The sequence below is a fragment of the Bufo bufo genome, chromosome 3 (assembly GCF_905171765.1).
Source record: "Bufo bufo chromosome 3, aBufBuf1.1, whole genome shotgun sequence".
Taxonomy (NCBI): Eukaryota; Metazoa; Chordata; class Amphibia; order Anura; family Bufonidae; genus Bufo; species Bufo bufo.
Window position 1 is genome coordinate 126,343,579 of NC_053391.1, and position 288,358 is coordinate 126,631,936.

Below are 288,358 nucleotides of genomic sequence, written 5' to 3' on the forward strand. Positions count from 1 at the left end.
GACCCAAAAGTCCTTTTAGGACTATTGTTGTGGGTGGCAGCAACAATATATATTTTTTGTGCAACCTGCGCTAAATTGCCAAAACTTTACAGACCTAAAAGTCCTTTTAAGGACTATTGTGTGTGACAGCAATATCTATTTTTAGCACATCCTGCGCTAATAGTTAGGCCGCTGCAGACAGCGACATTATCTGCACTACATCTCCTGTGTAACGTGTGCGCATCCCAACAATATCTGTGACATCCAGTGTACTTTTTCCGTAGACGGTGTCCTCCGCGGACAGTGACATTACCTGGGGTACATCTCCTGTGTAACGTTTCCACATCCCAAAAACCTATGACATTCCTTGTAATTTTATATTAGCCGCTGCTGACATCAGCGACACTCTCTGTGGTATTTCTCCTGTGTAACGTTTCCACATCCAAAATACCTGTAACATTCCCTGTAATTTTATATTAGCCGCTGCTGACATCAACGACATTATCTGTGGTATTTCTCCTGTGTAACGTTTCCACATCCCAAATACCTGTGACATTCCCTGTAATTTTATATTAGCCGCTGCTGACATCAGCGACATTATCTGCTGTATTTCTCCTGTGTAACGTTTCCACATCCAAAATACCTGTGACATTCCCTGTAATTTTATATTAGCCGCTGGTGACATCAGTGATATTATCTGCGGTATTTCTCCTGTGTAAGGTTTCCACATCCCAAATACATGTGACATTCCCTGTGATTTTATATTAGCCACTGCTGACATCAGCAACATAATCTGCTGTATTTCTCCTGTGTAACGTTTCCAAATCCCAAATACCCGTGACATTCCCTGTAATTTTACATTAGCCGCTGCTGACATCAGCGACATTATCTGCTGTATTTCTCCTGTGTAACGTTTCCACATCCAAAATACCTGTGACATTCCCTGCAATTTTATATTAGCCGCTGGTGACATCAGCGACATTATCTGCGGTATTTCTCCTGTGTAACGTTTCCACATCCCAAATACCTGTGACATTCCCTGTAATTGTATATCAGCCGCTACTGACATCAGCGACATTATCTGCGGTATTTCTACTGTGTAACATTTCCATATCCAAAATACCTGTGACATTCCCTTTAATTTTATATTAGCCGCTGGTGACATCAGTGACATTATCTGCTGTATTTCTCCTGTGTAACGTTTCCACATCCCAAATACCTGTGACATTCCCTGTAATTTTATATTAGCCGCTGCTGACATCAGCGACATTATCTGCGGTATTTCTTCTATGTAACTTTTCCAAATCCCAAATACCTGTGATATTCCCTGTAATTTTATATTAGCCGCTGCTGACATCAACGACATTATCTCCAGTGTTTCTCCTGTGTAACGTGTGCGCATCCTAAAAATATCTGTGACATCCAGTGTACTTTTTCCGTAGATGGTGTCCACTGCGGACAGTGACATTAGCTGCGCTACATCTCCTGTGTAACGTGTGCACATCCAAAAAATATCAGTGACATCCAGTGTACTTTTTCCGTAGACGGTGTGTTCGCTGCGGACAGTGACATTACCTGGGGTACATCTTCTGTGTAACGTTTCCACATCCCAAATACCTGTGACATTCCCTCAAATTTTTTATTAGCCGCTGCTGACATCAGCGATCTTATCTGCGGTATATCTCCGGTGTGGCGTTTCCACATCCCAAATACCTTTTTTTATTTTTTTTGCGCATACATTTACAAATCCTACGCTACTGTACATGTGACATACTTTCAAGCATATATAACATTTAATATAAAGAAGGCGAGCAGTAAGGGACAGGGAAGTGGCCGTTATGGTGATGGTGCACGCAGAGTCCGTGGCCCTGGGCGTGTTGAAACTGTGCCTGCTGCCAGAGCACAAGAAAAAAAATAATCCACGATACCTAGCTTCATGTCCCAGTTTGCAGGGCGGCGCAGGAAAACGCGACCAGTGCGACCAGGTGGTCGGTTGGATTGCAGCAGATAATGCTTCCAGTCGGTTAAGCACCACCCTGTTTTCCACCAAGTCCAGTCTCAGTAGCCAACACAATCCTCACCCTAATCCTCCTTCCTCCCACCATGGAGAGTCTTGCCAAACAAGTGATCCCACACTCGGATATTCCAAGGAGCTCTTTTCAGCTTCATTCCTTTATTTGGTACATGAGATCTTGTGCCCTGATTCCCAAACTCTTGAGCATCTACAGTCACAAGCAGATGACGGTGGGGAACGGTAATTAGTGTTTCATGAGGTGAATGATGATGATGAGACACAGTTGCCAATAAGTCAACGGCAATTAGTGTCTCAAGAGGTTGATGATGAGGATGAGACACAGTTGTCAATAACTGAGGATGTTGTTAGGTCAACAAGTCAGGAGGATGATCAGAGTGAGGAAGTGGAAGAGGAGGTGGTGAACGATGAAGTCACTGACGCAACCTGGGAAGGTAGCAAGCCGAGCGAGGACAGCAGTACAGAGGGGGAGGGATCCGCAGCACCGCAACAGGCTAGAAGAGGCAGTGGGGTGGCAAAAGGGAGAAGGCGGGCCACACCAAACAGGCCCGCAACTGTTCCCCGGAGCACCCCCTTGCGGAAAATCTCCCTTGCCAATGGGTAGGTGTTCCGCAGTCTGACGCTTTTTTGAGGAAAGTGAGGACGACAAAAGAATTGTAATTTGAAACCTGTGCCATACATAATCTGTGTCTGCGGGTCACACCACTGCCTCCTCTTCCCCTGTGATATGTGCTGGCCAATCCCCTGTCAAAGGCGCAGGCCCAGATGCCTCCCGCCCTGCACATGGACCTTCGCAAGCACCATCAGCGACCACATCCACTTCGGTATCCCAGCGCAGCGTACAAATGTCCTTACCCCAGGCATTTGAACACAAGGGCAAATACCCAGCCACCCACCCACAGGCCATAGCACTAAATGTGCAACTTTCCAAATTACTGGCCCTGGAAATGTTGCCATTTAGGCCTGTGGAAATTGAGGCCTTCCGAAACCTGATGTCGGCAGCCTCCCTCGTTACACAGTCCCCAGCCGCCACTATTTTTCACGGTGTGCCGTGCTCACCTTACACCAGCATGTGTCCCATAACATCACCCGTGCCCTGACCAACGCAGTTATTGGGAAGGTCCACTTAACCACTGACACATGAACAAGTGCTTTCGGCCAGGGACGCTACATTTCCCTGACGGCACGCTGGGTGAACGCTGTGGAGGCTGAGAGCGAGTCGTACCCTGGGATAGCACGGGTGCTACCGACGCCAAGGATTCCGGGCCCTAATTCCATCAGGGTTTCTGCCACCACCTACGTTAGTGGCTCCAACCCCCACTTCTTCTCCGCCTCCTCCTCCACTTCCACCTCAGAATTATCCTCTTGCAGCACCAGTCAGCCATCAGTCGGTAGCTGGAAGCAGTGTAGCACTGCAGTGGGGAAGCATCAACACACAGGCCGTGCTTATGCTGATCTGCTTAGGTAACAAACAGCACACCGCCACAGAGCTGTGGGAGGGGATAAGAGACCAGACTGAGCTGTGGCTCTCACCACTCAACCTAGAACCAGGCATGGCTGTGTCTGATAATGGCTGTAACTTGGTGGCGGCTTTGGAGCTCGGGAAGCTCACACACATCACATGCCTGGCCCACGTCTTCAACTTAGTGGTTCAGCGGTTTCTCAAAACCTACCCCAATTTGCCTGAGCTACTGGTGAAGGTGCACCACGTGTGTGCCCATTTCTGCAAGTCACCGACAGCTTCCGCTGGTCTCTAAACGCTGCAGCAGCGTCACAAGGAGGAAAAAATTTTGGAAGATACTGAAGGAGTACGTAACAGACCGTGTCAGCGTCCTCAAAGATACCTCTGTGCCTTACAACTACTGGGTGTCCAAACTGGACACGAGTCACAAACTAGCGCTCTACGCCTTTGAGGTGCTGGCCTCCCCTGCAGCCAGTGTTTTGTTAGAGCAGGTATTTAGTGCTGCTGGGGGCATAATAACTGATAAGCGTATCTGCCTGTCAACTGAAAATGCTGACAGGTTGACTCTTATAAAAATGAACAAAGCCTGAATTGCCCCTGACTTCTCTACTCCACCAGAGGAAAGCGGATGAACATAAAGGCACTTTAAATGTGTTTTTTTAATAATGTACTAAATACACTGTATTCCCATGCACCCCTTCCACCACAAGAAAGAGTATATGGTTCAATCTTCCTTTTCTCGTCCTCCTCCTCTTCCATCATATCAACATGCTTATTAGTCTGCCCTCACTCCTAATGTTGTAGGCCCAAACCTACAATCTTTTAGAAGGCCAGCTCACCTGTAGGCCCTTGCATGTAATGTTTTAGAGGGTCAGATCACCAGCAGGACCTCACCTGCAATCTTTTAGAGGATCAGCTCACCTGCAGGCCCTCGCATAAAATGTTTTAGAGGGTCAGCTCACCAGCAGGCCCTCACCTGCAATCTTTTAGAGGGCCATCTCACCTGTAGGCCCTCACATGTAATGTTTTAGAGGGTCAGCTCACCAGCTGGCCCTCACCTACAATCTTTTAGAGGGTCAGCTCACCTGTAGGCCCTCGCATATAATAATTTAGAGGGTCAGCTCACCAGCAGGCCCTCACCTACAATCTTTTAGAGGGCCAGCTCACCTGCAGGCCCACATATAATGTTTTAGAGGGTCAGCTCACCAGCAGGCCCTCATCTGCAATCTTTTAAAGGTTCAGCTCACCAGCAGGCCCTCGCATATAATGTTTTTGAGAGTCAGCTCACCAGCAGGCCCTCAATCATAATGTTTTACAGGGTCAGCTCACCAGCAGACCCTCACCTACAATCTTTTAGAGGGTCAGCTCACCTGCAGGCCCTTGCATGAAATGTTTTAGAGGGTCGGCTCACCAGCAGGCCCTCACTTACAATCATTTAGAGGGTCAACTCACCTGCAGGCCCTCGCATATAATATTTTAGAGGGTCAGCTCACCAGCAGGCCCTCACCTACAATCTTTTAGAGGATCAGCTCACCTGCAGACCCTCGCATATAATGTTTTTGAGGGTCAGCTCACCAGCAGGCCCTCACCCATAATTTTTTCAATGGTCAGCTCAGCAGCAGGCCCTCGCCCATAATGTTTTAGAGGGCCACCAACAGGCCCTTGCTCCTAATGTTTTTGATTGTCACCAGCAGGCCATCAATCATAATTTTTGAAGGGTGTATGATGCCCTCCTTTATGTGTAATAAAGGGTGTATTGGAGTACCGGTTCCTTGTAATTTTTGGATGCCCTTTCACTTAGTGCATAGGCTTTATGAGTGTAGGAGTCCCACTACCTGAACAATTGTACCACAATGTGAATGAGGCTCTCCTTTATGTGATATACAGGTTGTATCGGAGTGCCTCTTTCTTGTAATTTTTGGCAGAACTTGCACTTTATATACAAGTAAATATACAGGAAAGAATGTTTTCTAACAATTATTCCTCTAAAATCGATTTTATCTGCTGTTTCGTGCCTATTAGTGTCAGTCTGTAAAAGAGGCGTATTACTCGGACAACATCGTTCCCAGCAGCGACCTGGGAGTCCAAGATGCATCCAGACATCCTCCCCATGCTGTTCCCGAACCATTTCGGTGGTGTTTCCATCAATTTCTGACCTTTTCCTATGAACCAGACACCCTTCCCTCTTCAGAGCAGGGGGTGCCTGATTTAATGCTTGGGTTCTCACATTGACTTCCATTGTACTCCGGTGCTCGGTAGAGCACCCGAGCATCAAGAGGTGTTCGACCCGAGCACTTTGGTGCTCGATCAACACTCCCAGTGATGTCTCCTCTGATGTTCTTTTTTCTCATCTTACCTATTCTGACCAGACCACATGATGATTTCTTTCAGCCATCTCTTGTCTCTGCAGAGTTTGACAGACATCTTAGTTTCCTACTTTTCCATCATCCTCCCCACCTTCTGAACACCCGATGCTGCCGCCCCCAGTACTGGCCCACTATGCTCCCCAAAACTATACTGCAGAAAGAGATAGTCCCCTGGAAAATACTAGTACCACACAGTGCCCCCTTCAATAATTATTGGCACACAGTGCTGAGAAAACAGTGTCCCTGACACTAATAGTGTCATAATCCAAGTGTCCCCCAAAAATAATTGTGCTAAGTTGATACTGTGCAACGGTGCCACCCAAAGTAATAGTGCTCCAAAAAGTCCCTCATTGTGCTCCAGTAGTAATAATGCTCCCATAGTGTCCATACTAGTAATCATATTCCTCATAGTTCCCCAGCAGTAAAAATGCCCACCATAATGCCCCCAAGTGGTAATAATTCTCCTTATTATGGGTGCCAGTAGAAAAATACCCCCTTAAAATGTGCGCCAGTTAAGAAATGCCCCCTTATAATGTGTGCCAGTACAAAAAAATCCTCTAATGTGACCCTGGCCGATGTATGGCAATATGCGTTGCATCTAATTCCACCTAGCCACCTGGCTACTAGCTCCCATTTTTTTGCATTTGCCATCTCTATATTTTTTTTAAGTTTACTTTTATTTGAATATCTAAGAACACAACGCAAGGGAAAATAATTAAAATCCCAAGGCAATTTGGGCTACACTACTATATGATTATATCTGTATTTTTCTGCTTCAGAAAGGTGAAGTGGTGTGGACTCCCACTATTCACCTGATTTTCACTCCTTCATACAAGAATTACATTGGTTTCCTCTCACGCTATTGCACTCTTAAAAACAAACACATATTCACTCAGCAAGTAGCAGACAGGGGCAGAGAGTGGAAATCAGGTGACTAGTACACCACTTCACCTTTTTACAGAAAAACTATAGTATAGTGCAAGTTGACTTGCGATTTTAATTCTTTTCCCTTATGTTCTTAAATATTTAAATAAAAGTACATTTAAAAAAAATATAGAGCTGGCAAATAAAAAAGTTGGTAGCTAGTAGCCAGTACAAAAACAATAACCACTTTCAGTGTCCCAGTAGAACTAATGTCCCCATGGTGTCTTCTCCCCCATAATGTGTGCCAGTACACAAAATGCCCCTTTTTAGAGCCCTCAATGTCCCCATAGTGCACCTCCCATAGTGGCCTAACAGCATGCTGTAAAGGAAAAAACAATAAACTCAAATACCTCCATGCGGCTGTCAGCTATGCAGTGCAGGCCTCTTCCAGCCTGTGCCCTGAGCTGTATGTATCCTGGATCAGGCAGCGCGATGATGATAACATCATTGCGCTGCCTGCGCCAGCCTCTGATAGGCTACAGGCAACAGACATCGCTCCCGTCCTCCACCGCAGCATTCAACTGTTTTGCTGTCCTGAGAACGGCGATACAGTTGAATAAGCAGAGATGAGCACTTGTCCTTACCTGGCACCTCCTGAAGCGATCTCCTCATGTTGGCCATAGAAACCAATCAGATTCAGCCTTTCATTTTTCACAGCTCCTTTCGAAAAAGAAAGGTGAAATCTCATTGGTTGCGATGGGCAACTAAGCCAGTTTTACTTTACACCAGTTTGATAAATCTCCCCCATGGTCTTTTTGTAAAAGCAAAAGATAGAAGTAGAAATTAAAGTGGTTAGAAACATGGAAACGTAGAAGAAGATTGACAGCAGGAAATGACCACAGGGTCCATCTAGACTCTCCTCATGTTATTCCTTATATTAGGATAGACGTGTTTATCTCAGGCAGGTTAAAATTCACTCACACTTTCAACTACGTTTTCGGTGTAAAAATATTTCCTGACATTGGTTCTGATCTTCCCCACAAATAATGTTAGATTGAGCTCCCTTGTTCTTGTGTTGAGTTTTCTATAAAAAAAAAACGTTTACCTGCCTCCCAATCAGCCAGGACCCGACGGGACAGTCCTAAATTTTGGCCTCTGTCCTCTGGTCCCGAGACGGCTGCCACATGTTCCCACTTCGACTGTATGTGCGTCTGCAGGACGTACATACAGTTGAATACAATGATGAAGCAGGGAGCCGTCACCTCGTTCCACCATTTCACTGCCACTAGTGGTTCTGAACAGGCAGGCGCGATACAGTGACGTCATTACGCCTGCTGTGCCGAGCCATAAACAATGTAGACCGGAAACCAGAGTAGTCCTGCTCTGCTCATTGTGGGGTAGGGGGCATCACTGTCTAAGTGGACACTTATGTGGATATCATTCTTTATGGGAAAACCTATAGCACCATCACTATAGTAGCGCTATATGGGAAATCTATACTGTGAGGAGTCACTTAGAGGCATCGTATTGCATGGGGAGGCACTATCGGGGCATCATACTATGTAGGGAGGCACTAAGAGGACATTATTACAGTGTTGGCATGAAAAGGGGGTATTCTTACCATGTGTCATGCACTATTACTGTGTGGGGGCACTGGGTGGGATTGGGTGTGTATATATAGCATTGGACGAAGTTAAAGGTCTGGCTTAGTGAAAAAAATTGCTGCAGTGCACTATGTGCCGTGATACTGTTCATCCTTAGCAGTCACAAAAGTTGGGAGGTATGAACCCTTTAATACACTGCTTGTCCAAAAAAAAAGTTGCCACTTGGATTTAACTAAGCAAATAGTTATGAGCCTCTTATTGGATAATTACAGCATGGGCGATTATCTTTCAGCTGGCAACAAGTTATTTAACCCCAACTGGTGCAATGAGTTGCTTCTCATTTCTTAAACAACCATGTCGAAAGACACATCTCGTGGTCGTGGAAAAGATGTTAGTCTGTTTGAGAAGGGTGAAATCATTGGCATGCATCAAGCAGATAAACATCTAAGAAGATTGCAGAAACTACTCAAATTGGGTTAAGAACTGTCCCGTGCATTATTAAAAACTGAAAGGATAGTGGGGACCCATCGTATTCGAGGAAGAAATGTGGTGGGAAAAAAATCCTGAATGATCGTAATCGACGATCACTTAAACGTTTGGTGAAATCAAATCGAAAAAAAAAACACAGTAAAACTCAGGGCTATGTTTAATAGTGAAAGTAAGAGCATTGCCACACGCACAATGCGAAGGGAACTCAAGGGATTGGGACTGAACAGCTGTGTAGCTGTAAGAAAACCACTAATCAGTGAGGCAAACAAAAAAAAAGCTTAAATTTGCTAGGGAGCATAAATATTGGACTCTGGAGCAATTGAAGAAGGTCATGTGGTCTGATGAGTCCAGATTTACCCTGTTCCAGAGTTATGGGCGTATTAGGGTAAGAAGAGAGGCAGATCAAGTGATATACCCATCATGCCTAGTGCCTACTGTACAAGCCTGTGGGGGCAATGCTATGATCTGGGGTTGCTGCAGTTGGTCAGGTCTAGGTTCAGCAACAGTATGTTCTCCAAGAATGAGGTCAGCTGACTACCTGAACATACTGAATGACCAGGTTATCAATGGATTTTTTCTTCCCTGATGGCACGGGCATATTCCAAGATGACAATGCCAGGATTCATCGAGCTCAAATTATAAAAAAGTGGTTCAAGGAGAATGAGACATTATTTTCACACATGGATTGGCCACCACAGAATGCAGACCTTAACCCCATTGAGAATCTTTGGGATGTGCTGGAGAAGGCTTTGCGCAGCCTCAGTCAGACTCTACCATCATCAATGCAAGATCTTGGTGAAAAATTTATGCAACACTGCATGGAAATCTTGTGACATTGCAGAAGCTTATCGAAACAATGCCACAGCGAATGCGTGCCGTAATCAAAGCTAAAGGTTTTTTTTTAGTGGCGACTTTTTTTTTGGACAGGCAGTGTACAAGTACTAACATATGAGAACATAACCAGCACCCAAAATCTCTTATATGCTCGGTGTAACAATCCAAGATACAAATACTGATATACAGTATATACCACCAATGTCTGTGAGTGCCAATGAAAGTACGTTGTTTATTCTCACACGTCTCCTAGGCAGTACGAGGTTTATCCTTTGCAGGCAGTCCGTAAAGACCACCTATATGGACATGTGAAATGCAAATAAGCAATCTCACCCTCTGCAATAGAGGTCACACATGTGGACCAAATCTGTTCACAGCATATATGACTGTAAAAACCTTATATCTTAGAGTCCATTTTTGTTAAACTTCATAGCAAAGAACTCCAGAACGGGAACCTGAGATATCCGCTGCCGTATATAGCAATAACATGCAGGGGGTGTACAGATTGCATCTGCTCCTGAATCTTGAAACTTTAGGCCTCTTTCACATGTCTGTGATGACATCTGTGACAAGACGTCAGTGGCTCATCCATGAAAATGTCAGTGAAGAATCCATGTTTTGTCAGTGTGTCTGTTTTTTGTCCTCTATGTCTCATGCGTATTCCATGGACACTGCTAGGCTGAAGATTCATTTCTAGAGCATCAACTAATAACAATCAGTAAAAACCATGAACCAGAAATGATATCTGTGTTGTGTCAATGGTTTTCACAGACCCATAGACTGTAATGTGCATGAGGAATCCTTAATCACCAACAAAAATAGGGCAGGCTTACGTGGTGTCACTTTGGACCCATGCAGCGTCAGACTGAAGTCCGTTGGACCCACCAGAGGAAATGATTCTGAGGGCCCACCCTCTGTGTATGTAGGACCTTAAGGGCCCTGTTTTATTAAGGGTCCATTATTGTCAGAGCTTGGGCCCACCAGAGGATCCTCTGGTACTCTGGTGGACCAGTCCAACCCGGGATCCATGGCGTGTGGAAAACCACTGATGTGTGAATATTCACATTCAAGTCAATGGGTATGTGTGCTGTCCGTGGAGACGTGTTAAAGAGGCCTTAGGGAGCTTAAAGGTTCCCTCTGTCCCAGTACAATAAGTGAGATGTGATAGCTGGAGCCCCATCACTGATGTTGATGGAGCTCAGGAGATATAAATGATCTACAATAACAGATTGTAACAATTATCAATGAAAACCTATAAACTGACTTTTTTTTTTTACATTAACCCCTGATTAGTTTCACTGATAACCACGAAGTGGAGAGAAGTGATTCCTCAGTGTCAATTGTTCTATTGATTCGTATTGTCTGCAATGAGACAAACATTATAATGAAGCCATCAATCATTCAGTCATTGTGTTATTAAGCAGGAAGCCGCTCCGACTAGTGATATTCTATGTGGTGCACACAGAAGTGTGTATTTCTGCTCGATACATGTGGTGGAGCTGTGCTACCACTGAATGACTCTCATCATTTCACCCAAAGTCTTCTACGGGCTTTGTGTGGTGTGGAACTGATAGATATATCTGCAGGTGATGAAATGCATATGTCGGCTTGTTGTCATACAGCTTCTATATTTCACTGCCGTCCCTTTCATCTGACTGTAAATGACAGGATAGACCCAGCAGGGTTCACATCTGTGTCTTGGCTTTGTGCTACCCCTACATGAGTTCCCAGGAATGCCACATTAAATGAATCCCCCCTCCCATCCCAGGAGGCTGCAGTCCAGCTGTGCTGTCTTTTGGAGACGCCCTTAACTCCACCTCATGTCCTCAGTGATCTAAAAGCTAGATAAAGAGGCTGCTGAGGGGCTTCCCTAGCTCCAGATCCACAGAGAAGCCACCTGGGGGTGGGAGGAAGCCCTAGGCAGCCTGCCCCAAGAGACAGCATCCTTACTAAGGTATGAGAGGCATTCTGCCCTGAAGTCTGCCCTACTGGATAGGATTTATAGAACTGAAAAGTTTTTATTATCATCTACTTAAGCCAAAGAACATGTGCAAGTATGGAATATGGGGTATTTCCACTGGTAACCACAGTGCCCCCTGTAGTCTATTGTATGGAGAAGCACAGGATGTGATTGGCTACAGTAGCAATTTTGTATCATAAGTTGTAACATTTAACCTAAATATTGACTCATCTATTTCCTATACAGCAATCCTAGACTCCCTATGGTATTTAACCCTTTACAATGCCCTCACGTCTAATGCAGACTTTTCCATGACTGTCTCTTGGTTGTGATTTTCTCATTATATCGCCAAAAGTGTTACCAATATTTTGCTTACGTGGCTTATAGGACTACAAATGCTACTCACTTTGCAAGGCAGAGTGCCTTGTCTCCTTCCTCGGCATTGTCTATCGTGCAGAAGTAGCAGAGCTGAATTTGCAACTCATCAGTGGATTTGTAAAGAGCTGTGAGGCAAGCTACTACATTCTCACAAGATGATCACCTAAAACAGTTAAATGACAAATTCAGCTCTGCCACATCTTTACATGCTGGATTAATCATCTTTTGTTTGCCACGTACCTTTTTTTTCATTCTCCCGCCTCCTTTAAAAGGGAGGTATTTGGCATGCTGGGATTTAAGAGGTGTGTATCATGAGATGTACTGTTAAAATACTCTGGGATTGCAAACCAACTGCCTCTTCAATGGTATCAGCCCAGCGCTGATCATACACAGACGTAATGATATTTCATAGGTTGCAACCAGTCCCTACCACTGATGCGATAGATATGAACATATGGCCAAAACGTGCAGAGAAGATGTATTGGTCATCTTGCACAGTTTTTAGCGATTGTTTTTTGTGATCACAAAACTATTGTCACCTAAGAAAATATGTTACATATCTGACAGAGATTTGACCAAATCGATTGTCCAATTCGATAGTGCTGAAAAGCCATGGATGACATTCTAGTTCTCTCTCTCTCTCTTTCTGTAAAAATTCTCCTGAATTGAATCACCTTTAATTTTGATCCTATAGAATCTGAATTTTTCCAAAAATCTGGCCGAATTCTGACTATAGAATCGATTTGCTCAATTCTACTCAAGATAAACATACAGGTGAAACTCGAAAAATTAGAATATCGTGCAAAGTTCATTTATTTCAGTAATGCAACTTAAAAGGTGAAACTAACATATGAGATAGACTCATTACATGGAAAGCGAGATATGTCAAGCCTTTATTTGTTATAATTTGGATGATTATGGCTTACAGCTTATGAAAACTCCAAAGTCACAATCTCAGGTACCCTTTGCTCAGGGGGTATGGATTAATTAGCTGACTGGAGTGTGACTCTTTGAGCCTAGAAAATTGAACCTTTTCACAAAATTCTAATTTTAAGCTGCATTAATGCAATTCCTTTTAATTTGCATTACTGAAATAAATGGACTTTTGAACGATATTCCAATTTTTCGAGTTTCACCTGTAGAAAACCTACAAACACGTTACAGTGGGCGCAAAAGCAAATCAACTTGACTTTTTCTATAAACATTTAGCATTTCAATCCTAGAAGAAAACTTTGAAAAAGAAACCCCAAATGGCACATGTATCACACCCTTCACCTCGCAAGCGTTATAAATCAAAATCTCCAACTCCATCTCAAAATAACACATCTCTGGCTGCTGCCATATCAAAAGCAGAGTACCACAAGCTGGCTTTACACAATATCAAGAATCTGTAGATTATTTTGTCACCAGCAGCAGCCTATCAGACTGGAACGGAAACACTGTCAGAAAGTTATCAAGAATTCTGTACAGCCGTGGACTTTTCAAATATGGTCCCTCTAGTTTTGAAGCTGTCAGGAATGGTCAGGTCCAGTCTTTTGTACCAGAAACTACAAAGGCTTCTGCACGAAACTGCTGCAGATTCCTCATTTTTGTAGTTTGCTGGCATAAGAGCTTCTGTTGTATGTAAGTATTTCCTGAAGTATATCTGATGGAAGGCTCAGCTATATCCCATTGTATATGCATACAGTGCCATATGCCTTTAATATAATAGAAAAATAAATGTGAAGTGCTTTATGTGTAGGAAAGTAATATACTGGTGGTGTTGGTGTTGTGTACCAAACCTTTGTAAGCAGGAATATGTTGGTTCCCCCTTGACTGCCGCTTTGGATCTGGACCGGCACAGTAGCAGCTTGTAGTCATCAGGGATGGAATCAGCACAGTGCAAATATGGTGCCACCATTGGGAATGGCATGAGCACCGTCCAAATGATATCTTCTGATTTCACCTTATTGAAGTGTACAAAAACACTTTTTGAGGGTGAACTGTCTTCTTCGTCAGGTCACAACATAACCTTTTAAAGAGGCTAGTTCAACTCCAAAGACATACTGATAGGGACCTTAGATTGTGAGCATCACTGGGGACAGTTGGATGCTAATGTCTGTAAAGCGCTGCGGAATATAGTAGCGCCATATAAGTGCATAAAATAAATAGATAAACTTTGAAAAGCTTTGTACACGTCAATAAACTAAAATCAGAAGATATAATTTGGAATGTGCTTATTCCACCCAGGATCATACTTGTTTTTACTGATATGTCATTGGTTGACCATTCCATGCCGTAATAAAAAGGTAAGCCACTGGACAAAGGGCACCCGATAATTACGATTGGTTTAGGTGCTGGGAGTTTTTCCAGCTCATACATTAGGCGTAGATTTCAAACGTTATGTGAACCCACCCTTGAACACATATTCCCCTCCCTCCCAGAAATAATGCCTCTAAGGAAGAATATCCGTGTTAATACAACATTAGATAGGACAGGGATCAGCAACCTCCAGCACTCCAGCTGTTCATAAAACTACGACTCCTAAAATGCTTCATTCACTTCTGTGGGAGTTAGAAGAACACCTGACCATGTTTGCATGCTGGGAGTTGTAGTTTCACAGCAGCTGGAGTGCTGAAGGTTGCTGATCCCTGAGATAGGATATACCAAACATGCAACTGGACGCCTTTATAAGAAATAGGAGGTATATGAGGGTGCGGTAGGGCCCAGCAGTCTTGGGTGGTGTATTATGGGTCTGCACATCTCAGAGCTTATAAGTTGTAAAATGGTTGGGTGGATGAGGACTTAGAGGACACAAATGGAATGGTATGTACTGGAACAGAATATCCTTTGTATTCAATTCTTACAGTCTTCCAAAGCCACATCTGGAAATCCTGTTTTCTTTTGCTCGATTTCATGTAGAACATATTAGTGTTTTTTAATATACGTTTTAAACTGTATGCTTGCTGCAGAGAAATATATTAGATGCGAAAGCAGAATTTCATGTAGGAACACTGAGGCAAATTCACTAACCCTGTATAATATTTGGACAGTGTAAACTAAAGATGTGACAAATCTATCACAGCGGCTGATGCTGGGGGGTAAAAGACTTTCTAGTTTAACGTTATATTACCTATTGATTGGCTTACTTTGCAACATAATTTTTAGCCAGAAATTTGGCAAACATTTTTGCATGTTAAAGCGACCCTCAGGTTCAAAACAAAATTCTCATTAGCTGGGGAACAAGCAGAAAACTTACATGGTGTCCTCCATTTCATCTTTTTAGTTGAAGATCTGCTAATTCTTGGGCTTCTTTTCCACCATCAAAGATGTATCACTTCTCAGACTATCTGATACATACTGAGGGACTGCCATTCCCATACACTAGTATCGATCGCTTTGCGAGGCAGATGCTTCCTAATAAATTTGTCGCATCTCTGGCACTCCATGCACCAGCAACTGAAGTCTACGTCAGCTAGGGGCTGGCAAAGTCTTCAGCTATAACTTATGCCAGTTTCTGGTGTGTTATTGTAAGTCTGGCAGCTTGCGTGAAGCCCCTCCTGCTAAACTCCACCCTTTCCTCGCCACTTTTGAAAAGTGGCAAGCACCTCAAAAAGTTGCAAATTATTGCACAAATGTGGCATACACCATAATTTGCGACCTTTTTATGGCACTATTTTGGCATAAAGACATTGATAAATGCCCCCCACTGCTCCATACACTTCTTGGTTGTCCAGCCCTGCTCTTGGATTGGACAGCATTGTTCACACGAGCAGTGCTGGCCAATCCAAGGGCACCAGGAAATGTCTTTGGCTATCATATGCACAGTAGGCATCAGGCAGTCTGAGAAGCGGTGCAACCATCTTGGATGGCAGCTTGGGATTTGCTGGATCTGCACCTCCAAAGATGAAAAGGAGGTCACCATGTAAGTGTTCTGTTTGTTCTCCAGTTAATGTGAGCTTTTTTTCTTGAACAAAAGGGTCGCTTTAAGCCACACTCTTTCACATAAAGCCACACCCCGCTTGCGGATGAGGCAAAATGGATTACTTTGCTTTATAAATATGTCCAAAATTTTGGTGCAATTTGCTCCAGAATTTGGCCCAGCCACAATAGTATTATGACATAAGTGATAGTAAATATAAAATATAAAAAAATGGAAGGTCAAACATTTATGACCCTGTGCAATTATCTAAACTAATCAGATTATCTGATTTGCTCATTTTACTTTAATAAAGAGTGATTAAAGTAGAGGAGGTTCAGGGCGAAGCAGGACTGGCGTAAAATAGTTTACACATTACTATTAGTGCAATATTTTCTTTATAGTTAAAAGAAATGCATCCATAAATTCCATAAAAATTCCTAATATTCCAGAAAACACCTTTAAGATGAAGCTATGGTTTAGAGCCATATATTAAGGAATTAAATAAGCAACATATCATATCATTATCAGAGTCAATAGGTGGTAGAGATAAGGTAATAAACTGCAGGGCTTGAAGGATTTCCAAAAACATACTGATATTTAAAGAGCCTCTGTCAGCTTGATCAACCCTATTAAACCAGGCATACTGCCTGGTAGAGTTGTTCTTGCTGATTAAAACAACACCTAACTTTTGTCTGTATGTTAAATAGCTGAAGAGATATCTGCATTTTATTTACATGCAAATGAGCACACTGGAGCACCAGAGATAGGGCTGAATACTTGGAGCACTGCATTGGTAACACTCCTGTGCACTGCACACTGCCCCCTCCTCTTGATTGACAGGGCTAGACATCAGCATGCTAAGGGTAGAGCTGTGTTCAAGCATGTATATATCAAATACAATACTTAATATAGCCTTACCATGTTGAGAATAGAGGTTTTCTATTCTTAGAAATCTAATACATATTTTTGGTTTATTGACAGGCACAATATATGTTTATAAAGAAACCAGTAATACGTATCAGCCTTGTATGTAGATGTTCCAGGTTTATTTAACCCATAATAGAAAGCTATAGCCTTACTATATTGAAAATAGAGGTTTTCTATACTTAGAAAGCTAATACATATTACTGGTGTCTTTATAATCATGTATTATGCTGTGTATTTGCTTTCTAAGCATATAAAACCTCTATTCTCAATCTACTAAGGCTATATTATTATGGGTTAAATGAGGGAGAAAAAATAACTGAAAAAACAAATGTAGTAGGTTCTCCTGGGATTTGAACCTGGGACCTTACATGCAAGGCTGACCACTTACTTATTCCAGTTAATTAGCAGCTTTGGCAAAGTTTTTTTCTGTGTACGAGCGATTTAAAAGGGTTGTCCGCTTTTTTACTATTGATGGTCTATCCTCAAGATGGGCCATCAACAGCTGATCAGCGGGGGTCTAACACCCCCCACCCCCACTGATCTTTGTTTCTAGAGTAACTTCCATGCCAGTAATCAGCGGGGGGTTCGGGGTGTTGGACCCTGCCGATCAGATATTGATGGCCTATCCTGAGGCCATCAATAGTAAAGGTGTGGACAGTCCCCTTTAAGGAAATACAGCACTGAATACAATTAAAACCACATATCATAAATGGGCCACAATCATTTCCTCTACAGTAACCAGATTAATTATCAGAAGAAAAATTTTCCTTCTATACATAAGCAGCTATTGCTTGGCACTACATTCCTGTCATGAAGAAACCTACATAGTTTATGTACAGCCAAATAAGATTAATTATTTGTAGGAGTGTGATCTCATTATGGGCTTTGGGGTATACTGCAGGGTAATTTTTCATTGTAATTAGGAAAGGACTCTTTGATCTAATTATAGCTGTTTTAAAATGACAAAGGTGACACTTACCATGAAGGTGTGATGAATGCAAATGTGTTTTACGTATCTATCTATCTATCTATCTATCTATCTATCTATCTATCTATCTATCTACCATCAATCTATCCATCTATCTGTCTGTCTCATCTATCTACAGTATCTATCCATCATCCATCTACCTATCCATTATTTACATATATCTATCACTCTACCCACATATGCAATATTAGTGAATAGTGAATGTCAATAGTGAATGTGGTGCTTCAAGTTTCAGCTTATTGGTGAGCAACTGCCTCCCATTCTTGTCATAAAATGTGAAGCTTTTAAAACAACTAAAGGTGAACTCCAGTGAAAAGATGCAGATGGAGTATATTATTTGGAAGTCTTTCAGACTCTTCCCTTGTCATATCCCAAGGTTTAGTTAAAAAATCGAATTTTGACTCATAAGGAGCCACTTCCACAAGGTGGCGCCAGCAAGATGGTTCTCTTTAATTGGGGGATAACTCTTGGCATATTTTTTGTTGAATTATTTTCTAGCTGCATTGAACTCTAAGTAGGGTCCCAAATATCTTTACAGCAAGGATAATGAATGGCATTTACAGATCTGAATAATTAAATGAAATAACTACAAATATTTAGCAATTCATGTATCACTAGAGACTGAGCAAGATAGCCAGTGCTGAACGGAGGATAAGTGCTCATTTTGTTAGACCTAGTTCACATAATACAGTCTTTTAAATTTCAGAAAGAAAAAGGAGTAACATGTATGTGGTATGCGTTGGTCTGTTGCTTCTCAGCATAATTAATTGTAAACACCCAGGGGTGTACATAAAATCTTTGGACCTCCCTAGCAAGAATCTGAATTGTCCCCTATGCCCCCATTCCTAGCCCCTCCCAATACCTGTCCCTGGCCCCTAACTTGCCCCATGAATGTGCCTGCTACTGCATATTATATAGTGTTCCATACCCACCCCATGAACTGTGCCTGCTGCTGTGTATATTTTAGTGTACCATACTTCTATGAGCTGTTGCTTACTATATATTGTGCCATACCCCACATGAACTGTGTTGCTTTTAATATAGTGTACCATATCCCCCATGAACTGTGCCTGCTGCTGTGTATTATATAGTTGTCCATACCCCCATGAACTGTGTCTGCTGCGTATTATATAGTGTACCATACTCCCCGTGAACTGTGCCTACTGCTTATTTTAAATTGTGCCTTACCACTTACAACATCATGGTTTCCTCTTTTGATTGAGTTCCTACTTGTAATTTGGAGCAGCACTGCATGAAGACCTCTGCAACACAGCGCCCACAAGAGGCATGACCCAGCAAAGTGGAGAGAGAAGGTCTGGCTTTGGTGGATCTGTCCGTGTATTAGTTGTGCTGGTATTCATTTGAATGGCTGCTATTTTTATTTTAGTCACCCACATCCAGTCCCTGTCCTCATAGGGGCTTACAATCTGTCGGGTATATAAAGCAAATGCTTTATATAAGTATAAAAAAAAAAATACGGATCAAAAGAAAAATAGTTCAAACGATATTGACCCGTGAGACGGACATAAACATCTCAAAAAGAGTTCAATCAAGAACCTGATTATTTTGTGCAATCAGTATAACAGGGTACAAGCGTCTATATCAGGGGTGGGCAATTATTTTTTCGATGGGGCCACATGAGAAACTGAAAATATTTTGGAGGGCCGGGCCAAAAGGCTAAACTCAATACTGCATAAAATCACCGCGTCCTGGCACAGGCGGGCGTGATGACATCATCATGCCTGCCTGCGCTGGGATTTCACTACCAAATAGACCTCAGGCCTGTAGCCTATGACAAGTCTTGTCGCCATCTGCAAATTTTAAGGCGCATTGGCGACCATTTTGGTCGCCATCTGGAGCGCTGTATTGCATCAGTGACATGAACACTCTCCACATATAATGTTATATTACATCAGTGACATCACCGCTGTCCACATATAGGCGATATATTACATCAGTGACATCACCGCTCTCCACATATATGTGATGAGCGGTGATGTCACTGATGTAATGTATTACTTACCGGTATATGTGGACAGCAGTGATGTCACTGATGTAATATATTACTTATGTGTGGAGAGTGGTGATGTCACTGATGTAATATATCACTTATAAGTAATATATTACATCTGTGACATCACCGCTCTCCACATATAAGAGGCATATTACATCAGTGACGTCATCCCTTGGCGCTGGGGTGCGCAGCCAGGGCCGGCCTTAGGTGTTCAGGCGCCCTGTGTGAGCTAACCTTGTGGTAGTGTTACCTGCAGTCCTATGTAAAACCACAGATAACACTAGTGCTAAATAATGTAGTAGTGTTACCTGCAGTCCTATGTAAAACCACAGATAACACTAGTGTAGATCATGTGGAAGTGTTACCTTCGTCCTTAGTGTGCCTCCCTGTGTCTATCGCACAGACTCCATGCTGGCGCTGCCTCCTCTTCCATCTTCTTCCCCGCACAGAACGTTCTGAAGCAGCTGCGTCAAGACATAGGAACACTGTGGGCAAGGTGATACACACAGGGAGAGACATACACACAGGGACGGGGACACACACAAAGGGACAGACACACTCACACACACACAAAGGGACGGACACACACAAAGGGACAGACACACACGGACGGACACACACAGGGACGGGGACACACACACAAAGGGACAAACACACACACACAGGGATGGACACACACACACACACACACAAAGGGACAAACACACACACACAGGGATAGACACACACACACAAAGGGACAGACACACACACAGGGACGGACACACACACACACACACACACACACACACAAAGGGACAGACACACACACACAGGGACGGACACACACACACTGGCACACTCAACATCAGCAGCAAGTCCAACCCTTAATGACCCCCACAATCCCGGGGGGGGGGGGGGTGATGTAGTAGCAGGCAGGAAAGCACACACTGTCCCCCTGTCCTATATGAGCCCCCCCCACCCCCACCAAATACCTGTAAGTTCTGTTAGGTGCTTGGCTTTGGCTGTGGCTGCTGGCTGGGGCTCCGCCTCCTTCCTCTTTCTGCCTGTGCGGCAGCTGCATCACGCTCCAGCAGCCACTGGTCTGCTCTGTTAAAGAGACAGGCAGGCCAGGCAGCAGAGCGGAGCGCAGAGCGGCCGCGGGCCCCGCCCCCTCCTCACTCCGGACAGTGACTCCGTGCTGTTACAGGGCCGGCGGCGGCGGCGGCAACAAAAATGCCGGGGGCCGGATTAAAAGGTCCGCCGGGCCGTATACGGCCCGCGGGCCGTAGTTTGCCCAGGTCTGGTCTATATAAATGGTTTATTATACAATAGTTTAAAATACAATCAAAATTTAAATCAACATAAATTTCAATAATATACAATGATATGCAGTACCCAGAATTCACCACTATATGGTACCAACAAAACACTACTCAACCAACACAAGAATATTATGCAATACGGCTTTAAAATTGTGAGAGATATACAATCAATGGATTATGCGGAAAACTCGTAACTGAAATCAGAGAGAATACTGATGTAGCAACTAACGTTACACGTCCGCAAATGAGCGGGTATCTGGCTAAGTATCAAGCCAATTAATTTAGATCAATACTACATAAAACAAAAATATACATTACCCATGGGTCAAGTGATGTGCAGAGTCTTGGGGCAGCCAGCTCTCAAGAGTTTTTCCCGATAATCCAAATGTTTCTCCAGAGATTTATAATCCAAATGTTTCTTTGTTTTTCTTTCTCCCTTTCTCTTTTCTTTTTGAGGCTGGTTTCTTAACCCAAAAGTTAACAGATGAACACACCCTCCTAGTTTGGAACTTTCCAATCATTGTTGGATGGGTGTGTGCATTGATAAGGACCGTGATGTCATAATACTACCCAGAATGCACTTTTGTTACTGGTGTAGTATTAACTGCTCATATGTAGGTGGCGCTGTTGTATAAGCTATAAGCATCATACTATTAAGAGTTAACTCATACATGCCTGATATTTTCAATACTACACACATCTGACATTTGGAGGCCTTGTCTCAGAGCCGAGAGACAAACTTTGATACATGAATGTATACTTTGAGGAACATCTAGACAATTCTCACACTGTGGAATTCATGTTCAGATAGGAAAAACAATGAAGCCTCAGAATCTGCAGGTGCGGTGTATCTTCTATCTTTCTAAATGTATAATATATTGTTACAATAACATTAGCTTTTGAACAGCACAGTAATCTTCTCATGGACTTACTTTGGCTTACAAGAAAACCATACAAAACAGTGAATATAAATCAACATTGCTCTTAAAGGCAATGAATACCCATTATAACTAAAATAAATAGATATAACTGTTTACACTTATGAAAAAGCACAACAAATCTAAATTCTGAATTAACCTATCTGTATGTTTATGGGAGGAAAATAGAGTGCCTGGAGAAAACCCACACAAACACAGGGAGAACATACAAACTCCTAATATTGCTTGTTTGTAGGTGTCAGAGAACATAAGAAGCCTGAAAAAAGTGACTGTGCTAACAGTGCTGGAAGGCCAGCCACAGGACGCCCAGATCTACTATCCTAAGGCCAAAACCAGGAGTGGGTCCAAAACACAGAAGACACACAAATCTTTCTATTATTAATTTTCTTTGTTAAAAATATTGATATAAAATACTGACCCACTACTGGCCGTAAAGGAGTTGTCCAGACAGACAAAGTTATTTCAATGTTTTGAAAATGTATTAAGTATACTATTATATTCTCATTATGATAGCTGCCCCGATATTCTGATATAAGTCCCCGATCCTCTCCACTTCGGGATTCATTCCAATACATAAAAGGAGCGTCCTTCTATCTGTGTCGACATGCGACTATTGACTTGCTTGAATGGGACTGGCTGCCTGCCCCAATTTAATAGCCCAGCCAGTCCCCATCTACATTCCCACTGATGCAGAGATGGAGAAGGGGGCTGGCTTAGCGTTTAAACTGAAACAGAAAAAACGTTGCCTGGTCACGTGCCAACATGGGGAGGTGTAGTGGATTCTTGTCTGTGTCAGAAAAAATCTGGAAGTGTAGAGGAACGGCGCTTGTTTTAGACATCAAGGCAATTATCGTAATAAAAGTATACCAATAAGTTTAATTTCCATTTTAGACACACTGAAACAACTTTTATATCTGTGTGGACACCCCCTTGAAGGGGTTGTCCGGGTTCAGAGCTGAACCCGGACATACCCCTATCTTCACCCCTCCGGCCCCCCTCATATAAGCATTGGAGCATTTCATGCTCCGATGCAAAGGCATTTTTAGGAGATCTGATAACGTACCGGGCTCTCCATCGGGACTGCTAGGCGGAGGCTTCCGCCCATGTCACTACCAGAGCTTTGGGACGTTCTCACAGCTCTGTTTCTCCACCCCTGTGATGATGTCACTACTAGAGCTGCTCTGTTTACTTTTGGTTTCCTTCCTCCCAGCTGTTCCTCATGTGTTTGATTTCCCTCTCTTTATATCACCCCTCCTCCTATTGTAGGGCGTGGATTATAGTTCTCATTTCAGTTGTAGCTCTTGCTTTAGTATCTTCACTTGTAGCTATCAGTTCACTGGACCTGTGTTCTGCTGCAGCAAGCACTCCGGATATTGCCAGCTGTCCTTGGATCCGTCCTCTCTGCGGCTGCAACACCTTCAGCTAAGTGTACAGACATTGTTGTGTACCTGATTATTTTCTGACTGGATCTGAGGTGGCCACGGTTCCCTCCATATACTGAGTAGGGCACCGGTGGCCGTGCCCCTTCCACTATTGTAGGGGGTTACAGTGGTCATCAGTCTTAGGCACGTGGGCATGCCTCGTTCCGCCATTGGGATCCGGGCATGTGCTTTAGCAGAATAGGGAGAGCTTTGAGGGTCTGACAGGGGTCACCCTTTATCCTCCCTAGTTTGGGTCCGGTCAGTAGCTCTTTTTACTGTGTATACTATTGTTGCTCACATACAGCCGTGACATTATAATCCACCAAAACCGTCCTTTTTTGACATGGATCCGCTTTCTGGCCTGGTTGACCGCATGCAGGGTCTTTCTTTGGAAGTAGCGGATCTCCGTCAATCTATGACTCAGCTTCAAGCATTGGGCTCTGCTCCGGCTCATGGAGTCTGTTGCGAGCCAAAGGTCTCACTTCCGGAAACGTTCTCCGGGGGCAGTGAGAATTTTGTTCGCTTCAGAGAGGCATGCAAACTCCATTTTTGCTTGTGTCCCCACTCCTCTGGTAAGGAAGAGCAGAGGGTGAGGATTGTCATCTCCCTGCTCAGGGGTAATGCTCAGACTTGGGCTTTTTCGCTGCCATCAGGGGATCCCTCCCTTCGATCCGTGGAAAGATTTTTTTGTGGCCCTGGGGCGGATTTATGATGACCCGGATCGTGTTGCTCTGGCCGAATCTAACTTACGTGTTTTATGCCAGAACAAACTGTCTGCGGAGCTTTATTGTTCTGAATTTCGGAGATGGGCAGCTGATTCGGGTTGGAATGATGCTGCACTCCGGAGTCAGTTCTGTCATGGTCTCTCAGAGAGATTGAAAGATGTGTTTGCTTTCCATGAGAGACCAACGTCCTTAGAGTCTGCCATGTCATTGGCGGTACGCCTTGACAGGCGTCTAAGAGAAAGAAACGAGACCTCTCTGTCCAGCCATTGTCAGTCTAGGGGCAGTGGTGCGGACTCATTCAGTGTGCAGGGGCCTCATCCTGTCTCGCTCCCCTCTGAGGAGGAGCCCATGCAGCTAGGTCGACTTGCCCCTGATAAAAAGAGGATTTAGTCCTCAGAGTATGGTGTGTTTTTGTTGTGGGGGCATAGGTCATTTGGCAAATGTTTGTCCCTCTAGGAGATTCTTGAACTGTACTAAGAGCGATAATAAGAGAAAAACCTCAAAAGGTAAATCATCAAATTCTGCTTCATCTGCTACTTTGGGCAAAGTTGATGTAGGAATTGATGCTTTTACTCTGACCTGCAGTTCCCGTTTTCTCCTGTCTGCCAGGGTGGCGCTAGAGAGCAAAGTCATTTCTTGTGAGATTTTTGTCGATAGTGGAGCGGCCGTCAATCTTATTGACACTCAATTTGTAGCCATGCATGGTTTTCAGGTTTGCACATTAGAAAAGGATATACCTGTTTTTGCTATTGACTCTGCTCCACTCTCGCAGAGATCTCTGAAGGGCATTGTTCACAATATCCGGCTAGCTGTAGGTGACACTCATGTGGAGGATATATCTTGTTTTGTCCTTAACGGATTGCCTTCTCCTCTAGTTTTAGGTTACCCTGGCTCACTAGACATAACCCCACTATTGATTGGCAAGGAAGGCAAATAAATGAGTGGAGTGACTTTTGTAGAGAGAATTGTCTCACAGCGACTTTTGCAGAGGTGTCTACTAAAACTGTGCCATCATTTCTCTCTGATTTCTCGGACGTGTTTTCCGAGAGCGGTGTTCAGGAGCTACCTCCTCACCGGGAGTTTGACTGTCCCATTAACCTCATTCCCGGCGCCAAGCTGCCAAAAGCACGCCTCTACAATCTCTCACAACCGGAAAGAATCGCAATGCGAACTTATATCTCCGAGAGTCTCGAGAAGGGGCATATATTCGTCCCTCAAAGTCACCTGTGGCCGCGGGTTTTTTTTTTTGTTAAAAAAAAAGATGGCTCTCTGAGACCTTGCCTAGATTTTAGGGAGCTGAACCGTATCACGATTCGCGATCCCTATCCCCTTCCTCTGATCCCGGACCTCTTCAACCAAATTGTTGGGGCCAAGGTGTTTTCCAAATTGGATTTCAGAGGCGCGTACAACCTGGTCAGGGTCAGAGAGGGGGATGAATGGAAAACGGCCTTTAATACCCCTAACGGGCATTTCGAGAATCTCATTATGCCTTTCGGCCTGATGAATGCTCCGGCCGTCTTTCAGCATTTTGTTAATAGTATTTTCTACCATTTAATGGGGAAATTTGTATTGGTGTATCTTGATGATATTTTGATTTTTTCCCCTGATGTTCAGACCCATCAGGATCATCTTTTTCAGGTTCTGCAGATTCTGCGGGAAAATAAATTGTACGCCAAGCTGGAGAAATGTCTTTTTATGGTATCAGAGATTCAATTTCTGGGTTTTCTCCTTTCTGCTTCTGGTTTTCGCATGGATCCGGAGAAGGTCCGTGCTGTACTTGAGTGGGAGCTTCCTGAGAATCAGAAGGCATTGATGCGCTTTCTGGGTTTTGCGAACTATTACAGAAAGTTCATTTTGAATTATTCCTCTGTTGTCAAACCCCTTACTGACATGACAAAAAAGGGGGCGGATTTTTCCTCTTGGTCGGAGGAGGCGCTTGCAGCCTTTTCTGAGATTAAAGAGAGTTTTGCGTCTGCTCCCGTCTTGGTGCATCCCGATGTTTCCTTACCTTTTATTGTTGAGGTGGATGCTTCCGAGGTGGGTGTGGGTGCGGTTTTGTCCCAGGGTCCTTCTCCTGCCAAATGGCGACCCTGTGCCTTTTTCTCTAAAAAAACTCTCCCCGGCAGAGAGAAACTATGATGTGGGAGATAGGGAGTTGTTGGCCATCAAGTTGGCTTTCGAGGAATGGCGCCATTGGTTGGAGGGGGCCAGGCACCCTATCACCGTTTTTACCGACCATAAGAATCTGGCATACTTGAAGTCGGCCAGGCGTATGAATCCGAGACAGGCCAGATGGTCTCTGTTCTTCTCCAGATTCAATTTTGTTGTTACATTCCGACATGGGATAAAAAATGTGAAGGCTGATGCTCTCTCTCGCTGTTTTCCGGGAGGAGGAAACTCCGAGGACCCGGGTCCCATTTTGGCGGAGGGGGTAGTTGTTTCTGCTCTATATTCCGATTTGGAGGCCGAGGTCCAGGCTGCCCAGACTGAGGCACCTGCCCGTTGTCCTTCTGGGAAGTTATTCGTGCCTCCTGAGCTACGTCACAAACTCTTTAAGGAGCATCATGATACGGTTCTTGCTGGTCACCCCGGGAGTAGAGCCACGGTAGATCTCATTGCTCGGAGATTTTGGTGGCTGGCTCTTCGTAAGTCGGTGGAGGGTTTTGTGGCTGCTTGTGAGACGTGCGCTCGCGCTAAGGTCCCTCGTTCACGGCCTTCAGGTTCCCTTCTCCCGTTACCCATACCTTCCCGTCCTTGGACTCACCTGTCCATGGACTTTATCACGGATCTTCCTCGTTCCTCGGGGAAGTCGGTGATCCTGGTGGTGGTGGACCGTTTTAGCAAGATGGCTCATTTCGTACCTTTCCCTGGTTTAACCAATGCTAAAACGTTGGCGCAAGCTTTTGTCGACCATATTGTTAAATTGCACGGCATTCCCTCTGATATTGTTTCCGATAGAGGCACGCAGTTTGTGTCCAGGTTCTGGAAGGCTTTCTGTTCTCGCCTGGGGGTTCGGCTGTCCTTCTCTTCTGCTTTTCACCCGCAGTCGAATGGTCAGACTGAGCGCCTCAATCAGAATCTGGAGACATATTTGCGCTGTTTTGTGGCAGAGAACCAGGAGGATTGGTGTTCATTTCTCCCTCTTGCTGAGTTTGCTCTGAACAACCGTCGTCAGGAATCTTCTGATAAATCACCATTCTTTGGTGCATATGGGTTCCATCCGCAGTTTGGGACATTCTCGGGAGGGGCTCTTTCTGGTTTACCTGAGGAGGAGAGATTTTCCTCGTCTTTGTCTACCATTTGGCAAAAGATTCAGAGTAATCTTAAAAAGATGAGTGAGAGGTATAGGCGTGTGGCTGATAAGAGACGTGTGCCTGGTCCGGACCTGAATGTGGGTGATCTGGTGTGGTTGTCTACAAGAAATATTAAACTGAAGGTTCCCTCCTGGAAATTGGGTCCCAAGTTTATTGGGCCTTATAAAATCTTGTCAGTCATCAATCCTGTTGCCTTCCGTCTTGATCTTCCACGGGTTTGGAAGATACATAATGTATTTCACAGATCTCTCTTAAAACCATATGTCCAGCCCACGGTACCCTCCTCTTTGCCTCCTCCTCCGATTTTGGTTGATGGCAATCTGGAGTTTGAGGTTTCCAGAATTGTGGACTCTCGCATTGTCCGCGGTTCTCTTCAGTACCTCGTTCATTGGAAGGGTTATGGTCCTGAGGAGAGGATGTGGGTTCCGGTGTCGGACATTAAAGCCACTCGCCTCATCAGGGCATTTCATAGGGCTCATCCTGAGAAGGTGGGTCCTGGGTGTCCGGAGTCCACCCGTAGAGGGGGGGGGGGGGTACTGTCACTACCAGAGCTTTGGGACGTTCTCACAGCTCTGTTTCTCCACCACTGTGATGATGTCACTACTAGAGCTGGGAGGAGTTCTCACTGCTCTGTTTACCTTTGGTTTCCTTCCTCCCAGCTGTTCCTCATGTGTTTGATTTCCCTCTCTTTATATCACCCCTCCTCCTATTGTAGGGCATGGATTATAGTTCTCATTTCAGTTGTAGCTCTTGCTTTAGTATCTTCACTTGTAGCTATCAGTTCACTGGACCTGTGTTCTGCTGCAGCAAGCACTCCGGATATTGCCAGCTGTCCTTGGATCCGTCTTCTCTGCGGCTGCAACACCTTCAGCTAAGTGTACAGACATTGTTGTGTACCTGATTATTTTCTGACTGGATCTGAGGTGGCCACGGTTCCCTCCATATACTGAGTAGGGCACCGGTGGCCGTGCCCCTTCCACTATTGTAGGGGTTACAGTGGTCATCAGTCTTAGGCACGTGGGCATGCCTCGTTCCGCCATTGGGATCCGGGCATGTGCTTTAGCAGAATAGGGAGAGCTTTGAGGGTCTGACAGGGGTCACCCTTTATCCTCCCTAGTTTGGGTCCGGTCAGTAGCTCTTTTTACTGTGTATACTATTGTTGCTCACATACAGCCGTGACAGCCCAGCAGTAAACCCGGTGGAGTCACCAGCACTAATGGGCTGGCTTTAGCGCTGCCCTAGCCTGTAAAATGGCTGAAGCAGTGCTAAAGCCCGCCCATCATAGCCGGTGATGTCACCAGGAACAGTGCTGGGCAGAAGCCTCCACCTAGCAGTGTAATAATATAAACAAAAAGACCTTTGCCCTGTGCAATACAGCGCGGGGCAAGGGAGAGCATCGGAGATTGAAATGCTCCGATGCTCATGTCAGGGGAGACGAAGGAGCAAAGATGGGGATATGTCCAGGTTCAGCCCCTTTAAAGTCATAAGGGGAGTAATCTGTATAATAAATATATATCAAACAGTTAAAATAAATGCAGGCTGTATTTCTGCAACCTATCTCAGTAGTGCAGATCTTGAACAGATTATTATCAGACCAGGTTCTTGAAATCCAATGCACTCTTCATTATTGGACCTTTTTTGTAGAGGATGCAATGTGGCTGAGCCATTTGGCTTTAACGTAACTTTTCTTTTACTTTCCACGTGTGTTAATTCATTGATAGTGTTGATAGAGACAAGCTGTTCCTCGTGACAAATACAGATGTGAGAAAAGGAAAGATCAGGAGGTACCAGATACTTTGGCACTATGTATGGGTATTACATTTATTTGGGGCATAGGAAGGGAGGATAAATGATAGTACTACTGAACCAACAACTCCAGACTGGACCGGATTGCTGAAACACTGAGAAGATTTGTCTTTTGGCAAATTGTATTCTGACAGCATTAGAGAAATATGTGATTAAATGCAATCCTATCTCGCCACTAGCATTGCAGATCTTTGTCTGACACGTCTTTCATTATCACACAAGTTGTTTCAACTCTCTAACATGTTTTTCGTGGTATCAGCAGAATTATTTCCCTTAACTTGCACTTCTTAAGGAGTGCTGTCATATTCCAAGAAAACTGTGGGCCTCTTTTCCTATGTGGTTTCGGCCATCTCTTCTAACGTATATAATGCGCAGGATATTTAGAGTGGCGGTAGGTTCCTGTATTTTGACCACTGCACCAGCTGGCTATGTAGGTTTGGCTCTTGATATTTGACCTTATGTTGGTCTATCTGTATCCTCAATTCTAGTGGTCTTACCTTACCTTACATTTGCTATATGTGATTTATTGTATTGTTTAATATGCTGGTTGATAAAGCATACATTTATATGTGATAATTCAGTGGACCTGTGTGTGTCGGTTACATATATTTTATTGCATACCGCACTTTGTTCTATGTTGTATACAATTTTTTAATGCGTGTGTGTTGTTGTGTCCAATAAACTTTATATATATTTTTATATCCTTTAATGGTTGGATGTGCATTTATGGGGTGGCTCTTTTGACTCTCTCTCTCTGGGTCAGATGATTTGTCATAGGTTCCTGTATTTTGATCCCAGGAAGTTCATTGATAAAATCTTTAGGCTACAGCTTCATGTGATGTGAATCCAAATTTTTTCAATATACTACTGAGGACTACATTGTCTCATACTGATAGAAAGGAGGTAATTACATTCTAGTAGACAAGACATCTGCCCTATGTCTGGTGTCCTGAACAGGAAGGACGGTAGATGGCTTTATCCTGTATATTATGTCACTCTGTAGGTGGATCACTGTATTGTCAGAATTGGAAAAAATTATTTTCACAGATCTATCTATAATCTATCTCATATCTACCTACCTATTATCTATCTCATATCTACCTATCTATTATCTATCTATCAATCACAGAAAATGAGGCAGCACTCCAAATGGTGAACCACTTTATTCAACCAACTTGCAACATTTCAGCCGAACACAATGAGGCCTTTCTCAACAGCCTACAGCCTGGAGGGATTGCACCCACATTACTTTTTTGACTAGTGCTGCTGTCTTTTGTCTACATATCCATCTACTGTATCTTACATTGCCCTCTCTTGGTAAACTGTGTAGCTAGCATATGGCCAACTCTACAGCAAGGAACCTGATGATATTTATGATATGTGGGTTCTCCCCCCTCCATGTCCTCCTCCACTCCCTGTCACTGAGTGACAGCTTTCTCCCTGTGCACAATAATAGGGAGAAACCTGTCAGAGGCTGGAGGAGAGTGGTGGGAGTCAACATACTATGAATAGCATTAGCCTCCTGGCTTCAGAGCTGGTTACGGGCTGCACAGTTTAAATTCTCTAAGGACTATACAAACAATCATGATAGACCACTAAAATCAATAAAGTGCCTGAAATGACCATTTTAAATATTATTTCCACCAATGTTAAAAAAGATATGGGAGACATTTATAATGACTGGCACTTCATCACCGGTCTTGAAACCCCCTGCACAGCTGGAGAATGCACCAATGCAGAGAAGCAGGAATCTCATAGCTTTGATGCATCTTCCTGCTGGCCAAGCGACATACAAAAATCTATGGTAGTCTTCTTCTGTCTTAATTCAAGCTAGAAAACTGGCTTGAATGTAGATAAATGTGCCAGGCTTGCTGGTCCCGCCATTCTGAAAAGTGTCGAGAAGGGAAAAAGTCCTAATTTTTTTCACAAATATGCTAAATGTGGTAAAATTCAGGGTCTGATGTACCAGTTTTTCTAGAATGTTCCTTTAAATATGACTTAATTTACTTCAGCTGTTAAGGCTAGGTTCACATTTGGAGCTGAAGTTGTGGCCTGAGCCTCCATTGCAGATTCTGGCAAAAAAAGGATGAAATACTTTCGCATGCAGCGGTATTCATACAGGAAACCTGCCAGACCCCATTAAAGTGAATAGGATCTGTCTGGTGCCTGTAGCGTCCAGCATATGCCGCATCCTGCAATTCCAGTATACTGTCCTTAGCCAGAACAGAATACTGGAATTTGGCCAAAGATTTGAACTTAGACGCAGTAGCAGTGAGGGGCGCTGTGACAACCCTCTGTATTGGGCTAGAGCTGTTAAATGTGAACCACCAAATGGATTAGTAAAATATGAAAGCAATGAGAAACGTAAGGAGTTGTCCATTTGTTTAAGACCAAGAAAGTTCTTATTTCTTTCTCTTCATCCTAAGAAAACATCACGCTTCCAAGAGCATTGTTCTGGATTTAGTGTGAAGCATATCCGAGTAGCCAAGATCTACCCCAGCAATAGAGTGATAAACGTCCAACCACCATCCTCTGAGGGCTGAGGCCATAAAACATCCATCTATCCTTGGGCGGCCTTATGTCTGGTTTTAACCAGGCTATTTTATGGACATAGGAGAAGGTCAGAGGAAGCAGGGGAGACATTTCAATGCTTGAGCGAGATTAAACAAAATAACAGCTGGAGGCGCCGCAAAGAAGAAGTCTTGGACAGAGAGATGAAGCTGCTTTTTATTCAAACCTTACTTCCAAGCAGAAAGATGTATTGGGGTTGCAAGGAGGTGAAACCACCCACCATCTGTGCAATTTTTTTTCTTCCCAAAGTTTGGTTGCTATTTTGACGCCAGGCTTAATAGCATTTAAATTCTGTTCAGTGACCCATAATGGAAAGCACAAAGCAGGAGAAGCATTCACATTACACACATAAAACCTTCTTTCACTAATAATTCTGAGCAGGTATTGAACCAGAGGGTGAGACACAAGCCCATTAATTGAAGGCATAGTGGAATTTATGGCCCTTACAAAAACTACAGTAATGGGTTGTTACAACAATAGATGGCAGGAACCCATGGCCTTTAATGGCTGCCTGTTCTTAAGAGGGGGAAGAAAGCAAACTGCAATCCTGCGCTCAGAAAGGATTTATAAATCACCTGCAACAGCATCACTATTTTTAATGAGCCCCACTGATATAAAAGAATTTGCATAGGTCTTGAATATATGATTAGGAGCTATGTGAGCAGCATGTAAAAGGAATAGGATGCAAAGCACAAGGTGACTGTTGTTTGATGATGACTTCCCAGCGTGAATAAGATTTTATTTAACCAGCCTATTCAGAAGAGACGCGCGGATTGTACCGCACACTCGCAAATCTCCACTCCTGCTGTTAGAGACTTACAGATAGGTTGTCAGTAGGCCCCAAGGAATTCTCCAAGATTGCATATATTAAATGTTTTATTTGTGTTGTAACATTTACGACTTCTTAGCAGAAAACTTTATAACTAAGACTAACTCTTCCTTACAGTACGGCTTACTGCGTCTATTTATTTCCTAGCCCAAAAGTTCTACGGAGCTTTATCAAGCGAACAGCAGAATGTGTCAAACCAAAGAGATCAAGAGTGACCAACATTTTTTCAGTTTGAGATCCTTTCATGGAGTTATATGATCTGTTTTCCATCTGGATGCAATGCGTGTAGCCAATGCATAGAATCAGGACTGAATCCTAACCCATTCATTTGAATGGGTCTGTGTACAGGAACATTTTTCAAACAAGCACCTGGATTCAAATACTTTGGTAACCAAGTTATTCAATCAAATGTATCTGTTTAGCGCCACCTGCTCTTTGGTCTTTTCATGATTTCTCTGTCCATCTCGCTGAGGTGGACACACATGCTCAGTTCCATCCTTCGACTAACACCAGCCATATATTTTGTTAGAAGCTGAGACAGTTTACAGGACATACCCCCTGAGTGTTGACACTCCCCTTGAGCTGCCAGCTTGGAATAAGTCTAGCAGAGCACTTGGTACAATGAATGGGTAGATCTCTGGAACCATGTCAGGTACAGGGCTCGTTCTAGCTTTGTTAGAAGTTGTCTTGTACTATATGATCGCTGAATTCCTTTTTTTACATTACTTATGGGATAACCACTTTAATATAGGGACACATTTTATACACACAAATCTTCTATTGTGGGTTTAAAGGGTTGGTCCGTGAAAATAAAAAATCTAAAACTGTTCTTTGTGCCGCTGCTCCGGTCTTCTGGCTGCTGCTTGTCCTCTGCAGTTTGTAAACAAGCATCAACAGGAGGACTGGACCAGTGGGGCAGAGAACGGCGCTGGAGAAAGAGGTAAGTATACCCTCGTTTTTTATTCTACTCCATTCAGGGAAAATTTTAATTATGTTTGACAATCAGTCATTAAGGCCATTAACAAGGTACACTGGCTTAAACAGTGCAGTCTCATAAATGTAAAAGGGTTTCTGCCTCCTGTTGACCAGTGTGTTTGTAAGATGACTTTATGACACTTACTAATACAGCTTTTTGGAGAAAGTCTGTGCCATTTTCTGTATTTCATAAGGTATGCTCCCATGTTTGCCAAGTCTTTTGCGCTGTCCACCCAGAGATCTTGTCCATAAAATGGCTGCTGATGGATGGCTCATGATGGTCATAGGACCAGGCAAATCACCTCCATATGATGTGTCCTCCATTCATATACACGGCCCCCGTCATCTACACTTGCACTGTTGGGAGTTTAGCGCAGGAGCAGTGCATTAGAATGGAGAAGGCTGAGTGATGTGTCTGGTCACATGAAGATTTCCCTAACAAGGGGACATGGCTTATGAAATATAGCAAACAGCACATCATTTCTACAAAGGCTATATTAGTAAGTGTCATATAGTCATCCTACATTATACAGTGGGGAAAATAGGCATTTGATACACTGGCGATTTTGAAAGTTTACCCACCTACAAAGAATGGAGAGGTCTGTAATTTTTATCGTAGGTACACTTCAACTGTGAGAGACAGAATCTAAAAAAATTCCAGAAAATAACATTGTATGATTTTTTTTATAATTTAGCATTTTATTAGATGAAATAAGTATTTGATACAACAGAAGAACAGAACTGAATATTTGGTACAGAAACCTTTGTTTGCAATTACAGAGGTCAGACGTTTCCTGTAGTTCTTGTCAAGTTCTTTGTAGGTGGGAAAAATCGCCCGTGTATCAAATACTTATTTTCACCACTGTATATTGGTCACAAGTAGCCAGAAAGTGGCCAGCCCTTTTACTTAGGGCCAGTGCGACCTGTACGGCAGCGTAGGTCTTGATTGCAGCACGGCCACGTCCTGAACACGACACAACTGTGGAGGGTGTGGTCGTACCCTTAGAGCAAGGAGAAAAAGTTTATTAACCACAGTTATTGTTATTGATTCAAACAAGATAGGAGTCACTAAGTGCCCCTAAGTTTTAACAGTCTCAGTTTTCAGTGATTTCCCCCTAAAACTGTCTCTTGTTTTCAGTACAGTGGCTTCAAATTTCATCATTAATTCATGCACCTAAGTTTCTCAAGATAATTAAAATTGATTTTTACAATGCAAAAAAAAAAGCATTTTATGATGGACAATGTAGTAGTGTGTGCATAATATTGTGCAGATCTGTCTTTTATGCTGCCCTATCTGAAAGCACCATAATAAACTGGTGACAGATACCTTTATGAATACACTGAACACGTACTTCAATTGACTCTTAAAATGAATATTGAGCAGAGCCCCCACAAGCTGAACACTGAAGTCCACTCAATAAACCACACAACCTTGGGAGTTCTCATATTCACAAGTTTCATTTGCCCATTGTTGGGCGACTGGGCAATTATTGGGAACAAACTTTCATACAAATATTTGTTCTCAATAATTGGCCCAATCCTCAACTCATGTAAAAAGGGCTTTAATTTATTCTACTTGTGGTGATCTAACTTGTAGAAAGTCTTTAGGTCAATGCAAGTATTATATGGTTTGGCCCACCGCTTCATTTTGATACCAGGAGGCTATATTACCCCAAACAATCAATAGCTATCACAGATAAAAATGAACAATTCGATTTCACACTTTTGAAGGTTCTACAAATAACAGCAGAAGAGGAACAATACTTTCTTGTGCTCCCTTTCTCTACATATATTTGTTGGTACAATTAATCTACTTTGGATAGGGAAATTGCAGGAGACAGCAATGTGTAATTCATGGCTGTGGGGCTATTTGATGTCAGGCACATGATATACATAAATATGTTGATTTCACACGGATGAAGCAGACCATGAAGGATATCCATGGGTCACTGCTATTCTTATTTCCCTGCAGACAACACATGTCCTGTAGAATTAGCACAGGAGTTAAGAGCTAACATATACTGTTTAAGAGCACTTTGTACTAATGGGATCATTGACGAGCACACATTTCTGCATACATTTTGGTATGTATAGTTCAGAAATGAGAAATGACTTACATCTGCTTTTTGAAATTTGCCCTAAAACTGGAATTGATCAAAATACTGTGAAATATGCAATGAAGTCAGCTTTTATAAAAATAGGCATACCCACTCTGGATGAATCTAATATATATATATATATATATATATATATATATATATATATATATATATATATCTCTATCTGTATTGTACATTATTGTAGTATAACTGTGGGCTTATACCAATCTAATAGCAGGGATACATTTCCTTTTGGTTGGTTATGACCAACCATGTGTTCTAATGGTCCTTGCAGTTTCTCTGTTCCTGGCTGACACATTACCCAATTCTCGGTTTCTGTGGTTTTACAGTCCATGCTTTTCGGCAACTTTAACTTGCTGCTCCATCGGCTTCATGCTGGTCTGCAATCTGCTCCTCGCTGCAGTGCCTCTTTCTGATTGTAAGTTGCTTGTGCTTGGGCCAGGTCTCATGTCCTAACCTGTCCAGGCTATGGCTAGCCTCCCTGGGGTACTTAAGGAACCTCCCCCATGGAAGAGTGCCTGAACAATAGGTTTTAGTTGTTAATTTCCTCCAAAGGTGCACCATTCCTCCGTACTTTTGCCCATGAACCGCCCCCTGCCTGTTAACCGGATATGACATTTTGCTGTCTGACCTTACCTCTGCCTGTCCCTCGTATTGACCCAGTGCTGCCTGCCCTGACCTTTGGATTGCTTCCTGACTATGGGCTTGTCTAATCACCAAGGTCGCTTCACCCCTGTTGGCCAGGAGCCACTGAACAGAGACTACTCCAGGAGCTGAATGCATAGGGAATTATACAACCCTGATTGAATAGTAGAATAAAACTATATGCAGTGAGCTCCCCCTAGAGGCAACAGAATTTTTTTTATCAGCTAACCCCGCTACTCAAGAGTGGCTCAGTGTTGGGTTTTCAGGTGCTAAGACCCCTTCTTACCCACCAAGTTAGAACCTGCCCATTATAAGTCAATGTGATCTGTGTGGATCTGTTTAAAAATAGGTGCCACAGCTCGGTTATGAATGGAAGCAATGATACTATTGTGAACAGAGCCTTAGACAAAGGGGAAGGGATAATTGCATGTATACTACTGCAGGTCTAAAGAATGTGGTAATGATCTGGAGTTGGCGGACCTACCTTGATCTAGTTTGAGATCACTCCCACTTGTAAAGGCAGCCATAAATATACATTAAATAACTGCAGCTGATATAATTATATTAATATAGCGTCAATGGTTCCTTAAAACCTGCACGCTAATGAAATCATATTTACTAACTGTTGACTTATCAGAATTTTATTCTAGAAATAAAAACCATAATTTTCAGTCCCAACAAGTGGAGCATTTCCCACAGACAGGTGGGAACGTTTTATCCGCCTCTAGTGGTTTCTACATTCCTGCATAAATGTAACCTATCTGTGACTCCATCACTCAGAAATGTCTTCTCTTGTCGGTTATTCCAAAATATTCCTCTGAGTAATCAGAACATGTGGTTGGAAAAAGCACTGAAGACTTTCTTTACATAATTGTATGCTGTGAATACAAACTGTTTGATATCTGGCGCCCCCCATCCACTGTTAATACAAACATACAATGCTCCTACATGCAATGTAACATTTTAATGGATTGTTACTACCCTAAGAAGAAAGTTTAGTTTTTTTTTTTATTTCTTTAGCTCATTTTCATGAAATTGTAATATCTGCTATATTCAAGGGGACTATGCTCCTTCCAAGTCCTCCTGCCCCCTCACTCATGATTGATAACCCACGGACATATCAGCCTGTATAGACAGCTCCTGTCAATCACTGGTGAGGATGGAGGGAAGGAGGGGAAAGGCATGCAAGGTGGAGCACCAGGATTATTAATACTGTGGACTCTATGAGGCCTCATGCACATGTAGTGCAGCTGGTCCGTGCATTGGGGACCCCAATTTGCGGTCCCCAATGCACGGGCAACATCCGTGCGGCGTCCAGGTCCAGGTCGGATCGATTCAACTTGAATGGGTCCGTGATCCGTTTGCACTGTAAAAAATAGAACATGATCTATTTTTTTGTGGTGCGGAGGCACAGACAGAAACACCACGGGAGAACCCTGAAGTGCTTCCGATCTGTGCTTCTGTTCCGCACCGCATCTTCCGGATTGCCTGTGTATTGTGGACCCGCCATATGCGGGCCGGGCCGTGTGCATGAGGCCTGAGTCTGATGTAATCTTTCTTAGTGTCTACTGGGCAAACAGTACAATATATTTCATACAATTATAAGACAAATCTGCTATAAATTGAACTAGTCACTTTGATTTCAACAAACTTATGTTCATTTGATGGCCAGCATAATGACTCGCAAAACTGCAAATCACTGCAGTGCCAAGCACTAGGGACCTCTTTTCTTTCCAATTTGCTGTCTACTGCCCATTGCTGAGTGAAATCCGTCTCTAGCAGCAGGTGGGTTACAAGGAGTGGGCAGGGTCAGGAGTTTCTTCTACATAAAGCTTGTGTAAGTTCAGAGAGGTGGGATTTCAGATCGGGGTCAGTATCCCATAAGAAAATGCATGTACACAACCCAGAATAAGTTCTAATGCATGATGGGAACTAAAGGCACATAAGTTCCAACCCATATAGTGCTGGCAGAATGCTCAAATAAATTGCATGGCAAGTTCATCAGCAATCTCTGGCGAAATACCACCGATATGTGCTTCAAAACTGGTTTTAACATGATCTATGGCAAAAGTTATTTAGTCTTTTTTTTTTTTATAACAGGTAGAGGTAGGCTTTAATTGAGCTGCAGGACCAGGGACAGCCGCTAATGCACACACACACACCAATGTTCCTGTGTAAGCAGTGAAGGCAACACTTAATTTTGACGATTGATTCCAGGATGTTCAGCCAACCAATCAAACATTGATGATCTATCTTATGGGAAGGCAATTAAAATCCCATAGAACCAGGCTAGCCAGAGAGCAGATACAAAAGCTTTGGAAGAACCAGCACATCCATGCATTACTGAGTCAGCCCTTTGGTTTTTTGAGTCACTGTGTAATACTTTATTTTGCATATGGTGGCTCTGCAAGGAAACTGAACACACAGATTACAGGTATGGCTGGGTCGATCATTAGGTTTTTGCCCTACGTTCAACATATACGTTTGGAAAAAAGGATACAAAAGCATAATACACTATGCTTTTCCATTCTGCAGAGTCCAGTAAAAAAAAAATATATATATATATGTTAACTTATACTTTTTTTAATTTATTTTTTACAACGGAACCCTATGGTGACAGATGCCACTGTAAGGCTTCCGTCTGAGGCAACGTGTACTTTTTTGTATATGTTAAACATAAGACAGAAACGTGATGTGAACCCATCCTAAGCAATCTGGCCAGTTTATCCTTGGCTGATCATTATACCAAGAAGGGATTGCTTACACCTTAGAGATCGGTTGACTCTGAGCACCATGGAAGATCATTTTACAGGAATCAGATTGCAAGTAGAATGGACCATAGCATCACTGATCAGGCCATCACTTGCAGAAATGTTCATTGACATCATAGAATAAGTATGGTTCACAAGTACAATAAACAACATACCACTATACAACTTGTACACCCTTACGTTTGCTTGAATTTGTTTAAAGGGGTTTTCCAGTATTGTTATATTGATGGCCTATCCTTAAAGTGTACCTGAGTTTTCAAAAAAAAAGGTTTGGCTGTGCTTCTTTATTCAATTATAACTGTGAAGGAACAGTTATGTTTGGGGTTCCCTAATGTTTTTTCAGCCATAGTATTTCCTATTTCAGCTGCACAGCTAGATGCATTTCAGTCATAAGCAGTGGGCATATCCCTACTACCAGCACTGTACTACTGTGCAATCCTTTCCCTTAGTCCCCACTGTTTTATTTTCCACTGTGGAGCTCACAGAACAGATAAAGTGGGATAAATCACACCTACAAAAAAGGAGGAGGCTCCTGTAGTGTTCAGAAGCTGTGTAGAAGCAGTACTTTTATCAGGCTCAGGATCTCAGCTAGCTCCAACATGCCCCCACTTCCTCTCAGCCATCTGCTGAGTCTCTGTTACCAGGGACGGATCTTGTCTGACAACAGGCAGTGGACTTCAAATTATGTGGAAGTGAGACCCTAGTGGCCATGACTTTACAGCTTTTTTGCAGGTGGATGCAGGCAGATTTTTTTAATTAAATGATTTACAAATTTGCTATTTTAACCGCTCTCTATTGAATACAATTGTGTGAAAGTACAGGGACTGTTTAAGCTATGCCAGAAATATCAGATCAGGTGTCCGGCACCTGCGCCCCTGCCAATCAGCTGTTCCAGAGTAGATCTAGCCCTGGAAACAGGTGTCAGAATTACACAGCACCATCCTTATAGTAGTGGCCGGAGATGATAACTGCAGAACTGCTCCAATTCCTTTAAAGTGGTTTACCACTAAAGCCAGTCAGTGACTGGAGCGGTGAATGTGACTATGCCCATAGCCAGCCAGATGTAAAGAGTGCTGGGACCAGCAGATGGAGACAGTGGGGGCAGCACGGAGGACTTGAATGGCATGGAGCAAGTAGGTATGAATCTTCTGTTCTGCTGTAGGAACAAATAATTGTTACTAGAAAATTCATTTAACGGCAAACAGCTCTGCAGAATGGAACAGTTCTCCGTCTACTACACAATGTGCTCTGATGCCTATTTCTGCTGCAGGAGCTACTCCTGAACAGATGAATGTGAGGGTGCGGTTGTCGTATCCCTGTTGATCTGATATGAATGACCTAACCTGAGTATAGACCATCAATGTATAAGTACTTGAAAACCCCTTTAAGGATTTCAATTTCTCATGAAAAAATTCAACACAATATCAAGACAAAACATGCTAACAAAATGCTTAACAGCCTCCAGCCCACAATACAACCACTGGTTGGCTGCACATAGGCTTTTATGGGACATCTCATGACACAATACTGCAAAATCATGTTTTTTTTTAAGATAACAAGATACATGTATGATGAGCTAAGAGGAAAGGTAAGGAAGGACACATCTGTAAATCCTAACATTGATGATGTGTATGAAAATCATTAATGCACAAAATTCTGACCCCCCCCCTAGCTCCAACACAACAGACGGCACAGTGGCTGTGACTTCCCCTTGATGGTCTCTTCCAGTTGTGGTACATCGATGAGTCTTAGTTCAAACACACCGGCAAGATCTGTTATGGCGTGTTTCAAAAGCCCAAAGGAAACCTCTCATACAATCACTAATGTCATTGCATTATGGCATCTTCTACATTAAACAACTAATGCTGACTGTGATGGAAACTTTATACTTTTCAGAGTATGTTTTCCACTCTTCCTTTTTAGCTTCTACAAATTTTCCATCTTTCTGTTTTGAAACATGTGTGATTTGTCATTTCTAACTGAAAAATTATTAAAAAAATATATTAAAAAGTATGAGTCAGCAGTTCTACAGCGCTGCATATGTAGGACAGAAATTGGAGAACTGCCCCCGAATGCCAGCTGAACTAGCTATTCCACAATGCTCAGCCAGCTAGTTACCGTAAGAGATTAGAGCAGATGGATGTCCCAGCATGCTCACATGTAACAGATATTTTTTTGGACATGTGCAACCTCGGAGTGTTACATTTGTTACATTTAGAAACTTTGGTATCATAAAAAACAATATATATGAGAGGCTTAAAGTTTTGTTTTTTCCCCCCAGGACTGATATTGATGACCTATCCTCAGGACCCCAATATAGTTTCAAAGCTATCTTAGTTTCATATGTGAGCTATCCTCAGGATAGGTCATCAGTATCAGATCGATGGGGGTCCACGACCCTGCACCCCAGCTAATCAGCTGTTTCAGGCAGCTGTGCCATGGAGCAGAAGCGGAAGGCACAGTACACTGTAGCTTCCCATGCCAGCATACTGCAGCTCAGTTCAGTTTAATAGAGGCTGAGATGCAGTACCCAGATGCGGCCACTAAACAGTATATGGCGCTGTCTGCTTCCAGCTCCGTACACTGTACAGTTTCCAGAGCTAATTGGCTGTATTGAACAGCTTATTGATGGGGTGTCAGACCCCCACTTTTCATACATGAAAGTAAGATAGGTCATACTTGAAACTCTATCAGGGTCCCGAGGATAGGTCATCAATATATAAAGTCCTAAAAAACTCCTTTAAAGTGAAGATCGAATGAAAATTTAGATGCTTCTTGATAAGTTTCGGCTTCATAGGCTGGTTATCAGCAGTAATCTTGGCAATATCTGCTGCGGTCTACAATGTTTTAGGGGTTAATACATATTATCTCTAGTCATCTTGGTTGGTGAAAGTATTAACAGTAATATCCACGTTTTGCTCCAGGGTGATTTGATATTAACACTTAAAGAGGTATTCTCATCTTAAACATTGGGGGCATATCGCTAAAATATGCCCCCAATGTCTAATAGGCGCGGGTCCGACATTTGGGACCCGCGCCTATACTTCCAACGGAGCCCGCAAAGTGTTGGAGGGTGCACAGCAATGCAATTTTGCAATGTTAGCTACATAAATCAGTATATGTAAGGAGCTCCCCCTAGTGTTTACAACAGACCCTAGCATCTGGCCCCTAGCATCTGCTACAGCTGTTACTGCAGTAGTTTTGCCCATCCTTTCAGCATTTAATTCAGTGATGCTATCAGCATGGGATGTTTTCCCAGAGAAATGTAATAGATGATACGTTGCCTTATTTAAAATGGTTGACCCTATATCCTTTATGCAGCGGTCTCATAGTGCCAGCTCTTAATCTGCGGCCTTGGCAGCCTTTATTTGTAGCGCCTATAAACGTCTCACCAATTTATTTCCGGATTCACAAAGCAGACGCCTGACATCTTATGGGAGGGTGTGATGACTTTACAAGTTTGCAGCTAAAAATAATAGTATTGATCAGGTCCATTATTTAGCAGAACCCACTCCCTTATACATCTGTAAGACATTGTCCATGAAGAACTTGTACTCACATATTCAACACTGTAGATATCACCTTTAATCTGCTTGTGCTCTTGTTTTCTGCCGGTTTATCATTTCCAGCAGGAAAGCACAAGATCAATATATCTTTCTTTTCACCTCTGTAAAGCAGCCAACAATCCACACTAATTCACCTTCGAACATACTGTATTACCAATGCATACCATTTGGACAGAGCTAATGTGGGGAGGAATACTGTATATGAAAGTGTGTTAGATACATTATTCCATTTTTAAGAAATGAATATTATCAGCGGTTTTTATACATTCCCATTTATTAACACATGGAATAATGGAAGTCCACATGAACGATGCGAATGACACTTGGTGTGCTGGGAGAGAAGAGGACTACTGAACCCTGTAGACAACCCCGTTTTCCTCAGAACATTCAAGACCATTTTAATCTGCATAAATGTAGAGTTGTCTTTACACAATCATAAAAATGTACATGTTAAAGGGGTTGTCTCACTTCAGCAAATAGTATTTATCATGTAGAGAAAGTTAATACAAGGCACTTACTAATGTATTGTGATTGTCCATATTGCTTCCTTTGCTGGCTGGATTCATTTTTCCATCGCATTATACACTGATTGTTTCCTTGGTGACGACCACCCTGCAATCCATCAGTGGTGGCCGTGCTTGCACACTATAGGAAAAAGCGTTAGCCTATGTGCGCTCCCATGGTCCCGGACACGAAAAAGGCTGGGTTTTTTTCCTATAGTGCGCAAGCACGACCACCACTGATGGATTGCAGGGTGGTCGTAACCAAGGAAACAAGCAGTGTATAATGTGATGGAAAAATTAATCCAGCCAGAAAAGGAAGCAATATGGACAATCACAATACATTAGTAAGTGCCTTGTATTAACTTTCTCTACATGATAAATGTCACTTGCTGAAGTGAGACAACCCCGTTAACAACCTGGATGGTTTGGATATAATAAAATGTATACTAAATCCTGTGCAGTCTTTAACTTCCTCTCTGTCTGGGCCTTTCACATAGTGGAAAGTCTCACTTTACACAGTGACAGACCATGGAGGGGTTAGGGGTGGTGACTCAATCGGAGCACCGCAACTCCCCTATGGTATTCCAGTAGTGTGACTGCTCAGGGCTTCTCACATGACACTAATGAATGCACTGCTCCATTGTCTGCAGGTATATCTAGGCCTATGAAGAGAACAGTAGAGCTCTCAAAATGCTGTTATACTGTCCATCATTCCAGTCTGACACCTACTAGTCTAATGAGATTACCTTGCAGATAAACTTTTTCCTGTGCAACAGAACCATATACCACTAAGTTTACATTGCTCTCCCACTGAGAATGTTTATCTCTCTGAGATTATTACTACAGCTGGACAAAATTTTCAATAAATTATCAATGGTACTGCTGAAATGCCCAAAAAAAAAAAAAAGAAATTCTAAAAAGAATGTCTTTTAATAATATTGAGTTTATAAAATACCCCTTTCTGATGAACAGGTCCCTTTAATGTGTTTTTCTGGTCAAAATGATATATAGTTGTGTTGCATATGTGATCTTACTGCTCAACTATAGATTATTCTATATTATGCTGACTGTGGTGGGATCAGCCAGTAAATGGTGAGGTAAAGAGGGATTGGGCATGTTGGATTTCAACCTTTCCAACCCATTGTTTTTGTAGGAGATAGGTTTCTAGCAGAGATGTTTTGCATGGGTTTGTTCCACTTTCTCCACTGAAATACATATGCATGCTTAGCTGAACGTACATGTTTATGGTGAGGCCCGGAAAATAGCTGTCAGCCAAAAGATGTGTATGGACATGTATATGGTCAGTAATAGTCTTATCAAAATTGTTTTAAAGGTGTTGTTTCATCATGGACAATGGGGGCATATCACTAGGATATGCCCCCATTGTTTTATAGGTGCGGAACCAGCACCAATATCGAGAACGGAGCCCTGCAAGTGAAGGAGGGTGCACTGAGCATGCGCAGCCGCCCTCCATTCATTTTCTATGGGGCTGGCGAAAATAGCCGAGCGCTGGCTCGGCTATTTCCGTCGGCCCCATAGAAATGAATGGGAGCGGGGGCCGCGCATGCGCGGTACGCTCCCATTCACTTCTATGGGAAGCTGGCTTGGTGGTGGCTGGACCGGAGTCCTCCAGCCACCACCTTGCGGGGCTCCGTTCTTGATATAGGTGCGAGTCCCAGCGGTGGGACCCGCACCTATAAGACAATGGAGGGCCTATCCTAGCGATACACCCTCACTATCCATGATGAGACAACCCCTTTAAGGCTGGTGTTCACCAGGGCCCTGAAAGGAGGTTATGGCTTTCTTTGATGCCCATGACATTCTCAGCATCATGGTAACGCCAATAACACAAAGGCCTTACTTTTTGTCAGTTGTCCTGACTGAGAATATGGAAGAGAAAGCAAATGAAATTTAACATGCCCAATACTTCTCCGCTTTTGGGAAGAGATGGAAAGCAGATTTGACCAACTTTTCTCTTACTGTATGTGTATTCTCATCTGGGACATAGCATATGCCATAAATACGTAATCGGTGCGGCCCCTATCTCCAGAATGGAGCACTGAATGGAGAGCAGGCTGCCCATGCATGACCACCCTCCACCGCACATTTCTGAAAATAATGAAACCAGCTCCCATTGGGTGAATGAAGAGATGGCTACGATTGTATGGCTTGCTCTTCATTCCCTGCCATGGGATTTCTGAAAATAGCCGAGCTCGCTCACTTGGCTACTTCAGAAGTCCCAAAGCAGTGAATTGAGTGATGCCCTGCATGCATGGTGTGCTCTCCATTCACTTCATGGCCCTGTTCTTGAGATAGGAGCAAGTCCCAGAGGTGGGACCCACACTTATACCACATGTATGGCATATCCTAGGTTAAGGATTAATTTCAATATTATTTTTATGTTTCCATATAGAAGAGGGGCACCTCCATGGATTCATAAAGGCCATCTCAGGTCTAGCCAGACCATAACCAACAATGAAGCCTTATTACTATAATGCTACCAAAATCATTACCCTTATATCCTATTTTGTGAGAAAATAGTAGAAAGAATAATGTACCTTCATGAGTGCTGTCCTCATTTTATTTCTATTTTGTTTTCAACAGGTCTTACCATGAGGAATTACTTAGTTTTCCTTCTGGCATCAACTATTTTCTCCTTCGCCAGCTCTCAAGATGCTGCAGGAGAGGTGAGAAATATGCATGTTTGCGAGTAATAACTACTTTGTATGTCAACGATGTAAACATACACATACAACAAGGAACGTGACTGAACGCAACAGAAAGTGAGGGGTCTCACGGGGCCTTTTTATGCCGGATAGAAAACATGGCGCCCCAATGTATGGTTGTAAAAAGGGGGTTACAACATGTGAGCATGTGTTTTCACTGCATGAAATCCTCAGTCTGACTGTCCAAAAAAAAGGTGTATTTTCTACATAGGTTCCTGTCCCCATATGCGATGATGCATGTCCTTCTATAGGACTCAGATGCCAAATATTAAATGATGAGGTGATGGGGAAAAAAACCGGCTGCAAAATGAAAAGAAAAAGGATGTGAACAGTTCTTAACATTTTCAGAGCAGTTGTAGAGATAAAAAAAAACTGGGTGTACTCATGGATGCAAAAGAAAATGTTCCCATTGTATGTCATAAAAGAATGGATTTACCTAGTTAGGGTTAGGCTATGTTAACATTTGTGTTTGGCATTCATTCACTTTTGAAATTATGTGAACCTAGAAAGAATTTAATGGCGTATGTTGGGCACCAATATGATCCATTATACAACAGATCCGATTAGTGGTGTATACATCATGAGGGCAAACCTAGAGTAAACCAGAGCCACAATATAGCAAATAATTCTTTGTGCTTTGGTGCCTCACAACGTGGAATTAACATGGATTACAGAACATGTCCACAACTTTGAAGATGTTTTTTTTATTTTTTTATTGTGAAGCAAACAACTAGGACAAAATAACAGAAAAAGTCAATGTGCATAACTATTCACCCCCTAAAGTCAATACTTTTGTAGAGCCACCTTTTGCGGCAATCACAGCTTCAGGTCGCTTTGGATAAGTCTCGATGAGCTTGCCACATCTTACCACTGGGATTTTTGCCTATGACTCCTTGCAAAACTGCTCCAGCTCCTTCAAGTTGGATGGTTTGCGCTTCTGAACAGCAATCTTTAAGTCTGACCACAGATTTTCTATTGGATTGAGATCTGGGCTTTGACTAGTCCATTCCAACACATTTACATGCTTCCCCTTAAACCACTCAAGTGTTGCTTTAGCAGTGTGTTTGGGGTCCTTGTCCTGCTGGAAGGTGAACCTCCGTCCTAGCCTCAAATCACGCACAGAGTGGTACAGCTATTGCTCATGAATATCCCTGTATTTAGCACCATCCATCTTTCCCTCAACTCTGACCGGTTTCCCAATCCCGTCTGCTGAAAAACATGTTTCACTGTGGGGATGGTGTTCTTGGGTGATGTGATGTGTTGGGTTTGTGCCAGACATAGCGTTTTCTTTGATGGCTGAAAAGTTCAATTTTAGTATCTGCAGACCAGAGCACCTTCCTTCATACATTTTGGTAGTCTCCCACATGCCTTTTCGCAAACTCACAATGTACCTTTTTGTTTTTAGCTGAAAGTAATGGCTTTCTTCTGGCCACTCTGCCATAAAGCTCAACTCTATGGAGCGTACGGCTTATTGTCATCCTATGTACAGATACTCCAGTCTCTGCTGTGGAACTCTGCAGCTCCTCCAGGGTTACCTTAGGTCTCTGTGCTGCCTCTCTGATTATTTCCCTCCTTGCCCGGTCCGTGAGTTTTGGCGGGCGGCCGTCTCTTGGCAGGTTTGCTGTTGTGCCATGTTCTTTCCATTTGGTTATGATAGATTTGTGTCACGGTGGGGAGTAGGGGAAACCCCCCACCGTATATTGGGAACTGTTACTATGCCAGACAACAATGAAGGGAGCAGGCCACAACCTACAGCCGCCCTAATCCTTACCCTGATCTCCTGACCGCATGAGCAAACCCTGAAGGTTCATGCACTGGAACCTGGATCCTGCTGACCCTGACGGTCCCTGGCATAGGGGTCAGGAATAGGAGACAACCGGTTCCTCAGGGACTCAGACGAATCGGAGTCTCCAGCTGCCTAGTAACAGGTGGAAGGGAAATGGCCATATGCAGCATCTGGATCGGCAGGTAAGACCACCAGAAACACACTTACCTGCCGCAGCCACCACGACTGGAACCCATGCATAAGTACAGGTGCCCACACACCAAATAGGACACCGTACAAACAACACCACACACAGGAATCCAGCATACCTGATACTGCCTGGGCCCCATACAGCAAGGTGCACGGCAGCCCCAGGCAGCACTGCATACAGACATAGGGTTAACCCCTCCGGGAAACCAGCCCCCTTTCAGAGGTAACAACATACAGGGTAACGTATAGCATACATGCAGGGACCAACACCAACAGCCCAGACATGTAACAATGCACAAAACGCTACACACACCCAGAACATAAACCCACACCACACATACAACAAGTGAGGGTAAAGGTACAAGGAGGGTACATAAGGGAGGACAATTTATGTTCTATAAGGTGGCCCTCAAGGACTGGGCTGGAACACCCAGGCAAGGAGCAAAGCTCCAACACCAATTAAGGCTGTAGTACAACTGCACCCAGCCAGCAAGCCACAGGTTTATATCAAGCTTGCGTCCACACCCAGGAAACACCTTAATCCCCACTAGCAAGAAGATTAACCCCTTGCTCACCAAACAGCAGGGAGGCACACCTTAAAGGGGAAGTGCACGTGCCAACCACAAACTACATGTTGCCCCTGGCAACCAGTCTGCACGGCAACCACGTCACGGTAAAACACCAATATGACCGTGACAATTTTATGGTGCTGGGGATCATCAAAGATTTAGATATTTTTTTATAACCTAACCCTGACTTATACTTCTCAACAACATTGTCCCTTACTTGTTTGGAGAGTTCCTTGGTCTTCATGGCAGTGTTTTGTTCGTGATGTCTCTTGCTTAGGTGTTGCAGCCTCTGGGGCCTTTCAAAAAAAGGTGTCTATATGTAATGACAGATCATGTGACACTTAGACTGCACAAAGGTGGACATCATTTCACTAATTATGTGACTTCTTAAGGTAATTAGTTGCACCAGAGCTTTTTATGGGCTTCCTAACAAAGGGGGCAAATACATACGCACATGCCAATTTTCTGTTTTTTATCTCTAAACAATAGTTTTATTTATATATTTTTCTCATTTCACTTCACCAACTATTGTGTTCTGATCCATCACATACAATTCAGATTAACAAAACATTAAACTTAAGGCTGTAATGTAACAAAATACGAAAAAAGTCAGGGGGGGGGGATACTTTTGCAAGGCACTTTTATATATATCTTTATTGTAACACATAAATAAAGATACATCACATTTTCATCATGGGGGCAGACAACGTGGTGTCAGATTTAGAATGGATAGTACTATGTGAAGGGGAAGTGGAGGATTTAGATTTAGAGCTTTAGATATAATACTGTATAGGGGAGCTTGATCAAAGCCAGTAGTCTCATATGAATACATTGAAATATATGGTGTTTTCCTACACAGAAGATTGGTAAGGTGGGTGACATGAAGTACATTTAAAGAAAATTCCTCCATTCATAAAATCGGCAGAAATTTCAAGGAGGCGCAGGGTCCTTATTAGGCTTTGCCATGGGGCCATATTATATCTGTGTATGCCTTCGGATCTGGCACAGCACCAGAAGAGATAGTGATGTATGTGAACAGAACCTAAAGAGGCCCATATACTCAGCGAGCGTGCATGTATTTTTATTGGGGCTTATCTCCTATGGAACGAAAGGATAAAAATATTGAAATTTTACAGGCTTGATCCTTTGTTCTCCCAACATCTGCCATTGGGGAGAATCGGACGCCCGCATACACTTTGGGCAGTCTTCAGGTTAGCCCAGTTATGGTGTATGTGTGCCTTTAGGCAAGCCACGCATGTGGATAACACGGTAGCACACTGGTGCAAAAGGTTTGAATGAAACTAGAGAAACCCATACACAGAGATAAAATATATTCACATAATCTTTCCCCCCATTTTCCATAAACATATGCAACGTGCCGGTCCGCAGGGGAGAACACGTGGGGTTCACGGTGGGCCGAAAGGGTACAACAGTCATCGGTTACTCACGGTTAGCGGATGCCTCCCTGGGCCAGCAGTGCAGTGAAGGGGAGAACAGCACTGGATTCTCCGGGGCACACACTGATATGAGGGACACAGGCCAGATGGTGGCTGAGGTGCCCTTGGTAGTAACTTGGCTTTATGTGCTTATGGCCAGGTCCCTTTAGTCGTGATGCCAGTACCGTTGTGGTACAATAATGATGAGAGTAGTAGTTGAATTAAGGATTAAGACAGCAGTTGAATCCAACTCACAACTTTTACTGTTTTGCTGGTTCTCAGTAGCAATTACATTCACAGATAACACAGTCTCTCTTGTATGCAGAGGCAATAAATTGTAATCCAAGGTAACAGGCTTCTTGTAGATAGGGATGTCATGGATTCAAGTTATAAAATTGTCCTTACTGGTAGGTGGTCCTATCTTGTCGTTCCTTTCCTTCCAGTAGAAATTGGTGAGGTTGCCGGAGGCTAATGAATCCTTCACCTGGTCACAAAGGTCCTCAAAGCCTGTTAAGATGGTTTGTATACTCCTACTTCTCCTCCAATTGATTAAGGAGCTGACTGACACTGAGTCTCAGCTCTTACCCCTCCTGGGGCTAACTCATAACTCTCCCATGACTAACCTAAACCTCAACTCAACTCTCTCCCGTCTAGGCCTGAGCTTGGGTATATACTGTATATAGTGAATGTTATCCCCATCTTGTGATGGATGTGATGTAGTGCACCCTACCAGCCTGTTAACAGGAATTAAGAAGCAGATTTATATGCAGTATACAATACAACAACTTGGCAGTGCCCATGTTCACTAGTGGGACGCTGCACATACTAATAGGTTTTTTCTTTTTAATTAGCATTTATGTTTGTGCCCATACGGTTGGGAAATTAGATCATAAGCTCAGCTGGGAGAATACATAACCTTCCCGGTAGAGTGGTGAGGCATATATTGGCAACATAAAGAAAGGAGAGCCAGATTCGCTTTTCTTCTAGTGCTGGTGGGTGCGAGTCAAGTCACCCTGGCCCACTCCTGCTTGTTACACGGAGGGGATGTTAAGCATTTGTTTTTGGGAAGGATTAGCTCATAAGAATGCACCGTTCACATCCTTCTGAATTCAGGTATTGACAATATGAGCAAAACTCGCCACTTGCTGACATGAATTGGTCATGTCTAGAGATAGGCAGTCCTGTGCTTCCTTGATATAAATGTAGTAGGTACTTGATACAACTCTAGTTTTTCCGAGTGATTGTTTTTATGTTTGCCACTGGAAGGCATACAGTGTTAGAGGATGGACAGAAATTCCAGAATAAAATCTGAATGCTGCTGCTGTGTTAGCAATAAACATTGCAGTAGCTCCCAGCATTAATTATTCCTGATAGAAATCATCTGATTCAGTTTTATTATATCATTTTGAATTACAATATCCTTGTTTGAGTAGAGCTACTGACACACACAAGGCTTCACAATTAACTTACAATAGATTTACTCTTATTATGATGTGTGAATTATAAGTGGGAAATATGGTCAAAGGAGTGATCCACTCAGAACAGCAAATCTCCATTTGCCCTGTTTCATAAAGGGGGTCTCCCACTCAACATTAGTATATAAGTCAGTGTGAGAACGGTTCTCGCTCTGGAGGAAATGGAATGACCATGAACTAGGTGCCGAAATATCACTCTTAGGCCGGGTTCGCACTTGCTTTAGGGTATTCTGTTATAGGTTCTGTTTATAATGGAATATAACGGAATTCTCTGACTTTGTTTTCGTCCTGCATAACGGAAACCTTGCCCATAGACTTCTATTATGACGGATCAAAAGTGAATGCCTCTTAAAGGCTTACGTTTTGCATTCCGCCTACGAATTCCATTATAAACGGAACCTATAACGGAATTCCCTAACGCAAGTGTGAACCCGCCCTTAGTGATAGCCATGAGAAGTGTAACATGGTCCAAATAGCTTTATCCAGCACTCTAACATTTTATTAAAGGGGTTAGCCACCTTTTGATTTTTTTTACAAACCCCACTTCCTGGGCAGACCTGCAAGGGGAAGCATACTTACCCGCTCCCCACCGCTAAGTCCCAGCTCCTTTGCTCCCCAGCCTTGGCTGCCTTGCTGTGGTCTCCTGCTGTCAACTTTGACACCACTGCAGCCAATCGCGGGCCGCAGGGGTGACCTCCTCCTTTTGCATCCCTTGACCAAATGAAATGACCGAAGGGGAGTAGTTCACCACTACGGCCAGGGATTGCCTGCAGCAGTGCCAAAGTGGATGTTGACAGCCAAGGATGGGGAGCGAAGGAACAAGGACCCAATAGTGGGGAGCAGGTAAGTATGCTCCATTTTGCAGGTCTGCCCTGGAGGGGGGCTGGAAGAAAAAAAAACAAAAGGTGGTGAATCCGGTTAAGTCAATGCTGACTAAGATACTCTTGCACAGGTCTTGCTAGAGTTTACTATAAGTTGTATCCATCCTTACTTAAATGAGAAGAAATCCCACAGATAACAAGTGCTTTTTTACCAAAATGTATTCAAAAACTCTTTAGAATTCAGTTTAAAGAATCTCTGACTTTCAGCAGCAGTGAGCTCCATTGTTTCACTCATATAATAAAGAAAAGTCCCTCACAATGTGAAATGTTCCTTAGAAGTAATGAATGCTCCTTGTTATGGTAACAGACGTGAGTATAAAAGGAAAATTAGAAATAATATTGTGTATGTGTCTCCTTTAATGCAGAGCAAAGACAGGTTTTCTTAAAGATGACCTGTTGCTACTCCTGACATGGAAGTTTTAGAAAATTAATTTATTCTACATGAAATGTCAATTCTAGAGTATCTATTCTCATGACTCTATTTTGTACCATTGCTCTATTATTCCTTGTTGAAGCTTATGAATAAAGCTCCATCTGGGTGTCACCAGTTGGGGGTACATCTCTCCCCAGTCTGACACTATCCAATCAGTGATGCCAGTGTCAGACTGTGCAGGGACACCCCCCAAATGGTTACACCCAGATGTACCTTTATTCATAAACGTCAACAAAGAATAATAGAGGAATAACAAAAGTCATAGAGTCATAAGATTTAATGCTCCAGGATTGTTACTAAATGGGGAATGCATGCAGTCAGTAAAACAAACATGTCAGTAGAGGTGACAGGTTCTTTTTAAGCTTTGGCAGGTGGCACAACTTTAAATAAAAAGTACAAAAAAATCTCATAATCAAAATTTTATATGTATAGCAAATTAATGCCACTTTCACACAGTCAAGGCACATCAACACTGTGCCAACGGGCAGACAATTATCTAGAAGGAAGGATTCCTGCCCGATAACTGCCTGCTCTTTAGTGGAGGTGAAGAGCTGCATTTACTTGAAATTATCCCCTCTGCAGCGAGCCCCTGGGGAGCTGGTGCAGAGGATGGGAGTGGTAGCGGCCCTGATGAACTGTTATGTCACGGTGTACTCCCTCAGTCCATTGCTCCCTGGAGGTCGGTGCAGTGGAAATGTAGTTTGAAGAATAAGGCCAGGAGTGAACGCATAACAGTCTCTTTTTTTTTACTAAGTGCAGTATATAACTTTTGGTACATTAAATAGCAGTGGGTGATCTAGACTTTTGCTTTAACTGGCCTAGTAGTGGTCTTGGGTGATGGGTGTCTGAGCTGTAGTCCCTCACCTCACAACAGTGTATTTTACGCAGGTGTTCAGCTGTTCCCTCTGCTGTCTGCTCTGAAGTATTTTTTTGAAGCTGACTTTAGTTGTTCTCTCAGGAGAATCTCTTCCAGAAGCAGGAGTTGTGCAATGTGCTTCCTCTCCTCTGTGTGTCTGCACAGGAACTTCCCCTCCTGGTAGAAAGCAGGACTAACTCACTCCTACCAAGAGGGAAGGAGCAGTGTGGTTAGCCCTGTTCCTGCCAACCATATCCCTCAATGGTACTTACGGTTAAAACATACAATTACTGCAATAATACATTATATATATATATATACACACACAATTAACATATACAATATATATACAAATAAACCCCCAAGTCTGGGGTACTGCACCTCCACTGTATGAGGATGAGAGAGGACTACTGCTATTGCTTGTCGTCATACAAATTAATTGTTTCTGGGCATTGAGAAATGGTGATTGAGGTGTCCGCACCAAAGATCTTTTGCTCGTTGATGAAGTGATCTGCTGCTTTACTTGGGCTGATAATCTGGAACAAAAGTTTGTATGAAAGTTCTCTCGATAATTGGCCCGAATATCAGGCTGTGTAAACCCACCTTTGTGTTTGGTCAGTGATTTCTATCAGTGATTATGAACCAAAAACAGAAGTGGAGGTTACACAGAGATACGGTATAAAGGAATGATTTGCACCTGTTCCATGTTTTTGACCTGTACCTGGTTTTGACTCAGTCACTGAGTGTGTGAAAGCGCCCTAACTATAAATATACTATAGCAGTGTTTCCAACCAAGGTAGTGTACATACACGTGTTTACTTGTAACCTGGTCAGGGGGTTTTCAGAACACAGCAGCGGGAAGGTCTTCAGTTTTTCCAGTAGGGATGGATTCATATCATGCTGCGCAAAGATGCTTTGCAGGTTGGTCAACAAATCTAGGCTAGAATATAATCCTGAGCAAAAATGATAAAACACAAATGCCAGTATTCTCCATGGTAGAAAGTCTAGGAGTCCCTGTAATAGACGGACTGTAAAGGATATATTAGGTAGTGTAGGTTTGGTTAAACTCCATCTGAATCCCTATACACAGATGTGACTACACATCAGTCCCACTGTATGTATGCTACCAATGAGATGTTGCATGTAAGATAATTCTTGAAACCTAATAGCCTAGAAATATCTAGGTATAATGGCTTGGGCTGCTGTTAAAAGTTCATGGGATTGTGATGATGGAGGTATTGTCTGCCACTGAACTGTTGGATGAATGGACTTTACCTGGGTGGCGACTGATGTTGTGCACTATGGGGAAGCAGATCTCCCATTGTTGTATAGCGTTTGCACCAAAGGTATTTTCTTGTTAACTACATGTGTGTATGTTCATGTATATTACGATGTTTGCATAATCTCATTTAGATATAGCCACTGAACTAATGACCTATGTCTTAGGTCCCTACTGCTGTAGTAGAAGAGGAAGAAGATCCATTCTACAAGAGTCCACTCAATAAACTTGCTTCTTCTGCATCCAACTTTGCCTATGATCTTTACCGTGCTCAAGCCAACAAGAATCCAAGCAGCAACATTTTTATGTCACCATTGACTATTGCTACAGCCCTCTCCAGCATATCCTTGGGTGAGGTTTTAGAAGAAAAAAAACAAAAAAACACACTTTTATAATTGGCAGAAGGGTGGCTTTTTGGGGGGGGGGGGGGGGGGAGGATGTTAAAGGGGTTGTCTGGGTGTTTAATATTGGTGATCATCCTCAGGATAAGACCGAAAATAGTAACGTTATAAAGTTCACTTACCTTAGCAATCATCCACCACCCCACCTCTGGTCTTCTAGGTCCTCTGATGCTTTTTGATTCTTAAGCAACATCATGGTGACGATCCAAATTTTTGCCATGGGATGTGACATGTGCCATGATGTCACTTCAATGCATTCTTTCCAAACAAGGAACAGCAGTGGGGAAATGTAGGAGAATTGGTAAATGTACATATAGAAGAAGGTTCAAACTTTAGTGCCTTGGAAATCCTCAGGGTGTTACTAAGCTTTTCCCGACCCATGGCAAAGAGCTACAGAACTAAGAATAAATAAATAAGGATTTGATAAAGCTGTTACCTCATTTTAGGTAAAACAAATAAATATATTAACAGTTTTTTGTAATTTTCAGGAGGCGGACAGCGGACTGAATCCTTAATACAACGGTCCCTTTACTATGACCTTCTTAATGATGCAGATATCCACACCACTTATAAAGAACTGCTGGAAAACCTTTCTTCAAACCCGAATGGGCTGAAAAGCATATCCCGTGTCATGCTGGAGAGAAGTAAACAGTCATTTCACTTATACCCCTCAATAGTGAATACTAGCAGTCCTGTGTAAATGTTCAGCAGCTAGATGCAAGGAGCTAAGAGTAAAGGCAACACAAATGTCATATTGCTATAGTATAAATACAGCAGTGGAACCAAAGCCATCAGATGGTTGGAAGCATTAGAAAACAACATGTCCAACATCATGGTTCAGGGAGTTAAAGGGGCTGTACAAGATTACAAAAGTTATTTTTTCCAGAAACAGCTTGACTTGTCAATGGGTTATGTCTGGTGGTGCAGCTCATCCCTATTGAAGTGAATAGAGGCTGAACCATAGTATTACACACAGCCCAGGCTGTTTTATGAATGTTATATAAACTCTGGTTGGTGTCTATTGGAAGAAGAAAGCGTGCATTAACCCCTTCCTTCCTCTTAACCCTGGACAATTTTCCGTTTTCATTTTTTACTCCCTGCATTCCCAGAGCCATAACTTTTTAATTTTTTGCAGGATAAGTTGGACTTTCTAATGCACCATTTAGTATTGCATACAATGTAGTGAAAAACATCCCAAATATGGCGGAATTGGTAAAAAAAACAAAAAAAACAAAACAAAACAAACACAAATCCATCACAGTTTTATCTAGGGAACTTAAAGGGGTTGTCTCACTTCTGTAAGTTGCATTTATCATGTAGAGGAAGTTAATACAAGGCACTTACTAATGTAACATAGTAACATAGTACATAAGGCCGAAAAAAGACATTTGTCCATCCAGTTCGGCCTGTTATCCTACAAGTTGATCCAGAGGAAGGCAAAAAAACCCTCTGAGGTAGAAGCCAATTTTCCTCACTTTAGGGGAATAAAAATTCCTTCCCGACTCCAATCAGGCAATCAGAATAACTCCCTGGATCAACGACCCCTCTCTAGTAGCTATAGCCTGTAATATTATTACACTCCAGAAATACATCCAGGCCCCTCTTGAATTCCTTTATTGTACTCACCATCACCACCTCCTCAGGCAGAGAGTTCCATAGTCTCACTGCTCTTACCGTAAAGAACCCTTTTCTATGTTTGTGTACAAATCTTCTTTCCTCCAAACGCAGAGGATGTCCCCTCGTCACAGTCACAGTCCTGGGGATAAATAGATGATGGGATAGATCTCTGTACTGCCCCCTGATATATTTATACATAGTAATTAGATCTCCCCTCAGTCGTCTTTTTTCTAACGTGAATAACCCTAATTTTGATAATCTTTCAGGGTACTGTAGTTGCCCCATTCCAGTTATTACTTTAGTTGCCCTCCTCTGGACCCTCTCCAGCTCTGCTATGTCTGCCTTGTTTACAGGAGCCCAGAACTGTATTGTTATTATCCATATTGCCTCCTTTGCTGGCTGGATTCATTTTTTCATTACATTATATACTGTTCGTTTCCATGGTTACAGACCACCCTGCAATCCATCAGTGGTGGTCGTGCTTGCACACTATAGGAAAAAGGGTCAGCCTCTCTGGTGGCAGAAAACACGGGAGCGCACATAGGCTAGTGCTTTTTCCTATAATGTGCAAGTACCACCACCACCACTGATGGATTGCAGGGTGGTCTGTAACCATGGAAAAGAGAAGCGTATAATGTGATAGAAAAATGAATCCAGCCAGCAAAGGAAGCAATATGGACAATCACAATACATTAGTAAGTGCCTTGTATTCTCTACATGATAAATGCCACTTAACTGAAGTGAGACAACCCCTTTAAATATGCGATCATCAAGTCGCTCCTCTCATAGACTCCAGTGCACTACCATTGAAGTCTATGAGAAATTTGCCATGTTCCTATGAAGCCCTTCCAAAGGCAGCCTCAGATCCTTCTGGGGGACTGTGGCTGATGCAGTGAATGAATGGCTCCTCCAAATGTTGCTAGGGGGAGCTCTTCCAGCCCTGGGATAGCAGCGCTCCCGTGTTTTCAGAGCTCAGATTTTGTGGCATTTGAGGGGTTAGTCATCTGCGATTGGCGTTATTGCTGACATTAGCCCAGGTGACTGGCACTCGTTCTTTGAAGTTATGACATCTGCCATACATATACTGCAGATGTGGTCCAGGGGTTAATACTGAAAAAAAAAATAAAAAAATGCAATTTTTCAAAAGTTTTCATTACCATATTCTGAACCCCATAACTTGTTTATAGTTACATCTAGGAAGGTGTGGCGCCTACACAGATGCTGCTTCAAAGCCGAAGCAGAGCCCGTGGCCTTGCCCTGCTAATCATAGCTTGGCACAGGCCGGAAATTGTCAGAGCTGCCTAAAAGTCCGGACTTATCAATCCTGCGGCAGGTGGGCGCTTCTTCACCTGCATAACTGCCATAGCGGCAGACCATGCGACTGCTATGGGGCCCAGGGCAACAGGGGGCCCAGTTGGGATCATCTCCTCTTCTACTGGGGGGTTAAAACTTGGTCAGTACTGTACCCTCTAAAGGAAAAACATATAAAAGCATATGAGGCAGTGGAAAAAAATGGCCCAAGGGTCATTGAAATGGGTTTAGTCATGTGTGTGGGGGGGCCTGGTTTGATCCTTACTATGGGGCCCTTATTTCTCTATGTACGCCACTGCTTGCGGGGACAACCCATCACAAGTGAAGAAGCCCTGATTTGTTAGAATTGATTAAATAAACACCAATATGGACCCACAGCATGGAACTGAAGGGATTCTGTGTGCCTCCATGCACAGGTTAGGTCACAATATTAAAGCTTTCATCTTTAGTTTCTGCGGATCTTCTAATATTTGTTGCTAATGTGAAGGTGCATGTATTCTGGTTTTCAGGGCTGAGGATGCGTATCGAGTTTGTGAATCAGTTGGAGAAGTTCTATGGGAATAAGCCCAGAGTTCTGTCAGGAAATACTCGCCTTGATCTGTCAGAAGCCAACGATTTTGTGCAGAAGAATACCAACGGCAAAGTAGTGAAGTTCTTCCCAGAAGTGCCTTCAGGCATTAGTGTCCTTCTGCTTGGGGCTGCATATTTTAAAGGTAAATGTAAAAACCAGCAGTGACCAAGTCCAGAATTGTAGAAGCAAAACAGCATTGTCAATGTGTTATGTCATATGCAGTTAGTAAGATATCAGAGATGATTTTCATCTCCAAAGCATTGGATGGTGTCATATATCCCTTTTTATCCCATTTTTGAAAAAGTAGACGGTGAATAAATTGAGTACTTACATAAAGTTTGTCTTGAATGTAAATAAGGACGAGATTGCTGGGTTAATATTCCCCCTGCAGAACTTTTATATTGTTTCTACCAGTAACATTAGGGGGAGCTGAACGCATATGTATTTACAGAGCTCCCATCATTTCAGTAGATGCTTTCATCCATATGTTGTGAGCGCCCTCTGGTGGCAGCTGTGAGCAGCCAGAATGTTATTTTTTAACTGGCTCTGTGAACGAAAAATAAATATTTAATATTTTAAAAAATGAATAAGCAGGGGAATCAGCTTAAATGGAAGTAATAAGAGAATGCGGTGGCTACAACTTACTGGAAATAGTATACAGGCGATGGGAAAAGAAGCATGGTAAGAAAAATACAGATGTGGTACCAGGGGGTGAATATTGCCGGATAAGGATTAGGCCGCGTTCACATCTGGGTTGGTGGGGCCGTTAGAACCTCTGAAACAGATTCCATAAAAAAAAGTATGGCAAAATATGCCGCACTATTTTGGCTGGTAAAATGATTGTATGAGAGAAACCTGACAGACCCCATTATAGTCAATAGGTTCCATTGGGCGCCGTTCCCGTCATTTGCTGGATGCCATGTTCCTGTTATTTTCATGGTTCTGTTCCTATAACTGAGCAGAAACATGAAATAGGAATGCAGATGTGAACATCAGTTATCAAGGGGAGCAAGGTATGCAATACAATGGGGAGTGACACAGAAGAGGAGTCAGGAGGCCAGTGTGTGGTTTAAAAATTGTCTTACATTTAAATTGGTGAAACGGCTGCGCTCAGTTCATGTGCTTCCTGCCGACCCTGCCACAAGACTCATTATGGGGGTGACTGGGGGGGGAAAAGGGATGGTACTGTAACGTGGAAAGAGACAATCCATTATTAAGGCCAGACAGAGTCAGAAGATATGAACGGAGACGGGAAGGAACCATAAACAGGGATAGCATAAAGAACAGATAGGGTGAAGGGTACGCAAGTACCAAGACAGAGGGACACACTGCTGGGACCATACCCTAGATGTCCCTATTCTATCTAAATCACGCCACTATCTAATGCAAAAATCCCTGCATTCGCCCTCCCTAAAGATGGACTGCCCAGCTTGGCCCGATAGACAGAATAGATGGTCCTGTGATGAATAAATTCTCTATCGGGTATGGGCACTAAAGTTGGCAAAAGGGATTAGAGTCCAGGTAAAATGGCAGTACCGTTGTAAGGGGTCGCAAAACCTGGTCTATATCAACCACATACAGATGTAATAATCAGAAAGATACAGTGTCCCGACGCGTTTCCTCAGTGATGTCTGATTCATCAGGGGACAAAATTATATATAAGAGGCTCCCTGGTGTAAGGATACCTCTTCCAACCAAAACACGTGACACAGGATGGTATCTAGTTCATAGTCTTGAGTCCTGTGTAGACCCTGACTATATATCAACCACCATCCGGTTATATATCACAATCCGGATGGTGAGTCAAGAACGATCCTGTGTCACTTAATCACAGCAGTTATAAGGATACATAAACTGCTGTGACTTAAATCCAAGTATAGTGAAAACACCACGTATAAGGCTACATACACATCACAATGGGTCAAAGTGTCAATTTCGTTTGCAGTGTAACAGATCCATGCTAGTTGTAGCCCCCAGCATAGGTTGACGATCTGTGCAGTGCTAAATGCATAACAATACTGAATCACTGTGGTAAGTAAGTATGTCAGCCTGGTACACTTATCTGTCCAGTCCTAAATGGCAACTGTTCCCAGATATCGCTAGGTGGAAGGTGCTCCTTGGCGTCCCGCGTGTAGCAGTGGCCATTGCTACACGCGGGACGCCAAGGAGCACCTTCCACCTAGCGATATCTGGGAACAGTTGCCATTTAGGACTGGACAGATAAGTGTACCAGGCTGACATACTTACTTACCACAGTGATTCAGTATTGTTATGCATTTAGCACTGCACAGATCGCCAACTTATGCTGGGGGCTACAACTAGCATGGATCTGTTACACTGCAAACGAAATTGACACTTTGACCCATTGTGATGTGTATGTAGCCTTATACGTGGTGTTTTCACTATACTTGGATTTAAGTCACAGCAGTTTATGTATCCTTATAACTGCTGTGATTAAGTGACACAGGATCGTTCTTGACTCACCATCCGGATTGTGATATATAACCGGATGGTGGTTGATATATAGTCAGGGTCTACACAGGACTCAAGACTATGAACTAGATACCATCCTGTGTCATGTGTTTTGGTTGGAAGAGGTATCCTTACACCAGGGAAGCTCTTATATATAATTTTGTCCCCTGATTAATCAGACATCACTGAGGAAACGCGTCGGGACACTGTATCTTTCTGATTATTACATCTGTATGTGGTTGATATAGACCAGGTTTTGCGACCCCTTACAACGGTACTGCCATTTTACCTGGACTCTAATCACCACGTCCCTTTTGCCAACTTTAGTGCCCATACCCGATAGAGAATTTATTCATCACAGGACCATCTATTCTGTCTATCGGGCCAAGCTGGGCAGTCCATCTTTAGGGAGGGCGAATGCAGGGATTTTTGCATTAGATAGTGGCGTGATTTAGATAGAATAGGGACATCTAGGGTATGGTCCCAGCAGTGTGTCCCTCTGTCTTGGTACTTGCGTACCCTTCACCCTATCTGTTCTTTACGCTATCCCTGTTTATGGTTCCTTCCCGTCTCCGTTCATTTTTTCAGGAGACTAGTGTAACCAGTGGTTACAGATACATTCTTTCCTTGAGTGTTTATATTTAAGGGCCTATCTTTTTATGATTGACATAAATTAAATGTTAAGTTTTAAATCAAATCAAATAAGCTACCCATAACCTGTTAATTTGTTCTAGACTAAAAGGGTTTAGCTCGCTATTTAGTTACTGTAGCCTGACCCACTGAAAAACGGTTCTGTAAACTACACAGACAGAGTCAGACACATATACTGTACCTGGGTTTAACAGTCCATATTCCAGATGTAACACACAAACCCTCTTGTGGGTGTATATTAAGTAGGGATCGACCGATAATCTGTGAACTTTCAAGGCCGATATCAGAGTGAATAGGACTTCACACTGTCCCTGCTGCTCTGTGCACACAGCAGCAAGGGACCTAACTATGGCAGCCAGGGCTTCAATAGCGTCCTGGCTGCCATGGTAACCGACCGGAGCCCCAGGATTACACTGCTGGGGCTCCGATCGGAACTGCCACTGAGGAGGGGACCCTGTGGCCACTGCCAACGATGACTAACACTGGGGGGGCGCACTGCGCCACCAATGATTAATACCACGGGGCTTGGGTGGGGGGGGCACTGCGCCACCAATGTTATAATACTGGGGTTTGGGGGGGCGCACTGTGCCACCAATGAAGATAACTCTCTCATTAATTCATATACAGGAGGCGGGAGCAGGCTGCAGACTCACATAGCCGGCTCTCGACCTCTATGAGTGGTAGCTGCGATCCGCGGCAGTTAACCCCTCAGGTGCCGCACCTCCTGTTGAATTTGAATGAATGAGTTAGTTAACATCATTGGTGGCGCAGTGGCCACAGCCCCTCCCCTTGTCCTCCCTCCTCTCATTGGTGGCAGCGGCACAGGGGGAGGGAGGCACTGCTGCCTTCTCCCCTGTGCTGCTCAGGGAACACGGAGAGTGCTGTCAGCAGCGCGATCCTTGTTCCTCATACGTTATCGGCATATCGGCAAAATAGATGCCGATACGGATAACGTTCAAAATCCTGAATATCGGCCGATAATATTGGTAAAACCGATAATCGGTTGATCCCCAATATTAAGATCTATTTTTCTGCTAACTAAATGGGCATCTTTCAGCAGATTTGCACCTGTGAAACTGACTGACCTGTTATATGTGCACTTGGCAGCTGAAGGCATCCGTGTTGGCCCCATGTTCATATGTGTCCGCATCGCTGAGAACAATGATGTTTTACTATATGCAAATAAGCCTCTAAGAGCAACAGGGGCGTCACCGCTACACCTAGAGACTGCTCTCTCTGCAACTACCGCAGCCTGACAGAGCCAGGCAGTGAAAACATCACACCTGGCCCTGTCAATCAAAGTGGTGAGGGCGCAGCAGTTGCAGAGAGAGCAGAGCCTCTAGAAGTAATGGCTCCTTGCTCCTACAGGCTCATTTGCATATATTAAAATATCATTTTTCTCAGCAATGCGGGCACATAACATGGGACCAACACAGATGCCTTCAGCTACCAAGTGCACATGTAACAGGTCAGCCAGTTTCATAGGTACAAATCTGCTGACAGATGCCCTTTAAGTGTTATAGGACTATCCATACAACTATGCACATTAGACTGTAAAAATGGCATTATTATCCACATTAAGTATTTGGTTAACTGTTTATGCATTTTTTTTTGGGGGGGGGGGGAGGGTATGGGGGTTTGTCATAATATTGGCATATCCAAAGGAAATGTGGTTCTCCTTTGGATCTATTGCTGCCGATTCAGTAGTCTCCTCTTTGACCCTGGTGTATGGTCCAAGGCCAAATATACTAAGTGGTGAGCCGATTTGGGTCGCTTTTTATTTTCATTGTTATATTATTGATATACATGGCTCCTTTAGTTTATTACAAAGGTACTCTTCATTAGTTTTAATTAATGGCTCATTGTAAGGGGTTTTCTGAGTTCAGAATATTAGTGGCCTACCATCAGGATAGGCCATCAATATCACACCGGTGGAGATCTGACTCTTGGCACCCCCACAATTAGCTGTTTGAACGGCTTGTGGCTCTCATGGAAGTGCTGCAGCTTCTTCATGCTTTATATCGGTTTGCACGCCTTCTACTTATGTGGATTACACTTATGGACTGATGTAAAGCAGTGTTTCCCAACCAGTGTGCCTCCAGCTGTTGCAAAACTACAACTCCCAGCATGCCCGCACAGCCAAAGGCTGTTCGGGCATGCTGGGAGTTGTAGTTTTGCAACAGCTGGAGGCACACTGGTTGGGAAACACTGATGTAAAGAATTAAGAGGCTTGCATGAGAGCCACCACTCCTTCAAACAACTGCTTGTGGAGTTTCCGAGAGTTGGACCCCACTAATATGATATTAATGGTCTATCCTGTGGATAAACCTATATAACCTCTTTCTCTTCTTCATCTCATCACTATGTAAACATTGTGCTTATTGTTCTCCGACTGGGTTGGCATGGTCATAATGTTTTTTGAAATTTATGACAGGTCAGTGGATCCACAAATTTAACCCCGGTCAAACCACCATGCGTGATTTCTACATAGATGAGCAGACATCTGTTTCAGTTCCAATGATGTCAGCGAGCAACGTCCCTGTGAGATATGGCCTAGACTCCGATTTTAACTGCAAGGTGAGAAAAGTACCTGCTCTATCTTTTAGAAATTCACTGGGGAGTAGTACTCAGACTCCTAACGCTGCTTCAGCTCCTTTCCTCCTTAAATCATGCCGTTATCTTCCAATTAATGCGTACACTACACCAGTTGCTTGTCTTATGTCCTTCATGATCTCCCTCTAGTACCTTGTGATGATGACTAGCCGCATAAAATGAGGAGACAGGCTGCCAAAAAACTGCTGCACGTACAGCACACAAGTGTGGAATCTGCTATGAAATTCCTGTTTTTGAAAGGATTGCTGTTTCTTTATCAAAATATAATAAAATTGACTATTTACAGGATGCATTTCTTCAAAAAGGTCGGAACTGCTATATAGTTTTTACCTAACCATACATGGACCCTCCTCACAAGACAGTTCAGTAGTGTTCAGATCTGGTGATCGTGTCATCTAATCCCTATAACACAGATCTTACAATTTTCTGATTCTGTATTAGTATGATCCAGAGCATTGTCCTGCTGAATGATGAAAGACATTCAAACACTGACCACGAGGGTAACAGGACATCGTAAAATAGAGTAGTAACCCTTTTGGTTCATTACTACTTGCACTGTTGAGATTTACCACCTACATTATAGCTTTCGAAATGCAAAGATGAAAACGCCTTAAAGTAAAAAACTTGGCCACGTCTGTAAGAGTTTAAAGTGGCTTTTGAGCTTCTAAAACCCACAAAAGTACCTAAATTATACTGAATGCTTACCAAATTATGCCACCAAAGTACCTATTTTTCATTTTTAGTATCCTGCCCAGCTCTGTGCAACACAGTTGTTTTCATGCTGCCAGGGTTTGCTGTAAAGTACTACAGTTCCCATGATTCCTTTCACAGATATTGCATCTATTTACAGTTGCTTTATGCCTGAAGGTGTATAGTAGTGCTGTAATTACTTGTCTTCACAAACAATAAATACTCGGATAATGAGGCACTGCTTTGCTACTCAGAAGGATTTTCATGTGAAGGTATATGAGACTGGCTTTTTGAGCCTTAGCAACGCTCCTCTGTCTTCTGTTTACATAACTGTGGAGACTTGCTCAACACTGACCGAGTAATGTAAACAGAAGACAGAGGAGCGTTGCTAAGGCTCAAAATGGGCCACTTTAGAGCTATTTTTCTAATAGAAATATATGATTTCAGTAATTAAAGTATATTACAAAAATGTTCAGTATCACTGCCCCTACACATAACAAGAATAAAAATATAATTACAGTTACACTTTAAGTAAGAATACCTCTTTAAGCACCATCCACAATAGGCCTCCGAGTTGTGTTCTGTTCAAATTAACATGTTTTCATTTATGACAGAGTCATGACAGCTATTCCAGACCATCAACACTACATGAAAGGTGTAACTAGATGTAAATGAATATACGAATATTATACAATAATCCTGCCTGATTATGGCCATAGCACAGGTTTTTCCATGCAAGTGACACTGACTGCCATGCATCAGTTGAACAGCAGCCCTCCATAGTAATCAATAGAGAACTGCCATACAGAAGAATAATATCAGCACATGCACCAGGGCAGAGTGGGGAGAGTAGGAATAGGACACAATACTATTTTAAAACTTTAGTCATTGTCATTAGCTTTGTTCAACTGAGCTAAAATTAATGTCCTGCGCCACTGCTCCAATCCCGATGTCATGTTCATAGTTCTGTGACTGCCACAGCCTAGGTTATATATAATCTATCTAACACGTGGAAAAAGCAAGCTGTATATTTTAAGAGAATATTCTTGTAGTAATAATGTCGGATCATGCACATTGTTGTATTACAGCTCTTTACAGTGCTGTAATAGGGCTACTACTCTCCAGTTGCTAGGCCACCACATGCTTCCTCCACTTCAGAGATGACTCCTGTTTTCTACTCTAAGGGTCCGTTCACACGTCCGTGTGTTGCAGATCCGCAACACACCCGGCCGGCACCCCCTATAGAAATGCCTATTCTTGCCCGCAGCTGCAGACAAAAATAGGACATGTTCTATCTTTTGCGGAGCTGTGGACCGGAAGTTTGGGGCCGCGCTCCGCAAATGCGGAAGCGGAGAGCACATAGTGTGCTCTCTGCTTCACGTCCGGGCCCATAGAGAATGAATGGGTCCGCACCCGTTGCGCAAAATTGCGGAACAGGTGCGGACCCTTTTGCGAACGTGTGAATGGGGCCTTACCTTGCTGGATTGGGCTTCAGATCTCCTCTTCTGTCCGCATGACAAGGAGATAAGAGGAAATGATGTCTCTTCCTCCTGGTGGCCTATTTAAAGGGGACCCATAACAATTCTGGGACATATGTTCTTATGACTCCATGTTGTGCCATTCTTTTATTATTCCTGATAGGAGTCATAAATGAATTGATAGCAGTTCGCAATGAAGGTCCAGATGGGTTTTACAAGTTACCTGGGGCTAACAGGCAGACATTGGTAGCACTGATTTGATAATGTCAGACTGTGCATGCATGGACAACCCATCTCGACCTTCATTGTAGATTGTTCATTGTAATTAATTCATAACTTCTAGCAGGAATAATAAAGGAATGGCACATCATAGAGTCAAAAGAATAGATGTTACAAAATTGCTATTACAAGAGGCATGCAAGTAGTTGCTGAAACAGACATGTTAAGAAAAGTGCTTTTTAAAGATGACTTCAGCTTGCTTCTGTTGATGGAGGTTCATACCCAATCCTGGTTCCTTGTCTGTTGTAACTCTGATTTTGACTTCTTTTTTGACCCTGTTGTTCTACTCCTGGTTCTGACCCTTGACTCTATGGCTGTGCTCCAATCTTGTCTTCTGGCCTTAACAAGGTGACCTCTTCAGATGGGAACCTACACTATCAGACGCACCACTCCTGGGCCTAAGCTTACAAAACAAACTTCCTCCTGTCTACCTCCATTTGGGCTGTGCACTGCAACCCATCTGTCCAAGGCTTTTAATTACAGTAGAGTGTATCTGGATCCTATATTGCCATGAATTTATTTTGCAGGCCTAGGCCCTGGAGAAGTAAACCTGTTAATGTAGGCTCAATGTGAAGAGGTTGTTTTGTTGTTGGCATATGGACCCACACAACTTGATCAAATTGTTGACAGAGAACATAAAACTTTTTTGTATAGTAAATATAGCAGTAATGCAATTCACAATAAGGGTTAAATCAGATAGCCAAAATGTGGACATATTTTAACCTCTGTATTGCGGCCAAAATTCCTGCTCAGCTGTGGGTTTACTGACCCAACCTTACAGCATTCATGCATGTCTGGATTATGAGATCCTCATTCCGCCCGGGAATTGCGACACTAAGGGCTCATGCATACGACTGTTGTTTGGGTCCGCATCAGCTCGGATGTGGACCCATTCACTGCAATGGGGGTCGCAAAAGATGCAGACAGCACACCATGTGCTGCCCGCATCAGTTGCTCCGTTTCGTGGCCCTGCAAAAATAAAAAATAGAACACGTCCTATTAGTGTCTGTTTTGTGACTAGAATAGACATTTCTAATATGGGCCACCTGTTCTGCAAATTGCACGGCTGGCATCCATGTTTTGCGGACCGCAAAAAATGGCACAGTTGTGTGCATAAGCCCTAATACGGATCCTACTGAAGTCTGTACGGCTCCGTGCAAGCTTTGTATACAGGACTCTGCAGAGTGCATGAAGCCAGGTGAGAAAGGGGACGGGACGGGACTAGGAACCTCTTTAGGCCTCATCGACACTGCAGTGCAGTCATTTTCATCCATTTTCTGTGTAAAATGAGGACTGGATTCAAAAAAGAGAAGAGTAAATATTCCTATGATGTGTTCTGTGTTTAGGATCTACTTCTATTTTAGCTTAAAAGCATAGACCCATTGGACCTGACAACAGGGACTGGGTCATCAGGGAGCAAACATGGACACCAAACACTTAAAGTGTTCTGAATTCCATCTAAAAACATTATTGTCCATGGTCAGAATCTGGAATGGCAGCTTAGAAACATTCACTTGAATGGGTTGAGATGTAGTACCACACACAACCAATAGATAATAGTGGAGCTGTTTCTAAAAAAATAAATAAAAAAAAAATAAAAAAAATACCGACCGTGTTATCTAATCTAATACAGCCCCCTGAAACACTAAATTCTGAGGAATAAAGCACTAGAAACACAGTGAGGGACATTTATCAAGACTGGTGTACCCATTCGCCAGTCTTGATCTCCATGAGCTGGTGTGAGATGTGCCTAATTTATTAATAAGTTAGGCGCATCTCTGCCCTGCGGTGCGCCAGATGCTGGTCTAGGGGCTGGCGTAGAGTTCAGGTATAACTTGCACTAGTTTCTGGTGAAAGTTATAGTAAATCCTTTCTTCTATTGCATCGGTCTACTCGCCAACTTTTCCAGAACAGCAAGTCCTGCCACTAGCAAATAGGATACCTTGTCTTTAGCATAGAAAAAAAGAGTACAGCTACTGGAAAAATGTTCTTGAATCCTTCTGTTACTTTGTCTCCAGAACAATGTGACACACATTATTTTATGCCACTGTTGCATTAACTGATTAAAACACTATCACAGTCAGATGTAACACTCTTCACATCAGCAAGTCGCAGGCATCTCCTTGGTGTATATGAGCAGACTGCTTGGAGGCATAAAAGAACTAAAACACTATTTATTCACATTTACCAAAGAATAAACGATTCTAGATTTCTTGTAATCAAATGATAATTACCAAAATATGTTCTAGGAAGTAATTCTCTCGGCAGCTATTTATGCAGTACAAAAATGTACCCAATATTTCATTTTTGCACGGAATCATTTCTTACAGCCAGCGGGTGTGCAACATATTTTGTAGGCTTTTATTCTACATCTACTGCGCAGTAAATAACAAGACATTGCGTGGTTGTCAAATCACAAAACATGTGAAAAAATATATTAGCACATGATAAAAAATTCCCGGCAACCGTAAAAACTAAGTATAATGTAAATTGCCTTTATGAGAAACAATAGATATTGAAAATTACCTTGTGTGACCCACGGCCTTATTTACAACTGTAAAGCACAAGAAGACCGAGACTTGCATGTGAAGTTCATAGTGGTCTTAAAGGGGTTGTCTGGGATTTGGGACCTTTGTCCTATAGTACTGCAGTGTCACACACATCAACAACACCCATGTCCTACCTGATGAACTTACTTCTAATGCCCCCTTTTGCTCCAATAAATTATCTGCCGGAAGTGAAGGTTTTCTTTCACTCAGTGACGTACCGAGTCCCTTGCAGAGTAGGAAAGCTTCCTTTTCCGCTGCTCAGGGAGCCCGGTGATGTCACCGCCAGCCTAGCTAATTATGCAAAAGTATTGGAGGGGCGGTAACTAGCCTGGCCAAGATCCCGCTAAGCTCCGCCCCCTCCAGTCCGGTGACGTCACCGGGTGTCGACAAGGGACCAATCAGAGTGGTCCCTTGCCCACGCTCACTCCAATTGGTTGGTCTATGCAGACCAACCAATTAGAGCGCGGTACTGTGAAAATGCTGGTTTCAGGCTGCAATTTCCACTCAGAGTGTAGATCCCTGCCTGAAAACGAGTAAGTGCCCCCAGTTCCCTTTATAAAATAAAAGGCCCCCTTATATGTTCCCCAATGCCGGTCATCAAATAAATCCCCCCTCATGTATGGGCCCCCATTGTCCTCGATCGCCCCCATGTTCCTCCGCTACTGCTCCTGCTGCCCTGGAGCCGCTGACATTTGCAGAGAGTGTTAGCTGTAATTTACAGCTAACACTCGTCTCCAACACCCCAAATCCATGCTGGCACTGATCTGTGGTCTTTAACCCCATAGATGCCAGGTAATATTAATATACCATCGGATCGCAGACAGCGGCCGGCCACAGACAGCGCAGGTAAGTATAATGCTTCTAAAAATTGCTAAGTAACCATGGCAGCCAGAACTGCAGTAGCGTCCTGGCTGCCATGGTAAGCGATCGGAGCCCCAGCGATTAAACTGGGACTCCGATCGGAACTGCCGCTCCACTGCCACCAATGATGGGGGGGGGGGGGGGGGGGAACGCCTCTGTGTTACAATATACTGTCGGATCTGAGTTTTCACGATCCTGAAAAACTCAGATCTTAAAAAAGCTAATACTATTATTTTCCGTTATAACCTGGGACTCCGATCGGAACTGCAGCTCCACTGCCACCAATGATGGGGGGGTTGTTAACCTGTGGCCACTGCCACCAATGATTTTAATTAGGGGTGGGGGGGGAAGAGGGGGGGGGGCGCACTGGCCACCAATGATTTTAATACTGATGAGTGAGGGAGGGCAGGTGCGGCACCTGAGGGGTTAATTGTGCGGATCACAGCCCCCTGTAAGAGATTGGGGCCGTTATGTACACAGTTCTTAGTATATTCTAAATTGAAGTGTCCCCATCACCATGGGAACGCCTCTGTGTTAGAATATACTGTCGGATCTGAGTTTTCACGATCCTGAAAACTCAGATCTGAAAAAGCTAATACTATTATTTTCCGTTATAACCATGTTATAACGGAAAATAATAAAGTGAAGTTCGGGTCCCCATTGACTTCAATGGGGTTCGGGTCCAAGTTCGGATCAAGTTCGGGTCCCAAACCCGAACTTTTTTTTAAAGTTCGGCCGAACTCCCCTAACCCGAACATCTAGGTGTTCGCTCAACTCTATTAAAAATAAATAAATAAAAATTTATTTAAAAAATTAATAAAAATTGTCTTTTCTCATATCCATTCATTTTACGGCATTAAAATTTTTTTATAAAAAAACTACACATATTAGGTATTTCCACGTCTGAAATAACCGGCTCTCTAAATATATCACATGATCCACCATGTCCGATAAACATCACAAAAAATAAAATAAAAACTGTGTAAAAAAAGGCCATTTTTTTTCATCTTACATCACAAAGTTTTAACAGCAAGCGATCAAAAAGGTGTATGTCCCACAAAATGGTACCAATAAAAACGTCACCTCATCCTGCAAAAAAGAGCCCCTATATAAGAAAATTGCTTAAAAAATAAAAATAAATATTGCTCTTAGAACATGGAGACTCTAAAACATAACAAAAAAAAAAAATATGCTATTATTGTGATAAAGTTAAATAAATTCGTAAAAGTAGACATATTAGGTATCGCAATGTCCGTAAAAACCGGCTCTGTAAAAATATCACATGACCTAACCTCTCCGGTGAACACTGTGAAACAAATAAAATAAAACCAAGAAAGCCTTTTTTTTTTTTTTGGCACCTAACATCACATAAAGTGCAACTCCAAGCAATCAAAAAGGCGGAAGACCCCAAAAATAGTATCAATCAAACCGTCATTTCATCCCGCAAAAAATAAGACCCTTACTAAGATAATCGGTCAAAAAATAAAAAAGCTAGGGCTCTCAGACTATCGAGACACAAACAAATTTTTGGTTTCAAAAATGATATTATTGTGTAAAGCTGTCAGCGATATTTATGGATAGATGTGGGAGTGTGCCCCTTATAGTGTGATGCTGTCAGCGATGTTTATGGATAGATGTGGGAGTGTGCCCCTTATAGTGTGATGCTGTCAGCGATGTTTATGGATAGATGTGGGAGTGTGCCCCTTATAGTGTGATGCTGTCAGCGATGTTTATGGATAGATGTGGGAGCGTGGCCCTTATAGTGTGATGCTGTCAGCATATTATGTCCTATTCTTGTCCGTCTTCCTGAAAAAAAGAGGTGTTCCTATGAGGGCTCATTCACACGTAGGTGTGCCGTTCCGTGCACTAGTGACCTCAATTTCAGGTCACCAATGCATGGGCAATGTCCGTACCGCCGCCGGGACGGATCCAGATCGTTTCAACTTGAATGGGTCCGTGATACCTCCGTTTCACATAACAGTATTGCATGAATTATTTTTTTTCGGTGCGGAGGCATGGCTAGAAACGCCGTAGTGCTTCCACGGGGTTCCGCTGCGTACTTCTGCACCGCATCTCCATGATTGCGGACACTTTTAAGTGAATGGGTCCGTGATCCGTGTTACACACGGCCACTTGACGTGTATTGTGGACCCACTGTATGTGGGAGACAATACAGCCATGGTTGGGCAGCTGCAGTGTACGAGCCCTAATGGACTGACCGTTTGTTTAGACAAATTTCATACGGCACACAGACGGCATTTGTATTTTGAGGAACCGCAATTTAACGCCCGCATAAGGCCTTGTTTGCACGACTTGGTGCAACCCGTGCTCGTGCTGTAGACCGCAAATCTAGGTCCACAATGCACCGTGATGCACTTGAATGGATCCACGATCCATCTGTTCCACAAAAAGATAGAGCAAGTTCTATCTTTTTGTGGTGCCGAGGCACAGAATGGAACCCCAGGAAGCACTCCATAGTGTTTCCTTAGTGATACATTCCGCGCTTCTGTTCTTCTCCATTCTGCATCTCCGAATTTGTAGACCCATTGAAGTGAATGGGTCTGCATCCGTGATGTGGAATGCACACGGAACGGTGCACGTATATTGCAGATCCGCCAATGTGGACAGTTGTTTTTCCCGGAGTCCGTTCTGTTTTTTTTCCAGATAGGATGGGGACCCATTCAATTCAATGGGTCAGTAAAAAAATGATAGGTGTTCTGCATTTTCTTTTTCCATAATAAAAAAAAAAATATAGTGTATGTCCGACTTTTTTCTCATTTGCAGACGATAGGCATTTATTAAAAGGGATCTGTGAAAAAAATGGATCCTACGGAAAAAAAACTGGCATAATTTTTGTTTTGCTAATCCCCGATTTGCGGACAGCAACAAAAAACTGTCGTGTGCATGTAGCCCAGTGCTTCTCAAATAGTGGGGGGGGGGGCGCCAGGCTCCGTAAAGGGGGGCTCGTTCAGGGCCGGCCTTTGGGGTGTGTGGGCTGTGCGGCCGCACAGGGCGCCATAGTAACAGGGGCGCCGGGCGGCCGACAGCTCGCAGTGTAATATGCGGCAGGGAGATGAGCGCTTCCATTGTGGAAGCGCTCATCTCCCGTCTGATCAGAGGCCGGCGCAGGCGCTGGACGCGATGTACGGAGCGGGGGCCGGGGGAGGAGGAGCTGGGAGCCGGCAATAGCGGTGGGGTGGTGCGGTCACTGTACTATAGCCCCGCCCCACCGCTCCCTCCGGTATACTAATATAAAATGTATTATTGAATTAAAAGTTATTAGACATGCCCCCCTCACTCCTAATAGTACCGTATATCCGAATTTCTTCTGTATAATGCCGGCAGGCGGGCCGGCGCGTCCCTCAGTGATGTCACGTGCCTGTGCCGCCTGCTTTATGAATGAAGCAGGCGGCGCAGACAAGTGACGTCACTGAGGGACGCGCCGGCCGCCCGGCATTATACAGAAGAAATTCGGATATACGGTACTATTAGGAGTGAGGGGGGCATGTTTAATAACTTTAAGCGGCGGGCACACGGAATCTGTGGATGGCACAGTTAAGGGGTGGGGGTCTGTGGATGGCACTGTTATGGGCTGGGGGGGCACTGTGGACGGCACTGTTATGGGGTGGGGGGTCTGTGGATGGCACATATATAACAGTGCCAGCCACAGATCCCCCTGTAACAGTGCCAGCCACAGATCCCCCCCATAAGTGTCCGTCATCCACAGATCCCACCATAAGTGTCCGTCATCCACAGATCCCCCCATAAGTGTCCGTCATCCACAGATCCCCCCCCATAAGTGTCCGTCATCCACAGATCCCCCCCATAAGTGTCCGTCATCCACAGATCCCCCCCATAAGTGTCCGTTCTAACAATTTTATAGACAAATGATACTATTTACAGTCGCGCGGGGGGCGCAACATTTTTCTTCTTCCTAGGGGGGGCATGACAGAAAATAATTGAGAAGCACTGATGTAGCCTAAGGCTACTTTCACACTAGCGATTTGGTTTCCGTTTGTGAGATCTGTTCTGGGGATCACACAAGCGTCCAAAACGGATCAGTTTTGCCCTAATGCATTCTGAATAGATAAAGGATTCGCTCAGAATGCATAAGTTTGCCTACGATCAGACACCATTCTGCTCTGCAGGCTGCTTGTCCGTCTGATGAAACTGAGCCAAACGGATCCGTCCTGACACACAATGTAAGTCAATGGGGACCGATCCGTTTTCACTGACACAATATGGCACAATAAAAAAAGGATCCGTCCTACATTGACTTTCAATGGTGTTCGAGAGGGATCCGTATTGGCTAAGGTAAAGATAATACAAACAGGATCCGTTCTGAGCAGATGAAGACGGTTGTATTATAGATGCGGATCCGTCCATGATGGATCCACACCAAACGCAAGTGTGAAAGTAGACTTATCTGTGTAGCAGAGCAAAATTGGGGACATTGTAAAACAACTTTATCATTGCTTGGATAGATTACTGTAAATTGGTTATTGTAATGATGAATGTAAACCTAAAAGGAATGCAGTATAAATGATGTAGCATTCTGTATGTGGATTCACTGTCTGCCTCTCTGCTCTGCAACACTGAGCACATAACATGTGCAAGGAGGAGTTTATGGAGGATGAATATGTATGAGGGGGGCGGATCTATGGAGGAGTGAATAATGTGCAGGAGGCTGAATATGTATGAGGGGGGCGGATCTATGGAGGAGTGAATAATGTGCAGGAGGCTGAATATGTATGAGGGGGCGGATCTATGAAGCAGTGAATAATGTGCAGGAGGCTGAATATGTATGAGGGGGCGGATCTATGGAGGAGGCAATAATGTGCAGGAGGCTGAATATGTATGAGGGGGCGGATCTATGGAGGAGTGAATAATGTGCAGGAGGCTGAATATGTAAGAGGGGGCGGATCTATGGAGGAGTGAATAATGTGCAGGAGGCTGAATATGTATGAGGGGGCGGATCTATGGAGTGAATAATGTGCAGGAGGCTGAATATGTATGAGGGGGGCGGATCTATGGAGCAGTGAATAATGTGCAGGAGGCTGAATATGTAAGAGGGGGCGGATCTATGGAGCAGTGAATAATGTGCAGGAGGCTGAATATGTAAGAGGGGGGCGGATCTATGGAGGAGTGAATAATGTGCAGGAGGATGAATATGTATGAGGGGGCGGATCTATGGAGGAGTGAATAATGTGCAGGAGGCTGAATATGTATGAGGGGGCGGATCCATGGAGGAGGGAATAATGTGCAGGAGGCTGAATATGTATGAGGGGGCGGATCTATGGAGGAGTGAATAATGTGCAGGAGGCTGAATATGTATGAGGGGGGCGGATCTATGGAGCAGTGAATAATGTGCAGGAGGATGAATATGTATGAGGGGGGCGGATCTATGGAGGAGTGAATAAGGTGCAGGAGGCTGAATATGTATGAGGGGGCGGATCTATGGAGCAGTGAATAATGTGCAGGAGGCTGAATATGTAAGAGGGGGCGGATCTATGGAGGAGTGAATAATGTGCAGGAGGCTGAATATGTAAGAAGGGGCGGATCTATGGAGGAGTGAATAATGTGCAGGAGGATGAATATGTATGAGGGGGCGGATCTATGGAGGAGTGAATAATGTGCAGGAGGCTGAATATGTAAGAGGGGGCGGATCTATGGAGGAGTGAATAATGTGCGGGAGGCTGAATATGTAAGAGGGGGCGGATCTATGGAGGAGTGAATAATGTGCAGGAGGATAATTATGTATGAGGGGGCGGATCTATGGAGAAGGGAATGTGCAGGAGGCTGAATATGTAAGAGGGGGCGGATCTATGGAGGAGTGAATAATGTGCAGGAGGCTGAATATGTATGAGGGGGCGGATCCATGGAGGAGTGAATAATGTGCAGGAGGCTGAATATGTATGAGGGGGCGGATCTATGGAGGAGTGAATAATGTGCAGGAGGCTGAATATGTATGAGGGGGCGGATCTATGGAGGAGGGAATAATGTGCAGGAGGCTGAATATGTATGAGGGGGCGGATGCAGGGAGGTGATCTTACACTGTAGAAACCGTCTGCTGGGACACACAATGCTTTGCAGCAGGAAGTGATGGCATACATAAACAGATATGGGGACTGTAGGAGCCATGCAGCAGCGTCAAAGCTACCTAAAAACATCTTGGGAACATAAACTTGGCTTCTAATGGTGAGTAAGCTACTTTAAAAAAAATGAGTTTGATCCCGGACAACCCCCTTTAAATCGCTTGACTATTATCAGCCTTTTAGTGACCTGCCTATTTTGGACTTTAACCCTTTCAAGACTGGGTGATTTTCATTATTTTTTATCCCAACCCTCCCTAAGCCATATAAGGGGCTTTATTTTTGTGAGACAAGATGCACTTTCTAATGGCACCATTTACGGTTATACAATGTGGTAGGAAGCGGGAAAAGAATTTCCAAATGGTGGGTGGAATTATTAAAAAAACATTCTGCCACAGCTTTATGGAGTTTTTTTTGTTTTACACTGTTTCCTATGTGGTAAAACTGTCTTGTTACTTTTATTCTCCGGGTCCGTACGATTACAACAATACCACATATCTATAGTTTTTCTTGCATTTTCAAACTGAAATGAACTGAGCTGCCGGTCTGGCATGAGTACGGCCGCTACATTAATTTCTATAGGAATTCTGGAAATAGCCCTGTAATCGTCTAGTAAAAAGTTGAGTTTCCCATAGCAACCAACCTTTTGGTGACTGGAACATGGTTTGCTATGGGTACCTGCTTCACCTTTCCCTTGAATTACTGTAGTTGCGATTGATCTCCTCCATTAAGTCAATTTTGCCCAGTTTCCCTTTTTCCGGAATAAATTGAGTCATCAATTGCTGTGTAATAATAATTCCATTTGTGCTCTTATCCTAGATTGCCCAGCTTCCACTCACTGGGGGAGTCAGCATCATGTTTTTTCTCCCTCTCAAATTCACCGAGAACCTGACATTAATTGAAGAAGGTCTGACATCGGAGTTTGTACATGACATAGATCGAGCATTGCAGTCAGTCATCATAACACTAAGCATACCAAAGCTGAAGGTGAACTACGCTGCTAAACTCACAGACACTCTTCAGGAGATGAGTATGTTTTCACTTTTAATTTTATACTTCTGCATGCTAAAATAAAAGATTAGAGTGTATTTGGCTCCTTCAGTGCTAGAACGTTACTGAAAAGAGCTGTCTATGGGGTCTGACCGATGACTCTCCAACAGAAACCCGGCCGGCACCCCCATAGAAATGCCTATTCTTGTCTGCAATTGCGGAAAAGAATAGGACAGGTTCTATTTTTTTCCAGAGCCGCGGACCAGAAGTTCGGGGGCGCGCTCCGGAAATGCGGATGCGGAGAGCACATAGTGTGCTCACTGCATCCATTCATAGAGAATGAATGGGTTCGCACCCATTCCTCAATTTGCGGAACAGATGCGGACCCATTATACGGACGTGTGAATGGAGCCTTACAGGTTGGATTTCAACTTGTTATATCCTATTGCTTTTCCCAAGTATTATAAGTACCATTCATTTCAAGCTAAGAAAAGCAACAAATAAAAAAATTATCCCACTGAAGTCAACGGGGGACATTTACTAAGGGACTTGCGACTATTTTAGGCGTAAAATAGTCGCAAGTCCCCTTTTCTAACCGGCCACGCAACAATATTTAGTTGCATAGCCAGTTTTACACCGTGTCTGCCAGTTAAATTTGCTGGGGCTGAAGTACGGCCCTCGGCAAATTTACTAACATTTACGTCTGGAAACTACCGTAAATGTTAGCGAAAAAACTACGCCAGCCCAGTTTTGGCACAAGGACTGTCACAGATGTGCCTAATTTATGACGAGGCAGGCCAGTCTCATTTACCATTTTCTACACCTGTTTTAGGCGTAGAAAATGGTCTAAATGTAAAACAGCTAGGAAGATGTCTTACATTTACAAGCGGCAGTGGATGCGCCGAAATTATGTTGAGGCCAGCGCCTCTTCATAACTCCGGCAGATCCACCGCCAGTGCAGGGCTTTATTAAGACCAGCGTCTAAAACGGGACCACGGCATCTGAGCAGTGCAGATGTGGGAGCCACACCTGCAACAGCAAAAAAATTTAAAAATCATCACAGGCATCGCCGCGTCAGAAAATGACCATACTATTAAAATATGGCATAGTGGAAAAATAATTCTAAATGGACAATTTGCCATTTTTGTCACTTTGAAAAAAAAGTGATCAAAAAGTCGCACACTTCGACTAAAAGTACAGATCGGCCAGCAAAAAACACAGCTCCGTAGACATAACTACAAAAAAGTTATAGGGATAAGAATATGGTGCTGAAAAAATATATATATTTTTTTCAAGGTTTTCATTTTTTTCAGCTTTAAAATGCAAAAAAAAACCTATACAAACGCTGTTTTCCCGCCTAGTATGTGAATACTGAGCATCGGTACAGGGAGGAGGAGACGCCAGGGTTTCTCAATGGGCGTCTCCTTATCCCTGGCTGTGCCAAGATCCAATCACAGCCAGGGAAAAAAAAAAAAAAGCTCACTTTCTGTCACACCCATGATCTTCATGTGGAGGGAACCACATGTATGTACAATCTCCTCCGCTCTGGTGTACTGATTGGGTAGAAGGGGACCTCAATTCCCATGACATGTGTGAGTCTTGGAAGTGGAACATGCACTCTTGATATGCCATAAATGTGTCAGATGGTAATGCCCCTGTTTTTGGTGCTGCTCTTGGGAGTTGTTCTATATGACAATGTGGCCATCATACCAAAGTACATTGTGCAACTCTGCCCTAAAGACTGGCTAATTAGGAGATGTCCTGACATCCACATGCAAGGCATATGGGCAGGGGTTGTCCTGAACATATGGACAACATACTGACAAAAATATGCAACCAAGTAAGGATTTACCTCTGTAGGTTAATAAAATCACATGGATATGTTGTAAAAGGCGTTACAAGAGGTTGTCTGTCAAAGGCTACCATGTAAGTCACTTTATATAAAGGTGGCTTCATGAGCACGCTTAATGCAATGTATGTTGTTCTTTCAGAACTTCAGCCTCTCTTCCAAAGTCCGGACTTCAGCAAGATCTCTTCAAAGTCATTGAAGCTCACGCATGTTGTGCACAAGGCCATCCTGGAACTGAATGAAGATGGAGCGGAAAGTCCACCAACAGTGGACATCCAGGCTCGCCAACATTTCCCGCTGGAATTTCACCTGGACCATCCATTCCTGTTTGTTCTCCGATCCGACAGCAACGGTGCACTCTTGTTCATTGGAAAAGTGATGAATCCTAAAGAAATTACCGGTTAATAACCATGTCTCTAATTGGTTTTTGAAATTCTGGACTCCGTTAATGTCATTATGATTATTCGTGCCATCTTATGCCAAAGAAAAGTTCAACTCCAACTCCTTATATCTATTCCAGATTTTTTTTTTTACAAAATTTATAAAAATCTGAATACAAATATGGTGCTAAACTATCAGTACTTGCCGCTCACTTTTATTTCAACATGGGAAATATAGTTACTGTTCGGATTTTTACATTTATAGCAAATCTCCCCCTTTAATCAATATCTTGTTCATAGGTCTAAAATTCTGTGCTAGGTTCTCTTACTGTATTTTTATAGCAGTTGGTGCTCCACTTTCTGATACAGACTGACTCCCTAGCATAGACATATAGTATATTGAAAGGAAAACACATTGCTTGACTGCAGCCGCCACTAGGGGGCGTTTGGGATCTTACTGCACAATGGGGCAGATTTATCAATGGTTTTACACCACAAAAATGGTGTAAAAAAAAAAAAGTCGGGGCTATAATTTGCAACTTTTTACACTTCTCGTCACTTCATGGGCATGGCCTCCCACAGCTCAACAGATTTACTATCATTTATTTAGTAAGGGAAAGATTCATCCAGCGTTTTGAGTAAAAACTTAGATTTTTATAAGGGTGATGGTATCCATAGAATACCACCACAGAGACAGGCTGCATCTTTAGGGCTCATTCAGACTGCAGTATGCTGTCCACAAAAATGCAGATTGCATTCCGTTTTTTTCGCTGATCCATAGACGTCAATGAGGCCATGTCCTGATTTTCACTGACAAGTATAGGACATGTTTCATTTGTTTTGCTGAGCAGTGCAACGGAAGAAAAGGCCCCATAGAAGTTAATGGGACAGTATCTAATACGCGAAAAAAACGGATCCGCATTTTTGCGGACAGCATACGGCCGTCTGAATGAGCCCTTAGTCATAGGTTTGGCAGGACGACATCTGAGCACCTGGGCTGCAGGCCTACATATCGGGCTGGTGAGCTGGCTTTACATTATATTACTATAATTTAGCAAAGAAATTGTTGTAAATTGTAGCTGATATCTACGGCAGCTCTTAGCTGGTCTCTCTTCACCGCAAACTACATCAAAAGTGTTGTGTGAAATGGCAGTCTTGATACATTTCCCCAGCGTTATTATCAAGTTTAAAGGGGTTACCCGATATCTAAAATACCCCCCCAATGCTCAGGCCCATTGTATGGATTATACTTACCTGCTCCCCGACACCCGCGTGGCTCCGGATCCCTGCTGGTCACCGTCGCAGCCTGCTAATGGCTTGCCCCCCTGTCGCCGGATGTTTTGATCCGAGCAAGAGAAGAAGCGGCGGCCGTGCAGGGATCTGGAGCTACGCGGGTGCTGAGAAGCAGGTAAGTATAATCCATACAAGGGGCCCGGGCATTGGGGGTGGATATTTTAGATATTGGATAGTTTCTTTTAATTTATACCACTATGCAGCAAGCTCCCCCTATTCATGACTGCAAGCAGTCGGCAAATTATCTTCTAAAAGTATATCTATGCAGGACATATGGCGGGCTAAATTAGAAATTACCCAGCACAGAATGGTGACCCTATTTTATAGATTAAAGGGCCAGATATTCACATTAAGACTGAGGACATGAATGTCTCCTAAATATCTATGCCATGAGTGTAGAAATCAATTTTCAAAAAATGTATACTATAATGTGTATACTTCTTGTTCTAATAAGTGCTTTAATGATTTTGCTGTGGTATTACCAGGCTGTTTGCAGAGGCATTGTTTTCTAAATCTCTTCCAGGAATAATGTATAGGCTCTGGCATCCAATTTCGGGATTTGTTGCTTTGGAAAAGGATATTTCCAGCTAAAATTAGGGTCATATATGATCATTGAAAAAAAAAAAAAAAAAGCAAAGTTTTGTTGCTGAAGCAAAAAAGTGCAATGATATAAACAATAAAATTCCTCAATACATAAAATATTTTAATATGCCGTTAAAAGAGTTGTAACGCTATGACAGAGATCATTTCTGATTCAGAGCAGAGAGCCGTTGAGTATTCCGCTCTGGCGGACCCAGTCCATCCATGTTTTACTTGTATGGCCACCAAGTCAGGCTACATTCATACAATGCTTCATTCACACGTCAGTGATTTCGAGCCAAAACCAGGCGCGGCTCTAAACACAGAACAGGTGCAGATCTTTCCCTTATACCTTATGTCTGTGGAGGCTCCAGTCTGGTTTTGGCTCATAATCACTGACGTGTGAACGAGGCATAATACTACAAGGATTCCAGACTGGCTTTATTTCTAGAAGAGAAGACAGCCCAGTACCAAAATTTCACTTTTTGCATGACAGTGGTCTATGTAGATGCTCTAACCGTGCTGGTTGGTAATACTTTATCATCACTTAAAGGGGTTGTCTCTTCTCATACACTCATCACTAGGAAATGCCACCTCTTGGACCCGCTCCTATCTCCAAAACAGTCTCCCCAAAGTGAGACAGCGCACTGCGCAATCGTGGCCACCTTCCGTTCACTTATGGGAGTCATGAAAATAACGGAGCACAGGCCCAGCTATTTCCGGGTGAATGAAGGGTGGCTGCGACTGCGCAGTATGCTCTCCATTTGCTCCTATGGGAGTTCCAGAAAACCGTAATGCTCGCTTGCACGGCTATTTTCCAGACTCACATAGAAGTGAATGGAGAGCGCACCATGCATGTGCTGTGTTCTCATTCACTTTGGGGCGGTCCATCCTGGAGACAGCTGTGTGTCCCAGAGTTGGGTCCTGAACCTGACCTTGGTGGCATATCCTAGCGATATGCCACCAATGTAAGAAATTACATCATGAAGCGTAAGACACTATGATGAACATGTATCAAATTGAATGTCTTATTTTACCCCTGTATCTTCTTATATAGTGCTTGATGTTTAAATTAGGAGCGACTCCTTCCAAAAGGAAAAAAAAAATAAAATTCCAAGAAATATTAGACATCCTAGGAAATCCTACCTGGTGTTCTGTTATATACTGGTGAGGTCTCAGCTGAACTCTTACCCACTGCTATATGCTAGAGCAATCCAATGCAATAAAGTCTGATTTACTTATTGCTCAGGAATCATGTCTCCTCTGTTTCATTGCTTTAATAGAAAATTAACCCAGTCGTGGAGTTATTCACGTTATAAAAATAATTCATGCGAAGGGAATAGCACCATCCACAGAATGTGTAACAAGTCTAATTAGTCAGGAACGCTCCCTAAGCAGTTGCTTCACAAAGATACGTTAATTGCAAGTGTGTCCAGGGAGTTCACAAGTGCTGAGAGATGCAATCACATAAAAGTACTGTTTTTTGTGAAGTATGGGAAAACAAGAAGAACCACAAGCTTTCGGTAGTCCATTTGAAATCATTTCTCCCATACAGAGCTCATCCCAGACAGCTCCAGTAGACATGTCCTCATTTCTTGCAGCTCTTGCACCATGCTGTTGTCAGGTCCATAGTGCACCGACAGAATGTCCTGTGCTCTCAGAATAACACCCATAGCATCATCTACTTCACGTCTACAAAACAGGATGTGTATAGAGACGTTACACTTCATTGATGATAAACTCAATATATAGGACTACAGACATATAGGGAATAGGGAGTCTGTGAACACCCCCCCCCCCCCCCCCTAAACTACTGTAATGGCTGGATATCTCAAAAGACAGATTCAGAACATGTCTACTCACTTGCATTCCTCCACAATAAGGGCTCATGCACACAAACGTATTTTTGGTCCGCATCGGATCCAGTCGGATGCCGACCTATTCACTTCAACGGGGCCACAAAGGACGCAGACAGCACTCTGTGTACTGTCCACATCCGGATGTCCGTTCCGTGCCATCTGCAAAATTATAGAACGTGTCCTATTATTGTCTGCATTACGGACAAGGATAGGACTGTTCTATTAGGGGCCAGCCGTTCCATTCCGCAAAATGTGGAATACACATGGCCGGTATCAGTGTTTCGTGGATTCGCAATTTGCGGACTACAAAACAGCCAAAAGGTTGTGTGCGTGAGCCCTAAGCCTGCAAAGAGAGGATCTGTATGCTGAAGAACCTCCTCGCCATTATATCTCAGAGCACAGGTCACCTCTGTTGGCATTCGTCCACAGCAAACAGACCTTTTGTGACTTACTGCGGGGGAATGCAATTAAGTAGAAAAATACAAATGACACACTGTATTCTGAATCTGTGTCAGAGCTAACCAACCATTACAATACTTACGTGGGGGGGGGGGGGTTCTCCATGACCACAGACTCTCTTTAAAAAAAAAACTATGAATATGGAATCAGCTTACCCATTAAATAAAATCTGGGCCAACTTGAAAAGTTCATGTCCCAATTCCATGCTGGATGGACCATACCGTTGACTCACCAGCTGAACACTTTTTTTAAGATGCCCTGCTGCCGCAGCCCAGTCGCCTGTGAAGCAAAGTTCATGAAGTGAGATTTGAAAGGTTCATATCGTATTCAGTTATTTTTCAAAAAATATATACCTTTTGAGGCCTCGGCCTGAGCAAGCTGATCAAAGATCTCTCCAAACAGCATGTGATTCTGAGAGAGAAATTCTTTGCCTTCTGATAAACAAGACATCAACGTCCTTATTGCTGCCTCTGAAGATGAAAAAAAAAAAAAGGAGACGTGATATTGGGCACAACAAGCATGGACTGACTGGTATAACTCATGATAATACCAAACACTGCTTTTATACAGTATGTGCCTTTTTGTCACATCCCTTAGGACTCTTGAATGTGAGAGTCAAAGTGTTAAATGCCCTAAGGCTGTGATGGCTAACCTCCGGTACGCCAGCTTTGGTCAAACTATGACTCCCAAGAGGCACACTTGCTTGCCTGTTCTCAGAACTCCATAGAAATAAATGGAGAATGCTGGGAGTTGTAGTTTCACTACAGCTGGAGTGCCGGAGGTTAGCCATCACTGCTAAAGGTCTTGGAATGAAATAAATGATTATTTATTGAAAATCTACACCGCGACAAATGCATTGCTGGGAACTAAAAGGAAACTCCAGGAAAAACTACTCTGCTGTGTTGTCTTTCTGAAAGACTTGGGCATTGTCCCCAACCCTCAGGATACAAGTTTTTCATGGAGGGTTCCCTTAAAGTGTATATAAGAGGATTATATGGCACTTACTAATATAGCCTATATTGAAATTCTGCACCATTTTCTGTATTTTATAAAAGGTACACAACGTCTTTTGTGCTGTCCACACAGCGATCTTGTCCATAAAATGGCTGCTGATGGAGGGTTATGTGACCAGACAAATCACCTCCATGTGATGTCTCCTCCCTGCACTTGTTCTGTTTGGAGTTTAGATGGAGGAGACATCACATGGAGGTGATTTGTCTGGTCACATAACCCTCCATCAGCAGCCATTTTATGGACAAGATCGCTGTGTGGACAGCACAAAAGACGTTGTGTACCTTTTATAAAATACAGAAAATGGTGCAGAATTTCAATATAGGCTATATTAGTAAGTGCCATATAATCCTCTTATATACACTTTGGTCAACAATAACCAGAAGGTGACCAACCCCTTTAAAATGATTGCCTGATGAAGACAATCCCTATCTGTATGGCGTATTGGGGAGCAGGATCATCACAGGGGGTAGAGGTTCCCCACTCTATGAACCAGAAAAGACAGAAGCTCTGTACGAGTGTTCACATTCTGGTGGGCTTGATACATCCGTGCGTTGCAAGGATGGCTCATCATTTGAATGGCTGCCATGTAATACCACTGTCACTTGTAGTGCCCACTTCAGGAGAAAATGCCTGGTGGACCCTGGCAAAAAGCAGCTGTTTGGCAAAGGTGGTAGGTGATCAGCTAATCGCTGTGGGGGCCGCAGTCTGATGAGATGACTCCTTTTCCGTTTTCACAGGTTTCTCCACCCAAATCCATTATATTGACACAAGAAAAAGCTCACCTCTACCCAAAAAGTTATTACTGCCCTCAACTAAATGCTTGACGCTAGCAGTATTTAGCATCTACCTGCCTGCCTTGGATTTTCCCAAATGAATGGAGCTTGGAGCTAGTTCACAGGCTCAGAATCACTCGGCAGCAGGAGGCGCTCCTAGACATTCCATGCTTCCAAATGTGCACTAACATCGTGCTATCGTATAGTCACCTGAATGGTTGCTCTGCAATTGCTCCCGAGCCTTATGAACAGCAAGCTGAAGATTCTGGAGACGGAGCAAAACCTTCTCTCTTCTCAGACAATGTGCACAGGATTGATTAACACAGTGCAGCTCATCTTCACCCTTAGGGAGAAGAGAAACACCTAAGCATTATACATACATATATATATATATATCACGTACACACCACCACCTTACATTCCATATAGTTCAGCTGTTACTAGACATAAAACATGTCACCTTTAGCAAGGAATGGCATTTGGGACAACAGAAATCATGGATGGTGTCATTCGTTAACACCTGCTCTTGAGTACAAGCCTCGCACTGGCAAGCAAAAAAATACTGATCCTTCAGCAACTTTTGCCTTTTTTCAACATTTGCTCGCAATTTGTGCGGCCCTAGAAGACGAAGAAAAAAAAAATATTAAGTGTATGGACTTCTTACAATACTCTAATGACGCTTCCAAGATTGTCACATGGATTGTGGCTGCCCACAATAGATGCTTCTGTTTTAGTGAACTTAAAAACATCCACCATAATGTGCTATTGGATAACGTATACCACAAATAGTAGTTAGGCTTTTTAAAATAAAATGGCAGTAGAGAAGCATACCATAGCAGTGGAGTACTTCTTCTCCTTTTCTGACTGCTCTGCTAGCTCTGACCATGGCACATCTGCCTTGGAAGGACACACTAGTGTTCGGGTCACAAGAATGATTCAGCAGGCTCAGGACAGGGAACAGCGCTGTGGCCAGACGTGAACTGGTGCAGCTTTCAACCAGTGAGGTGGCAGGCTCTGGAAATATGGAAGAAAAGTACACACACACGGTCAAAAAGTACCATGAAAAAAGCAGCACACTGTATATAAAGGCACACTACACTAACGCAAGTATTAACTCAATCTGATGTCCATCTGTTTGCAAGATAAAAACTTAGGTATATGCTCTACTTTCCAATTAGGGTATTGTTTACACTATAAGAACCCCCCCCCCCCCCCCACAAAGTGGGTGAAAAATGTCAGTGAGTCTTATAGGGAAAATACTAATGAGCGCTTCCACTATGAAAGTGCTCATTAGTACAGGAGGACCAGAAGGCAATGAAAGCAGCGCTCCCCATGCGGGCTCTGTACTCACTGCTTCCTGGTCTTCTCCTGCTGTGACCTGTGCACAGCGTGAGGACATTGGCACTCTGTGACCTCACGTTGTGCAACATCAGATCACAGCATCGCGGTGGCGTAGAGAGCAGGAGAGGTAAGTTGATTTATATTTGATTATCATGGGGGTCTGAATGGGGGGGTATGCACATTGAGGCTCTGATCTGAAGTCTGAATGGAGGGTCTTTTGCACACTGGGCCTCAGATTTGAGGTCTGAATTGGGGTCATATTTACATTGGGGGGTCTGATCTGAGGTCTGATTGGGGGTCTTATTAACACTGGGGGTCTGATTGTGGCTCTGGGCTGAGGTCTAATGAAAAAAATGTTTTAGTTATTTTACTCCTCTAAAACCTAGATGCGTCTTATGGGCAGGTGCGTCTTATAGGACAAAAATACGGTAGGTGCTCTCCCCACCATTGGTAAAATTCTAGTACATACAATGCCACTCTAGAGAATGGACATACCACTATGACCCCATTTTTTTTATCACATCCATCTATCCTGATAAAAGCTGTTAAAGAACGTGTCTTATATGGACGAGCAGCCCTCATCTTCTCGGATGATGTCTACTTGTTTAGCAATGAATTGCTCCTCACCGGTTTCAATGCAGATGCAATAACAATAAGTATATATAGTTCTAAATAATAACCAATGTACAAACTGGCCCATTTCCCAAACATGAGGGGTATTCCAGACAGCAAACTGCAGCTGGGGCCCCCAGTTATCAGGCATTTATCACCCATCAAGTATAGGTAATAAATGTAAATTGTGGGAAAATCCTTTGAGGGTGGTCTCCAGTTAAAGACCCTCATTGATTAGCCAGAACAGGAAGTGGTTACAAAAAGCATCTCTCTTTTTAGTACCTAGCCTGTATGTGCAGTAGACATGTAGCCTGTTGATTTCAATGGGAACCTTACAGTCACTCACCCTCCTCCCCACCCTGTGATAACGCCGCAGAGGAACTGAACACCTGATGCCAGGTTCTCTTACCGATTTTAGCTGGTCACTTTGGGATATTAATTGTTTAAGAGTCTTTGAATACTTTAATGTTAGGGACTCTCTACCAGAAAAATGAGTGTTTGTGGTGAACAGTACCTTAAAGGAATTGTCTCACCATATGAACGTATCGCCTATCCACAGAGGTCAGACATCAATGAGACTGAGATGCTGGAGTCCCTACAGCGAATGGAGCGGCACCCACACATTCATTCTACTACGCAATTCAGCTCTATTCGTCCTCTCTTAGGCAATCTCATAGAGTAGAATGGAGGGGCAGTATGCATGCGTGACCACTGCTGCAGTCAGTCCAGGGACTCCAGCACCTCACTCTTGTGATCAGTGGGGCTCACGGTGGTTGGGCCTTAACCAATTAGATAGTTATCCCCTATCCTGATGGTGGGACAAACCCATTAGCTAATGCTACATGGTACTACTTCAACTTACTTGTGGCAATCAAGAATAATAAAAAAAAATACCTTCATATTCTTCATGGATAACAGTCACGGCCTGGGCATTACAGTGGAGCTGAAGCATGTGGAGAAGTATTGCAGACCCAAGTATCTGCATTTCATGGGCATCCAGTGACACCGATTCTTCAGTCCGGGGCGACGCTCCCATGCTTCTCAGCAGACCAATGTCCAATTTCTTGCACAATGCTGAACTAGTAAGTGCACAGAGAAACTTGTGCTCCCCTCTATGATTCTCACTGTGTGACAGAAGACTGAATACAGATCTATAATCACTGGAATGTGTCCGATTAGGTTCTTCATCTGCAGCACAGGCCTGAAACTTACGAGATGTCTGATGTAAGAAGACTTCTGAAAGCTGCTTGTAACCAGTCAGCAGGACAGTCCTCAGTGCTGTATGGCAGAAAACACCCAAAACAAGAAGAAGGCCACCCACTGTGCATTCAACACAGTGATAATATTCCCAGGCCTGGTCCCTGCACTGAACAGTGCAATATCTGGCAAAACTGCAGAGCTGACAAGGTAGAGGCGCCAGCATTCTCTGTAGGCAGTGGTGACAGTAAAGATCACAGTTTGTAACTGAAATGTCCCATGGGTTTTTCTTTGTGACTGTCTCTCTGTCAGGGATTATTACACTGACATACGCTTCTTCACATACTAGGAGCTCACCTTGCGCTATATCCTCAGAAGCCACCAAGTGGCGCCCTTTGGAAGAGCTAAACTTGATTTTCAGGGCACTGGATGCATTGGTTAGCTTAGGGTTTCCCTTCAGTTCTTGCGGTTTGTGGTTTACACTTCTCTGGGATTTCGTATTAGAAATGTCGCACTGCTTCAATTTTTGCAAACAATTTGCTTGTCGCAGAAGAATTTTGCTCTGTAGCCGCTCCGGATATCCATGCTCTTGTGCATGATTAATGTCCTCCAAACATGCCTGATATTTCCATAGAAAGAAGAGAACACACAATCTGAGACTGCTGTCACCTTCTCATTCAGAGTTTTTAGTGTCCATCCTTCCAATTACAGATATATAAAAAATGTATTATAAAGAACACAAAGCACACTCTCTCTAGGAAATGGTGATATCTCTAATGACAGCTATGGCTGCTAAAATGTAATTGGCAAAAGCCCACAAATGTGAAGCAGAACGAGGGATCATCTGTGCAGAATGGTGCTCGGCTTATCTGGTCTGGAATGATTTGGGGGATAATTTTCAGAGAGAAGATACAGTAGTTACATTGTATTAACTAACCTGTCCCGTATGTCACCCACATTTACTAAGACTGGTGTAAATAAGGGAGTTTTAGTAATGTTTAAGGGCATGCTATTCATGTGTTATTGGCAGCTTGGTTGATCAGCTGTATGAAAAGGATGCAGCGTTTGGACGAATACTGAGGCCTCTTCACCATATACCAAGCACATCGCTGTACACTGTATAGTAACAGTTTGTAAGGCTGAAAAAGAGACATCCTGCAATTGGATCCCCGTGAGATAGAATCCAATTTTCCTCGTTTGAGGGGGAAAAAAAAATCCTTCCGACTCCAATCAGGCAGTTGGAACACTCCCTGGATCAACGACCCCTCTCTAGTAGCTATAGCCTGTAATATTATAACACTCCAGAAATACATCCAGGCCCCTCTTGAACTCTTTTAATGAATTCACCATCACCACCTCCTCAGGCAGAGAGTTCCATAGTCTCACTGCTCTTACCGTAAAGAATCCTCTTCTATGTTTGTGTACAAACCTTCTTTCCTCCAGACGCAGAGGATGTCCCCTCGTCACAGTCCTGGGGATAAATAGATGATGGGATAGATCTCTGTACTGACCCCTGATATATTTATACATAGTAATTAGATCTCCCCTCAGTCGTCTTTTTTCTAAAGTGAATAAGCCTAATTTTGATAATCTTTCAGGGTACTGTAGTCCACCCTTTCCAGTCATTACTTTAGTTGCCCTCCTCTGAACCCTCTCCAGCTCTGCTATGTCTGCCTTGTTCACAGGAGCCCAGAACTGTACACAGTACCCCATGTGTGCTCTGACTAGTGATGATGTAAAGTGGCAGGACTATGTTCTCATCACGGGCATCTATGCCCCATTATCTTATTGGCCTTGGCAGCAGCTGCCTGACACTGGTTTCTGCAGCTTAGTTTGCTGTCCACTAAAATTCCTAAGTCCTTTTAAATGTCAGTGTTACCAAATGTTTTACCATTTAGAATGTACGTATGTATGGAGCCAATACTGACCCCTGTGGTACCCGATTGGTGACAGGGACCAAATATGAGTGTGTACCATTAATAACCACCCTCTGTTTTCTATCATTGAGCCAGTTACTTACCCACATACAGACATTTTCTCCTAGTCCAAACATTCTCATTTTATATACTAACCTTTTATGTGGCACAGTATCAAATGCTTTGGAGAAGTCCAGATATACGACATCCATTGATTCACTGCGGTCAAGTCTAGAACTTACCTCCTCATAGAAACTCATTCATGAGGGATAGGTCATGTCAAACTAATTTAAAGGGGTGGTCTCACTTCAGTAAGTGGCATTTATCATGTAGAGAAAGTTAATACAAGCCACTTACTAATGTATTGTTATTATCCATATTGCTTCCTTTGCTGGCTGGATTCTTTTTTCCCATCAAATTATACACTGATCGTTTCCATGGTTACAGACCACCCTGTAATCCATCATCCATGTCATTTCCTATATTGTGCAAGCACGACCACCACTGATGGATTGCAGGGTGGTCTGTAACCATGGAAACGAGCAGTGTATAATGTATCAGAAAAATGAATCCAGCCAGCAAAGGATGCAATATGGACAATCACAATACATTAGTAAGTGCCTTGTATTAATTTTCTCTACATAATAAATGCTATTTGCTGAAGTGGGACAACCCCTTTAAATTAGATTGACATGACCTATCCCTCATGAAGCCATGCTGATACAGCGTTATTCGCTTATTTTTATTGAGTTACTCCAAGACAGAATCTCTTAGAAAGCCTTCTTAAAAACAGTTTACCCACGACAGATGATAAAATTACCAGCCTGAAGTTTCCGTGTTTTTTTTTTTTTTTTAACACCTTTTTGAATACTGGCACCGGACTCGCTTAGCGCCAATCCTGTAGAATACTCTGTGTCAGTATAGAGTCCTTAAATATCAGAAATAAGGGACTGTCTATGACATTACTTCATTTTCTGAGGATACAGGGGTGTATGCCATCTGGTTCCGGTGATTTGTCTATTTTCTTTTATTATATCTTTTTAAGACGCCGCTGTACTTCTTCCTGGGTCAGACAGGGCACTTTAAATGGGGAATTTACTTTTACATTCTGTATTTCATCTGACAGTTTATTTTCCTCAGTGAATACAATGGAGAAAAAGGACATTTAATAGCTTTGCTTTCTCCTCATCGCTCTCTACAGCTCCCCCCTCATTACTCTGTAGAGGACCAACACCTTTGGATTTATACCTTTTACTATTTATATAAATGAAGACCATTAGTACATTTTAGGTTTAGGGTTCATTCCCTCACTTATATCTTCCCGGAGTGTGGGCTTTAGACAGGACTTTACATAAAGGCAGACCAATCCCCCTCTCCAGTTTTGACAATCCTTTCTAAACAGACTGTAACCTTGTACATTAACCGCCCAGTCATAGCTATCATCCAGCCATGTCTCAGTTATTCCCACTATGTCATAGTCCTCCTCACACATCACTAATTCCAGTTCACCAGTTTCATTAGTCAGGCTTCTGGCATTAGTGTACATATAATTAAGAGGTTTTTGTATATTTTTTTACCCTACAACTTTCCGTATGAACTGTGCTAGTCCCTCTCTCCATTAAAACAGCTGAATGGGGGGTCCTGGGATTCAGACCCATACTGATCAGATACTGATGACCTATCCTGAGGATAGGTTATCCATATTTAGGTCTTCGAAAATACCTTCAAAAGGCTTCTATAGGATAAATAACACATGGCTACACCTGTCCATGGGATGTGTCCGGTATTGCACCTCAAGTTCATGGAGGAGAATGGGTCTGAGCTGCAATATTACAGGTATGGTAGGCTGTGTTTACACACTGTGGCTCGACTGCAGCCATGGTTCTTACTCTGAGTTCTCCATAACTGCAGCAATATTGCAATATTTTGGAATGATCTTGGAAAACGACATGTAAACTCACCTGTACTGTTTCTTCAAGAAATTAGCCATGTTTTTCTAATCCTTGACAGCTCCTAGCTTTGTACTAGATAATGTAATTCAGGGATGTATTTTATAATTTAATGGTATGATGAGAATATAGCTTCAATGTATCAGAAGGTCAGTGAAGTAAATCTGTTTCCTAACGTTATAACACAAAACAACAAGACAGGCAGTGTTCACATATTTCCATCATCCAAGAAACCCTCATTCCTAGATGGTCGGCAAATTAATTTTCTTGTTGTTTGGATATGCGATTAGGGGGAGCATGTTTCAAAGGTATTTGGTTTCCCTTTAACCCTTCTGTTCATAACCTTGCCAAGTATTTTTGCAATCATAGTTATACAAAGATAAGGGGAGACCTAGGGGTGGGCGATATGGCCTAAAATCTATATTGCAATATAATTTTAAGCATGTGCGATATATTAAACATTTTATTTTAGTACTTTTTATTTAATAACTATTAGCCTTCTTAGGGGCTAGAACCCTTGTTCTCACACTCTCCCTGCTGCCCTGTGCATAGTGCACACAGCAGCAGAGAGCTGACTATGGCAGCCAGGGCTTCAGTAGCATCCTGGTTGCCATGGTAACCGATCGGAGCCCGGCGATTACACTGCTGGTGCTCCGATCAGAAGCTGCCACCCTGGGGCCACTGCCACCAATGATTTAATCGTGTGGAGGGCCCGCAATTAATATAATACTTAGAAGAGGGGGAGTAGAAGGGAGGGGCTGTGGCCACTGCGCCACCAATGAATATAGTTAATATGTCTGAATACAAACGTAGCCTGCATGTGCCGGCCATATCCCATACCTGGCCTCTATTACTGCGCGCCGTAATCCACTGAAATTAACCCCTCAGGACCTCTCCGTTCTCATTGGTGGCGCAGTGGCCACAGTCCCTCCCCTCCTCCTCTCTGTTCTCATTGGTGGCACAGTGGACACAGTCCCTCCTCCTCCTAGTCTGCTCTCATTGGTGGTCAGCGGCAGCCGCACACAGTGGGGAGAGAGGGACTCCCTCCTTCTCCATTGTGACGGCTCAGGAGAACATGGTGCGTGCCGAGAGCGGTGCATGCCATGTTCTACCGCAATATGGCGATATAAACAAAATCTCTATCGTTGGCTAAATTTATATAGTTTATATTGCATATCGTCTATATCGCCCACCCCTAGGGAGACCCATTGATTATATGGCATTTAGGCTAGGGTCATACCACATTTCTGTCATACAGTTAAGGGCCTGTTCACATCTCCTTTAGGCCCTAAATTTGGGATATGTACTGTGAATGTTCATGTGTATATGCTGAATGTATCCATAGGCCCACAGGGACCTGTTATACGCCAAGAGTTTCCTTTGGTCTTACGCCATACATTTCTTTTTTTCCCCATTATGGAATACTGCTGTATTTTTTTTTATGGGAGCCTATGGATGACATATCCTACTGAATGCCTGTACAGTGTGATAGGTCACTGCCTTATATTGAGCTCCTCTTGATGTATACCTCCAAAGAATGGCTCTGAACAGAATTTGAAAGCGAAACAGAAACAGAAAACAAAACAAAGTGGTACTCTGTAAGGGTAGATTCACATGACTGTACGTGTTTTGCGGACCGCACATGGCCAGCGCTATATAGAAAATGCCTATTCTTGTCTGTGACTGCGGACAAAAATAGGACATGCTCTTATTTTCACAGGGGCCGCGAAAAGGGAACAACGACACAGTGTGCTGTCCACATAATTTGCGGCCCCATTGACATGAATGGGTCCGCACCCGTTCCGCAATTTGCGGACCCAGAATTACGGTCGTGTGAATGGACCCTTAAACAGAGAAAGTACTGGGATCTTTGATTTCACTGCACCTTGGGGAATCTCCTTCTTCCATGTTCACTGCCGCTACCTGAATGCCAACCGATAAGACTGCTTACCTGTGGTACTGTTAAAGCCTAGCGCCACTGTGCCGAGATTTACTAAAAGAATATTTCTTAACATGGCCTAACCCCAGCTACTATGTTTAGTACATGCATAAACCGGAATCCATTGACATCCGGGGACATGCAGGAGAAAGCAGTTGGGTGGTAAATGCAGCGTAGCATGTTGCAAGAGACTTCATTCCTATAGAACACATAAAAAAAATGTGGTTTTGCAAATGGAGTTAGGCTTTAATCACAAATTGCATGATAAGTAGCTGAGAGGTGATTTCATAGTCTAGCTTGTCATGGGAACTGCACCTTTAAGATGAAAAAGTTGTTGGAAAAATTATTCTATTACCATGCTACCTGCGGCTTGGGAACAAGCTATTTATATTCTTTTAAGCCACCGTGATTAAAAATAAATAAATAGTTAGAGCGCACAAAGACTCGGCTGGAGAAATGACAGATGAATGAGGGACATCACAATGTACAACAGCGGGTGTGTGAGAGGAAATAAGAAAAATGACAGGGCTCAGAAAAACGGAGATCTACAGCATGTGGTTGACTGAAACCATGATTTACATTGAAATCTCGTGTAGGACAAACCTCCAGAACGACAGAGGAGACGCAAACAATACTCACAGAGTAATGGCCAAGGTGAAAGAGAGCTGCTGACCGATTGGCAAAGCACACTGCAATCTCCTCCGTGCCAGGGATGCCATGTGAGATACCCTGCAGGACAGGAACAACAGGTACAACATTGAGCTCTGATGACTTTCTGAAAAGGAGACGTTCTGCATCCACTTTATACCTGCGGCTACATCATTAGTTCGCATATTATCCAAAACTGACATTTTACACTGGTCAGAAAAAATATTGTGTAAAAGACGAGATATTCATCTGGCATAAGTATAGAGGCATTATCTGGACGGGTATGAATAAACTCATAGCATTACAGCTGCTCGTTTAGAAAGTCAGCACTATTGCAACAGTATATGTATATATATATATATTATAGCTAGATATGTCTATAGAATTAACATGCAAATTAGCGCTTTTCCAGAAAGAAGAAAACGGTCTCACTGGTGCCACCTAGAGAGTATTCTCTCTTATGGAGGAGAGCTGAAGGTAATACTTTTTTTCTGGGGGCATGGACTACCTACATCAACTGGATCTCCGCCAAGAGAACCACTACAATTAATCTGGTATTTTATTCATATCTGGAGCATCGTGGTGGTGGGGGGGGGGGGGGGGGGGGGGGGGTGTTTATCGCCATTTCTGTGATAACTGAATGAGGTAAAGCTGATGTCCAGATGTGGTCTTAAAACCTATGCCACCACCTACCACAGAAATGGTTTTCCTGCTATTTATTTTCTCCAGGTTGACACCAAAGAGTAGCCATAGTAAGTGACTGCACCTTGGCTGATTTGAGTCTGAAATCCATAACCTGTTTGATATGATCACTGCTCTATCCCTGCCAGATGCTTTACACTGCAGCCCTGTTTGTTCACATCAGCTGCAGTGTGAAAGCACATCCTCTACTTTGAGATAAGAACGCATGCACTACGTTCCTCAGCAAGTTGACAAATATGGCGCACCCCGAAATATTGTCACAGACTGGTACACAAGTCTTAAAAGTCCTTTTACACAGCCCAGGATCAGGTCAATTTCAGGGTTGAGCATTTGTAGAAACGCTTGATCTGCATAACTGGCCTGTGTAAAAGCTGCTAACGCTCATTCATCGGGTCAGTGGTCCTGTTTTGCTGGCACCAAAAATCAGTGTGGGGGGATTTATCAAACTGGTGTAAAATAGAACTGGTTTAGTTTCCCATAGCAAACAATCAGATTCCACCTTTCATTTTCCAAAGGAGAAGTGAAAAAAGAAAGGTGGAATCTGATTGGTGGAATCTACCTTACACCAGGTTAATAAATCTCCCCCAGAGTTTGTGTGCAGCAGATCATGCAGTCTAAACAGCGATTTGCCGTCCAGGAACAATGATTTTCTCTGGGGACAAGTGATCGCTATATCGATCGCTTGTCCCCACTAAGTGGTGGTGATTGCTGCATATAAAAGCGTCATCTCTGCTGACGATCAGGCAATTATCAGGAAGGTTTAGTTCATTCCCAATAATGGCCTGTTATATTGCTCCGTGTAAAAAAATTATTTTTTTGTGCTTACCTGTAAAATCCTTTTCTCGCTGAGTTCATTGGGGGGACACAGGAAACCATGGGTATACCTGCTGCTGCCACCAGGAGGCGACACTAGGCAAAAAAAAGTGTTAGCTCCTCCTCTCAGCTATATCCCTCCTGCATACACTGAGCTAATCAGTGTGTACAAAAGCAGTAGGAGCAGCCAGCAGAAACTAATTGTATAAAAGAGAGCTAGAGCTGGAGATGGGTCAGATGGGACCCACCAAAAAGAATCAGCAATGAACTTACTGGGTGGGTGCTGTGTTCCCCAATGAACTCAGCGTGAAAAGGATTTTACATGAAAGCACAAAAAAATCCTATTTTCTCGTATCATTGGGGGACACAGGAGATCATGGGAAGTTCCAAAGCAGTACCATGGGGTGGGAATAAAAGACTATCTAAAACAAATCTAAGGCCGGTCCTACACAGGAACCCTGAATAGGACAGGAAGAGCATGAACCAGGAAGGCCAGCCAGAGAATGTAGAACGCACTGCGTCTTAGATAGGGCAAAACGAAGCCCAAGGGCTCGAGAGGCTTCAGAAGATGTAGATAGCCGCACATAATATCCACAAGAAAGATAAGCATGTCTGACGACTGAAGATGATGTGCGGAAGGTACTTCCGGATAACGAGGACCACAGAATTGGTGTGGGAACCTGGACTGGAAACCCAGGATGTCTTGCATGGCAATAGGCCCCATAGAAAACCGAGGGGTGTCTATTCAACAGAAATGAACCTGTAGAATCTGGGTATGCACGAGACCTGGCGAACGAGCAACAGGAAAACCCAGACACAACCTTACCCAATGTGTAAGTATCAGGATGGGATACTTCAACCCAGGAAAGAAATGGGAAAACTGGAAGGAATTACTGGGCAACTGGAAGAGGACTAGTCCTGTAGGGATCTCCCAGGTACGTGAGGAGACCCCATGGGCCAAATTGTAAAAGAAAATAGCGAGTAGCTTCTCCTTTGTAAAGAATCCAGCACGAAAAGAAACTAAAAAGTATGGAATATGATTACCCATCAAGACAGAGATAAGGGATGGCCAAGGGACAAAAAGTCACAACGGGAACCAGTCAGAGGAAGAAAATGAAAAACCATAGACAAATGGTGAGTAGTCTAAGAGAAAAAGACTGCGTCCCCGGGGTTTAATAGCATCCCAGCTGTGCAGCAGAGAACAATGCGGCAGAAGAGTGCAGCCAAAGCAACCTCCGCCACTGAGCACTGAGTGATGCTGGATCCAGGACCATGTCATGACTGGCATTAGACAGCCTGAGGAAACTGAGCAACTGCACTCTTAAAAGAGATCAGGCTACAATACATGAGAGAGCACATACACTTGCCGGAATACACTAATGGAAGCCGATCCAAAAGGTAAGGATCGCAGCATACATCTCTGCTTAAAAAGGAAACGCCCCCTAAGGAGCAGGTATTGTGGAAGACAGATGCCCCCAGCCGTAGAGGCTTGTCGTGAGACTTCTAACAAAAGAAGCTGCTTGATACTTCCCAAACGGCCTGGATCAGGCAGACCCAACTGCAGGCTGAAGAATAAAAATACTGTAGTGATCGATAGAAGCAAAGCTGACGCCAAAAAATATCAGAGGTGTGTAGATTTGTCAGAGACTATCTACTGTCACCGTGTAGCTACTCTGCCTGAAGGGGACAATGCTGTCATCAGTGGAATGCGCAGATTGGTCCGAAATACTTCTCCAGGAGAGACTGTGATGACTATGTCCGACATCACAAAAACACCTGAGAAAATCTGGGCCTATAAGAAAAAATAGTGCAGACGTTCCAGAACAGTAAGAATCCAACCTCAGGAGTATGGATACTGGCCATGTAGACAGAAACATAATCTGGGGGGAGCGCAATTACTTGTCTTGCGGAGGGGCATAATGTCGAAAGTGCGTTCCAGCAACGAAACATCTATTAGCATTGGAAACATGCAACAACACCATAGTCCCGTCCGGTGAGGGGGGAAAAGCAGTTGATGCAAAGTATGTGCCCTACATAAGCACATGTCAAATCTATTACTCATCTCGTAAAAGAGGCAGTGTTGATGGTGTCACAGCATCAACAGTTATCGCCAATGTCCCACTTAAAATGAGAACCATGTGGTAGACCAATGTCATAGAAACGAGGGGGTTATGCCAACCAGGGAGAACCCAGCAAAAGTGTGCATCAGAAGTGAATGGCTCATCAGCTATAGCATGCATACTAATGCAAATACCTGGTCAGAGAATGGAAGTACTGCAAATGACCATGTCAGCAGGAATAAATGGACGAATCAACTAAAACTGCAAGCGCCAGCATAAAGACCCCACCTATTGGTGCAACGGCATCCATTGGTCGCGTAAAATGAGCCGGAGATCCACCTGAGAGGGAATGTAGACACAACCACCACACCTAAGACCAGTGTGAGGGTTCCACCTATAGAAGGAGAGAAGCGGTAGAAGCTACAGCATACAGAGCCAGTGCCGAAACATGGAACGGAACAGAAGGCAATGTGGTAGAAACCACAGAACCATATCCAGTAGAAATGCAAGGAGAGAGGAAGAAAGCAACGTGGGTGCCACCATGGCTTGCAGGGGAACGTAAGCCCTGAGCCTGAGAAGGGAACCACACAGTGGTAGACAAGGCACTTAGGGCTAAGGCAAATTCTCCACCTGAGAATGGGGCCAGACAGGAGTAGCCACAGGAACTAGTGCTGGCGCAATACGCCACCTGAGGAGGAGTTCATACCGTAGAAGCCATAGTATATGGTGATAGCACCATACGCCACCTGATGAGGAGACCATACAGAAGGTGCTATGGTATGTAGTACTAATGCAAATACTCCACCCAAAAGACTGTTCAGTAGGAGCCATGGCATGGAGTGCTAACACAAATCCTTCCCCTGAGAAGAAGCCCATACAGATAGTAACCACCGAAACAAGGGCTAGTGCAATACCTGAGAAGGCCATACAGTAGTAGCCATGATATGTAACGCTAGCGTAAATACTCCCCCTGAGAAGGAGGATATACTGTAGTAGCTACAAAAGCCAAAGTCAGGGTAGACACACCACCTGGGAAGGAGGCCCTACAGTAGTAGCTACGATCTCCAGCGCTTGCGTAAATACTCCACCTGCGGAAGAGGACATACAGTAGTAGCCATGGAATAAAGCACTAGCCTAAATACGCCACCTGAAACAGTATTCAAGCAATGTAATATTCAATTCGCTTGATAGTAACCACCGAATCTCTTCTAGAGCAGATACACCACCTAAGAAGGTGTTGAGTATCATGACCAATCATGTAGTGTTGAGTTCCAGTCCCTGGTAGCCAGGCCCCTGCTGTATCCGCCGGCATCGCTGTACAAGCGATGCCGGCAGATTAACCCCTTCTATGCTGCGATCAGCGCTGACCATGGCATAGAAGGGATTTGCAGTGGCGGGAACCCGATGGGTGAAAAGGCAGCTCAATGCCGTGCAGAGGCTGCCCAATGCCTTGCACTGCATCGGGACCTGCCTTCTACGGCCTCAGGCCGGGTCTTCTAGGCAACCTGTTAGTGTATTACTCAGTGTAATACATTAACAGGCAATGCATTACAACACAGATGTATTGTAATGCATTGCAGAGGGGATCAGACCCCCAAAAGTAAAGTAAAAAAAAGGTTTTAATAATAAAAAAAAATTACATTTCAAGTAAAAAAAGAAAAAACGCCCCTTTCCCCTGATTTCATATAAAAAAAATAGAAAAAAAAAATAAGAACACACACACACACACACACACACACACATTAGGTATCGCCACGTCTGTACCAACCGGCTCTATAAATATATCACATGATCCACCCCGTTCGACAAACACCGTAAAAAAAATAGAAAATAAAAACATCACAAAAAGTGCAACACCAAGCAATCAAAAAGGCGTATTCCCCCCAAAATGGTACCAATAAAACAGTCACCTCGTCCCGCAAAAAAAAAAAAAATTGTAAAAAACTATAGCTCTCAGGACATGGAGACACTAAAAGATCATTTTTTTGGTTTAAAAAATTCAATTATTGTGTTAAAGTGAAATAAATAGAAAAGTATACATATTAGGTATCGCCGTGTCCGTAACAACCAGCTCTATAAAAGTATCACATGACTTAACCCCTCAGGTGAACACAATAAAAACTGTGCCAAAAAAAGCCATTTTTTGTCACCTTACATGGCTTGCAACACCAAGCGGTCAAAAAGGCGTATGCCCCCCAAACTGGAACCAATAAAACAGTCACCTTATCACACAAAAAAAGAGCCCCTACTTAAGACAAACGCCAAAATAATAAAAAAAACTATAGCTCTCAGGACACGAAGACACAAAGATTTTATTTTTTTTTGGTTTTAAAAATGCAATTAGTGTGTTCAAGTAAAATAAATAAAAAAAAGTATATATATTAGGTATCGCCGCGTCCCTCACAACCAGCTCTATAAAAATATCATATGACCTAACTGATCAGGTGAACACCGTAAAAAAATAAAAACTGTGCAAAAAAAAAACCACTTTTTTTATCACCTAACATCATTTAAAGTGCAACACCAAACGATCAAAAAGGCGTATGCCCCCCAAAATAGAACCAATAAAACCATCATCTCATCCCGCAAAAAAAGGGGCCCTACAAAAAAATAAAAAACTATGGCTTTCAGACTATGGAGACACTAAAACAATTTTTTTTTGTTTCAAAATGCTATTATTGTGTAAAACTTACATAAATTAAGAAAAAGTATACATGTTAAGTATTGCCACGTCCGTAACGACCTGCTCTATAAAAATATCACGTGACCTAACCCCTCAAGTGAACTCTGTAAAAAAAAAAAATATATAAAAACTGTGCCAAAACCACCAATTTTTTTTGTCACCTTGCCTAGTAAAGTGTAATATTGAATGATCAAAAAAAAATCATATGTACCCAAAAATGGTACCAATAAAAACGTCAACTCTTCCTGCAAAAGATGACCCCTGCACAAGACGATTGGCAGAAAAATAAAAAAAATATGGCGTTCAGAAAATGGAGACACAAAAACATCTTCTTTTCAAAAATGCTTTATTATGTAAAACTAAAACAAAGAAAGTAGACATATTTGATATCACCGCGTCCGTAACAACCTGCTCTATAAAAATAGATAAAAATAGATAAATGTAAAAAATAAAAACAGTGCCAAAACAGCCATTTTTTGGTTACCTTGCCTAACAAAAAAACTTAATATAGAGCGATTAAAAAATCATATGTACCCCAAAATAGTAACAATAAAACTGTCAACTTATCCCCTAGTTTCCAAAATGGGGACACTTTTAGGAGTTTCTACTATAGGGGTGCATCACGGGGGCTTCAAATGGGACATGGTGTCTAAAAACCAGTCCAGCAAAATCCGCCTTCCAAAAACCATGCGGCAGTCCTTTCCTTCTGCGGTAATACATGTTGAGTTTTGTTTGGCTGTTAACCCTCGATGTGTTAAAGAAAAAAATGGATTAAAATGGAAAATCTGCCAAAAAAGTGAAATTTTTAAATTTAATTTCTATTTTCCTTTAATTCTTGTGGAACACCTAAAGGGTTAACAAAGTTAGTAAAATCAGTTTTGAGTAACTTGAGAGGTGTAGTTTCTACTATGGGGTCATTTATGGGGGGTTTCTAAGTGACTTCAGACCTGAACTCGTCCTTAAAAAGTGGGTTTTGGAAATTTTCTTACATTTTTTTTAGAATTGCTTCTAAAATTCTAAGCCTTCTAACGTTCCCAAAAAATAAAATGACATTTACAAAATGATGCAAACATATGGGAATGTTAAGTAATACATTTTTTTATGAGGTATCACTTTCTGTTTTAAAAGCAGAGAAATTGAAATTTAGAAAATTGTGAATTTTTCTAAATTTTTGGTCAATTTGGGATTTTTTCATAAATAAAAGGTAAAATATATTGACTCAAATTTATGACTGTCGAAAAGTACAATGTGTCACGAGAAAACAATCTCAAAATGGCTTGGATAAATAAAAGGGTTCCAAAGTTATTACCACATAAAGTGACCAGGTGAAAACTGAAACGCTGGTAGTCGTGTTAGAGCCATCTAGTGGCGAATTTTGGGTACTGCATATTACTGTGTGTTATTGCATATTATTGAGTTTTTCTATGATTAAGCTTTGATTGTATTCTAAATTATTGTATAATAAATCATTTATATTTTTGCATAGACGCTTGTACCTTATTGTACTGATTGCACAACATAATTAAATTAACAACAATCCCTTCTTGAGGTGTTTTATATGTCAACCTCTAGGATTAACTTCCTTTGAAATTTTTCCTTTGATCCTATTTTTTATATAAAGCATTTGCTTTATATCCCCAACAGGTCTAGCGTGCAAACATAGTCAGCGCGCTGGCTGAGGATGTGTCTGATGTCAGGTCCCTCCCAGTGCATGCTGGGAAGAAGACACGGTCCGGACTCCATCAGCCAGACGAGAACCCTGCAGGAAAGGTAAGTATATTAGCAGGGGCACCGAATCTACCGGGAGGGGGGGGGGGGGGGGGGTGGATGGCTATGGCATTGGGCTGATGGCGCTGGCTGGGGGACATGATAATAGTGGCAAACTGGCAATGGCATGGGGCTGATGACGCTGGCTGGGGAACATGATGATAGTGGCAATGGCATGGGGCTGATGGAGCTGGCTGGGGGACATGGATGATATGGCAATGGTATGGGGCTGATGGTAATGGCTGTGGGACATGATGGTGCTGGGAATGGCATAGGGCTGATGGCGCTGGATGGGGGACATGGATGATGATGGTGGCAATGACATGGGGCTGATGGCGCTGGCTGGGGGACACTTCATCTTTACATTGTTTGGAAAAAGATCTATTACACAAAACGCATCTCAAAAATTTCTTGAACAGTTTTGTAATTTGTATACATACAGAAGAAAATAATATATTGCGATATATCGCACATGCTTCAAATTATATTGCGATATAGATTTTAGGCCATATCGCCCAGCCCTACTTTGTGTGTATTTTTTTTTTTTAATATTGCATTTCACTTATTATGGGCTAAAAATTATTTTCCTAAAAGGTTTTCGTTTAAACATAATGCAGGCTGGTCTGTCTCTGCTCAAGATAGGTCATCAATATCAGATCGGTGGGGATCAAACACACTACCCCTCCAATCAGCGCTGCACAAAGAACTACAGCCTCTTCCCAAGCCAGTGAAGTCAAGTTCATTGGTCAAGTGGCTTAGGTGCAGCTCAGTTCCAGTAATTGCAAAGCCACTATACAATGGATGGCACTGTTCTTGGTAATCTACGAGGAGGCTGCAGCGCTGATGACCTATCCTCAGGATTGGTCATCAGTATCCGATTGGTGGGGTTCCAACAGTCCTGTGAGTGCCATTGCCTTCTCGCAGATTACCAAGCACAGAGCTGTACATTGTATGGTGGCTGCGCTTGGTATCCTAAATGGGGCTGAGCTGCCCGTAGGCCATGTGACACATGAACGTGTCGTCACTCGGCCTAGGAAAAGCAGAGAGAAGGCCGCGGCGCTCACAAGAGTGCCGATGTCCTCCCAAACAGCTGATCGGCAGGAGTCTCGAGTGTTGGGCCCCCACCGATCAGATACTGATGACCTATACAGAGGATAGGTCATCAGTATGAAAATTTCTGAAAACCCCTTTAATTCCCAGTTCCAGATTCCTAGTTTTATTATTGAACAGCCCTTTCCAGTCAACCTTTTAACTCACTGATAAATTTGTCTTTTCAAATGAACTGCTCTAAAGAGAGCTGTAAAAGATTAAATCTAATTCGGCATCATGCAGTCTGGCAGAAAAGGACTTAACATTTAAGAACAGGGGAATTTCACTGCCACTTGTACCTTGGAATATAGTACTGCTGCAGCTGTGTACTGTTTTCTTCCAAACCTCTTATTTCCTTCTTCCTTGTAGAATAGCACAGCACGAGGCTCTTTCCCAACACCCAGATTGCTGCACAACCTCTCCAATGCCTCCTCTTCTTCCTGCCTGTGGAGAGAAATTAAAGACAGGTGCTTGTACTGTGTGCATACACATGCCCCGCTCCTCGCTACTTGCAATCCACTCTGCTTGACTTTGACATAAGCATTACCATTATTCATCTGTCTACAACAAAGAAAAATATCCTTTGTGCGATCTAAAACCATCTCTTCGAGCTGTGTACTAAATAGGGAAAAAAAAAAACATATTATAGTCTCCTTAACAGAAGTCCCAACTGATCTGATTCTAGATCTATGACAGATTGGAATGACTGCCAGCGCTGTGCAGGAATGTAGTGACCCGAACAAGTCAACATCTAATGCAGAAGGAATTACTGGTTCTTTATCCAACAGCTCAGCAATTCTGCAGTGCAGAACATATGGCATCTAGTAAGATAAAGCAGTAGAAATGTTATGTCTTATTAGGCCTTTTTACATCATGATATGGTCCTATGGTCCGTTCACCCGACGGAGGTTAAAAGAGTGTCCTTTTCGCCTCTATTAGACTGGTATGTCAGTATACCTTTATTTTTGCAGTATGGAAAAGAGTATTTATTTATTTTTTTAACAATGAGAGACAACAGTCTACTGTATGCCTTTCCCAGCATACGTCACAAATGGAGGTTGAAAATGTGATGTTGGCAGCCCTTTAGCGGTACAGTTTTTCCAGTCTGATCCTATCTCATATCAAGTGCAGCATGACTTTAGCGCTCCTTCATGTCATGAATTGGTCCAAAGAGATATTAAAGTGGTATTCTGTTTTTTATTTATTTTTTATCTGTTTGTTTATATAATAGGAAATTGTACAATTTTCAAATAGACATGTATTTAAAATTTTTACTTAAAAAGGGTTTTTCCATGAGTAAAGTAAAAAATTTAAATTAGACATATGGTACATGCCAACCTCTCTCTAACAAAGCTAGAACCAGCCCTGTACCTCACATGGATCCAGAGATCTCCACGTTCATTGCTCTGCTGGATTTATTAAGATTTATTTTTCCGCTGCAGCTCAGGGGCAGTTAAAGGGGTTGTCTCATGAAAATAATTATACAGTTTTCACACCAGCACCTAGATCTGAATACTTTTGCAATTGCATGTAATTACAAATTTAGCATAGCCACTGAGTTATTCAATAAAATGTATCTGTATAGCGCCACCTGCTGGTTATTTTTTCTTATTTCTTTGACCTGCTCACTGAGAAGAGGCCGCACATGCTCAGTTTCATCCTTCATCTCCCTCCTGAGCTGTGATAGGGCGAGCATGGACACTCCCCCTTAGCTGCAGCAGAAAAGACACTCCCCCTGAGCTTTCAGCTTGATATAAATCTAGCAGAGCAATGAATGGGGAGATCTCTGGATCCATGTGAGGTACAGGGCTGGTTCTGGCTTTGTTAGAAAGAGGCTGTCATGGGCTATATGATGTCTGATTTTCATTTTTTACATTCTTCATGGGATAACCCCTTTAAGGGATCAAACCGAGCATGTGTGGCCATCTTCATGAGCCGGACAAATAAATTAGAAAAAGAACAAATAGCAGGTGGCACTATACAGATACAATTTATTGAATAAGTAAGCGGTGACTAAATAAAATTACATGCAATTACAAAAGTCAGATCCAGGTGCTGGTTTAAAAAAAAAGTATAATATTTTTAGTAGAACATCCCCTTTAAATACCTTTCTTATATCAGGCTGTTGACCCCTATATGTACAGTAAAATGGTTCAGCCCATGAATCAGTCAGTCATGTGTAACGTATCCATGACCTAACTGAATCATGGCATCAGTCATGTGACACCCCACTGACATTCAGTAAACAACAGTTTTTCATGACATATGTGCTGGGTCAGCACACAGGGCACTTCCATGGGATAACTACATACAGTAGGAATAATGGTTGAAACCATTGGGGCTATTACAATTACTGCTTACTTCAATGTATGTGTGTTTTGGGATTACTTGTAAAATGGCTGCCCGTTTCTAGGTGATGTTTTCACGTTGTTAATAAAGTTAGCTGAAAAAAAAAAAGACAAACACAACACATACAGGGGAAACAAGGAGAACTACAGTATGTTAGATGTGCTTCTACACTGACGGATATGATGTGCTGCTGTAGGCAGTAATGCTGTATATACTGTATACATATGTGCTGCATCTTAAAAAACTTCTATTAATCTTTTTGAAATCTGAGCAGTTAACTGAATGCTAAAGATCACATGACAGATTTGAGGGTCACATGACTGCTGTCATCTTTAGCCCTATCCAGCTCTCTTACGGATGCATTTTACACAACTAAAATGGGCTGTACCATGGTTTTTATTTATTTATTTAGAGACTATGGCGCAAATATAATAAATACGTATCTCATATATATAAAAATTTATTTCTGTCTGTCTGTCCTTTATGCGCAACCAAACGACTGGACCGATCTTCACCAAATTTGGCCCACAGGTACATCAGGTGTCCGGGAAGGTTTTAGACCGGGTCTCAGCTCTCTAGAATGTACGCATTCCCCCCAAAAATGACCTACATTAGCCAATAGAAACCTGCAAGTCTTTCACTCATATCCCAACTGCCATACACACGATCACATGTCCCTTATCAGCCAATAGAAGCCTGCAGGCCCTTAGTCTTCACATACACACAGTTTTACTCCAGGTTTCCATAACAACCCAGCCATTTTTCTTCACTGCTGTAGGTCAGCATTAGGCTACACGACGACAACAAGTCACACGACACATAGGGCCAACTACACTGCTACAGGCATCAATCTTGGATGGATTTTTTGCGACTGTCGTGTCGCAGTGTAACACCATAGCCTATCATTATAAAAAATTGTTGTGCGACATTGGTACGACAAAATGTCACGCGACACATGTCGTCATGTAGCCCTAGCCTTAAAGGGGCAGGGCGCTGTGGAGGTCACGGTTAAGGGGCAGGGACCACTATTAGAGGGGCAGCTGCTATGGAGGTCACTGTTAAAGGGGCATTCACTGTTAAGGGGGTAGGCTGCTCTGGATGTCACTGTTAAAGGGGCAGGGGCCACTATTAAGGGGGCAGCTGCTGTGGAAGTCACTGTTAAGGGAGCGGGGTACTGTGGAGGTCACTGATAAATGGACAGGTGCTGTGGAGGTCTCTGTTAAGGAGGCAGGGAACAGTGGAGGTCGCAGATAAGGGGACGGACCCCTATGGAGGTCAGTGTTAAGGGGTGTGGTGCTGTATAGGTCACCGTTAAGGGGGTTGGCCCCTGAGAAGGTCAATGTCAAGGGAGTGGGGTGCTGTGAAACTCATCTGTGAAGGTCAAAGTTAAGGGGATGGGCTGCTGTGGAGGTCCCATTTTAAGGAGGCGGGGCACTGTGGGGGAGCGGTCAGTGTTAAGGGCTGAGGGATTGTGGAGTTCACTGTTAAAGAAGCGGGGTACTGTAGGAGGTCACTGTTATGGGGGATACTGTCGATATCTTTTAACGACACACAGAAACATTAAATGAAATAGATGAAATATACCCGTGCAAAGCCGGGTCCTTCTACTAGTATATTATAAAATTGTATAACTGCCTATTCTCTAAACAAATAAATATAATCATTAAAAACGGAAAACCTCTTTAAGTGTCATATTTTTGGCCAATTGTGCATATGAATAGGAGGCCTTTCTTTATCCACTCAGGGGGACATTTATTATACAGAAATATGCCTATATTAGGCATATTTCAGGTGCAGATGGGCGCTATCTGTGACTTTTCCTCACTCACACCAGGTCTAAAAATGTGGGCATGGGCGGGGACAGGCCGTCAGGCCCGTCTCATTCACCATTTTCTGTTTTCGGTGTAGAAAATGGTCTAAATGTAAGACGGCAAGGAAGCTGTCTTACATTTAGAACTGGCGCTGGATCCACCAGCTACAGGGCTTTATTAAGACTGGCGTCTAAAACACCGGTCTTAATAAATGTGCCCCTCATTGTCCACAGCTCATCAGGTTGTTAACTAAGCTTCTCCCTCAGGAAATTCACTCCATCCACATCTGAAGTACCATAGAAATACTAAACTATATCTACATACTTGTTTTCTTTACTTGTGGGTTGCTACTTGTAAGGCTTGGGACACACACACAGATATTTTTCCACAGACCAGTCACAACATTAGCAATCATTCTTAACCCCTTAAGGAACCGCGCCGTACATGTACGGCGCTGGTAGACGTGACTTAAGGACCAGCGCCTTACAGCGGCAGGGGTCCGGCATTCACTGATAGCCGGGCCCCTGCTATATGCACCGGCACGGTGAAACCACCACATTAACCCTCGCACTGCCGCGGTCAGCGCTGACCACGGCACGTGCGGGATCCTGCCAGGAGCAGGGTCGCCATCGGGTCCCCGTGCTGCTGTGACGGGGACCCGATGGCAGGGAAGGAAGCCCGATGCCTTCCTTAGGCATCGTGGTTGCCTTCCATGTAACCCTGTGAGATCCAGCCCCCTGGATCTCACAGGAAGCGGGCTGTAAGTGTATTACACTTACAGCCAATGCATCACAATACAGAAGTATTGTAATGCATTGTGTAGGGGATTAGACCCCCAAAAGTTGAACTCCCAGATTGGGATAAAAAAAAAGTTTTAAAAAAAATAAAAAAGTTTTTAAAAGAAAAATTAAACGTTTCAAGTAAAAAATAAAAATAAAAAAAGAAACACATCCTTTCCCCAAAATAAAGTAAAAAAATATATTTTTTTTAACGATAGGGGAAAAAAAAGAAAAGCAGACATATTAGGGTACTTTAACACTAGCGTCTTTATTTTCCGGCACAGAGTTCCGTCAAAAGGGCTCAATGCCGTAAGAGAACTGATCAGGTATTTCCCCATGCATTCTGAATGGAGAGTAATCCGTTCAGGATGCATCAGGCAAAAGATAAAACCGCAGCCTGCTACGGTTTTATCTCCGACAAAAAAAACACAAAAAACTGAAGACTTACCTGAATGCCGGATCCGGATTTTTTTTCTCCATAGGACTGTATTAGTGCCGGATCCAGAATGCATGCGCAGACCGAAAAAAAGGTAAAAAAAATAAATGCCAAATCCGTTTTGCCGGATGACGGATCGGGCATTTCAATGCATTTTTCTGACTGATCAGGCATTTTTAAGACTAATGCCATCAGGTGAACACAGTCAAAAAAAAAAAAAACAAACTGTGCTAAAAAAACATTTCTTTGTAACCTTACATCACTAAATGTGCAACACCAAGCGATCAAAAAGGTGTATGCCCCCCCCCCAAAATAGTACCAATCTGTCACCTCATCCCGCAAAAATGAGCCCAAAAAAAAAAAATATGGCTCTCAGACTATGGAGACACCAAAACACGATTTTTTTTTTTTGTTTCAAAAATGCTTTTATCATGTGAAACTTAAATAAATAAATAAATAAAAAGTATACATATTAGGTATTGCCACGTCCGCACCGACCTGCTCTATAAAAATATCACATAACCTAACCCCTCAGGTGAACACCGTAAAAAATAAAATAAAATATTTTTTGTCACCTTGCACTGATGGGCGGGATTTAGCGCTGCCCTAGCCAGTAAAACGGCTAGGGCAGCGCTAAAGCCCGCCCATCAGAGCCGGTGATGTCACCGAACACACTGCCGGGCGGAAACTTCCAGTGTGTTATTGAAAACAAGAGAGACCTTGCCCTGCGCGATTTAGTGCAGGGCAAGGGAGCGCATCGGAGCATGAGATGCTCCGATGCTAGTCTCAGGGGGGGCTGCCGGGGTGAAAAAAAGGGTATGTCCAGGTTCAGCTCTGAACCCGGACAACCCCTTTAAGGTTAATGTCATGTTCAAACATTCAGGTTTCAGATTCTGTGCCCAAGTCCTCATCAAATATGCTGAAATTCCATATCCATATTTTAGATCCCATTTACATGCAGCTGAAAAGGCCTGCAGTATGCTCATTATTTGAGTGAATTCTGCACAGAAAAGCCTTAAAACAGCTCCATTAGGGTATGTTCACATGACAGGAGATTAGCTACACTGTCATTCCCTTTGGTAACCCTCGAGTTTTATGCCTGAACTAAGTGACATGCCACTTATATCTGATGCAGGAAAAAAAAAAAGTCTTATCTCTGTGCAGAAATTTTCCTACGCATGTGAACGCCGCTGTGGAAACTTCATTCGAAATGCATGGGATGCAGATTGCATGCGAATGTCAGAGTGGACTGTGTGTGCAAATCTGTATGAAATTCCACCTTGTGAACATGGTGTTAACGCTTGTGTGGACCTGATGGCATATCCACAACAGAAATCTGTGTCAGACCGGGATTCTGCTTCACATTGTTTGAAAAATAACCTTGGATTTGCTTATGGCAGCCGGTTCCGGCAGAGAATGCCGGGAATCAGTCGGACACAAACCACAGCGTGCAGCAATTTCTTGGCATATTTGCCGGATTGCATTCAGATCTCCGCCGCACCCCATTATAGTTAATGAGGCCGGTAGGAATTCCATTCAGCAGGTTAGGCCTACACAAGTCTCACACATATAGCAACCTTTCTGAAAAGCCCAAATAGAAGAGTGTAGGCTACTAGAGATGCATAGTGAGAACTAAGCCCTTATTACGCTTTTGCCTACCGCCGTACAGCTACATACGTGGTGGTGTTAGGCTCCTAACTGCAACCCAATGTATAAAAGGTGTGGTCAAGTGTAAAAAGGCGGCAGGGGAACACGCTTATTGATGTGAGAGCGAGCCCTGCTGGATGTAAAATTAATTGTGAGCCTGCAGTCTGAATTTACCCATTCCTGCCATGATTGTGGTGGGAAGGGGTTAATTCACTTTTTTCATTAAAAAAGTAAAAAAATAAGAAGTGAAATACAGAAAATAACAGAAAAAAGGTATACTTATTAGTTTTAGAAATAGTATAGAGACTTTGCGTGTGTAAAATATACAAATGTACACACATTTTTTTCCTTTTAGCTTTCTTTAAAAAAATAAATAAAATTAAATAAAATTGATAAGGGAAAATGTAAATGTTTTCATTATTTTCAGTTTATCCCTAATTTTTTTTACATAAATATTATATCCGTCATCTAAAGGCATAAAAGAAAGGTCTAAGATGTCCTGTGAAAAATGATATTTAATAAATGTAGGTTGGTTCAGAAATTAATTTGTTATTTGCATATAGCACATTGCTAAAACTGAAAAATTGGCCTGGTAACGATGGAGTTAAACATTTATGTAATTAAAGGGATTTTCCAAGATTTAATACTGATGACCTATCCTCTGGATAGGTCATCAGCATCTGATTTGCGGGGGTCCAACACCTGGGACCCCCGCTGATCAGCTATTTGAGAAGGCATTGGTGCTTGCAGTAGAGCTGCCGCCTTCTCACAGCTTTCCCTAGGCCATGTGATAGGACGTTCATGGCCTAGGCGCAGCTCACCCCCTGCGATACCAAGCACAGCCGCTATACAACGTACACCGCTGTGCTTGGCAAGCAGGGAGAAGGCAGCGGCGCTAGGGCCTTCTCAAACAGTTCATCAGCGGGGGTCCCAGGTGTTGGACTTCCACCAGTCAGACACTGATGACCTATGCAGAGGATAGAGATCATGGAAAACCCTTTTAAGTGGTTAAAGGGGTTGTCCCATCCCAGCATTTATGACAGATCGCTAAGACATGCCACAAATGTCAGATAGGATCAGATCCCAGAGTTGGGATCCACCAACCCCAGAACATGGCCCCTAAAGTGAAGGAACGCACACTGCACACGCATGGCATCTTCTCCATTCACTGCTATAAAATTCTAAAAAATGTCTGCACTCCCAAAGCGATGAATGGATGGTGGCCACCTATAAGTGGCTGCTCTTTTTTCACTTTCTGGAGAAAGGAGCGATATGCCACCAATGTCCCAGGTGGAAATACTTCCTTGGCTGGGGCTACATGTGTTGTCTGCTACTTGCTGGCTTTTTTAGAGCTGTGATTTGGCTGTAAAAACACAGTAAAGTCGCAGGCGAGTCTCATGTCGCACACATGCTGTTTGCTAATTATTACTTACTGGAGGTGTGACCAACAAGCATCGAAGCTCTCCTTAAGATCTGATCCTGGAGAAAACTTTCCTTTTTCATGTGCGGATAGCTGTGACCACTTGCGATGGGCATAGTCTTGCCAGTCCCCAACAGGAAGCTCCATCAGAAATACAAACTAATTCCAAGCTGCACACAAAGAGATTAATGACATATGTTACATGCCACAATGATGACATATTATTTAAAGGGCATCTGTCAGCAGATTTGTACCTATGACACTGGCTGACCTGTTACATGTGCGCTCGGCAGCTAAAGACATCTGTGTTGGTCCCATGTTCATATGTATCCGCACTGCTGAGAGAAATTAGTCATAATATATGCAAATGAGTCTCTAGGAGCAACAGGGGCGTTGCCATTACACCTAGAGATGCTGCTCTCTCTGCAATGGCCCGCCCTCGCCACTTTCAGTGACAGGGCCAGGCAGTGAAAACATCACCATATCTTGCCCTGTCAATCAAAGTGCAGAGAGAGCTGAGCCTCTAGATGTAACAGCAACGCCCCCGTTAAAGGCCCCCTTAAAACATAATTTTTCTCAGCAATGCAAGCACATATGAACATGGGACCAACATAGATGCCAAGCGCACATGCAAGTTTTTATTCTTTTTACATTTTTAAGTGACTATCCATAGTATTTAAAACCCTGCAGTCTTCTTCCTGCTCAGTAGAGCACACATAATAAGCCTATACTTGTTCTCTGCAGTTCAGTAGTCAGTCATTGTTGTACTTCTCTGTCTACAGCAGTCCCATAGATTTTGAATGGAGTTGCAGAAGTTCAACCACTGTGCCATTGAAACTCGTCGGCAATGCCGTTGTTCAATAAGGAACAAAGAAGGGTTTGGAGACCCGAGATTGGTGGGGGTCCCAGGTACCAGACATTTATGACTTCTCCTGTGGATAGGTGATAGATGCCGATTGTGAGGAAACCCTGAGTAAGGCTAGCTGCACACTAGCGTTAGAGATCCGGCGTTGCCAGAGTGCACAGAGGTCCTGCTGGAACAGCCTTCCTGCTGGCTTGATTCATTTTCCATCTCATTATACACTGCCTCGATTCCAGGGGTTATGGCCACTGCTGCAGCACAGATACGAACAGCCGGGATGGGAGCTGCTGCGCTTGCGTGCCTATGCACACTCCCACAGAAAAAAATACACAACATCCTGCACGATATGATAATAAATATGCGGATGTGCATGGCTACATACATAAAATCACGGAGAACCATGCACTAAAACAATAGATGCAAAGATAATACTGTATATGGAATAAAGCCTGTTTATGAAAGCGCCTACCCGCGCCAAGGTGGTCTCAGGCAGGCAGGTCCTACTCTAAACCTACCTATGCCGTATCGACATTAAGGAAAGCAGACCCTGCACATATAGGGCCAGATTTATCATTCCTCTGACAGCTCACTCCACTTTCACATATGGCTAAAGTCAGTTTTAGCCAAGTCAGATTTATGATCGGCCCTTTAAGACTGTAATAAATGTGGTTTGACGGTAGCAGTTTATCCGTCAGTAAGCAGCTTTACAAAAGTCGCACATCTTTACGAAAAAGTTGCACGTTTTATGAAAAAGTCGCATGTTCTATTAAAAAGTCTCATAAGATAAGCATGGTCCTCACTGGAGTGAAATTGGGACTTTTTTGCGACTTTTTTAAATAGTCCCAATAGTAAATCTGTCTAGAGATTCATTTACATAAGAAAACACGCCCACTTTCAGAAAACTGGCGAGCAGAGTGCAGAGCAGAAAAAAGTCGCAAATTTGTGCGCAGTTTTAGCGTTTGGGACTTTTTTGGGACTTTTTCACTCCATTATTCTGACTTGAGCTAATGATAAATCTGGCCCATAGTGTGCTGCTCCTAGTTACCTCTGTGTGCATCAAGCAATGAATGAGAGGAGGAGCACGCACACCTAATCAAGGTCGTGGGATAGGTGGGGGAAAAAGTGCACAAGAATGCTACTTCCTAAGCCCATTTTGAAATTTAACCTTCATTTTCCTTTCATTCATGTGGAACACCTAAAGGGTTAACAAAGTTTGTAAAATCAGTTTTGAATAACTTGAGGGGTGTGGTTTCTAAAATGGGGTCATTTATGGGTGGTTTCTACTATGTAAGGCCCACAAAGTGACTTCATATCTGAAGTGGTCCTTAAAAAAGTGGGTTTTGGAAATTTTATTAAAAATTTTAAGAATTGCTTCTAAAATTCTAAGCCTTCTAACGTCCTAAAAAAATAAAATGACGTTTACAAAATGATGCAAACATAAAGTAGACATATGGGGAATGTTAAGTAATAAATATTTTATGAGGCATCACAATTTGTTTGTTTAAACTGATGATCTGTCCTCTGGATAGATCATCAGCATCTGATTGGCGGGGGTCTGACACCCGGGACCCCTGCTGATCAGCTGTTTGAGAAGGCAGCAGCGCTGGCAGTAGTGCCGTTGCCTTCTCGCTGTTTACCGCAGGCCCAGTGACGTCACGACTAGTATCTCTGACCTGTGCGGGGCTAAGCTCCATTCAAGTGAACAGAGCTTAGCCCCACCCAGGCCATTGATACTAGTCGTGACGTCACTGGGCCTGCGGTAAACAGTGAGAAGGCCGCGGCACTACTGCCAGCGCTGCTGCCTTCTCAAACAGCTGATCGGCAGGGGTCCCGGGTGTCGGACCCCCGCCGATCAGATGCTGATGATCTATCCAGATCATAAAAATTTAAAAAATAGTGAATTTTTCCAAATTTTTCTGTCAATTTTGGATTTTTTTTATAAATAAAGGTGAAACATAGACTCAAATTTACCACTAACATGAAGTACAATATCTCACGAGAAAACAATCTCAGAATCGCTTATATAAGTAAAAGCGTTCCAGAATTATTACCACATAAAGTGAAACATGTCAGATTTGCAAAATGTGGCTTGGTCATTATGGTGAAAACTGGCTTGGTCTTGAAGGGGTTAATTAGCTGCAGGTCTCTGCAGTTTGAAATAGCGGAGACCCACAGGCCATGACGCCTGCTGCATGTGTGAGCGGGCGCCATGTTTGCACTTCGCTCCAGCGCCGTACATGTACGGTGCTGATAGCGAAGGGGTTAACTCTACATTGTGCTGTTCCTCTCATATTCCTCCTGGCAATGTATGACTATATTAGCTTATGGGCGTTACCATTCCTCTTGTCAATAGGCTTTCTACAAGGTCCGACACTGTCCAATCAGTGTGTAGGAACACAACCTACTGATAACGGGAATGGGGAGGTTCAGCTGTCAATTTATTGGCTCCGATAAGACTTCATAAATTAATTTGTACTGTAAAAAAACATTTCCCGAACTCGGGCACGGTTCCAAGTGGTACTTTGCAACCGAACCAGAGTTCGGGAAATGGTTTCTTACAGTACAAATTAATTTATGAAGTTATTGCGCAAAGTCTCGCAAGACTTCGCGAAGCAATAACTTCGGCTCATCGGAGCCAATACATTCTAATACTGTACGGAGCTCCTGCTCTGTACAGTATTAGGCCTCATGCACACGACCGTTGTTTTCGTCCGCATCCGAGCCGGTTTTTAAAAAAATATAACCTGTCCTATTCTTGTCCGTTTTGCGGACAAGAATAGGCAGTTATATCAATGGCTGTCCGTGCTGTTTCGCAAATTGCAGAACACTGATGCCATCCGTGTTTTGCGGATCCGCAATTTGCGGACCACAAAACACACCATGGTCGTGTGCATGAGGCCTTAGAATGAAGTTTTATGCGAATCGACTTCAGATGTTTCATCTGAAGTCGATTCGCTCATCCCTAATAGTAACATAGTTTGTGAGGCTAAAAAAAAAAGACGACATCTGTCCATCCAGTTCAGCCTGTTATCCTGCAAAGTTGATCCAAAGTAGGGCAAACACTAAAATTTTTGTTTTTCCTCTTTAATAAATTTGAAAACATTTCTAAAATTATAATTTTCACTTTCTCATTATGAGGTATTGAGGGCAGAATACCAAGGCCGCACCACAAGAAAAAAATAAATAAAATGAAAGGCTCTGAAGACTTTCCAAAAGCACTGTAGATCATGAGAGAGATCTCTGTACTGACCCCTGATATATTTATAGTTGTCTTTTTTTCTAAAGTGAATAACCCTAATTTTGATAATCTTTCAGGGTACTGTAGTTGCCCCATTCCAGTTATTACTTTAGTTGCCCTCCTCTGGACCCTCTCCAGCTCTGCTAGGTATGTCTGCCTTGTTCACAGGATCCCACAAATGTACACAGTACTCCATGTGTGGTCTGACTAGTGATTTGTAAAGTGGTAGGACTATGTTCTCATCACGGGCATCTATGCCCTTTTGATACCACCCATTATCTTATTGGCCTTGGCAGCAGCTGCCTGACACTGGTTTCTACAGTTTAGTTTGCTGTTCACTAAAATCTTTAAGTCCTTTCCATGTCAGTGTTACCCAGTGTTTTACCATTTAGTATGTACGGGTGACTTGCATTATTCCTTCCCATGTGCATAACCTTACATTTGTCAGTGTAAAACCTCATCTGCCACTTATCTGCCCAAGCCTGCAATCTATCCAGATCCCTCTGTAGTCGTATACTGTCCTCTTCAGTGTTAATTACTTTACACAGTTTAATGTCATCTGCAAAAATTAATATTTTACTATGCAAGCCTTCTACAAGATCATTAATAAATATTTGGAAGAGAATAGGGCCCAATACTGACCCCTGAGGTACTCCACTAGTGACAGTGACCCAATCTGAGTGTGTACCGTTAATAACCACCCTCTGTTTTCTATCACTCAGCCAGTTACTTACCCACATACAGACGTTTTCTCCTGCGGCCTCTTCATTCTTTATATGGGTCTATCCACCTGCATAATAGCAGTGGTGCAGAGCTTCATTCTGTTCACTGGAATAGAATGAAACTGCAATGTCCTGCACCTCTGCTAAGCAGACAACATACAGAGAGATGGACCTATGTAAATAATGAAGAGGCCACAGTTCTTACATAAGCGCTGTGGCTCCTATAAAATAGCTGATTGGCGTGGGAGCTGAGTGTCAGACCGATCTGATATTCATGGCCTTTCAAATGCCCATCAATAATCTGAATGTGGAAAGCCCCTTTAAGTGCTCTATTAGACGCCAGCAGGCAGAGATCTTGAAAAGCGGGAAGAATTGATACAGAGAAGAAATTGTAAACTCCTCAATATATAATGAATATATCGTTGTGGGTTTTGGTGAGGCATTTCACATAGCATTAAAGAATAGGCACACCTTTAGGGGAAATTTCATATTATTGCGTTGCACTAATTTTAAGCTAAAAATCATTTTTTCAATTGGTCTTTATTTAAAAATATGGCATCCTTTTTTTTGTACAGAGCTGAGATGCTGTAGTAGCAGCTTGTGGATTTTCTATCTTTTCCGTCAGTTGGGGAGCAGACTCCTTATCTCTGACATTATAAACACTCATAGCTCAGTTCTTATCTTACTGATAAGAAAGTGGCTAAGGCTACTTTCACACTCGCGTTTTGTGCGGATCCGTCATGGACGAATCCGTTCAGATAATACAACCGTCTGCATCCATTCAGAACGGATCCGTTTGTATTATCTTTAACGTAGCCAAGACGGATCCGTTTTCTATTGTGCCAGTGAAAACGGATCGGTCCCCATTGACTTACATTGTGTGCCAGGACGGATCTGTTTGGCTCAGTTTCATCAGACAGAAGTCAAAATGCTGCAAGCAGATTCACAAATGGAAAGATCTCACAAACGGAAAGCCAAAACGCGAATGTTAAAGTAGACTTAAAGAGGACCTTTCATCAGTTTTCAAAAAGTCAAATTAGGGTGTTACCTTATAGGGTGGCCCCCACTGATGCAATCGCCATTTTTTTTCCCCAAAAGACCCCCCCGTTCATCCGCAGTGGCCTCCTGTTGATTCTTGCGCCTTGTATTATAATGAGGAGTATCGGAACACGTCTCCTTCTCCCTGGCTGTGAGTGCAATCCAATCAGAGCAGACCGCTCACAGCTAGAGTTGTTGCAATAGCAAATATTTGATTCGATTTCGACATCATAAAAAAGTATTGCGATACTCGATACCACGCAAAAAAAAGAAACCAAAAAAAGCCATGTGCATGTGGTGTCCGTCTGATGAAACTGAGCCAAACGGATCTGTCCTGGCACTAATCACTTTCATAGACACAATCTTGCCACCACAACACCCTAGTACAACGAGCATGATGGGGGTTATAATAATTGGCACCACAACACCCTAGTACAATGAGCACGATGGGGTTTATAATACTTAGCACCACAACCCCCCAGTACGAGCTAGGGTTGAGCGATATACCGGTATCACGATATACCGCGGTATTAAAAAAACGGCGATATGGCGATATCGCCGTTTTGTAAATACCGCGGTATTTCGTGACGTCATAGGAGCGGTCATGTACGCTGACCGCTTCTAAATCTGCGGCCGCCCGCCCCAGCATGAACCGATACGGGACATTTGCAGAGTACTTCTACTCGTGCAAGTGTCCCCGATACCTGCTGGCCGCTTGCGGCGGCGCTCTTAGCAGTTCGGCCGGCGTGGGGGAGGGAAGGAATTCTGTCACTCGCATTTCCTGCACCCGACCTCTGAGAGGACGCTGTGATCCGCGCAATTAACCCCTCAGGTGATCACAGCGTCCTCTCAGAGGTCGGGTGCCGGGAATGTGGGCAGTGCCCCCCTCCTCCCTCCCTCCCCAGTATTAATCATTGAGGCCACAGGGTCGTCCCCCCATCATTGGTGGCAGTGGGCCCCCCCTCCTCTCTCCCTCCCCAGTATTAATCATTGGAGGCCGCCACAGGGTCGTCGTCCTCCTCCTCCCCCCATCATTGGTGGCAGTTTGCAGTTCCGATCGGAGTCCCAGCAGTGTAATGCTGGGGCTCCGATCGGTTACCATGGTAGCCAGGACGCTACTGAAGCCCTGGCTGCCATGGTATGTTAGTGAGCAGCATTATACTCACGTGCGTCGTGGCCGCCGGGCGCTCCTTCTTCTCATAGGTCTGTGCGGCGCATTGCTAATGCTATAAGCCTTAGCAATGCGCCGCACAGACAGAAGAAGGAGCGACCGGCGGCCACGACGCACGTGAGTATAATGCTGCTCACTAACATACCATGGCAGCCAGGGCTTCAGTAGCGTCCTGGCTACCATGGTAACCGATCGGAGCCCCAGCATTACACAGCTGGGACTCCGATCGGAACTGCAAACTGGCACCAATGATGGGGGGAGGAGGAGGACGACGACCCTGTGGCCTCCAATGATTAATACTGTGGAGGGAGGGAGGGAGGAGGGGGGGCCCACTGCCACCAATGATGGGGGGACGACCCTGTGGCCTCCAATGATTAATACTGGGGAGGGAGGGAGGGAGGGAGGGAGGAGGGGGGCACTGCCCACATCCACCAATGATGGGGGGACGACCCTGTGGCCTCCAATGATTAATTCTGGGGAGGGAGGAGGGGGGGCCGACTGCCACCAATGATCGGGGGGAAGACCCTGTGGCTTCCAATGATTAATACTGGGGAATGAGGGGGGCCCACTGCCACCAATGATGGGGGGATGACCCTGTGGCCTCCAATGATTAATACTGGGGAGGGGGGGGGGCCCACTGCCACCAATGATGGGAGGGGCACCCTGTGGCCACTGCCACCAATGATTAATACTGGGGGGGGGGGTGCACTGCCCACTGCCACCAATGATGGGGGGGGGGAGACCCGGTGGCGACTGCCAGCAATGATTAATACTGGGGGGAAGGGGCACTGCCACCAATGATGGGGAGGGGGACCCTGTGGCCACTGCCACCAATGATTAATACTAGGGGGGGGGGGGGGGTTACCAGAGGGGGCTGATAAGAGGGAGAGGCTGGGGGGGGCTGATCAGAGGCTGGGGAACTGCCCGTCTGCCCCCATACAGTATAACGTCTCCTTGTGGCTGCCCCCCATACAGTATAACGTCTCCTTGTGGCTGCCCCTATACAGTGTAACGTTTCCTTGTGGCTGCCCCATACAGTATAACGTCTCCTTGTGGCTGCCCCCATACAGTGTAACGTCTCCTTGTGGCTGCCCCCATACAGTGTAACGTCTCCTTGTGGCTGCCCCCATACAGTGTAACGTCTCCTTGTGGCTGCCCCCATACAGTATAACGTCTCCTTGTGGCTGCCCCCATACAGTGTAACGTCTCCTTGTGGCTGCCCCCATACAGTGTAACGTCTCCTTGTGGCTGCCCCCATACAGTGTAACGTCTCCTTGTGGCTGCCCGGCTGCCCCCATACAGTATAACGTCTCCTTGTGGCTGCCCCATACAGTATAACGTCTCCTTGTGGCTGCCCCATACAGTGTAACGTCTCCTTGTGCCCCCCCCCATACAGTGTAACGTCTTCTTGTTGCCCCCCATACAGTGTAACGTCTCCTTGTGGCTACCCCATACAGTATAACGTCTCCTTGTGGCTGCCCCCATACAGTATAATGTCTCCTTGTGGCCCCAAGTGTTTTTTTCTTCTAAATGGGCATTTATCGCGATATATATCGTTATCGCGATAAATTTCTTAATATCGTTATCGTGGGAATATTTTTGATATCGTCCAACCCTAGTACGAGCATGCGGGGGATTATAATAGTTGGCACCACAACCCCCTCAGACAACGAGCATGATGGGGGTGATTATATGTTAGTACTACACCCACCAACCCAGTCCACAATGGTAGACATCATGGGCCACTGTGGGCAATATTACTGTAGCCATTTCACTACTTCATATTAGTCTGGGCTAAAAAAATGTGGTAAATGTCCGCCAAAGATGCTGTCTTACTGTCTTTGTATAGTAATGGAATATATAGAATTTTCTATGTTGGGCTACTTTCACACTTGCGGCAGGACGGATCCGACAGGCTGTTCACCATGTCGGATCCGTCCTTCCGCTATTTCGCCGTGCCGCCGCTCCGTCCCCATTGACTATAATGGGGACGGGGGCGGAGCTCCGGCGCAGCATGGCGAAAGCCACTGGACTAAAAAGTCGGACATGCAGGACTTTTTAGTCCAGCGGCTTTCACCGTGCTGCGCCGGAAGATCAAGGAAGGGTGGAGGTCTCAATGCGGGCAATAGGTCAAGTTATGCATCCTCCCCCGGATAAAGACTTGAACAGGTTTGTGTTATGTAAGGTTCACTATATAATCGTATTGATGTCACACCATGGTGCAGGCAGTTTGTGTTTTAATACAGCAATGCTTGTAAAATTTATGAAAATATGCAATTTATTTTTCATTACTGAAAATATTCATATTTTTTATTTATGTTACAGGCTACTTAGAAAAACTGCATATCGTGGATTCACAGCCTGGATACACGGCTATCTTGGCATTGGAAAAAGAAGACCAAAGTTTTTCCTGACCCAGACCAAGATTACTGTGGTTTTCTAATGTGCAGAGAAGAGCCAGCAGAGTATCTGGCCATGGAGTAAATGTGGTTAATATGCAGTGTACAGTTCAAAAATTTAGATTTCTCTATGACAAATTTTTATGGTTCATGTTGACCAAATAAATTTCAAACATTTTAAAAACATCTTGGTTTTATTTTTTATTATAAAAAGATTATATTTCTCATACTTAGGAAAAAGGTTATACAAAATCACACTTGTGTGGGATGCATCTCATATTTTACTCATATTTATCACATTAGCACTTACTTTAATTTACATTGAAAGACTACTGTTAGCCTCATCTACCGGTTGCACAGAGGATTGATCGTCTTTTGATCGAACTGTAGACAGAAGGCTAACGAAAAGAATGGTAAGCTGCCTCTGATTCCAATTGGTGGAAATTAGACATCCTGGCAAAGGTGTCGATTTAGTGACCAAGTCGTACTGGCGATTGCTCTTCCATAATGACATTTGGTTCTCTCTTAATAATTATGGAATTTGTTAGGTCATAATCGGTCTGAGTTGAGGAATTAATGAACTTTGACCTAGGACTTTCAACAATCTTTGCAAAATTTTGAATTTCCGGGCAGGATTCTGTATGCCCACTTGACTCAGTTTTTATGGATGATTCAGAGGACAAAGCTCTTCTATAAGCCTCTAGCACACTAAGATGATCCAGTCGTTTTCTCTTGAACGCTTTGGGTTTAGTTAAATCCTCAGCAACTTTTCTGTCAGAATATAGAAAATTTAGGAATATGGTCGGGATTGCGTTTGGACGAAGTACACGCCCACCGGCATTGACAATGAAACTGTCTTCTGTGAAATGTAATGAACAAAGTCTATACTTATTGTAATTTTTTCGCTTCATTGTAAGAATGTCTTCAGCAAGAGCATTTACTTCGTCCCCCGCAGGAATTAACTGTGACAACCATTCTACAACTCTTTCTCGACAGTTTGGAAAGGAATGCAATTTTATTTCGTGGCCATTGTGGGTATGGCCAGGCAAGAAAAAGCAGTCCTTGACCCAACAAGTCGCTGGCATTTTCCCAATTCCTGTGAAGAAAACAAAATAAAGTTAATTTTAAGAAAACCGTAATTAGACTTACCGGTAATGACGGCCATAAGAGAGAGATGACCCTTGACCTCTGGAGGGGCAGGAATATACAGAGAGAGTTTAAATTGCCCCCACCCCTCCTCACGCTCAGAGTTCTTCCAAATTACCAAGGTAGGTGAGCAATGTGTGTGTCCATTATAGGAATAATATAATTTTGTTTGAAGGAAATGGAATTACCGGAAAGTCTGATTACGGTTTTCCATCTCATCGACCATGAAGGCCACAAGTGAGAACATATATTTACATAGGGTGGGAAGCCGCCTGCAGTACTTTTTGGCCAAATGATAAATCTGAAGAGGTGGCCAGATTATTGTATTTCTAACATCAAGAGGATGCAATGTTTCTTGAGCCTCATCCTTAGGAAGGACTGTAAATGATGGTAAAACGATCTCTTTGTCACAGTAATAATCTGATACCACCTTGGGGAGGAATCCTGGATCTAGCCTCAATGTTACTCAGTCCTCAAAAACTTTCAGGTATGGCTCTCTATAGGAAAGGGCCTGAATTTCACTTATACATCTAGCAGATGTTATGGCTATCAGGAAAGCAGTTTTGAAGGATAGGTGTTTTATAGAAATCTCTGCTAAGGGAAAGAATGGGGGCTTAGACAGACCATTTATTTAGTATAATATTAAGATTCCACTGAGAAATCCTAGAGCTCAAAGTTGGCCTTAGTCTAGAGGCTGCCCTAACAAATCTCTTTACCCAGCAGTGTTAGGCAAGGCTAGTATCATAAAATGTGCTTAAAGCCGATATCTGGACCTTAAGGGTGATAGGCCTTAATCCTAGTTCTAACCCATTTTGCAAGAAATCTAGAAATTTATTTATGGGTGGAGAAGAAGTGTTCGGGTGTTCTTCTCCTAACCAACTACAGAACCTCCTCCATATTTTAAGGTAAATGGCTGATGTAACCTTTTTTCTGCTTGCTCTGAGAGTGAGGATTACTCTGTCTGAGAGACCCTGTCTTCTGAGTGACTCGCTCTCAGCATCCAGACAGCTAGGTTGTAGAACTGCGGATTTGGATGTTTTATTGGCCCCTGAGAGAGGATATTCCCCTGGAAGGGGATTCTCCAGGGTTCTTCCAATGCCATTCGTTTCAGAGCAGAGATCCAGCTTCTTTTCGGCCTGTGAGGAGCTATTAGGATTACTGTTGTTGGTTCTCTCTGGATTTTCTGTATTACTCGGGAATCAGAGGAAAGGGTGGAAATGCATAAACAAGGTCCCAGGTTCATCTTATTGACAGGGCGTCCACTAACCATGGTTTGTCCCTGGGGTTTAGAGAGCAAAACTGACGGACCTGGGCATTCTCTCTGGACACGAAAAGGTCTATCTCTCTGGTAGTCCTTATCTGGAAGGGATTTCCTGAAACAATTTTCAGTTTAAAGTCCATTCTCCTGGATGTAAGGTTTGTCGACTTAGGAAGACCGCCTCTAGATTTTTATGGTGAACCGACGTTAAGGAGAGAACATTTTTACTATGCCCAAGAAAATATTCTTCTTGCTATCTCTGCCAGAGGACTGGATCTTGTGCTGCCCTGTATGTGACTGTTGTGATATTGTCTGAAAGACTTTTCAGATGTCTGATTTTTATTAGGTAGAGGCCTTTTGTAAGGGCCATGAGGACTGCGTACAGTTCTCTGTAATTTGAAGACCTGTTTCTTATGATGACTGACCAGTCCCCCTGGAAGTAATAACTTCCTAACTTCACACGCCAACGTGAAGTACTGGTATCGGTCACTATTTAAACTTCTGGGATCCTGAGCCAGTCTGTGCCCTGAAGAAGTTTCTCTTTGTTTTTCCACCAGTTCAGGTCTATTTTGACTACAGGTGGGATGCTGATTATCCTGTCCAAAGATGAATGTTTCTTGTTCCAATTTTTTTTGGATCCAATTTTGCAAGGTTCTGGTGTGGGCCTGACTCCATGGGACTGAACTTATGCAACAGGTTAGAGTACCTGGAAGACTCATCGCCTTCCGGATGGAGCATCTGTGAGAGTTCTGAAATCTTGTTATTTTGTGTTTGAAGGATCTTATCTTGTCCTGGGGTAGATAAGTCCTCTGAGATACATAATCTAACACTATGCCCAGAAACCTTACTCTTGTGGACGGGGTGAGTGTAGATTTCTTTAGGTTTATCAACCAGCCCAGCTCTGAAAGGGTGTCCATGAAATCTCTCGTTACCCTGGAGGTTTCTTCTTTTGAGCCTCCAATTATTAGAAAGTTGTCCAGATAGGGGACGATATTTGCTCCCTTTTTCCGTAGAAAAGCCACTATTTCCACCACCAGCTTGATGAAGGTTCTTGGGGCTGATGAAATGCCAACTGGAAGTGCCACCTACTGAAAGTGGTGGAGGGAACCCCTGGGATCTCTTACCGCAAACCTTAAGTACTTTTGAGAAGCCTGATAGATTGGAATATGATAGTAGGCGTCTTTTAGATCTGTCAACGCCTAAAAGGCGCCCTCTGGAATGGTAGAGGCAACTGACTCCATCTTGAACCTCCTGTACACGATTAACTTGTTTAAGGGTTTTTTATTATTGTGCGGTAAGAATTGTCAGGTTTTCCGACTAAGAAAAGTCTTGAGTAAAACCCTTGTCCTACTTCAGTATGTGGTTCTTTTATTATGCCTCCTTTTCTGATTAGGTCCTGAACCCCCTTCCAGATCCTTTCTTAAACTCCCTTGTTGTGGGTTGTAATTATGAATTTTTCTGGAGGTGTTGAGGAAAATTTTTATCCTGTAAACCTGTGCTAAGATTTTCAATGCCCAGGGATTTGACGTGATTAGCTTCCATCTTTCTAGAAAATTCTTCAACCTTCCTCCCACATCATGGTTTGTTTCCCTGCTTGTTTTGGTGATTGGGGATAAACCCCCTACCTTTGCCTCCCTTACTATAGCTCCAACGACTGGTCTTACCCTTCCCTCTATAGGGTCTAGACTGGGAAGAAAATGGACAAAAGAGTCTCTTTAGTTTCTTTCTCTTCCGGGAACACTTTCTTTTTGTCAGCAGCTCTTTCCAGTATTTAATCTAATGCTGGCCCAAATACAAATTCACCTGAGAAGGCAATTGAACATAATTTGACCTTGGAGGCCTTGTCCCCCGACCAGGCTTTCATCCACAAGGCTCTTCTGGTAGCATTAGACAAAGCTGCGACTCAGCCGATGCGTCAGCCAAGAAAGCAGCCGCGGATTTTAATAGTGGGATAGAATTTATATTGTCTTCCCTGGGAGTTTTATTTTTTAAATGCTCATCTAATTCTGATAACCAAAAATACATAGTTCTTGCTACAGATGTGGCTGCAATATTAGTCTTGACGCCAAACATTGCTACTTCACAAGCTTTCCTTAGGAGGGAGTCTGCTTTGCGTTCCATCGGATCACTTAACTATGAAGAATCTTCAAATGGTAAAGCCGTCTTCTTAACCTTCGCCAGCTGAATGTCGATTTTGGGGATCTCATCAAATACCTTACATTAGTCTGGATCAAATCTTAATCTATTCCTGAATTCCTTTGATACCCCTAGCCTCTTTCAGGTTCGATCCACTAATCCAGGATCATATCCTTAATGTTTTCATTGATGGGGAATACTTTAGATTTTTTAGCTCGTAATCCCCCAAACATCTCGCCCTGTACCGTACGTGGTTTGGGAGTATCCTCTATACCCATGGTAGACCTGATGGCTTTAAGTAACTCTTCCATCTCATCAGAGAAGTAGTATTTCTTATCTTCAACAATTTCTCCTTTAGAAATAAGATCTTCCTCAAAACCTCGTCTAGAGGTAGAGGCATCCTGTTCAATGTCCTCAGAGGAGGATTAAACTGATAATTTAGATCTCTTAGGTGGCGGGATGGGACTAGGGGCTGTCAGCGAGACCATGGAAGATTTGATCTCCTCCTGGATAAAAGCTTTCATCTCAAAAGATAGATGGTTGCTCTTCCTTCAATACGTCCGATATGCAAACTTTACGTAATTTCTTTTTGTAGTTACCGGGAGGCTCTTGGCACAAGTAGCGCACTTTAGAGGTCTGGACTTAGACTTTGTTTCTCTAGCTCCCTAAGGAATAGAGAAGAGCAACCAAATATCATATGGTGAATCATAGATATGCATATAAAATGAAAGAGACCATACTCCCCATAGGGGAACTCACGGAAGGTGCAGCCAGAGAGGTGTCAGTGCCCTCCTGACGGGATGCTGGAGCTTCCGGTGTTGACATGCTGGCAGAGATGCTGTTTCTGAGCTGCATGAGCGCCACATTTAGCAGTACCAGCATCTGACGTTATCCCAGTAGCGCCGCCTCCACCATTAATTATTGCAAATATCAATGAAGCACGTGCCACACAACGCACGCACGTCTCACGTGACTACCGGCATCAGCGGTCTGCTTCCAGAATGCCTGCGGAGGCCGGACCGCGACATGGACGGAGCACAGGCTCCAGCATGAGCCGAAGCAAGAGCCCCATGAGACCACGGGCATCGGAGGTCTGCTTCCTTCTTAGTTGTGGAAGGAAGTCCCGAACTGAATGGAAACGCAGGCCGCAGAATGAGCTGGAGTGAGCGTCCATGTTGCACCCGCTTCCCAGTCTTAGCCCCTTGCCACGGGGGATGATGAAGGTAAAAGTAAAAATCTTCACCTCCCACAGGTAGGCCCCCTCTGCATGCTGACCCCGTAGGGGCAGGAAAAACACTGAGGGTGAGGAGGGGTGGGGGCAATTTAAACTCTCTCTGTATATTCCTGTCCCTACAGAGGTCAAGGGTCATCTCTCACTTGTGGCCATCATGGTGTATGAAATGAAAATACATTTTGAGTTGATACATTGTGTAAAGAAATAGGGCTGAAACAATAAAAAAAATTGCATCGAGGATTCGTTTGTGTCATGTGACCACAGAGCGGGAGTGAAGCTCTTGCTATTACTTACCGCTCCGTGGTCACCCGCCGGCCTATACAAGCGCTGCATTGGATCCTGACACATCGTCAGGTCATAGTGCACATAAGCGCGCACTATGATCCGACGCTGTGTGATGTCAGGATCCGGTGCAACGCGCGGGGAAGAAGAGGAAGGAGCTGTGGAGCGGCCCCCCTACAGGAAAGGTAAGTATTTATATTCACTGGCGCTGGGGACATGGCACTGAAGGGGGACAGCCGGCAATGGATGGCCTGATCTGATGGCACTGGGGGACATGGAGGGGCTGATCTGATGGCACTGGGGGACATGGAGGGGCTGATCTGATGGCACTGGGGGAGTGGAGAAAATGGAGGGGCTGATTTGATGGCACTGGGGGAGTGGGAAACATGGCAATGGATGGCATGGAGGGGCTGATGGCACTGGGGGAGTGGAGCTGAAGGCACTGGGGTAACGGAGCTGATGGCACTGGGGTGGGGGGAGCTGATGGCACTGGGGGAACTGAAGCACTTGGGCTGATCGCACAGGGGGAACGAAAGGTGTTGGGGACTGAGGCAGGGGGTCTGATGAGTTTTTAAAAAGGAAACAGTCTATTCATTTTTTCTTATTAGATTACTCAATTAATCGTTAAAAAAAAACAAAAAAAAACAACACACGATAGAATACTCGAATACTGAAATAATCGTTTACTGCAGCCCTCTTAAGAAAAGATAACTCACCAGATAGGGTGCCTAAACAAATCAACTGTGTATAATAGAAACATTGAACTAGTAAATACCGTATTCCAACTAGGCTGTTGTGGTGCCAAGTATTATAACCCCCAACATGCTTGTTGTACTAGTGGGTTGTGGTGCCAAGTATTATAACCCCCATCATGCTCGTTGTACTTGGGTGTTGTGGTGCCAAGTATTATAACCCCCATCAAGCTCGTTGTCTGAAGGGGTTGTGGTGCCAACTATTATAACCCCCATCATGCTCGTTGTCTGAGGGGGTTGTGGTGCTAAGTATTACTACTCCCATCATGCTCGTCTAAGGGGGTTGTGGTGCCAACTATTATAACCCACATCATGCACGTTGTCTGAGGGGGTTGTGATGCTAAGTATTATAACCCCCATCATGCTCGTTGTGTAAGAAATATGATTATCGACAATATTAATAATTAATTGAAGATGATGATAATATTGAGCAATAAAAATATTCCTATGTAAGTTCTAGGGGACGGTCAGCAAAGAAAGTACACCAACAAATAGTGTATATTGAAAAAGAAGAAAATATATTATCTACAGAGTCAATTGCGCAACATTAACCCCTTAAGGACCCTGCCATATTTCACATTAAGGACCAGGCCATTTTTTGCAAATCTGACATGTGTCACTTTATGTGGGGATAACTTTAAAAACGCTTTTACTTATCCAGGCCATTCTGAGATCTTGTCACATATTGTACTTCATGACAGTGGTAAAATTGAGTCAAAAAAATGTATTTTTATTTATAAAAAAAATACCAAATTTACCAGAAATTTGGAAAGATTAGCAAATTTCAATTTCTCTACTTTTATAATAGAGAGTAATACCTCCAAAAATAGTTATTACTTTACTTTCCCCATATGTCTAAAACATGTTTGGATCATTTTGGGAATGCCATTTTATTTTTTGGGGACGTTAGAAAGCTTAGAATTTTAGAAGCAAATCTTGAAATTTTTCAGAAAATTTCCAAAACACACTTTTTAAGGACCAGTTCAGGTCTGAAGTCACTTTGTGAGGCTTACATAATAGAAACCACCCAAAAATGCCCCCATTTTAGAAACTACATACCTCAAGGTATACAAAACTGATTTTTACAAACTTTGTTAACCCTTTAGGCGTTCCACAAGAATTAATGGAAAATAGAGATACAATTTCAGAATTGCACTTTTTTGGCAGATTTTTTTCAATGGCATTTTAATTCATTTTTTTCCAGTTACAAAGCAAGGTTAACAGCCAAACAAAACTCAATATCTATGGCCCTGATTCTGTAGTTTACAGAAACACCCCATATGTGGTCATAAAACGCTGTACAGGCACACAGCATTGCGCAGAAGGAAAGGAATGCCATATAGTTTTTGGAAGGCAGATTCTGCTGGACTGGTTTTTTGACACCATGTCCCATTTGAAGCCCCCCTGATGCACCCCTAGAGTAGAAACTCCAAAAAATGACCCTATTTTGGAAACTACGGGATAAGGTGGCAGTTTTGTTGGTACTATTTTAGGGTACAGATTATTTTGGGTTACTCTATATTACTCTTTTTGTGAGGCAAGGTAACAAACAATAGCTGTTTTGGCACCATTTTTATTTTTTGTTATTTACAACATTCATCTGACAGGTTTGATCATGTGGTATTTTTATAGAGCAAGCTGTCACGGACGCAACAATATCAAATCGGACTACTTTTTTGGGTTGTTTGTTTCAGTTTTACATAAAGCATTTTATTTTATTTTTATTTTTTAGTGTCTCCACATTCTGAAAGCCGTAGTTTATTTTTATTTTTTGGGCTACTGTCTTAGGTAGGGTATCATTTTTGCGGGAAATTACAACTGTTTGATTGGCACTATTTTGGGGTGCATATGACTTTTTGATTGCTTGCTATTACACTTTTTGTGATGTAAGGTGACAAAAGCCAGAATTAGACTTACCAGTAATTCATTTTCCACGAATCCACCATGACGGCCCAGTGAGATTGACCCCTAACCTCTGTAGGGGCAGGAACAGAGATTGGTGGTGGGAGGGGTCCTTTTAACCTTTCACCAGTGAGTTCCAGATTATAGTGCCACAACCAGCGGTAAAGAAGTGAAACAACTCAAACGTTTTTTTTGGGTTTTTTTCTTGGTATTAACTCATACCAAGTCTGCATAATAATTTTCTGGGTGGGATATCATGCCGTCATGGTGGATTCGTGGAAAATGAATTACCAGTAAATCTAATTCCGGCTTTCCACTTCACCACCATGATGGCCCAGAGAGACATAACAGATTATATACGTCTTAGGGTGGGGCAGCGGCCTGTAGGACCTTGCGACCAAAGGCCAGGTTGGAAGACCTGGATAAGTCAAGTCTATAATGTTTAACGAAAGTGTTTACACTGAACCAGGTTGCAGCCCGGCATATCTGATCTAGGGAAGCTCCTGCTTTTTCAGCGAATGAGGCAGATATGGCTCTCGTAGAGGGAGCCCGAATGACGTCTGGACAGCTGATGCCTTCCATCTTGTAACAGTCTGTAATAGCCCGTTTTACCCATCGGGCAATGCTAGATCGGGAAGCTGCTTTCCCTTTATTTTTACCACTGAAGAGTACTAGTAAATTGTCCACATTTCTTAGGTCCTTAGTGACCTCTAGGTATTTTAGTACTGTTCGTTTGACGTCCAGGGTATGGAATCGTTCCTCCCCAGAATTCTTAGGATTCTCACAAAAAGAGGGAAAAACGATCTCCTGGTTTCTATGGAAGTCTGTTATGCGCCCCATCCCTTTGCGCTGGCATCTGTCTGAACATGCACTGCTGGGGTTTTGAGCCAAACCATGCCCTTTTTTAGATTTTCTGTGTAAAGCCACCACCGGACTGAAGATTTTACATGGCCCGGGATCAGGATCTTTTTGTCTAGAGAGGACAGATGTTTGTCCCATCTCCTTAGAAGCCAGGACTGAAGGGCCCTGTAATGGACCTGGCACCAAGGGACTGCTACAATACAGGCTGTCATTTGACCTTAAAGGCTCATTGTTTCTCTGAAGGAGAAGAAGCAACGTCCTAGGAAGGCCCTGATTGAGGTCTGAAGGTTCTGAATTCTTTCTGCTGGAAGAAAGGTTGCCTGTTTTACCGAATCCAGCAATACCCCTAGGAATTTTACCCTGGTATCCTGAACTAGGGATGACTTTTTTAGGTTTATCACCCAACCTAGGGCTGTTAAAAGGGCGTAGAAGGTCTCTCGATCCGCTATTGACTGATCCACAGTGTCTGAAATCAGCAAAAAAAGTCGTCTAGGTAAGGAACGACAGTCACCCACTGAGATCTCAGGGAGGAGACCATCTCTACCACCAGTTTCGTGAAAATTCTTGGGGCAGAGGCCAGCCCGAAGGGGAGAGCCACGAACTGGAAATGGTGAACAAAGCCTCTGTGATCCTTCAAATCAAAACGCAGGAGCCTCTAAGACTGGATGTGAATAGGAACATGATAATATGCGTCCTTCAGGTCGATTGTGCAAAGGAACACGTCTTTTTGAATTAAAGGAATGGTAGAGTCTAGGGATTTCATTTTGAATTTTTTGTAAACTACGAATCTGTTTAACTTTTTGAGGTTTATAATCATGCGAAAGGAACCACCTGGCTTTTTTTTACTAAGAAAAGGTTGGAGTAGAATCCTTGCCCCCGTTGTAGCTCGGGAACAGGAACCACTACTCCAAGTCCAGAAGATTCTGGATCTCCTTCCAAATTTGGTTCTGCTGGAATGGGGAAGAGTGGTGAGATACCAGAAGTACATTCGGAGGGGGGGAAGATAACTCTATCCTGTAGCCATTTCTGATAAGAACTTGCGCCCAAGGGTTGGGAGAAGTCTGATGCCACTGGGCAAAGAATTGGGATAGTCTTCCCCCTATCCTGGCGTCACTGTTTCTCACCGCCCTTGTTCTGGGGATTAAGGAGGTATCCTCTACCTCTCCCCCTCTTGGGTAACTCCAACGTCCAGATTTACCTTTACCACGAAAGGAACTATTTTGGGGGTATTGGTTACGAAAGGAGGGTTTCTTTTTAGGGGGTTTCTCTTCAGGGAACCCTTTCTTTTTATCAGTAGCCTTCTCGAGGATCTTGTCCAATACAGGACCGAACACGTATTCGCCCGAGAAGGCTATAGAGCACAGCTTCATTTTTGAAGTGATGTCACCTGACCAAGATTTCATCCACAGTGCCCTCCGGGCAGCATTGGACAAAAGCCGCGTCCTTGGCCGAAAATCTAATTGTCTCGGCGGAGGCATCCGCCAAGAACCCCGTGGCGGATTTTAACAAGGCAATAGAGTCTAATATTTGTTCCCTGGACGTCTTGTTGATTAGATGATTCTCTAACTCAATTAGCCACAGGTACATAGACCTGGCGACTGAAGTAGCAGCTATGTTGGTCTTAACACTGAACATAGCTGCCCCCCAGGATTTTTTTAATAGACTGTCCGCCTTTCTCTCCATGGTGTCCTTTAACTGAGAGGAGTCCTCGAATGGTAGCAAGTTTTTTTTTTTTTTACTTTGGCCACCTGGACGTCAATTCTGGGAACCTCGTCAAAGATCTTAGAGTCTGATGGGTCAAATACAAGGCGGTTCCTGAATTCCTTGGAAATACCTAGTTTCTTTTCTGGATGGGGCCATTCGTCCATCACCATCTCTTTAATATTTTCATTTATGGGGAATATACGGGAACGTTTGACCTTCAATCCCCTAAACATCTCTTCCTGAACTGAGTGGGGTCTCTGGATGTCTTCCACCCCCATTGTATCCCTGACCGCTTTTAGAAGGTCACTCATCTCGCTAGGAGTGAAGAATAATTTTCTAGATTCCTCGACAATTTCGCCCTCTGATAGGGGGTATTCGTCGTCGTCCTTTTTGGAAGATGAGGCCTCGCCCTCCAATGGAGGAGATGTCTGCCATTCTGGGACGATTGGGTGGGAGAGCCCCCAGGGTGTCCTCACGGAGGGAGGCTAGAGAAGATTTAACTTCCTCCTGAATCATAGTTCTAAATTCCTGCATAATTGAGGGTTGTTCTTCTCTCACAATCCTGGCAATACAATCCTTGCAAAGTTTCTTAGGATAATCATCGGGAAGCCTGACTGAGCACTGGATGCATCTGGCGGTCTTCCTGGGCTTTTTCAAAGCTAGTTTGGCCTAAAGTGAGAGAGCAGCCCATCAATTTTGTGCAGATCCAGTATAGGTGCATTATACCAGAAGACCTTAGGGGAGGGGGGGGCTCCTACCCAGTGGTTACCTGAGGCTCCCTCCCCCCCAGATCAGCATATGTCAAGCTGCCGGCATGCCCAGGTGGGCTACTCACGCAGGGGCGCTCTGCTCCTTCTGCTGCTGCTCCTTTTCCTGGTCCGACATCTCGCCCGGCAAAGCAGAGAGCGCAGCGGGAAAGTGCATGTGAGTTTTTGAAGACGTCCACTCCCGGGTCTCGCCCGGCGGCCCGGAAGTGACGTCAGACGCGCGCGCCTGCACAAACGTCCTCCCGGCCAGCTACCTACACAGGGCGGTAGGCGACCCCGCGGCAGCTCAGGGCAGGCTCCCGCACAACAGGGAGCGTGACCCCGGCATCTCCCTGTCAGCTTTGGAACGGAGTCTGCCAGAAAGCAGGGGATGCAGTCCTGGGTGGGAGGCCCGCAAGGGAAGCAAAATTTCCGCCTATGCGGCACCCAAGTACCAAAAAAAAAAAAAAAAAAAAAAAAAAAAAGGCCATTTATACACTTCACCTCCCTGAAAGCCAGAGAGGACTTTTCTCTGTCCTGGCCGCTATAGGGGCAGGAACACACTGGTGAATGGTGGTCTGGTGAAAGATTAAAAGGACCCCTCCCACCACCAATCTCTGTTCCTGCCCCTACAGAGGTCAGGGGTCAATCTCTCTGGGCCGTCATGGTGGTGAAGTGGAAAAATGTCTTTTTTGACACAGTTTTTATTTTATTTACAGTATTCACCTGAGGGGTTAGGTCATGTGATATTTTTATAGAGCAGGTTATTACGGACGCGGCGATACCTAATATGTCTACTTTTTTATTTTTTATTAAAGTTTTACACAATAATCATTTTTTAAACAAAAAAAATCATGTTTTAGTGTCTCCATAGACAGAGCCATAATTTTTTTTATTTTTTTGGGCAATTGTCTTAGGTAGGGGTTTATTTTTTGCGGGATGAAGTGACTGTTAGATTGGTACTATTTTGGGGTTATACGCCTTTTTGATCGCTTGGTGTTCCACTTTTAGTGATGTAAGGTGACCAAAAAATGGTTTAGTTAGCACAGATTTTATTTTTTCAAAGGTGTTCACCTGAGGGGTTAGTTCAGGGGTGGGCAATTATTTTTTCGATGGGGCCACATGAGAAACTGAAAATATTTTGGAGGGCCGGGCCAAAAGGCTAAACTCAATACTGCATAAAATCACCGCGTCCTGGCACAGGCGGGCGTGATGACATCATCATGCCTGCCTGCGCTGGGATTTCACTACCAAATAGACCTCAGGCCTGTAGCCTATGACAAGTCTTGTCGCCATCTGCAAATTTTAAGGCGCATTGGCGACCATTTTGGTCGCCATCTGGAGCGCTGTATTGCATCAGTGACATGAACACTCTCCACATATAATGTTATATTACATCAGTGACATCACCGCTGTCCACATATAGGCGATATATTACATCAGTGACATCACCGCTCTCCACATATATGTGATGAGCGGTGATGTCACTGATGTAATGTATTACTTACCGGTATATGTGGACAGCAGTGATGTCACTGATGTAATATATTACTTATGTGTGGAGAGTGGTGATGTCACTGATGTAATATATCACTTATAAGTAATATATTACATCTGTGACATCACCGCTCTCCACATATAAGAGGCATATTACATCAGTGACGTCATCCCTTGGCGCTGGGGTGCGCAGCCAGGGCCGGCCTTAGGTGTTCAGGCGCCCTGTGTGAGCTAACCTTGTGGTAGTGTTACCTGCAGTCCTATGTAAAACCACAGATAACACTAGTGCTAAATAATGTAGTAGTGTTACCTGCAGTCCTATGTAAAACCACAGATAACACTAGTGTAGATCATGTGGAAGTGTTACCTTCGTCCTTAGTGTGCCTCCCTGTGTCTATCGCACAGACTCCATGCTGGCGCTGCCTCCTCTTCCATCTTCTTCCCCGCACAGAACGTTCTGAAGCAGCTGCGTCAAGACATAGGAACACTGTGGGCAAGGTGATACACACAGGGAGAGACATACACACAGGGACGGGGACACACACAAAGGGACAGACACACTCACACACACACAAAGGGACGGACACACACAAAGGGACAGACACACACGGACGGACACACACAGGGACGGGGACACACACACAAAGGGACAAACACACACACACAGGGATGGACACACACACACACACACACAAAGGGACAAACACACACACACAGGGATAGACACACACACACAAAGGGACAGACACACACACAGGGACGGACACACACACACACACACACACACACACACAAAGGGACAGACACACACACACAGGGACGGACACACACACACTGGCACACTCAACATCAGCAGCAAGTCCAACCCTTAATGACCCCCACAATCCCTGGGGGGGGGGGGGTGATGTAGTAGCAGGCAGGAAAGCACACACTGTCCCCCTGTCCTATATGAGCCCCCCCCACCCCCACCAAATACCTGTAAGTTCTGTTAGGTGCTTGGCTTTGGCTGTGGCTGCTGGCTGGGGCTCCGCCTCCTTCCTCTTTCTGCCTGTGCGGCAGCTGCATCACGCTCCAGCAGCCACTGGTCTGCTCTGTTAAAGAGACAGGCAGGCCAGGCAGCAGAGCGGAGCGCAGAGCGGCCGCGGGCCCCGCCCCCTCCTCACTCCGGACAGTGACTCCGTGCTGTTACAGGGCCGGCGGCGGCGGCGGCAACAAAAATGCCGGGGGCCGGATTAAAAGGTCCGCCGGGCCGTATACGGCCCGCGGGCCGTAGTTTGCCCAGGTCTGGGTTAGTTCATGATATTTTTATAGAGCAGGTCGATACGGACGCGGCGATACCTAATATGTCTACTTATCTTTTTTTACCTATTTTTCTTCCCTTTATTTTGGCAAAAGGATATTTTATTTTATTTGAAACTTTAAATTTTTTTTTTGTAAACTTGATTTTTTTGTCGCACTCTGGGACTTCAACTTTTGGGGGTCTGATCCCCTTTACAATGCATGAAAATACTTCTATATCGTGATGCATTGGCTGTAAGTATTACACACACTGTAATACACTCACAGCCTGCATGCCTGTGAGATTCAGGGGGCTGGATCTCACAGGCTCTCCCGGAAGGCAGCCACAATGCCTAAGGAAGGCATCGTGCTGCCTTCCCTGCCATCGTGCTGCCTTCCCTGCCATCTGGTCCCCGTCACAGCAGCGCGGCGAACTGATGGCTGCTTCCTCCCTGCACGGACATCGCACGTTCCGCGGTCAGCGCTGACCGCGTCTGTGCAGGGTTTAATGCGCCGGCGATTTCACCGATGCCGGCGCATGCAGCAGGGGTCCGGCTATCAGTGACTGCCAGTCCCCTGCCGCCAACGGAACTGCCTGCCGAATACGGCAATCCGGACGCAAACGGATGGCATTTGTCAGATAGATCTGGATCCATCTGACAAATGCAATGAAATACCAGATCCGTCTCTCTGGTGTCATCTGGAAAAACGGATCCGGTATATATATATTTTTTTATAGATTTAAAGGTCTGCGCATGCACGGACCGGAAGAACAGATCCGTCAATGTGGAAATTTTAATGCCATATCTGGCACTAATACATTTTAATGGAAATTAATGCCGGTGTAACGTTACATTTCCCTACCTTGTGAGATTTTCCTACCCTCGTCACTTCCGGTCACACCGGACATGACGTGAGGAGGGGTGCCGCGAAGGTGCACAACGACGGGGTAGAGAAATTTCACAGCAGAGTGCGCATGCGCAGGGAGCCTCGTCAGCGGTTGGGGTAGGGAAAAATTACGGGCCAGAGCGCAGGCGCGGTGATCGGATGGATGTTCTCAGCTGGACACCGGCCGACACTGCGCATGCGCCGGGAGCCTCACCAGTGGTTAGGCAAGGGAAAAAGCCCGTAATGTTTCCCTTCCCTAACTGCTGGTGAGGATCCCGGCGCATGCGCAGTTTAGGCCGGTGTCCAGCGGAGAACATCCATCCGATCACCGCGCCTGCGCACTGGCCCGTACTTTTTCCCTACCCTAACCGCTGGCGAGGCTCCCGGCGCATGCGCACTCTGCTGTGAAATTTTTCTACCCCGTCGTTGTGCGCTTGCGCGGCACACCTCCTCACGTCATGTCCAGTGCGACCGGTAGGGAAATCTTATGAGGTAAGAAAATGTAACGTTACACCGGATCCAGCAAGTGTTCAGGATTTTTGGCCGCAAAGAAAAATGCAGCATGCTGCGGTATTTTCTCCGTCCAAAAACCGTACAGTGACTGAACTGAAGACATCTTAATGCATACTGAACGGATTTCTCTCCATTCAAAATGCATTAGGATAAAACTGATTAGTTTTTTTCCGGTATTCAGCCCCTGTGACAGAACTCAATACCAGAAAAGAAAACCGCTAGTGTGAAAGTACCCTAAGTATGCTTCTCTCCACAGGTCCAGCTGGGGAAGAGCTATGGCCACTTTTACACCAGCGTTAATATTTTCCGGTATTGAGATCCGTCATAGGGTCTCAATACCAGGGGGAAAAAAAGCTTCAGTTTTGTCCCAATTCATTGTCAATGGGGACAAAACATAACTGAACAGAACGGGGTGCTCCAAAATGCATTCCGTTCCGCTCTCATACTAGAGAGCAAACCGGATCCGTCCCTATTGACTTGCATTGTGCATCAGGACCCACAATGCAAGTCAATGGGGACGGATCCGTTTTCTCTGACACAATAGAAAACGGATCTGTCCCCCTTTGACTTTAAATGGAGTTCAAGACAGATCCATCTTGGTAATGTTCATAACGGATGCAGATGGTTGTATTATCAGTAACGGAAGCGTTTTTGCTGAACCCTGCCAGATCCAGCAAAAACACTAGTGTGAAAGTAGCTTTATAAAAAGCTGGACAGCTCCAGGGGTTGTCTCATTTCAGACAATGGGAAAATATCGCTAGGGCAGTGATGGCTAACCTCCGGCACTCCAGCTGTGGTGAAAGTACAACTCCCAGCATGCTCCATTCATTTCTATGGAGTTCTGAGAACAGCCAAGCAAGTGTGCATCTTGGGAGTCGTAGTTGTACCACTGCTGGAGTGCCAGAGGTTAGCCATCACAGCGCTAGGATATGCCCCCCGTCGTCTAAGGCTCCATTCACACGTCCACAAATGGGTCCGAATTCGTTCCGCAATTTTGTGAATGGGTGCGGACCCATTCATTTTCTATGGGGATGGAATGGATGCGGACAGCACACAGTGTGCTGTCAGCATCCGCATTTGCGGAGCGAGGCCCCGATCTTCAGGTCCGCAAAAGATAGAACATGTCCTATTCTTGTCCGCAGCTTGCGGACAAGAATAGGCATTTCTATAGGGGTGCAGGGCAGGTGTGTTACGGGTCCGCAACACACCACGGACGTGTGAATGGAGCCTTATAGGTGCAGGTCCCACACCTACGGTATATCGGGAACTGAGCCCTGCAAAGTGGTGGCTGGAGGACTCCGGTCCGGCCACCACCAAGCCAGCTCCCTATAGAAGGGAATGGGAGCGTACCGCGCCCCACCGGCCACCGCTCCCATTCACTGCTATAGCCAAACCAGCACTCAGCTAATTTTGGTGGACCCATAGAAAATGAATGGAGGGCAGCTGCGCATGCGCAGTGTGCCCTCCACCACTTACGGCGCTCCGTTCTTGATATAAGTGCCAGTTCCAGCGGTGGAACCCGCACCTATTAGACTACAATGGGGGGGCATATCCTAGCAATATGCCCCTAACATCTGTGATGAGACAACCCCAAGGTCTGTGATGTAATTCCACATCTAAAATCCGCAACCTATAGTCTACTACAGAAGTTATTTGCAGATTCCCCCCCCCCCCCATAGGAATACATGGTGTATGTAAATATCCACAGTAAATATACCTGAGGTGTGAACCCTGCCCAGAGTGCTTACAGGATGCGGTTCTGGACGGGCAGATAACCGTGCGTTAGGGAATTGTCTCTTATATCATGTCAGCTCGCGGTGCATGGCACAAGACCAGCCCGCCACTCGCTCGGTCACTCACACTCCGTGGCTCCTTTGTAGCCCTGTCACGTGTTACAGTCCCGCGTAGACGACAGGTTACACACTGACCGCTGCACCCAATGCCGCCATCATTATTGCTGGCTAGTCGGAACTGAATGCCTTCGGCATTGCGCCTCCCCCTGCACACAACGCTACTGCAATTTTAATTTCTGCCCGAAACAAAGATGGCTGTAACAGTTACCATGGGACCACGTCACGTCGCTGTCAGTCTCAGCGTGACTGGACGTGGGATTTGGCGCCAGGAGGTTGAGGGTAACTGCGCGCGCGGCAGACAGTTGTCCGGACAGAGCGCGGCGGCTGCGTGGTGCATTGGTGTCAGGATGGCGCTGCCAAAGCTGAGTGAAGGGGCCATAGCGGTGAGTGGGCCGTGGTGTAGTGCACTCATATCATCTGCGGACATTACTTTATTCTCCCGTCCCATAGATATGTATTACCGCTCTGTATACTCTGTAGCGCAGTGTACAGACCTGGTGCTGCAGCGGTAATGTTATTTCTGATGCGTTCTTCCGGCTTTATGTCTTACAGGCTATCTTACAAGGCGATACCTCATGCAAGCCTATTCTGCAGGTCATTGTAAGTATCTCGGCTCAATCCATCACTTTTCTAATATATCCACATGCGGCAACCTTTGCAGGTTCTGTATGGCTACTTTCACTTCCGTGTTTTTGCTGGATCCGCCAGGGTCTCCGAAAATCGCTTCCGTTGGGCTGTTCACCCTGTCTGATCCGTCCTGCCGCTATTTTGTCGGACCGCCGCTCCGTCCCCATTGACTATAATGTCCGGTGGCCTCTCACCGCGAACTGCCGTGCTGCGCCGGAGCTCCACCCCTGTCCCCATTATAGTCAATGTGGACGGAGCGGCGGCACAGCAAAATAGCGGCAGGACGGATCCAACAGGGGGAACAGCCTGTCGGATCCGTCCTGCCGCTAGTGTGAAAGTCCCCTTAGGATAATACAACCGGCTGCATCCGTTCAGAACTGATCCAGTTGTATTATCTCTGAAATGGCCATGTCGGATCCGTCACTAAAACCATTGTAAGTGTATGGGCGCCGGATCCGTTTTCTTTTGTGTTCAAGGAAGCGGATCCGACACCATTGACTTACATTGTGTTTCATGCTGGATCTATCTTGATCACTATCCCATGACGCATACAAACGCTGCTTGCAGCATGGGAACGCACAATGCATTCTGGTGCTGTCCGTTCCATTCAGTTCAGTTTTGTCTCCATTGACAATGAATGGGGACAAATCTGAAACGTTTTCCTCCGATTTTGAGATCCTATGACGGATCTCAATACCGGAAAGGAAAAACACAGATGTGAAAGTAGCCTTAGTTTTGATGGGAAGGATAGTCCTGCAGGGAGCATTGTTCTTCCCATTACCATGAAGCATCCCTATGGACCTCGGTATACGTCACTGGTTCTGTCAGGCCGCACTGGTGTCTGTCGGGTACATTATAACAAAAACCACCATAGAGATGTCCCCTGAAGACAACTTATCCCCTCTCCACAGGAGCATGAGAACGGGGGCTGCTCTCCCCTGTTTGAATGATCACGAATGTGTGCAGCCCCTTCATTATAGGGAGTCTTTCACCTAAAATCACCATTCTAGAACACTAACATCAGGATCTCCATTACATTCCCCATATTAGAATGCTACCTTCCATATTGCTGTCCATTGCCGATTTTCTCAGAAAAACACCTTTATTCAATATGTTACTTAGCTTCTGAATGTGCCCAGGGGCGGCGTTCATGCAGCTGGTGCCCAGGCCCCTCGGTGCTTTTCATACAAAACCCCTCCCCTTTCACTCCTCTGGCCATTCATTCCCCATTATGGGCAGAGGCACAAGAGCATTTAATGCGCATGTGCCGGCCCATACATCCCGATCTAGCCGGCCTTGTGCCTCTGCCCATAATGGGGAATGAAGTGTGCAGACGTAATCAGAAGAACCTAGGGTGGGCCAGAGGGGTGGAAGGGAAGGGGTTTCGTATGTGCGTGGCTCCTCACAGGTAATATACTTACCCGGCTCCCTGTGCCGCTTCTGGTCCCCGCACCGCCGCTGCTGCCAATGGCAGGCGGGGATGGGGACGAGCCTCCCTAGTGCCACCCTCGATGCTAGGGAGGCTCATCCCCGCCTGCCATTGGCTGCTCCCCGCCGGCACTGGATATTTTCATCGGTGTGCAGGGAGAAGCAGCAGGCGCGGTGACTGGGGTAAGTATATTACATGTTAAGGGCCCAGAACATGGGGTGGGGGGGAATGTTTCTGAAATTGGATAACCCCTTTAAAGTGCCATTGTGTTGTCAGTAAACTTTCCATATGTCATAGGGACATAGCAGACCCCACCAATCAATAATTATTATAAAAAATTTTTTTTGTGACATCAAAAGTTTTCTGAAAGTACAGTGCAACCTTAAGGCCTCCTGCACACGGCCGTTTTTTTTCCCTTTTACTGGCTGTTTTTTGCATTCCGTATACGAAACCATTCATTTCAATGGTTCCGCAAAAAAAAACGGAATGTACTCCGTATGCATTCCGTATTTCAGTTTTTCCGTTCCGTTTTAACATAGATGTCCTATTATTGCCCGCAAATCACGGTCCGTTGCTCCATTCAAGTCAATAGGTCCGCAAAAAAAACGGAACACATACGGAAATGCATCCGTATGTCTTCCGTTTCCGTTCCGTTTTTTGCTGAACCATCTATTGAAAATGTTTTCAATTTTATCTATGTAATTACTGTATACTGTATATGCCATATGGAAAAACGGAAACACAACAGAAAACAGAACAACGGATCCTTGAAAAACGGACCACAAAACACTGGAAAAGCCATACAGTCGTGTGCAATAGGCCTTAAGCTGTATGGCTGTCCATTTGAGTTGAATAGAGCGGTGGCTATGTGTATGCTGCACCATTCAAGCGGTAATTGGCGGGGTCCCCAACATTCAGATGGCCGGTGATCAGACACGTATCCCCTGTTCTGTGGCTGGGGATTAAGTTGTCTTCATAGAACAGCCCCTTTAACCCTTTCAACCCCTGAGGTATATTTGTTTTTCGCTCCCTGCTTTCCCAGAGCCATAACTTTTTTTTATTTGTCTGTTCACGTAGCCGTATGAGGTCCTGTTTTTTGCAGGACAAGTTGTACTTTCCAACGCCACCATTTAATATTGCATATGATGTAGTGGGAAGCAGGAAAAAAATTCCAAACGGGGTGAAATTGCAAAAAAAACTTTTTTTTTTTTTTTATATATATTTACGACGTTCGATGTGTGATAAAACTGACCAGTTACTTTTATTGTACAGGTCAGTACGAATCTGGCGATACTTTTTATATGTATAGTTTTTCTTGCATTTTGATAGTGATAAAATAATAAAGTGGGAAAAAATCTGTTTTATTTTTTTGTCGCCATGTTTTGACCCCTATAACTTTTTTGTAATTGTGTACGGAGCTATTTTCCGTGGGCGATCTTAACTTTTCATTGATGCCATTCTGGGCTGGTTGTGACTTTTTGATCACTTTTTATTAAATTTTTTTCACGCGCTCAGATGCCGTGGTCAGGATTGACCATGGCATCTGAGGCGTTAAATGTCCACAATTGGCATTACTGCCGGTTGCGGACATTAGCTGCGGGTGTCTACTATAAAAAAACAGCAGGCCACCCGCGGCTATGGCACCCGCTCCACTCAGGAGCAGGCGCCATTTTTAAAGACCCAGCCAGCGCCATACTAGTACGGTGCTGGTCGGGAAAGGGTTAATGTAGATTTACTAACAAATAAAAGGGTTTTTCCAGGTATCAAATATTGATGACCTATCCTCAGTATAGGCCAGTGTCAGATCAAAGGGGGGGTCACTGCCTCTTCAAACAGCTGATTGGTGGGCAAAGGTCACAGTAATGCCTGTACAGGCGCTTTTACACTTTACATAAGGCCTCCTGCGTATGCGTATTCTATCCATGAGACTTTCTTTGGTCCGGAGTGCTGAATCAGCACAGCTTGTGTAGTCTTTTCAGTCCCTGATGAAGCTCTCGGCATCACCACAGGAGCCTGGCACTGACTCAAGTAGGGCTACTGCTGTAACGGCCAGGATCTGAGAGCTTCAATCCCAGCTGCTTAACTCCCTAGATTGATTGTACAGTCAATAGCGATTGCAGCATCTAGGGACTTAGAGGGCCAACTGCCACCATCAGCTTTCCACGAATGCAATTGTAAGGTTCTGATGTGTTGCAGAGGCAGCCTGGAGGCTGAACATGTGTGGGTCTAATAGGGCTCATGCACACGACCATGAAAGGCCCAGAAAACACGGTCCGTGTGTTGGCAGCATCTTCCAGGCCGACCGCGGCTCCCCTGACCCTAACTGACTGTATCATGGACATTTCATGATCGTCAGTCAGTCTCTGTCTGATTGCAGGACTATTAGTGTATTTACATCATCATGTGGGTCCTTCGAATAGCGTGAAAGTATATCTAGAAGAATTGATGCTATTTTGAAGGTAGAGGGTGCTCACACCTAATATCGATTTGGATTTAGATTTTCCTTTTGTTCATTCACTTAGCATTTTGTTAATTGATTAAAAAAAAAAAATTGTCATTTTTCAGACTATAAACTGCACGGCTTCCCTCACCTCCCCGTGCCTCCTGGATGCTGATTACCACTTCCATAATGGAAGCAGTAATTAGCATTCGGACTATAAGACGCACTACCATTTTTCCCTTACTTTTGGTCTTATAGTCTGAAAGACTGTAAACTATTAACCCTTCTATTATTTAAAGTATTCTTAGTTGGCAGCATTTTTCACTCTTGCCCAAAAGTTTTGCACAGTACTGGACATCAAGGTGTGGAAATCAGTTATAGACACGTACACCAGGGCAGATCAAATCCAGGGAACCTTATAGCCAGTTTGATGTATGCCGATGTAAACCACCTGACTCCATACAGGACTGTTTCTCACTAATCTCGTGGGTTTTCGAAAGGCATCTGGGAAATACTGCAAGGTAAAGGAACCTGTCACCATGAAAATGCAATGTAAGCTTCAGGCCGCATGTTATAGAGCAGGAGGAGCTGAGCAGACTGATGTATACTGTAGATTTATGATAAAAGATTCTGTATAACTTGTATTTCATTCATTCTGGGTCAGGTCAAGGAGGCGGTCCTATCAGTGATTGACAGCTCTCTCTGTATACAGTTATAGAGGGAAGGCTGTCAGTCACTGATGGGAGACCGCCTCCCTGACTTCAAAGCCCAGAATGATCAGGAATTTACATGAATAAAATAAAGGTTATACTGAATCTTTCCCCACAAAACTATATATCGGTCTGCTCAGCTCTTCCTGCTCTATAACGTGCTGCCTGCAGCTCAGACACCATGTCCATCATTGTAGGTTTCCTCTAATGGGCATCTGTCAGCAGATTTGTACCTATGTGCCCTCGGCAGCTGAAGGCATCTGTGTTGGCCCCATGTACATATGTGTCCGCATTGTTGAGAAAAATGTTTTAATATATGTAAATGATCCTCTAGGATCAACGGGGCGTTACGGTTACACCTAGAGGCTCTGCTGTCTCTGCAACTGCTGCACCCTCTGCACTATGAAAGGACCAGACCTGCTGATGGTTTCACTGCCTGACCCTATGAAAGTGCAGAGGGTGCCGCATGTGCAGAGAGAGCTGAGCCTCTAGGTGTAATGACAACGCCCACGTTGCTCCTAGAGGCTCATTTGCATATATTAAAACGTCATATTTCTCAGCAATGTGGGCACATATGAACATGGGACCAACACAGATGCCTTCAGCTGCCAAGCGCACATGTAACAGGTCAGCCAGTGTCATAGGGACAAATCTGCTGACAGATGCGACCTAAGGCTCCATTCACACGTCCGCAACGTGTTTTGTGGAGCCGCGGATCCGCAAAACACAGAAAGCGGCAATGTGCGTTCCGCATTTTGCGGACTGCACATTGCCGGCACTAATAGAATATGCCTGTTCCCAGGGTGACCCCCTGCTGGTGGAGGCTCCCTGTCCCTAACAGCCTGAGCCTCCACCATCAGGGGGTCACCCTGGGCTAAGCAGATATAGGGCAATTAGGGTAAGCTTCTGTCTGCCCTGCCCTCCACTAGACCCTGATCCTTTCTCGAACCTATAGGCTTATATATCCCGTCACCCTTGAATGTTTTTTCTTTTTTTGGGGTTTGCTACTCCCCTTTCAAAGAAATTTTTGTTTATTTGTAGTGCACAATGTTGGTATATACATACTAGGGCTGCACGATATGGGAATTTTGTGCGATTGCGATTAGGGCCCTAAAAATTGCGATAACGATGTGCGATGCGATATTTTAAGGGAATTGTGCTAGAGGTTTATTTGCTTGGATTTTCCCATATGAGCCGCTGACGCGGCTGGGTATGACATACCGTATTTATCGGCGTATAACACGCACTGGCGTATAACACGCACCCTTCATTTTAAGGGAAATTTCAGGAAAAAAAATTAAATTTCAAATTGTACTGCTATGGGGTGGGGGGGATCTGTGGATGGAACTGTTATGGGGGGGGATCTGTGGATGACACTGCTATATGTGCTCCACAGATCCCCCTCATAACAGTGTCCCCCAATACACCGGGCCTCTGCTCACCGAAGTATTTATAAACGTGAATCCTTATCCTGTTATTAAGCTGCCCTCTCCCATTTTCCCATGTTCCCCTGTATCCCCACAGCACTTACGATTCACACGCTTCCATAGCAGGCAGGGCGGACGGCAGCAGGAACGTCACTCACTGACGTCGCGCTTCTGCTCCGCCTGCTTCATTCTTAAAGGGGGCGGAGCAGGCGCTCTACGTCAGTGAGTGACGTTACTGCTGCCGTCTGCTTTGCCTGCTATTGAAGCTTAAGTAAGTGCTATGGGGATACAGGGGGAACATGGGAGAGGGCAGCTTAATAACAGGATAAGGATTCACGTTTATAAATACTTTGGTGAGCGGCGGGGCCCGGTGTAAGAGTACAGTGACTGCACCGGGCCCCGCCCCTAGTTACGGACTCCAGCCCCTCCTCTCTCCCGGCTCATACAGCGCAATGAATATCGGCGTATAACACGCATACATGATTTGCCCCCTATTTTCAGGGGTAAAAAGTGCGTGTTATACGCCGATAAATACGGTAGTTGTGGGGGATCTGCGGATGGCGCTGTTATGTGGGGGATCTGCGGATGGCGCTGTTATGTGGGGGATCTGCGGAGGGCGCTGTTATGTGGGGGATCTGCGGAGGGCGCTGTTATGTGGGGGATCTGCGGAGGGCGCTGTTATGTGGGGGATCTGCGGAGGGCGCTGTTATGTGGGGGACCCGCGGAGGGCGCTGTTATGTGGGGGACCCGCGGAGGGCGCTGTTATGTGGGGGACCCGCGGAGGGCGCTGTTATGTGGGGGACCCGCGGAGGGCGCTGTTATGGGGGGGACCCGCGGAGGGCGCTGTTATGTGGGGGACCCGCGGAGGGCGCTGTTATGTGGGGGACCCGCGGAGGGCGCTGTTATGTGGGGGACCCGCGGAGGGCGCTGTTATGTGGGGGACCCGCGGAGGGCGCTGTTATGTGGGGGACCCGCGGAGGGCGCTGTTATGTGGGGGACCCGCGGAGGGCGCTGTTATGTGGGGGACCCGCGGAGGGCGCTGTTATGTGGGGGACCCGCGGAGGGCGCTGTTATGTGGGGGACCCGCGGAGGGCGATGTTATGTGGGGGACCCGCGGAGGGCGCTGTTATGTGGGGGGACCCGCGGAGGGCGCTGTTATGTGGGGGATGTGTGCTATGACACATGGGGCCACGAGGGGGGCCAGCATAAGACACACATATAGCATCTTATGCTGGTCCCCCTCATGGCCCTATGTGTCCCTTCATGTGTCCTAAACTGAGCACATAACTCTCTCCTATTCATAAAATGGCCAGCTTCTGTACTTTCACTATGAATGCACTCACACTGCAGAGAGCGAGCCGGCCGGCGCGTGACTGACGTCACTGTCACGCTCCTCCCACTTAATTCAGGAAGCAGGAGCGTGACTAAGTGACGTCAGTCACGCGCCGGCCGGCTGCCTCGCTCGCTCCCGCTCGTCGCTGCAGTGCATTCATTGTGAAAGTAAGTACAGAGGCTGGACCTGTTATCAATAGGACAGAGGACTTTTTTATCAATAGGGGCCCCTTCATATATAATAATCGCGGCATTTTTGGCTCGGCCGAATCGCCAAACCGCATTTGCCGATTATCGCGATTCGATTATTTTAGCAATATATCGTGCAGCCCTAATACATACCTATACCCGCTTTATCATGATTAAGGGCTCTTTCACACTTGCGTTCTTTTCTTCCGGCATAGAGTTCCGTCGTCGGGGCTCTATGCCGGAAGAATCCTGATCAGGATTATCCTAATGCATTCTGAATGGAGAGAAATCCGTTCAGGATGCATCAGGATGTCTTCAGTTCCGGAACGGAACGTTTTTTGGCCGGAGAAAATACCGCAGCATGCTGCGCTTTTTGCTCCGGCCAAAAATCCGGAACACTTGCCGCAATGCCGGATCCGGAATTAATGCCAATTGAAAGGCATTGATCCGGATCCGGCCTTAAGCTAAACGTCGTTTCGGCGCATTGCCGGAGCCGACATTTAGCTTTTTCTGAATGGTTACCATGGCTGCCGGGACGCTAAAGTCCTGGCAGCCATGGTAAAGTGTAGTGGGGAGCAGTATACTTACCGTCCGTGCGGCTCCAGGGGCGCTCCAGAGTGACGTCAGGGCGCCCCAAGCTCATGGATGACGTGTCGCATGGATCACGTCATCCATGCGCATGGGGCGCTCTGACGTCATTCTGGAGCGCCCCTGGAGCCGCACGGACTGTATACCGCTGCCCCGCTCCTACTATGGCAACCAGGACTTTAATAGCGTCCTGGGTGCCATAGTAACACTGAAAGCATTTGGAAGACGGTTCCGTCTTCAAATGCTTTCAGTACACTTGCGTTTTTCCGGATCCGGCGTGTAATTCCGGCAACGCAAGTGTGAAAGAGCCCTAAAGGTAAATTTAAAAGTCACTAATTCTATTTCAATTTACTCTGAAAACCATTGTGACAAGACATCTGGAATAATCTAAATACTTGGTAATAATTGATTTAGTATATTGCATTAACAAATATGTAGAAATATGTTTAATTTGATTCTCCTTTGCTGAAGTAAAAAATGTCTTCTTCTTTTAGAATACACGTCCAATCAACACTGCGAATGGTCCTCCGCGCTATCGACTGCTGATGAGCGATGGATTGAACACTCTTTCATGTGGGTATCTTGTTAGTGTTTTGTCAGCAGCCTGTCCGTCACCTTCCCAATGGAGGAGGGAAGACGAGTGTTTGCTCTGCTCAGGAATACAGCTAGACTTAGAGGGAATGTGTCACTGAAAAACCAGACCGCGAAACACGTGCTTTTTTCATATGTTTTTTTTATTTTGTGATTGCATTATTTTTTTTTTATTCTCTTTCCCGAACATAATTATGGGGCGGCCTTTTTACCTGAGCAGTTAACAGCATTTAAAGATTTGGTTTACATGGGCCATAGAGACATTGACTAAGGGCACATTCAGACAACCGTGTCTGTTTTTGCGGTCCGCAAATCACGGATACTGTTGGTGTGCGCTCCATATTTTATGGAGCGGCCAGCCCTTTGATGGAAATGCCTATTCTTGGTTAGGAGGGATAATATGGGTCCACTGCTGGTAGGAGAATGACCTATAATTGTCATCGCCATGTGACCAGTAACATTCATACATTAGGTGACATGGCCATCACCACAGGTTCTTTATCCTGCAGCATCCAGGAGGAGTATTGCTGCAGGAGAAATGTTCTGCTGTTTTTTTATGTTTACTTTGCTTTTATTGGTTTTCAAGCATGACTTTTCCTGAACAGTGTATTCAAAATATGAAAGGAAAACTTAATCATAGGATCTCGCAGGATCCAAACACATTGCAGTTAAAGAAATGTGTTTAAGCAATTGAATTGCATGAATAAACAAGGTTGAAAGTTACTGTGCTGTTAGGTACATGCATATCAATATGAACGTAAGACTATACATGTTATGAAAGTTCACAAAAGACTATCTTCCGCAAACCAAATTTACTTTGGAAACAAAGATAGCTGTGTCTACACTTATACAATCAGTGTCGGACACTAGAAGGTAGCAAGAGCTGATATGCACTAGCACTTTGGGTGCACAAAAACAAGGTAGCAGCAATCAATGTATACTGGCACCCTATGTGCACAATTCAAGCAATAATGCAGAAAACAGCACATAGCAGTGTATACATAATGCACAGCGACATACAGAAAAAACAGAAAACATACAATGATTAGGTGCAAAAAAAGACACCGTGCAGCAAACATACACAGCTGCACCTATATCATAAGGTGCACGGCTGCACCGTTGAAACCCAATGTCCTACCCTACAGATGGTGGGTACTCCAGACACCTCCGTTCCTTGTTAGGGTGGTCCGGTTTGACAGAAGAGTCTTCACGATGTGGGGGGATCACAGGAAGGTATTTATCCCTAGACGACCCTCAGGGCCCTACAATAGTCCTGTTGGTCTAACCACGGGGTATCCCACTAATTGGGCCCCCGTCCGGAACCTAACCCTGGAATTGCATTCACTATTTTGCCCTGAAAAGATCCCAACATGCACGTTTCTGAGGCAGAAACAATCCTCTCATCAGGGGAATATGTAAAATGGGCCAAAATATGATTCGCTTGCCGTAGACGATATTCACCACCAAGCAGTTGCTGGGAGTAGTACTCACCAGCAAGTACAAGAACCACTGGGAGAGATGGCTCCCAGATGGAGTAGAATGCACAGGTAGGTGCAAAACCTAAAGGGACAGATGAAATACCCCCTCCCTTCGTTGCGGTACACAATTTGGGGCCGTAGGCATTGATGTTACCTGGCTTTTCTGCAGGAGCCCGCCGATCTTTTAAAGCGTTGCATCGACATGTGCGCGCGTCGAGCAATATGGTGACGTCACAAGATGTGAAAACGGCGCTTTGACATATGTGCGCGACGCGCAATATAGTGACGTCAGTCATTGCGGGATGTAGAGGTGGCGCATGCGCAGAAGAATTTGCCAGGACCCAAAGTGTAGCGTGCATGGAGCGGCGCATGATGCGCCTGCGCCAGTGGCTAATAGCGAAAGTAGGTCACCGCGCAGGCGCGTCGCCTCCGATATATACTACAATTTGAGGGTAGACTGCCGGTTTCGCCGGGCATCGCAGCTCTCATGCGAATATCGATAGCATGAGAGAAGGTTCTACAGTATATGAAATATAGGCATGGGGGCACTGTCCACTAACTGCATACTGTGGACACATGTTAAACATAAAGGGGACACAATATAGATACATATCTAGTCCATACATACGGGCATTGATATAAGAGCACCGTATGGGTGTGCATTGATGGGCATCGGGATGTATGTCCATACAGTATACACCTAAACACACCCTGATATAGGGTTGAGCGATATACCGCGGTATTAAGAAAACGGCGATATGGCAATATCGCCGTTTCGTAAATACCGCGGTATTTCGTGACGTCATAGAAGCGGTCATGTACGCTGACCGCTTCTAAATCTGCGGCCGCCCGCCCCAGCATGAACCGATACGGGACATTTGCAGAGTACTTCTACTCGTGCAAATGCCCCCGATACCTGCTGGCCGCTTGCGGTGGCTCTCTCAGCAGTTCGGCGGGCGTGGGGGAGGGAAGGAATTCTGTGACTCGCATTTCCTGCACCCGACCTCTGATAGGACGCTGTGATCCGTGCAATTAACCCCTCAGGTGATCACAGCGTCCTCTCAGAGGTCGGGTGCCGGGAATGTGGGCAGTGCCCCCCTCCTCCCTCCCTCCCCAGTATTAATCATTGGAGGCCACAGGGTCGTCGTCCTCCTCCTCTTCATTGGTGGTAGTTTGCAGTTCCGATCGGAGTCCCAGCAGTGTAATGCTGGGGCTCCGATCGGTTACCATGGTAGCCAGGACGCTACTGGAGCCCTGGCTGCCATGGTATGTTAGTGAGCAGCATTATACTCACGTGCGTCGTGGCTGCCAGGCGCTCCTTCTGTCTGTGCGGCGCATTGCTAATGCTATAAGCCTTAGCAATGCGCCGCACAGACAGAAGAAGGAGCGCCTGGCAGCCACGACGCACGTGAGTATAATGCTGCTCACTAACATACCATGGCAGCCAGGGCTCCAGTAGCGTCCTGGCTACCATGGTAACCGATCGGAGCCCCAGCATTACACTGCTGGGACTCCGATCGGAACTACAAACTGCCACCAATGATGGGGGGAGGAGGAGGACGACGACCCTGTGGCCTCCAATGATTAATACTGGGGAGGGAGAGAGGAGGGGGGGCCCACTGCCACCAATGATGGGGGGACGACCCTGTGGCCTCCAATGATTAATACTGGGGAGGCAGGGAGGAGGGGGGGCCCACTGCCACCAATGATGGGGGGACGACCCTGTGGCCTCCAATGATTAATACTGGGGAGGGAGGAGGGGGTGCCCACTGCCACCAATGATGGGGGGACGACCCTGTGGCTTCCAATGATTAATACTGGGGAACGAGGGGGGGCCCACTGCCACCAATGATGGGGGGGATGACCCTGTGGCCTCCAATGATTAATACTGGGGAGGGGGGGCCCACTGCCACCAATGATGGGAGGGGGACCCTGTGGCCACTGCCACCAATGATTAATACTGGGGGGGGGGGGGGTTACCAGAGGGGGCTGATAAGAGGGAGAGGCTGGGGGGGCTGATCAGAGGCTGGGGAACTGCCCCGTCTGCCCCCATACAGTGTAATGTCTCCTTGTGGCTGCCCCCATACAGTGTAACGTCTCCTTGTGGCTGCCCCCATACAGTGTAACGTCTCCTTGTGGCTGCCCCCATACAGTGTAACGTCTCCTTGTGGCTGCCCCCATACAGTGTAACGTCTCCTTGTGGCTGCCCCCATACAGTGTAACGTCTCCTTGTGGCTGCCCCCATACAGTGTAACGTCTCCTTGTGGCTGCCCCCATACAGTGTAACGTCTCCTTGTGGCTGCCCCCATACAGTGTAACGTCTTCTTGTGGCTGCCCGCCCCCATACAGTGTAACGTCTTCTTGTGGCTGCCCGCCCCCATACAGTGTAACGTCTTCTTGTGGCTGCCCGCCCCCATACAGTGTAACGTCTTCTTGTGGCTGCCCGCCCCCATACAGTGTAACGTCTTCTTGTGGCTGCCCGCCCCCATACAGTGTAACGTCTCCTTGTGGCTGCCCGCCCCCATTCAGTGTAACGTCTCCTTGTGGCTGCCCGCCCCCATACAGTGTAACGTCTCCTTGTGGCTGCCCCCATACAGTGTAACGTCTCCTTGTGGCTGCCCCCATACAGTGTAACGTCTCCTTGTGGCTGCCCCCATACAGTGTAACGTCTTCTTGTGGCTGCCCGCCCCCATACAGTGTAACGTCTCCTTGTGGCTGCCCGCCCCCATACAGTGTAACGTCTCCTTGTGGCTGCCCGCCCCCATACAGTGTAACGTCTCCTTGTGGCTGCCCGCCCCCATACAGTGTAACGTCTCCTTGTGGCTGCCCGCCCCCATACAGTGTAACGTCTCCTTGTGGCTGCCCGCCCCCATACAGTGTAACGTCTCCTTGTGGCTGCCCGCCCCCATACAGTGTAACGTCTCCTTGTGGCCCCAAGTGTTTTTTTCTTCTAAATGGGCATTTATCACGATATATATCGTTATCGCGATAAATTTCTTAATATCGTTATCGTGGGAATATTTTTGATATCGTCCAACCCTACCCTGATATGGGTTTGTAATAGATGGGGAATGGTATTTGTGGTGGTTTGATGTTTTAATTTCTTAACCGTGGCCAAAAGAGACTCAAAGGGGGGATGGTGGGCACCATGGAAGGTAAAGTCCATTCTACCAAAATATGGAGAAAAATTTGTCATTAGGACAGATATTACAGGAAGCAGCCAAAATGGAGATGTTCGTTCAAACCTCTAGGGGATACTGTGTTAAGTTGGAATGTCCAGCGTGCTTCCCGCTGTAGTAGCAGATGGTCCCAATCACCACCACGTATAGGCGGTGGGATTTTGTCAATGCCTATAGCCCTAATACAGCTGGGGTCCCCGCCGTGGGTGTCATTCACATGCCGGGCTACTGGTGTGTCGCGCTCATTCGTGATGTCACCCAGGTGCTCCCCGAGGTGTCTACGCAGCTCTCTTTTGGTCTTTCCCCAGTCGTCTCCATGACACCAAGTCCTGAGAGATTGACTTCCTTCTGATTGGACAGGAAAAACACAGAGAGGTTAAAACCCCCACCCCCTCCTCACATCATCAGTGTTTTTCCTGTCCCATCAGGATAGGAAGCAGGAGAGGTGCACGGAGCTCGTTTGGGCTCACCTGGAGTTTTTTTTTTTTTTTTCATCTGGGCCGAGGTCGGATCTGCAGTGCAGCTCTCCCTCCTCCGTTTGGTTAGGCCTGGGCTCGGGCACATAGGTAGTGCCCCTGCGAAGATTCCCTCTGCGGCGGTCCCGGAGGGCTTGATGCAGAGGGAAGGAGGAACACGGCGGATCGGCACTGTGATGTGTCCCTTCCGGCCGGCAGGCGGATGACGTCAGACGCCGGGGGCGGAGCTAAGCGCGCTGACGTCATCAACATGCGCCACAGGTCCTGCAGCATGAGAAGCACATGGAGACACTATAAAAACGCTCAGGACCTGTGTAACGGCGCCCTGCATAGCGCGGCTCACATATTTTGGTGAAGCATCTCTGAAGCGGTCGGGAGTCAAGATGAGCACCCCCCTCACGCCGGGCTCTGGAACCGAGCCTGCATCAAACCCTGGGACAGTGAGTAACCTGTTCTCAGGTACATGCCTTGTATGGTGGGTTCAGTCTGCTCATCCTTTCCTCCCTTACCATTTCAGGGAGAAAAGGATTCGGCTTCTGCAGCCAAAAAAACTAGAAAATGTGGTATTTGCTGCAAAAGATTGTCTAACACTGGATCCAAGCCCCTGTGTAAAGAATGTACTGCCAGTGTCATCAAGTCTGAGTCTTCTAGTCTAATTGAAGACATTAGAAAAGTGGTAAAAGAAGAGGTTCAGCTAGCCTTAACTACCAGAGAACCTACTCCTCCCAAAGTTCCCCCCACTCAGGACGCCCGTAGTGTTAAATCACTTATCCTGGATTCCGACTCTGAGGGGCTGGCGGTCTCAGACTCCGAATCTGTCCAAAAACACCCGGCATCTTCAGATGAAGAGGGCGAATATAAGCGCTTCCTGTTCAATCCTGAAGATATTGATGAACTTATCAGGGCCATCAGGGCCACCATTCAGATGGAGATGCCTAAAACCCCTAGGTCTACCCAGCAAGAAATTTTTGGGGGTCTAGGTGAAAGGAAGAAGGCCGTTTTTCCAGTCCCTGATAGTGTCCAAAAATTAATTAGGTCTGAATGGGAAAAACCGGATAAAGGATCCTTTATCCCAAGAGGAATTAAGAGGCGCTACCCCTTTAGCCAAGAGGACTGTACGGATTGGGAGACCATTCCCAAAGTAGACGCGCCAGTGGCCAAGGTAGCAAAACATACGGCCCTACCGTTTGAAGACTCAGCACAATTGAAAGATCCTCTAGACAGGAAAGCGGAAAGTCTCTTGCGAAAGACCTGGGAGACTACGGCGGCCCTTCTCAAACCGGGCGTTGCCTCCACATGTGTGGCCAGAACACTGAACCTTTGGCTAGACCAGCTAGAGATACATCTGGTCAATAAGACACCACGGGATCAAATTCTAGAGAGCTTGCCTCTATTAAAGATGGCAACCTCCTTTCTAGCAGACGCAGCTGCTGAATCAGTTAAACTGTCCGCCCGTACAGCTGTTCTCTCAAATACAGCGAGAAGGGCACTATGGCTTAAAGCGTGGTCAGGAGATATCACATCTAAAAATAAATTAATCGCACTCCCCTTCCACGGTCAGTACGTTTTCGGAGAAGATCTAGATAAAATCCTAGACAACGCGACAAATAAAAAAAGAGGGTTTCCAGAGGAAAGATATAAACAAAAAAGGCAGCCCTTTCGTGACCGATTTTTTCAACCCGAAAATAAAAAAGATAAAGGGAAGACTGGGAGGTGGAGCTATGCGAAGGGAGGCAGGGGGAGAAGCTTCCTCTTCAACCCAAATCGGGCCGAAGCCTCCTCATCCAACAACAAACAATGACGCCATACCAGTGGGGGGAAGACTCGGCTCCTTTCTAAGATCTTGGGAGCATGTAACAAACAGCCGGTGGATCTTAAGTATTATACAAGAGGGTTATCTGATAGATCTTCTCTCTTCCCCTCCACAGAAATATGTGATCACTACCCTTCCCCCATCTCAAACTGCGACCTTAAAAAACGACATAAAAAACCTATTAACCTTGGACGCCATAGAGCCCGTCCCGAAAAATCAGACAGGACTGGGATTCTATTCCCGCCTCTTCATTATAAAGAAACCAAACGGGAAATCCAGGGTAATTATAAATCTGAAACATCTAAACAAATACGTAAGATATCAAAAATTCAAAATGGAGACCCTGAAGTCAGCAGTGAAACTCTTAAAAAAGGATGCAGTGATGGCCACAATAGATTTAAGCGACGCCTATTATCACGTCCCAATTCACAGGTCATCAAGGGAATTCCTAAGGTTCGCAATAGAATTGGAGGGAAACATTCAGCATTTCCAGTTCAGGTGTCTCCCCTTCGGGATCTCTTCTGCCCCAAGGGTTTTTTACCAAAATAATGGCGGAAGCCTTGACAACCTTGAGAGAAAAGGCAATTTGTGTGATCCCCTATCTGGACGACCTACTGGTAGTGGCGGACAACATAGAGACCATGGGAATCCATCTCGGGTTAGTCCTGGATCATCTACAGAGCCTAGGTTGGCTCATCAATTGGAAAAAATCGGATTTAATCCCATCCAAACGGAAAGTTTTTCTGGGCATTACTCTAGACACAGTCTCCCAAAGATCCTTTCTACCACCTCAAAAGATAGTAAAACTTCAGACAGCTTTGAGGAAGTTCAAGAAGGAGAAATTCTGTTCAATAAGACAGGCCATGAAGGTACTAGGGAGTCTGTCCGCTTGCATTCCAGCAGTTGCCTGGGCACAGTTCCATCTAAGACCACTCCAGAAATTCATCTTAGACAAATGGAACAGATCGCAATTAACCCTAGAGAGGAAAATATTCTTAGATGCAGAGACCAAAAAATCACTAACTTGGTGGCTCAGCAATTCGAACCTAGAAAACGGGATTTTCTGGGCACAAGATCTCCCTCTAGTCATCACAACAGATGCCAGCCTCCACGGGTGGGGAGCGGTCGTCCAGGGGAACTCCTACCAGGGAACATGGGGGAATTACGTGAGCCAGCAATCCTCAAATTTCAAGGAGCTGAGGGCAGTGTGGGAAGCACTGAAACACACAAGTCAGCTGGCAAAGGGTCGTCACGTCCTAGTCTACTCGGACAACGCTACAGCCGTGGCCTTTATCCAACACCAGGGAGGCACAAGGCATCGCCCGCTACAGAACCTGGCAAACAAAATCTTTTCCTGGGCAGAAGGCAACATTCAATCTCTTTCAGCGGTTCATTTGAAGGGAGTTTTAAACATTCAGGCCGATTACCTAAGCCGGCACAGACTAGACCCAGGGGAATGGATGTTAGCCCCAGAAGCCTTCCATTTAATCACGAAGAAATGGGGCAGGCCGACGATAGACCTGTTTGCATCCAGGAGAAATCATCAGCTAAACCAGTTCTTCTCCCTCAACCCCAGGGATCATCCTCGGGCAGTAGACGCCCTCAACCAGAGTTGGACAACAAACTTAGTCTACGCCTTCCCCCCATTTCCGCTTATCCCCAGAGTGTTACAGAAGTTCCTAAAAGAAAAGTGTACACTAATCCTGATAACCCCCTTCTGGCCCAAGAGAAGTTGGTTCTCCCTCTTGAAAGCCCTCAGCGTGGAAGCTCCTCTCCTTCTACCTCAAAGGCCGGACCTTCTAAGTCAGGGACCTATTTCTCACCCAGACCTGAAAATACTAAAGTTAACAGCCTGGATTCTGAAGAATCCAACTTATTAAACTTTGGTCTATCAAAAAAAGTAGTGAACACCTTACTCCTTAGCAGGAAACAGAGTACCAACGACAAGTACCAAAAAATATGGAAGAAATTTGCTGATTGGTCTGGGACCTCCTTCAACCAGTTTAGAGCCAACATCTCACTAATCCTGGATTTTCTTCAAGAAGGGCTAGATTTAGGTCTATCCCCCAATACCCTTAGGGTCCAGGTATCGGCTTTAGGAGCACTATATAATACCAAGCTAACGGAACATCCCTGGATATCCAGATTCCTTAAGGCGGCAGATAGGATCAGACCTACAATTAGAAACATGGTGCCACCATGGAACCTTAATACAGTACTAGGGGGTCTAACCTCCGATCCATTCGAACCTCTGGACTCTATCCACATCAGATGGCTTACCATTAAAACGATTTTTCTGGTGGCAATAACCTCAGCCAGAAGGGTCTGTGAGCTGCAGGCCTTGTCCATCCAAGAACCATTCCTTGCAATATTTGAGGACAAATTAATTTTCAAATTAGATCCGACTTTCCTCCCCAAGGTAGTCTCGACCTTCCATAGGTCTCAGGACATTGTTCTCCCCTCGTTCTGTGACGATCCGAAAAACGATCAAGAAATCACTTACCACACATTAGATGTCCGGAGAGCGGTCTTAAAGTACCTGGAAGCTACCAGCCTTTGGAGAAAAGACAAAAATCTGTTTGTCCAATTTTCAGGTCCTAACAAAGGGAAGAAAGCGGCAAAAAGTTCCATCTCCAGATGGATTAAGATGGCAATCTCCGAAGCATATAAAGCTCAGGGAAAAGACGTCCCTGCTTCCCTAAAAGCACATTCTACGAGAGGCATGGCTGCCTCCTGGGCGGAAAAAGCCTCAGCCTCCTTACAACAGATTTGCAGGGCAGCAACATGGAAAAGAGTTCATACTTTCACTAAGCACTACAGACTAGATGTAGCTGCTAATGACGACCTAAGATTTGGACGTAAGGTCCTGTCGGCAGTTGTCCCCCCCTAATTGTATCTTTGATATTGTCTCAGGACTTGGTGTCATGGAGACGACTGGGGAAAAGAGTATTACACTCACCGGTAATCCGGTTTCCTGGAAGTCTCCATGACACCACATATATCCCACCCTTTTTTTCTGCTATTAGCTATTATCCTTTCATCCTGGGGTTCTTCGTTAAAATACACTGGTGATGTGAGGAGGGGGTGGGGGTTTTAACCTCTCTGTGTTTTTCCTGTCCAATCAGAAGGAAGTCAATCTCTCAGGACTTGGTGTCATGGAGACTTCCAGGAAACCGGATTACCGGTGAGTGTAATACTCTTTTCCTATATATTCAAGTCTGCACACGCATGTGATCTTATAGATCACACCCCGTGAGCGGCAATTGATGAAATTCTTGATGGTAAAGGGCTTCTGCAAATTTGAGCTGAAGAAAGTTTTGACTGGAAAATCGTAATATAGTAGTATATTTTGAGGGATAGATCTTATTTTATAATGTATCAAAATTAAAAGTTAAGTCTTAATTAATCCAGATCACTATTCACTACTCCTTTCTTATGATTCATGCGAGTGATCATTTATGAATATCATTCCCCTGGTTTCTCAGCCTCGTGGCGTGAGCTCCACAACTGTGCGTCCTCACACCGCCATAGTCAGGCCACGCCCCCCCTCCCCCATGTTTTTATGTGGCGATGGCGTCACGAGCAGGTGACAGAGGTGTGTTTTTCATGGAGACACCACAATATGCCTGTATTAATGTGAGCTACATAGTGTTAATACTTTATGTACCTCCATGTGCCTCACATTAATAAGTAACCCTATCATTTACCTCCTCATGGGCAACATGGGGTTAATGCAAGGTACATGATGGGGTTACTTACTGTTAATATGTGGCACATGGAGGTCCACATTGATACTATTAATGTGAAGCACATCATTTTAACGCCATCATGCATGTCACACATTAACCCCATGTTGCCCGTTATGTAAGGCGGTAGTTGATGGGGTTACTATTGGGGTCTATTCACATGTCAGTATGTGTTTTGCACATCGCCGACACTCTCAAAATAGAATAGAACATGTTATATTTTTTTGCAGAACGGAAGTGTGGATGCGGACAGCACATTCAGGCCCCATTGAAAATGAATGGGTCCGCCCCTGTTCTGAAAAATTGCGGAATGGATGCGGACGTGTGAATGGACCCTTAGGCTACATTCACACGACCGTATTTGTTTTGCGGTCCGCAAATTGCGGATCCTCAAAAAAAAAAAAAAACGTATGCCATGATTTTTTATTTTTTTTTCCGGATTCATTGTAATGATGCCTAAAACAGACAAGAATAGGACATGTTCTATTTTTATTTTTTTTCGCTGAGCTACGGAACGGACATACTGATGCGGACAGCACACTGTGTGAAATGAATCGGTCTGCATCCTATCCGGAAAAAACTGACAAAAAAAAACGGAATGGACACGGAAACAATATGTTCGTGTGAATGTAGCCTTAACGTGAGGCACATGGTTTTATTAATTTAGATATCCATGTGCCTTACATTATTGGTCAGTGACCCAATCATGCGAGTACATCCTTACATAATGAGCAATCGATACTTAGTTGCCGGTGACATGGGGTTAAATGTGTCTTGTTTTTTTTTCTGTGTGTGGTATCTCAATACATTTTCTGGTATCGAACTCAAAGTTCTGGGATCATGACAGCTCTAATATTTAGGTGGTATCTGTCATTCTAATCCTGCCTGTAACGATAAGCAGATAACTGCAGTAAAGTGCTGTGGACAGACCAGTGGAAATGTTAATAGAAATGGCTATTCTGAGCCGCAGAAATGGACCTGAATAGAACATGCAGTGAGTTTCTCTTGTCGAGCGCCCAGATCCGTTAAATAAAAAAATTGGTGTGTATGGCCCCATTAACTTGTATTGGTCAGTGTGCTGTGCTTTTTTTTTAAAGGGGATCTATTAGCAGACCTGTTGCTTTGTGCCGTTCCTCTCTTATTCACTCTAGAGAATTCTGAATAAATTGACAACACTGTTAAATCTTAGGGGCTTATCCCATTGTTGTCCACTCAGTGCTGACAGTGACTGACTGCGTAGGTGCACCCTGTTAAGGAGAATGGAAGCACATGGTTAAGGGTTTTATTTCTAGGAGGAATAACCGAGGAGCAGTGCTATGCAGATTTATACAAAGTGTTCAGAATGATTTCATTAGGAATGCAGATATATGCTAAAACAGCCTTGTCAGGAGAGGTGAGATGTCTTCATTAAGTGCATTGTTATAGCCTTTAGTACTCCTTTTTTAGATATTGCTAAAACATATAAATTCGGCACGTCTAGCAATATAATGAAGTCATGTAGACCCAGACTTTATAAAACGTATCATAAATGAGCACACTGAGCCTCCAAAGCACAAGGGAAGAAATATCTGGAGACATGGATAGAAACCCTTACATGTTGGCTGTATCTTCAGGCTAGCATTACTAAGGATGGGAATATGATATTCAAATTATTTTTTACAAATTTAGAGATCAAAAGCTTTTAGATCTTAGATCTTACAATTATCCATAAAACGCTAGCGCATTTGTCCGCATAGGCCCAGACATGAGTGACTGTTGCTAGACTGTCATAGTTCAGTCACAATGCCTTAAAGGGCATCTGTCAGCAGATTTGTACCTATGACACTGTCCGTTTGAAGGGTCTCACAAGCGGCCCCGAACGCATCCGTCCAGCTACCAATGCATTCTGATTGGATGCGGATCTGCTCAGAATGCATTAGTCTGGCAGCATTCAGCCTCCGCTCCGCTCAGCAGGCGGACACCTGAACGCAGCTTGCAGCATTCCGGTGTCCGCCTGGCAGTGCGGAGGCAAACGGATCCGTCCAGACTTACAATTTGAAGTTGACACAATATGGCTCAATTTTCAAACGGATCGGTCCCCCATTGACTTTCAATGTAAAGTCTGGACGGATCCGTCTGAACTACTTTCACACTTAGAATTTTTTTAAACTATAATGCAGACGGATCAGTTCTGAACGGATCCAAACGTCTGCATTATAGGAGCGGATCCGTCTGTGCAGACACCAGACGGACCCGCTCTGAACACTAGGGTGAAAGTAGCCTTACATGTGCACTTGGCAGCTGAAGGCATCTGTGTTGGTCCCATGTTCATATGTGACCGCATTGCTGAGAAAAGGATGTTCAATATATGCAGATGAGCTACGGGGGCGTTGTCTTTACACCTAGAGGCTCTGCTCTCTCTGCACCTGCTGCACCCTCTGCACTTTCATAGAGTCAAGCAGTGAAACCATCAGCAGTTCTGGGCCTATCAAAGTGCAGAGGGCATGGCAGTTCCAGAGAGAGCAGAGCCTCTAGGTGTAACAGTAACTCCCCCTTTGCTCTTAGAGGCTCATTTACATATATTAAAACATTTTCTTCAGCAATGCGGACATATATGAACATGGGACCAACACAGATGTCTTCAGCTGCCAAGTGCAGATGTAACAGGTCAGCCAATCTCACAGGTACAAATCTGCTGACGGATGCCATTTAAAGTAGATTTCAGCTTAATATTTACAGGTCCTTGCTCCTATTAGCCAAAGTGGCTAATAAAAAAAAAAGTGCGGTTTGACTAATAGGGGTAAAGAAGAAAATGCAGTCTGTGTTTATTAGCAGAGTACTCCTCTGTCCCTCTTTGCAGTAATTGACGGACTCCCATGTATGCACATATACACAGCAGCCTGAGGTTGCGCTCTCTTCATAAATACGCTGGAGTCCTAACTCTGTGCCCCCTGTATTCTTACAGAGCTCCCATTACCACAGTGCACAGAAGTACAAATGCCGTACAATGGCTCGCCTCTGTAGTCGCTCAGCCTGGCTGTTTGACGTACACAGATGAGTTTATGTGGATAAATATTTGTCTAGTGTATATGGAATAGCTATGAACACATGTACCAGTTATTACAGCTTTTATATATTTTTCACATTTTAGCTTTTATGTTGGCAACACAGCTGAACAGTCTTGTGGATGAGAACCGCCTTGCAGCTAACTGCATCTGTGAGGTCTCGCGGTACATTGTGAACAACTTGAAAGATGGAAGGTATTTGGCCCCTATGTCTGTCAGTGAGCATGTCACTCATGTGATGCAGCCTCGCTCAGTTTTTTTTTTTTTTTTTTTGTCTGCCATTTTTTAATGTACAGGTTCATGCACATGTGGTGGGCTCTATTGTATTTGTAGAAATGCTATGATTTTTGTAGGTTGATAGATGCCTCTGGAATACTTGATTGTTGGCCTTTTTCTTAACATCATTGGGGGCATCATAGGTATAGGCCTTGCCACTACAAGGCTCACACTAGCAGCAGTTTTCTTCTGGCCAATTCTCGGGTTCTGGATCTCCGCCGACCCCCTTTATAGTCAATGGGCCCAGACCGAGAATTTTTCATCCTTCCGGGAATGCAGAGAGATCAGGCAAGCTGTTCCCTGCAGCATCGCTAGAACTAGTGTGAAGCTAGTCAGGATGTTTACACTTCCCAGGCGAGGGCCTGTCCGCTTCTAAACAATTGGGTCTCCCATTTCCAGAGGAATTGGTTTCTAATTGGTCTCTCTCTCCATCTAAGGTCAGCCTGCCTTAAAGGGGTTATCAAACGTCTCCAACTGCCCCCCCATGTGCTGGGCCCCTCACAGGTAATATACTTACCCCTCTCCTTGTGGCGCTCCTGGTCCCCGCACCACTGCTGCTGCATTTCCCTGTACATCAAGGCAAACATCTGGTGTCGGGGAAGGGGGGGGGGGGGGGGGGGTAAGCAGCCAATAGCGGACGGGGATGAGCCTCCCTAGCATCGCGGATGATGCTAGGGAGGCTCGTCCCCGCCTGCCATTGGCTGCTCATCCCCCGACACCGGATGTTTTCATCCGTGTACAGGGAGAAGCAGCGGGGACCAGGAGCTGCGCGGGGTAAGTAAATTACCTGTGAGGGGCCCGGCACATAGGAGATGTTGGATTACCCCTTTAAAAACAACACTTTGATTCAACGCTGCCTTTTTTACGATTACGTTCATAAGACTCTTTCCAAATCCACTTTTGTCACAGCAGTCTCATCCCTACAGTCAACCTTTCATCTTCCTGGGTGAGTAAGTCTTGTAAAGTTTGGCCGAAGCCGCTTCATTAGAGCCCCTTTTGAAGATCTTGTGGACTGCACTTTGCAGTTGATTCACGTGTCCAGATTCTTTTTCAAGGCTTTTTTGGAATCTTTAGAGGCTTTATGGCTGAAAATAGTAAAAGCCAAAACAACGGGACTCTGCAAACAGAATATATGAACTAATGCTATATGCACTGTATAAAATGAATGACATTCATAGCAATTATATTGATAAAAAATCATTTATACTATATCATTCCACCATGGCAAGGTGACTTCTTTTGGTAGGGAACCTACTCTATATAAGTGCTCCAAATGGTCGCCAATGTGCCTTAAAATTTGCAGATGGCGACAAGACTTTTGCCATTTGCGACAGGGCTTCTGCGCTGTAGTGGAATATTGCGGCGGGACATGTGAGCCAATAATTCCTGCAGGCATTCGCTCAGCAGTCTCTCCCTCCCCCTGTGCTGCTGCCACCAATGAAAAGACGGGGGGGGGGGGGGGGGGGGCTGTGGCCACTGCGCCACCAATGAAGATAACTCGCCCATTAATTCAAGTACAGGAGGCGGGTGATGGCGGCAGAATCACATAGCCGGCACCCGACCTCTGACAGGTAGCTGCGATCTGCGTCAGTTAACCCCTCAGATGCCGCACCAATGGCATCTTCCGGTTTGCTTTGGAGTAGTCCATAAAGGGTGCTATCTTGTTCCAGCACCTTCTGCACCCAGATGAAGGCCTTCTTACAAGGAGTAAAGCATTTTGCATCACCCTACTTCTCACAGTAGAACCATGGGACTTGGCGCAAGACTCTTTTCTGTTTTCCACCACTCCCATTTTGAACCTCTTAGTGAATTCCGCTTCACTCTCTCCTGGAACGTTGCATTCCTCGCTGCTGTCCCTTCCATTCATGGTCTGTTTTGACTGCTTTGCTCTTCAAATCCACCTTTTCTGTTGCTCCGCTTTGTACCTTTTTATCCTTAAAGGGAGTTTGTCACCTAATCTGAGCCTTTTAGACTGCCCAGATCAGGTTATAGACTCCTTTGCCCACATTCCAATGGTACCTTCATTTGTGCAGTCCCTCGCTGAGATCTTCCAAAAAAGACTTTTAAAATGTATGCTAATGAGGTTCGGCAAGTGCCCAGGGGCGGCGTTACTGCAGCAAGCGCCCAGGCCCTTCGGCAATGTGCCCAGAAAACCACACCTCTTTCATCCCTCTGGCCTGCCCTCCTTTCCTATTATGACCTCCTCCTCTCCCTCACAAATCTCGCGCCTGCTAGAGGAAAGACGCTGCTGCGCCGACCCGCCCCTTCTTTGGCTTCACTGCAGTCCTCTGCAGCGGCTGGTTACTTCTGCCCGCTGGATTTCGAGCTACGGACTGGCGCATGCGCAGTCTAACTCCCTGTTTCTCTGCTCATAATGGGTACAGCAGTGCGCAGGTGCAGGACAAGTGTGGAGCGGCGCAGGAGCGAGATTTGTGAGGAAGAGGTTTCTTGTTTAACCCCAAGAGCTCTGAAACCTCTAAACAATGACGCCAGACATCAGGTGGGCGGAAGATTCAAATCCTTTGCTGAGGAATGGGAAGAAATTACCTCCAATTCGTGAGTTCTAAATATTATATCAGTAGGGTACGACATTTCTTTCCGTCTTCCATAATAGATGTGTTCAAGGTAACCCCGATCCAGAAATCGGCCTCTCTACAAGAGAAACTGGAGGGCATTTTGGAGCTAACAAACAGGTTATTATTATTCGACAGGTTTTTTGAAGAAAAAAAAGGGAAATTCCGTCTGATAATAAACTTGAAGAGCCTGAACAAATTCATCAAATACGAAAAATTCTAAATGGAGTCTATAAAATCTACCATAAATCTGCTAAAAGGAGACTTTCTGGCTTCCCTAGATTTAAGGGACACATATTATCATATTCCGGTATGCGAAAAGTCTGAGTTTTCTTGGGAGCGGCTCTTCAATATTTCCAGTTCCAAGTTCTCCCCTTTGGAATCCCTTCCGCTCCAAGGGTTTTAACCAAGGTCATGATAGAGGTAGTTGCTCATCTGATAAGACTAAACATCATCGTTCCCTACCTAACTGATCTTCTAGTAGTAGGAAACTCAAAAGAATCCCTAGAAAACAGCCTTTTTCAAACTCTTCAGATCCCCCTATCAAATAGGTTGGGTTATACCGTAAATTGGGAAAAATCAAACCCCTGCCCGTCTCTAAAATACATTTTTTAGGGGTATTACTAGGCTCAAAAAAAAACTTTCTTCCCCCTCAAAAAGTCTTGGGTGTAATAGACAAGGTTTCATAATTCCTTGTTTGTCCATTTTGTAGAGTCAGAGAGGCCATGAAACTTCTAGGCACTCTAACTGCCTGTATCCCAGCGGTAAAATGGTCCCAGTTCCATTCTTTGTGTATTTCACCAATGGCTTCTAGAGAATTGGAAGAGGAATCTAAATTCGCTAGAAGGAAAAATCGCCATTTCTCCATCCGTAATTGAGTCTCTACTGTGGTGGCTAAACCCAGTTTACCTACTGAGAGGGGGTTCCCTGGAGTCCCAGGCACCTGGAAATAATTATGACGTATGCAAGCCTGTGGGGTTGGGGGGCTCATTGCTCTCAACATGCTTTCCAAGGTCAATGGTCCAAGGAACAAATGGTTCTATCCTCCAATCGGAGGGAATTAACTGCAGTCTGGGATGCAGTAAATGCTGTATCTCAAAACATGGAAGGAAAAGACATACAAGTGAGATCAGACAACACGACAGTAGTGGCCTATCTAAACCAGCAGGGAGGAACAAGGAGTGTAGCGCTAAATCAAGTGGCGGAAAAGATCTTTTCTTGGGCAGAGATACATCTGAGGTCCTGGTCTGCAGTACATTTGAAAGGCTCCCTAAACGTAAAAGCAGACTTTCGAAGCAGGGTTCCCCTACATTCATCAGAATGGAATTTAAAAAAGCGGATTTTTCTCCAGATAGCGGACAGATGGGGAACTCCCCAAGTAGACCTCCTCTGTCCAAAGCCGTTGCTTCCCTGGGTGCAGGATCTAGTATCTCAAGGTCCAGTGTTTCATCCCAGGATAGAGAGTTTACATCTAGCTGCATGGAACCTGAAAGGGTGACATTAAAATCCGAAGGCCTGTCTGATGCTATAATTAATACATGGCAGCCAGCAGAAAGGAGGTAACCTCAAAAATGGATTCTAAAATTTTTTTTTGAGGATCATCTGTTTTCTCAAAGGAGAGGATAGGTTGAGGCCTTCCCTAAGACCAGTTGTATCTCCTTGGAATCTGTCTGAGGCGTCTCTAAGATATCTCTGTCAAGACATTATTTTTAGTGGCCATTACTTCTGCGCGCAGAGGAGGTGAGATTCAGGCTCTAAAAATAGTTGAACCTTCATGGTTTTTCCAGACAGATTAGTGTTCAGACTGGATGAAACTTTCTTACCCAAGGTTGTATCCAATTTTCACAGGCAGAAAGAGATTATCGTTCGCTCGTTTTCTGTCCGGAGTGGTTCCGCCAAAAACTCTGAGAGCCCACTCTACGAGGTCAGTGTCAACATCTTGGGCTGAAAAAGCAAATGCATCTATAGAGCAGATCTGCAAAGCGGCTACGTGGACAAGTCCACACACCTTTTATCAAGCATTAGTCGATACTAATGCCAGTCAAGACCTGTCCTTTGGTAGGAACGTTTTGCAGGCTATAGTCCCTCCCTAAAATGTTCTAATCTGGTATATCTCATGGTAATGCCGTTGTGGAGGATAAAAGGGAAAAAATATATATATTTTTTAAAAAATATGTATAGGAAGTAGTTAGTGTCAATGTGTTTGGAGGAGCCGTAGGAGGGTCAAATTTTCTTCTTCCTGTCCCTACCTGGGGTTGAAGGCTGGTCATCTCTTATGGTAATGCCGTCATGGAGGATTCATGAAAAGGAAATTACCGGTAAGTAATATGGTTTTCTCCACCCAGTGTTGGCCTCCTAGTGGCAAGGTTTATGTCCATTGAAAGCGAGAGAAGGTGTTTTCAGTAAGTATAAAAATGTAGTGTATTTTATATGCTTGAAAATGGAAGCATGCTGGGATGTTATAACATGCCATGGTTTTCACAAATAGTAGATTATGCATGTAAGGATATATATTCATCCAGATGGGTGTATAGATATTGTGTGTGTAAAAAAAAAAAGTGGGCGATTTGTGGCCGATCTTTTTTCCATTAACAGTAGCAACCTTGTCCATGGGCCGTGTCTGATATTGCACTATAAGGTGTTTAACCAGTATACCACACGCAGCCCAAAGACGAGAGAGGTTCTGTTTGTGGGCAAAAATTTTTTTTTTTTTTTTTTATCTAATCCTGGACAAACACTTTTAAAGACAAGTGTGTATAAGTGACCAATTGTGTGTAACATGTTTCCCACTATCCAAGCATTCCGCCCCCCCCCCCCTTCCTCTTTTAACCTACGTTTCCCATGTCTTATCTGTTTATTTAGGAGAGTGATTATTATAATGGAATTGGATGTGTTGAAGTCATCGGATTCTGTCTATGGAAAGATTGGAAATCCTCAACCATACAATGATGGTAATGATTTTAGTACTGGCTCCCCATTATGTCTACGTGTTAATATAGTTTCTGGAAAATCAAGAGGTAGTTGCCCCTGTCACGCCCTGACTGGCCCAAAACCGAATTTTATCCAAAATAAGGGATATGTTTTTGCATTATATCAGTTGTTCACCCCCCCCCCCACGCCAGGAAACAAAAACCTTAAATACAACTGTACCAAATCTGATGATAAAGGCTAAAGGGGTTGTCCCACCTTTAGGCCTCATGCACACGACCGTTCGGTTTTTTGCTGTCCGCAATTTGCGGAATGGAACAGACGGCCCATTGTAGAAATACCGGTTCTTGTCCGCAAAACGGAAAAGAATAGGACATGCTATATTCTTTTGCGGGGCCACGGAACAGAGCAACGGATGCGGACAGCACACGGAGTGCTGTCTGCATCTTTTGCAGCCCCATTGAAGTGAATGGGTCCGCATCCGAGCCGCCAAAACTGCGGCTTGTATGTGGACCACAACAACTGTCGTGTGCATGAGGCCTTACATGTCATTTTATAGATGGACTCTAAATAAAGCATATTTGCCATTTATATGTAAAAAAAAAAAATTGGGTGAAAAGTTGAGATTTACTGACACAGTATGGTGCCATCTTGTGTTCAGAGTATATAGCAATGTGCACGTCCATCTACTGAGCTGTATGCTGCTAGTCGCACATGTTCAGTCCCTCTCCCCACAGTCGGATCAATGCATAGTGATCATCTGTTCATAAATAGGCAGTTTTCGAGTGGATACTGAAATGCGGGTGCTTTGGTTATCCTGCTCACATATAATGGGACTCGGGACAGAATAAAACAATTGACACTGCCTCCAGGGCCCTGACCTGCATATTGTGCCAGAAAGCTTTGTCTGGGTGACAGGAAAATGTCTCTTGCTATTGTGGGCTCTGAAGGTGAACGGTGGTAACGATGCTGTGCATGAAGGTGGGGTATGCGGGTTTTTGTTGGGGGTGTATGCCTGCAGTACTTTACATAGGCACGGTGCATGCATGGAGATACCCTTGTTGCCATATGACTGGAATTGCAAGCATTTGTCTACCAAGGTGGATGTTTAGAGGGGGAAGAAAGGTGGTGAGGAGGTGAGCTGCGGACGCTGATCTATGTGGCCTTTATCATGGCATGTGCCCGCTCTGTGATGGGAAAGTGTCACTGGCAGGGCTTTACCATCTGGGTGTCGCATACTCTGTTCCTGAGATGCATCCACATAAGGTCCTTCTCTGCCTCCCTTAGCTGCTTCGATGATCTATGAACTAAGGGCTTATTCTTCAGGCGAACATAAGGGCTCTGTCCCCCTATTCCGGACCACAAATGGCCGGTCTGCAATATACGGGCTCTGGCTATGTGCTCCCCGTGCTGCGCATGTGGGCAAAATTGACTTTAATGGGTCCACGATCCGCAAGATGTGGCGAAAGATAGGAGTTGTAGGAAAAAAACTCTGCAGGATGGAATGGTGCTGTCTACTAAGCTACTTCATACCTTTTTATTTTTAATTTTTTTGTGGTATACCAGTCTGAAGTTCACTCTTGCCGTGGACACCAGTGGGAGGTTTAGTGTCTATGCCTGGAACTTTCGTAGGGGAAAACACAGTGGGATCTGCACCGTATAAGCAATGGGAGCAAATATATGCAGATCTGTATTAACGTGAAAGTTTTCCCAGACAGAAGGCTTTGATGTACAGTGTGCCACTCTATAGGCCAGGCATCCTCAAACTGCGCCCCTCCAGCTGTTGTAAAACTTCAACTCCCAGCATACCTGAACAGCCTACAGGTATCGGCCTACAGCAGGGCATTGTGGGAGTTGTAGTTTTACAACAGCTGGAGGGCCGCAGGTTGAGGATGCCTGCTATAGGCAGTCTACTCCACCCCCGTTACCTATATACCACTGCAAGCTACTGTATGTAACTGTTCACTGGCTGGGGCAAAAGAACGTTCATCTTAATCCAGTTTAAAACATCTCCTTTAAACATGACATTGGGGTATCGTAGCAGAAATTTGTGCACCCCTGTCATAAAGTGACACATGTCGGATTTCCAAAATTTGGCCTGGTCCTTTAAAAAAGGGTTCTCCAGGAATTAAGAAAATGAAAATATTTAAATGTTTTTTTTACTATAAATACACTGCTCAAAAAAATAAAGGGAACACTTAAACAACACAATGTAACTCCAAGTCAATCACACTTCTGTGAAATCAAACTGTCCACTTAGGAAGCAACACTGATTGACAATCAATTTCACATGCTGTTGTGCAAATGGGATAGACAACAGGTGGAAATTATAGGCAATTAGCAAGACACCCCCAATAAAGGAGTGGTTCTGCAGGTGGTGACCACAGACCACTTATCAGTTCCTATGCTTCCTGGCTGATGTTTTTGTCACTTTTGAATGTTGGCGGTGCTTTCACTCTATTGGTAGCATGAGACGGAGTCTACAACCCACACAAGTGGCTCAGGTAGTGCAGCTTATCCAGGATGGCACATCAATGTGAGCTGTGGCAAGAAGGTTTGCTGTGTCTGTCAGCGTAGTGTCCAGAGCATGGAGGCGCTACCAGGAGACAGGCCAGTACATCAGGAGACGTGGAGGAGGCTGTAGGAGGGCAACAACCCAGCAGCAGGACCGCTACCTCCGCCTTTGTGCAAGGAGGAACAGGAGGAGCACTGCCAGAGCCCTGCAAAATGACCTCCAGCAGGCCACAAATGTGCATGTGTCTGCTCAAACGGTCAGAAACAGACTCCATGAGGGTGATATGAGGGCCTTACATCCACAGGTGGGGGTTGTGCTTACAGCCCAACACGGTGCAGGACGTTTGGCATTTGCCAGAGAACACCAAGATTGGCAAATTCGCCACTGGCGCCCTGTGCTCTTCACAGATGAAAGCAGGTTCACACTGAGCACATGTGACAGTCTGGAGACGCCGTGGAGAACGTTCTGCTGCCTGCAACATCCTCCAGCATGACCGGTTTGGCATTGGGTCAGTAATGGTGTGTGGTGGCATTTCTTTGGAGGGCCGCGCAGCCCTCCATGTGCTCGCCAGACGTAGCCTGACTGCCATTAAGTACCGAGATGAGATCCTCAGACCCCTTGTGAGACCATATGCTGGTGCGGTTGGCCCTGGGTCCCTCCTAATGCAAGTCAATGCTAGACCTCATGTGGCTGGAGTGTGTCAGCAGTTCCTGCAAGACGAAGGCATTGATGCTATGGACTGGCCCTCCCGTTCCCCAGACCTGAATCCAATTGAGCACATCTGGGACATCATGTCTCGCTCTATCCACCAACGTCACGTTGCACCACAGACTGTCCAGGAGTTGGCAGATGCTTTAGTCCAGGTCTGGGAGGAGATCCCTCAGGAGACCGTTTGCCACCATCAGGAGCATGCACAGGCGTTATAGGGAGGTCATACAGGCACGTGGAGGCCACACACACTACTGAGCCTCATTTTGACTTGTTTTAAGGACATTACATCAAAGTTGGATCCGCCTGTAGTGTGTTTTTCCACTTTAATTTTGAGTGTGACTCCAAATCCAGACCTCCATGGATTGAAAAATTTGATTTCCATTTTTTAATTTTTGTGTGATTTTGTTGTCGGCACATTCAACTATGTAAAGAACAAAGTATTTCTAAAGAATATTTAATTCAGATCTAGGATGTGTTATTTTCGTGTTCCCTTTATTTTTTTGAGCAGTGTATATTCCCAAATACCTTTCATCATGTATAATGGCTAATTTTGTCTGGAGATCAATCGGGAAATGAAATGGCCGCCATCCAATTGGTCCACAAAAAAACCTGTCCTAATCACATAGAAGGACAAGTTACTTAAGAACACTGAGCTACAGAGCTGCCTCATCCTTCTCTCTAACTTGTCAGGGATTATCCTGAATACAGATCAGACCTTCAGCTGAATCTCTGTAGGAATGGAGTTAATGAGGAGACATGAAATACACAGAGGCGGGATGTGGCTAATGAGCAGCAGCTCTTGTATGCAGTCTCCATTACCACAGTCTGTCCTGTCTATACTGCATGTATCCTCATGAGCTCCATTCCCACAGAGATTCAGCTGAAGATCTTATCCGCTATATTCAGGATCATAATCCCTGACAAGCATAGAGCAGGATGAGGCAGCTCTTTAGCTCAGTGTTGTGAAGTAACTTGTCCTGCTGTGTGATTAGGACAGGTTTTGTGTGTACTAATAGTATGGTGGTCATTTTGTTTTTCCTGATTGTTCCCCAGACAAAATGAGCCATTATAACTAATCACCGGTATTTGGAAATATATTTATAATAAAGTAATATTTAAGTATTCTCATTTTCTTAAGCCTTTTAAGGACCGGGTCACCTTAAGGACCAAACAGATTTTTACAAATCTGACATGTCACTTTGTGGTGATAACTTTGAAACGCTTTTACTTATCCAAGCCATTCTGAGATTGTTTTCTCGTCAGATATTTTACTTCATGACAGAAGATTGGGTCCAAAAATTTGCAACTTTTAAAATTTAAATTTCTCTGTTTTTAAAACAGATAGTGATGCCTTCTAAAATTATTACTTTACATTCCACATATGTCTACTTCATGTTTGGATAATTTTGTGAATGGCATTTTATTTTTTGGGGATGTTAAAAGCAGGGCTGTGGAGTCGGAGTCGGAGGCGGGGGGAAATTTTGGGTACCTGGAGTCAGAGTCGGCAAACAATGCTCCGACTCCTACTAAATTTAGATTGGAATAAAAAAATAAAAATAAAAGTTTAAATGTCCCAATTCACAAAAAGTTATAATTAATGACTTCTCTACTGTAAGAATAAAGACCAATGCATGCAGTGCCTCACGTAACCGCAAAACGAACACGTTAAGTGGCCGTGAAGAAGCATGCTTTTCATGTGCTTCACTATATGGCACGCAACGCACAATTAGGAGCTGCAATACTTATACTTTCCATAGTGTTGTTTTCTGCTTTTACAGGTAACGCAGCGTCCATGTGTAACCTCGCCTCTCACTGATAAGGGATTAAATAAATATGTTTTTTGCAGGACTACAGTAGAGAGTGAGACACTTGTATAAGTGAAGGGAATGGAGGGCCAATAGTTCAAGACTGAAGCTGTAAACCATTGGAAAAACTGCTGTCATTTAGCTAAGGCTATAAAAACTTGTAAACTCCGATTGTTAGCTTAAACTTTAAACATGACTATGGGATTCTCCTAGTAAAATCATGTTTTAGAATAAATGCCCCTTCCTGGATCCTCCTTTGTTTTCATTGTGTTTGTCTTTTGCTTAAACTGTGCAATACAGTAGACTGTTGGCTTCCCAGCCAGTAGTCCTGTGGTAGGTTGCGTTTCTTTCCCTCAAGGAATGTATAAAATACATTCGCATATTAATACAGAGGAGTCGGGGAGTCTGAGTCGGAAGTACATAAAACTGAGGAGTCGGAACATTTATCTACCGACTCCACAGCCCTGGTTAAAAGTTTAGAAGCAAATCTTGAAATTTTTCAGAAAATTTGCAAAACCCACTTTTTAAGGACAAGTGCAGGTCTGAAGTCACTTTGTGAGGCTTGCATAATAGAAACCACTCAAAAATGACCGCATTTTAGAAACTACACCCCTCAGGGTATTCAAAACTGATTTTACAAACTTTGTTAACCCTTTAGGTGTTCCACAAGAATTAATGGGAAATGGAGATGAAATTTCAGAATTTCACTTTTTTGGCAGATTTTTCATTTTAATCAATTTTTTCCAGTTACAAAGCAAGGGTCAACAGCCAAACAAAACAATATTTATTGCCCTGATTCTGTAGTTTACAGAAACACCCCATATGTGGTAAAAAAAAAACTGCTGTATGGCCACACGGCAGGGTGCAGAAGGAAAGGAACGCCATATGGTTTTTGGAGGGCAGATTTCACTGGGATAATTTTAAGTTGCCATGTCACATTTGAAGACCCCCTGATGCACCCCTAAAATAAAAACTACAAAAATTTGACCCCATTTTGGAAACTACGGGATAAGCTGGCAGTTTTGTTGGTACTATTTTAGGGTACAGATGATTTTTCGTTGCTCTATATTACACTTTTTGTGAGGCAAGGTACACTTTTTTTTATTTTGTTATTTAAAACATTCATCTGACAGGTTAGATCATGAGCTATTTTTATAGAGCCGGTCGTTACGGACATGGCGATACCTAATATGTGCATTTTTTTTTCTTTTCTTATTATAAAATCAAGGGAAAGGGGCTTTTTAATTTATTTTTTATTTTAAAGCCCTTTTTTTTTTTTTTTTTTTAAACTTTATTTCTGTCCCACTCTGGGACTTCAACTTTTGGGAGTCTGATCCCCCTCTGCAATGCATTGCAATACAGTGAGTAGTACACAAACAAGTTGCCTAGGAGAACCAGCCTGGTGCCATTCTGGCAATGCATCCCCCGCCGTACATGCGCGGCGTTCTGCATTAAGGGGTTAATTCCCGGAGAACCCCTTTAAGGTGAAAATGTCCTTAAGGGGTTTAACTTGCTGTAGAAACTGTTTCATGTTTGTTCTGCTGAATAAGATTATCCGTTGTATTATGCAGTGCTCCAGACTAAAAAAAAATACCGGTACCTAGGAGCCATTGACTCTTGAACTGAAAAATTTTTAGCCACCAAATTTAAATACATATAATTATAATATAAAAAAAAAACTTGTAGGAGAAGATGAGACGCAGGTCACAGTAGTGAGCCAGCTCTACATACAGCATACTTCCTGCCAGTACTAGGAAACATAGACTACAGCAACACATACTGTACCTCTTCCATCGAGTGACATCTCCTGTCATGTAGACGTTCTCTTTCCTCCTCTCCATTTGACTCAGACCGCCATGACTGATTCTTTCAGCTGCATCTAGTCTCTGCAGAGTTTGTTAAAAACATGTTACATTTCTTAATTTTTCTGTAAGCCTCCCCAGATTTTCAACACAACCTCCCCACCCTGGTTTCCCAACATTGTCGTCCTGCTGTCTCTACCAGTCCTGTGCCCACTGTGCTCCCCAATGCCCCTGCTGAAAAAAGTGACCCCAGTACACAGTGTCTCTATGGTGCCTCCAGCAATTATAATGCCCCCTAGTGCCCTCCTCCAGTAATAATAATGTCTGCTAAAATGCCCCCATTAATAATAATAAAACCATATAATGTGCGCCCAGTAATAAAGCCTGTATAGTGTCCCCAAAAATGTCCCCTATTATGTCCCTGTAATAGAAATGCTCCAGCATTAATATCTCCTATTTTACCCCAGGTAAACATGCCATTATAGTGCCCCCAGTATTAATGTCCCCTATAGTGCCCCAGGATTAAAATGCCCCCCCAGTGCATCCAGTAATGCCCCATATAGTGCCCTCATAAAAAAAAAATGCCCTTGTAATGCTCCCTATAGGGCCTCACTATTAAAAGTCCCCAGTAATGGCCCTTATACTGCCCCCTGTATTACAAATTCCTCTAGAGTGCCACAATAATGCTGCCAGTTATGTCCCCCACAGTGATCCCCAGTATTAATGTCCCCCACAGCGCCCCTCCAGTGGTAGCGTCCCCCGCAGCGCCCACGTTCATGATGCAAGCCACAACCTCATCTGGTCTACGGACACATCGCTTCCCTGTGTCCCGGTGCAGGCAGGCGTGATTACGTAATCACGCATGCGCCAGCTGTGATGTCATCACGCACGCCTGCGTGGGTATTTACTACCTCATAGGTTTCGGGGCTTCTAAGCCTGAAGCCTATGAGGGTGATCGACGGCAGGGCAGAGAATGATCCTCTCCTGTGCCCCGCCGCAAGTCGCATTTTGGTCGCCATCTGGAGTACTGTTATGGGATGAAGCTTGAGAAGCACTGCCTGATAGAAATAATAATGTGCATTCATCATTATGGTATTTCAATTAAATGAGTTTAAAACAAAGTCGTTTTTTGGAACTATGATGTTGATGGCTAGTGTTAAGCGAATCGAGCTTCGGAATCCAAAGTCGGGTTTGGTACTGAGGTACCAGCCGGTCCAATTTCGGATTCCGAATTTTAAATGTTTTTAGAGATTTAGAAATGAATACCGAATTCATTCACCGTAGTCTTGCGCGACTTCAGGTGAAACTAATTTTGCATCCACAGAGTTGATACATTTTAATGCTGTACGGAGACTTTTGATCAACTCTGTCGAATCTATGATCCGAAGCTCAATTCACTCAAGCCTATTGATGGCCTTTGCTTAGAATAGTTCATTAATTTCAGATTGGTGGGAATCTGGTGGCCGACACTCTGACCAGCTAATTAGAGACCATATGCGCCGCTGCTTTTTCATTGTTCATCAGGCAAAGCTCTTAATTGTTTAGTGGCAGTGCGTGGTACTGCAACTCGGTTCCATTCAAGTGAATGAGCCTATTCTATAGATAAACAACTGATATCGTTAAGGCTCCATTCACACATCTGCAATTTCGCTCCGCATTTTGCGGAACGGAATTGCGGACACATTAATTTCTATGGGGCCGCACGATGTGCGGCCCGGATCCGGAATTGCGGACTCGCACTTCCGGGTCCGCAATTCCGATCCTGAAAAAAATAGAATCCTGTCCTATTCTTATAGGCATATTCTTAGTGCGGTGTTCCGTTATACTTCCCTACCTCGTGAGATTTCTCTACCCTTGTCACTTCCGGCCGCACCGGACATGACGTGAGGAGGTGTGCCGGAGGTGTGGCACGCCGCACAGGTGCATAACGACGGTGTAGGGAAATTTCACAGCAGAGTACGCCAACACTGCGCATGGCCAACACTGCGCATGCACTGGGAGCCTCGCCAGCTGTTGGGGTAGGGAAAAAGCACTGGCCCGTAATTTTTCTCTTGCCTAACAGCTGGTGAGGCTCCCAATGCAGTGTCGGCCGGTGTCCAGCTGAGAACATCCATCCGATCACCGCGCCTGCGCACTGGCCCGTCATTTTTCTTTACCCTAACCGCTGGTGATGTTCAGTGTCGGCCAGTAGGGAAATCTCACAGGTAGGTATATAGAACGGAACACCGGCAATGTGCGGTCCGCAAAATGCAGAACGCACATTGCCGCTGTCCATGTTTTGTGGATCTGCAAAACACACACGGATGTGTGAATGGACCCTAACCCGGATGTCCCGTCACTTTTCTTTACGTATTTTAGTAACTGTAGGAATTCCTTATGTGATGATAACAATTCTGGTGCATCTTTTCATATAACTGTCTTGCTATTCCTGTTGCATCTAAAAGTTTATCAATGACCTTGCCAGCAGGTTCAACTAGGTGTTACCAGATGTGAGTGACCCTACAGAGTTTGAATTTATCCAGTCAGTGCTGTCGGTTTCAGCCTGCAGGGACACCCCTGCAGACAGTATGTTCATGTGCGTGAGCCCCTACTTGCAGTTAGAGGTTGTCTCATGAAAATTACTCTACATTTTTCAAACCAGCACCTGGATCTGAATAATCTTGTAATTGCCTGTAATTAAAAATTTTGCATAGCCACTGAGTTATTCAATATAATATATCTGTACAGCGCCACCTGCTGTTTTATTTTTTCGTATTTCTTTGACCTGCTCACTGAGATGGCCGCACATGCTCAGTTTGATCCTTCAACTGCCTCCTGAGCTGTGATAGGGCGAGCATGGACACACCCCCTGAGCTGCAGCAGATAAGACACGGCCCCTGAGCTTTCAGCTTGATATAAATCTAGCAGAGCAATGAATGAGGAGATCTCTGGATCCATGTGAGGTACATGGCTGGTGCTAGCTTTGTTAGACAGACAGTCATGTTCTAAATGATGTCTGATTTTCATTTTTTATATTAGTCATAGGATAACCTTTTAACTATGACAGGCCTGGTAACATTCGAAAGGCTGGAGGCTGTCATGGTAACCGATAGTAACCTTGTGATTTAGCTGCGGGGCTCCGATCGGAAGTCTGAGGGAGCCCTCTCCCTCTGCCTAACTGCACAAATGCTGCGATCGCTATTGACCGTGGCATCTGTGGGATTAAATGACTAGGTTTGGCATCGCTGCCTATCCCGTTCATTGTGTACAGATGCCTGCTGTATTATACAACCTGCACCTGCGTTAAGGGGTTAAATCAGAGTTGTCAGGAGAGGTTACAGGTCTTAAAGGAAGAGTACTATTTCTTGCCTGATGAATTCAGACCTAGACCTGCCCACCTTCAAACCAGGAGGGATTCAAGATATTCCCCCCCCCCTCAGTAAAATGATTATAATAATTTAATGTAATTAACACATTTAATGGAGTAGCTAGCAAAGTCTGCTGGGTTTTCTTTTGCTAGTCAGCATTCCTGCTACTGTTCATTATATAACGGATGTGATTTTATGTATTGATTGAGCCCCACAAGAATTCATCTGTGATTTGTCTTGTCTGCGTACTAATACATCTGTTGCTCACCGCCTTCTGCCTGGATGTGACATATATCATCTTGCACGTAATCTTTCGAAATAGAAAGTGACGTTGCTTGTAGACATGGTGTTTACATGTTACTACTGTAATCTGAAAGTTATTTTCTGTGATTCTTTGTATTAATAGCATTTTTCCCACATATATGGTAGTAGTATATTTTTAACACTTGTGTCATGAGACATTTAGGGCAGATGGACTACATTACTACTTTCGCGTCTGTCAGTAGTGCCACTTGTACATTGATTATTCTACGAGATATTGCTTGCAGTGTGGGGATGTTGGCCCTTGTTTGCTGCTTACTGTTACTCCTGTGCCTTAATTTGTTAAAGGAGTTATCCTGGTTGCGCGGCACCGCATGTGATCCAGAAGTGGCTTCCACACGGGATCACTGTGCATCCCGGATAACCGCCTTAATGTCTTCACTCAAGGCTTCTAAACTGTTATATACCTCATTATTTATTTATTTATTTATTTATTTATTTTTTTTCAGGGCAAGGAGCGCCCCAGCCTGCAGCAGTTGCTCCAGCTCCACCACCTCCTAGCAAGCCTGCACAAAACTCTGGTAATGTATCTGTATAGAGTTAAAGGGAACCTGTCATCTCTACTAAGCTGCCATCAGTAATGGACCTGCTGATTTCAGTGGTCAGTTCTGGGCTGGCCGTCAGTACTTGTAGAATATGAACATGCCAAACCCTACTGCGTGCAACAGCCCTGCTAAAGAGACAGGTCTGATGAAGGCCCCTGCCCTTCCCGGCCACCTGACGATGCCTGTCCGGTTTCTTCCAATTTTTTCTAGGGAAGAAATCTGCCAGCCATCATCGAGGTTTGGTCAGCAAGCCTCATCGGACTCCTCTTCCTTGCAGTGCAGCAGGTCACTACTTTCTGCCAGCCCAGAAGTATCACAGCACAGAAATCAGCAGGTCTGCCACCACACTGTTGCTCTCAATGAGGGCACCATAGTAGAAGTGATAGGTTCGCTTTAAGACTAGTCTAATAGACCTTTGATTTGATTTTAAATTCCTCCAGGAGTAAATTGGAGAAATTGTACCAATGAAACTTCATCTTGCCCTGCAAAAACAAGCTCTTGCACAGCTACTGCAGCGCAACAATGAATAAATTCTGGCTCTTGGTATGCAGCACCGTAATGAGACGTGCTATAACATATGTATTTGGACCCATAGAATAATACATTAGTTATTCCGTATGGTGAATTTTTTAAAACTGCTTTTTCCCCCATTATCTCTCCCCAGAAAAAAAGTTGTAAAAGTTAACGGTGCCATCGACAGATTCCCCTCCCCTAAACGGTGCCATCGACAGATTCCCCTCCCCTAAACGGTGCCATCGACAGATTCCTCTCCCCTAAACGGTGCCATCGACAGATTCCCCTCCCCTAAACGGTGCCATCGACAGATTCCCCTCCCCTAAACGGTGCCATCGACAGATTCCCCTCCCCTAAACGGTGCCATCGACAGATTCCCCTCCCCTAAACGGTGCCATCGACAGATTCCCCTCCCCTAAACGGTGCCATCGACAGATTCCCCTCCCCTAAACGGTGCCATCGACAGATTCCCCTCCCCTAAACGGTGCCATCGACAGATTCCCCTCCCCTAAACGGTGCCATCGACAGATTCCCCCCCCCTAAACGGTGCCATCGACAGATTCCCCTCCCCTAAACGGTGCCATCGACAGATTCCCCTCCCCTAAACGGTGCCATCGACAGATTCCCCTCCCCTAAACGGTGCCATCGACAGATTCCCCTCCCCTAAACGGTGCCATCGACAGATTCCCCTCCCCTAAACGGTGCCATCGACAGATTCCCCTCCCTAAACGGTGCCATCGACAGATTCCCCTCCCCTAAACGGTGCCATCGACAGATTCCCCTCCCCTAAACGGTGCCATCGACAGATTCCCCTCCCCTAAACGGTGCCATCGACAGATTCCCCTCCCTAAACGGTGCCATCGACAGATTCCCCTCCCCTAAACGGTGCCATCGACAGATTCCCCTCCCCTAAACGGTGCCATCGACAGATTCCCCTCCCCTAAACGGTGCCATCGACAGATTCCCCTCCCCTAAACGGTGCCATCGACAGATTCCCCTCCCCTAAACGGTGCCATCGACAGATTCCCCTCCCCTAAACGGTGCCATCGACAGATTCCCCTCCCCTAAACGGTGCCATCGACAGATTCCCCTCCCCTAAACGGTGCCATCGACAGATTCCCCTCCCCTAAACGGTGCCATCGACAGATTCCCCTCCCCTAAACGGTGCCATCGACAGATTCCCCTCCCCTAAACGGTGCCATCGACAGATTCCCCTCCCCTAAACGGTGCCATCGACAGATTCCCCTCCCCTAAACGGTGCCATCGACAGATTCCCCTCCCCTAAACGGTGCCATCGACAGATTCCCCTCCCCTAAACGGTGCCATCGACAGATTCCCCTCCCCTAAACGGTGCCATCGACAGATTCCCCTCCCCTAAACGGTGCCATCGACAGATTCCCCTCCCCTAAACGGTGCCATCGACAGATTCCCCTCCCCTAAACGGTGCCATCGACAGATTCCCCTCCCCTAAACGGTGCCATCGACAGATTCCCCTCCCCTAAACGGTGCCATCGACAGATTCCCCTCCCCTAAACGGTGCCATCGACAGATTCCCCTCCCCTAAACGGTGCCATCGACAGATTCCCCTCCCCTAAACGGTGCCATCGACAGATTCCCCTCCCCTAAACGGTGCCATCGACAGATTCCCCTCCCCTAAACGGTGCCATCGACAGATTCCCCTCCCCTAAACGGTGCCATCGACAGATTCCCCTCCCCTAAACGGTGCCATCGACAGATTCCCCTCCCCTAAACGGTGCCATCGACAGATTCCCCTCCCCTAAACGGTGCCATCGACAGATTCCCCTCCCCTAAAACGGTGCCATCGACAGATTCCCCTCCCCTAAACGGTGCCATCGACAGATTCCCCCGCCCCTAAACGGTGCCATCGACAGATTCCCCTCCCCTAAACGGTGCCATCGACAGATTCCCCTCCCCTAAACGGTGCCATCGACAGATTCCCCTCCCCTAAACGGTGCCATCGACAGATTCCCCTCCCTAAACGGTGCCATCGACAGATTCCCCTCCCCTAAACGGTGCCATCGACAGATTCCCCTCCCCTAAACGGTGCCATCGACAGATTCCCCTCCCCTAAACGGTGCCATCGACAGATTCCCCTCCCCTAAACGGTGCCATCGACAGATTCCCCTCCCCTAAACGGTGCCATCGACAGATTCCCCTCCCCTAAACGGTGCCATCGACAGATTCCCCTCCCCTAAACGGTGCCATCGACAGATTCCCCTCCCCTAAACGGTGCCATCGACAGATTCCCCTCCCTAAAACGGTGCCATCGACAGATTCCCCTCCCCTAAACGGTGCCATCGACAGATTCCCCTCCCCTAAACGGTGCCATCGACAGATTCCCCTCCCCTAAACGGTGCCATCGACAGATCCCCTCCCCTAAACGGTGCCATCGACAGATTCCCCTCCCCTAAAACGGTGCCATCGACAGATTCCCCTCCCCTAAACGGTGCCATCGACAGATTCCCCTCCCCTAAACGGTGCCATCGACAGATTCCCCTCCCCTAAACGGTGCCATCGACAGATTCCCCTCCCCTAAACGGTGCCATCGACAGATTCCCCTCCCCTAAACGGTGCCATCGACAGATTCCCCTCCCCTAAACGGTGCCATCGACAGATTCCCCTCCCCTAAACGGTGCCATCGACAGATTCCCCTCCCCTAAACGGTGCCATCGACAGATTCCCCTCCCCTAAACGGTGCCATCGACAGATTCCCCTCCCCTAAACGGTGCCATCGACAGATTCCCCTCCCCTAAACGGTGCCATCGACAGATTCCCCTCCCCTAAACGGTGCCATCGACAGATTCCCCTCCCCTAAACGGTGCCATCGACAGATTCCCCTCCCCTAAACGGTGCCATCGACAGATTCCCCTCCCCTAAACGGTGCCATCGACAGATTCCCCTCCCCTAAACGGTGCCATCGACAGATTCCCCTCCCCTAAACGGTGCCATCGACAGATTCCCCTCCCCTAAACGGTGCCATCGACAGATTCCCCTCCCCTAAACGGTGCCATCGACAGATTCCCCTCCCCTAAACGGTGCCATCGACAGATTCCCCTCCCCTAAACGGTGCCATCGACAGATTCCCCTCCCCTAAACGGTGCCATCGACAGATTCCCCTCCCCTAAACGGTGCCATCGACAGATTCCCCTCCCCTAAACGGTGCCATCGACAGATTCCCCTCCCCTAAACGGTGCCATCGACAGATTCCCCTCCCCTAAACGGTGCCATCGACAGATTCCCCTCCCCTAAACGGTGCCATCGACAGATTCCCCTCCCCTAAACGGTGCCATCGACAGATTCCCCTCCCCTAAACGGTGCCATCGACAGATTCCCCTCCCCTAAACGGTGCCATCGACGGAAAAGATGCGGACACAGGATGCAGACCCGGACAAAAAAAGGCTTTTCTATTAAAGTGCCTGGCATTTGCGGTCCGCCGGTGTCTGTGTTTTGCGGATCCGCAATTTGCGGACCACAAAACACTTGCGGGCGTGTGAATGGACCCTTATCCAGTGCATTCCAGAACTGTAAAGGTTACATAGCATCATAAATCAATATAATGCTATGTGACCCCGGCAGTGCTGGAAGTTCAGGGCGGATGCTGTGCTGAGAGTCTGGAGCGTGACACTTGCTCGTCTGAAAGCACCCTAAGGTGTTACACTACAGTAAGGCCTCTTGCACACGACCGTATGTATTTTGCGGTCCGCAAAAAATATGGCTGACGTCTGTGTGCATTCTGTATTTTGCGAAACTGAACAGCTGGTCCCTAATAGAACAGTACTATCCTTGTCCGTTATGCGGACAATAATAGGACATGTTATATCCTTTAGTGGAACTGATAAATGGAATGCACACAGTACCTTACCTTCCGTGTTTGTTTGTATATATATATATATATATATATATATATATATATATAAATAATTTTTTTTTGGGCGGAACCATTGAAATGAATGGTTCCGCATACGGACCGTAAACATGGAACGGAAATAAAATACGTTTGTGTGCAAGAGGCCTAATGCTGTGATCCTGTCAGTGGATCAGAGGCCCGAACGGGACCTCTCACTGACAGAGTTTATCTCATTCAACTTGCTTTTGTGTGTGTTGGCCCTAAATGGCCAGGATCAGAATTCTGTGGGTGCTTTGCTCCCATGGTGTTCAGCCTGGTGATATTGGCCCCGCGTGTGTGAATCGGCTCTAATAGCGATTTCATTATTCTGATGGGTTTTGGGGTGCCATGTCGGACTAGGGCACGCTTTGATATGTTTTTGTATGTTGAGTAACATCTGCATTGCAGACTCTCATGAACTCTGGGAACTAATAATTCATCTGACCAGACCCCTTGAAGCATCTTGAATATGTCTGCGATATTATTCCTCGTGGGCTTTTGTGGGTTACATTGCTATTTTTTACTGTGTTATATTGTGCAAGCTTAAAAGCTTATGTGGTTGTAGACCTAGGAATTGAAAACTGCACTCAGTCCTAACCATATACAGTATGTCTGTCTAATAATTCTGCATCCTTAAGTGTGTTTTATTTATTTGGTCATCACCCTTAGAAAATCCATAGTAATCTCTTATCTTCCAACAGCTCCACTTTTATCCATGAACAAAGCGCTATCTAAACCATTTGGAGGAGGGGGTGCGCCAAATACACCTGGTGGCTCTCAGAGTAAAGTTGTGCCAATTGCCAGCCTTAACCCTTACCAATCAAAGTAAGTGTGGGATAAGCATAAAAAAAATAGTACAGTGCGCTAAACCTTAGACACATTACTTTCATTTTGAAAATCTCACTAAGACGTATTTTGTTGCCACCAAGCTGATCATTTATCAGACTGCTGCCACATGATGGTGAAAAACTGACACATGTGACAGCTTTTTTTTTTTTTTTTTTTTTTTTTTAACTGCCGTCACAATGTTTTCAGAACCGATGGCATACATTGGGGCTATTCACATTGGGGCTGTCTTTTTTTTTTCTTGTTTTGTAATGGCCAGTAAATAGCGTCCATCAAAAAATAGGACATGTCCTATGCAATGCAAAAAGTCCCAAAAGCCCTTTTTTGCAACTTTTTCAAGACAGAATTCTGGAGTGCAGGGTGTGATTATAGGGGTTATCCAATAGTATGAATAACCCCCACAATGCCAGAAAGATGCAGCTGTGTCGGGATCTGGAGAGACATGGGGACTGGGTAAGTTGTGCGGGTCAAGCTGTAGCAGCATCGTGGTGTTGAAGTGGTTGTCTCATCTTGCCATTACTAAGGCCAGATGACAGTCCTGACCACCAGCCAGCCGGGAAACGGCAGAGTGTTCTTGCATCTGCTGTTTCAGTAGCTCCCATTGCGGTGCACGAGAGCTACAGAAACAGCGTAGCACAGCAAGCTATACTGTTTCTGAGTTAGGGAAATATCATAGCTTGCTGTGCTACCCTGTTTCCATAGCTCACATGCACTGTAATGGGAGCTACTGAAACGGCAAGCACCGGAACGGTCCACTGTTTCCAGCCGGCTGGTGGTCAGGACTGTGTCTTAAAGGGAACCTGTCACCGGGATTCTGGGTATAGAGCTGAGGACATGGGTTGCTAGATGGCCGCTAGCACATCCGCAATTCCCAGTCCCCATAGCTGTGTGCTTCTATTGTGTAAAAAAAAACCTATTTGATAGATATGCAAATTAACCTGAGATGAGTCCTGTATGTGAGATAAGTCAGGTATAGGACTCATCTCAGGCTAATTTGCATATCTATCAAATCGTTTTTTTTTTACACAATAAAAGCACACAGAGCTATGGGGACTAGGTATTGCGGATGTGCTAGCGGCTATCTAGCAACCAATGTCCTCAGCTCTATACCCAAAATCCCGGTGACAGGTTCCCTTTAACTCACCTTAGTAACGGTGAGATGAGACAACCCCTTTAAGTGATCTGAATCAGAGTTATTTCCTATCTTGGTGGCTGCAGCCAGGTGTCAGCTGTTTACACAGCTGGCGGCCGCGCCATATATAGTTCAGTCATTTAGTGCAAATTTTTTCTGCAGAATTTATTTTTATTCTTTATTTGCTTCTGAAATGTAAAGACAAGTGCTTTCTTGAAGTATTCTTCATTACATTTTCTGCCATTCTGAAGTCTTTGTAAGACCTTCTCCGCCTAGCTACTGGTGTTGCAGAATCTGACATAAATCCATCGGAGCACTGGTCCTGTTTCTGACAGCTGAGTTGGCAGCGGAGGGTTGTACACAGCGAATGTACGTGGGAAGAGAGGGAGAATCCAAGGATTGCACCTCACTCAGGCTGGGCTTAGAGAGGGAAGGCGACCGCATCCTGGACACACAGACCTCATGAGAAGTCTGCAGCTAGCATACTGGGGGTCTGAAAAGAGCTATTTTTATATAGCGCCAACATATTCCACAGCCCGAGTGTACATGTACCATCAAAATCAGACCTTAGAGTAGCAAAGTCATTAACCATTAAAACAAAGTAGTGAGAAAATGAATGGCGATTACAGTTAAACTTAATGTAACTTATTTTACTGAAGGTAAAAATCATTAGGTGTCCATGGCCTGTCTTCACCTTGGGGCAGAAATCATACTGCACAGCACAGGCCACATTCTAATATGGACAGGTCTTTTTAGCCAAGCTGGGAGCTTAGATATGGTGCCTTGTTGTATTTCACATTATAGGTTTGAGTTCTAGGGCCATGAAGATTGCTTTTTTAAGCCTAGTACTAATGCCCCAGCAGTAAAATCCACTCCAGATGCGGCCATCTCTGTACGATTCTGACTGCAGAGAGGATAAAGCTAGGGCTTGTTACTTTGGATTGCTGATGGTGAATTTTACTGACGGAAAACAGTTGGTAGATCATCTCTTAGGGCTCATTCAGATGGCCGTATGCTGTCCTCAAAAATGCGGATCTGTTTTTTTTTGCGGTTTAGATGCTGTCCTATTCACTTCTATGGGGCCCTTTTATTCCATTGCCCGGCTTAGCAAAGCAAATGAAACGTGTCCTATACTTGTCAGTGAAAATCAGAACATGGCCTCATTAACGTCTATGGATCAGCAAAAAAACAACCGGATTTTGCGGACAGCATACGTCTGTCTGAATGAGCCCTTAGACTGGTATTTCTACCTTGAACACAGGATATTGCGTAAGTGTTAGATGGATTCATGTCCCACCTCTGTGTGGAGGACTGGAGCTCCCTGATCGCTCTTGCTGCCGCTGCATAGTGTCTCAGGCTGTGTGGACACCGCTGTCTCAATGCAAGTCTAAGGGAATTACAGAAACAGCTGAGCATCAGTCTGTCTTGGTTCTTCTGGTTGCAGTGGCCACCAACTGCCTCACCAGGCAGGGCGGGGAGCCCCCTCTTCTCCACACAGTTGGTCCCAGAGATATTTGCATTTATTATAAATGTATGCAACTTACTGTGGATATGCTTTAAATGTCGAAGTGAGGAATACCCCTTTAGCTTCGGATGCAAGAACTCTACAGTGTGCACACCACATTTGTTATGCCCAGTGGCAATGCTTGTCTGCTTTTTTTTTCCCCCAATATGGCTGGTACTAAAGAGAAAATGAGGTGATTGGCTTTATTATGGGGCCAAGATGTGGTACTGCTATACGAAGTAGGATTGTGGTTTTAAAATCCCTGTCCACAAGTTTTGTATTGCGCAATGCGGTGTTTGGACGAGCTGAACATAGCCTTAGAAACACTGGTGCAAATTGCTGTGAGCGCCCAACTCTTTGCAGAACTAGGTTCTCTGTAAAGTGAGCCCTTTTGGCTGTCTCGTTTCCCAGCATGAACATTAATGTAGCAGGCATTAGCTCGCATTATCCCATTTCCACTGTGGTAGTTTTAGTGTAAACCTTGTCTAGAATATTGAATTTTCTTGCAGAGTGCGGGCTGTGTGCTGCTGTAGAGAAAAGGGGGGTTTACAAACTACTAGCAATTGATTAGATTTGTTGGCTGTGCTAAAACCTGTAAAAGCTTCCTGTGGTACGACACACTCGCTGCTTTCAAATGTTCTCCTCTTTATCTGTTATTTAACTCTATGCTATCCCAGAACAGATCTCATTTTTTAAAATCCTTTTTCACATTAACCCCTTCCCGACTGCAATCCGTTTATATACGTGATATTTGCACATGCCCCGTGCAGTTATCACGTGTATAAACGTCAAACCAGTCCTTTAATCAGCGCTTGGATTAAAGCTTCTGCTGCTGTCACGGACAGCATATAGTGCAGTAATGCCGGAAAGGGACCAATCAGAGTGGCCCCTTGCCGACAATCGATCCGATTGGTTAGTCTGTGCAGACTAACCAATCGGATCGCGGCAGTGAAAAAAATGCCGGTTTCAGGCTCTGATCTGCGCTCTGCAGATCAGAGCCTGAAATCAGATAGTGTCCTCGTAATACCTCTTCCTCCCCCCCCCCCCCCCCCCCCCCCCCCCCCCGATCTGTGCCCCTTCAAGCCCCCCTTGTGTCCGCCTGCAGCTCATCTGCTCCTGCGCTTATCTCCTAGAGGCAGCTGCCCTGATGTGGTCCGCCCCCGCCCCATGCATTATCACCCGCCCCTCCTGCCATAGCCTCCATCAATGTTGGCGGCCGTACCCCCCCGATCCCCCCTCCCTCCCCCCTTTCCAGCGCTGCCCCTGATCCTCCTGCTGTGTGTGATGGCGGCTCCATTCCTGAGACACCGCCATCAGCAGAGTGTCAGCTCTATGCTGACACTCTCCTGTAACCCCATAGATGCCGCGGTTGTGGCATCCATGGGGTTAATAGAGGGAGGGAGCTCCCTCTCTCAACCATCGGGGCTGCAGCGCTGTGATTGCAGCACCCGATGGTTGCCATGGCAACCGGACGCTTTGCTAAAGCGTCTGCTGTTGCCACCTACAGGGCATTACAGGGCATCTAATAGTATTATACTTTGCAATGCAAGAGCATTGCAAAGTATAGTACAACAATCAGCCCCACTGGATCTTCATGATCCAAGAGGGACTTGATAAAAAAAGAAAGTGAAAATAATAAAAATGAAAAAAATAAAAATGTAAATTAAAAAAATTACCTTTTTCCAATAAAAAAAATGAAAAGATAAAATAAAATACATATATTAGGTGTCACCGCGTCCGTAACGACAGTCTCTATAAATATATCACATGATAGACCCCGTCCGATAAACACCATAAAAAAAAGTGCCAAAAAAGCTATTTTTGTCACCTTACATCCAGGGCTGTGGAGTCGGTAGATAAATACTCCGACTCCTCAGTTTTATGTACTTCCGACTCAGACTCCTCTGTATTAATATGCGAATGTATTTTATACATTCCTTGAGGGAAAGAAACGCAACCTACCACAGGACTACTGGCTGGGAAGCTGCTTTCTCCTTTGTGTGCTTATCTGCTGCTGAAGATAGGGCAGTGGGAGGATCCAGGAAGGGGCATTTATTCTAAAACATGATTTTCCTAGGAGAATCCCATAGTCATGTTTAAAGTTTAAGCTGACAATCGGAGTTTACAAGTTTTTATAGCCTTAGCTAAATGACAGCAGTTTTTCCAATGCTTTACATCTTCAGTCTTGAACTATTGGCCCTCCATTCCCTTCACTTATACAAGTGTCTCTCTCTAGTCCTATGGAAAGTATAAGTATTGCAGCTCCTAATTGTGCGTTGCGTGCCATATAGTGAAGCACATGAAAAGCATGCTTCTTCACGGTCACTTAACGTGTTCGTTTTGCGGTTACGTGAGGCACTGCATGCATTGGGCTTTATTCTTACAGTAGAGAAGTCATTAATTATAACTTTTTGTGAAAATTTAAACTTGCTTTTTTTTTTTTTTTTTATTCCAATCTAAATTTAGTAGGAGTCGGTGCATTGTTTGCCGACTCCGACTCCAGGTACCCAAAATTTCCCCCGACTCCGACTCCACAGCCCTGCTTACATCACAAAAAGTGCAACAGCAAGCAATCAAAAAGGCTTATGACCCCCAAAATAGTACCAATCAAACAGTCGCCTCATCACGCAAAAAATTATACCCTATTTAAGACAAAAAAAAATCGCCCAAAAAATCAAAAAGCTATGGCTATAGAGACACTAAAGCATCATTTTTTTTTTTGGTTACACAAATGCTATTTCTCGCCCAGTTTCCTTGGGGGACACAGAAGACCTTGGGTATAGCTCATCTCCATAGGAGGCGTGACACTAAGTGAAAGCTGTTAAGCCCCTCCTCCACAGCTATACCCTCAGCCTGGAGAGAAAGGCAGCCAGTTTTTGCTTAGTGTCCAAGGAGGCAAGACACTCCCTGCTCTGCAGGGCTGGTTTCTCCTTGTTTAAATTTTAGATTTTTACTTTTTTCTTTTCTTTTTGTTCCAGATCATCAGGGATAACAGAGTCGCACTAGACCTCTCTGTTCTCCCGGGGTTGAGCTGCGCCAGTGCCGGTCACCCGCACTGCTGCCTCCCCCACAGAAGGCAAGGTGGATCAGGGCAGCCCAGCTCCCCTACATCCCGCCAGCGCAAGGGTCGCCCGCACGCCAAGTCCCTCTTCCAGCGTCCTGCCACTACGGTGCCAGTAGCTGAAGGGGCGACCCTGCTGGAACGGACCGAGGGTGAAGACGGCTGTGGTAAGAAAGAGGCTTCTCCAGCCCTACGTCCCCCCCCCCCCCCCCCCCCACCCTGGTCTCCTGCGTGCCTGACCCCCATACTGGGCCTCTAGTCCCCTGCTGGATCTATGCTGGCCCCTGGGGTGCCGCAGAGCGGCAATTTCCTTCTGCCTCCCCCTGCCTGGCTCCCATAGACATGCAGCCAGTGGCTGTCTCCACAGCCAGCTACAGAAGCGGCAACTAACATGGGTGGAAATCAGCACAGGCATCTCCTACCGGAGTGTTGCTCAAGGCCTGAGGCTCCTGACGGCTGTGGAGTAAGGCCTCGCCTCCGGCCGACATTGGTAGTCCGGTGCGACCGGGCGCCGCAAAATCTTAGCCCAGGCTCCGCGGCCTGCTAGGCCGCCATTACGGGTCCCTGACTCTTCCGACCGGCGGGGTGGGCTCCCGCGGCCGGCAAGCCGCCATTCCGAGCCCCTGACTCTTCCGGCCGGCGGGGTGGGCTCCCGCGGCCGGCAAGCCGCCATTCCGAGCCCCTGACTCTTCCGGCCGGCGGGGTGGGCTCCGGCGGCCGGCTTTGGGCTTGACGTCTATGCCCAGCAGGCCCCGGCTGACCGTTGGTGCCGGCCGGTGGGGCTCCGCTAATTTAGCCCAGGTTTCGCGGCCTGCTGGGCCGCAATTCCGACCGGCCCGCGGGGTGGGCACCCGCGGCCGGTTTGATGCGCCACTCCGCCTCAGGTCCCGGCGGTACATACCGGGCGCCGCAAATTTAGACCCCGGCTTCACGGCCTACTAGGCCGCAAAATTCCGGCCTCTGGTGGAGGGGGCGGGAACTTCTCCAGGCGCGAATTCTTCCCGCCGGGAGGTTCCTCCGCCCCCCCCAGGGGATCGCAGCGCCGCCCTCCAGGCCGGATCCATGTTAACCTTTGGGTACAGGCCGGCTCTCAATGGGCCTGTATGGCTGGCCCCCCTTTTCCTGACTATCTGTGCCCCTATAGGTGGCCCCCCTTTAGCCTCAGAGAAGCTGTGTTTTTAATTTAAAAAAAAAAAAAAATGAAAATAAAAAATAATAATAATAACAGATTTCTATTGGACTGCGCAGGACGCTGCAGCCTCATCAGTAGTGCTGCATGTCTGCATGCCCTCTTTCCACAGGCGGCATAGTGTTGCGCTCCCAACCTGCGTAGGTGCTAGGGCATTTCCCTTTTTAGGTGGTTTTTCTGCCCTCTTCCAGGATACGGCGCTGGCCAAGTGCATGCGGCCCTTCCGTAGGCAGCATTCATCATCTCTCCAGTTATGGTGCCTGCCATGTGCATCCCCCCCCTCCTAGGCGGGATACTGCACTCTCCCTGGCTGCCGGCTGGCCAGGTGCATGACCCCCTTTTTAGGCGGAATACTGCACCTTCACCGGATACGGTGCTGGCCATGTGCATGACCCCCTTCCATAGGCGGAATGCTGCACTCTCTATGGATTTGCTGCCGGCCATGTGCGTGACCCCCTTCCATGGGCGGAACGCAGCGTTCTCACTGGATTCGCTGTCGGCCATGTACGTGACCCCCTTCTCTAGGCGGAACGCTGCACTCTCACTGGTTTCACTGCCGGCCATGTGCGTGACCCCCTTCCATGGGCGGAACGCAGCGCTCTCACTGGATTCGCTGTCGGCCATGTGCGTGACCCCCTTCTTAGGCGGAACGCTACACTCTCACTGGATCTGTTGCCGATCATGTGCATGACCCCCCTTTTTAGGCGGAATACTGCACTCTCACCGGATACGGTACTGGCTATGTGCACGACCCCCTTCCATAGGCGGAACGCTGCACTCTCTCTCATGTGCTATGATGTACTTATGTACTATGTTGCTATGCTGCACTCTCACTGGTTTCGCTGCCGGCCATAGGCATGACTCAGGCAGCATACATACATCCCTCCGTCTGTGGTTGTTTTCTCGCAGGTACGTTGCTGGCCATGTGCAGGTACCCCATACATGGCAGGGTGCTTGCACTCTCGCTGGATCCGCTGTCGGCCATATGCATGACCCCTCTTCCGTGGGCGGTGTACGCACTCTCGCTGGATTCGCTGCCTGCCATGGGCATGCCTTCCTTCCTCAGGTGACATACACACATTCTCACTGACTGTGTTTGTCTCTCACCAGTACGATGCTGGCCATGTGTATGACTCCCATATATGGCGGGTGCACGCACTCTCTCTGGATGAGATGCTGGCCATGTGCATTACCCCCCCCTTTTTTTCTGGGCGGCATGCTACACTCTCACCGGATACCTTGCTGGCCATGAGCATTGCCCTCTAACATGGGTGGAACGCTTGCACTCCCATTGGATACGGTGCTGGCCTTGTGCGTGGCCACCCCTCATTCCATGGGCAGAATTTGGCACGCTCATGAGATTCACGGCTGTCCTTGTATGACTGTGCTGGACTTGTACATGTCCCCCTTCATTGGCAGAGTAGTTGCACTCTCGCTAAATCAGTGTTGGGTGTATTATTGCACACTCACTTAATGCTAGGATAACCCTGTGCATGTTCCCCTTTCACTAGGTGGACCTCCTGCGTTCATGCTGGATTATAGGGTATGTCCTGCTTCTCTGAAGTAGGTACGGCCTTAGGCATCACTCCCTTTTGGGACCTGCCTTTGCACTCTTGCCAACTGCAGTTTGCCAGATACAATTTCCCCCCTTTTCGGGGCGGACTGCTTGCGTTCCATCGCATGCTATACTAGGCTTGTGCATAACTCCCTTTCAGGTTGCACTTTGCAATTCCGTACATGCTGTGGCACTCTGTGGCGAGCCCCCCTTTCTCGCTAAATTAACCTTTTGCAGTGAGCGGACGTTCTTGTGCGTTGTTTGGGCCGTGTATGCCTTCTCCTCCTGTAGGTGGGTTGGCCTTCTCACTGCTTACGGTCTGCTCGTACGTATGCCTCATCTACTTCCTGCGGCATACTTTTGTTTTCTTGGGATACGATGCTTGCCACAAACCTTGCACTCGTCTCTAAGGAGTTCATTCTGTCCACCTGACCCGGACGGGCTCTACTTGCTCTCTGCTGCACGGAGCTGGGTGGTACTCATTCATTTAGTTGGCCCTTCATCCCAGGGAATGTTCGTGGTTCCTAGATGCGTGCCCATTCGTCCTTCCGCGGTATTGCTTCCCTGCGCTAGTGGTCACATGGTCGAGAGTGCGGTTGTCTGGAGCGCCCCTCGAATTCTTCGTTGGCTCTGGCAGGACTGCGGTTCCCTTGCCTGCTGCAATTTCCTCCTCTTCGGATGTAGTGTGGTATGAGTCCTTCCTCTTGGCGCCTCTACGCTACAGTCTGATCTGCTACCAGGTGCGGGCCGCTTTTCTCGGGAAGGTCACCCAAATTCTCTTGGGTGCTCGATTACCCAGGTCCGGAGGACCTCCGCCTTGGGTTCTTCAGGGTATTCTCCTTCTGCGAGGCGGTGAACCGGGCATCTCACAGTGTAGCAGGGTTCTGCTTTTGAGCTGTCCTATGGCTTCCCTGTTGCCCACTCCTCCGTTCGGTTGGAGGGTGTTATGCCGGCCTCTGTCTCGACTACCTTATCTCGCCGGCTCTGTTTGGCCCCCGCTCGGTACAGATCACTCTGATGTGGCTTCTGTCCCGCCAGACTTCAGAGGTTGTTCCTTCACTGTCCTCCGCTCTGGGGAGAGCATGGTTGTCATGTGGATGGTTCCGGTGTTCCTTTTGGCCTCGTACTGTCTCCCTTGTTCACACTGGCTGTATTAGCTGTGCCGATTTATCGAGTCTACCGCGTTCTGTCCTCCCGCTGAGTGCAGATTGTGTGGTCCATTCTAAGACAATGGTCCTGCTGTAGACTTACCTTCTCGGTAACTTGGGGGGACTACCTTTCGATCCAGATTGTCCTTTGATCTCCTACACCGGGACTGTAGAACATGGCTACATCAGCATGGACTATAGCCTGTCTTGTCCTGGCATCTGGAGGATGCTGGGCAGACCCTTTTGGTTCCTTTCCGTCTGTCCTTCTGGTCCCCCACTCGGGTGGATACGGGACAACGTTGCTCGGGGGCCGACGGGACCAGTTTGTCAACTTCTGCCCGTGTTACTGGTCTGCGCCTGATCACATTTGGTTTTTCGCCCGCTTGCCAGGCGACTCCAGCGGGTTCGCTACTGCTCGCTCCTGGCTGTATTTCGTCCAGGATCTGTCGTAAGACTTATGGTTTTTTTTTTTTTTTTTATCTGGGGTTCTGTGGGAAGCTGTGCATTCCCCACTCTGACTTTTCTCTCCCCATGGTTCTGTCTTTTTTCCAGTCCGGCCTGGACCTGGGACTGGGATTCCTTTACTTGAGGTATCGGTGTCAGCGCTGTTCTTCCCTTCCAGCGTTTCCCCAGCCCTCTGGGCCTGTCAAGACCTTCTTACTCGAAATGGCTCTTTGGTTCCTCTGTACTGTCCTTCGGTACCGCCCTGGGAACTACATACTGAGTTCTCGGCGCTCCAATCTTGTCCTTGGAGCCGTTACAGAAGTTCTCTCTACCCCTCCTGTCCTGTACGGTTGTGTTTCCGTATCAGTCGTGTCTCTGACGGGTGCCTGAATGGTCCCCTTTTTGTTCTGAGCCTTCTGTCTTTTCCCAGGACAGGGCTGTTCTACATCCCGTTCCTTCCTTCTGAAGGTGGTGTTTGCTTTCGCTTCAACACTTCACCAATTTGGACGTTGTTTGGGCCTTGCAGTTTTTACTTGGAGATCTCCGACTCTTGTCGACGTTCGGTCTCTTGGGTTTCCTGGAGGTCCGCGCTTAGAGTTGACGGACTCCGGGGTGGTTTTCCTCCGCTTTATCAGATTGGCTATTGCTGAGGTTACCGCACCGAGGGCAGGATTCTGCCTTTGCTGTCACCGTTCATTTCACCAGAGCGGTCGGTGCCTCCTGGGCCGGAGGCTTTGGGCTTCGGCCATGCATTTGAGCAAGGCGGCCACAGGTCTTCCTTGCACGCTTTACAGAGTTCTACAGGGTGCATACTCTGGCTTCGGCGTATGCTGCCTTGGTCCGCCTGGGTCTGCAGGCGGCGGTTCCTTGATGCCTTCGGGTGCTTCGCCTTGGAGCTGTGGTCCCTCCCCTTTTGGACTGCTTTTGAACGTCCCAAGGTCTTCTGTGTCCCCCAAGGAAACTGGGCGAGAAAACGAGATTTTTGTATAACTTACCAGTAAAATCTCTTTCTCGCTCTTTCCTTGGGGGACACAGCACCCACCCATTCGTTGTTTTTCTCTACACGGTTTCCGAGTTTGTGTTACCCGTTGGGTAGTTGGCTTGTTGGTTCCTTGTTGGACTTTGCCTTTTCTCACTGCTTGGACACGCAACTGGCTGCCTTTCTCTCCAGGCTGAGGGTATAGCTGTGGAGGAGGGGCTTAACAGCTTTCACTTAGTGTCACGCCTCCTATGGAGATGAGCTATACCCAAGGTCTTCTGTGTCCCCCAAGGAAAGAGCGAGAAAGAGATTTTACTGGTAAGTTATACAAAAATCTCGTTTTTTGTGTAAAACTTAAATAAATAAGAAAAAGTATACATATTAGGTATTGCCACGTCCGTAACGATCTGCTCTATAAAACTATCACATGACCTAACTCCTCAGATGAACGCTGTAAAAATAAATAAATGAAAACTGTTCCAAAACAGCCAATTTTTGGGTCACCTTGCCCCATAAAGTGTAATAATGAATGATCAAAAAAGCCTATGTACCCAAAAATGGTACCAATAAAAACCTCAACACTTTCTGCAAAAAACGAGCCCCTGCACAAGACTATCGTCAGAAAAAAATCTGCCTTCCAAAAACTGTATGGCATTCCTTTCCTTCTGCGCCCTGCCGTGTGCCTGTACAGCAGTTTACGACCACATGTGGGGTGTTTCTGTAAACCGCGGAATTAGGGTAATAAATATTGAGTTTTGTTTTGGCTGTTAACCCTCAATGTGTTAAAGAATTTTTTTTTTTATAAAATGGAAAATCTGCCAAAAAAGTGAAATTTAGAGATTTCATCTCCATTTTCCTTTAATTCTTGTGGAACGCCTAAAGGGTTAACAAAGTTTGTAAAATCAGTTTTGAGTAACTTGAGGGGTGTAGTTTCTAAAATGGGGTCATTTATGGGGGTATCCACTATGTAGGCCCCACAAAGTGACTTCAGACCTGAACTGGTCCTTAAAAAGTGGGTTTTGGAAATTTTTTCTTAAATTTTAAGAATTGCTTCTACACTTCTAAGCCTTTTAACGTCCTAAAAAAATAAAATGACATTTCCAAAATGATGCCAACATAAAGTAGACATATGGGGAATGTTAAGTAATAAATATTTTATTAGGTATGACTTTCTGTTTTAGAAGCAGAGAAATTGAAATTTTGAAAATTGTGAATTTTTCTAAATTTTTGGTAAATTTGGGATTTTTTCATAAATAAAGGTGAAATATTTTGACTCAAATAAATGACTATCATGAAGTACAATGTGTCACGAGAAAACAATCTCAGAATGGCTTGGATAAGTAAGTGTATGTCGTCAGATTTGTAAATTTTGACCCTGACACTAGGGCATCAATGACCCTTGGTCATGAAAGGGTTAATATCATTTAGCTAGTATGAGTTCCCCATACGTTTTTGAAGTTCTTGAGGGGATCACAGACAGCTATAACACAAATCTAGTTACATTCATAGTCTTTCACAATACTATATATGCAGATAAGGCTAAGTTCACATCTCAGTTTGGGAAGTCCAGTAGTCTTGCAGAGAAGCAGAGTTACTGTATCCGGCATAGCAGGGCACTACTGGATCTTCATCCATTATAATGGGATCCGGCAAGTTTCTGGCATAAATGCCATCATTCTGATGGAAAAATACCTCTGCATGCCTAGCATCACTGGAGTCCTGGGTTCTGATCTCACCAAGGACAACATCTGCATGGGTTTCCTTTGAGTACTCTGGTTTCTTCCTGCAGTATGAAAAAAAAAAAAGGCCTGATGCTTAAACTGGTTAAAATTACTGACATGGACAATATTGCAGGAATTCGTTAGAAAAAACTAGTGCAAAACAGTAATTGGGAAGGCCTACAACATACTTCCGTCTTGTGAAAATTTTAATCGGCCAGGTTGGAAAATTTTGGTCAGCTACCAGGGTGTAAAATGATCGGCCAAACTTAGCTGCTCATTTGCCACTGTGCTCAAGATAAAGGTGTTCGGCCAGAGCGCAACATGGACGGACGTGTGTAACTGAGCTCCGTCTCTAAAGCCCTGACTTTGTCATTATCCTGAACTTACCGACCGCAATCATATCACCCACGGAGGAGAGGAGATCGGGACGTCCCCGTAAAACAGGGATGGCGCGCAATAGGGCGCAGTCGGCGACTGAAAGGCTCAGAGAATTTGCCAGGGTCGATTCCCAAGATGGCGCCGGCTCTGAACCGCGTGCACAAGCGGTTATCTCCCGGAGTGCTTCTCCTGCTCCTAGTGAGGACGGTTCACCGGATGCTGAACCCTCACTCAAGCAAGTGACCGATCAGTTACTTCAGGCAATAGCTACTTGCCGCTCTTCTCTGTCTGGGAAGATGGAGGAGGTGAAGATAGATATCGGCCTCCTGAGACATGACATGCAGAACATGCGAGATCGTATTGCGGAGGTGGAGAACCGTGTATCTACGGCAGAAGATCAGCTGAACCCACTACCAGCTCGTTTAACCGAATTGGAAAAGAAGGTGGATTATTGGCAGCAAAAGTGTGACGACTACGAAAATCGTTCACGTCGCAACAATCTGCGCATAGTGGGGCTCCCTGAACGTGCGGAGGGTAATAACCCATGCGATTTTGTGGCAACATGGCTGCGAGCCACTTTCCCGGATGCCGTCTTCTCCACTGCCTTTATTGTTGAGAGAGCGCACAGGGTACCTGCCAAACCTCTGCCGCCTGGAGCACCGCCGCGGCCATTGTTGGCGCGCCTCCTGACATCGGCGGATCGTGACCACATTCTGCAGTTGGCCCGACGCAAGCAGGAGCTCCGCTTTGAGAATGTAACGGTCATGCTCTTTCCGGACTTCTCTGCAGAACTCCAGAAGCGCAGAGCAACGTTCAGTGATCAAGAGGCGCCTTCGTGATCTAAACATACCATATTCTATGGCCTACCCAGCCAGGCTACGGGTAGTAGATGGGGACTCCATTAAGTTCTTTAACAATCCTGCTGAAGCCGCGGCCTGGTTGGACGGACAACCGCGCCCAGCAAGACCTCAGAGATGAACACTCTCTGCTCCTTTTCGATGCTATTACTTATCCAGGTTTTTCTTATGCATCGCTTATGTGCCTTACTCATTTTATAGTATAATGCTATCCATGTTAGTTTTTTTTTCATCACTTGTTATTTATTACCCTCTGCGTCACATGTGCTCACAGCATGACACTGCTGTGTAATACTGTTGTCTTCTAGTGACTGTACGCAGCGTTTATCTTAGTGGTGATATGCAGTATCCTATAATCCCCTGACTATGGAAGAAAGGTGGTGTGATTGTTGGTACAAGATTGAGGGGCCTTCCTCTCAGATAGTTATGCCTATATAATACAAAGTTGGGGCATAAGCTCCTATCCTTCTTTACCTATTTACAGTGCGAAAGGTTAAGCTAACCAGTAGCACACCCCGTGTACTTGTGTGCCACACAGGATTTACCGCCGGGCATCTCGCTGCATACTTACAATGCCCTGGATGCTTGGCGCTGGATCCATTTTTATGATGATCTTTTTGAAACCAATGTTAATTGTTTGGTCTTTACTAGTTCATAGCTACCATTTCATGCTCATCTACGTACTATCACATTATGTGAATGATCTGCAGAGATATGGCGGGAGACGGATGTGTATGATAGAGGGTGGGGGGAGAAATGTATATTTCACTGTCACAATGGCAGAAATACGGTTGATGTCTTGGAATGTCAGGGGCCTTGGGAGTGTTAGGAAACGCACGATGGTGTTTTCAGCGATCGGGAGGTTTAATCCTCATATCCTGTGTTTAGAAGAGACCCATCTACTCCATGATAAGACTAGAAGATTATGTAGGCCATGGGTCCAATGGTCTAGCCACTCATGCTATTCCAACTTGGCAAGGGGAGTTTCTCTCATGGTTCATAAATCTCTGAGATGGGAGGTGGAGAGGCTACAGGTGGACAATGCGGGAAGGTTCATTTTTGTGGCAGCATACATTAACTGCATATTATATGTTATACTGGGAATTTATATTCTCCCCCCTCTTCCCTCCAAGTGATACACCAGGCGATATGTTTCGCAGCCTCATTCCCCACAGCACGAGTCATATGTATGGGGGACCTTAACATGACCCTACATCCCCTGCTGGATCGATTTCAGGGGCAGGGACAATCCCACGGAGTATCTCAGACAGAATCACCGCTGTCCAAATTGATGACGGAAGTGGGGTGGGAAGACCTGTGGCGCCTTAAGCACCCAGATGATAGGGTCTACTCGTGCCAGTCAGCAAGTCACCATTCCCTGTCCCGCATTGACTACGCCTTAGGAGAGTGAACTCACTGTGGAGCTACCAATCAGGTGGAGTATGGTGCCAGAGGGGTGTCAGACCATAACCCTATCCTGTTGTCCTTGCTAATGTCTGCCAGGGGGGTGGGCCGTTCCATGAGGGTGCACCCCTTCTGGCTAACATTGTTCCCGCCCTCAGATCGTATCCCAGTCCAATTATCTATGTTCCTGTCTGAACATGCCGCTTATACAGATAGGTCGATAGTATGGGAGACGTTGAAGGCCTATTTGAGGGGGTGCCTGAGATCGTCTATTTCGTTTATTAAACGGAATTCTGCTAAACAAGAAAAAGACCTGGCTGAGGAATGTGCTGGGAGGGAGAGGCTGTATGTTGCGGACCCAACGTCTCAGAATAGGGAGGAATGGCTACAAGTTGGGAGGCGTTCTCTTACGTTGTTACAGGAAAAGGCTCAGCGCAAAATGTTTTTCACTAAACAATCTTTTTTTGAACTGGGCAATCAGTCTAGTAAGTTGCTGGCGCATATCGTTCACCAGAACCAAGCGTCTCCTGCTATCCTGTGTATTAGAGATGGGGGGGGGGGGTACTATAGTAGTGGAGCCAGAGGCTATAGCTCAGCGCTTCCGGGAATTCTATCAAGATCTGTATGAGGCTCGTGTTGATTATACTGCAGAGACAGTTAATACTTACCTGCAGGAGCTAGATTACCCCAAGCTTTCACAGGACCTAGCTCAATCTTTGGAAGGTCCAATATTGGAAAGGGAAATAGTGGACGCCATCAAATCTTTAGCGAATGGAAAATCCCCTGGCCCGGATGGGCTACCATTAGAAATATACTCAAGATATGCTGATCAGTTAGTAAGTCCCTTATTGCAAATGTACCATGACTCCTTCTCAAAGGATGTCCTACCACCTTCACTGTATGAGGCTACTATTGTAATACTGCTCAAACCGGGCAAGGATCCGACTGAGTGTGGGTCATATAGACCCATATCACTATTGAATTTAGACTAAGATTTTGGCACAGAGGCTGAATGGGGTCATAGTAAATCTTATTCATCCCGATCAGTCTGGATTCTTGCCCGGTAGATCTACGTCAGATAATATACGCAGAGTGCAGGTTGTCACCCAGATTGGCCTTCAATGGAGGAAGCATTGGGCCCTTGCTTCTTTAGACACAGCTAAGGCATTTGATTCAGTAGAATGGCCCTACTTATTGGCGACTTTAGAATGTTTTGGGATAGGTCCAGCATTTATTAAATGGATTTCAGTGCTATATAAGCATCTCTCGGCTGGTATTCTGGTGAACGGTATGTGCTCCGCGAACTTTGACCTGGGCCGTGGGACCAGACAGGGATGCCCGCTGTCACCATTATTATTCGCCTTGGCGATTGAGCCTTTAGCTATTCGAATCAGATCTGATGCCCTATTCCAGGGGATATATATAGGAGATCAAGAGGACAGAGTGGGTCTATACGCGGACGACAGACTAAATCTGTTCTATTTCCACTGTATCCCTTATCCTCATCCTCTCTGAATACAGAGTTACCTATAGTATCTGAGTTTTAATATTTGGGAATTCATATTACCAAAGACGTAACATCTTTCCACACCCTCAACATACAGCCTCTCTTGAATCACAGTGCAGACAAATTCAGTATTTGGAGTGGGCTCCCCCTGTCTGTCCCGGGGGGAATTAACCTGATTATACTGATTATTTTGCCTAAGTGGTTATATGTTTTGGTGCATGCTCCCTGCATAGTGCCTAAAAAAATATTTCAACGCTTCAAGTCTCTTCTATCTCCATTTATATGGGGTAATAATAGACGTAAATTGTCCATTGATGTGCTGTGCAGACCTAGAGGTGAAGGAGGTATGTCCTTGCCTGATCTATATCTGTATTATCTGGCGGGGCAGCTGAGGCAGTTAAAGTCATGGATTTCCTCGGAAGGTGCTCTGACCAGAGCGGAAAAGCAGTTAGCGGTGTTCTTAGATATTCCATCATTATGGCCAGTCCTGGAACAACCAAAACTGTTTGGTCGACTGCTCCTACCTGTACACAAGCTAGCCGCCCAAGTCTGGGAAGCTGGCAAGAAACTGCATTCTCACACAGGACTGACACCTGGGGTACCTTTATGGGATAACCCTATGTTTCCTTCCCTTCGCACAGGAATAGATGGACGGTTCTGGAGGGATCATGGGATTGGTGTCCTGGGAGATTTATATACCAGCAATGTATTTAATTCCTTTGAGCAACTGAAGGAACGCCATGATCTCCCTAGAACGTCCTTTTTTAAATATCTTCAGGTATGACATGCAATGAGCACTCACTTTGGAAATACTATAATATCTATTTCTGATTACCCACTGATTGGTGTCATACACTCCCAAGGTCCCAAGGGATTCATCTCTGCTCTCTATACCCACCTGCTGAATACTAAAATGCATGGAACCCCCTTCTTGGTATTATCTAAATGGGAAACACTAATGCCAGGTATTACTAATGAGGAAATCAATGATATACTAGAATCCTCTGTATTGGTTTCCCCATCTATTAATAATAAATTTATACAGTTATGTATTGTTCACCAAAGTTATCTATCACCCGTGCGGCTACAAAGGATAGGCAAATTGACACACTCTAGATGTCACAGATGTGACGCGGAAGGGGCAAATTTCTGGCACCTTATATGGGAATGTCCATATATACAAAACTTCTGGTCTGATATCATAAGTTTCCTTAATACACTCGCGCATCCTTCTGTGGCACTGACTCCACAGGTATGTTTGTTTGGTATTCTGGATGAGGAAGTATATCCCCACCATTGTAGAATATTCTTAAGATTAACATTATTTCTCGCACGAAAGGCTATTGCGATTCGCTGGATGGGTGATAGACGACCTTCTATTAACCAATGGAAAGTACTTGTGAACAATGTGGTGTCCTATGAGAATATTGTATTTAAGAACCGAGGTTGTCCCCAGAAGTTCAATAAAGTGTGGGGATCTTGGTGTTCATCCATACATACGATGTATTCAGCTCCCAGATTTTCAGATAACCTTAATGCAGTGTTAGGGTAAAATGCTTGTGTACACACTGTAAACATGTGTCCTGCCCGTCACGATTGCTCTGTACATTCATTACAACTGTGAAGTGTAACTTATTGCAACTGATGTCAGTATGAATATGGTACTGTTCTTGTTTTATTTTGCATTTGAATGTCTCATTGACCTTCATGTATACCATGATCTGTACTTTTCTAATGATTCGTTCAATAAAACGAGTTTAAAAAAAGGTGTTCGGCCAGTGTAGTCTAGAATACCGCTGGTGGGATAATTTATACGAATGACTCCTCAGTTAGCTGATCCGCCGCTATGTAGGCGAGAATTGTCTGTCTATGGCCAACTTTAATTGAGTTCATCCAATGTGGAATGTGTCTGATAGGGAAATTGGGTTCATTGGGTACAAGTCCTGATGTGATTAATGATGGTCGTGCTGCAGAGTATTGGGCAGTAGGAAATCTATTTGATGGAACAGTTAGAATTGGCAAAGATTTTTTTTCAAAAACATTGCAATGACAGTATATTTTAACTTTTTGCTGCTATTGGTGCATGGTTACCGTAAGTTTCCTTTTTCTTTCTTTTCTTTTTAAGGTGGACTATCCGGGCACGAGTGACCAACAAAGGCCAGATACGTACATGGAGCAATTCCCGTGGCGAAGGGAAGTTATTTTCCATTGAGATGGTGGATGAGAGTGTAAGTAGGCCATACTCAAAGTATAACTGTTGAAGTGAATTTATTAATATAGTGCAGGGACAGGGATGTTTGCTCTTTCAACATGAACATGTAGCCTACGACTGGCCACTAAATTGATCTGGTCACTATGATTGCGCCACGTTAAATGTGACAAATGTCGTCAATGGGGAACTAGAGGTAGACCCAGGAAGCACTGGAACTTGGGGCGGGCGGGGGAAGATTTCAGGGAGTTGACTATATAATTTTTAACTTTAAATGCCAAGTCAAAATACATGGCTTAAAGTGAATAGATAAGATTTTTTTTTTTTTTGGAGCAGGATTTCTGAGTAAAAAGAGGGAATCCTAACAGGACTCCTAGGAGAGACTGTCCATTCTGTGCACACTGATACAGAGAATACTGTCAATCACTGCGTGGATGAAGTAATCAGGACGCCTAGGGTACATCTACACAGGGTGTAAAATGGCCACTGATCTGCAGCACAAACCACAACAAAACCGCATGAATTACTTGTGCCTTTGCTTCAAAACGGTCACTCTGTCCAATGCAAAGGGTGAAACCCGTGGTGATGTGCAGCATAAATTGGCATGCTGCGGGGTTGAAATCCGCACTGCAGGTCACTTTATGCTGCAGATTTTTTTAACAAACTGTGGTGGATACGTTTCTTTAAACCCTTTAAATCTCATCCACTTTTTCTTGTACTGTACAATGCTGCACAGTAAGCCAGGGCGTATCTGCCACGTGTGAATAATACCCTAAGGATGCACTGCATTTCCGTGCTGAATCTGCTTCAAAAGTTTCATGTGTCCATAGCAAGAATGAAATCCACGAAGAGTTGACATGCTGGCAGATTTCAAAATCCACAGCGCAGGTCAATTTCCACGCAAATAATTTCCATTCCATGTGCATGTACTTACCTGGTACGGTATTATGCTCCAGAATTTTAGCACAAAAATCAACGTGGAAAATCAGCGCAGAATCCATACTGCGTGCTGGTACTCTTACAATGGGGTCACATGTAGCCGATACGCCACAGTTTTCTTTTATCTTTTTTGCAGTAAATCCACTGCACTGTACAGTACCAGCAAAGTAAATGACATTTAAAGAAATCCACTTTGTAAACGGATCTGCAGTGTGAATTTGAAGTCTGCAGCGTGTCCGTTTATGAGGCTTGTCTCCATTGTGGATTTCCACCGTTGCGGGTGACGAGGAGAGGGTGAAATCCACAGCCGTTTCCACATCAAAAAGCCCTGTGGAGTTTATGCTGGCTGTGGAATCCCAGCAGACTTTTCTCTGACCTCCTTGGGGTACGTCCACTTGGGGTGGAACCTCTGCTGGAGTCCTGCTGTGTTTCTGCAGCAGCATTCACACTGAATCTATGGCAAAATCTGCATGTCTTACAAGCAGATTTTGGTGCCAGTTTCGCTGTGTGCATTGCAAAGGGTGAAATCCGAGATGGGTGAAACATAAATTGGCCAGTTGAGGATTTAAAATCCACACCGCAGGTCAATTTATGCTGCAGATTTTTTTCAAAGTGTGTGGATTAGATTTATTAAAGTCATCTACTTTGCTGCTGCGACTGTACAACTTGGTGGCTTTGCCACATGTGAATCCACTTCAGTATATCTGCAACGTGTGAACATAACCTAACTGGCTGCAGAGTCCTGTAGGATTTACTCCAATTTTTTAGGGCTATGACAAGGCCGCAGTGCTGCCATCTCTTCGAACTGCTGATTGTGGCTGTGTCGGGACCCTGCCGATCTGACAGTGATGACCTAAGTGTATGATGGCTGACTTCTGGCACTCAAACTGTGGTAAAACTACAACTCCCAAGATGTAAACTTGCTTGGCTCTTCTGAGAGCTCCGTAGAAATGAATGGAGCACGCTGGGAGTCGTAGTTTTACCACAGCTGGAGTGCCGGAGGTTAGCCATCACTAGCCTAGGTCAGTGACAGGCAAACTGCAGCTCTCCAGCTGTTGCAAAACTACAACTCCCACAATGCCCTTCTCTAGGCTGAAAGCTGTAGGCAGTCTTTGCATGCTGGAGAGCCGCAGTTTGCCTAGGTCATAGATATTTTACTCCCAAAGCCTGCTCCGAACCATATAAATCAGAGATCGCCATCTCCCAGGTACAGCAGTAAGAATTATCTGACACGTTCCCTTAAAATACTTGTATGACATCTTTATCAGATCAAAACAATGTTGTTTGAGATATAAAATTAGCATTGCAGTATTGGAAGACTTGGCGTAGAAACTGCTGATACCGTGGGATGCAGAGACAGACTGCCTGCTTTTGTGTTTGCCCTCCTAACCTCATTTGAGTTGTGCAGGGCTCGTCATACTTTCTATTCCTGGTCACTCGTAGAAAGACGCAATGACTAAAATGTTTTTATGTGCAGATGTTGTTTCTCTGATGCAAGAACAGAAATCTGTTATCAAATAATTAGCTCTCCTTGCCCTGGGTATAGAGGGGGTGGGTGAGTCATACTGGAGCCTGGGCAGAAGCTGCAAGTGGTGACATCTGTCATCAATTAGGTACAGGTAGCCCACACATGACGTGCGGTTTTTTAGTTATAATCGAGATGATTACTGGAAGTAACTAGACCGTTATTATTTCATACACGGCCTGTGAATATTTACAAGTAGGAATTGCCGAGATGACACGGTCATCATGACAGTAGGGAAATTGTATAGATGTGTGGTCACGTTAATTAGTTTCAAATGAATACAAATATACCTGGTAAGGCTACTTTCACACTTGCGTTTGGTGCAGATCCTTCATGGATCTGCACAGACGAATCCGTTCAGATAATACAACAGTCTGGATCCGTTTGTATTATCTTTAACATAGCCAAGACGGATCCGTCTTGAACACCATTGAAAGTCAATGGAGGACGGATCTGTTTTCTATTGTCAGAGAAAACTGATCGGTCCCCATTGACTTACATTGTGTGCCAGGACGGATCCGTTTGGCTCAGTTTCGTCAGACAGGCACCAAAGCGGAACGGAGGCAAACTGATGCATTCTGAGCAGATCCTTTTTCCATTCATAATGCATTAGGGCAAAACTGATCCGTTTTGGACCGCTTGTGAGAGCTCTGAACCGCAAACGGAAAGCCAAAACGCCAGTGTGAAAGTAGCCTAATAGATCACATTGCTTGTATCCACCCCGTTTCTGAGCTCTTAAAATGTACCTATTAGAAATGTTGTGCTTCCCTTTTTCCAGGGTGAGATCCGGGCTACTGCTTTCAATGATCAAGCTGACAAGTTTTTCTCTCTTATTGAAGTCAATAAGGTATGTTTGGGTTTGAGTAGGTTGTAACTGTGCAGTGTGCGGGTCTCAAATAACACTTATTTCTCCATCTGGATAGGTGTATTACTTCTCAAAAGGCACTTTGAAGATTGCTAACAAGCAGTATACCGCTGTAAAGAATGACTACGAAATGACGTTCAATAGCGAGACCTCTGTTATCCCTTGCGATGACTCTTCAGATGTCCCTACGGTGCAGTTTGAGTTTGTTCCCGTTTCTGAGCTTGAAAACAGGAATAAAGACACCCTATTAGGTTTGTTTCCTTTTGGTACCAGTCAGGTTGTCTGCAGTGTTGTAGGCCCTTTGTTATCCCTTGTATTGTCTTCCTTGCAGATATCATAGGAGTTTGCAAAAGTTTTGAAGATGTCACTAAGGTGACAATAAAATCAAACAACCGTGAAGTTTCAAAGAGAACGATCCACTTAATGGATACATCGGGCAAAGTGGTTTCCACAACTCTATGGGGTGAAGATGTAAGTGTTCGTTATAATAGCAAAAGCAGGTCCTGTATTTAGTTGTAGTGATCAGAAAAGAAAATCCCGTTGGAATTGTAAGGTCCTTTCTCATTGCACTGCCCATGGCAAGATTTGCCATCTTGTGCATCAGGTGGGGGCCACTGTATGTGTGTATAAAAATGTTTTTTCTGGGTGCCTCTAGGATTGCAGACTTCACTAGACATATCCCATCCCAACAGAGACCTAAAAGGCATTCATTTGGCCTCCTTTGGTTAAATGGGTCCCTCTGGATATGATTTGAGATGGGGCTCACGCACCGCAATATACAGGCATCGGCCATTTGCGCTCTTTATCACGGATGTGTGAATGGGTCTGCAAGATACGGAATGGAAGCACTATGGAGCGCTTCCGTGGGATTTTGGTCCGTGCCTCTGCACCGCAAAAATATAGAACTATTATAGGACTCTTTTAATTTTTCTTTTTTTGTGTGGTGTGGACTGAATGTTGTGGATCGCTGGGCCTGTTCAAGTGAATGGGTCCGCACACGACCAGTGCCCGTACATTGCGAACCGCCATTTGCCGTACGCGTTTGTGTGCATGAGCCTATCCAGTAAGTGTCTTGAGCTTTCCTAATGTATACAGCAACAGGACACTACAAACTATTCATAAAATTCATTGTGAACGCACCCTAATACATGAGATCCTAGTAAATTTGTAGACCACAAGGTGCTCGGCATCCATTCTGATATCTTGTATTGGTTTGAATAAAAGGAATTTGCTTGCTATTTGCTAATAAAGTCTTGACCAATGGCTTTTTGGTTTCTTGTCTTTTTAAAAACAGGCAGATAAATTTGATGGCTCCAGACAACCTATTGTGGCAATCAAAGGAGCGCGGCTTTCAGATTTTGGGGGGAGATCCCTGTCCGTTTTATCATCCAGCACAGTCATGATAAATCCAGATATTCCTGAAGCATTCAAGCTCAGAGGATGGTAGGACAAATTGTTATCTTGGTCATTTAAGTGAGAATAATGGACCACTGAACCAAGCAAATGTATAGAAAAAATGCAAAAGTGCTATTTCTATCAACCATAGGATTACAGAAGTATCTGTATAAGAATTTCCAACTTCTTCCTCCGATGTGTCCAGTGTATGCTATTGTAAGGGCATAGCGGCAATCATCACCCATTGGCTCTCCTAAAAAATATTTAAAAAATCCATACATATATTTTTATGGGATGCCTCTGGATAGAACAGCCTAGGAGACTATTCAGCCAAATGAAAGGGTCTACTGACCCAAAGGAGGCTAGAAGGACACACTTGTGGCCTCGATCAGGTCCAAAGCTGCACTAATAGGGAACTAGGATTGTGAGCCCCATTGGGGAAAGCGAGATGCTGATGTCTGTAAAGCGCTGCGGAATAAGTCAGCGCTATAGAAGTGTGTATGATAAATAAAAATATTGGCCTGTGGTTAGCTTTCTATACCCAGGAAACCTTCCCGGGCTATACATTAAACAGTGGGTAATGGATACAGATCATTTAGATTGAATTCTGCTATATAGATGGCACAAGCCAGAATGTAGGTGGTCCTTTTAATAAAACTAGTTGGTTTTTCTTAAACGTCCTTGTACTACTGGTTTCCTTTGACAACAATACCATGGTCAACCACTAGTGGGCACTCTAACAATACCGGATGGTTAAAGATTGTTTCCTGAAGCTTAACACATTTGCTACCGAAGTTATGTTTACAATGATTTCCCAAAGCGAACACGTCCTAACCTAGCTGTAGGTAAAACTGCAGACTTGCATTAAAGCATCTGAGAACTGAAGAGCATATTACAATTCACAGGAGTCCCCTGGCTGGGGTTTTGTTCTAGTCCTTGCAGTCTGGTTAGCATGCCTTTACATTATGTGGTACCTTGTAGAGTCTTGAGACTGACTTCTGAAATACGGCAGTAAAACATGGCTACATAAATAATGCCAAACAAGTGGGAAGAAATATATCAGATATTCTGGGTCTGTTGAAAATGTATTCTATGTCATTTTCAGAACTGTCTATGTATATAGAAGTCGTTTCTCCAATTTTAATTTATTTTCTGATTTGTAACTGATAACAAATGTAAAACAATAAAATTACAATGTGAACAGGAAAAAAGAGTATATAGTTCACATCTCGTCAAAAAAATAATCTATAAATCCATTGAACATGTGAGAAAAAGCAATAAATAGGGGGATAAAGTGATGATAAACGGGATAACTTAAGAAATAAGTGGTGACAAATTATGAAAAATATCAAAAATTAATAATTCTTCAGATTTGTAAGGCGACTTTTAAGTCTACATTTAAGCCAAACAGTCCTATTGAGAGAATTGCACACGATGGGTGAAATGTTTAATCACTGTTTATCTGGTATCATTTTTCTCATTGTAAAATTTCTCATTTATCTTTTCCTTGAATATGATTCTGCATCTCTCTTCTGATTGTCAGACAGGTCATTCGATGGTAAACTAATGTTAATACAAAGGTTTCTTTTTCCAAGGTTTGACTCGGAGGGTCAAGTACTTGAAGGATCCTCTATTTCGGAGTCTCGCGGAGGTATGGCAGGAGGAAACACAAACTGGAAGTCTTTGCTGGAAGTTAAGAATGATAACCTGGGTCACGGAGAAAAAGTAAGTAACCTAATGAATATCCTGTATAGCCACAGGCTACTGCAAATCTGTCGTGTGGCAAGTTTTTTCTCTCGGTTTGCTGTGGGTGGATGAAAAGTTATCTCCTTATACACTGGTGGATGCCAAGTCATTGTTGTACGTCAAGAGATCTTTCAGGAATATGCCATGACATCCAGCATCTACACGCCCTTTGGTGTTTAGTAGCCCCTGGAGTCATAACTAGTCCATGTTCATCCAAATAAAGGGGCACATTTATTAAGACTGGTGTTTTAGATGCCGGTTTTAATAATCCCTATACATGGTGGATCCCCCTGGAGTTATAAAGTGGCACCGGCCTCTCCATAACTTAGGCGCATCCAGCACCAGTTCTAAATGTAAGCCAGCTTCCTTGCTCTCTTACATTTAGACCATTTGCTATGCCTAAAACAGGTTTCAGTTGGGCCTGCCTTCCCCTTCCCCATTCACACCACGCCCACAAATTTAGACCTGGCGCGAGCAGGGCAAAGTCGCAGATAAGGCGCAACTAACTGTTGCACCACCATCTGCACTAATTTAGGCGTATTTCAGATTAGTAAATGACCCCCAAAGTGTCTTCCTCCATATGAAACATGAGACATACTGGAGCTCCATGCTATGACTGCAAGTTGGATTATATACAGAGCTGTGTTATGGCGATGCTTAGCTTTTGTGTCCTCTCCTGTATTGAATAGTTGGGAATGATTCCTAGTGGTTACTGGTTGTACTGAAAACATAAGACTTTGGGGGCAAACCGTACTATTACTATTTTATATACTTCCGGTTATGAAGGGGTCTTCTGATGAGGCTTATATGGCCTAGCGCAGGGACCAGCAGCTGCTGTGAAACTACAACTCCCAGCATGCACACTTGCCCGGCTGTACTTGTAACTCCCATAGCAGTGAAAGGAGCATTCTGGGAGTTGTAGTTTCAGAACAGCTGGAGTGCCAGAGATTGCTGATCCCTGGCCTAGCGGCTTACTTGGCTGTTGCTGTAAATACCATAGACTGTAATGGAGGAAGCCAGGCAAATGCACAACAAGTGTTTGCCTATTTCTACAGCTCAACAGGATCACAAGACTTTGATTCTCTCAAAAGGTGGAGACCCCAGAAATGGGACTGACATGTACTACATTTCTTAGCCGAATAGGTTTTAATGAACATAAAACCACTATTAATTAGATTGCTGGGGTAACATTTACCTTCATGTAGGAACCTCAAATGCAACCTTCCAGACTGAAAAGAATGGAAGCACAAATCCATTCAGTTTTTGCTTGCAGATACTGTTCAGCTTGAGAGAGTGGTGCAATTAGTTTCTGAGAAATGGTCTGCTCTGGTAGCTCATTTGAGTTAATGGAGCCTGGGAGCAGTGTCTGAAGTGTATACATGGCCGGCAAGCAAATACCAGGTTGCTGTGTTTTTCTTTTTTTTTTATTCTTATAGTGTGAATTGATTATATCTTCTGGTGAATGTGTAGGTATAAGGGCTTGTTCACACGGCCGTGCCGTTTTTTGCGGTCCGCAAATTGTGGATCTGCAAAAAAATGTATGCCGCCTGTGTGCCTTTCGCAGTTTGCGTAACTTAACAGGAGGCCCATTATAGAAATGCCTATTCTTGTCCGCAAAACGGACAAGAATAGGACAGGACTCATAATTTTTGCGGAGCAATGGATGCGGACAGCACACAGAGTGCTGTCCGCATCTTTTGCGGACCCATTGAAATGAATGGTTCAGTATACGGACCGTATGTGGAACGCAGAAAACCGCCCGTATACAGAACGCAAAATACGTTCGTGTGAACGAGCCCCAACTCAGAACTTCTTGAAGATAATCAGTGACTACGTCTTACAGTTTATGGTCTTCTCTTTTTGCAGGCTGATTATTTTACCAGTGTGGCAACAATTGTCTATCTCCGGAAAGAGAACTGCCTGTATCAGGCCTGCCCTTCTCCGGATTGTAATAAAAAGGTGATTGATGAACATAATGGACTTTTCCGCTGTGAGAAGTGCAACAAAGATTTTCCCAACTTTAAATACCGTCTCATTCTATCCGTGAGTATTGAACAGAAACTGCTAACATTTTGCTAGAGGCACATGGCTTAGAGGGAGTCTGTCAGCTCGATTATGGCCTGTTACCCGCAGAAGTGCCTGACTGGTTCTGCAGATAAAAAGTCCAGATCAGTAGGTATTTTCATACTGCTTTCCATTCCCTCGCTGTGTGCTGGCAGAGCTCCTCTGAAATGCATAGTCTGGTCTGCTGAGCTTACACTCAGGAGGTCCCATACATTATGTGAACAAATTGTTAAATATAAACGGATAGTTCTGGCATCCTTATAAAGAGAGTATAATAGATCAGAGAGGAGTTCTGGACCCTTCCCCCCCCCCCTCTCCAGTTGGCAGAGGTCCAGCATGGACACACTTTGGGAACTCCTGCAGAACCCTTCACATCCTGCTGCAGGTCGGCTGCTTTTCTTTGATCTGTCTTCTAGTGTGTAGATTATGAATATTATGTCAGCAAACGCTAAGTATGTACAGTGATGGATGTGAACATTAAAAAGACTAACTATAGTGTTTGATCAGCAGAACCATTCAGTTTTGAAATTATGCACAGTCACTTAGGACAGGACTTTGAAAATACTGGGTTACTGGACCTTAATAATTGATTCAAAGGTCAATCCTGTATTTATATTCGTACAACAGTGAAGGCAATGATCGGTAACCTTGACTATTCTAACATTCAGTCTGGTAATCTGAATTTTACTGATCTGGTCTGAGCTGAATGCCAATAACTATCCAGTAATTAAAGGGGGTGTCTCCTAAAAGACATTGGCATGCTGCTAGGCAGCTGATGATAGGGACTTCCTCTGGTCTCTAGAATAAGGGCTATCCATACAGCAGACCATGAAGAGAGAAGCTGATAGAGGCAGATTTGCCCTGCAAATGGCATGTGCCCTCACCTGATTGGTTATTAGTGGCATATTGTAGTGCTATCAACCAGTGATTTTGATAAAGCATCCCTTTTAAGGCCTCTTTCTCGCACACTAATGCTTAAATGCTTGTTTAAAAACAAAAAAAAAAGTTTTTCCCCTCTATAGAGAAGATGGGAAAACGCCCAAAAAAACAATACTTCAACATAGAGCGTGATCCACTCCTAATATAAAGCAGTTAAGCAGAGACTCAAATCATGATAATGCTGTGCGCTCCTGCAAGTCCCAAACAAAGGATCACGCTCGCACATAAGTGTGAGTACTTTTACATGTTAGGGTACTTTCACACTAGCGTTTTTGTTTTCCGGTGTTTCGTCACAGGAGCTCAATACCGGAAAAAAAAACTTATCAGTTTTATCCTTATTCATTCTGAATGGAGAGCAATCTGTTCAAGATGCATCAGTCCAGTCCCGCTTACGTTTTTTGGACGGAGAAAATACTGCAGCATGCTGCAGTTTTCTCTCTGGCCAAATAAACTGATCACTTGCCGGAATGCCAGATCCGGCATTAATTTGCATTGAAATTGTATAAGTGCCACATCCGGCATTAGGAGTTACGGCAAAAAAGATCCGGCTTTCAAATCTGTGCATGCGCAGACTTTTAAAAATGCGAAACAATTTAATACCGGATCTGTTTTTTCCGGATGACACCGGAGAGACTGATCCGATATTTCAATTCATTTGTCAGACGGATCCTCATCCGGATCAGTCTGACAAATGCCATCAGTTTCGTCAGGATTGCCGGATCCGGCAGGCAGCTCCGACGATGGAACTTCCTGCAGGAATCCTCTGCCGCAAGTGTGAAAGTAGCCTTAGTCGTGGCTGTTTTTGAGACTGACGGCACATTTGTAAATGGTCCGGTGTGCCGAAATGCGCTTGTTAATGATCCCTCGGCAGTGCTGCTAATGTGTGGCACGCTTGTGTACGCTCCATAACTGCTTTGAGACTTGCAGCTGAACAGACATTCCATCCTCATTCCAGTGCAAAGTAACTGCTGAACGCTCTTGTTTAAATACGGCTCACTCGCTCTGTCATTGATCCAAAATCCACGCTATAAAGCTCAAATCTCCTGCCAAGTTTCTCCTCTGAGAAGCCTTTGTACTTGTGTAAAGACCACAAAACTGAATCTGCACTGTATTAGTACAGATGTCCGTGTGTGTGTCAATTACCAAACGGCTTGTTCCAGAGGCATATACTAATTTCTAGGCGCTTTATTTTAACATTTTTATTTCTAAGCTAGAAGCGTTTGCCGACGCCATTGCTTTCATGCAGGGTCTTCTCAATCCTTGCTTGGAGTTCTCTGCTGATCGTACAGATAAATTAGCGTGAAGTGTTTGCACTCAGTGCTGTAGGCCTATATTTGGTGCTCTCTCAGGGGCCCTGCCCTGCACCTACTGCATTAGTGGCGTCTGCTTCAAAGGCTGAGCCTATTTCTACTCGTGCTGCGAGAGGAATTTGTCTGCTATAGAGTGCAAAGAATAATTCTAGCTCCTGCAAAAGGCTGCCAGTTCTCCACATGCAGCCTCACCACTTTCATACCAGTGCTCGTTGGCCCTGACCCCTGTAGGGAGAAGGAGGTTCTTTCTTCTCTCGGGCTCATTGTATTCATCAGCCCTCGGCAGCTGTGACGACTTGCAATCAAGCCGTTTAATGCCGGTCACAATCCCCACCGATGTAATGGCAGTAGGATGTTGTGGAACGTACAAATAACAGGCTGGTGATGAATTTGTGAATTGAACGCTCGTTATATTTCATTTCTATGCCTCGTGGGTCCTTTGCCCTGTGCTAGGGCCTCTGACGTGAGCACCCTGTTCTTATAACCTGCTGTGATAGACCGCAGACTTCAGATCTGCAGCTCTCATAATAGACATGATGTCAGGAGCTATATTTAAGTCGTTCTCATCCAGCTTCCCGCTTTCAATTGATACGATATAGCTTCCTCCTGAGTTAAGGTGTTCCGGTGTCTCCCCCCCCCCCCCCCCCCCCAGTCAATGGTGGTTCCGTCAAATGGCACTTTGCAAATCTGACTGTGGTCACCCACACCATGATTCTTGTAATGACATTGCATGAAATTTAAAGGGGTTATCCAGGATTGGATAATGATGACCTCTCCCCAGGATAGGTTATCATTATCACATCGGAGGGGGTCCGAATCCCGGCACCTCTGCCGATTAGCTGTTTCAGAGGGCCACTGCGCTTGACATCAGAGCTCTGGTGAGCACAGCCGGCTCCTGGCAGATTTCCGAGCAGCGTCGTACATTGTATAGTGGCTGTGCTTGGTATTGCAGCTCAGCCCCATTCACTTCATGGGGCTGAGCTGCAAGTAAGCCACGTGACCGTTGTATGGTGACGTCACGTGACCGAGGAAGAGGCTGCAGCACTTGGTCCCAGGTGTCAGACTGTCACTGATCTGATGTTGATTACCTGTATAATCCCCTCAATTATAATACAGGTGTTTGAAAATACGGTATGCATTTCACCATGACATGTGATTTTTTTTTTTTTTATATTTATTTTTTAGGCAAATATTGCAGATTTTGGAGAGAATCAGTGGATTACTTGTTTTCAGGAGTCAGCTGAAGCCATCCTTGGCCAGAATGCTGCTTATCTTGGAGAACTCAAAGACAAGGTATGATGCTTTGTTTTTTGACAGCAGAGTGTGCGAGGCTCCAGATAATAGCTAAAATGTGATGAAACATACAAAATATTAGTCTGGCAGCCACCACTAGAGGGGGGGCATGGGGGCTTACCACATACTATAACATGAATTGAACTCAATAAGGCTTTGTTGACACTTCTGTCAAATTATTTTTTTTTGTCTTTTTAACATCGTGGTAGCACAAACTAAAATCATTATAGACAGTAACATTGCCTGATGTGTCCACATTGGTAAAGGTGGGTGCGGCGCACATGCTCATTCTTGCTGCCTCGGCTATGCAGAGGTGTTGTGAGGCAGTGGAGTCTCATGTCAGAAATGCTTATCAATAGAAGGTCTGAGTTAAAGGGGCATTCCCATTGTGTAACATTAGCCCCCATGCACAGGATAGGGGATAACTATTAGATCGGTGTTTGGGTCCTACCACTCCTGTACCCCGTGGAGCCCCCTGAAATGAACAGAGTGGCAGGTCAGCATATGTAAGTGAGCCGTAAAGGTTTTTTCGGGGAGTCCGATATTGATCACCTACTGTCAGGATAGGTGATCAACAACAGATCTGTTTGCGCCCTCCTCCAGCAACCCTGCCGATCACCTGAAGAGGAGCACCCGGCCTCTTCCTAGGTCATTGACTGCCACATTAATTGGTCACGTAGCCTATGTGCAACTCCTTGGTGTAGGTCATCAGTATGGACTCCAGGAAAACCCCTTAGTTGCTAGGGTGGAGACAGAAAGTCCATTTAATAGAAACAGGAGGTGGCGCTGTTCTACCATTGCTGCAATATTAGAGGATTTTTATTTTATTTTTTATAAAGGGTCTGCATTAACAATCTTTATAATATAGAATATATAACACAGGCTGGATTGATGGCAAGGGCTACATGTGACATTTCATATAATGTATTTCAATGGTGTTGCAATACAACATACTGCAACGTGATAGTCGCTAAAAATTCCAACTTAGATAGTGTTTTTTTTGCGACACATGCCGCCATGTAGCCCTAGCCTTACTACAAACAGAATATTTATCGGGACAGCACCTTTAATTTGAAAATAAAGCAGAACCAACTCGTTTTCTTTTCTGATACTGTAAGGCCTTGTTCACATCTCTGTTAGGAGATCCAGCAGGCTGCCTGATCTCACAGGATCCCAAGTTGCCAGATCACCATTGACTGCAGTGAGGTCCAGCTATGATCCGGCTGCCTACCAGCATAAATGCTGGATTTTGGCTGAACAAAAACCATTGCCTGCAACTTTTTTTTATTTTTTGTTTTGGCCTACAGCCGGCATTTGTGCTGGATCTCCTAAACAAAGATGTGACTGTAACCTAACTGGGTGCATTGCCCTTTAAACCAGCATGGCTGAGCTACTGTGGAGCAGCTAATTGTTCACTTACCTTTCTCTTTTTCAATGCCAGTTACTGACATGCTGCCTGGGTTCTTGCAAGCTTTTAGTGCGATCTGTATGTTGGTTACTGGCTGACTGCGCTAGGTATCAGCCATGTTGTGGGGTGAGTCAGAAGCAATGTCATCTCGTTGTCTTTTATGCCGTTGTAAGTCCCACTTGAACAGTCTGTTGGTCATCTCAAGGGTTTTGTGTTTATATCTGAATGCAAACAGATTCCCTCTTCTCTCCAGAGGGTAAAAGTGCTCTCTGCTGCTTTTCATTTAAAAGTAGTCTGTGGGTGTCCACACTTGGAGTGAAGCACGTTCTTTGTTGAGCGAATTCCCTCAGGGAAGAGAGAAAAGGATGTGTTTTTTTTCCCCCCCTGATAACTGCTGAGCTATTTTAACAAGTTTAAAGGTGCAATTAATTCGTGGACACAGGGCGCCTCACTGCTCATCCGTGTTCCCTCTGAACGTGCCATCTTCTTCTCCTTGCAGAATGAACAAGCTTTTGAGGAGGTATTTCAAAATGCCAACTTCCGATCTTACACCTTTAGAATTCGAGTCAAATTGGAGATGTACAATGTAAGTATACAGTTTTATGTTCTCCACATTATCATAACTTTCAGTAATTTAAAGGGACACTGTCACCTGGATTTCACTTACTGAGCTTTTAACATCACCACACCACCCAAGGGGCTGTCCCTCCGGCTGTTGGGGCCCAGCCGCGCCCATTATCTTAGAGCCCAGCACCGCCCCAATGCTAATTTATTCACTGCTCATCGCCAATGTAATATGTTTGTTGCGCCCGAGGGTCGAGCAAAGCTGGCACATGCGCACCTCGTCCTCTGGGGCCGATGCCAGGACACCACGCGGGCGCTGACGTGAGTATCCACGGCGCATGCGCGAGATTTCGGGTGCAACAAACATTACGTCGGCGATAAGCAGTGAATAAATTAGCAGTGGGGCGGTGCTAGGCTCCAAGATAATGGGCGCGGCCGGGCCCCAACGGCCGAAGGGACAGCCCCTTGGGCTCCTTATTGAGGTAATTGGCATATTAATACAAGCGATTTTTATATTGAAATTACGAGACACAGGGCAGTAATACTAGTATATTTTAATGTAAATCGTGGAGACTGATGTTAATAACTCAGTAAGTGAAATCCAGGTGACAGTGTCCCTTTAACATTCAGAAAGTACATGCGATTCATGTTAGTTGAAGTGATTGTATGGCATAGCTTGCTGTATGGGGATTGAAAAATCAGTGTAGTACTTCTTGCCAACAGCAGAGGGAGCTTAGCTGCAGTACAGACATCTGTCATTGATATTTGGAAATTATTTTGGTCCGTCTCCAGTCCTGAGGCAGAGGAGTATAGTTAAATTTTCTGTTCATGAGAATGCGATGCATCCATTCACTAGCTGTGGTTAATGGACGGACTGCATTGTCATGGATTAAGTTCTCATCTGTGCCATCAATTGTGCCAGGCTGTTCATGCAGAAACCAGCCTGCCAGAGTTCTCCGGTTCTGGCGCTGCTGGATGCAGCCGGAATGCCCGCCGGCCCTATTGCTTATAATTAGGACCAGACAGAGATCCTGGTGCATTCTGTAAAAAATGCTGTGCTGCATGCTGTGGTTTGTCTCTGGCCGATTGTTACCATTTTTGCTGGATCTCCGTACCGCAGATGTGAAAGCAGCCTTAGTTGTAAAGTTGCTTTAACAAGTTAAAGGGGTTTTCCTGGACTTAAAGGGGTTGTCCGAGTTTTGAAAAAAAAACATTATAGCACTGAAAATCTGATGGGCAGCAATATATAAATGAGCTTAGCAAGTTTTAGGTAAAAAAAAAATTATATATCCTCATTTCCCTGGTTCTCTTCTGGCCCTTTGTTTACATGCAATAAAAACAACCTCTGCCCATCCCCCTGCTCTAAGGGAGTGGCTACAAGAGCTGCCCTGAGTGACATGTCTGCCTGCTGGGAGACTCTGCAGCATGTTGTATGTGTAGGACTACAAGTCCCAGCTGTACAATGACACTGCAAAGGGAATGAATACAAGAGCTGCCCTGGTTGCTGGGAGAATCAAAAGCAACTTGTAAGTGTAGAACTACAAGTCCCAGCTGTATAATGACACTGCTAATCCACACAGGATCTTCCCCCTACCTTCTTGTGCAATGCTCTCTCTAGTCTGTCAGCTGCAGTTCCCAGCATTGTCTCCTCACTGCCTGCAGAGCTACCCAGTCTGTGCAGCTGAAGGGGTTAAGAATCCTAGGAGAGAGCAGACTGTAGTAAAGGGGGGCGTGGCCAGCACAGTGATGTATTATCAGAGCAGGGAGAGAAGCTGACATCACAGGTCATATGACCCTCAGTGAAATCTGAGAAACCAGGGACTGCAGATAAAGGGAGTTAATAGGAAAGCTGTTACATTTGCCTAGTTAGGAACATAGAACAAAAAAATAACTCTGACAACCCTTTTAACTGTTAATGCTGTATGCTAAGAATAGGTCATCGATATCAGATCAGTGCTGGCCTTGCAGATCAGCTTTGTACGCAAGCTGCCCTGCATGAACCAGGCACCAGAACTACACTGCTCCATACACTCTGTGCTGGCCTGGTTACTGCTGTGCTTGATTTAAAGGGGTTATCCCATCATAATGATCACTGTTAAATCAGTTAATGATTTGACAGTGATCATTTTTCTAAATATACTTGATTAACAAATTCCCACCGTTTAGGATAAAATTCATCCCCACTTACCTTATTGTTGTGACTGTCTGCCCTGGTTACGGCCACCGCTCTTCTCCAGAATCCCGATTGCTGCGCTTGCGCAGAAGACTCCTCCTTTTCTCCCGGCCGGGCCGTTCGGTGTCCTGAACGTGCACGCTGCCGCGCATGCGCGACGGTGACTTCTTCCCGGCCAGAATAGTACAGAGCTGCGAACGCGCACGCTGGCTCTGTACTATACTGGCCAGAAATAATTGATTGATCCAAACCATATAAACAATTTCTATCAAAATGTAAAGATCGCTGTGTTCCCGTGTATTAAAATGGTTAAGCCTTCCAGATGAATTCACGTTCCTGGTACATGTGTGGGCTGAGTGTAACGTTCCAGCTTGTTGCAAGTTACAAACGTGTGTCAATTTTACCCAGTTGTTTTTATCTCTGCGGCTTCCAAGATTTATTTTAATTGCTTTAATCAGAAGTGCCACCTACTCTTAGTTTTACATAGAAGACCGTTTAGACGGCATTGTATGAACTTCCACTCTTGGCATGTCTACATAGCAATGACTACATTTTGGATTCGTGCATCAGTTCTTGAATATAATCTGCTCCGACTTAAGTTTATATTCTTAATGGTCTTTGATTATGTTGTACATAGTAAAGTCCGGCATGGTTGTGACGGGACCTACATTTTACACCAGAACATCCCATAGTTCACTTGAACCAAACTGTTGTATTCCAGAGTCCAGACCCTAAAATGTGTTCGTATTTTTGCTGTTTGATTTGCCCCCGTGGGAAAGGCATTTATTAATGCAGTGAGACTGCTGCCGCACTACATTTTTTTTGGTTTGGTGTTTTCCAAAGTTTTTCATTTTTATTTTTTTATTTTTTTTAGCGTATGCTCTTAAAGGGAGTCTTATCAGCTACTTTGAGCGCCGGTCACTGCCGGGCCCGCGCATGCCCACTGTTAACATCAGTGTCTCTGCCCATAGTGGGCAGTGCAGTGCGCTTGCTCGGGCCCAGTGGTAACCAGCACTCGCGTGAGAGCTAAACTAGGGGAGGGCAGGCCAGAGGAATCCAAGAGTAGCGGTTATCTGGGCACATCAGAGAGGGGCCTCGGCACATAGTGTTATAAAGTGTTTTCTACCTTTTTGTGGTCAAGTGGAAGAGACCATACAGGGCAACTGTGCGAAATAGTGATATGAATGGTCTAAAACGCTCAAAGTAGCCTACTGATTCCCTTTAAAGGGTGGACTATAAGGTATTTGTTTTGAAGGGGATTGTTTAATGAAGCCCCATATTTCCAATTAGAGCAGATAGACTTCATGGAGGGGCTCCGAGTGGGAAGACCACCTCTATGAGAACAGAGTGCCCCTCCTCTCAAAAGCAGCTGCATGGGGAGTCTGGATCCTCTGGTGGGACAAGATTTTTAAATGCTGTACACCATGATTGTATTAGTAGGATTTCAACCACCACCGCACAGAAATGAAGCAGTAGACATGGGTAAGGTTGGCAGTAGGATACCCATGCATAGGTCGGGGAGATGGGTATATTAGCCAGCAGGGCTATGTGAGCTAGGTGCCTAGTATATAAAAATGTATTATACATGGATTATGCCATTGACCCATCATAGTCGACCTTAGCTTACTATGACAAGCACCACTTACTGAGAAAGCAATGGCTGTACATGTACTGTGAATACAGCACTAGACCGATTAACTGCGAAAAGATGGTCTGGTGTTCAAAATGTCACATTTTACAGTTAGTCAAGGTTTTTCTGGTCTTTGGAATCCTTGAGCCTTGCTTTCAATTAGCCTGTGGCCCATTATTTTAGGTTTCTGTGAACTAATTTATGTTCTTCATTGGGATGCATTACAAAACGAAGCATGTGACTCACAAAAAACTGTAATATAATAAAAGGGGGCAGAGAGATGCATCAATTATACCTAGTCAAACTGTGCTTGTGCGACATCTAGGTGCCGGCACAAAAGGCCTTCTTTTCTAACATGCCTACTAGTTACGTAGCTCCCACTGCTCTTTTGTTAAGTCTTTGGAAAACAAAGTGGTTCCCAACTGCACATTACATGTGAATAATCTAGGCTTTAACCTGTTTTTGTGTGATGTATAATTTTTGTAGCTCCAAATTCATTTGCCTCTTTGTGCGGCTGATTATTGAATATTTGCAGTGTGAATAAAACATTACCAGAGCAATCTGGCAACCCGAAGAGCAGGCGAAATAGAATTCTCTCCTATTAACATTTGACCTATTTAAAGATTTAAATTTAGGTTGCCGCTGATCTCTAGGATGATGCCTTTTGGCTGCACCTCCTGCGGCCCATCTTAACACCAGCCAGCATTTCATTTCTCGTTATGGTCCTAGTTTCGCCTTATTCGACAGCACAGCTGTTCTCCTCCTCCTAACCGTGTGAGAGTCGTGGTGCTTCATTCCAAGTTCTGCACCATTAGGACACTGCTGTTACTGGAGAAAACGTACCCAAGTGGAAATCTGTGTCGGACCATATACTTTTAGGTCACCATTGTCGTAAAAGCTCTCTTAAATGTCAGCCGTTCTATGGTAGAATTTGCATGCTCCTGAGCAGATGAGATTATGCAGATTTCAAGAGTTTACCTTTTTTCTTAAAAATCTTTTAAAGGGGCTGTACAAAATATGTGCCACACCTGTCGATAGGTTGTGTCTCGTATTGTAGCTGAGCTCAATTAAAGTCAATCGGGTTGAGCTATAGTATCGCACACAATCTGGGCATGTGTGGTGCTATTTTTGCAAGAGTGTTGCCATCTGTTTGTAACCCTGGGCCATCCCCTTTAGAGTACCGCCACATGTAGCAGGTCTGCTGTAGGTTTTCTGCAGCAGATTTGACAGAAAATCACCATAGGACAGGATTTTGCAGTGAGTCTTGCTCTGCTTTTAACCTTTTGCATTGCAAGCCCATGGCATAAATTGACATGCTGTGGCTTGAAAACCTGCATGTGGCAAGTCAGTTTACACTGCGGTTTTCTTTACAGCATGTGAATGAGATTTCTGAAATATCCACTTTGCTTGTGCTGGAAATTCCACTATGGAGAATTGGCAGCATTTTTGCCACGTGTGGCTGTACCCTTAAATGGGTTGGCCAGTTTGTTAAAATTTTAATGCACCCCGTTTCTAATCTATGTATTATGTGGCATACATCTGTTAGTCACACTGTAACACCGTGCTTGAGAAGGCCACCGGGTCTGCATCTCCATGCTGTGTAACCTCACTACTTACCCCCCAACCTGTCCATGGGGTGCAGTATGGTGCCGGAGACATGATTTTTCCTATGTCAGTTCTTAATTCTACCCCTGGATGGATCCTGTTGTGCCCCTGTGCTGGGCAGTAGATGAACTGTTCCACTCAAGCACAGATGACCATCCTCCCAGAGACAGCACGGACAGCGGTGATGTGGGTGAATCACGTCACTGCCCTATGGACACGGCAGGAGATGGGTCATGATGGTTATAGACCATCTGTTTGTAACCCTGTTGGTAACCCAGACTGGGGGCCTTCTCATGAGTGGTAGGGGTAAGTTGTTGTGTGACATACAGAGCTATGTCACTCAATAAATAGATTAGGACCTGTTTGTAATGCTTTTCACTAACTGACCAACCCCTTTAAAGTAACGCTCCATTTTATTGCCACGTATCAGTGAATATTATGTTTGCTTAAATAGCAACACAGGTTCTCCGAAATATCTGCCTAGCATCTGAATCTGTAAACTGTGGTAGCGCTCAAGCCTGCATTATTAGGGTCAGTTCTCATTACTTTTTTTTTTTTTTTTTTTTTTTGCGTATTTTGACACATTACGCGTGTAAACTGCCTCTAAGGCTACTTTCACATCTGTGCTTTCCGTTTCTGTCATAGGATCTCAATAGCGGGGGGAAACGCCTCAGTTTTGTCCCCATTTATTGTCAATGGGGACAAAACCAAACGGAATGCACCAGAATGCATTCGGTTTATTTGCGTCCCCCATTGCAGACAGAATAAAGCTGCAAGCAGCGTTTTTCTGTCCGCCATGTGGTCCGTAGTACGACGCATCCGTCATGACACACAATGTAAAATCCGTTTTCTCAGACACAAAAGAAAGCTGACCCGTCTTGGCTATTTTAGAGATAATACAACCGGATCCGTTCAGAATGGAAGTGTTTTTGCTGATCCATGACAGATCCAGCAAAAACGCTGCTGTGAAAGTAGCCTTATTCATTTCAGCAGTTTGCTTTTTTTACACGTGAAAAAAAAAAAAAAAAAGTAGCATGTGCGATCTTGGGTCAGAATCGGTGCTTATTTTCCCAATGGGAAGCAGAAAAATACACATCAAAAAATGTGCCTAATTTCGAGGCAGAAAAATCTACTTGGATTCAGCGCTGATTTTTTTACACACGTATTGTAGAAATCAGCTGTGTGAACTGACCCTTCCATTTAAAGGGAACCTGTCAGCGGCAAAACCCATCCCAAACCGCCAGCAGTACCTTCAAGTAGCCGGCAGCGAGTTTCGAAATATGATTTTCTTACTGCTTTCTGATGAGGCAGAAGTATGAAAAACGTTATTTTAGCCTCCGTCCGTGCTATTTTCCAGTCAGGCTTGGTCAAGGGGGCAGCAGCCTCCTTGCTTCGAGTCAAGGTAACCGCGCCTCCTTCCCTGCCCCTTTGCTGTAACTGACAGCGTTTATGCACAAGAGTTCAGCTGCCTTTGCCGAACAGCCGGCTGTCAGTTACAGGGAAGGGGGGCGCGGTTACCTTGACTTGAAGCAAGGAGGTCGCTGCCCCCTTGACTTCAAGCCAGACTGGAAAATAGCACGGACGGAGGCTAAAATAAAGTTTTTCATACTTCTGCCTCATCAGAAAGCAGTAAGAAAATCATAATTCGAAACTCGCTGCCGGCTACTTGAAGGTACTGCTGGTGGTTTGGAATGGGTTTTGCCGCTGACATGTTCCCTTTAATGTCCAGCCTGCAACAGAAAGGTGAATGCAAGCACATGATCATTTTCCAGTGTTTCGGACACTGTATTGGGTTCCTTTTATTTGGACTCGCTAGTCAAACATTTGTGGCATTAAAGGGGTTGTCCTGATTTAAAATCTTGTCTGGAGAAATGCAGCTGCACACTGGACATTCATGTTGCTAAGAAAAGCTTGTGCACGAGTCCCATTAATTAGAATAGGACCTGTGCATGGTACTTGTTCGGTGTTGGGCTGTTGCCTCTGCGCTCAGTGTTAGATTGGCTGACATAGTATGCCTGGGACCAACCGCTTTAGTAGTTATCATATTTTTACTATCTCGGGCTGAAAATATTTCAGTACGCTGTTGCTCCTGAGCTAACGTTTGTGTCTTTATTTCTTCATAAGGATGAATCCCGCATTAAAGCAACAGCCATGGATGTGAAACCAGTGGATTACAAAGAATACTCTAGACGTCTTATCATGAATATCCGGAAACTGGCCTCTCAAGGAGCCTAATTTTGTGCAGTGTTTCCAAAAAGACCTATTCTGCCAGAAAAATCACAAATGCATATTTTCTGTAGCCACAATGGTTAGCTCTATCCCTCTTGTCCTGTGCATCAGCTCTAGGTGGCACTTGGGTTGCAGATCACATGTCTAAGCGCTATACTACTGCAGATGCGTTACAGGGGCACTTCCAGTGTGACATTTGTACATTAGCCTGCAACTATTGTAAATATGTTTATCTAATTATAACTCTCATACTTGCCTTCTTGAGTCGTCTCTTATGCTAATTTACTAGAAAGCCTAATTACATTTTACCAGGACTTAATTAGCATCCATGGAAGTAATTGGTTGCTGCTGAGCCGTTTCGATGCCCACCCACATCCCCATTTAACACCCTTAAAGGTTCCCTAATCTCTGTGCTGATCTGGGGCTCCTATTCCTCTTGTGAAGACCAGGGGCTTATTGCCTTCTCAGCGTGCCTCTGCTTGCAGTGGGGAGATGTGCCATACAGTTTGCAAATGCTTGGAATGACAATATGGAGGAATTATTAATCAAAGACCTATCTTTTCTATCTGAAGACTTTCCTTCGGGGTTTAATAGACTGAGTCAGATGGTCCTGATATTAATCAAAATTGTCTCTTCTGAGAAGCTCTGATAAGCATTGACTCTCTGGCCCCTGGGGAAATCTGGCCAACTACAAAGCTTTGCTTTATTTTTCATTTAAATTAATATTGTGCTTTCTTACTCTTCTCTTTTTTGACAGTGTGTAATTGCAGAAGTTTGCGGTCTGTACATTTACAGCATTTCCCAATGTTTTGAGCTGCTTTGTGTGTTTTTATTTGTCTTTCTTTTTTTGTAATGGAATTAATCAGCTCACTAAGGCAGTGGAAAATATTCCTTTTTATTTTGAGAACTGAATAAAAAGTTTAGTTTTTTTTTGGATGTGTGTTTGCTTTTTATAAACCAATTTCATCAGGAAAGCAATCAATTTGCCAGCACCTTTTAAGTGAAGCAGGCAAATCTGACTTTTCCCAGGCTTATTACCATTCACTACTGTAAGATAGGATTCTCAGCCTCCACTGTTTTTAAGGAGCTGAGGCAGCACCTTTTTATGCTTTTATTGACACGTGCGCAGCCCTCTGAAACCAAGCAGGATTTAAAATTTGCCTAGAAATCTGTAATTCTGCTAGTAGGATGCTTCAATAGCTGTTAGCAGACTGTGTGAGGGCTTCATTATATTCACTGCATGTCTCCAGCAACCGCAAACCTACTTGGCCTTCCAGTCGGAAGTGTAAGAGCATGTATTTCTGAGATCTCTAAATCACATTGGGTTGTACTGTAATACAGACTATATTCTAGTAAGCATCTATAACCTTAAAAGGGTCATCCAATTTCTCAAACACCCCCCACATGTGCCGGGCCCCTCACTGATATACACTGCTCAAAAAAATAAAGGGAACACTTAACAAACACAATGTAACTCCAAGTCAATCACACTTCTGTGAAATCAAACTGTCCACTTAGGAAGCAGCACTGAGTGACAATCAATTTCACATGCTGTTGTGCAAATGGCATAGACAACAGGTGGAAATGATAGGCAATTAGCAAGACACCCCCAATAAAGGAGTGGTTCTGCAGGTGGTGACCTGACCACTTCTCAGTTCCTATGCTTCCTGGCTGATGTTTTGGTCACTTTTGAATGCTGGCGGTGCTTTCACTCTAGTGGTAGCATGAGACGGAGTCTACAACCCACACAAGTGGCTCAGGTAGTGCAGCTTATCCAGGATGGCACATCAATACGAGCTGTGGCAAGAAGGTTTGCTGTGTCTGTCAGCGTAGTGTCCAGAGCATGGAGGCGCTACCAGGAGACAGGCCAGTACTTCAGGAGACGTGGAGGAGGCCGTAGGAGGGCAACAACCCAGCAGCAGGACCGCTACCTCCGCCTTTGTGCAAGGAGGAACAGGAGGAGCACTGCCAGAGCCCTGCAAAATGACCTCCAGCAGGCCACAAATGTGCATATGTTTGCTCAAACGGTCAGAAACAGACTCCATGAGGGTGATATGAGGGCCCGACGTCCACAGGTGGGGGTTGTGCTTACAGCCCAACACTGTGCAGGACGTTTGGCATTTGCCAGAAAACACCAAGATTGGCAAATTCGCCACTGGCGCCTTGTGCTCTTCACAGATGAAAGCAGGTTCAGACTGAGCACATGTGACAGACGTGACAGAGTCTGGAGACGCCGTGGAGAACGTTCTGCTGCCTGCAACATCCTCCAGCATGACCGGTTTGGCATTGGGTCAGTAATGGTGTGAGGTGGCATTTCTTTGGAGGGCTGCACAGCCCTCCATGTGCTTGCCAGAGGTAGCCTGACTGCCATTAGGTACCGAGATGAGATCCTCAGACCCCTTGTGAGACCATATGCTGGTGCGGTTGGCCCTGGGTTCCTCCTAATGCAAGACAATGCTAGACCTCATGTGGCTGGAGTGTGTCAGCAGTTCCTGCAAGACGAAGGCATTGATGCTATGGACTGGCCCGCCCGTTCCCCAGACCTGAATCCAATTGAGCACATCTGGGACATCACGTCTCGCTCTATCCACCAACGTCACGTTGCACCACAGACTGTCCAGGAGTTGGCAGATGCTTTAGTCCAGGTCTGGGAGGAGATCCCTCAGGAGACCGTCCGCCACCTCATCAGGAGCATGCACAGGCGTTGTAGGGAGGTCATACAGGCAAGTGGAGGCCACACAAACTACTGAGCCTCATTTTGACTTGTTTTAAGGACATTACATCAAAGTTGGATCAGCCTGTAGTGTGTTTTTCCACTTTAATTTTGAGGGTGACTCCAAATCCAGACCTCCACTGGTTAAAAAATTTGATTTCCATTTTTTTTTTTTGGTGTGATTTTGTTGTCAGCACATTCAACTATGTAAAGAACAAAGTATTTCAGAAGAATATTTAATTAATTCAGATCTAGGATGTGTTATTTTTGTGTTCCCTTTATTTTTTTGAGCAGTGTACTTACTCTGGTTCCCGCACCGCCACTGCTGCTTCTCCCTGCACACGGATTAAAACATGCCAGGGAGACTCGTCCCCGCCTGCCACTGGCTGCAGACCGCTCCCACCCGACACCGGATGTTTTCATCCGTGTGCAGGGAGAAGCAGCGAGGTCAGTATATTGAGTGGCTCGGCACATGAGGGGTTTTGAGAAATTGGATAACCGCTTTAAAGCGTACCGGACTTAAAAAATAAATACATAAAACATTTGCATAATGGCTGTGCTGCTTTGTACAGTCATAACTGTGAAGGAGCAGGGTTTTTGGGGTTTTTCTAATGTCTTTTCCAGCTATATTATTCCCAGTTTCAGGCTTTAGCTGCACAGTTAGATGCATTTCACTCAGAAGCAGGGGCATATCTCTTCTGTGAAATATGCCAGTACTGTACTGCTGTGATGCTGTTTACCTTACTTCCCACTGTCTTTTCAGCTCCAGAGTTCACAGAACAGATAAGCATGGGAAGATCTACACTGCTTTTGATTTCACAGAAGACTCCTGCCTTTCTGTGTGAAGCAGTTCTTATTAGGTTCAGGATCTCCGTTAGGTCTGACATGTCCCCACCTTCCCTCGGCTGCTCTTGCCTGACGACACAGTGGGCTGCAAATTAGATGGAAGGGAGACCCCTAGTGGCTATGACTTTACTGCTTTTTTTTTTTTCAGGTGGATGCAGGCTTATTTTTTATATTTGCTATTTACACCATTCTCTATTGAATGAAATTGTGTGAAAGTAGTTACTTTAAAAAAAAATTATGTTGGTGCATTAAAATACATTGACCATGCTCACAAGTGGCACATTTATTGCAAATTTGGACAATGTAAGGGTTTATGGTGTGCAGAAAAAGAAATTTAGACGTGAACCTGGCTGGATTATCTCTTCTAACAAATTGGTCAGAAAATTCAATTTGGGTATGAATAACTGAAACCTAAATCAAGTGTTCAGATTGCTCTTAGTGTAACTGTCATTCTTTTTATTATTGAATATGGGCAGTGAAACTGACCATTTTTCTAATATACTTAAATTACTGAAATCATACATTTCTATTCGAAAAATAGCTCTAAATTGGCCTATTTTGAGCCTTAGCAACGCTCCTCTGTCTTGCGTTTATATAACGGTCAGTGTTGAGCAAGTCTCCACAGTTCTGTAAACAGAAGACAGAGGAGCGTTGATAAGGCTCAAAATGGGCCAATTTAGAGCTATTTTTCGAATAGAAATGTAGGATTTCAGTAATTAAAGTATATTCCAAAAATGGTCAGTTTGACGGAGCCTACACATTACAAAAAAATTAAAATATGACAGTTACACTTTAAAAGCTATGCATCACCTTCTGGGATCTCCTAATGTGTTAAATGCACTCTTTCAAGCTCTATCGCAAAGACAGCATTAGTGACTGACCTATATGGCTATGGATAAACTCATGCTTAACAGTGTTAATAAACAGATAATCCCTTATTGGGGACTGATACTGGCCACTGTTTCTACACAAACAGTTGTATCAGAATAAGCAATATCTTGTTCTAAACAAACAGTCCAAAAATGACCCCTTGATGGAGACAGATGCCTGCCTGTGTTTATACATGGTAATTAAAGTAATTAGAATAACTTACTTTGGCTCATTGGAGCCCATACATTCAAATACTGTACGGAGATGAATCTCTGTACAGTATTCCGAAGTTTTTAACAAAGCGACTTCGGGTTAAGCATCTGTAGCTCGCTTCGCTCAACAGTAATATTGCAAAAAGCAGTGGCTTGCTCTGGACAATGCAAAAATTATGCCTCATCGGGGACAAATGCCTGCCCATGTTTAAAAATATATATTACACACAGTTGTGTTCAAAGTAATAGCAGTCATACGTCACTAACCTGATCAATCACTGTTTTTGGTAGAAATGATATTTCTACATGGCAAATAATTTACTAGCGGGTGTAGTAGAGTAATAGAAATCCAACAGTCATGACATGCATGCTGCTGATTCTGTGTAATTGAATCACTAATTGAAAGGGGCATGTTAAAATAAAAATAGTGTGGAGTTCAATGAATGAGGTCATTCATTCTTTGAAAAACAGGTGGCTGTTATTGCCCTTATTTAAGGAAGGCAGCAAATGTTGTACATGCTGGTTACAGTGCATTTCTCTCTGAAATTCTGAGGAAATGGGTCGTTCCAGACATTGTTCAGAAGAACAGCGAACCTTGATTAAAAAGTTGATTGGAGAGGGGAAAACATAAAGAAGTGCAGAAAATGACAGGCTGATCAGCTAAAATTATCGCAAATGCTTTAAAATTGCAACCAAAACCTGAAAGATGTGGAAGAAAGCTAAAAACTACCATTCAAATGGATAGAAGAATAGCCAAACTGGCAAGGACTCGGCCTACAATCAGCTCCAGGAAGATCAAAGAAGGTCTAAAGCTACCTGTGAGTACTGTTACAATTAGAAGACTCCTATGTGAAGCCAAGCTATCTGCAAGATGCCCCCGCAAAGTCCCACTGTTGAAAAAGATGTGCTGGAAAATGTGCTTAATGTACACTTAGCCCTTAGGGTCCCAACACTGTACATGTATAGCGCTGGGAGGGTCTTTAAACGTGGCGCCCCCTCGCCCATGCAGCAGGCACCATACCGGCCGGTCTCTGCTGTTTCAAACAGAGGCCCGCAGGTAATGTCCATAACTGGCAATAATTTAAGCCTTTTTGATGCGATGGTGTGGTGCGGTGATCGGGGATGACGGTCATTCATTATAATATGCTGAGTCTCTCTCTAATGAGACCCAGTGTATTAGAACTGCAGTTCCTATGTTGGCCAAGGTTTGAGTCTGGGTGTTTTATAAAGCTTTCAAATTTGCATCACCTGGCCTCAACCCTAACAGGCTATTTAAGGTCCGAAACCTCGTCAAAGTTATCTGAGCGCTCATATCTACATGGGTTCCCATACTTTTGCAAGGTATTCCTTTCCCTTTTTCACTCTAAGGCCTCATGCACACGAATGTGTTTTTTCTTTTCTTCTGTTTTCTGCGTTCCGTATACGGAACTATTCATTTCAATGTATCCGCAAAAAAAACGGAAGGTACTCTGTATGCCTTCCGTTTCTGTATTTCAGTTTTTCCGTTGACAGATAGAACATGTCCTATTGTCCGCATAACGGACAAGGATAGTACTGTTCTATTAGGGGCCAGATGCTCCTCAAAAAACGGAATGCACATGGACATCATCCGTATTTTTTGCGGACCGCAAAATACTGAAAAAGCCATACGGTCGTGTGCATGAGGCGTAAAATGGTGCAAAAACAAAATAATACACTGATATTGTTTAACCATCTCAGGACTGCCGCACACAGGAGCGCGCGTTCACAGGAACTGGAGGTAAACGAGTACATCTACAGCCTGCCAGCGGCGATCATTTGCTGGCAGGCTGTAGATGCGATTTTTTTTTTTTAAGCCCAAAAAGGTATATTAGACGCTGTTTTGATAACAGCGTCTAATATACCTGCTACCTGGGCCTTTGGTGGTCCCTTTTGCTTGGATCGACCACCAGAGGACACAGGCAGCTCTGTAAAGTAGCACCAAACACCACTACACCACCACCCCCCCCAGTCACTTATTAACCCCTGATCACCCCATATAGACTCCCTGATCACCCCCCTGTAAGGCTCCATTCAGACGTCCGTATGTGTTTTGCGGATACCACATGTGTGACACTTGCAGCCTAGGGGACCAAATTCTAAAGAGCACCTTTAGGATTTCACAGGGCATTTTTTAGGCATTTGGTTTCCAGACTTCTCATGCTTTAGGTCACCTAAAATGCCAGGGCAGTATAACTACCCCACAAGTGACCCCATTTTGGAAAGAAGACACCCCAAGGTATTTCGTGATTGGCATAGTGAGTTCATGGAAGTTTTAATTTTTTGTCACAAGTTAGCGGAAATTGATTTTTGAGACTTTGTAAGAAAAAAAAAATCAATTTTCCGCTAACTTGTGACAAAAAATAAAAACTTCTATGAACTCACTATGCCCATCAGCAAATACCTTAGGGTGTCTACTTTCCGAAATGGGGTCATTTGTGGGGTGTTTTTATTGTCTGGGCATTGTAGAACCTCAGGAAACATGACAGGTGCTCAGAAAGTCAGAGCTGCTTCAAAATGCGGAAATTCACATTTTTGTACCATAGTTTGTAATAACTTTTGCGCAAACCAATAAATATACACTTATTGCATTTTTTTTTAATCAAAGACATGTAGAACAATAAATTTAGAGAAAAATGTATATAGAAATGTAGTTTTAATTGAAACATTTTACAACTGAAAGTGAAAAATGTCATTTTTTTGCAAAAATTTCGGTCAATTTCGATTAATAACAAAAAAAGTAAAAATGTCAGCAGCAATGATACCACCAAATGAAAGCTCTATTAGTGAGAAGAAAAGGAGGTAAAATTCATTTGGGTGGTAAGTTGTATGACCGAGCAATAAACGGTGAAAGTAGTGTAGGTCAGAAGTGTAAAAAGTGGTCTGGTCATTAAGGGTGTTTAAGCTAGGGGAGCTGAGGTGGTTAAAATATTGAAAAAACAGTTTCATCTTTAGCTTTATGCCTTCTGGAGATCATTTTATCTTTAACTTGCTTAACTGTTCACTGTAACTGTAATGTTGACGGCATACTTTTGCATGTAACTGTATATGTATATATATATATTCTCAAAAAAATAAAGGGAACACAAAAATAACACATCCTAGATCTGAGTTAATTAAATATTCTTCTGAAATACTTTGTTCTTTACATAGTTGAATGTGCTGACAACAAAATCACACAAAAATTTAAAAATGGAAATCAAATTTTTCAAACCGTGGAGGTCTGGATTTGTGTCACACTCAAGATTAAAGTGGAAAAACACACTACAGGCTGATCCAACTTTGATGTAATGTCCTTAAAACAAGTCAAAATGAGGCTCAGTAGTGTGTGTGGCCTCCACGTGCCTGTATGACCTCCCTACAACGCCTGTGCATGCTCCTGATGAGGTGGCGGACGGTCTCCTGAGGGATCTCCTCCCAGACCTGGACTAAAGCATCTGCCAACGCCTGGACAGTCTGTTGGTGGATAGAGCGAGACATGATGTCCCAGATGTGCTCAATTGGATTCAGGTCTGGGGAACGGGCAGGCCAGTCCATAGCATCAATGCCTTCGTCTTGCAGGAACTGCTGACACACTCCAGCCACATGAGGTCTAGCATTGTCTTGCATTAGGAGGAATCCAGGGCCAACCGCACCAGCATATGGTCTCACAAGGGGTCTGAGGATCTCATCTCGGTACCTAATGGCAGTCAGGCTACCTCTGGCGAGCACATGGAGGGCTGTGCGGCCCTCCAAAGAAATGCCACCCCACACCATTACTGACCCAATGCCAAACCGGTCATGCTGGAGGATGTTGCAGGCAGCAGAACGTTCTCCACGGCGTCTCCAGACTCATGTCACATGTGCTCAGTGTGAACCTGCTTTCATCTGTGAAGAGCACAGGGTGCCAGTGGTGAATTTGCCAATCTTGGTGTTCTCTTGCAAATGCCAAACGTCCTGCACGGTGTTGGGCTGTAAGCACAACCCCCACCTGTGGAAGTCGGGCTCTCATATCACCCTCATGGAGTCTGTTTCTGACCGTATGAGCAGACACATGCACAATTGTGGCCTGCTGGAGGTCATTTTGCAGGGCTCTGGCAGTGCTCCTCCTGTTCCTCCTTGCACAAAGGCGGAGGAAGCGGTCCTGCTGCTGAGTTGTTGCCCTCCTACGGCCTCTTCCACGTCTCCTGATGTACTGGCCTGTCTCCTGGTAGCGACTCCATGCTCTGGACATTACGCTGACAGACACAGCAAACCTTCTTGCCACAGCTCACATTGATGTGCCATCCTGGATAAGCTGCACTACCTGAGCCACTTGTGTGGGTTGTAGACTCCGTCTCATGCTACCACTAGAGTGAAAGCACCGCCAGCATTCAAAAGTGACCAAAACATCAGCCAGGAAGCATAGGAACTGCGAAGTGGTCTGGGGTCACCACCTGCAGAACCACTCCTTTATTGGGGGTGTCTTGCTAATTGCCTATAATTTCCACCTGTTGTCTATCCCATTTGCACAACAGCATGTGAAATTGATTGTCACTCAGTGTTGCTTCCTAAGTGAACAATTTGATTTCACAGAAGTGTGATTGACTTGGAGTTACATTGTGTTGTTTAACCACCTCCCGACCGCCTAACGCACGGATGCGTCCGGAAGGTGGTTGATTCATTCCTCCTGGACGCATCCGTGCGTCATCTCGCGAGACGCGAGATTTCCTGTGAACGCGCGCACACAGGCGCGCGCGCTCACAGGAACGGAAGGTAAGAGAGTTGATCTCCAGCCTGCCAGCGGCGATCGTTCGCTGGCAGGCTGGAGATGTGATTTTTTTAACCCCTAACAGGTATATTAGACGCTGTTTTGATAACAGCGTCTAATATACCTGCTACCTGGTCCTCTGGTGGTCCCCTTTGTTTGGATCGACCACCAGAGGACACAGGTAGCTCAGTAAAGTAGCACCAAGCACCACTACACTACACTACACCCCCCCCCGTCACTTATTAACCCCTTATTAGCACCTGATCACCCCATATAGACTCCCTGATCACCCCCCTGTCATTGATTACCCCCCTGTCATTGATCAACCCCCTGTAAAGCTCCATTCAGACGTCCGCATGATTTTTACGGATCCACTGATAGATGGATCGGATCCGCAAAACGCATCCGGACGTCTGAATGAAGCCTTACAGGGGCGTGATCAATGACTGTGGTTATCACCCCATATAGACTCCCTGATCACCCCCCTGTCATTGATTACACCCCTGTCATTGATTTCCCCCCTGTAAAGCTCCATTCAGACGTCCGCATGATTTTTACGGATCCACTGATAGATGGATCGGATCCGCAAAACGCATCCGGACGTCTGAATGAAGCCTTACAGGGGCGTGATCAATGACTGTGGTTATCACCCCATATAGACTCCCTGATCACCCCCCTGTCATTGATCACACCCCTGTCATTGATCACCCCCCTGTAAAGCTCCATTCAGACGTCCGCATGATTTTTACGGATGCACTGATAGATGGATCGGATCCGCAAAACGCATCCGGACGTCTGAATGAAGCCTTACAGGGGCATGATCAATGACTGTGGTGATCACCCCATATAGACTCCCTGATCACCCCCCTGTAAAGCTCCATTCAGATGTCCGCATGATTTTTACGGATGCACTGATAGATGGATCCGATCCGCAAAACGCATCCGGACGTCTGAATGAAGCCTTACAGGGGCATGATCAATGACTGTGGTGATCACCCCATATAGACTCCCTGATCACCCCCCTGTAAAGCTCCATTCAGATGTCCGCATGATTTTTACGGATGCACTGATAGATGGATCCGATCCGCAAAACGCATCCGGACGTCTGAATGAAGCCTTACAGGGGCGTGATCAATGACTGTGGTTATCACCCCATATAGACTCCCTGATCACCCCCCTGTCATTGATTACACCCCTGTCATTGATCAACCCCCTGTAAAGCTCCATTCAGATGTCCGCATGATTTTTACGGATGCACTGATAGATGGATCGGATCCGCAAAACGCATCCGGACGTCTGAATGAAGCCTTACAGGGGCGTGATCAATGACTGTGGTTATCACCCCTGTCATTGATTACACCCCTGTCATTGATCAACCCCCTGTAAAGCTCCATTCAGATGTCCGCATGATTTTTACGGATGCACTGATAGATGGATCCGATCCGCAAAACGCATCCGGACGTCTGAATGAAGCCTTACAGGGGCATGATCAATGACTGTGGTGATCACCCCATATAGACTCCCTGATCACCCCCCTGTAAAGCTCCATTCAGATGTCCGCATGATTTTTACGGATGCACTAATAGATGGATCCGATCCGCAAAACGCATCCGGACGTCTGAATGAAGCCTTACAGGGGCGTGATCAATGACTGTGGTGATCACCCCATATAGACTCCCTGATCACCCCCCTGTCATTGATTACACCCCTGTAAAGCTCCATTCAGACGTCCGCATGATTTTTACGGATCCACTGATAGATGGATCGGATCCGCAAAACGCATCCGGACGTCTGAATGAAGCCTTACAGGGGCATGATCAATGACTGTGGTGATCACCCCATATAGACTCCCTGATCACCCCCCTGTCATTGATCACCCCCCCTGTCATTGATCACCCCCCCTGTCATTGATCACCCCCCCTGTCATTGATCACCCCCCCTGTCATTGATCACCCCCCCTGTCATTGATCACCCCCCTGTCATTGATCACCCCCCCTGTCATTGATCACCCCCCCTGTCATTGATCACCCCCCCTGTCATTGATCACCCCCCCTGTCATTGATCACCCCCCTGTCATTGATCACCCCTCTGTAAGGCTCCATTCAGACATTTTTTTGGCCCAAGTTAGCGGAATTATTTTTTTTTTTTCTTACAAAGTCTCATATTCCACTAACTTGTGTCAAAAAATAAAATCTCACATGAACTCATCATACCCCTCACGGAATCCAAATGCGTAAAATTTTTTAGACATTTATATTCCAGACTTCTTCTCACGCTTTAGGGCCCCTAGAATGCCAGGGCAGTATAAATACCCCACATGTGACCCCATTTCGGAAAGAAGACACCCCCAGGTATTCCGTGAGGGGCATATTGAGTCCATGAAAGATTGAAATTTTTGTCCCAAGTTAGCGGAACGGGAGACTTTGTGAGAAAAAAATTAAAAATATCAATTTCCGCTAACTTGTGCCAAAAATTTTTTTTTTCTATGAACTCGCCATGCCCCTCATTGAATACCTTGGGGTGTCTTCTTTCCAAAATGGGGTCACATGTGGGGTATTTATACTGCCCTGGCATTCTAGGGGCCCCAAAGCGTGAGAAGAAGTCTGGTATCCAAATGTCTAAAAATGCCCTCCTAAAAGGAATTTGGGCACCTTTGCGCATCTAGGCTGCAAAAAAGTGTCACACATCTGGTATCGCCGTACTCAGGAGAAGTTGGGGAATGTGTTTTGGGGTGTCATTTTACATATACCCATGCTGGGTGAGAGAAATATCTTGGTCAAATGCCAACTTTGTATAAAAAAATGGGAAAAGTTGTCTTTTGCCAAGATATTTCTCTCACCCAGCAAGGGTATATGTAAAATGACACCCCAAAACACATTCCCCAACTTCTCCTGAATACGGCGATACCACATGTGTGACACTTTTTTGCAGCCTAGGTGGGCAAAGGGGCCCATATTCCAAAGAGCACCTTTAGGATTTCACAGGTCATTTACCTACTTACCACACATTAGGGCCCCTGGAAAATGCCAGGGCAGTATAACTACCCCACAAGTGACCCCATTTTGGAAAGAAGACACCCCAAGGTATTCCGTGAGGGGCATGGCGAGTTCCTAGAATTTTTTATTTTTTGTCACAAGTTAGTGGAAAATGCTGATTTTTTTTTTTTTTTTTTTTTTTTTATACAAAGTCTCATATTCCACTAACTTGTGACAAAAAATAAAAACTTCCATGAACTCACTATGTCCATCAGCGAATACCTTGGGGTGTCTTCTTTCCAAAATGGGGTCACTTGTGGGGTAGTTATACTGCCCTGGCATTCTAGTGGCCCAAATGTGTGGTAAGGAGTTTGAAATCAAATTCTGTAATAAATGACCTGTGAAATCCGAAAGGTGCTCTTTGGAATATGGGCCCCTTTGCCCACCTAGGCTGCAAAAAAGTGTCACACATCTGGTATCTCCGTACTCAGGAGAAGGTGGGGAATGTGTTTTGGGGTGTCATTTTACATATACCCCTGCTGGGTGAGAGAAATATCTTGGCAAAAGACAACTTTTCCCATTTTTTTATACAAAGTTGGCATTTGACCAAGATATTTCTCTCACCCAGCATGGGTATATGTAAAAAGACACCCCAAAACACATTCCCCAACTTCTACTGAATACGGAGATACCAGATGTGTGACACTTTTTTGCAGCCTAGGTGGGCAAAGGGGCCCATATTCCAAAGAGCACCTTTCGGATTTCACAGGTCAATTTTTACAGAATTTGATTTCAAACTCCTTACCACACATTTGGGCCCCTAGAATGCCAGGGCAGTATAACTACCCCACAAGTGACCCCATTTTGGAAAGAAGAGACCCCAAGGTATTCGCTGATGGGCATAGTGAGTTCATGGAAGTTTTTATTTTTTGTCACAAGTTAGTGGAATATGAGACTTTGTATGAAAAAAAAAAAAAAAAAAAAAAATCATCATTTTCCACTAACTTGTGACAAAAAATAAAAAATTCTAGGAACTCGCCATGCCCCTCACGGAATACCTTGGGGTGTCTTCTTTCCAAAATGGGGTCACTTGTGGGGTAGTTATACTGCCCTGGCATTCTAGGGGCCCAAATGTGTGGTAAGGAGTTTGAAATCAAATTCAGTAAAAAATGACGAGTGAAATCCGAAAGGTGCTCTTTGGAATATGGGCCCCTTTGCCCACCTAGGCTGCAAAAAAGTGTCACACATCTGGTATCTCCGTACTCAGGAGAAGGTGGGGAATGTGTTTTGGGGTGTCATTTTATATATACCCATGCTGGGTGAGAGAAATATCTTGGCAAAAGACAACTTTTCCCATTTTTTTATACAAAGTTGTCATTTGACCAAGATATTTATCTCACCCAGCATGGGTATATGTAAAAAGACACCCCAAAACACATTCCTCAACTTCTCCTGAGTACGGCAATACCAGATGTGTGACACTTTTTTGCAGCCTAGGTGGGCAAAGGGGCCCATATTCCAAAGAGCACCTTTCGGATTTCACAGGTCATTTTTTACTGAATTTGATTTCAAACTCCTTACCACACATTTGGGCCCCTAGAATGCCAGGGCAGTATAACTACCCCACAAGTGACCCCATTTTGGAAAGAAGAGACCCCAAGGTATTTCGTGATGGGCATAGTGAGTTCATAGAACTTTTTATTTTTTGTCACAAGTTAGTGGAATATGAGACTTTGTAAGAAAAAAAAAAAAAAAAAAAAAAAATCATCATTTTCCGCTAACTTGTGACAAAAAATAAAAAGTTCTATGAACTCACTATGCCCATCAGCGAATACCTTAGGGTGTGTACTTTCAGAAATGGGGTCATTTGTGGGGTGTTTGTACTGTCTGGGCATTGTAGAACCTCAGGAAACATGACAGGTGCTCAGAAAGTCAGAGCTGCTTCAAAAAGCGGAAATTCACATTTTTGTACCATAGTTTGTAAACGCTATAACTTTTACCCAAACCATTTTTTTTCTACCCAAACATTTTTTTTTTATCAAAGACATGTAGAACTATAAATTTAGAGCAAAATTTCTATATGGATGTCGTTTTTTTTTGCAAAATTTTACAACTGAAAGTGAAAAATGTCATTTTTTTGCAAAAAAATCGTTAAATTTCGATTAATAACAAAAAAAGTAAAAATGTCAGCAGCAATGAAATACCACCAAATGAAAGCTCTATTAGTGAGAAGAAAAGGAGGTAAAATTCATTTGGGTGGTAAGTTGCATGACCGAGCAATAAACGGTGAAAGTAGTGTAGGTCAGAAGTGTAAAAAGTGGCCTGGTCTTTCAGGGTGTTTAAGCACTGGGGGCTGAGGTGGTTAAGTGTTCCCTTTATTTTTTTGAGCAGTGTATATACTACTGTAGCTTTAAATATGCATGTCCAGTAAAGCACAGTTTGTATGCATGGTTAAGCACTGTAAGGCCTCATACACACAACAGTATTTTCAGGCCTCATCCGATCCACATTATTTGCAGATCACACGTGGACCAATAAATTTTTGTAGGGACTCAAAAAAATGTGGACAGCACATGGATGTCATCTGTGCAGCCGCTCTGCAAATTGTAGCACATGTCGTATTCTGGTCCATTTTGTGGATAAGAATAGGTATTTACAAAAAAATTGCCGCATGCACAGTCGCAAAATACTTAAGGTTGTGTACATGTAGCTTAACACACAGCAGACTAACTGACCCTGTACTGTCTTTTAAATGATTAAAGGATAACTGTCACATTTAGACCCTAATTTCAATTTTCATATATGTAATTACTAATAACATGATATTCCAGAATCAGTTACTATTAGACTGACTTACCCCATATTTAATAAGACTCAGCCCTTAGCAACCAGTCTGCATAAAACTGCAATTTCACTATTCAGTTAAGATGGCCGCCACTGCCCTCACCCTGAGGCTAATCCCGCCTGCCCTCACTAGCCAGTAACAATAGCCCCCCAAAAGTGTCAGCAATCAGAGCCCTCCCCCCTAAAAGGGTTAATCTCCTGCAGCACAAAGGGGTCCTCTTACCACATGTTGCTTTCATTTATACACTGAGCAGATGGCAGATCTCCCTTCCCTGGTCTGCGCTGCTTCCACTCTGCATTCTCCAGCTCTGCTGAGTGAGGGAGCGTCTGCCAAGTGCAGGGACAGGGAGAAGTGCACACAGCTCAGGCACTGTTATCAGCTGCTGGGGAGGACCTGGCTTTAATCATTTACTTACAGTCCCTGGCTGTCAGTAATGTGACCCTGCACGCTGCGTGCTCCGTCCTTCAACAGATAGACAGACCATGCCTAGCAACCCTATTTTAAGCACAGGTAAAAGTAGGCAGTACAGGGAACAAAAATGTGGAATTAAGGGGTAATTGAATACACAGGGAAAAGTTGAAATAGGGCCACCAAGGTGATATTAATCACCACAATCCAATACTCCAAAAAATATATATATATATACGACAGTTATCCTTTAAACTTGCCTAACTAAATGTATTTTCCCAGGTCCTAACTGTCCCTATAAGATCCTGAACTTGCTGCATTGTGTGTCTAAATTGCCGTATCTGTGACACATCAGTGGACAAGCTGAGTACACACACGATGTCTCTGCTTGGGACCTTATGACATGTATCTATATCCTCCCTTCTGATTGGCTGTGAGCCTGATTACAAGGCATTATGGGCAAGCCCACAGTCTAAAGCCCCTCCCAGGGTCATGTGATCCTCAGTCTTCATATTCTCTGCCTGCTGTCCTCTCTAGTGTACTGAATTTGGTATTTAAAATGGCGGATGCTATTTTGCACACTGGCTGAATAGAATCTCAAAATAGCAGCTAAGCAGCGTGATATTTTCACTTTATTTATCTGAATGACATAAAGGGCACAAAATAAATAAAACAGCCTCAACCTTGTAATGTGTAAAAAAAATAAAATAATCTTTGACGGTAATTTTCCTCAATGTCCTTGTGAAATTTCAGTTTTACTATTGTTGTATGTGCTTTACAACAATATTCACAATGCAAAATGATCAGGAGCGAGAGTTAAATGTAGCAGCAGAGCCTTTTATAGTACGACTATGTTCTTTAACTTTTACATTTGGTCATGTAGGGACACTGCATTACGATTGTAGGCTTCAACACAGCTTCCTAAAAACAAACCATGGATGTTTCTACTTACTGACAAGCAGAGATTTTTAAAATTGGGTGGAATTAAAGCAAAATAAATTAAGCATTAGATTAAGATTTTATTATTCAATGAATAAAACGTACTGGAAATAATACTAATTGGAAAATCCTGAGATCCAATGTCCAGCGTGGACATTTACATCACCTAAAAGTATCTGTTCCTGAAACTGTCCTGATAAAAATGCGAGGCCCTCTTGAATAACTTGGTGGATTTGCCATGGTAAAAAAAAATAGTGTGCAAGGAAGTCTAAATGTCAGACTGATCACGACTCCGCCCAGGAAAAATTACTTGTTTCAGCCTTGGCAAATTGGTAAGATGGTTGAGATTCTACGTTGCCTTTTGCACTAGGCTGGGTAGACGTAGTAGAAACATGTTTTTACCACGGTTTTTCGCTGTAGTAATTGCCCATGAAGTTTTTAAAGGGAACTGGTCACCTCAAAAATGAATATAAAACCGCCAGCATTACCTCATAGTAGCCCCCAGTCTGTTAATAATCATATGTTTGATCCGGTAGTCTGATGCTCCATAGATTAAAAAAAATATGTTTCAAGCGCTATCTTGCCCGTCAGCTTGAAGTCAAGGGGGCAGTAAGCACGCCCCCTAACCGTCCCCTGTTTTGTTAGATTGACAGCCTGCAGGATCGCATAAGTCTCACGCATGCGTGGTGCGCTTCTTGGTTAAGATTTATCCTGTCTTTGGCTGCCGCTATTAGCCGGGTTTCAGCGGCGCACTGATGCGATCCCGGCCGCACTGCAGGCTGTCAATCTAACAAAAGAGGGGATGGTTAGGGGCCGTGCTTACCTTGACTTGAAGCAAGGAAGCCACTGCCCCCTTGACTTCAAGATGGCGCTTAAAACATTGTGTTTTGAATCTATGGAGCATCAGACTACCGGATCAAATACACTCACCTAAAGAATTATTAGGAACACCATACTAATACGGTGTTGGACCCCCTTTTGCCTTCAGAACTGCCTTAATTCTACGTGGTATTGATTCAACAAGGTGCTGATAGCATTCTTTAGAAATGTTGGCCCATATTGATAGGATAGCATCTTGCAGTTGATGGAGATTTGAGGGATGCACATCCAGGGCACGAAGCTCCTGCTCCACCACATCCCAAAGATGCTCTATTGCAGGGCTGGCCAACTTGCGGCTCTCAGCTGTTGTAAAACTACAACTCCCACCATGCCCTGCTGTAGGCTGATAGCTGTAGGCAGACTGGGCATGCTGGGAGTTGTAGTTTTGCAACAGCTGGAGAGCCACAGGTTGGCCATCCCTGCTCTATTGGGTTGAGATCTGGTGACTGTGGGGGCCATTTTAGTACAGTGAACTCATTGTCATGTTCAAGAAACCGATTTGAAATGATTCGAGCTTTGTGACATGGTGCATTATTCTGCTGGAAGTAGCCATCAGAGGATGGATACATGTTCTCATTCTGTTTACGCCAAATTCGGACTCTACCATTTGAATGTCTCAACAGAAATCGAGACTCATCAGACCAGGCAACATTTTTCCAGTCTTCAACAGTCCAATTTTGGTGAGCTCGTGCAAATTGTAGCCTCTTTTTCCTATTTGTAGTGGAGATGAGTGGTACCCGGTGGGGTCTTCTGCTGTTGTACCCCATCCCCCTCAAGGTTGTGCGTGTTGTGGCTTCACAAATGCTTTGGTGCATACCTCGGTTGTAACGAGTGGTTATTTCAGTCAACGTTGCTCTTCTATCAGCTTGAATCAGTCGGCCCATTCTCCTCTGACCTCTAGCATCCACAAGGCATTTTTGCCCACAGGACTGCCGCATTACTGGATGTTTTTCCCTTTTCACACCATTCTTTGTAAACCCTAGAAATGGTTGTGTGTGAAAATCCCAGTAACTGAGCAGATTGTGAAATACTCAGCCAACAACCATGCCACGCTCAAAATTGCTTAAATCACCTTTCTTTCCCATTCTGACATTCAGTTTGGAGTTCAGGAGATTGTCTTGACCAGGACCACCCCCCTAAATGCATTGAAGCAACTGCCATGTGATTGGTTGACTAGATAATTGCATTAATGAGAAATAGAACAGGTGTTCCTAATAATTCTTTAGGTGAGTGTATATGATTATTAACAGACTGGGGGCTACTATGAGGTACTGCTGGCGGTTTTATATGCGTTTATGAGGTGAAAGGTTCCCTTTCAAGCTGAAATGTTTTAGTTTTTCACCTGTAAAAACTGTGCTGTATATCTGATTGTACTTATTTGCGCTACAAATTGTGTATGGATGGGGTTAACTGGGTTTTCCGATTTAGAATACCTATTTTCACGTACCTGAGTGCGGCAACAGTTCCAATAAAACGGGATCTTTATTCAATTGATGGTAAATACATGAATTGCTTACATGTTTCAGGCTACTCTAGTCATTTCTCAAAACAGTTTTATTGGAACCTGTGCAGCGTTATATTATTTTGCCTGTATGGAACTTGAGTCTCAGCCCATTCCACAACATCCAGAGGTTGAAAGAAGCTGTGAGTTTGCTTGAGCTGATGTCGGGCATTCACACGCTAACATGTGCTACTATGAAATTCTGTCTTAAAAATAGATGGGGTCCCCTGTTCAAAACCATCTCCAATTATGGCTCTTCCCTCCATAGAAAAGCACGCTTTTAAGAGAATGGAGGAAAAGGGGTAGTCTATGTGTCCGCCACTTATTATATGAGGAAGAGCGATGGTTAATCAGGGATATGTTGATAATTAAGTTTTAACCTTACCCTTTGCCCATGTAACCGGAGTACCCCTAGAAAACCTACTCAAACATATGATGAACAGTGGCGTACTGGGGGGGGGGGGGGGGGGGGGGGGGGGGGGGCGTTGCCTCGGACGCAAAATTGCAGGGGGCGCCAGCAGGGCCGCACCGCCAATTAGGCAAGGTGAGGCAATTGCCTCAGGCGACGTGGCCCTGGTGACAAGTGGATGGCGGCGGCAGGGCACAGGGAGATGAGCGTTTCCATTGTGGAAGCACTCATCTCCATAGTCATCTGTATCGCCGTCCTCAGGACAGCAATACAGTTGGATGCTGCGGGGCAGGGGAGAGACATCTCCCTTCCCCCGTTCCTCTGATAGGCTGCAGGCACATGTGATGACCGCAGTGACGTCATCAAAGGTCATATTCTTCAAAGAAGAAGATAGAAGAGAAGCCGGGCGGCGCGAGCAAGTGGATTAAGGTGAGTTAAAAAAATATATTTTAGTTTTTTAACCCCTCCAGCCCTATTGTACTATGCATTCTGTATTAAGAATGCTATTACTTTCCCTTATAACCATGTTATAAGGGAAAATAATAAAATCTACACAACACCTAACCCTAACCCAAACCCGAACTTCTGTGAAGAAGTTCGGGTCTGGGTACCAAACATGCCAATTTTTCCTCACGCGCGTGCAAAACGCATTACAATGTTTTGCACTCGCGCAGAAAAATCGTGCATTTTCCCGCAACGCACCCGCATCTTATCCAGGCCAAAAACATGACGCCCGTGTGAAAGAGACCTAAATGTTTTTTTATATGGTACAATACAGGAGAGGAGCGCTGTGGGGGCACTTCTTCCTGGCACATGATTGGGGGGGCATCTATGGGGGGCAATCCTTACTGGCACATGATTGGGGGGCATTCTTAGTGGCACATTATATGGGGGCACTTCTTACTAGGACAATATTGGGGGGCACTTTTTACTGGCACATTATTGGGTGGCACTATGGGGGCATCTACTGAGGCTACAAAAAAGGAGTATTTTATATGGGGGTCTCTGTATAGGGGCATTTTATACTGGGACACATTATGGTAGGTACTATGGGGAAGGAGGAGAGGAGTACTATGGGGTCATCTATGGGGGGCACTAAGAAGGGGTATTTTATACTTGCAAATTATGGGGGACACTGAGGGCATCTACTGGAGCACTATATATGGGGCATTTTATACTGGTACATTATGGGGGGCACTATGGGGGCATTTACTGGAGGCACTATATAGGGGTATTTTATACTGGCACATTATGGGGGCACTATGGGGACATTAGCTCAACTAGGGGCATTAATATTTTTTGTACTGGCATACATTATAAGGGGGCATTTTTTTATACTGTCACATTATAAGGAGAATTATTACTACTGGTGGGCTTTATTACTACTGTGGGTCTATGGGAATTATGATTACTAGTATTGGCACTATGAGAGCATTATTACTTCTGGGGCACAGTGGGGACATGTTGGGGGCACTGTGGGAGCACTATTACTGCCATGTGTGCTCTAGCAGAGAATTTTTACTATTGGTGGGACTTCTGGGGGGGCACCTTGGCACACTATCAGCTTACCACAATTTTTTGGGGGGGGCATTATGTTTACACTATTAGTGTCAGGGGCACTATTTGCTGGGCGCAGTTATTTTAGGGCACTGTGTGCCAATAATTTTTGAAGGGGGTATTATCTGTGTGGTACTAGTATTATCAGGGGGTTTATCTGTTTCTGCAGTATAATATTGGGGAGCACAGCGGCACAGTATTGGGGGTGGTAGGAGGATTTGTCCAGAAGATGGGAGGATGATGGAAAAGTAGTAAACTACGAATATTTTTTTTTGGTCAAACCGAAATGGCTGAAAAATGGTGGTCTGGTCTGAAAGGAGAAGATAAGGAAAGAGAACATCTACATCAAAGGAGACGTCACTGGATGTAAGAGGTATGGGGCGCTGTATTACCCTGTATGTTCTGTAGTGATGGGAGGGTGGATATAGTATTTGGCCCACACTGTAGCAGTCCTGCCCCAGACTTCAGGTCACAATGTGTGTGTTCTGAATTCTGGGGGCTCACACCCATCTACTACATTATCTGTACTCAGAGAGTTATCACTGTGTTATCTGCTGTTACGTATGACTGCAAGTGATATCTACTACATTATCTGTAAAAAGGGGCGTGGCCACATGTTGGGGGGAAGGGCGCAATACTTGGCTTACCCCCGATGCTGGCAACCCACGCTACGTCACTAGGGGATAACATACACACTCCATGCAGATGTTGTCTTTGGTTGGATTCAAACCTAGGACCCCAGCACTAACCACTGAGCCACCGTGCTGCTTTATAATGGAACTATCTGTGGATGTCAGACAAGAGACAGTGTTGAACAAATTCGAATTAGCTTTGCTTCCTGGGGGCAACTGATTAAATATTACTAACTTATATAACTGACTTTGCAATATCTTTTTGCGTATCCCCCACTCTCACTTTTTAACAAGCAACGTCTAATCAGCCGGCAGTTGCGGACACTGGAGACAAGGTTATAAAGTGATGGCACACAGTAAGACGCACAATACTAAAAGAGACCTGGAGAGATACTCAGTTCAAAGGTATGCATGGAGCAATTTTTGCCTTTAACCTACTCTACGACACCTGGACATCACTCACTATCCCAAATGTCAAGAACCCAATACCAACCTATATGACAGCCTCTGGGGCTGTAGGGAGACTGAGATGTTTTGGTCACAGGTGATTCGAATGATTTCTAGACCAGGGAGATTAATAATCTTCTTGAAACCTGTGCCTTTTCTTTTTCATCACTGGGGGACAATGGGGAGGCAGATGGCAAGAGAGGTGGGAACTTGCCTCTCCTTTTTCACTCAGTTTGTCTAGTGGCAAAGAGATGGCTATTACAACATGAGCAACTCAATTGCCACGTTGCAAATGTTTTTGAACCACTAAAGAGACTGCTTAATATTGAGAGGGTAGAGACTAGGGATGAGCAAATCAACTTCGGATGAAACATCTGAAGTCGATTCGCATAAAACTTAGTTTCAATACTGTACAGAGCGAGCGCTCCGTACAGTATTACAATGTATTGGCTCAGATGAGCCAATACTAACTTCATAAATTGATTTCTACTGTAAAAAAAACATTTCCTGAACTCGGGTTCGGTTCCAAGTGGTATCTTAGAACCGAACCTGAGTTCGGGAAATGTTTTTTTACAGTAGAAAATAACTTCAGCTCATCGGAGCCAAGACATTCTAATACTGTACGGAGCGCTCGCTCTGTACATTATTGAAACAAAGCTTTTTGCGACTCGACTTCGGATGTTTCATCCGAAGTCGATTCGCTCATCCCTAGTAGAGACCAAGAGAGAAAAAGACAAAAAGATATCTCACTTCTTTACAAAATGGAGGGTATTTATTTTGTCTCGGTTACCTGAGGAGGAGATCACACAAGTAATGGCCCCATTTACGTTAACAGAATCTAATCTAGAGAAGCCGAAATGTACTTTGGGCAAACTGAGAATCACATAGTCTCACTCAAGAGCCATTACTAGGACACTCCTCTAAAGGGAGAAAGGAGACCTTAAAGTGCATCTGTCAGCAGATTTGTGACTATGAAACTGGCTGATTATCACAGAGCACCTTCACTAGTATCAAACATAACCTTTACTAATATTAGTTAAAATTATCCCAAAAATGTGCCATTTATCAATTCATGTAGCAGAAAATCCCAGCGGATACATATTGACGCCTATCGGGCCCGTCCAGCCTTCATCAGCTCAAATTGTACTCCTATTGCAATCAGCATTGCTCTTTATAAGATACTGCGAATCCAGGATTTATTCCTATGTAATGTCTGGTTTTGTACTATATAATGCAAAATACATTTTTAAAAATGCATTCAAAAACATCATCTATTATTCACAGTGAAGAGAAACTACAAAATTGCATGTTACATGGTTTTACATTTTTATTAAAAAATACTGTAAATTAAATTTCAACTGCTTTATAAGCATAGAATCTGCCAGTCACTTCTCCCCTTAGACGTTACCAATAGTTAATAATGTTACTTATGAGAAGCAGCAAGTTTTCCTAACTAGCTATTTCTATCGTCCTTAAATCACACGGTAGATTTGTTGCTGAAATTTCCGGGAATGGGATTGTTTTTGTGGTAAGCACATGGATAGATGCAGATATTTCTGCTACTGATGAATATACCTCTATTGTATAATAAGCCTCCAAATATCAAATGTTTTATTATTAAAATCACTATGAATGATGCATACAAGGGACAAGTGGTCAATAAAACCTGTGAAGATGGCCGAGTGTCTAGGATTTCATTATTCCAATTACTAGTCAATGTCTACGGCCTCTGCAGTGTTTTACTTCTGCTTCACAAAGTGTTTCTGCTAAGGGAGGGGTTATGTAAACCACTGTTAACAGACATGCATCCAAACTAATTTAAATGAGCTAATATTTACTGAGAGATGTACAGAAGATTTACTAAGCATATATAAATATAATTGCCTTTTTCATCTGCATGAGGGTTGGGTAAATAGCTGGAATGCTCTCAACACAGACATCATTTATGTCCTCAAATGTCTGCGTTGCACAAGAGAAGGCTTCATGTAATGTATAAATAGTTTTTAAATAATACTTTCAATAATTTGGTCAAAATTGAAAGAATCTATTAACATTTGCACCCTGGGTGTTGGTCTCGGACACTGGAGCAGTTATGGTAGATTTCCTCAACTCCAATCCTCAGGGCCCACCTTCTGGTCATCATTTAACAATATCCCACCTAATGAATACCTGTGGTAAGTCCTCATGAATGGACACTAATTATATCACCTGCCTAATACTAAGGAAATCCTGAAAACATGACCGGCAAGTTGTCCCTGAGGAGTTGAGTTGAGGAACACTGAGTTATGGGATCAGTAATTGATCATCAATAGACTTGCGATATTTATATATATTAACAACTCCACCCAATATGGTAAGGCAGGTTTTCATGGTTTCAAAAGCTAAGAATCTAAATGGTACATAAATGTGACCTGCATGACAGGTAGGGTAGGGGTCATAAAAAATTAACAGTATGAAAACATTTTTTGCAGTTCTGTCAAGATATATAATAATATAAATCAATTACTATGTACCCAAAGTGGTGCCAGAAGAAAGGACACCGTCTTATAGAAATCTGGGGTCCTAAAATAATTAAAGTTTGACCGCCATAATGCTAAAAGCTTAAAGCAAAAAGAAGAAAAATGTAACAGTTCTTAAGGTCAAAAGTGGCCGGATATTCAAAAGGTAAAAAAGCCATGGACAGAGTACTGTTGGCCGAGCACACCATGTGGCCAACTATATAGTTGTATGGGAGGCTCTCCCCCAACCCAAAATGTAGGGAGAGAAAGATTGTTTGAGTTGGATTTTAAGACCTGATCCTTTTGTTCTCCTAGGAAAAAGCCACCCCAGAGGTGTCAGGCAGAGCTTTCTCCTCTATGTGTGTGAGGAAGGTGGGAAAGATAGCTATTTGGCCAACAGACATAAAATATACATTATATGGGGACCTTAAAAGGAGGGCAGGCAGATAATTTGTAAATATAGAGTTCTTTGACTAAAACCCTCTGACCTCAGTAAAACCAAAATGATTCTTTCCAAACCCTGTTCGATGTTTGAATTAATGTCTATAACATCCAGATTAATCCATTATCTGTACGGTGCATTTCAGTTCCATCGCAAATAACTCATACCATGGTTTGAAGTGCAACGTAAGCAAACCCACAGACATCAACTTTATCTTATCAGCATGTCAGCTCAAAGCATATCAGGTGTGGATTTAATGTCCACAAATCTCTTCTGAACATGTTCAAGCAGAAAATAATAATTGAAGTGTCAGTATACGTTGCACATTTCATTTAAACTTGTGTAACTCCTTAGTATGTTTTTGGAAAGGCACTGACTCAACGGTTATTGTAAAGAGTTGTACAAACGTGGGAGAGCCATGGCTCTAATACCTGAACAGTTGAATTTCAGTACTCCAGAATCTACAGGTCAAACATCTCCAAAATGTGTTAATGTAGCAAACAGGATGGGGCAATGATTTAGCAAGAGTTTCATATTTTAGTGAACTACATCATTACTACTAAGTACACAGGTAGGGCTACCATCACAGCTTACATCCAGAAAAGGGACCTGGTTGGTAAAGCTGCCTACTGGAAATATTGCTCATACTGATTAATGCCTGCAAGATATCTTCTCACAAACTAAAGGGCCTTGTTTATGGATAGTTGATAAAAATTAAATGGGTCAATAAAGTCCAACCTAATAGAGTGTTCATCCAGAGGAAGTTGCTTCCTGACTCTAAATATGGCAGAAGTACATATTGTGACCAATAATAATGCCCCCACGGTACCTTCAGTACAAATGCTCCCCACAATGCCCCAGTAGAAATCAGACCCCCTATAATGCCCCTAGCCATAACAAGACCCCTCTATAAGGTACTCCTATAGAGCCTTCATTAGTAATAAAGCCCCCTATTGTGGCCTGTAGTGCCCTTGTAGTGCTCTCCGGCCTGTATTGCAATGCCCCCAGTAATGCTGACCATATATAAATAAAAATACTCACCTGACTCATTTTCTCTGCTGCCATCTGTGATGAAGGCGTCTTGGTGCAAGTAGTCATGACGACATCACTGAGATCTCCTGCATCAGGTCTCAGGTAATCATGTTCCCTGAGACTGTCACTGAAATATACAGTTGCAAGAAAAAGTATGTGAACCCTTTGGAATGAAATGGATTTCTGCACAAATTGGTCATAAAATGTGATCTGATCTTCATCTAAGTCACAACAATAGACAATCACAGTCTGCTTAAACTAGTAACACACAAAGAATTAAATGTTACCAAGTTTTTATTGAACACACCATGTAAACATTCACAGTGCAGGTGGAAAAAGTATGTGAACCCTTGGATTTAATAACTTGTTGATCCTCCTTTGGCAGCAATAACTTCAACCAAACGTTTCCTGTAGTTGCAGATCAGACGTGCACAACGGTCAGGAGTAATTCTTGACCATTCCTCTTTACATAACTGTTTCAGTTCAGCAATATTCTTGGGATGTCTGGTGTGAATCGCTTTCTTGAGGTCATGCCACAGCATCTCAATCGGGTTGAGGTCAGGACTCTGACTGGGCCACTCCAGAAGGCGTATTTTCTTCTGTTGTTGATTTACTTCTATGCTTTGGGTCGTTGTCCTGTTGCAACACCCATCTTCTGTTGAGCTTCAGCTGGTGGACAGATGGCCTTAAGTTCTCCTCCAAAATGTCTTGATAAACTTGAGAATTCATTTTTCCTTTGATGATAGCAATCTGTCCAGGCCCTGACGCAGCAAAGCAGCCCCAAACCATGATGCCCCCACCACCATACTTCACAGTTGGGATGAGGTGTTGATGTTGGTGTGCTGTGCCTCTTTTTCTCCACACATAGTGTTGTGTGTTTCTTCCAAACAACTCAACTTTGGTTTCATCTGTCCACAGAATATTTTGCCAGTACTGCTGTGGAACATCCAGGTGCTCTTGTGCAAACTGTAAACGTGCAGCAATGTTTTTTTTGGACAGCAGTGGCTTCCTCTGTGGTATCCTCCCATGAAATCCATTCTTGTTTAGTGTTTTACGTATCGTAGATTTGCTAACAGGGATGTTAGCATATGCCAGAGACTTTTGTAAGTTTTTAGCTGACTGGATTCTTCGTCACCTCATTGAGCAGTCTGCGCTGTGCTCTTGCAGTCATCTTGGACTGATGAACAGCAAGGCTTTTGGAGATACTTTTATAACCCTTTATAGCTTTATGCAAGTCAACAATTCTTAATCGTAGGTCTTCTGAGAGCTCTTTTGTGCGAGGCATCATTCACATCAGGCAATGCTTCTTGTGAAAAGCAAACCCAGAACTGGTGTGTGTTTTTTATAGGGCAGGGCAGCTTTAATCAACACCTCCAATCTCATCTCATTGATTGGACTCCAGTTGGCTGACACCTCACTCCAATTAGATCTTGGAGATGTCATTAGTCTAGAGGTTCACATACTTTTTACACCTGCACTATGAATGTTTACATGGTGTGTTCAATAAAAACATGGTAACATTTAATTCTTTGTGTGTTATTAGTTTAAGCAGACTGTGATTGTCTATTGTTGTGACTTAGATGAAGATCAGATCACATTTTATGACCAATTTGTGCAGAAATCCATATCATTCCAAAGGGTTCACATACCTTTTCTTGCAACTGTATGTATGAAGAATCCAGGCATGGTTTATTTCAAGGCTAAATCCTTGTAATTATAGCCAAACAGTAGATAAAAAGATGATTTTTTTTCCCCAGGATCAACTAAACATAGTGACAGCATCAGCATCTATGTAAAATGGTTGCCAGGCACAGGAAGAAGGGAGAAGCTGGCCTGGCTACAGGGAGTTAACAGAGACAAACTTCAACAGCCAACTCACTGCAATAATAGCAATAAGACATGAATAGAAACCATGAAGCATGGGACATGGCAGCTTATAATATATATTTCTTTAAGAAAAGCCCTTAATGAACTTGTTAATGACTCACCCATCACAACATCTTATGGCAAAAGTTCTAGAGTCTCATAGCTCTTACAGTAAATAATCCCCTTCTAAGATGGTAGGGAAACCTTCTTCCTTCTAGATGTATGGGATGCCCATGTGTCATCCTTTCAGGTCTAGGTACTGTGTAAAAAGAAAGATCTCTATTTATTCATAAATTTGTATGGTGTAATTGGATAACTCCAAGTATGATCATCTAGTACTGTTACCCCCCCCCCCCCCCAGTAGTTTTGTTGAAACTGTATATCCTTTATAAAAGACTTATCCCAAGTATATGGCCCTGTGAGCTAATGTTTTATTTTGGCATGTAACAAATGGAGGGACATCACAAAATTATACCGTACATAAGTCATCGCCATTGATAAACACACTAAGCACAGACAAGAAACATACATAAAAAAGGCTGCACCCCCACAATATATGTAAGCTTTATTACAACATTTCCTGAATAACAGACCAGCATGGACGAAGAGTTAAAAACAAATAAAATCCCACCAAAAATGTGTCATTGTAGTCATAGACCCCAGTAGGGTCAAAAGAAACCCCAATGAAGCTGCGATGACTCAACATGTGTGGGGTACCCTCTCCTTTGGCACCAACAAGAATAATGCTGTTTTTGATATTTAATATTTTTTCCATGTCCTCTCTTTGTATATACTCCATGTCTATATTACATTCTCCATCTTGTGGTTACTATTTTGACAGTGTAGTCCTTTGACTTTACTGGAGGTCTAGGTCTGGATTAACACATTTGTGGTGTGGATTTTAATAGTTTATAGGCCTTCATCTGTGTTGTCCTGTTATTCATGACATTTTGTAATAAAGCTTACATATATTTTTAGAAATGAAGATGCAATCTTGTTCATTCATGGTTCTTCAGTTTGTGCTTAAAGTTAATATTTTATGTTGCTGATCATCCCAAGAAACTGAAAAGACCCCCCAAGAAAATTAGGATGAGAGATAGAGAGAGAGAGAAAGTAAGAGAAAGAGAATATCCAGAGGTAAGGAGACAATTTATAAAATAATATTTACATGTCTTCAATGTGCTTGAGGAAGGTGGCCCAAATGATATGACTGTACAGCTTGGACATTTCTAGAAGTGGGCATTTACAAAGATGGTAAGGAACAAATATATAATTACTATGTATTCTTGACATAACACTACTTGCCTAAAGAGAATGGCCATGTGTAAAATTGTCCATGCGTTAGCAAATCTGGTTAAAATCATAACCAAAGTTTAGTAATTATGTAACTTTTATTTACATAGATATTACCAGGTTTCAATTCAATTCAGGGAGTCATTTCTGTAAAAGTGACAACAGGAAGTGCACCCATATTGGTTGTTACTCCATTACTCTCGTTTAAAGTCTATAAAAGATAAAGAAACAGAGCGCACCCCAATCTTGGAATCAGTAAGGTTTCCATAGTTGGGGTATGCTCCCTCAATATTCTATAAATATTAGTTATGTCAATACCAGGTTTAAAATTAATTGATATTAATATTAATAATCTGTCTTCAAGATCATTAATATCAGATTAGAAGGGACCTAACACCCAGCAGCCCTGATGATCAGCTGTTTTAAGCAGCCACCAGTGCTGTAAACTATACAGTATACGGAGCTGGAAGCAGGCAGCTTCATACACTGTGTGGTGGCCATGACGGGGTACTGCAGTTCTCGAGTACTCGATCCTCTAACAGTCCCAAACCCGAAGCAGTTCAGCCTACACCACTTCTTTCAGTACAATAATGGCTTGAATTCTACTTATCACAATCAACTACCTTATGTGTCACCCCCAATTCCTCATAGATTGTAAGCTCTTGCGAGCAGGGCCCTGACTCCCAGAGTTTCAGTTGTATATTAGCCAGTTACTTTGTGATGTCTTTTGTAAAGCGCTGCAGAATATGGTGGCGCCATATAAATAATAATGATTATTACTGCAGTTCACCTCTCTTTAACTGAATGGGAGCTGAGCTGCAGTATCTTGGTGCCAGAAACTACACAGTGTACAGAGCCTTCTGCTTCTGCTCTATATACTATGTAGTTTCTGGCACCGTGACTGCCTAAGACAGCTGATCGGAAGGGGTGCTGGGTGTTAGACCCCCACCAATCTAACAATGATGACATTTACTTGAGGAATTTATTGCCTGGACAACCCTTTTAAAGGGGCCACCTGAGAATCATTTAAAATGGCCCCCAGCTACCTGTCCTAGAATGTGAGCGGTAACGGTTGCCTCCACTTGCAGAGCTGCCTAGGGTGGGTGACGGGGCCTCACTACACATTACACTGCTCTACAGAAGATGGTAATGATGTCATCCTGCCTATGATATGCCATCAAGTCTGAACAGCCTAACAGGAAAACTTGCCAATATGTAGTAGTAGTAGTCGTATGTGCACGTGCCAAAACATAGTGTATAGCGAGGGCATGCCCCCTCAACCTTCCTAGGCAGCTCTGCAAGTGGGGGCAACCGGCGCTGCTCACATTCTAGGACAGGTTGCTTGTGGCCATTTTAAATCATTCCAGGAGAACCCCTTAAATGATCTTGTATTATAATAATGCATTTTTCAAGTATACTTTAGATGTAGTTGAAGACAACTTTGCTAAATGTGGGTAGGATATTGATATGGTTTCCAGCTGCTCTGACTCTGGACAGAACTATGAGGCAATCAGAAGTCTTACGACTCCCTTCTCAGAAGCAGACTAAGGGAAATGACTGCAGCTGCATCCCTTTCCTCCCCCAATTTCTCCTCCCTGCCTGAGACGGAATATCTAGCAACTTCAAAAAGGTGCATTTCTTTCAAGAATTTTTCACTTTGGAATTCTGACCTACGTGGAACATAAATTGTAGTATTAAGCCCTATCCACCATGCAGCCAAATCTTTTACAAAATCTGCATGGGTTTTATTCTTCAAGCTTGTTACTGTACCTTCAGCAAGCGTTCTGCCCATTTGTTTAAAAAGCTATTAAATATATATGAATTAATAAAGCCGTCTCTATAATGGTAAGGATGTTATTGCAAGGCTAAGTGCTTTCACTTAATTACATTTCCAATATATGTTGCAATATGTGACAGGACATTAAAGCTTTGATGGGGTAAATATAATCTTTGTCTATCTGATTGAGATGAGCTTTGAACAGTCTGTTCTAGGGGAGAGCATGTCTGATGTTCAGAGAAGAAATTCTGCTTTCTTCTTCTCTCCGCAGTTCACTGAAAGGCGTCTGAGGTCGAATCCACACTTTAGCAAACTCCCCGCATCTCCTAGCTCCTTTTGAAACTGCATCTCTATCTCTGTGTCCATTTTTTTTCCTTCTTTTTTAGAAAAGCACTGAGAATTGCAAGCTATCCCTTCTCCCCCTTCCCTCCGGCTGATGTCTTGCTGAGACATCGCCTGTTCTGACCTTGCTTAGAAGTGAATACTGCAGAATGATCCTCAGCACTCTGCAAGATTGACAAATTATAGGGTGAAAACTAGCGATCAGTCTTCCTATTGTAGTAACCCACCTTTTTATTTCAAATGCTTCCAACCTCCAATTTACAAGAGAAGTGGCTCCAAGCAAAGCATCCCTGTGACAGCTTTTCTGCCCTGACTACCGAGCACCATCCCAGGAGATAGATGGCATGTTTTATCTGTGCTTATCCACAGTACAAATGCCATTCAGATCTGTGACACTTAAACCCTGTGATATAGGAGGGGAGTATTCCTTACAAATGCCGGCTATATTTTCTGCCATCTCCTGATAATCAAAAGTCTTTATGTTCTGTGAACATAGATTGGGGGAACGTTCCCTTCATTTGTCTCTTACATGTTCATAATCTATAAGGAATTATTGTTGCCTCGCTAAATTACACATAAAGATCTGAGGAAAAGTAGGTCACAAGGAGATGAAACTGGTTGGTTTGAGAAAATGGGAGTAATACGGATTGGACTCTGTATTGCTAATAACCAAGGTTCCTAAAAGGAGAATAATCCGCACTGTGATGAACCTACCCCAGTTGAGATCTATTGTATTGCCCTAAATCAGGCATGCTCAACCTGCGGCCCTCCAGCTGTTGCAAAACTACAACTCCCAGCATTCCCGGACACTGTACAGCTATCAGCCTACAGCAGGGCATGGTGGGAGTTGTAGTTTTACAACAGCTGGAGGGCCGCAGGTTGAGCATGCCTGCCCTAAATAAATAAACCCCTAACTTTAATTATGTAAAAGCCGAGAGTCGGGATAATTATTGGAAACAAACATTTGTAGGAAGGCTCGTTCCCGATAATTTGCCTGTGTAAGGGTGAATCAGATCACCGGGGAAAAAAGCAAACACCGTTGGTTGGGTGATCTCATCGTTGAGTCGGCAACAAAAATCCTTGCTTGTCACAAACACTTACCCTGTGTGAGCAGGGGACATACTATCGGCTATATGCAGAGTGAGTGCGGGATGAACGATTGTAATAATGATCTTTTGTTCCCCTTTAATCCTCATGCATGACTGCAAAACGCGGATCCCGGCCGTGTGCATCCTGCATTTTCCCCTTCTGCATATCCCAGGGCCACAGAATGGACATACGGATGCGCACAGCACACGGTGTGCTTTTAGTGTCTTTTGTGGCCCCATAGAAATAAGTGAGTCTGCCTCTGATCCTCATTTTTGCCAAAAATACAGTCGTGCACATGAGGCCTTAACTTTGCACTAGGCCCTGTGAAAGGCTTTTTGAACAACTTGCATATTATCAGTCGGCACTCACACATAAGCCAGTGTAATGGGACCCTAAATCCGAGATGGTGCTAAAGAGGTTTAAAAGAGTTGCTCTTATTTTGCTCTGCAGTTTGTGGCATGTCATTTTATTATGTACAGGCATAATGCACACAGTGATGTCACAGTAGGCGAATAATGCACACAGTGATGTCACAGTACTAGAATAATCCAGGTAATCCGCTCAGTGGAGCTACAGCTCCTAACTCATACAGTCGATGTTACAGCACAGGCCTATTGCACACAGGCATATCAGAACAGGAACAGAACACATAATGAGGTCACTGCATAGAGCTAATGCAAAAATCATTGTGGCCGTGTTGATTTATGTGATATAATTAGGTTAGTGATATAATGAGGCACCCTAGATTGTTTACTTCTGGTCCTTACTCTGTCTTCTCAGCCAATGCTAGCATTTCTTTGTACACTTTCTTGCTCTTTTGTTGTCCTGCCCTCTCCACCTCCCAGCAACCTTACTCTTGAACGGAGCATGTGCAATTGGGTGGAGATGAGGGGCTCTATGAAGGTGCAGGGGTGCCTACATAGAACACAATACGGATTGAGCGTGAAGTGCGCATGCATAAGTGCTTGGGAGAAGAATCCAGACACCCTCACCCCCAACCATGTACATGACTAGAGCCGTGACGTGACCGTACAATATTTTGACCACAGGAGTCCACTGCAACATGTGATTGGCTTGGGCAGCTGGGCTAATATATTATTGCAAAGTGACTTGATTTTACATATTAGGATATAGGAAACATGGTTAATACCTCCCAGAAAACCCCTTTAACTTTAGTTGCCCAGGTTCAAATGATATACAGCCTATTGCTGAATTCAAACTTACAATAGTCCCTGAGCAACTGAACACTGATTGAGACATTTTGTGTTATCTATGATTGCAGTGTCCTACTCGTGATCGCGGGCACCGCAAACTAGTTTGATTGTGTTTTATTGTCAGTTATTATGCCTGTATGCTGTACTTCATCTCATGTCATATTCTCCCATGTCACTATGTGATTCTATGTGTAAGATCCTTTATACAGGCCTAGTTAGGGTGCACTACACTAGTTTTACAGAGTATATATAGCTTAGCTCAGGCCTAGTTAGGTTTTCTTTTCCTGAAGTCTAGTCAGTGAGCAGCCATGATGTAGCTGCCTGCTGGAGAGAGGCCTCCTGCCTCTCTGCTCTCTCCCTGTTGGCTCCACAGTCCAGGGTTAAAGCCTACAAGATTCAGCCTAGAGGTGAGAAATCTACTTCTATAGCTCGCTCCTCCGGGGTGACCAGTGACAAGCTGCAAACAGCAAGTATTCAAGGGTACTAGTATATTTTATTCAAGTTAAAGGATAGCAAACGGCCGTTCTCAAAGGCTTCCCAGGCACCTTTGCAATTAGGTGTAGGACACAGCTTCCGGCATCAACACCTCCAGTTTAAATCCTGAGGACAGTTAGGCCAACTGTCAGAAAAACACTGGAAATAGAGGTTCAAGGTTTCTGAAAACCATCTTTAATCAAGGTTAGAATAAGGCGAGAGTTAATACCAGCCTAAGACTTTTTATACTTCAAAAGCCTAGCCTGAAGCAGTAGCTTTCATATATATAAAAAAGACAAAGAGCCTGTTTTATATGAGGACTTACAATATCCTACTCTCGTATGCATGAGAGACTGTATTTCATATCTGGATGTACTAGAGACTGTTTGTATTTGGATGTAACCATTATCAGGAGCAACGTTCAGTAAAAGTTATAAGCTGGATTGCACCATCCTTGTCTCAGTCTCCAATTCCTCAGTTAACACTACAGTAAATGGTTGTACCACCAAAAAAGGTACTGGCGTCACAACTACAAGAGACCTTGCCATAGGCACATTAATACAGTCCATCAAGGGCACCTCGAACCACCATCTGGCCTGTGTCCCTTACACCAGAGTGTGCCTCAGAGAATTCCTGTGCCGTTCTTTTCATCACTTATGCGAGCCTGCCCAGAGACGACATAACCGCGAGTAACCAGAACTGTATTTACCTCAGCCCACCTAATGCTCACACCGTGACCTCACATGTAATTCCCCTTTCGGTCTGGCTCACTGCATGATTATCTTCTGCAAACTTTTTTGAAAATGGCAGCCTAGAATGTCAGTAATTAGCAATGTTACCTTCAGCTCTGGATTCAGTCTCAATCAAGGACAACATCTACATGGAATTTGTATGTTCTCGCGTTTGTGCAGTTTTCCTCCAAGCTTTTAGTTTTTCAATCACACTCTGCAAAGAGGTATCTCTCACAGAAAGAGAACAATTTTGTTTGACTTTCTAACAGGTGTTGAAACAAGACAAAGGAAAATAGCAAAGCAATATACCACCTGCAGACAGCCGTTTTGGGGTGTTTGCCCTCATCAATATGGAGTAGGATTCTGACTGGATGAATGTGATGCCTTGGATGCATCCTAGGGGAAGTACTGTCTCTTCTTAAGGAGACTATCTGTGTCTGGAGACTTAGTGGCAATGCTCCATGGGAAAATAATATGCAAAGAGGTATCCCCCAGAGAAAGATAACCATCTCGCTAGTGCCACCTTCTGGAGGTGGCTCCCTATGAATCAATGTTCCACTTTTTAACAAGTCTTGGAATACAAGGGAAAATAGCCAAGCCATATATCCAGCTTATTCAGGTGCTTGGCCCTCATCAGTATGGAGTAGGATTCTGACTAATAAATATACTGATGCGATGTGATTGGGATAATGAATTTAGACTTTAACTCACCTTTGGGGTCAAGGACTGATGTGAGTGATGGCAATCTCTGCACAGCTTTGTAAAATATGTTGGTGCTACTTAAGCAGCAGGAAGTACAGGAGATAAATATAACAAACACCAAGCAACTTAAACAATTGCCTTGGAGCTATAATATACAAGTCCAGCACAAATTTTTAAAAATATGTCCAAATTGTCCACTCATTCAGCTCACCCCTCACCGTCAGGTGCAGTCTCCAGCACTAATACACAAAAAGATTCCCAGCTTCTGCTTCCTGTCCTCTGAGTCCACGGTAAAGATTTAAGGGGTCATTTATAATTTAAGGTTTTTGTGTCAGTTGCTTTGTTTTGTGTGCAAAAATCGCACATAGTAAATGAGTCATAATCCAGGTCTAATCTCACTTTTAGCTCTTAAACGTAGACCACAGTTAGAAAAAAAGGCAAGGAACACAAAAATTTTAAAAATTGACCAAATGTCGCAAAAATGTTGCAGTTGTCATGACTTGCGACTAATATACGCAACAAAACAGACATATCTGATTTGATAAATGACCCCCTTAGGGTACTTTCACATTAGCGGCAGGGGAGTCCGGCGGGTGAACAGCCTGTCCGATCCGTCCTGCCGCTAGTTCACGTGTGCCCCTGGACTGCCGCTCCGTCCCCATTGTCTATAATGGGGGCGGGGGTGGAGTTCCGACGGCAGCACACGGCGAGAGGACGGATCCGACAGGCTGTTCACCCACCGGAACAGCCTGCTGGACTCCCCTGCCGTTAGTGTGAAAGTACCCTAAGGGGGTCATTTAGCCTTAGTCTTCACTTCAGAATATGACATGCTCGCTTCCTTCTATATCCACAATTTTGTAGATTGAAGCCTTACAGGCCTCTGTCTTCCATTTTGGCGACTTTCACCTAGAGTGGGTGAAGGGACTGCCAGGGAATATTGGACAGGGTGGAAAAAGAAAGGAAAAAGTATTGGGTGGACTCCGAGATAGCATACAATCCCTGCTATTTTAATGATACAAACTATAAAATACAAAATCTAAAAACAATTTAGTATATATAACATTTTAAAGCCTAACGGATACTCAACTGGTTACACCGTCTTCAGCTTCATAAGGGGTTTGTCAGTCTTCGCTTCACACACTAAATTTATTCCTTTTCCAACTTCCGCCTCCTTTCCATTTGCAAACCTCTTTCTGCGGTGGGAGAAGCCTATTCCCTGCACCTCTGTTACCAATGTTATCTTTTTAACTAATAAAAGTAAGGCTACTTTCACACTCGCGTTTTTGTGCGGATCCGTCATGGACGGAGCCGTTCAGATAATGCGACCATCTGCATCCGTTCAGAACGGATCCGTTTGTATTATCTTTAACATAGCCAAGACGGATCCGTCTTGAACACCATTGAAAGTCAATGGAGGACGGATCCGTTTTCTATTGTGCCAGATTGTGTCAGTGAAAACGGATCCGTCCCCATTGACTTACATTGTGTGCCAGGACGGATCAGTTTGGCTCAGTTTCATCAGACGGACACCAAAGCGCCGCAAGCAGCGTTTTGGTGTCGGCCTCCAGAGCGGAATGGAGACTGAACGGAGGCAAACTGATGCATTCTGAGCGGATCCTTTTCCATTTAGAATGCATTATTAGAATGCAAACTGATCCGTTTTGGACCTCTTATAAGAGCCCTGAACGGATCTCACAAACGGAAAAAGCCAAAACGCGAGTGTGAAAGTAAACTAACAAGTCATTGTTACAAAGCAGCAGGTCCATACATGGCTTTAGAGTAGACCCTATGCTGCTACTCAAAAACCATCAGCCGAAGCCCTAAATTGATGGTTGATGCTGATGCAATTTGGCAACGCACCCAATGCAAGCCTCTCCTAGCCTGCCCTAGTCTTTGAAAGCGGCGTTGAATGACTACCGCTTTGCGCTTTCCGTTTATAAACTTGTCAGGCAAACAAGGCAACCTTTTACACTTTCCATTACAAAGGCCATCTGAATTAGCAATTTCTGCAATGAACCGCTAACAATGAAAAGATAGGTTGCAACAATGGAAAGACAAATCCCTGCTCTTCACTTTCTACGAGGACGGCCGTGCTGATTGACTACAATAATTACAGCAAATGCCCTTTACAGTATTGTCTCAGCAGATAACACTAGTACACATGAACTCCAGCTGTCGGTGCGCTCTGTTTGCTATTCAGATGGGAACGCTCTTTGTTGCTGCTGGTAACTATTCTCAGAATGCTTCTTGTCTTCCCCCCTGCTAGTGTTTTATCAACGTCGCCTTATATCCGGCATTATTTGTGCGGCTGGATTTACAAAGCAGCTTCGATGTGATTAGCTCTGTATGAGAAAATAATATGGCAATTAAAAAAAAAAAAACTTGATCACGGCGCCTTTTATGTTGAGCGCGGATCTCCCTCCTGCCTCATTCTGGCAGATGATAGTAGAGAAAATACCTATTCTGGTATCTGTCCATGCTGGAAATGCTTTATGCTTCCCATTACGACTCAGTCTGTCTCATGCGTACCACACCGCCAGGGCAAAAATGCTTTTCTTCCCTCTTGTGCAGTCTGCTTGTGCAGCGTATAAAGATTATTGATCCTGGTGTTTAATACACTAATGAAAGCCACTGTTATTGACTTTGTAATTAATACTCTGTCTTGCAGTAAAGTTTGTCAGGGGGAGTATGTATGAAAGCAGTTTAGACTTTGCTACATAGAAATAAAGCGATTTGCTGCACTGTCCTGAAGTGGACCTCTTCCCCTCCCGGGCTCCCTGGAGAAAGGCACTTCCCTGGCTAACGGCAGACAGATTGAAGGATAAGCTCTCATTTCTTCAGACGGAGACCGAGCCATGGCTCCTTGTGGTATTTCCACAAAAAATAAAATAAAATAAGAAATCTATATAAAGAAGTCAGACTATTGTAGTATATCTGAAGGTTTTCCCCAAACTTTAATTAATATACTCTTTTCTGTGGTATGAAACTGGGACCACATTGAGAAAAATAATACATTTATTGGAGTTGTTTTTAGTCTTTTTTAGGCAATAGCTGTTAATGGAGGTGGACGCAAAGCCAGGCTGTAAGTTATCCACGTTATTATACTGGTCTACATTATGGTAGCACAATCCTCCTAGGCACAGTTGCAGCCCATTATAAAAAGGAACACTAGCTTCATGCAGAATGACCTGTAGTTTAAAAAGGTTTTCTGGGGAAATATGTATAACTTTTTTATTGGGCTTAAAAAAAAAAACCAAAAAAACATATATCCCCTTACTAATCCAGATCCACTGCTGCTGCTGTTTTGACTTTAGTTGCCGAATCACTGACTGAGGCGGAACACCACTATGGCCAGTGATTAGCCAGGACCAGAAGGGGATGGGCAAAGAAGTAAGATTGGTTGAATTGAGTATGGTTTCTTTTTTATTTTAACCCTTTGTGAACCAATTAAAACATCCTTTTAAGGCCTCATGCACACGACCTTTTTATTGCGGTCCGCAAAAACGGGTTCCGTTTTTCCGTGATCCGTGACCGTTTTTTCATCCGTGGGTCTTCCTTGATTTTTGGAGGATCCACGGACATGGTGGCAGCGGAGAGTACCGATCGGAGTCCCAGTTTAATCGCTGGGGCTCCGTTCGGTAACCATGGCAACCAGGACGCTACTGCTGTCCCGGTTGCCATGGTTACTTAGCAATTTGTAGCAGCATTATACTTACCTGTGAGCTGCGATGTCTGCATCCGGCCGGGAGCTCCTCCTACTGGTAAGTGACAGGTCTGTGCGGCGCATTGCTTAATGACCTGTCACTTACCAGTAGGAGGAGCTCCCGGCCGGACGCAGACATCGCAGCTCGCAGGTAAGTATAATGCTGCTACAAATTGCTAAGTAACCATGGCAACCGGGACTGCAGTAGCGTCCTGGTTGCCATGGTTACCGATCGGAGCCCCAGCGATTAAACTGGGACTCCGATCGCTACTCTCCGCTGCCATCAATGATAGGGGGGGAGATTTTAATTAGGAGGGGGAGGGAAGGGAGAGGGCCCACTGGCCACCAATGAGTTAACTACAGGGGAGGGAGGGGGCGGCCCACTGGCCACCAATGAGTTAACTACAGGGGAGGGAGGGGGGGCCCACTGGCCACCAATGAGTTAACTACAGGGGAGGGGGGGGGCCCACTGGCCACCAATGAGTTAACTACAGGGGAGGGAGGGGGGCCGGCCGCACTGGCCACCAACGAGTTAACTACAGGGGAGGGAGGGGGGCCCACTGGCCACCAATGAGTTAACTACAGGGGAGGGAGGGGGGGCCCACTGGCCACCAACGAGTTAACTACAGGGGAGGGAGGGGGGCCCACTGGCCACCAACGAGTTAACTACAGGAGAGGGAGGGGGGAGCCGCACTGGCCACCAATGAGTTAACTACAGGGGAGGGAGGGGGGGCCCACTGGCCACCAATGAGTTAACTACAGAGGAGGGAGGGGGGGGCCGGCCGCACTGGCCACCAATGAGTTAACTACAGGGGAGGGAGGGGGGGGGCGGCCGCACTGGCCACCAATGTGTTAACTACAGGGGGGAAGCTGCCCCCTGCTGCCTGGCAGCACCTGCCAGGCAGCAGGGGGCAGTCATGTACACAGTTCTTTTAGTATATTCTAACCTGAAGCGTCCCCATCACCATGGGAACGCCTCTGTGTTAGAATATACTGTCGGATCTGAGTTTTAACGAAGTGAAAAACTCAGCTCTGAAAAAGCTTTTATGCAGACGGATCTTCGGATCCGTCTGTATTAAAGTAACCTACGGCCACGGATCACGGACACGGATGCCAATCTTGTGTGCATCCGTGTTCTTTCACGGACCCATTGACTTGAATGGGTCCGTGAACCGTTGTCCGTCAAAAAAATAGGACAGGTCATATTTTTTTGACAGACAGGATACACGGATCACGGTCTCGGATGCAAAATGGTGCATTTTCGGATTTTTCCACGGACCCATTGAAAGTCAATGGGTCCGCGAAAAAAAACGGAAAACGGCACAACGGCCACGGATGCACACAACGGTCGTGTGCATGAGGCCTAACTCTAATTTGCCCATTTCAATAAAATTGAGTATTTATCATACTGACTAGCCTCTATCTGCCCGTGCCAGTATACTGCAGCTCAGCTCCTATTCACTTGCCAAAAACAGATGATTGTTGGGGGATAACTACCGGATAAGGTGCCAGTTTTACTGGTACTATTTTGGCGTACATGTGATTTTTAATTGCTCTATATTACGTTTTGTGTGAGGTAAGGTAACCAAAAAATTTATGTTTTGGCACCTTTTTTATTTTTAACAACATTCATCTGACAGGTTAGATCATGCGCTATTTTTATAGAGCAGGTTGTTACGGACGCAATGATATCAAATATGTTTACTTTCTATGATTTTTGTTTCTGTTTTACATAATAAAGCATTTTTGAAAACAAAAATTTGGTTTTTGTATCTCCACTTTCTGAACGCCCAATTTTTTATATTTTTTCTGCCGATCGTCTTGTGCAGGGGCTTGTTTTTTGCAGGAAGAGTTGACTTTTTATTGGTACCATTTTTGGGTACATATGATTTTTTGATCATTCATTATTACACTTTATGGGGCAAGGTGACCAAAAAATTGGTTGTTTTGGCGCATTTTTTATTTATTTATTTTTACAGCGTTTACCTGAGGGATTAGATCATTACGGACGTGGCACTACCTAATATGTCTACTATTTCTTATTTATTTAAGTTTTACACAATAATATCATTTAAAAAAATCAAAATAATGATTTTGATTGGTACTAGCAGTAGCTTTCTCTGTGGTATCCTCCCATGAAATCCATTCTTGTTTAGTGTTTTACGTATCGTAGATTCGTTTACAGGGATGTTAGCATATGCCAGAGACTTTTTTAAGTCTTTAGCTGACACTCTAGGATTCTTCTTCACCTCATTGAGCAGTCTGCGCTGTGCTCTTGCAGTCATCTTTACAGGACGGCCACTCCTAGGGAGAGTAGCAGCAGTGCTGAACTTTCTCCATTTATAGACAATTTGTCTTACCGTGGACTGATGAACAGCAAGGCTTTTGGAGATACTTTTCAGAACCTTTCCAGCTTTATGCAAGTCAACAATTCTTAATCGTAGGTCTTCTGGGAGCTCTTTTGTGCGAGGCATCATTCACATCAGGTAATGCTTCTTGTGAAAAGCAAACCCAGAACTGGTGTGTGTTTTTTATAGGGCAGGGCAGCTGTAACCAACACCTCCAATCTCATCTCATTGATTGGACTCCAGTTGTCTGACACCTCACTCCAATTAGCTCTTGGAGATGTCATTAGTCTAGGAGTTCACATACTTTTTCCACCTGCACTGTAAACGTTTACATGGTGTGTTTAATAAAAACATGGTAACATTTAATTCTTTGTGTGTTATTAGTTTAAGCAGACTGTGATTGTCTATTGTTGTGACTTAGATGAAGATCAGATCACATTTTATGACCAATTTTTGCAGAAATCCATATCATTCCAAAGGGTTCACATACTTTTTCTTGCAACTGTACCTGCTTACACAAAATACAGATTAAGGGGTTCAATAAACCCTGTTTCCACAAAATACTGATTAGGGGGTTCGATTTAACTGTTTCCACCAAATATTGATTGAGGCCTGCAATATACCTGCTTCAACAAAATACTGATTAAGGGGTTTGATATACCTGCTTCCACAAAATACTTATTGAGGGCTGCGATATACCTGCTTCCACAAAATACTGATTAAGGGGTTCGATATACCTGTTTACACTAAATATTGATTGAGGCCTGTGAGATACCTGCTTCCACAAATACTGCTCTTCTCGTCGGCACAGGGTCATTTTGAAAATGACAGGCAGAGGAAGAGGCAGGCCGTGGTAGGGGTTGAGTAGGTGCACCAGGCCAGAGCCTAAGTGGGAAGTTCTGCACCATCCTCATCCTCTGTATCTGCACCCTCCTCACTGTCTGCTGTGTGCACCCCCAAATACACCACAACCACCACCACCACCATAGCCCCTCCACTCGAGTCAGAGGAATTATTTTCCCATCCATTGCCAGACCTTACCAATGCGCAGCCATTCTTGACGTCGTATGAGGAAGAGGAGGTAGCAACGGCCGCCACCCAGCGGTCTGACGACAGTATTCAGATCAGCCCAATGAGGCAGGTCCCCGCTGTTGCTGCCTACTCCGAGATCTCAAATGTCAGTGGTGGTGAAGGTGACATTGATGACATGTCGATGGACGTCACGTGGGTTCCCAAAATAGAAGAAGAGGAGGGGAGTTCAGAGGGAGAGATGGAGCAGCAGAGAGAGAGGAGAAGCAGGCAGAACTCGCAGGGCCCAGTAGGCAAAAAGCAGACTGCAAATGTATCTGGAACGAGCCATCCACCATGCATGTTCACTTCTGGCGCACTCAGGACGCCGGCACATGGCTTTTTTTTAACGTGTCAGCTGCTGACAATAGAGTTGCCATCTGCAGCCTGTGCTGTCAACGCATAAGTCGTGGTAAGCCCAACACTCACCTAGGGACGACCGCTTTAAGAAGGCACCTGGCCTCCCATCACTGAGCCCAGTGGGAGCAATGCAGTCAGAACCCACAAAACCACACTCCCGGCGCTCCACGTCCCACCACTTCTCCTTCTCCTCCCATTTGTCCTCCACTCCACCTTCCACTGTGCCGCCGTCGCGTTTATCTGGTAGAAAGAAGGCGTAGCCCAAATGTTCGAGCGTAAAAAGTTGATGTTCCCGGATAACCCTCTTGCCCAACGGCTGACCGCTGGCTTGTCGGAACTGCTAGCCCGCCAACTACTGCCATATAAACTGGTGGACTCGGAGGCCTTTAGAAAATTTGTGGCCATTGACACACCGCAATGGAAGGTCCCCGGAAAGAAATATTTCTCCCAGAAGGGCATTCCAGAGCTATATGGTCACGTTCAGCAGGTGAATATATCTCTGGCACACAATAACTTTTACGGCCCACTGGGTGAACCTTCTGACGGCCGATAAACATGTAACCCGTGGCTCCCATGTGGATTTGGTGTTACCGCCAAGGATTGCATGCAGGCCTGCCTCTTCTTCTCCTCCTTCTACTCCATCCTCCGTCTCCTCCTCGGCTGACTCCTCTTTTTCCACTGCTACCGCCTCTTCCGCTGCGCCCCCAAGCTCCCAAGAACCTATTTGATGTCCCAGGTGAGACGTTGCTGTGGCTGTTGTGCCTGGAAGCCAAGAGCCAAACCGGTCCTGCACTGCTTTCAGCTCTGCGGTCACAGGCTGATCAGTGGCTAACCTCGCTCAATTTGACAGTTGGTAAAGTGGTGTGCGGCAACGGTGCCAATCTGCTGAGCACGCTGAAACAGGGCAAAATGACACACGTGCCGTGCATGGCACACGTCCTGAACTTAGTCGTGCAGCGATTCGTTGCCAAATACTCAGCGGTCCAGGACATCTTGCGGCAGGCCAGGAAAATCTCTGGCCATTTTAGAAGATCTTACACGGCCATGGCTCGCCTTGCTGACATTCAGCGGCGACACCACTTGCCCGTCAGACGTCTGATTTGTGACAGCCCGACGCGCTGGAACTCCACCTTATATATGCTTGATAGGCTGCTCGAGCAGCAATGAGCCGTTAACAACTACCTGTACGAACTCTGCAGCAAGACAGGTTCTGGGGAGATTGGTTTCTTTTCACCGCGCCAGTGGCTGCTCATGCCTGACGCATGCAGACTTCTGCGGCCATTTGATGAGATCACCAAACTGGTCAATCGCAGCCAGGGCGCCTAATTTTTGGGGCATATACTGGCCTACAGTAAAATTTTTAGCCAGTGAGCGCCTAATGTACCTCCAGCCACATAATCGCAAATTCTTTTCTGTCAGGTGAATGCCTAATTTTTGGGGCCTGTACTGGCCTACAGTAAAATTTGTATCCAGTGACCGCCTAATGTACCTCCAGCCACATAGTCACAAGTTCTTTTCTGTCAGGTGAATGCCTAATTTTTGGGGCCTGTACTCCAGTGGCCTACAGTAACATTTTTAACCAGTGACCGACTAATGTACCTCCAGCCACATCATCACAAGTTCTTTTCTGTCAGTTTAATGCCAAATTTTTGGGGCCTGTACTGGCCTACAGTAAAATTTTTAGACAGTGACTGCCTAATCTACCTCCAGCCACATAATAACAAGTTCTTTTCTGTCAGATGAATGCCTAGTTTTTGGGGCCTGTACTCCAGTGGCCTACAGTAAAATTTTTATCCAGTGACCGCCTAATGTACATACGTCCAGCCACATCCTCACAAATTCATTTCTGTCAGGTGAATGCCTAATTTTTGGAGTCTGTACTGGCCTACAGTAAAATTATTATCCAGTGACTGCCTAATGTACCACGAGCCACATAATCACAAGTTCTTTTCTGTTAGGTGAATGCCTAATTTTTGGGGCCTGTTTTCCCGTGGCCTAAAACAAAAATTTTCTTGGCTCCAGCAGCGGACATTTTTGAGAGTTTCCCTTTTAAAATGCATAAAAATGGCCCCTGATACATATTTTTTGTGGAAATTTTTGCCAATGATCCCCCTCTGGTATTTCACTGTCCATGTTGTGGGACTATTTGTGCACTTCTAGTAAATATTTTGTGGCTGCTAATATGACCTGAAGGTTTTTCAGGTTCGCCTGCCATTAACCCCTTAAGGACTTAGGACGTACCGGTACGCCCTATTTCCCGAGTTCTTAAGGACTCAGGACGTACCGGTACGTCCTAACTTTAAATCACGATTGCGGCGGGTCAGGGGTTAATCGCAACAGGATGTCCGCTGAAATCATTCAGCGGGCATCCTGTCACAACGCCGGGTGGAAGTCCCGTGACCCCCCCGTGTCGGCGATCGCCGCAAACCGCAGGTCAATTCAGACCTGCGGTTTGCGGCTTTTACCTTATCCGGCGGGCAGCGGGCGGCGTAGGGGGGACCCGATGGCATGGGGGGACCCGATGGCATGTGGGGACCCGATGGCATGTGGCTGTAGGGGGGACCCGATGGCATGGAAGGCAGCGCGATGTCTAAGGAAGGCATTGCGCTGCCTTCCGGTGACGAGCCTGTGAGATCCAGCCCCCTGAATCTCACAGGCCGGAAGCTGTATGAGTAATACACACAGTATTACTCATACAGCCAATGCATTCCAATACAGAAGTATTGGAATGCATTGTAAAAGGGATTAGACCCCCAAAAGTTGAAGTCCCAAAGTGGGACAAAAAATAAAGTAAAAAAAAAGTTGAAAAAATAAAGTCCCCCCCCCCCCCAAAATTTAAAGTTTCAAGTAAAAATAAACAAAAAAATAGGGGAAAAAAAAAAGTATACATATTAGGTATCGTCGCGTCCGTATCGACCGGCTCTATAAACATATCACATGACCGAACACCGTAAAAAATAAAAAATAAAAACTGTGCTAAATAAACCATTTTTTTGTCACCTTACATCACAAAAAGTACAACAGCAAAAAATGAGCCCCTGAGACAATCGCCCAAAAAATAAAAAAAACTATGGCTCAGAATATGGAGACACTAAAACATAATTTTTTTGGTTTCAAAAATGATATTTTTGTGTAAAACTTACATAAATAAAAAAAAGTATACATATTAGGTATCGCCGCGTCCGTATCGACCGGCTCTATAAACATATCACATGACCGAACACCATAAAAAATAAAAAATAAAAACTGTGCTAAATAAACCATTTTTTGTCACCTTACATCACAAAAAGTGTAATAGCAAGCGATCAAAAGGCATATGCACCCTACCCAAAGTAATCGCCCAAAAACTGAATAAATTATGGCTCTTAGACTATGGAGACACTAAAACATAATTTTTTTTGCTTCAAAAATGAAATCATTGTGCAAAACTTACATAAATAAAAAAAAGTATACATATTAGGTATCGCAGCATCCGTAATAACTTGCTCTATAAAAATATCACATGACCTAACCCTTCAGGTGAATACCGTAAAAACTTTAAAATAAAAACGGTGTAAAAAAAGCCATTTTTGTCACCTTACATCACAAAAAGTGTAATAGCAAGCGATCAAAAATTCACACGCACCCCAAAATAATGCCAATAAAACTGTCATCTCATCAGGCAAAAATCATACCCTACCCAAGGTAATTGCCCAAAAACTGAAAAAATTATGGCTCTCAGTCTATGGAAACACTAAAACATGATTTTGTTTGTTTCAAAAAAGAAATCATTGTGTAAAACTTACATAAATAAAAAAAAGTATACATATTAGGTATAGCCGCATCTGTGACAACCTGGTCTATAAAAATATCACATGATCTAACCTGTCAGATGAATGTTGTAAATAACAAAAAATAAAAACGGTGCCAAAACAGCTATTTCTTGTTACCTTGCCTCACAAAAAGTGTAATATAGAGCAACCAAAAATCATATGTACCCTAAACTAGTACCAACAAAACTGCCACCCTATCCAGTAGTTTCTAAAATGGGGTCACTTTTTTGGAGTTTCTACTCTAGGGGTGCATCAGGGGGGCTTCAAATGGGACATGGTGTCAAAAAAAACAGCCCAGCAAAATCTGCCTTCCAAAAACCGTATGGCATTCGTTTCCTTCTGCGCCCTGCCGTGTGCCCGTACAGCGGTTTACGACCACATATGGGGTGTTTCTGTAAACTACAGAATCAGGGCCATAAATATTGAGCTTGGTTTGGAAAATTTGCCCAAAAATTTTAATTCTGAAATTGTATCTCTATTTTCCATTAATTCTTGTGTAACACCTAAAGGGTTAACGATGTTTGTAAAATCTGTTTTGAATACCTTGAGGGGTGTAGTTTCTTAGATGGGATCACTTTTATGGAGTTTCTAGTCTAGGTGTGCATCAGGGGGGCTTCAAATGGGACATGGTGTCAAAAAAAACAGTCCAGCGAAACCTGCCTTCCAAAAACCGTATGGCATTCCTTGCCTTCTGCGCCCTGCCGTGTGCCCGTACAGCGGTTTACGACCACATATGGGATGTTTCTGTAAACTACAGAATCAGGACCATAAATATTGAGTTTGGTTTGGCTGTTAACCCTTGCTTTGTAACTGGAAAAAAATTATTAAAATGGAAAATCTGCCAGAAAAGTGAAATTTTTTAATTGTATCTCTATTTTCCATTAATTCTTGTGGAACACCTAAAGGGTTAACAAAGTTTGTAAAATCAGTTTTGAATACCGTGAGGGGTGTAGTTTATAGAATGGGGTCATTTTTGGGTGGTTTCTATTATGTAAGCCTCGCAAAGTGACTTCAGACCTGAACCATATCCCTAAAAATTGGGTTTTTGAAAATTTCTGAAATATTTCAAGATTTGCTTCTAAACTTCTAAGCCTTGTAACATCCCCAAAAAATAAAATATCATTCCCAAAATGATCCAAACATGAAGTAGACATATGGGGAATGTAAAGTAATAACTATTTTTGGAGGTATTACTATGTATTATAAAAGTAGAGAAATTGAAACTTGGAAATTTGCAATTTTTTGCCAATTTTTGGTAAATTTGATTTTTTTTTTATAAATAAAAATGACATTTTTTTACTTCATTTTACCAGTGTCATGAAGTACAATATGTGACGAAAAAACAATCTCAGAATGGCCTGGATAAGTCAAAGCATTTTAAAGGTATCAGCACTTAAAGTGACACTGGTCAGATTTTCAAAAAATGGCCAAGTCCTTAAGGTAAAATAGGGCTGAGTTCTTAAGGGGTTAAAGTCAATGGGGCCCGTGAACCATCCCAGCCGATGTTCGTCCATCACTACTTATCATGTTAACAGGGGTATAAATGTTGAAAATTCCATATATGCTATAGACACAAATGTAAAGTTCCTTGAAAAAGTATTCATACCCCTTTAATTTTACCACATTATTAGTAAATAGAGTCCACCTATGTGTAATTTATTCTCAGTACAACTATAGCTGTTCTGTGAGGTTTGTTAGAGAACATTAGTTATCAAACAACATCATGAAAACCAAGGCACACAACAGACAGGTCAAGAATTGTCATGGTCTTACCTTCTTGCTGTTCTCCTTCGTTTGACATGTGCTGGCGGCCATCTTGGTTTCTGGGTTTCTTGTAGCCTTCCACCCTGCGGCTCCTCCTTCCACTGGGAGGAGCTGGATGCCTAGCTCATATATATAGGAGGTCTGTGGCTTCAGTTCCTTGCTTGGTCCTCCTGTGTTCACATGCTTCTAAGACTGCTGCTGCTTCTGGTTCCTGATCCTGGCTTCGTCTGACTACCCTGCTGGTTCCTGATCCTGGCTTCGTCTGACTACCCTGCTGGTTCCTGATCCTGGCTTCGTCTGACTACCCTTCTGGTTCCTGATCTCTGGCCTCTCAAAGACTCTGCTTCGGTTTCACCATTCGTTTGGACTTTTGCTTTACAGCTTTATGTTCAATAAAGCCTTCTTATTTTCACTTATCTCTTGTTGTACGTCTGGTTCATGGTTCCGTGACATTAGGACCAAGCCATGAGTTCTGACGGTACAGGGCCATCCTCGCTACCCATGCTGGTTGCCAGACTTGATCAGCAGGATCACCTGTTGGGTCGGTTCGCTGTGGCGTTGCAAACCCTGCTTGAACGCACGGCTCATTTCGCTCCCGTTGCCGATGGGTCGGTTGTCGCTCCTACTGCCGCTCCGGTTGTTGCGCCAGAGTCTACCCCGACACCTGTTGTTGCGCCTGCGGTGTTTCGGGGTATGACCGGTTCTGCCCCTCTTCCACAGCGCTTTGGGGGAGAGCCAACTCAGTGCCGAGGTTTCCTTAACCAGGTGGGTATTTATTTCGAGTTGCTGCCACATGCCTTTCCTACTGAGAGATCAAAGGTGGGCTTCTTGATCTCGCTGCTCTCGGACAAGGCCTTGGCCTGGTTCAGCCCTTTATGGGAGAACAACAGTCCGGTGGTTGCCGAGTTTTCCGGTTTTGTTGCTTCTCTTCGGAAGGTATTCGATGTGCCGGCTCGTGCTGCCTCTGCTGCGAAGCTCCTTATGTCCATCAGACAGGGTTCACGATCCGTAGCTGAATACGCCATTGAGTTTCGTACCCTGGCAGCAGAGGTGGGCTGGAATAATGAGGCTCTGGTCGCTGCTTTCTCTCATGGTCTCTCGGATGCCTTGAAGGATGAGGTTGCAGCTAAGGACCTACCAGTGGAGCTCGAGTCTCTTATTTCTTTCCTGATTTTGATTGACACCAGACTCAGGGAGAGACCTTCCTTTAAGGAGAGCCTGCGGAGGTCTTCTAACAGATTGGCGCCTACGTTTGCTGTCCCACCCGTGCCTCCCTCTCCTCCCACGCCTCCTGGGGATGACTTGTCTGGGGGTGAACCCATGCAGCTGGGGTTTGCTCGCCTGTCCGAGGGGGAGAGGGTACTCCGGAGACGCGAGGGTCGATGCATGTACTGTGGTCTCGGTGGGCATTTTCGGTTGGCATGTCCAAACCGTCCGGGAAACGCTCGTACCTGAGATCCTGTCGGGGGCAGATCTTGGGTGGACTCTCCTCCCAAGCGGTTTCCCGTGTTGACAAACCACTGATCACTGTTGTCCTCTCCTGGGTCGGGGGCTCGGTGACGACCCAGGCGTTGGTGGACTCTGGTGCTGGTGGTTTGTTCATTGATAGTGTGTTCGCTGCCGCCAATTCCATTCCTCTGCAGGCTCGAGGTTCCCCACTGGCTCTTGAGGCGATAGACGGCAGACCCCTTCTGTCGTCACACGTGACTCATGAGACCCTTCCAGTGGGGATAGCCATTGGTGCCGTTCACAGAGAGTCGGTCTGTCTCCAGGTTATTTCGTCTCCACACTACTCGGTGGTCTTGGGGTACCCCTGGCTCCAGAAGCATAATCCGACTTTCGATTGGAGATCGGCCGAGATCCTCTCGTGGTCACCGCAGTGTGGGGCTAGTTGCATTCATGGGTCTGTCAAGTTGCTGTGTACTTCCTCGGACTCTCTGTTGCCTCCTGAATACGAGGAGTACCGGGATGTATTCGATAAGGTGCGCGCGGTTGCCCTACCTCCGCACCGCCCATACGATTGTGCCATAGAGTTACAACCTGGTGCCGTTCCTCCTCGTGGCAAAGTCTATCCACTGTCGGTAGCGGAGAATGAGGCCATGGAGGAGTACGTGAGGGAGGCGCTTTCACGCGGACACATTCGCAAATCCTCATCCCCGGCAGGGGCTGGATTTTTCTTTGTGAAAAAGAGGGGTGGTGAGTTGAGGCCTTGCATCGATTACAGGGGTCTCAATCGCATCACGATCAAGAACGCTTACCCGATACCCTTGATTTCCGAGCTGTTCGATCGCCTTAAAGGGGCCACGGTCTTTACCAAACTCGACCTGAGGGCGGCATATAACCTGGTAAGGATCAAGGCGGGCGATGAGTGGAAGACCGCGTTTAACACCAGGACCGGTCATTATGAATCCTTGGTTATGCCCTTTGGGTTGTGCAATGCGCCCGCAGTCTTTCAGGAATTCATCAACGATGTTTTCCGTGACCTGTTGCAGCAGTGTGTAGTGGTCTATTTGGATGACATCTTGGTATATTCTGAATCCATGTAGGCCCACATTCTGGATGTCAGACGAGTGTTGCAACGGTTACAAGAGAACAAGCTGTTCGGTAAGCTTGAGAAATGCGAATTTCACCGATCCCAGGTAACCTTCTTAGGTTACATCATTTCCGCTGAGGGGTTCTCCATGGATCCTGAGAAGGTTTCGGCTGTCTTACAGTGGCCCAAGCCCAGTGGTCTTCGTTCCCTGCAGCGCTTTTTGGGCTTTGCCAATTATTATCGGAAGTTCATCAGGGACTTTTCCATGCTGGCCAAGCCTCTCACGGATCTGACCAGGAAGGGCAGTAATTCCCAGGTCTGGCCGCTCGAGGCCATCCGAGCTTTTGAGGCCCTAAAGTCCGCTTTTGTGTCGGCTCCGATTCTGTCGCATCCCAACCCTGGGTTGCCCTTTGTCCTCGAGGTGGACGCGTCTGAGACGGGAGTAGGCGCCCTTCTGTCTCAGCGTAGAACACCAGAGGGTCCTCTGCTTCCTTGTGGGTTTTACTCCCAGAAACTGTCTTCCGCGGAGTGCAATTATCAGATTGGTGACAGGGAGTTATTGGCCATCGTGCAGGCCCTTAAAGAATGGAGGCACTTGCTCGAGGGTTCGGTGGTTCCGGTTCTCATCCTGACGGACCATAAGAATCTGACCTACCTTTCTGAGGCCAAGAGATTGACACCACGTCAGGCCAGATGGGCTCTGTTCTTGTCACGTTTTAATTATGTGGTCTCCTACCTACCCGGTTCCAAGAACATCAGGGCGGATGCCCTATCACGGCAGTACTCCGAGCTGTCCAGGGAGGAGTCGATTCCGACTTCGGTCATACCTCCGAATCAGATCCTGGCCGCCATTCGCACCAGCCTGACCTCTCCCCTGGGTGAGCAGATTTTGGCGGCTCAATCTGGTGCTCCCCCTGGGAGACCCAACGGCAGATGTTTTGTGCCTGAGGAGTTGCGCATTCGGTTGTTGCGAACCTACCATAACTCCAAGCCAGCGGGGCATCCTGGAAAGAATCAGCTGTCCTGGGCTGTTTCACGTCTGTTCTGGTGGCCTTCCCTACGTTCCGACATCGCCGCATATGTAGCGGCATGCTCCGTTTGTGCCCAGAGTAAGTCCCCTCGGCACCTTCCGTTGGGCCTTCTGCAACCCATAGCCACCGGGGAGCGCCCATGGTCACACCTGGGGATGGATTTCATTGTGGACCTCCCTGCATCCCGAGGCCATACGGTCATTCTCATGATTGTGGATCGGTTTTCCAAAATGTGCCACTGTGTTCCTCTCAAGAAGTTACCCTCTGCACAAGAGTTGGCCATGATTTTTGCCAGGGAGGTCTTCCGGTTGCACGGTTTGCCCAAGGAGATTGTGTCGGATCGGGGGAGTCAGTTTGTGTCCAGGTTCTGGCGTGCCTTTTGCTCCCAGTTGGGGATTCATCTCTCCTTCTCCTCGGCCTACCACCCTCAGTCCAATGGGGCCGCAGAACGATCCAATCAGGCCTTGGAGCAATTCCTTCGTTGCTATGTCTCCGATCAACAAGACAATTGGGTTGACCTTCTGCCTTGGGCTGAGTTTGCCAGGAACACGGCGGTGAACTCTTCCTCTGGGACGTCTCCCTTCATGGCCAATTATGGGTTCCAACCTGCCGTGTTACCGGAGGTATTCTCTCCCCAGGATATTCCGGCTGTGGAGGATCACCTTTCCGTCCTACGTGCTTCTTGGGTACAGATCCAGAAGTCCCTTGAGGCCTCTGCGCAGCGCCAGAGACTCCAGGCTGATCGCAGACGAGCGCCTGCTCCTTCCTACCAGGTCGGAGACCGTGTATGGTTGTCCACCCGCAACCTCAACCTTTGAGTGCCCACTCCCAAGCTGGCGCCTCGCTTTGTTGGTCCCTTCCGAGTGCTTCGCAGGGTAAACCCGGTAGCCTATGCCCTTGCGCTTCCTCCTGGCATGCGGATCTCTAACGTGTTTCATGTCTCCCTGTTGAAGCCACTGGTGTGTAATCGTTTCACTTCCTCGGTTCCTTGGCCTCGTCCGGTCCGAGTGGGCAATCATGAGGAGTATGAGGTGAGCAATATCCTGGACTCACGCCTGGTCCGCGGTCGGGTGCAGTTTTTGGTCCATTGGCGTGGTTATGGTCCAGAGGAGTGTTCCTGGGTTCCCTCCGCAGATGTCCATGCTCCTGCCTTGCTCCGAGCCTTCCACGCACGCTTCCCTCAGAAACCGTTTTTTGCTCCGCGGAGGAGGGGCCCTTGAGGGGGAGGAACTGTCATGGTCTTACCTTCTTGCTGTTCTCCTTCGTTTGACATGTGCTGGCGGCCATCTTGGTTTCTGGGTTTCTTGTAGCCTTCCACCCTGCGGCTCCTCCTTCCACTGGGAGGAGCTGGATGCCTAGCTCATATATATAGGAGGTCTGTGGCTTCAGTTCCTTGCTTGGTCCTCCTGTGTTCACATGCTTCTAAGACTGCTGCTGCTTCTGGTTCCTGATCCTGGCTTCGTCTGACTACCCTGCTGGTTCCTGATCCTGGCTTCGTCTGACAACCCTGCTGGTTCCTGATCCTGGCTTCGTCTGACTACCCTTCTGGTTCCTGATCTCTGGCCTCTCAAAGACTCTGCTTCGGTTTCACCATTCGTTTGGACTTTTGCTTTACAGCTTTATGTTCAATAAAGCCTTCTTATTTTCACTTATCTCTTGTTGTACGTCTGGTTCATGGTTCCGTGACATTAGGACCAAGCCATGAGTTCTGACGGTACAGGGCCATCCTCGCTACCCATGCTGGTTGCCAGACTTGATCAGCAGGATCACCTGTTGGGTCGGTTCGCTGTGGCGTTGCAAACCCTGCTTGAACGCACGGCTCATTTCGCTCCCGTTGCCGATGGGTCGGTTGTCGCTCCTACTGCCGCTCCGGTTGTTGCGCCAGAGTCTACCCCGACACCTGTTGTTGCGCCTGCGGTGTTTCGGGGTATGACCGGTTCTGCCCCTCTTCCACAGCGCTTTGGGGGAGAGCCAACTCAGTGCCGAGGTTTCCTTAACCAGGTGGGTATTTATTTCGAGTTGCTGCCACATGCCTTTCCTACTGAGAGATCAAAGGTGGGCTTCTTGATCTCGCTGCTCTCGGACAAGGCCTTGGCCTGGGCCAGCCCTTTATGGGAGAACAACAGTCCGGTGGTTGCCGAGTTTTCCGGTTTTGTTGCTTCTCTTCGGAAGGTATTCGATGTGCCGGCTCGTGCTGCCTCTGCTGCGAAGCTCCTTATGTCCATCAGACAGGGTTCACGATCCGTAGCTGAATACGCCATTGAGTTTCGTACCCTGGCAGCAGAGGTGGGCTGGAATAATGAGGCTCTGGTCGCTGCTTTCTCTCATGGTCTCTCGGATGCCTTGAAGGATGAGGTTGCAGCTAAGGACCTACCAGTGGAGCTCGAGTCTCTTATTTCTTTCCTGATTTTGATTGACACCAGACTCAGGGAGAGACCTTCCTTTAAGGAGAGCCTGCGGAGGTCTTCTAACAGATTGGCGCCTACGTTTGCTGTCCCACCCGTGCCTCCCTCTCCTCCCACGCCTCCTGGGGATGACTTGTCTGGGGGTGAACCCATGCAGCTGGGGTTTGCTCGCCTGTCCGAGGGGGAGAGGGTACTCCGGAGACGTGAGGGTCGATGCATGTACTGTGGTCTCGGTGGGCATTTTCGGTTGGCATGTCCAAACCGTCCGGGAAACGCTCGTACCTGAGATCCTGTCGGGGGCAGATCTTGGGTGGACTCTCCTCCCAAGCGGTTTCCCGTGTTGACAAACCACTGATCACTGTTGTCCTCTCCTGGGTCGGGGGCTCGGTGACGACCCAGGCGTTGGTGGACTCTGGTGCTGGTGGTTTGTTCATTGATAGTGTGTTCGCTGCCGCCAATTCCATTCCTCTGCAGGCTCGAGGTTCCCCACTGGCTCTTGAGGCGATAGACGGCAGACCCCTTCTGTCGTCACACGTGACTCATGAGACCCTTCCAGTGGGGATAGCCATTGGTGCCGTTCACAGAGAGTCGGTCTGTCTCCAGGTTATTTCGTCTCCACACTACTCGGTGGTCTTGGGGTACCCCTGGCTCCAGAAGCATAATCCGACTTTCGATTGGAGATCGGCCGAGATCCTCTCGTGGTCACCGCAGTGTGGGGCTAGTTGCATTCATGGGTCTGTCAAGTTGCTGTGTACTTCCTCGGACTCTCTGTTGCCTCCTGAATACGAGGAGTACCGGGATGTATTCGATAAGGTGCGCGCGGTTGCCCTACCTCCGCACCGCCCATACGATTGTGCCATAGAGTTACAACCTGGTGCCGTTCCTCCTCGTGGCAAAGTCTATCCACTGTCGGTAGCGGAGAATGAGGCCATGGAGGAGTACGTGAGGGAGGCGCTTTCACGCGGACACATTCGCAAATCCTCATCCCCGGCAGGGGCTGGATTTTTCTTTGTGAAAAAGAGGGGCGGTGAGTTGAGGCCTTGCATCGATTACAGGGGTCTCAATCGCATCACGATCAAGAACGCTTACCCGATACCCTTGATTTCCGAGCTGTTCGATCGCCTTAAAGGGGCCACGGTCTTTACCAAACTCGACCTGAGGGCGGCATATAACCTGGTAAGGATCAAGGCGGGCGATGAGTGGAAGACCGCGTTTAACACCAGGACCGGTCATTATGAATCCTTGGTTATGCCCTTTGGGTTGTGCAATGCGCCCGCAGTCTTTCAGGAATTCATCAACGATGTTTTCCGTGACCTGTTGCAGCAGTGTGTAGTGGTCTATTTGGATGACATCTTGGTATATTCTGAATCCATGTAGGCCCACATTCTGGATGTCAGACGAGTGTTGCAACGGTTACAAGAGAACAAGCTGTTCGGTAAGCTTGAGAAATGCGAATTTCACCGATCCCAGGTAACCTTCTTAGGTTACATCATTTCCGCTGAGGGGTTCTCCATGGATCCTGAGAAGGTTTCGGCTGTCTTACAGTGGCCCAAGCCCAGTGGTCTTCGTTCCCTGCAGCGCTTTTTGGGCTTTGCCAATTATTATCGGAAGTTCATCAGGGACTTTTCCATGCTGGCCAAGCCTCTCACGGATCTGACCAGGAAAGGCAGTAATTCCCAGGTCTGGCCGCTCGAGGCCATCCGAGCTTTTGAGGCCCTAAAGTCCGCTTTTGTGTCGGCTCCGATTCTGTCGCATCCCAACCCTGGGTTGCCCTTTGTCCTCGAGGTGGACGCGTCTGAGACGGGAGTAGGCGCCCTTCTGTCTCAGCGTAGAACACCAGAGGGTCCTCTGCTTCCTTGTGGGTTTTACTCCCAGAAACTGTCTTCCGCGGAGTGCAATTATCAGATTGGTGACAGGGAGTTATTGGCCATCGTGCAGGCCCTTAAAGAATGGAGGCACTTGCTCGAAGGTTCGGTGGTTCCGGTTCTCATCCTGACGGACCATAAGAATCTGACCTACCTTTCTGAGGCCAAGAGATTGACACCACGTCAGGCCAGATGGGCTCTGTTCTTGTCACGTTTTAATTATGTGGTCTCCTACCTACCCGGTTCCAAGAACATCAGGGCGGATGCCCTATCACGGCAGTACTCCGAGCTGTCCAGGGAGGAGTCGATTCCGACTTCGGTCATACCTCCGAATCAGATCCTGGCCGCCATTCGCACCAGCCTGACCTCTCCCCTGGGTGAGCAGATTTTGGCGGCTCAATCTGGTGCTCCCCCTGGGAGACCCAACGGCAGATGTTTTGTGCCTGAGGAGTTGCGCATTCGGTTGTTGCGAACCTACCATAACTCCAAGCCAGCGGGGCATCCTGGAAAGAATCAGCTGTCCTGGGCTGTTTCACGTCTGTTCTGGTGGCCTTCCCTACGTTCCGACATCGCCGCATATGTAGCGGCATGCTCCGTTTGTGCTCAGAGTAAGTCCCCTCGGCACCTTCCGTTGGGCCTTCTGCAACCCATAGCCACCGGGGAGCGCCCATGGTCACACCTGGGGATGGATTTCATTGTGGACCTCCCTGCATCCCGAGGCCATACGGTCATTCTCATGATTGTGGATCGGTTTTCCAAAATGTGCCACTGTGTTCCTCTCAAGAAGTTACCCTCTGCACAAGAGTTGGCCACGATTTTTGCCAGGGAGGTCTTCTGGTTGCACGGTTTGCCCAAGGAGATTGTGTCGGATCGGGGGAGTCAGTTTGTGTCCAGGTTCTGGCGCGCCTTTTGCTCCCAGTTGGGGATTCATCTCTCCTTCTCCTCGGCCTACCACCCTCAGTCCAATGGGGCCGCAGAACGATCCAATCAGGCCTTGGAGCAATTCCTTCGTTGCTATGTCTCCGATCAACAAGACAATTGGGTTGACCTTCTGCCTTGGGCTGAGTTTGCCAGGAACACGGCGGTGAACTCTTCCTCTGGGACGTCTCCCTTCATGGCCAATTATGGGTTCCAACCTGCCGTGTTACCGGAGGTATTCTCTCCCCAGGATATTCCGGCTGTGGAGGATCACCTTTCCGTCCTACGTGCTTCTTGGGTACAGATCCAGAAGTCCCTTGAGGCCTCTGCGCAGCGCCAGAGACTCCAGGCTGATCGCAGACGAGCGCCTGCTCCTTCCTACCAGGTCGGAGACCGTGTATGGTTGTCCACCCGCAACCTCAACCTTTGAGTGCCCACTCCCAAGCTGGCGCCTCGCTTTGTTGGTCCCTTCCGAGTGCTTCGCAGGGTAAACCCGGTAGCCTATGCCCTTGCGCTTCCTCCTGGCATGCGGATCTCTAACGTGTTTCATGTCTCCCTGTTGAAGCCACTGGTGTGTAATCGTTTCACTTCCTCGGTTCCTTGGCCTCGTCCGGTCCGAGTGGGCAATCATGAGGAGTATGAGGTGAGCAATATCCTGGACTCACGCCTGGTCCGCGGTCGGGTGCAGTTTTTGGTCCATTGGCGTGGTTATGGTCCAGAGGAGTGTTCCTGGGTTCCCTCCGCAGATGTCCATGCTCCTGCCTTGCTCCGAGCCTTCCACGCACGCTTCCCTCAGAAACCGTTTTTTTGCTCCGCGGAGGAGGGGCCCTTGAGGGGGAGGAACTGTCATGGTCTTACCTTCTTGCTGTTCTCCTTCGTTTGACATGTGCTGGCGGCCATCTTGGTTTCTGGGTTTCTTGTAGCCTTCCACCCTGCGGCTCCTCCTTCCACTGGGAGGAGCTGGATGCCTAGCTCATATATATAGGAGGTCTGTGGCTTCAGTTCCTTGCTTGGTCCTCCTGTGTTCACATGCTTCTAAGACTGCTGCTGCTTCTGGTTCCTGATCCTGGCTTCGTCTGACTACCCTGCTGGTTCCTGATCCTGGCTTCGTCTGACTACCCTGCTGGTTCCTGATCCTGGCTTCGTCTGACTACCCTTCTGGTTCCTGATCTCTGGCCTCTCAAAGACTCTGCTTCGGTTTCACCATTCGTTTGGACTTTTGCTTTACAGCTTTATGTTCAATAAAGCCTTCTTATTTTCACTTATCTCTTGTTGTACGTCTGGTTCATGGTTCCGTGACAAGAATAAAGTTGTGGATAAGTGTAAAGCAGGGTTATATTATAAAAAAATATCCCAAGCACTAAATATCTTACAGAGCACTGTTGAATCCATCATCAGAAAATGGAAGTATTATGGCACAACTTCAAACCTGCCAAAACATGGTCGTCCACCTAAACTGACAGCCCAGGCAAGGAGACCACTAATTAGAGAAGCTTACAAGAGGCCCATGGTCACTCTGAAGGAGTTGCAGGGATCAACAGCTCAGGTGGGAGTATTTGTCCATAGGACAACTATTTCTTCTGTATTCCACAAATCTGGCCTTTATGGAAGAGTGGAAAGATGAAAGCCATTTTGGAAAGCAAGCAATAAGAAGTCAGTTTGCAGCTTGCCACAAGCCACGTAGGGGACACAGCAAACGTGGAAGAAGGTGCTCTGGCCAGATAACACCAAAGTTGAACTTTTTGGCCTAAACGCAAAACACTATGTGTGGCGGAAAACTAGCACATCACCCAACATCATGCTATGGGAATGCTTTTCTTCAGCAGGGACAGGGAAGCTGGTCAGAGTTAATGGGAAGATGGATGGAGATAAATACAGGGCAATCCTGGAGGAAAACCTGGTAGAGGCTGCAAAAGACTTGAGACTGGGGCGGAAGTTCACCTTCCAGCAGACAACGACCCTGAACATACAGCCAGAGCTACAATGGAATGGTTTTCATCAAAGCATAATTACAGTATGTGTTAGAATGGCCCAGTGAAAGTTCAGACCTAAATCCCATTTAGAATTTGTGACAAGACTTAAAAATTGCTGTTCACAGATGCTCTTCATCCAATCTGACTGAGCTTTGGTTATTTTGCAAAGAAGGGTGGGCAAAAATGTCAGCCTCTAGATGTGCGAAGCTGCTAGAGACATAGCTCAAAAGACTTGCAGCTGTGATTGCAGAAAAAGGTGGTCCTACAAAGTATTGACTCAGGGAGCCTGAATACAAATGCATGCCACACTTCCAGATTCTTATTTTTTAAGAATTTTTAAAACCATGTATATTCTTTTCACTTTTCACACGTACTTGTTACTTTGTGTTGGTCTGTCACATAAAATCCCAATAATATAAGTAAGGGTGTAAAGTTAAAAAAAATGTGGAAAAATTCAAGGGGTATGACCGGCCTCACAGCAAATTTTTAAAAGAGCCCTCCTCTCCCAGCAGCTTCTTCGCGACTCCCGATTCCTGTGCAATCCTCACTCCTGAAGCTAGTCGAGATTTCAGTCTCAGATGAGGCCAGGTAGCCAGTCCATCCGTTTCCTACAGTGTCACTGTATATGATGTCATTTTATAATACTGTTGAAGGGGTCCTGGCAATAAAATATTTTAGTCCTCCTCCTGGGTGGTCCCCTTCTGAGTTCGGGCCCCAAAACAGCCGCTTCCCCTTCTTCCCCTGTAGCTACGCCCCTAGTATAAATACTTTTTTAAGGCACTGTAAGTGCTCTGCACACAGGTCATACCATTAAAGGTGGATTTACACGTACCAATAATCAGCTAGATTATTGTTCCCAATAATCCGGCCATCTAAATGTGCCGCCGATCACCCGCTTCTAGTTCTCCCAGTGGTAGAGGTGGTGATGGAGTTAATATCAGAGTATGCATTCTACAGTAGGTTTAATCTGTTTAGTTTCAGTGTCGAATATTATTATATAACGAGTTATTTACATCCCTGATTCTGGTGCTAAGAATATAAATTTTTTTCTCACTTTGAGACATTTTATTATAATTCTCCTTCTCCCCGGTGTATCTACATAGTAATTGGAAGAGCGTCTGTTACCATTAAAATGACAGCTTTCACAGATAACATAACTGATGCTCAGATGAGTTTGTTATAATATCTGAATTTCAGACATCTTATTATTTTTTTAGCCTAATTTTAAATATCACCTGTGGAGGAGAAAAATGTGTAACATAATAAAACAATATTTTTCCTTAAAGGGCATCTAACATAGTAACATAGTATATAAGGCCAAAAAAAGACATTTGTCCATCCAGTTCGTCCTGCAAGTTGATCCAGAGGAAGGCAAAAAAAAAAAAACTGTGAGGTAGAAGCCAATTTTCCCCACTTAAGGGGGAAAAAAATCCTTCCCGACTCCAATCAGGCAATCAGAATAACTCCCTACATCAATGACCCCTCTCTAGTAGCTATAGCCTGTAATATTATTACACTCCAGAAATTCATCCAAGCCCGTCTTGAATTCTTTTATTGTACTCACCATCACCACCTCCTCAGGCAGAGAGTTCCATAGTCTCACTGCTCTTACCGTAAAGAATCCTCTTCTATGTTTGTGTACAAACCTTCTTTCCTCCAGATGCAGAGGGTGTCCCCTCGTCACAGTCACAGTCCTGGGGATAAATAGATGATGGGAGAGATCTCTGTACTGTCCCCTGATATATTTATACATAGTAATTAGATCTCCCCTCAGTCATCTTTTTTTCTAAAGTGAATAACCCTAATGTTGATAATCTTTCAGGGTACTGTAGTTGCCCCATTCCAGTTATTACTTTTGTTGCCCTCCTCTGAACCCTCTCCAGCTCTGCTATGTCTGCCTTGTTCACAGGAGCCCAGAACTGTACACAGTACTCCATGTGTGGTCTGACTAGTGATTTGTAAAGTGGTAGGCCTATGTTCTCATCACGGGCATCTATTCCCCCTTTTGATACAACTCATTATCTTATTGGCCTTGGCAGCAGCTGCCTGACACTGGTTTTTACTGCTTAGTTGTCATGGTCTTACCTGCTTGCTGCTCTCCTTCGTTTGACATGTGCTGGCGGCCATCTTGGTTTCTGGGTTTCTTGTAGCCTTCCACCCTGCGGCTCCTCCTTCCCCTGGGAGGAGCTGGATGCCTAGCTCATATATATAGGAGGTCTGTGGCTTCAGTTCCTTGCTTGGTCCTCTTGTGTTCACATGCTTCTAAGACTGCTGCTGCTTCTGGTTCCTGATCCTGGCTTCGTCTGACTACCCTTCTGGTTCCTGATCCTGGCTTCGTCTGACTACCCTGCTGGTTCCTGATCCTGGCTTCGTCTGACTACCCTGCTGGTTCCTGATCCTGGCTTCGTCTGACTACCCTGCTGGTTCCTGATCCTGGCTTCGTCTGACTACCCTGCTGGTTCCTGACCTCTGGCTTCGCAAAGACTCTGCTCGGTTTCACCATCCGTTTGGACTTTTGCTTTACAGCTTTATTTTCAATAAAGCCTTCTTATTTTCACTTATCTCTTGTTGTACGTCTGGTTCATGGTTCCGTGACATTAGTTTGCTGTTTATTAAAATTCCTAGGTCCTTTTCCATGTCAGTGTTACCGAGTGTTTTACGGGTAGTATGTACAGGTGATTTGCATTATTCCTTCCCATGAGCATAACCTTACATTTGTCAGTGTTAAACCTCATCTGCCACTTCTTTGCCCAAGCTTCTAATCTATTCAGATCCATCTGTAACAGTATATTGTCCTCTTCAGTTTTAATTACTTTACACAGTTTAGTGTCATCTGCAAAAAATGATATTTTACTGTGCAAGCCTTCTACAA

At 44.8% G+C, this 288,358-nt stretch overlaps 4 protein-coding genes across 4 annotated transcripts; 3 read left to right on the top strand and 1 right to left on the bottom strand.

Moving 5' to 3' along the window:
* Positions 1-11,457: 11,457 nt before the first annotated feature.
* Positions 11,458-81,675, top strand: SERPINF1 (serpin family F member 1). Its single transcript, XM_040423560.1, has 8 exons — positions 11,458-11,584; positions 45,891-45,973; positions 55,084-55,267; positions 55,806-55,961; positions 58,755-58,958; positions 64,374-64,516; positions 77,321-77,531; positions 79,483-81,675. Exons 2-8 carry the CDS (start codon positions 45,899-45,901, stop codon positions 79,743-79,745), a joined length of 1,236 nt encoding a protein of 411 aa, XP_040279494.1. The 5' UTR covers positions 11,458-11,584; positions 45,891-45,898; the 3' UTR covers positions 79,746-81,675.
* A 601-nt stretch (positions 81,676-82,276) lies between these two features.
* SMYD4 (SET and MYND domain containing 4) lies at positions 82,277-140,422 on the bottom strand. The gene is made up of 11 exons (XM_040423559.1): positions 140,200-140,422; positions 112,869-113,025; positions 104,713-104,857; positions 95,291-95,380; positions 88,545-89,466; positions 86,529-86,711; positions 86,158-86,315; positions 85,908-86,040; positions 84,264-84,380; positions 84,066-84,189; positions 82,277-83,284 (listed from the first exon to the last, which is right to left on the bottom strand). The coding sequence occupies exons 2-11, from the start codon at positions 113,000-113,002 to the stop codon at positions 83,131-83,133; spliced, it is 2,160 nt and encodes a 719-aa protein (XP_040279493.1). The 5' UTR covers positions 113,003-113,025; positions 140,200-140,422; the 3' UTR covers positions 82,277-83,130.
* A 166-nt stretch (positions 140,423-140,588) lies between these two features.
* On the top strand, positions 140,589-227,195 carry RPA1 (replication protein A1). Its single transcript, XM_040423561.1, has 17 exons — positions 140,589-140,718; positions 140,888-140,935; positions 149,572-149,650; positions 163,491-163,599; positions 169,116-169,204; positions 180,132-180,203; positions 185,349-185,472; positions 204,498-204,600; positions 207,824-207,892; positions 207,969-208,161; positions 208,242-208,381; positions 209,205-209,353; positions 210,901-211,030; positions 212,918-213,094; positions 216,550-216,657; positions 218,565-218,651; positions 226,162-227,195. Exons 1-17 carry the CDS (start codon positions 140,683-140,685, stop codon positions 226,270-226,272), a joined length of 1,824 nt encoding a protein of 607 aa, XP_040279495.1. The 5' UTR covers positions 140,589-140,682; the 3' UTR covers positions 226,273-227,195.
* On the top strand, positions 154,816-156,602 carry LOC120994766 (lamina-associated polypeptide 2, isoforms alpha/zeta-like). The gene is made up of 2 exons (XM_040423562.1): positions 154,816-155,241; positions 155,319-156,602. The coding sequence occupies exons 1-2, from the start codon at positions 155,185-155,187 to the stop codon at positions 156,600-156,602; spliced, it is 1,341 nt and encodes a 446-aa protein (XP_040279496.1). The 5' UTR covers positions 154,816-155,184.
* Positions 227,196-288,358: the final 61,163 nt, after the last annotated feature.

What these genes read in the sequence shown, in the direction of transcription:
- RPA1 (XM_040423561.1), top strand. Translation starts at nt 140,683, where the DNA reads ATGGCGCTGCCAAAGCTGAGTGAAGGGGCCATAGCG. An exon ending in TTGAGATGGTGGATGAGAGT is followed by an intron (nt 204,601 to 207,823) that starts GTAAGTAGGCCA and finishes CCCTTTTTCCAG; the next exon opens with GGTGAGATCCGGGCTACTGC. An exon ending in CAACTCTATGGGGTGAAGAT is followed by an intron (nt 208,382 to 209,204) that starts GTAAGTGTTCGT and finishes TTTTAAAAACAG; the next exon opens with GCAGATAAATTTGATGGCTC.
- LOC120994766 (XM_040423562.1), top strand. Translation starts at nt 155,185, where the DNA reads ATGAGCACCCCCCTCACGCCGGGCTCTGGAACCGAGCCTGCATCAAAC. An exon ending in CTGCATCAAACCCTGGGACA is followed by an intron (nt 155,242 to 155,318) that starts GTGAGTAACCTG and finishes TTACCATTTCAG; the next exon opens with GGAGAAAAGGATTCGGCTTC.
- SERPINF1 (XM_040423560.1), top strand. Translation starts at nt 45,899, where the DNA reads ATGAGGAATTACTTAGTTTTCCTTCTGGCATCAACTATTTTCTCCTTC. An exon ending in CCGTGTCATGCTGGAGAGAA is followed by an intron (nt 55,962 to 58,754) that starts GTAAACAGTCAT and finishes TCTGGTTTTCAG; the next exon opens with GGCTGAGGATGCGTATCGAG. An exon ending in TGGGGCTGCATATTTTAAAG is followed by an intron (nt 58,959 to 64,373) that starts GTAAATGTAAAA and finishes AATTTATGACAG; the next exon opens with GTCAGTGGATCCACAAATTT.
- SMYD4 (XM_040423559.1), bottom strand. Translation starts at nt 113,002, where the DNA reads ATGGAGCTTCCTGTTGGGGACTGGCAAGACTATGCCCATCGCAAGTGG. An exon ending in GCTTGTTGGTCACACCTCCA is followed by an intron (nt 104,858 to 112,868) that starts GTAAGTAATAAT and finishes TTCTCTCCACAG; the next exon opens with GCAGGAAGAAGAGGAGGCAT. An exon ending in TTCACCTTGGCCATTACTCT is followed by an intron (nt 89,467 to 95,290) that starts GTGAGTATTGTT and finishes TGGAAATATCAG; the next exon opens with GCATGTTTGGAGGACATTAA.